Raw genomic sequence first — 225,377 nt, 5'->3', positions numbered from 1 at the left:
TGATTTTTGTTTTGTTTGGTGTTGATTAAAAATTATGGGAATACTTTAAACAGAGGTCAAATAAAATGGCAGCACAACTGCGATGTACGAGCACCTCAGAAGAAAACATCCTGGCGCTCTCCAACCTCAAAAGGACGAGCTATCTTTGTAAGTATTTATTAGTACAATTAGTTTTGGGATAATTGTTGCGTTCTTACCTGCTGTGTTTTGGTCAAGAATTAAATAATATATGCTAGGTAATAATGGTAATGCTAATCGCTAACGGTGTAAACTGTAAACATATACTGTATAACTTTGCTGACGATAAAGCAAACTAACTTTTAATTTACATGAACTGGTTGTTGGAAGTTGTTTATGCACACAGACTTAAAATTAACTACTAGATTTACATTAACAGTTCGCTGTAACCTAGTAGTGTACATGAACATATCGATAAATAGGCTACTAGGGCATTTTTGTTTACTTTGGGCACAAGACAATTAAATAAAATATAATCATAAGTATGTGATTAATAACAAATTCTCTCATTAGTTAAGAGTTTAAAATGCTTTCTCTATTTCATAATAAAATGACAAACTCACTACACTTTCTGAATACAATTAATATTAAACATTATAATTAATCACATTCAGTTCATTTAAAAATATGCAGATTTACTACCTTCTTTGAAATACAGTACAGTTTATATATTGTTAGCATTCATAGATTTCATGTTTAATTTGGTTCCTAATGGTAATTATTGTTTTTTTACGTCAGGAAGAGGCAAAGTGGTGTACAAGATTTTTCATAAAAAGGATGTCACTGTTTGCACGCCCCAAATGGGCGTTACACTTACCGATAGCATACTCAACATGATTGTAAAAGATATGAGACCTCTATATGTCCTTCATGTATTTTTGCACAGTGTTGAGCAGTGCTTTTGTTGAATTTATATGGCATTTTGAATGCTTTTGAATTTACATGGCATTATTCATGCCTGATGCTAAAGTGTTGTTTACATTTTATTTTTGTCACTTTATTTTTGTATACTGTAAAAACTTCAACCACATTGAAGTATTTTTTTGGAAAAAAATTAATAAAAGTTGAAATATTATATTAGAAGTTGTTCTTATCATTTTTTGTAAAGTTATCCAAAGGATTAATTAGTTAATCAAAAAAGAACACTAGATTAATAAAAAAAAAAACAAAAAAAAAAGACAAAAAAAAAATCGTTCGAGTAGTCGACTAATCGAAAAAATAATCGCTAGATTAGTCGACAGAAAAAATAATCGTTAGTTGCAGCTCTAGTCTGCACTGTTCAGCGATATAGCCAAGCTAGTTATATCAAAGGAAACATCTGTAATCTGCCTGGCTGTCACCTCCATCATTGTGCAGCTGTTGCTGATGGGTCTCCTTTTTCTTATGGGTGAGTATTGCAGCATTATTTCTTTTTCAGCCATAAAGGTGTATATATAGCAACAAGCTTCCCAGATATGTTCTGGCTGTTAATGTTTTCAGAAGGAACATCTGATTTATGGACTTTCTTTTTTCTTATCCCCTATCAGCATGCAAAGACCTGATCAAGAGGAACAATGTGTTTCTGTTGCAAAAACTTAATTGGATCAATTTAACAATTGCTATCTTGGTTTTTGTTTTAAAACTTGTTTTCACCATACTGGTCAGTACAGTAAGACTGTCCAAAGAACCTCCAACATAAAAAGGAAGAATGTTTGATGTAATTTGTTCAATTTGTTTGAATTTTTTTAATGAAAATTTTTTTATGTAATTTATGATTTTTTTTAATGTAATTTATTCAATTTGTTTGTAATTTTGAATGAAATTTTTTAATGGAGTTTATGAAATTTGTTTGTAATTTACGAATTTTTTTTATTTAATTTGTTCAATTTGTAATTTTTTAATGAAAATTTTAATTAAAAAATATATTTTTAATGTAATTTGTTCAATTTGTAATTTTTTAATCAATTTAATAAATATTTTTAAAAAATTAATTGTTATGGTTTTTATTATTTCATTTCACAGTTTGACTCCAACTTTTTTATAAAAAAAATTTAATAATAATGATAATAAATTTTGTTGTGTTTTCATATTCAAATCAGATTTGTTTCCTCTCACTTATTTATGAATTTAGTTGCATCAGTCAGCTTTGACCTGGAAATATGCTGAGTAATGTTTGACATACACCAGCCTGTGGTTATCCAAAATAATATCTAATCATTTCTGCTTATTTTACTCAAAAACATGGCATATTTTCATAAGGCTTATTGTTTAGAAATTAAAAATATAATGCTCTGGCCAGCAACAGTCAACAAGCCCCAGACAGCCTTCTCCATCCCTCTGCTTGAGCTTTTTGTTTGTCTGTCACTGGAGTGTCAGGTTTCTGTTGAGGGTTTTTGCAACACCCTGCGCTGGAAAAATAACCTCACACTTGCAGAGGTAAGTCAGTTTACAGAAGTCAGTTTGAAGCCTTGTCTGAGAAGTGAACGTTTCTGTAACTTTCATAGAAGACTAACGAGTCCATATTGTAGGGCTGTGCAATTAATTGTTTCTGATTTCCAATTTAAATTTTGATTTAAACAATTACAAAAACAAGATAATTGAGGTAAAACAATATTGTGCAACAATTTGTGTGAAATTATAAATTGCGTGCTTCGAAGGCACCACTGCTTTGACATGTGTAGCCTATTTCAACACTTACATGACAAAAAGGTTAAATAAATTCATGTTCTCAAAGTCACTGAGTAATCGTGTTAAATAATTGTGATCATGATTTTTATCATGGTTCTTTTTTGATTATACAAAATGATCTGATTTTCAGATATCAATTCAATGCCATCACGTCATGGAAAATGCAATTATGGTAAAAGTATTATACTAAAACTGTAACAGCATAAGTGTATAAACCTGGTGCAGATACAAAACCAGGATTACTGTAACTCTTTGTTTTCTAGGAGGATGGAGATATGATGGATACCTGCGATCACATCTTGACCGCTCAAAGCCTCACAAAGTTAGTCTTAGTTGCAGAATACTTTTGCAGAATAGATTTTACTTGTGGGAAAAAGACCTTTATTCCTCCCATAAATTCAATGTTTTCGTTAAATCTTTAGGACTGCAGTAACTTTAAGGCTGGCAACGTGTTGAGGTCACAACAACAAGCAAAGAAACCTGAGGTTACAGGAGTGTTTGGAGCATCCTGTCGTCATGAAATGCCCCTAATGTTTGTCAACATGAGCCAAGGAGAACGGCAAGTCTATGCCATTGTAGTGACATCTCTTACAATTAACCAGTGTTCCAGAATGATAATTCCCCTGTTTGATTCTAGCTATTCATAAAATGCCTAAAATAGCATGACCCTAACATAAGCCATATTTTATTTCATTTTTTTAGTCAACAAATATAAACCTCATGGAATGTATATTAGAGATTCCAAAATATTACAAAATGTAAACTTTACCACAATTCTATAATATTCACTAATATAAGAAAACATGAAAAATGTTTTGGATCATTCTGAGTGTTCTTATTGAGTATTTAGGTATTGAATGTGATGCTGGAGATTGTATAATTATTTTTAACTTTTGATCAGTATAAAGTGTTTTATCATTCACATTTTTGTGTTGGAATAGATTGGCCTATCCCCTTGTGTCATCGATGTGCTACTTCAAAGATGTGAGGACAAGAACATACACCTGCGAGTAGTCTATGACATTGCCTGTGTTGTTGCCTCACATTTCCAGGTAAGTACCTTTTTTTTCTGTGTAAAACTGAATTATTGTTTTGAGAACAATTTGAGCTGAAATTAGCTAGAAATGCCTAAAAATAATCTTTTAATCTAATATTTTTCTAACCTGGTGTTTGTCTAAACTTGTTTCAGAGATGCAATGTGTAGGACAATCCAGTGGAAACCGCTTATCTCAAATCTGTCTGGGTCAAACTAATCACTATAAGCAGAGGAGTGTTATAACCAATTTAGTTTCCTTTGTTTATTTTTATGCAGATTACCATCTTTTTTTTTATAATAATTACATGAATATAAAGTAATAAAATGAACAGCTTTGCTATTTGTATTAATTTAAGATAAAACAACATAAGCTGACCCTTAAGGTCCTCTCCTGCTCCGGGCCTTGTCTGAATGGTCAGGGTGAAGGCATTACACTCCACTTACATTACATACAGTATACCTACCTGCTGCTGTGAGAGTGCGGGGATTTTAATTATGCACCATTAAAGTCCCATAACACCAGCAGCGCAGGAACAGGAGGGGAAAATAACTCACTAGACCACAGCAGTGTGAGTAAAGGAAAACATCACATGACGCGCAACTGCAGGCATATGCATACACACCAAACATACCCAATATGAACATCATAAGCGGACTTCTTGATTACTATAAACAACTTATTTACACAGCATTTCTATAGGAATGATTCTGCCCCAAGATTTTTGATTGACACTAACCGTGATCACTATAAGCAGTAAGATCATGCTCAATGTCAGTGTACAGTATGCGATATTTTATATCTTTGCTTTAATCATAGATCAAGTACAGTACCAGACGGCTCGATGGGTTTGGGCTCACAGACGGGGAAGGAATGGAAAGGCTGTGGTCTTTCCTCCAGAGTCACAAAGGAGATGACTCCATCTCATCGCCTTGACCTATGCCCTTTTGCATTATGGACGGAGGAAATCAACTGACCTAGGTTTGTCCACTGCTCTATAACCTTTCAAAATTCTGTGCTGGTGGTTCACAGTTTATACATTTCTTATTTTCTGGAGTGAAGCCTATCACACACAAATTGGTAAGCATATGTAGATTAAACTGTCTTTTCAGAGTTGCAGCTTCTGCAAAGACTAGACAAAGCAGAGAAAATATCGATTCTAGCTCAAGAAGATATCTGCTTTGTCATCTGTCATCAGAGGGGCACCAGGTAAACAATACACACAAGAAGAATTTAACAATAGTTGAAGATGGGAGAATTTTATATTCCATTTACAAGTGCATTTTGCCCAAGAGTGTGTAGAATTTACATGCGTTTTGGGTTCTGTTATTTTTGTTGTGTAGTGTTGGTTTCTGAAGGAGACATGGAGAGATGAAAAAGGGAGATGGAGCAAGCCCAACAGAAACCAATAAGTAAGGAACTGAAGTTAATGTCTTGAATACTGTAAGAAGTATTCTGTTGTTTATTTTGTTTCAGAATTGAAGACTTTTTTCTGAACCTTTTAAATTAAATAGGTCATTTAGTTTGGTTCAGAAAAAAACATAAAACAGCTTTCAGCCTCTCAGCTTTAATTTGAGGGTATTTAAATCAAATTGGAGGAAGGGTTTAGAAATTACAGCTCTTGAGAGTAGCCATCCCCCCATTTCTTTTTTCATTTTCTTTTTCCATTTCTTTGTGACAAAAGCTGTTCCATAAACAGGTGTAGGCTATTCCTTCATTATTTCTTTATCAATTAAAGCAGGTAAAAGGTTTGGAGTTGATCCTAAGTGTGGTATTTGCACTTGGAATCTTTTGTTGTGAACCTACATCATGCGTTCAAGGCTTGCAAGTCAAACAGGCCATCGTTAGGCTTCAAAAACAAAACAAATCCATCATAGAGATAGCAGGAACTTTAGGAGTGGCCAGATCAACAGTTTGGTACATTCTGAGAAAAAACAAATGCAATGGTGAGCTCAGCTACATAAAAAGGCCTGGCCGTCCATGGAAGACAACAGTAGTAGATGATCACAAACCATTCATAAGCCTCAAGAATAGAAAGGCCAGATTAGACTTTGTCAAAAAACATCTAAAAAGGCCCGACCAGTTCTGGAAAAGCATTCTTTGTATGGATGAAACTAAGATCAACCTTTACCAGAATGACAGGAAGAGAAAAGTATGAAGAAGGCTTGGAACAGCTCATGATCCAAAGCTTACAACATCATCTGTAAAACATAGTGGATGCAGTGTAATGGCATAGGCCTGCATGGATTCCAGTGGCACTGGGTCACTGGTGTTTATTGATGATGTGACAGAAGCAGCTGGATGAATTTTGAAGTGTATACAGTAGGAATATCCTGTCTGCCCAGATTAAGCCAAATGCAGCAAAGTTTTGGACGGCATTTCACAGTACAGATGGACAATGATCCAAAACACACTGCAAAAGCAACCCAGGAGGATTTTAAGGAAAAGAAATTGAATATTCTGAGTCAATCACCTGATCTCAACTCCTTTGAGCATGCATTTGCTGAAGGAAAAACTAAAGGCAGAAAGTCCCATGAACAAACAAAACTGAAGTCAGCTGGCAAAGCCATTGCACGCCTTTTGAGACTAAGTAGGAAGGATAAAACAAATTCACCTGCAACTGTGAGTGAACAAGAGGAGGCAAAACATTTGATCCTAAAGGGAGTGCAAAAGCAAGACTATCAGAAGGAGATAGATATTTTGAATCTAGGCCATAATAAGTTACACCACCTTGATGCTTTCGTAGACACGGACAATATGGTCAGGGTGGGAGGAAGATTAAGTCATTCATCATGCACTCACTCATTCAAACATCCTTTGATTATTCTCAGAGAACATCACATAACCAAATTAATAATTGCACACAGTCATGAAAGAGTGAAGCACCAAAAAAAGGGATTCACAATCAATGATCTCAGGTCTTGTGGCTAATGGATACCTGGAATAAACAGAGCTGTCACTTTATACATCCACAACTGTGTAACTTGTAGAAGGCTAAGAAAATCTGCTGAAGGTCAAAGGATAAGTAATCTCCCTACAGAACGAGTAAAACCTTCCTCAACCTTTATGTACTGTGGTATAGATTGGAGGGCAGAAAGCAGCACAAATGGTATGGTCTGTTTCTGACCTGTTTTTGTTCAAGAGCTATTCACACTGAGATGTTAGAAGACATGTCTACAGATGCATTCATCAATGCCCTATGATGCTTAATTGCTATTCGAGGCACAGTGGACACATTCGATGTGACCAGCGTACCAATTTCATAGGTGCTAAACATGAACTGAATTCTGCATTACAGGAGCTTGACCCTGAAAGACAGTGTTTTTCTTGCTGACAAGCAATATGACTTTATTTTGAATGCTCCCCATTCAAGTCATGCTGGTGGCGTATGGCAGTGGCAAATCCAAACTGTACGCAGTGTTCTAAGTTCAAGTGTATCACTTTCATCAGGCAGACTTAGTGATGCTTCTTTGCGCACTTTGTTTTATGAGGCTACTGTATGGCAGGGCAGTAGTCAACAGTCGCCCCCTAACTGTGGATAACCTGAACGATCCTAAGAGTTTAGAACCGCTCACACCCAACCAATTACCAGGAAAGCCACAACAGCTTTACCACCTCCAGGAAAATTCCCAAGAGAGGATGTTTATGCGATAAAAAGGTATTGACAGGTACAGTACCTTATGGAGCAATTTTGGAGTAGAGGAGAAAGTTGGAAAAAGGAGTATCTACACACTATTGCTACACGACAGTGCTGGCATGCTCCTAAAAGGAATTTTCAGGTTGGTGATGTAGTTATGGATATTGATGAATCTCTGCCAAGAAATCAGTGGAGAATAGGAAGGGTCGTAAAGATTGTTTCAAGCCCAGATGGACTGGTTAGGAAAGAAAAATTATTACTTGGTGACAGGAAATTGTCCAAGAAAGGAGAACGGATAAATAAGATATTAATCTTAGAAAAGCCAGTTCAAAAGTTGGTTTTGCTATTAGAAGCAGAATGAACTGATTTACATATGGACTTTATATTTCTTCAAACACACAAAGGTTAAAGAAACATAATTTGGTGGGAGTGTAGCATACGTATTTGAATATTTTCTTTATTATAAATTTTGATATAAATGCGGGACTCTTATTTTGAAAAGTGGCAGCATCCATTGCTGTCACGGATCACGGTTGTGAAAAACATCACAGCACTACGGTTCTCAGCTCTAAAGTTTTATATTTTTGTTAACACCCCCCTAAAGGGCATAAGCTCTTACTGTGATCTGTTGGAGTTATCAAGGCTCACTAAAAATTCATTAAGACAATCAGCAAAGTTTTGGTCACGGATGGGGTCCGCTACACTTTATAATTTGTATTTATTTGCATAGATATATAAAAGTGGAATGTTTTGTTTGCTATTTTAATATTTGTATATTCATTTATTTCACTGACACTGAAAGGCAGAAGACTTGATGCCCGATGACGCCTGAGATAGGCACAGGCTCCCCGTGACCCGAGGTAGTTCGGATAAGCGGTAGAAAATGAGTGAATGAGAGTGAAAGGCAGAAGAATCAGAAGAATATTGGTTCAAGCTGTATGTGACTATCAAAAGTACAGACATATATAACATTATACTACACAAGACAGGACAATACAGACTGGTAAGCTCTGGCTGAAACTTAAACGTACAAACTTATCTGGATGTGAGAAACTGTGAATGATACAGTTAATGCGCTGAAAGCTGAGAGAAAGATCAGTGAAATTCTGTGTTTATTACAATCTCATGATGATGAGAATGTTTACATGTGTTTTAAATCACAGACTAAATGCTTTTTGTGTCATTCATTAGGTTTAACACTGCAAACAGACTAATACTGTTACATGTGTGTTACATAACTGTTAAACCTCATACTGTTACATGTGTGGACTGAATAATGTGATTTCTTACAGTACACAGGAGGAAATAAATGGGTGAATCTTCATCACAAACAGAAGGCAGAAGGGGGAACATGGAAGAACCAGAATTATGTAAGTTATACAGTTTCATGTTTAGTTTTCTGTTTCATGTTTAGTTTTCTGCATGTTTAATAATTATAGATATTCTACATGTTTTAATGAAGTACTGTCACTATTATAATCTATATTGTTATAAAAATGATCTCAGTGAATGGCTTAATTGTCTTAACTGCCTTATGTAGCAAGAATAAGGCAAGGCAAGGCAATTTGTATAGCACATTTCATACACAGAGGTCATTCAAAATGCATAGAAATTAGAAAACAATTTATAAGAGAGCAAAAAATAAATAAATAAAAAATTTTTTTTCAAAAAAACTAATTCTGGCTATATTTCTGAGATGGTAGTAAGCTGATTTGCTTATCGCTTTCACATGACTACTGAAATTAAGGTCAGACTGTAAAATTACACCAAGATTTCTGACTTTATTTTGTGTCTTTAGACCCCTAGAGTCAAGGTGTGTGTTAACCTTGAGAGTTTCATCTTTATTTCCGAATACAATGACTTTGGTTTTGTCTTTGTTTAACTGGAGGAAGTTTTGAGGCATCCAACTGTTAATTTCATCAATGCACTTACATAGAGAGTCAATGGGGCTGTAGTATGTATAAGAGTAGTGTTATATATAAGTATATAATAAGAGTTGTGTTATAATACACAAACATCTTAGAAAGACATTTATTTACACTGATCCTGTAACTATGGATGATTTATATTACTTTATTAGTTACACATTTCAATATATAATTCAATAATTAAATATGTAATGAAATGAAAGAAATAAATAATACTTCATTAGAATTATATTATTTATTATTGTTTTATTTATTTCTTTATAGTTTGTATTTATTTGCATAGATATATAAAAGTGAAATGTTTTGTTTGCTATTTTAATATGTGGATATTAATTGATTTCACTGACACTGAAAGGCAGAAAAATGAATCAGAATCAGGTTTATTGGCCAAGTGTGTTGACACACACAAGTAACTTGGTTCCAGCTGTTTGTGACTCTCAAAAGTACAGACATAAATAACATTATATTATACAAGACAGGACAATACAGACTATACAAGAAAATGCAGACAATGTGATACAATATAGACAGTATGAGTATTAAATATGAATACAGAATATATGACTGGTCAATTATGTACATAAAGTGTGAGAAGTGCATGGTAGTGCTAATAACAATATTGTGTAATATTTTGCTTTTGTGCAGTATGCTTGTAGGTATGAAGCGGGGAATATAATTATGGTGAGTTGTTAATCAGGGTGATTTATTAAAATTTAAATGATTAAAAAAACAAAACCTTGAAAATAAGCATCATGAAAAACTCCCTGAAAATGTAACTGAGCTAAATGTCTGTAGAAACTAAAAAGAAAATATACATATAATAACAAATACATAGAAACTGTTAAAGAAAGATGTAAAATAGTTACCAAATTTAGCAACATCTGTGACTGATTATTGTTGTGGAAGTTTTTGAGAAAATAAAAATAGCACACTGTTCAGAACGAGCAAGAGTAAAAAGGTTCACAATGTATTTGTGCTGCTGCACAGCAGGAACCAGCGCTCGTGTATAATGAGAGGAGGAAGGGCCTAGAACGTTTATTACACTGAGGTTATATAGGAATGATTTATAGGCAGAAAACAGAAGAAAGGAAAACATCACGAATCATTGGCTAGATGCACAACGCTCAATCATCTACTGATCAGGATCTTACCTAGGTCTTTCTAAGTTGTTTATGAGCCCGAGTCTCACCATCACATCTCCAGCTCCTACTGACCCTCTAATATTGTAGAAAAATTCTCTCTGGTAATAACAATTTCTAGTCACAAATAACTTCTAGTCACGTGCACAGAAGGTCAGACAGCTTTCATAGTAAAATATTACATCACAATAATGGGTTTTATATAATATTCATCTTGAATGATTATTACAAACTTCATTTAACAAAACCTTGCAACACTAAATAACTTCAAAATGTATAATGTAACACCAAACAATATATAACAGAACATTTTAAATACACATTGATGTCCAAAAGTCTAAGACTTATAAAAGATTAATAATCTAGGAATCTGTAAATGAACATTAACATGAAACTACAAACTGAAAAATGTGTCACTTTGTTGAATAAAAATTTGTCATTGTCATTGTTGGAGCTTGGCAGTGATACTTCATTACATTCCCAGGGAACAAATGGAGTCTGGGGATGGAGGGATGAGTAACAGAATAAAAGGTGGTGTGTGTCAACTGTGAGGATCAACAACTCAACCCCAATCCTGTCACAAAAAAGAATGTCACTTTACAACCAAGTCAAAATAAACAAAGCTCATTTATTCACAAACATGATGTGCAGTAGGGTTTGAAGACTTCAAGAAGGGGATCAGGACAAAACAATAAGCAGAATCCATCTAACTAATTTAGGGAGAATCTAAATAAGCTACAAAAGAAAAGTAAAAAAAAAAACAAAAAAAAACAAAGATTACAACACAATACACTAACTCCATTACTAACATAAACAGGAGAAAACAAGATCCAAAAGAAATGACACCCCTTCCCTACTAACCCCTTTCCAAATTAACAATAGAACTCAACAAATAAAGAATGAAAAACTTTAACAAATATTAACTTACAACCAAAAGAAAAACTTTCTGTTGCAGAGATATCAATTCCTACAACAGAAAGAATAACAAAATATCAAACAAACCTCAATCAAAGTACAATCACTAAACAGTAAATACAAACTTCTGGGAGAGATTTAAAAAGCCTTCTGGGAGAGATTTAAAAGATCAGCTGCTGTGTTCGATCTGTGTGGATGTGCCTCTCAACCTCTGTAAGAGCTGCCTTACACAGTGCTGGGACAAGAATCAACACTGTCACTGTCCATTATGTAACCAGATATTTACCAAGAGACCTACATGTAAACTGAAGATTAACACAACACTGAGAAAGGTTGCAGATTACTTCAAGTAATCTGAAAAGTGGTTCTGACAAACCTGAGGTTCTTTGTGATGCCTGCAGTGGAGAGAAGCTGAAGGCCCTGAAATCCTGTCTGGATTGTTGTGCTAGTTTGTGTAAAACTCATTTAGAGTTTCATAATAATATGCCCAAACTTAAGAAACACAAGCTAATAAACCCTGTGGAGAACCTGGTGGCCAACATATGCCAGAAACATGAGAGAGCTCTGGAGCTGTTCTGTAGAGATGATCAATGAGTTGTTGTTTGATATGTGACATATCAAAACACACACTATCTATCTATATAATAATAAATTATAGTAATATAGTAGAATCCCATAAAGACTGCAGTATTCACATGAAATGTCCAAACCCTCAGTAGCCACTTTTGTCCAAAAGTATTGGCACCCCACCGGGTATTCTGGTGATGGCACTCACAATGAGGGTAATTGCATAACGAGTATTCGGATCATGTCACATGCTCATGTCCGCTCGCCTCCAAAAGTATTGGCAACCTAGCGGTCCAGTAGTTTTCACAAGCTTTCTGTCCACTTGCCTCGAAAAGTCACACATACCATATGTCCAGTCACTTCCAAAAAGCACCGGCCTTTGCCAATACTTGCATCGTCAAAGCCAACATCAAAGTTTGTTGCGACAAACTTTACAAATCAAGTTTTTATTTACAATTCTATTGTTATCGGTGTTCATTGAGTTTGCCGATTTTCACGTGTTTAATCTAAATTTATTTCAGCGCAAACCAAATTGAGTATTACTCTGGAACCCATTTAACTAAATAGGTTTATATCTATATTTAATAACTTTTATTAAACAATTATAATTAATAACCACATAAAATGCAATAATTACTGCAATTTCTATTGTTACTCATCAAATTATATAACATTAGTTTTGTTTACTATGTTACTGTACAACTGTATAACTTATTATTGGGACACCAATCAGATTTAAAACAACAACACTACAAGCCTTTTAAGCAGCACATATAATTATATACTTCAACTGTACCTCATTTCTAAAGTGTTTCTTCTTACAAGGACTGACTATCGGCTTCACTGAGAACAAACAAGATTATTGGATAACTTTAATTTCTTATTCTCCAAGTGGTACACTTCAATTACATCAAAGTTCAACTCTTGCTTCATTTGGAGTTGTGCAAATGTTTTTGAGTTTATTGGGAAGATTGTGTACTGGACAGGTTATATAAATCTTAAATACAGACATGCTGACTGTAGCTTATCTGTTACTCAGACTTCAGATAAAATGTAAAATTAAATTATAAGTATTTACACACAGATTCAAGATAGTATGAAACTAGAAGAAAGTACAATTGTATTGTTAAATCATGAAAAAAAAATACTGGTTGAATGTTTCACTCAAAACAAACAAAAAAAATGTAGATTACAAAGTACTCTGTCCGACATTTATACACAAACTCAAGAGATTTTACTGATACAATCCATACAACATGAAATACGATCCATTAACATGCATGTTTTCCTCTCCGTTTTCCACACCGTACTCCTCTCTCTCATCCGCACCAGCAATATTGTACATGGACACAGACTCCTCCATCCCCATTTCAGGCTCATTTTCCTCTTCTTCCTCAACCATGCCCTGTACACCTGGAAGATTGTGCAGATGAAAGTCAGTGTGAGTGTGAATGTCTCAAAGCAGATTTTACAGGAAAATGCCTTTTGATTGGCAGTGGAATCAATTTAACTTGGTTCTGTTTATTCTCAAATCTAGTTGTTCAGAAGGTGGTGGATATTCTGAACAGGCAGTAAAGGCAAACAACAGGTTTACATTAAAGGTGGGGTGCATGGTTGAAAGCCAATGTTGACATTTGAAATCACCAAAACAAACGCCCCTAACCCAAATGGGTGTCACCCCTGTTTTGATAGCTCTGCCCCACACATACATACACATGCAACCAGGCAACTATTATGGCGGAACCTGTTGGGGCAGCTGGCCGAGGGTATATTTTTATCAATAAATGAACTCAATGAGTAATACTATGGTAATTCAGGTCAAATGTGTTTTTGCAGTACTGTGTGATGTACCATGAAAGGTTTAGCTCCGTTTCACGTGGAAGACCAGTTCTCTCCAGCATTAGAAAGCTAAACCTATATTAACACGGGTCCTGCTTCTTGCACACTGTCTCTCCACACTGGTTCATGGAGCACGACAGGCACTGGCCTGCTCTCGCCAAGGTAAAGCTACACCCACAGCTGTAAACCACACCCTCCACACAGAGCCACACCCACAGCAATGAGCTATTTTCACCACACAAAACCACACCCATAACTCATTCCATTCCCATCCCATAAAACCACACCCACTGCAGTAAACCACACCCACAACACAAAGCCGCACCCAACTTGTGAGGTGCATGTAAGCTCAGTTTGTACACTATATAGTAGTAGTGTGCTGTGGTTTAGCTGTGTGTGTCTGCATGTGTGTGCTCTATAGGTGTTGATGAGTGTGTACCAGTTGGAGATACTAGATGAGGACTCCATTGTGCGCTGGTTCTCTCAGGGAGTTCAGACCAAGAGGAGCAGAACCCTGTGCAAGAACCCCGGGGTGAGACATTGATTGGGAAACGTAGTCCATTTACACTAACTGTAGTTCTTTACTCTATGTAATTTGTCACACTTTTCAGCAACACTATGTTAGTTTATAGTTATAAATCTAATTACAAAATATACATATATTTAATATACAGAATATGGTAATGTGTTCTGTTACTTCAGTAAGTTTAAGTTATTTAAAGAGCACATTTAAATCCAGCTTACACTGACTGTGCTGTACAAAACTCATAATAAAAATACAACACATCCAACTAGGAGTAGAAAAGAACAAAGATGTAAAGGAGATAATTAGTTAAAGAATAAATAACTCCAGGTGAAGAGGTTGGAAAAGGCAGAGAATAAATTTAAGTTTTAGCCCAGATTTAAAGTCTGGATGTCTGGAGGGAGCTGAGGGGACCTAAAGGACCTTGGTGCTGAGTATGATAGAGTTAGGTCTGTAATGTAGGAATGTGTCTGTCTAATTAGTGCTTTAAAAACAAATTCTAGTTTGGATCAGAACATTTTTATAACACAGATGAGTTATCTTATTCAAACAGATGTAAACATGTTGTTGAAGGGAAATAATGAACATGTGGTGTGTGTGTACTGTGTGTGCAGCTGCTGAAGTTCATCTAGTGGTTAGAGGAGGCTGAGGAGTCTTTAGAGGGAGATAACTGAACACCAGTCAGAACACCAGTGACCCAGTGCCACTGGAAGTCATGCAGGCCTATGCCATTACACTGCCTCCACTATGTTTTACAGATGATGTTGTAAGCTTTGGATCATGAAGGCTGTTCCAAGCCTTCTCCATACTTTTCTCTTCCCGTCATTCTGGTAAAGGTTGATCTTAGTTTCATCCGTCCAAAGAATGCTTTTCCAGAACTGGTTGGGGCTTTTTAGATGTTTTTTTTGACAAAGTCTAATCTGGCCTTTCTATTCTTTATGCTTATGAATGGTTTGCAATCATCTACTACTGTTGTCTTCCGTGGACAAAAGCTGAGAGACTTTCAGCCCACTATACCTATACAACTATAGCTTGAATAAGTTTTTGAAAATACCTAAAAAAAAAACTAAAATTGTGCCTGTGTCTAAATATATATGGACCTAACTGTATATGAAAATTGTAATCTAGTTTGAAAGATTATCAGTCAAGAACTAAATGTATTGTTGCAATTTAGAAATTTGGCCAACAACTTATAAGATCAAATAGTATTCATAACAGTAAGTTTTAGTTATGTCATTTTTTGCTTTTATATTAATTTTCTTGTTGTTGTTGTTGTTGATAGTAGTAGAAGAAGCAATATTCTAAAATGTGCAAATGTAGCACTGGGTAAAATAATAATAATAATAATAATAATAGTAACCTGCAACTATTTGTAACCAACCAAGGTTTTTTTTAAAATTACAATTTACTATGATTACCACCACTACAACAACTACTACTACTAATAATAATAACAATAATAAAAGCAGCAGCAACAGTAAAACTACTACTACTTAAAGGAGTAAATTGTAGGAGCAAATAGAAGCAAAATTGCCAATTAAACATTCATCGTAATTCTAGAGCTCTGTACCTGAGGTCATAATTAGCTCATAATAATATCATCACTAGTGATTTTCGCTCTCTTTCTGTTTAAACACAAACACAAAACAAATAATAAAGACTTTTTTCTTTAACTTATTTTGTCCATGCTATTATATTTTAATTTGTAATTACAAGTTAGATAATCATTCAGCCTTCTGCTTCTTTACTCAGCTCCAGCTCCAGTTGGATTCCTGCTTCATTAAATATTCAGATACACTAAGAAGAGATGACAACTACATGTGCTCGTTGAGGACAACAACCTCATTATCAATACAACATAGTCAGACTGTATATTTATAATCACACCTGCCAGTGTCACCCACATGAGGATGATGTCCCCCCTTAAGTCTGGTTCTTCTCAAGGTTTCTCCCTAAGGGTGTTTTTCCTCACCACAGTCACTTCAGGCTTGTTCATTAGGGATAAATACAAACACGTTTAAATAGAAGTCTAATATTAACCTTGAGTTTTTGTTTTATATTAATCTCTATATAACTTTTTGTTTTAAGGTGATGTTCTGTAAAGCTGCTTTGAGAAAACGTCTATTGCTAAAACCGATATACAAATAAATGTGCATTTATGTATTTTCAATTACTCTTCTTATCACTCAACACAATATTCCTAACACAAACACTCTGTACTCTCTGTCTGTTACAGGCCCGGCTCCACGGGGGGGCCAGAGTGAGCCTGGCCCACCCAATCAGTGTCTTGGCCCACCCTGGCCTCGAACCACATAACAGCCAATCACAAAATTGGTGCCATATTCAATTCAGCTCGAGATACGTTATTTTCTAATTTCTGCCCAACCCCCTTTTTTCCCCTCCTAGACAGACAGACTTGGCTCATTCATTCACATTCGTGCTTATAAAGCAATAAACGACAGTCACAGTAACTTTTTTAGAACTGTTAGTGAATTTAATTAACACGCTATATATAGGCTTATAAAATATAACATGTTCAGATTTCTTGTTCCGAAAGGACAAAAGAAAACAACTGTAGCTCTCCAGGACACAGCTACCACCTCCTCATCCATTTGCGGTAATGAGGTCGGAGAAATGGATGAGTCGAGTTCATCTGCATCTTCCGATAGTGTCAAAAGCACAAATATACGCACTCAAAGAAGCAGCAATTCTGTCCCGAATGATTTAAACAGGGCGAATCCTTACCAGCCGGTTCTGAAATCATACCCCCGATCGCGATGCATGCTTTTGTTTTCCGTGTCGAGTGTTCAGTGTTGCTTTCTCTGAAAATGACACGTTCGTTTCGACAGGTTTTCGAAATTGGAAAGCAGCATTAGAACGTGACCGCGGTCTTCAAAAGCATGCGTGCAGCCAAGCTCATTTACAATCCTCGACCTCATAGACAGAGTTTTACCGCCGATCGGTGTCGGGGGAGACCGCAGCATGTTTGCTCGTCCCCCAACAGATAGAAAAGAATCGCTATTACATAAAAAGCATGGCAGGTGTTGTTAAGTTTTTAGCAGTCAACGAGCTTCCACTACGCGGGGATTGTGAAACATGTGACAGTGAGGAAGATTGCGTAGCTGCTGGGCTTTTTGCCAAGTTGTTTAAATACACGTTGGAAAAAGATAAATACCTGGCTGACATTACATCAGATATCCCACAAAATCCAAAGTACACTTCCAAAACCATCCAGAATGAAGTGATTGAAATTTTGGCATCCATGGTTCTGAAAAAAATAAAACAGAAATATGACACTGCTGATTCAGCTGCATTCTGTTTGAAAAGTGATGGCACAAGGGATCGGTGCAACACTGAAAATTTGTGCATTATAATTCGTTTTGTGTACAATGGTGTGCCAGAGGAACATCTCATTGGCTTGTTAGAACTCCAGCAGCTTGATGCAGATTACATCACTACTGAAATATTACAACGTGCTGATAATATAATGAGCCAGTGTTATGATGGAGCATCAGTGATGAGTGGGGTACGAGGTGGTGTTCAGGCTTTATTACAACAAAGGTTGGGCAGGCATATCCCCTACATCCACTGCTATAACCACCAGATTCACCTCACTGTCATACATGTGATTCAAAGTGAACCTTGTGCTAAAAGATTCTTTGACTTATCAGGCTCCCTGCACTCTTTTTTCAGGCATCATTTTGTCTCTCAGAGATACAATTGGCCGTATCTCAGGAGACTGTTGGAAATCCGCTGGACAAGTCATTATGAAGTCACAAAATGTGTGGTGGATAATGAGGAAGTCATTCTTGACATTCTTTTTAAGGTTTCCAATGATGACAATGCATCAGTTGACCTTGCAAAAGAATCATCCGGGCTTCTCTCTCAGCTGAAGCTAAGCCATTTTTTAAAACTTGGCAAATTTCTGATACATCTTCTCGCCATTTTAAAACCAGCTAATGCCATCCTACAGTCTCACAATGTTGATTTGTGCAGGGATGTCTTAGTGCACTAAAAAATCTCAGAGAAAATGACAGTGAATTTCAGCAGTACTGCGCTGACATGTCTACTGTTGAGCCCTCACCAAAACGTCTAAGGACTGTGAATCCTTCCTATGGTGACCTTGTCATTTTTTCACCTTTAGGGCAAGAAGGGCAGTCCGGTTCTGAATGTGCCACTGCAGCTCTAAGCCGACAGATGTTGAACATACTAGATACAGCTGTATCAGAGATAGAACACAGGTTTTCCACAAAGAATTTACAGCTGATGCAAGCCCTCTCAGGTTTAATGCCAAAATTTCTTGACATCCAGTTGCTTGAACCTCTCTGTAGTCTTGCAGGGGTTGCAAAAACTGAACTCCAGAATGAAATTCTTGTTGCCAGACCAATGCTGTCCAAAAAACTTCCATCTAATGCTAAATGTTCTGCTGTTTGCAAACTCTTGCAGGAATACAAAGATGCATTTTCAGGTCTTCATAAATTGTATGTATCTGCTATGAAATTGTATGTATCTGCTCTACTGCTTCATGTGAGAGCTCATTCTCTACTTTGGCAAGAATTTTGACACCATTTCGCCAAACAATGCTTCATGAGAGAAAAAAAAACCTTGTGCTTTTAGCTCATGAAAAAGCAATAACACATGAACTGGACATGGATGAGTTTGTAACAGAATTCTCTAAAATTATTGTGTATTTTTATTTTATTTTTTCAAGACCTGCCATGTTTTCCTCAAATCTACAAGTCACTAAACTGATTCAAGATCTATTGTGTGGTTAAAAAAATCCTAAATATAGGCCTACATAAGATTGTAAATAAATATAAAAAAATAAAATAAAAATACACAATAACAATGGCCAAAAATTTACTATATGATATACTATATTAACATGTGAGAATAGTTCTTAAGAAAAACAGCATTTCAGATAAAATTAACATTTTTAGTTTGTAACAGATTTGTTCTAGTTGATGTAAATAGTTATTTTTAAAAAACTGTCCCTTTTTAAGAAAACATTACAAGAATAAACCCAATTCTTACAGTTCATGCTTCACTCAAGTAAAACGTTTGTTTTAGTTGATGTAAATAGTTATTTTAAAAGAATTGCCCCAATTTCTCAAATCTAAAGTTACTTAATTGATACAAGATCTGTTAAGGGGTCAAAAAATATTACAAATGCAAAAAAAGAGAATGTAAAAATAAACATGTTAACCCTTTTTATATACATAAAGTTACTAAATAGTTCCAAAATATGTAAAAAAAAAAAAATATTAAAAATGAAGAAAACACAAAAATAACAAACCACCCTAACAATTGTCTTAAATATATGGTATTAAAACTATAGACATGAGAGATTAAAGCATTAAAAAGACACACACACACACACACACCCCAATCCGACCGGCCCACCTGGAATATCACTTGGCCCACCTTTCATCTCATATCTGGAGCCGGGCCTGGCTTATGTTTGATGGGCTCTGAAATGAGTTCCACGCCTCTAGACTCAACCAGAGTATAAAACAAACAAACAAATAAAGGAATACAGAGCAACTCTTAATTGTTCTTGTGTATGTATCTAAAAGACAACAGAGCTGTTCACACTTTAAACAGTTAACCCTGAGGCATTGTAAATCCACAGTTAAGGAAATCCTGGGTTATCGTGATTCACGTTTCACGCTGCTCATACTTTACCTGAGGTTAACAGTTAATTCTGGCTCTCTGACATTTCACACTGTACTCCACTAAACCTTGGCTTAACCTTCTTATTTACATATTTGCGATATCGACAACTATGGTTGGATAAATACAGCCTGCAACTGTTACAAATAACTACTCTGTCTTTCACATCAGAAATTTTTACTACTATAAAACTATAAAAGTAAAAAAAAAAATTGTTTCCTGTCACCATTTGACATTATTTCTTTAAACGCTGAAACTATTATTTACGCAACACACGATTTCTGTGACTGTAAAAAACCTGTCATATGAGGCACATGCTGTTCATGTTCTGATTGTGTGTGGTGCTAAGCATCTGAACATGTTACAACCATGTCAGCAAATCCTCCTCCCGCCTGCCAGAGGGAACCCTCTTTACCTTACTTCTGGCTTACTTCCGGGTAACTTCTGTGTAACTTCCGAGTAACTTCCGGGTAACTTCGCCCAAACGAGAATACTTCTGGCTGCCTTGTAACTTCCGTGTAACTTCTGGCTTCCTCCCGTGCAACCTCCAGCTTACATCCGGCTTACTTCCGGGTAACTTCCGTGTAACCTCTGGCTTACTTCCGTTTAACTTCCGTTTAACTTCCGTGTACCTTCTGGCTTACTTACTGATAGTGTTCAGAATAGCAGTAGAGCTGACAATACTTCACAAAGGAAGTCAGTGTGTGCATGGCTTATTTACCCATAACCAGGACGTGCAGGGTGAGCCCCGGAAGTTGTAGTGTTCAAGGGACGGCCGGCCAGAGAGGTTAGGGCGAGACATTAGCCAACGGAGGCTGTTGTGGTCTGAGAAAATAGTCACGTGAAGACCCTCAATGTACGACCGGAAGTGCTCCAACGCCCATATGACCGCCAAACACTCCTTTTCGGAGGTAGAGTACGGTCTTTCAGCTTTGTGCAGAGTGCGACTTGCATAAGCCACCACAACATCTCTGCCCCGGTCATCTCTTTGCATGAGAGCAGCCCCAAGTCCCACATCACACTCATCAGTATGGACAAAGAAAGGGAGCGAAAAGTTGGGAAACACCAGGATTGGTGCAGAGGTCAGCTTAGACTTTAGGAAGTCCTTAGCTGCCTGACATTCACTGGACCAAACAAAGGGAACATCCGTCCTGGTAAGAGCAAAGAGTGGTTCTGTGTGACAAGCATACTCATGGATAAACCGTCTGTAGTAACTTGTAAGGCCCAAAAATTGTCTGACTTGTTTGACACAAGTGGTTGGCATGAATTCAATCACAGCTGTTACTTTTTCCACACACGACCGGATGCGATGCCATGACAATATCGTCTAGGTAGACGGCACAAGACTTAAAAATGAGCCCAGAAAGGACAGAGTTCTTCAGCCTCTGGAACGTGGCTGGAGCGTTGCACAATCCGAACGGCAAGACACGGAACTGTTATAACCCACAGTGAGAGATGAACGCAGTCATAGGCTTAGACTTCTCTGACATTGTCACTTGCCAATAGCCCCTGGCTAAGTCAATTGTAGAGATGAAACTGCCCCTTGCCAAAAAGTTGAGTGATTCATCGATCCTCTGAAGAGGATATGAGTCTTTATCCGTGAGCTCATTAAGTGCCCGATAGTCAACACAAAACCTGGGTTCTCCCGACGGTTTAGGAACAATTACGACCGGGGCGGCCCAAGGACCCAAAGCAGGTTTGATTATTCCTTCCCTCAGCATATCTTTGATTTGAGATTCAATTAGCTCCTTCTTAGCAGGAGAAGTACGGTAAGGGGCAAGGTGAACTGGCTTAGCATTTCCATTATCAATCTCATGTACAACAAGAGACCCAGATGACCATCGAACAACACTCCAAAAGACTCAAGCAGTTCAGTAAGCACGCATTTCTGATCCATGTCAATTGCAGCCTCGTTAACTTTGTCAGACAAGAGGGCAGACTCAATTCCCAAGCATGAGACATTCGAGATTTCCAACAAGTTTATACCCTCTACCACCTCTGAAGGTGGTAAAACATCACCCAGGACTACAGTCCTGGAGGGTACATGAAGAGTCACTGAGGATCTCATCAAGAAGTCCATCCCCAGGACAACTGGAGAGGAAAAATTTTCAAAAACAGCAAATCGTTGATAAAAGTGCTGACCCATGAAACCCAGCGACAGCCAGATTAAACCAAGTGGGCAGCAAGGTGCACCATCTGCAAGCTGAACAGGGGGTGAAGACCAAGATTTCATGCGTGCCAACCCCCCAGGTAAGTTCGAAACCACAGCCGATTGTACTGCGGACAAGGATGCACCGGTGTCAAGAGTGGCATCAAAAGCATGCCCGTAAAGATTTACTTTCCCCCTGAAAGGAGTGTTCCAGTGTGACGTAGAAGCCACATCCTCAACATGACCTAGCACCTGGTCTCTTACAGACATAGTACGTGAGCGAGGCGTATTTACATCAGACGATGCGAGTTCCTCCTCCGTTGTGCTTCGCTGTCCCCTGGGACGCGAACGCCGCGTCCCTCGTGTAGAACAGTTTGGGCAAGTACGAGTAGTAAAACCCGGCAAAGAGCATTTAAAACAATGGACATCTTTAACTGGTGCACTGCTAGGTTGTGTCTTAGGCAAACAACCAATGCTCGGACCAAGAACCGCATGAAGCTCATGAGCCCGCAAAAGAAGGTCCATGGCCGACAGCATGGGCGTGCCATACAGCGCGAGTCTGTATTTCTCCAGCGCATGTTTCCGGATCACAGGGGGGGAGGGGTTTTCAGTTTACGGAACTCACCTAGTATGTGAGCAACAAAGGTAGGTAGGGGCTCCTCAGGCATTTGCTTACGGTCTAAGATACCCCTCAGGATATGTTCTTGACTGTCTGAAAGTAAATAGACAATGTTGAAGAACTCACAGAACTGAGCCCAAGAGGTTACCTGCATGCAAAGTACAGAGAACCACTTCCTTGGCCCCTTAGACAAGAAACGTGGAAGCTCAAGAAGCATTTGTGCATCCGTGAGGTCCAGAGAGGTTCTGTAACTGTTAACTGACTGAAGCCATTCCTCAGGACTCAGGGAGCCATCAGCAGCAAACACAGGTGGTTCAAGTCATGAATGTAACAACAATGAGGAAAGAGCATTTACTGTGCTATTCAGACTGATAGTGTATGGTTTCATAACAGTCAGTGTTTTCTCATAGCAGGCATCTGAAGGCACTAACTTTTGGGCTGTTGGCTGACTGCTTGCCATACCGTGAGGAGTCGAACTGGCCAGTGGAGTGTGATGTGGTCTGACAGGTGTTGTACTCTCATTCCACTCTATGCACGCCAACATGCCTTTCTGCAGGTCAATCGAGTCACGGACACACCGCCGTAGGACCCTCACCTCAGCCTGTAACTGTTGCACTTGAGTCCTCAAGTCGCCAAAATGTTGCTGCGCCCCCACCTGTTGTGAGGGAGAATCATCGACTGCAGACCTGTCATCTAAATCAAACTCAAGGTCAGGGTGAGAAGCCATATTGCACACAAGCAAGTAACCATTAACTGGACTTATTTGGAATGAAAAAATAATAATAATAAAATAAAATACACACTATGTAGACAATAACACAGAAATATTGTAACCAGCAATCCAACGGAAATATACATCCAACAAGGAAACTTAAAGATTCAGTCGATCGGGCGCCAATTTGTAACGTGTTCGGAGTGTTAGATTTGACCCGGAGAAAAACAAGGTGACTTAAAAACACTCGAGGCAAACAGCGAGTTATCCCAAAAAGCCTTTGTATTTTATCCTCTTCAGCAATCATGTCATGTCAAATATGTTGTGAAATTTTGTTTATTCATACTTCTCTGTGTGAGAGAGATTTTTTTTTTTCCAAAATCTGTACCTAGTTTGGTTCCTTTATTTCAGCAGTAACAAAAAGAAAAAAATTTTTATTATTGAGATCCACTTGAATAATTCAGTCTGATCCAACATGCTTCTGGACGGGTAGCAAGATAATGAATTTTGAATAAACAATATTCAACTTTCTCTGTTTGGGCCACATTCACACAGACACACACACACACCAAAAAAAAAAATTGCCATTGCCAAAACTGACCTCTTTCTCTTTGGCTTCCAAATTTAGTAATCAGCTATTTAGGATTGGAAACTACAAAAAAAATTTCCCCATCATTATTATTTGTATGTTTCTTTTCTCATTCCAAGAGCTAGTAAAATTGGTACAGTCACACAACTCAGACAACGAACAAGTCATATGTCCTCCAGAGTGGGGTACGAGCAGGCTGACTAAAATTTCTCAGCTTAAATGTTTGTTGGAATGAGCAAAATTAGTGAACAGCAAAATTAGTGAACTTAGTGACTGATTTTAAACATAGCATAATATCCATCCTGGTTGTTCATGATGTAAGACTATTCTCACTCAGCCAAATAACTCTTAGTGATCGCTAAGCATGTATAAAAGGTGCGGTCTTTTGGCTCGACGCCCTCTTTCCTGAGTGCTATTGTCCATGACTGACTTCTCTGTTTATCACTTGGGAAACAGACTCAGATTCAGATTATTTTATGTCAGCAATCAAAGCTACTTTCATGGCAAAAATTAAATTACAAAAACACAAATATCATATAAAAATAAAACAAGTATAAACAAAAAGTCATATTATACCTTTTTATATATATTTTTTTAAAATTAACATCCGATAAAAAATCCAAAACCTTTTCAGGCATAATCTCATTAAATATGTCCTTAAGTGAAGTGAAATGAAAGAGCATTCTGCTTGTGTTAAGTCCAGGACAATCTGATAAAATATGTTTGACAGATAAGGGAATCTTACAAAACAATAAGCATGGGTCAATTTTTGATTTCCTTATTATGAGTTTCAGAATCTACAAACATTGTCGGTTTTCCTAACTGTCAAAAACTAATGGGTAACTAGCATGGATTAGCTGTGGTCGTTAACCAAGGACTGAAACAAATCAACGTAACCAGAAATATAATTTCATAATATTCAATATCATCAAACACATTTTCACTTGTGAAATGTAATCCCTTGCTGTCTGGTTTTTAGATTTCGTTCATTTGAACATCCAAACGCAGCACAGAAGTCCGGCATCGTCCATGATTTCGAAGTTCAAGACCCCTGTTCCAAGATGGTGGCGGTTTTGGCGCATTTTTAGAACCCCTAGGTGACATCTAGGTGTAGATATCTATGGGAAGTAACAGGGAAGTAATAAAAAATACCCAGAATAAACCCGGAAGTAACCCGGAAGAATGTAGGAAATAAGCCAAAAGTTACACGGAAGTAACACGGAAGTTAAATGGAGTCTGTTCAGCAACATTAAACTCTAAGCCAAATGCCATGCGTTATTAGGATGTTCCAGGAATGTTATTCATACTTCAAATACATTGGATAACATTTGAATCATTTTATGTTAGCTAGAGTCCTTCCCTTTTCACTCTTACCCTCTGGCTAATAGAACGTCAGAGCGTTCACCAACGTGTTTTTAACGTACGGATAACATTCCTGTAATGTTCTAGTAACCTGCGAAGGTTAGGCTGTGATAAATGTTACAAGAATAACATTCCGACAATGTTTTAATAACATATGTCACAAAACGGTCACACACAACATCTATACAGGATGTATGTGTTAGGTGCAAATGTTCAAATATTCAAATCTGTATCTGTATTTGGGGAATTTTTCTGGCAGGGTAGTTTTGTTTGCTTGTTTGTTGTAACTGAACAGGCTGGGTTAATGATGAATAAAGTACATTGCATAATATGGCCTTCAATTTCCTTATGAGTTTCATATCAGTCCGCTCACTTATGCCCGCATTGAAAATAAAAGCCTCCTGCTTATGTTTGATGTGCTCTGAAATCAGTTCCACGCCTCTAGACTCAACCAGAGTATAAAACAAACAAACAAATAAAGGAATACAGAGCAACTCTTAATTGTTCTTGTGTATGTATCTAAAAGACAACAGAGCTGTTCACACTTTAAACAGTTAACCCTGAGGCATTGTAAATCCACAGTTAAGGAAATCCTGGGTTATCGTGATTCACGTTTCACGCTGCTCATACTTTACCTGAGGTTAACAGTTAATTCTGGCTCTCTGACATTTCACACTGTACTCCACTAAACCTTGGCTTAACCTTCTTATTTACATATTTGCGATATCGACAACCATGGTTGGCAACTGTTTCAAATAACGACTTCTCTGTCTTTCACATCAGAAATTTTTACTACTATAAAACTAAAGTAAAAAAAAAACCTGTCACCATTTGACATTATTATTTCTTTATTCTTTAAACACTGAAACTATTATTTACACAACACAGGATTTCTGTGACTGTAAAAAGCCTGTGATATTTGGCACATGCTGTTCATGTTCTGATTGTGTGTGGTGCTAAGCATCTGAACATGTTACAACCACGCCAGCAAATCCTCCTCCCGCCTGCCAGAGGGAACCCTCTTTACCTTACTTCTGGCTTACTTCCGGGTAACTTCTGTGTAACTTCCGAGTAACTTCCGGGTAACTTCGCCCAAAAACAAGAATACTTCTGGCTTCCTTGTAACTTTTCCGTGTAACTTCTGGCTTGCTCCCGTGCAACCTCTGGCTTACTTCCGGGTAACTTCCGTGTAACCTCTGGCTTACTTCCGTTTAACTTCTGTGTAACTTCCGGGTACCTTCTGGCTTACTTCCGTTTAACTTCTGTGTAACTTCCGGGTACCTTCTGGCTTACTTCCATTTAAATTCCGTGTAACTTCTGGCTTACTTACTGGATAGGGTTCAGAATAGCAGTAGAGCTGACAATACTTCACGAAGGAAGTCAGTGTGTGCATGGCTTATTTACCCGTAACCCGGACGTGCAGGGTGAGACCCGGAAGTCATAGTGTTCAAGGTACGGCTTCCTCCAGGTCCGTTGGAGGGGGAATTGCATGTGCATTGTTACAATAGCATACAATCATTTTTCAATACAGTATGATAAGTGTCTGTCTAAAAATTTGTCAAGATTTGGCATCATGATATGCAAAATTCAAATTAAAAGATATTAAACAAATTATTATTATTGTTATTATTATTATTATTTTACTTCAATAATGCTTCAAGTATTGGCCATACCAAGAGCAGGGATGGAAATCAGCATTAAAATTTGGAACTAGTCTGTAAATCTTTGCTTTACTGGACGCACTGATAAACCTCACTGCTCCTCTAAAACAACGTGTGTATATTATGTACTGTATGGCATTAAATATGTGTTCTTATGCATGTGCGTTATCTTAGCTTAGACATGTCATGTGTCACATGTCATCAGAAAACATTTCCTACTTACTAACTGTTAGGTACTAAGGTGTTTAATCAGTGTAGTGGTTGATGAGGATTACATAATTATACAGGAAAAATATGAGATGTTTTGTAAAATTGACATGTACAATCTGATTCGCATTAGCTTATAAACATCTGTAGTCACATAAAAGGTGTGTAACTAACCTGGAAATATTAGAATTATTACAGAGAAATCTGCGACGCATGACAACAGTTGCTCATTCTCCATTAACTCGGATTATGAGCTCATCTTGCTCTGCGCACCGCTAATTGTCCCAGTGTAACACTGCTCGTGGTTACTGCCATCCTGTGTCCAATTGATGAAATACATGTTATTGTATGTTTTTCCCCCTTATCTCTCATCAGTATTCTATTATATAAATCAGAGTAAAATCAAATACCATTGCAATAGAAGGAAAGGAAACAAAAGTAATAATCTCAACAAAACCTATTTTGTGTCACAATGACTTGGGCCTACATGGGTTCATAAGGGACTCAAGAACAATAGGGAGATCCCAGGCTGGGCTTCTGGTGGATTGTGATGGGCAGTGATGGATAGATGATGTCTTGTTCCTTCTGGAATGAACATAACATGAGTGTATGAGCCCCAGTAAGTACTCTTGCTAGCTTAGTTGCTCTTATTGAAGCTAATCATGGGCGGTCACAGCTGAGGAGTATCACATGTTCATATGGCCAACATCGTTACCATTAGATACAAGAGCAAGGTCTTGTCTAAGAGCAGTTATAAACAACATACCTTAATGAAGAGTCAGCTGCCTTCCTACTTCTCCTTTCCACCAATACATGCCAGGGTTCTATACCTGAGGAAACACAGAAGTTTTAAAGAGCCCTTTACTATGGCCAAGGGTGGATCTATACTGCATAGCCTGCTCAAGACTGGTGGCATGTAAGAGCTAGTGATCCAGTTACAGCAGTATAATGAGGCGCCTGGCCATCAGAGGTTACAGGATTGCACACATTGTTCTTAATAATATTCACTGGACTAGGAAGAGGCAGAAGTCTACAACGCTGAATGCGATTGCTTGTAATTGAAAGCAAAGGATCTGTGATTTTAGCCTGTTGGGAAGGTAGATCCACTGACATGAGGAATTGACATATGCATGCGAATGGAGAGGGATTCTAATAAACATTTCGGCCTTCTCCAGGCTAGAATAAGATGGAAGCTACGGTCTTCCTTTTGAATAAGTCTTTATCATGTGTAGAACCTTTTCAAGAGGAAAAAAACTTTTTTGGTCAGACTGGTTTGTACTCCTGGAACATGGCAAAATTGGCTCTAAAAAACATTCGAAGGTGTAGGGTTGGTGCCTTTATGGGAGCAGTTCAGTGAGTCTGTTTAGGTTCTGAACAAATCAGATGTCATTTTTGTAGCCAGTGAAATAATGACAGCAGACTGTGTTGACCAAAAGTCATGATCCATATTGTTCCATGGCTTTAGGGATCTTGAAACCTGTGTTCTTCTCAGCAGGGCTTGTGGAAAGCTTATGGACATTGTCAGAAAGCAGCTTTAGAGAAATGTGTAAATTCAGAATATAAATTTAAAATGTGTAAATTTATCTCTAATGAGCAAGCCAGAGGGAACAGTGGTAATGGAAAACTCTTGTAACAATATTTGAAAGAAACAGCATCATCCCACTTTAAAAAAAACAACAACAACTATATGTCTGTGAAACCATTACTCTCCACCTTTACCTAGCATGTAAATACATTTTAATTGTCAGTAGTTTTTTTAAATTCATCCACAGTGACATCTAGCAGGTTTTCCCAGAATATCTCACACATGCCTTATTGTATGCTGTGATTGACCTGATCTCAGACATGAGAGATTATTTAAAGGAGAACATCTTGGTATTCATATAATCCTACAGATCAATTCATTCATCATTAATCATTTTAATCATTTGTATGTGTAGCAATGTAGTATAGAATCCTTTATTATCACCACATATACACTACAGCATATCCCAACTGAGGAGGTTGGAGTCAGAGTGCACGGGGAAGCTATGATACACTGCCCCTGGTTAAGGGCCTTCCTCAAGGGCCCAACAGTGGCAGCTTGTCAGTGCTGGGGCTTGAGAAAAATCTTTCCCAATCCTCCGATGAACAACCCAGAGCATAACCGCTTGAGCCACCACTTCCCCACAGTAACTGTCGTGTGTTCATATTATACAGTTCTGTTATTACTGTAGCCACATCCAGTTAAATGCAAAAATATTTACCACAAAATATTTACCACTAAATAAAATATTAACCCATTTTTCTCTTCCTCTATCTCTCTCTCTTACACACACATGCATACACACACACACGCGCGCGCACACACACAGAGCAAATATGTTATTTTCTCAGGTTACACCAACATAATACAATCGTTACGCAATTACCCTTTTTCAACCAGAATACATGGATTTTGAACTTTTGCACTCAATTAATAGTGTGGTCTATTTAAATAAAATACTGTGTGTGTACAGACCGTCCATGCAACTGGGTTGTTTTGTAGTGCTGCAAGTGAAAAGGACATTTAGCTGATATCACTCTGCTCTAATCAGCTGTTTGTGCTTGTGTCAGGCTGTAACCAGTGCCCTGTGTTCAGGGTGCATTCTGTTCTCTGCACAAAGCATCACACTGTGATAAGATTGTGTAGTGTTCAGTATTTTAAAGGGAAAGAGCGACGAGTCTCTCAATTCAGTAGCTTTTGAAGGCGACCATGCGGTTCCTATCGTCCTCTCTCCTTTTCTCCATCCTGTTGCAAACAATGGTAAGCAATTTTGCTAAAAGTTATACCAGTAATATTGAAAAGTATTTATGAGGTCAATAATGATCCTTTTCTTCCCAAGTCTGCACAGGTGGAGGAATGGAAAACAGCCACGTCTATTTATGAGTTCACGGCCACAGATATTGATGGCAATAAAGTGTCTCTGGAAAAATACAAGTAGGTGAAATGTTAACATACAAAAAGACAAAGAAAAAGCATACTAGCTCCTTTTCAACATTAATTTCTCTAACTGGCTATATTTAACTATGCTCACCTTTAAGTTCTACATTCTTAATAGTGATTTGTTTGTTTTGATAATTCCTTTACAGGATAGTTTACTTTTGATTAATTCGATAACTGAGTAAACTTTGTCTTGCATTTGATTACGCTAACTTACAGAAACTGGATGAGGTTTTCAGGCAAAAAACTGCATACTTGATTTGTTAATACAAAGACAACCTTCTAATAGTTTTAGATAAGTAATAAAACTTACAAGACAAGATAATTACCAGTTAAACTTTTACATTTACATTTTACTTTATATTTGTATCTTTATCTGGGTAATTTATGACTGGATATATCCATTTTAAAATGAGTCAGATTATGACATTTATAATTTCAGTACTTGCTTAATTACATGAAGTATAATTTAGTCAGTACTTTCTTTACCAATGTCCAGACTTTTAAGTGACTTTTGAGTGACTTTTTAAGTCTGTAGGATTTCATTAAGTTCAGTAAGTACAACAGAGCACAAAATCTTAGGAAAAATAAAATAACCTGTTTGTTGTCTTTTTTTTTCTATAGAGGTCAGGTGGTTATCATCACTAACGTTGCCACTCAATGAGGCAAAGCCCCAGTAAACTACTCTCAGTTTACACAGATGCACGCCAAGTATGCTGAGAGAGGTTTATCTATCCTAGCTTTCCCATGCAACCAGTTTGCCAAGCAGGTATAATGAGTTTATAAATGCTTCAAAAGCTTTTTTTCTTATTTCTGTAGTCTTCAAGCATTATAAGTAAAAAATAGTTAATTAAAAAAAATCAAAATGAGGAATATGTTTAAGTGCCTATTAATGCTATTTATTGCTTAGAAGCTAATGATAATTTTTTTGTCTCTGTATTAATCAGGAACCTGGTACAAATGAACAGATCAAAAAATATGCCAAATCCTTCAATGTGCAATTTGACTTATTCAGCAAGATCAACGTAAACGGACCAGAAGCTCATAGCCTGTGGAAGTGGTTAAAGGAGCAACCAAATGGGGAAGGATTCCTAGGAAAGTAAGTCAGCACTTTTCAGACAGATTTTCCATACCGATACATAGAGAGACAAGGGACAAGGTTTTACTGTAAATTTGTTGTTTCAATGAGGAACCAGCTCTAAGCAGCCTAGATGAGTTGTATGTGATAAATAGGAAATTACTATCATTAGCTCAGTTAGTCCGCTCAACATTGCTCAAATCTGCACATCCTTAGAGCAATGGAAATGGAAAGACATTACAGACCACATCAATACACCACACATTAAATAATGGAACAAGTTTTGTTCTTCACTTCCATACTGACACTGTGTAATGACTGTACTATACTTTAGTGGCTAAAATAGTGGCTAAAATATGTTTTTTTGTGTGTGTTTTCTCAGTGCAATCAAGTGGAATTTCACCAAGGTACTGTATCTGCCTATTTGATTTGCCTAAATTGCAGGACTCTGTGACAGCTATTCTGTGACTCCCAATCTTCCACTTTTAACAATTGAGACTACACTACAAATGATCATGCTAATGAGGCATTTGTAACATGTCTAAAAGTCCATAACAAGTTTTATCTTATGCGGTAGTTAAGAATTATATAGATCTATCAGGTTTATTTCCTGATGGGATGAACTGCAGATCTACTGAACACATACAGCAGTCTCTAAAGCTTATGCAGAATGTATACTATTGTACAGTAACTAAAACACTTGACTTGTATCTGAATGATTTTAGGCATTGTGTTGATTAGATAAATAAGCAGGTCCACATCTATTCCTAGTTCAATATGACTAACTGTTGTCAGTGAAATTCATTTGCAGATTCTTGCCTTAAATGCTCTTTTGGTTTAGAGGATATGTTGACACTAATGTCTAATGTGTGATTTGTGCAGTTCCTTATTGACCGACAAGGCAAGGTTGTGAAGAGATACTCGCCACTAAAAGATCCAATTGTAAGTGGAATATGTTCTGATTTTCATAGACAACATTTGCAAAAATCTTTTGAGACAGAAGCTATCTACCTCCAGGCAAAGACAGAAATCTATTTCATTCCCAGTTCAGCTCTCCCGCTAACACATGATAGACACCATTCAGGGGGGCATATGGATATGGAGCACTGGGATAGGTAGTATTTGCATGATCAGGAACGAGACATAACCGTCTACTAATGTTCCTTATTTTAGGCTAAGATTGAAGGCAGCATTGAGGAAGTTCTTTCTCAGGAACCTACTTGTAGCTCTGTTTTCCGAAGCTCATGCAGTCATTTTTCAATACAGTATGATATTAGTTTTTGCGTCAAAAACACTTAGACAAGAATTGTGATGATATGTAAAATTGCATTATATTATGTCTTATATATCTATTTGACTATCTATTATATATCTATCTTATGTCTCTGTTTTTCAGGATATAGAAGCTGATGTCCTGAAATATTTGTAAACCCTGCATTTAATTTCTTAAGCTAGATATCCTCTTCCATTCCCTTTCCCAATCCTCTCCTGTGGTCAGCTGGCAGTCAGTGGTGTCATCCCATATTTATGATGGTTTGTCCTGAAACCCACCCTGTGGAATGGACAATCCTGATGCATTTGGCGTGCGATTCTTCATGGGAAGATCACCAGCGCACAGACTGTCAAGTGGAAAGGAACCCTGTTCTTTTAATTTAATAATGTCTCAAGATGCTATTATATATTGAATCTCTTACCGGCTCTGAATAAAGTGAATGAAGTCTTAATATCACTTTTCACCAGAATTTTGAATGTTGTTATTCCCCTGTTTCATATAAGCATCACATATGCTACTAAAGCACAGAATTCAGATAAAGGTTTTGGTGACTTGACTTGATTTTACAATTTTAAAAAAAGATTTACAATTAAAAATATAAAAAATGGACTATTGACTTACAGTGGCAACAGTAGTTTGTGTGCTACACTGGAGGTTTAATTGATTAATTCATACTAATTTAATAGAAAATAAAGAAATATCCAATCACTCATGTTAAACAATAATGTATTACTACATGGAAAGTTTCCAAGGCTGTCATATCCATCTCTATGTAGCTAACGTTTAGCAAATTCATACCTTTTTACTTACCTTTAATTCCAATGGGTGATTTTGATGATACTATTGTACGAAAACAATTCTTCCTGAGTCTGGAAGAGCATTACTAGTCAAGAATCTGAGGCTATCATGGGCACAGACTCAACTGAGCTAGACAGCTGAAGACTGAGAAAAGATCAGATGATTCCTCCTGAATCCTCAGATATTTTTTTCTCATGTTCACCTCAGATTTCTGTTCTTGGCTCACAGGAGTGAAACCAAGTGTGAACTTCTGTTGTTGTGTCTCGTCTGAGGTTCAATAAGCAGATATGTTTTTCTGCTTACCACGGATGTAAAGTGCTTATACAAGCTTATTACTGAGATAGAAGTTGAAGACAGTGAAGTCTGGAATGAAGTCTGCAGGTAAAAATGAGCAGGTGAACAGATGTACTGAATATATATATAACAATTGGGCACTCACTCTAAAACTACAAATTCCTGGAACTATATTGACATTTGGAATATTCAACAACTTGGGGAATTTGTCATAGCGGTCTACCAGTCTGCTATTGCGGGCAGTTTACAATCCTAAATCAGGACAACACAGCTGCCCACACTCAAACAGAAGAGAAAATGCCTTCTTTTGGATCTCAATCCACCTGCTGCTCAAACTGCCACAGACTTCTACAAAAGATTGCAGTTCTCGAAACAAAGTTACTTGTGGTGCTGCCGACCCTGCCAGAACATACAGCAGAGCTTCATCGTGGTCCCTCTCAACATAAAGCTGGTGAGTCCTGTGAACCTAATGCTTCTAAACAGGTCATAGTGAGCTCAGAGAAATTTAAAGTAATTGAGGACACAAACCGATGGCATAAACAGGGTGCGAGACCCAAAGGTGCTGCATTAGCATCATCTACCCCAGATATGGGTCCAGCTCGAGTAGCTAATATTGGTATTCCACCATCCCTTGTGCGGCTTGAAAATAGATATGAAGCACTAGTGAGTTTGGGCGAAGAATCCCTAAATGTAAATGGACACAGATCACATCAGCCAGTAGCTAACGGAGCTAACAGACGCTCAATATCATACAGGCAGCGGCGCTCCACTCAGACAGCAGCCAAGCCAAGCACACTGATAGTGGGTGACTCTATTATCAGAAACATTAGAAGCAAGGCTACATACCGTTTTCCTCGGGCAACGGTTTCTGATGTTAACAAGGAACTTTACAACATTCTGATGAAACATGAGTCTCTCAGTCGGATTGTCATACATGTGGGATAGAATGATATTTGGAAAGAGCAGTCTGAGCTCCTCAAGAGGGATTTCAATTAACTTTTTCAAACACTTGCAAGTTCAATCATTCATCAGTGGACCTCTCCCAGCCAGAGGAACAAATATGTTTTCTCGGCTACTAAGTTTAAATTCATGGCTGCAAAAAACCTGCACCATGAGAGGACTGAATTACATTGACAATTTTAATATCTTCTGGAGTCAAAGGCAACTTTTTAACAGAGATGGTATCCACCCAAACAAACTAGGTGCTAGGTTGCTTAAAGACAATATCTTTTTCTTCCTTCATCATTCATCGGCTGAGTGTGCCAGTCCACTCAGGATTTCACACCAACAACTGGATGGACATTCAATTGACAAAGATAAAAATCCGCAGCCACAACAACTACTGTTCACAGACACAGCTCAGGCTGAGCCCTGCCCACAGAACTCACTACAGCTGGATGGTGAATCAACACCCAAGGACGTTTCTGTGGATAACAACCAGGAAAAACAAGATAACACACCCGAGACTCCAGGAACACCAGAATCTGATGTCGTCACACTCTGTCTCCCTCTCTTCAACATCACCACTTCTGTGCTTTTCAGAGAAAATGGAGAAACTGGTAACTGCTGGAACTAAGCTTTCCCACTCTATTGCTGCGAGTCCCCAAATACCAACCAAGAAATGGCGGGCTCCACAACCACCAAAGCCTCCGGGCCCAGCCTGCCCTCCCCCTCCATCTGAGAGGGCACTCCGACCTCTGCCTCAACGTCAGGGATCACACCAGCCCTCATCAAACAGCACTGGTAACTGATATGTGTTGGGTCCCCGCTATGACAGTAACAATCAGAAATGTTTTCAGAACAAGCAGGAGCCCAATGTCCCTTTAGCTTTCCCTATCTCTGTCCTGATATGTGATAGAAAGACGAAGGCCCTCTCCAGCCACACGACAACTCTATCTAATCTACTGCCTTTAAGACGTTATTCTGAGCTGGATACAGGGCCAAAACCAGTTACTGTTAAATTAGCACTTCTGAACATCCGTTCATTAAAGAACAAATAATTTTTAGTTAATGATCTTATCACCACTAACAACCTGGACTTCGTGTTTCTAATTGAAACCTGGTTAGATGACAGCTGCAGCGCTACAGTCCTCAATGAATCAGCCCACCCAACTTTACTTTTATAAGTGTCCGTAGAGCTGTTAGAAGAGGTGGAGGAATAGCTGCTTTATTCAAAGATGCCTTTCAATGCAAGCAAGTGTTACTTGGTGATTACCAGTCTTTTGAATATTTGTGTATTGCTCTAAAAGGTACACCACACATTATGTTTACAATTATTTATAGGCCTCCCAAATACACCCCAACACTTTCGATCTGACCCAGCACGTGCAAGGTCCTACACACAATAGGGGACACACTCTTGATCTGCTCATTAGCAAGGGTCTAAACATTCCATCCACTGTTATCAAGGATGAAGCGCTATCTGACCATTTCTGTGTTTACTTTGATTTATTGATCTGTCCTGCCACTGATGCTAGATCTGTCTATGTCAAAAAAAGGTTCATAAATGAAGACACCAGTGAGGTATTTATGAATGCTATATCAATGTTGCCAAACATATCAGCAGACTCTGTTGATGTTCTCCTTGAAAATTTTAACTTAAAAGTTAAAGATGTTATTGATGGTATAGCTCCAGTAAAGGTCAGGATGATCACTGGCAGACGTAAAGCACCTTGGAGAAACACAACAGCGGTACAGAGCATGAAAAGAACATGCAGAAAAGCTGAACGTATGTGGCGGAAAACAAAACTTGAAGTACATTATAGCATCTATAAGGACAGTCTTCATGCTTTCAATGTAGAACTAGGCACAGCTAGACAGATCTTCTTCTCAAACATTATAAACAACAACATAAACAACACTCGCACTGTTTTTGCTACTGTAGAGAGACTAACAAACCCCCCAAATCAAGTTCCTAGTGAAATGCTCTCTGACAACAAATGCAATGAGTTTGCAACCTTTTTCTCTGAGAAAATCAGTAATATCAGAATGGCAATCAGTACGTCAGACCTCACTACAACAACCTCAAAAATTTTTCAACCATAAAAGATTTTCTCAGAATTTGACATAATTGATATAAAAACCCTGGAAGAAACAGTACAACATCTTAAAGCAACTTGCAGCCTTGACACCCTCCCCACATCCTTTCTCAAAAAGGTACTTAACTGCTTAGAAACTGACCTCTTAAAAATAGTAAATACCTCTCTGCTCACAGGCACTTTTCCAGAGTCCCTAAAAACGGCAGTTGTTAAGCCTCTCCTAAAAAAGAGTAACCTAGACAAAACCATACTTAGCAACTACAGACCAATCTCTAATCTTCCTTTTATAGGCAAGATCATTGAAAAGGTTGTTTTCAATCAGCTGAACAAATTCTTAAACTCAAATGGCTACCTGGACAATTTTCAATATGGTTTCCGCCAGCATCACAGCACAGAGACAGTGCTCATAAAGATAATAAATGATATTCGCTTAAACTCTGATTCGGGTAAAATATCAGTGCTGGTGCTACTAGATCTTAGTGCTGCCTTTGACACGGTAGATCACACCATACTCTTACATAGACTGGAAAACTGGGTAGGGCTTTCTGGGATGGTCCTCAAATGGTTTAAATCATACCTAAAAGGGAGAGGTTACTATGTGAACATAGGTAACCATAAATCTGAGTGGACATCCATGACTCAACAGGGCTCAACAGGTCCCACAGGGCTCAATTCTTGCACCGCTTCTCTTTAATTTGTATATGCTCCCAATTAGTCAAATAATGAAAAAGAACCAAATTGCTTACCACAGCTATGCAGATGACACCCAGATATACTTAGCCCTGTCCCCTAATGACTACAGCCCCATTGACTCTCTATTTAAGTGCATTGATGAAATTAACAGTCGGATGCATCAAAACTTCCTCCAGTTAAACAAAGACAAAACCGAAGTCATTGTATTCGGAAATAAAGATGAAACTCTCAAGGTTAACACACACCTTGACTCTAGGGGTCTAAAGACACAAAATAAAGTCAGAAATCTTGGTGTAATTTTAGAGTCTGACCTTAATTTCAGTAGTCATGTGAAAGCGATAAGCAAATCAGCTTACTACCATCTCAGAAATATAGCCAGAATTAGATGTTTTGTCTCAAGACAGGACTTGTTCATGCTTTCATCACCAGCAGGGTGGATTATTGCAAAGGACTCCTTACTGGGATCCCCATAAAGACCATTAGACAGCTGCAGCTCATACAGAACGCTGCTGCCAGAATTCTGACCAGAACCAAAACATCTGAGCACATCACTCCAGTCCTCAGGTCCTTACACTGGCTTCCAGTTACATTTAGAATAGATTTTAAAGTATTGTTACTGGTTTATAAATCACTTCATGGCTTAGGACCGAAATACATTACAGATATGCTAATTGAATATAAACCAAGCAGACTACTCAGATCATTAGGATCAGGTCAGTTAGAGATACCAAGGGTTCACTCAAAACAAGGTGCGTCAGCATTTATTTATTACGCCACCTATAGCTGGAATCAGCTTCCAGAAGAGATCAGATGTGCTTCAACAGTAGACACTTTTAAATCAAGATTAAAAACACATCTGTTTAACTCTGCATTTACTGAGTGAGCGCTGTGCTGCTTCACACTGACTGCACTTTTTAGCCAAATCACTTTTACTCCTGTTTTATTCTTTTTTACATATTTTAAACTGTTTTTATTAAAATCACATTTATTTTCTTTAATTGTTATTTATTTTTGTTATGATTTTATCGTGTTTCTTATTTTTCATATATATTTCTTTTTCTCTTTTATAAACTGTTTTCTAATTTCTATGTAAAGCACTTTGAATGACCTCTGTGTATGAAATGTGCTATACAAATAAACTTGCCTTGCCTTGCCTTTCCAGGGTCACCCCTGCCCTGTACCCCGAGTCCCTTATTCACTGTAGCACAGAAATACCTATGAAGATGGTTTTCTCAGGATGGCTCCCTCAGTTTTCCCCTCCTGTCCTCTGAATATTTTTATACATGGCCAATTCCATGTCTCTTTACAGTTATTTCTCACTTACAACTTAAAGGTTTTTGTTTGTATCCATGACTTAATTTCACCTTGTCACTTAAAGGTAGGGTCTCCGATGTTTGAGAAATGCTTCAGAAAACTGAGTCGGAACGACAGACTAAACAAAAATCAAAACAAACGTGTAGCCAATGAGCAGAAAGGGGCGGGTCTTGTCAATATGGGCAGAGAGAGTGTTCAGTGCATGTGTGACATTAGCAGAAAGCGGTTTTAACATTAACATGGAGGATAAAAACAACGAAAGTGAAGAAAGGCGCGCATATTCACATATTGGAGTTTCCTGAGTCAATAACGTGTTTAGCTCAGGAGCCTTTCTTCGCTTTCTTTCTTTGTTTTTATCCTCCATGTCAATGTTAAAACCAATTTCTGCTCATTTTTGTTTAGTTTGTCGTCCCGACTCAGTTTTCTGAAGCATTTCTCAAACATCGGAGACCCCACTTTTAATCTACTACATTTTAGCTGTAAACACAGTCTGCTACCACAATCAGATGAATGGAGAAATGGGCCATGAGACCCCCATCATACACTGTCAGAAAGAAGCCACGTGTTTGTGTGTGTGTCAGTGTGTGTGTCTCTCTGTTTGTGTGTGTGTGTGTGTGTGTGTGTGTGTGTGTGTGTGTGTGTGTGTGTGTGTGTGTGTGTGTGTGTGTGTGTGTGTGTGTGTGTGTGTGTGTGTGTGTGTGATATGCGGCCAATAGAGAGCACTGTTCACCAAGCATCAGACGAATATTCGGTGTTTTCTTCACGCTGCTTATTACAGGAATCTGATTCAAAGAAAAAGCCTGAAAGCGCTACATGGCAGTGCAGAAGAAACAAGTAGAGCGCGTGGTCACATCCAGCTCGTTTCACTATGCGCTCGCGCTGCTAACGGTCACAGTCCGGTAAGACTGCAGGACAGCGGCACGAGCTCACGCGCTTTCTGCTATAGGACCAGTGATGGAGGCGGCAGCCGACGGGGCGAGCAGCCTGGCTGAGGCCGAGGATGGCAGCCCGTTATCCGGAGACGAACCGGAGTTTGGGGTCGGTGACAGCCAAGCAATGGATCCAGGTGACCTTGATATATATCAGAAACATTGATGAACACATCATCTCTCAATACAGAATTTAAGTCTAGGAGCAAAATCGTGACAAATTTGTCCCGAAGTGTAACGTTACACCTGACAGCAGCGGTGCTGTAAACCGTTAGTGATGCTAACTCAGCTAGCTCACATGACTTAGCCTGCTAGCTGTGAGAGCACTCATTATCTCTGCAGGTAGAGTTTTATTCTATTTTGCATTTTTGGCTTTTCAGACAAAGTCAGTATTTGATTATTTAATTCATTAAACAATCATCTCTATGTGTCTAAATAATGACAACTGGTTAGCTTGTAGCTAGCTGGTGCTAAATGACAGCACGAAGCCACTGGCTATTTACCAGATGTCCCACTGATCCACATCGGTTCCTTTTTGTAATTAAATTGTTTAGTCCTTTGTTTGGATAATAAAATTGGGACAGTCTTGTTGTGACTGTTATAAGTTATGCACATTTACAAAAGTAATGGATCTGTATATTATTATTATTATTATTATTATTATTATTATTATTATTATTACTACTACTACTACTACTACTACTATTATTGTTGTTGTTGTTGTTGTTGCCATCGTGTTAAAAACGATACAAAAATACTGTACTCTCATTTTAAACCAGAATGGATACAGTTATCTTATTAAATATAGACAAAGTGCTAAATCAGTTTGGGTTAAAAAATAAGAGTGAAGCATGCACACTTCTATCTATCTATATCTATATCTATCTATCTATATATATATATATATATATATATATATATATATATATATATATATATATATATATAATCTGTATAGTCACACAGTTGTTGTGAAGGAAAGGAATTAAATTTGTGCATTACATTTTGGAGTTAGTACAGCTTGTATTTACGTTACATCTCTTAAAATATTCTGTAATTTATTTTAGTTATTAAAGTTCTTTTCAAAAGAAGCCTACACAAGATGTTACAATACTCTTCTATGGAAGAAAAGACCAAGATTTTAAAAATACCTCAGGGATTACAGTACACAAAGCACTTCTGTCAATAACTATTTACTTGAGTTATTGACAGAGCTGAGCCTTGCATGTAGTCTACAACATAGACTCCTATTTATGTTTAACAGAAAGTGAGACTCATTCTGGATGTGTCTGTTAAATAAATGAGTGTGGTTCTCAAATGGGGATGGTGAAGCATAGCCATGGTGTGTTTATATATCATGTAAAATTTTGAGATACTGATGCCTCATTTATTGTCTCGTGACATTATAATTAAGTGCAGAAAACGAGAAAGAAAAACCTGCCTGTTTTGCTGTAAGTGGCTCCTCCACTGACGACTCACAGTCAAGCATCTTATCATCCCCATCTGCTGTCATTTGCAGGCTCTCTTCATTCACCACGTGATCTGCACTGAGAGATTTACTCATGCAGTGAGAGGATTGCAGGCCATGTCTGGCTTTGTCCTAACACCGAGGCCATTTTGGCCATCTCAGAGGATCTTACAGCCAATGTTTTCTATGTGAAGACATCTCGAGAACAGATCATGTTTCTCTCTCATCCTGATGTTTAGAATTCACAGTGCAGAAGTGTTATTTTCATGGCTCATTATGCACTGTTCTATTTCCCCAACAGCCCAACAGACAGTTTCTGATAATCTGATAGCTCCAAAACAAGAGGCGTTGTTAATTATTTCTAGAAGAACATGGTAGAATTACGGTTAGCCGAGAGGGAAGACTTTTTTAAAGTCTGTCTGTCAAATCTGTTCTTCAAAACCATGCTCTCAGAATAAGAAACATATCCACGAGTTAGTTAATTAGTTGGTTAGTTGTCAGGGTTGATCATGTTCTGAAAGTTTGACTACATTCAAAGAGAGAGCTTTGCCTCTTTAGCATCACAGTTTATTTAAACTAGCAAGTGTTGTCGGACAGATGCTCATTTCAGATTATTTTAATTTTGAACATTGTAGTAACATGTAAATGGTTATAATTACACATGCTGAATGATAATCTAGTGAATAGATGTTAAATGAAGAAAATGCTAATTTTGTTAATTTTGTAAAAATTGATGTGCACAGAATCAACAACCTGTGGGAATATCAACCATGTTGGATCGTTGCCGATTTGCCAGCTGTAAATTTTTGCTGTGAATCTTCTGTTGTACCTCATTCCCATAGGTACTTGTTTTTGAACTGGGGAGAACTAGAGACTGGGGATAAAAAAGAGACTAGAGAGGTCACTGGCGTATAGTGAATTTGTTCATGGAACCAGTTTGAGCTTGACATGGGGCAATATCATGTTGGATGTAGCCATTATAAAATGGGAAATTGTAAAAGGATGTACATTATAAAATGATGCACATTATCAGAGCTGGTACTTAGATAATTCAGTTATTCAGACAATTTTTCATTGGGTTTAATGGAACCAATGGAGTCAAGGAAACATTTCCTAACCATACCACCACCACCAAATTGCTGACACTAAATTCCGACCCTCACATTTGCATGTTGAAACAGAACTTGAGATTGTTCAGACCAAACAATGTTGTTCCAGACTTCACATGTCTAGATTTGGGAAAACCTGTGCCCACTATAACCTGATTGAAGTGGAACTCCACAGCGTCATCTTCTGATTTATCTCAACCAGAAATGAACAGGAGCTTTTTGATTATGGATTAAACAACGTACGTTTGAGTTGTAGGTAGCACAATCCATTCAGGTCTAGTCTTTTATGTTTTTAAAGTCAACTTTCTTTTCTAAATATTTAAAAATAAGGAACAAGTGTGTAGAATATGTGAAGTACACTTCGCTGGTTAAGGGTGGAGTGCTAGACTCTCAAAACACAAGCGTCTGTTCACTGAGGACCGCTTTCAACTGAATTATTGGATTATTTCTGTGTAACCCTTTTGCTCTTAGCTTCTTTTCATGAGATTACTGCCACTTTGTAATACTGTACAAGGTCCACGTAATGAAATAGAGTATTTTAGATAAATGTAGATTCTGGAATTAACTTATTATACATTTTTTTGATATTCAGCGATGGGATTAGTACAGTACTTTAAAATGTCTCGTAATGGGCCTTAGTTTAGTTTGAGAAATTCCTTATTTTTAAGAATATTATAGAAAGACTGTGATCACACCAGTTCATAGTCACTTGGGAAGTTATCCTCACTGTTATATATAGAAGGGTGTGAGTCTGTACTTTTCCTCTTGTCAGATTCAGTCAGTCAGGTGTTTATTTTAGCACCTTTATAATGTCTTATACAGCAACGTTGTTGAAAGTCTTTGAGTTTTTTTCTATTCTCTATATCATGACAAGCTGCTTATTTCTGTCTAAGTCTAAAAGGGGAAAAAAGAGTTTGAAGAGTTAAAAAGCATGATACGTAACTAAAAAAGATCATTTTTGATTGCTTGAAAGCTGTGGTACAAAAGGAATAAAACAAAATTGATGTTGAAAACTTGTGGAAAATTATCCATTTGAGGGCTTTGATTATTTTACTTTAGCATCGCAGCTGAGTGATTTATTCTTTCCTAATACACACTCATGATAGTGAATGTCTGAGTGTAAAGCAGTCTTGTTTTGGTTAGACAGTGCAGTCGGATATATGTGTACTGATGACAGATTCTTAAGCCTTAGTCAGTGGCATAAAAGCCAAATAACCAGATTTCAGTGCACAGATTAGTCAGATGATCATTCCAAAATATGACCATCCCATTTCTGGGCAATATTGCCTTGTAATGCCAAGTAGTCCCTTGTTGTGAAGGCTGTTCTACTTGCTTGTACACCCTGAGAAAATGAAGATAGTAATCAAACTACTGGTGACACTGGTGCAGTCAGAATCAATTACCAGGGTCGTGACTTTCCTCTCCAGCTCGGCTCCTATCCAAATGCGTAGTCTAGAAGCAAGGCATTTAAATCCCATTTGAGTCGATTAATTTTGTTGACAGCTTTGTCTGGGGTTGGTCTTTTGTGTCACTGTGATAGACAGTTAGTACAAGCCTTGCTTTTGTGTATACTGTATCTATAACATAAATCAGCTGCTGCAATCTTTTTAGATGGGGTGAAAACTGCATGTTTATAAAGCTGGGTATTTAGATACATAGGTGGTAACAGAGAAATCCATTTTTGCTCCTCCATTTTTTTTTCACTGAAAGAAAAATAGGATGCAAAAGACACTTTTTTTAAATAATAAACTGTATAGTAAACTATGCAGAACAGTGTGCATTTTTGTCTGTAAATCTGTTATCAATAAAAATACATGAGGAATATATATGAATAGAGGTTGAATACCGTCCGCAAAATGTACTGCAGGATTGTGGTCTTTAAATTAATAAATAAATACATGGGCGAATGGCCAGTTGGAACACTAGCTCTATTTCAATCATTTCTTTTTAATTAATTAATCATTAAATAAAGTTTTTTTTTTATTTTTTTATTTTTTTTTAAAATAAAGCATTAGCTGTATTAAACGGTAATAGTATGCATTTTGTATGGAAGAAATGCTTTGATATTATATTTTTGTTTTATTTCCCACTGCTATCTGCAGCTGTTATTCCTGGGATTCTTGTCTAAAGCATTCACATTCACCACGGAGCCTTTAGATAGAGAGGCCTCTTTTGCTGCATCATCCCACACATCCCTCTTTGTTTTGCCCTATGCTTGCTCTCCGCATGTGCTTATGTACTGAATTGCGATGTAGCAAAGGCCCTATTTAGACTGTGGAAGGATGCGCGTGTATGTTGAGTCCATGAACACGTGCAAACTCAGAAAAATGCATGTTGACCTCAATCAGGGAGCCATGGAAACGTGGTGAAAGGGAGTTTGTGAGGCTCGTCTGGGTGGTGACGAGGCTCAGACCCCGAGGGAATCGAGAGGCTTTCATCCTCACTAACAGTTTGTGGTTATTCCAGTTCACAGATGATGTGTGTTTTAATGGTCAGTGATCACAAACAACAGATTAATGAGATGAAGGTGTCATAATATTGCTGGCTTTTGATGACTTTAGAATTTTAGTTGCTTGTTAAACAAATACACATACTCAAAGACACATACCTCCAGAAACTATATTATTTTCTTATAATATTTAGTATTTAATATTATAAAATTTAAAATTTAATTTAATATTTTTTGAATATTAATAATAATAATAATAAGAAGAAGAAGAAGAAGAAGAAGAAGATAATATTTTCTCATATATGTTAAGTGTAGAGATGCTAACATTTTTATTTCTTCTAGAATTGCATGTTGATCTTTTTTGCCCATATAATGATGTGGAACATCCATGAAACTAATTCATCATCGTTATCAATTTAAAAGAGTTCTGTACAGTTGATCCCTGCTAATGTCTTTTTGTCTCTGTCCTGAAGTTAAACAGTTAAATAAACAGTTAAAGTGCTTACACTGGAGATTCCATCATAAACTTCATCGGTTGTCGATGAATCGATGTGTGTTTTTTATCGGTTTATCAGTTGGTGTATATTGTGTGACGTGCGTTAGCTGTTACAGATATATAGGTATATTCTGAAAATCCTGGCTACTGTTAAATTACTTGCTTGTATTATTCAAATGAGTTTACTTACATTTAACTACAGGAGGATGTCAGATGTTATTCTATTTGTGTTATGCATATTCGTAGATCCTCACACAAAATGCAGAGATGTTGCTAGGCCAATAAAAATACTTTTTGGCATTACGTTTGTATTTATTTTATGGATTAAAATGATGAAGAGCGAAGCTTGGCAGAGTCACTTCACTGTTGCAGTGGGATTTTACTGGAACTGTTAACACAATAGGATAGAACAGGAAACCTGTATCAAGGGAGTAGAGATCTCTGTGAATCATCTGTAAAATGAGACACAGCCATAATCACCTTACGGTTTTATATCCGTTTATTGATGACACATTAGATGAGACTTTGTGGTGTGACGTTTAACCTTTCCCCAAAACCTGGCTAATTTTAGTGGCAGATTCTGTTTGGATCAACTTAGAGACAGAAGAAACACAGGAGGTGAGAAACGACAGCATCTCCTTATAACATGGTCATGTGATCTGCGATGAGAAACAGATTCCCTCCATGGTGTGAGAAGAGAAGGAGGAATAAAGCATGAATTAACCCTCTCTCTGTAGCATCTGATTCGTCCTGGCTGACACCTGGCCAGCAGTTAAAGGAAAAGTAAATTAATTAGTGTCTTTTTTCTTTCTTTCTATTGCACAGATGCTGTCAGAAATGCTTTCATCTCAGAGGTACGAATTATCTGGCTTGTCTTTTTGCAGTAAATAATCACCACAGCAGATAACTGTCTTAAAAAGGACACGATGTGGTGCTGATATGTTCAATCTCCCTGTTAGATGGCATCATCTTCAGGCCAGCCAGGCCTCGGGAAAAAGATCGGACACAGAGGGGTGGACGCTTCTGGAGAGACGACATACAAGAAGGTGCTGCTTTTAAAGATTTTTCTGTACCATTCAGACACAAATGTTACTTCGGACGTCATTTGTCTTGCTGCTTTTTTTCTCTGGTCACTTCAGGTTGTGATCATTACCTCTGTCTCTTTTTTCCTCAGACCACATCATCAGCACTGAAAGGAGCCATCCAGCTTGGTATCGGCTACACGGTGGGCAATCTGAGCTCCAAGCCCGAGAGAGACGTCCTCATGCAGGACTTCTACGTAGTGGAGAGCATCTTCTTTCCCAGGTAAGCATTCATTTTCACTCCTAGGGCACAGACATATTTTGTTGTCTTTCTCATATCATATTGTGGACTACAACTGTTCTTGATTACAGAATCAGATTTACTTAGCATTTACTGTATAGTAAGCCGTGAAGCTAGGAACGTACTCCCAAATCCTTCAGAAGCACAGCTACATAAATTACACATGCTGTCTCACATTCCATTTACTGAAAGGCAAGAGAATAAACTGAGACACACATAACCACAGATAAACAGAGACAGAGGCACACTGACCGTCACTAAAAGATGGAGCAGACAAACAGAGAGAGAGAGAGAGACTCGCAGTGACAATTACACAATACACAAGCAGACAAAGAGAGAAAGAAGGAGAGAGATGGAGACTGAGTGAGACATGCAGAAAGATAGACAAATGGAGAAAGACACAGAGAAAGAGACATAGAAAGACCGGCACAAAGAGAAACAGAATTGAGAGACAGAAACCTTAATATGAGATGGAGATCCTTTTTACTTCTGCAGAGCACAGCATTAATTAAAAGGGTACTGAAAGTAATATTAATACTAATTAACATGCAGCCACAAAGAAATGACTTTAGATGAAGATATAAAATGGGCTGGATGAACAGCGTCAGATTTGGTTTTGAAACTAAGTCATTTATTCAAGCTAATCCACAGGGTGTTTTCCATATTGTTGGTTCATTGGTTCAAGCGATGTTTTTTTTTTAGATATTTCTGCTATATACAATAAATACATTTAGATTTATTTGTATTGTAGCGAGGGGAGCAACCTGACGCCGGCCCACCACTATCCCGACTTCCGTTTCAAGACATATGCCCCTGTGGCTTTCCGTTACTTCAGGGAGCTGTTTGGGATTCGCCCCGATGATTATCTGGTAAGAACTGAGAGGTGTGTTAAGTCTGATCGCTCTGCACAACAAGAACACAGTTCTAAAAACAAGATATTAATACTGAGTGACTGACCTATTGGATGCAATATGGCCCTGTTCTGTTTATTTTTGCTCAGCTAGTGGAAATAAATCCCAAAGAAACCACGCTGACTTTATGAAACATCGGCTAGCCCACTCACGTAGATCTGTATATTGTATATTGTCTTCCTGTTAAAGGTCTTTCTTTACAACTTTAGCTGATAAACCTCTGATAAAAGTCAAAAGTCATATATCTCTAATACTTCCGTACTAACAGTTTCGGACTAGGAAGTGGAATTTTGTGTGACAGACACATAAGTGATACGATACACACACGATACCTGATGTCTCGGTGCGGTTATAATAAATGTAAGAACCCTTGGAATGCCACCAATCTATCAAAATAGCGGAGTGTTGTATAAATACTGTATGTGTATATATAAATCTGTGACTTTATTTACAGACAGAAATGCAGTCAGAGCTGCTGCCGTTACAGAAACACGATCAACACCTCGATCAGAACCGAGAACGCAACCACACTGATTTAAACTGATTAATCGTACATTATTTACGTCGTATGTATTCGGTGCCATTTCTAATTAGAGGTTTGGAAAGCTGAACACACTATGTCCATCTGCAACAACAGTCGCATTTGTGCCTACAAAAAGGCAAATATAAATCAGCATCATCAGCTTGGTACTTGTTTAGTGTGAGCTGAGTTTTGCATTTTTGTTGGCTGTGTTCATATGTCATGGTTTTTCTTTTTGTCTGGAAATTATTAATGTGTGTGTGTTGAGTTTGGATGGCTCGCTCTGGGTGACTTGTTTCTCCCACTCAGTGACTCATTTTTGGACCATGTGCCAGACGTCACACTGAGAATTTCTGATTCATTTTCAGATTTTTTTTCCCCTTGTCGTTTATCTTGAAGCGCAAGTTGACACTTAAGTTTGCCCATTTCTTTCCCTTCTGTTCCTGAGCTTATTATATGATGTTATATTTAAGGTTAAAACTAAAGTCCGCCTGTTGTTTATTCAAAACAAAATGTCTTTGCACTTAGGATATGCATTCATGTGTTCATGTGTCTATTTTTTTAGCTATATTTCATACTAGTGGTTTTGGCTTTGTTTGTCCTTTGCAGTACTCTCTATGTAACGAGCCGCTGATCGAGTTGTCGAACCCGGGAGCCAGCGGTTCTGTGTTCTATGTCACCAAGGATGACGAGTTCATCATCAAGACTGTCTTGCACAAGGAGGCGGAGTTCCTACAGAAGCTTCTGCCTGGGTATTACATGGTGAGCTCGCTGATTGGCCTGCGTTTTTGATGTTTCCTTCAGGGTGCTCTTTGATATCGCACTATTTCTGGAGGTGGAGGTTATTGAGGTGCAGTGAAATTGTTAAAGAATTTTAGTCCTTGCTTCAAAATGTCAGTGAAAATAAATGAGCAGATTTTCTTATTTAAAAAAAAAAAAACAACTTTAGTTAGTTGGGCTTCTTAAAATCTCAGTAATGATTTCATTTAGTAAGCAGTGTTCTTAGTAAAGCTGTTGTTACTGATGTTTTGAGTTGTTTCTGCTATTTTCGGGGGGTGGGGGGTTATTTCTTGCTTTGTTCCTCGAGGGCGTATGTGTACCCATTAGCCGAATAATAAAATTAGCAGGCACCATTAACATACAAATGGCATTTTTATTTTAGCTGTTCTCGTGTTTCTGCATTTAAGCGGTTAGCAGGCATTCACATGCCAGGAGCACTGCTTGTGATGGTAGATGGAGAGCTGGGTGAATTGATGGCTGTGGCTCAGCTCAGCCTTCTGTAGGATGCAAGCTGCTGGCTGATGATAAAGTAAAACCAATTCTCGTCTGGTTATAGACCACATGACTCCACATGAATTAGTCATGATTCTGGCAACAAGTAACGGTCACACAGTTTTTGTGCTTTTCAGAGCATAACACACTCGATTCAACATAAACAGCCCAGTGTCAGGATTTGAGTGATATGAAAAGTTATTTTTGAATATTTTTGATAATAGTAATTTTATTAATGGTCCAGAATTAAGCAAATACCAGCGTTTTTGTTTTTTTTGTTTTTTAGGCAGCAAATTTTTCTGCATTCAGTATTATTTGTACTGAATAATAAATTCGAAATTGCTAAGTGAATAAATGTGGTATGTGAGACCGGGCTGCACGTGTCGCCTCGCTCAAAACTTGGAAGTGGCTCATTACACATTGAGTGCATTTATTAACACAGGTTAATTAACAACACCAGTGAATCATGACTATCATGACATGACATAATTAGCAGAAGAACAGAAACACTGACATGAATAATTACTTTATTAATCAGGAGCCTGTCCTAACTTGAAGTGGTTTGTAATTTGTTTAAGGGGTGTTTTGGCAGAAAATGGTAGCACTTTTTCTCATGGTTCTATTCAAACATGTAATCATTATTATAGCAGGAAATTGCAATATAGGTGTTTTAATAAAATTAATTAATGCTCACCTGTGACCCAAAAAGTATTGTCTATGTCAATGGTATACATATGTGTAATGTGTATTTGTAATGTTGCTCGTCCTACAGAACCTTAACCAGAACCCTCGCACACTGCTGCCCAAGTTTTTCGGCTTGTACTGCGTGCAATCCGGAGGAAAGAACATCCGAGTGGTTGTCATGAACAACATCCTGCCCAGGGTGGTACGCATGCACCTTAAATACGACCTAAAGGGCTCTACATACAAGCGCCGGGCCTCGAAAAAGGAGCGAGAGAAGGCAAAGCCAACATTTAAAGACCTCGACTTCATGCAGGACATTCCTGAGGGCCTGATGCTGGATGTTGACACTTACAATGCCCTTGTCAAGACGCTCCAGAGAGATTGCTTGGTGAGGAGGGGGTTAAATTTTTGTGTTGCTCGGAAGGATCTAGTAACTCATATAAGCACACGTTTTCATCCGTGGTGAAAAGAATCACAGCTCTGCATGCACAACATGTGTATCAAAAACCCATTCAATGAAAAAAGAAAAATCATGAAAGAAAAATTATGATCAAATTAATTGAATCTATTTTTTTAATTAATTTATTGAATCGAATTTTCACTGCTTAATGGTTTCCAGTTTGTTTAAAATTGTGTCTTCTCACTATTAACTTCATGACTGAATTTCACTTTTGCGTTGTAGCTAACTGTGTTAATGTAGGCTGCTGCCACCATCAGGTGAAAGGAAAAAATGCAATGTTTTTGAAAGAATTTGAAAGAAAATTTTAAGAAATCGAGGCAAGCCACCGGCCGCATTTGGTCTTAGGAAGGGAGATCACATTATGTTGCAAAAAAAAAAACATTCAGGGCAGCAACCAGAACACCTGAAAACATCATACAGTACAACCATACTTTATGTTTTACAGGAGGTTAAATATTAATCAATATTGTTCATACATTACAACAAAAACAGTGATGTGGAGAACAGAAAATGTGCAGTGTTTTCTGTAGACCGGTTGAGTGTGTGGGTGTAATATGGTGTAATCACTAACCTGTGCAATGCAGAGGCCCTTTCACACTGAAATGTAACACCTCTATTACAGCTCTTAAACCCTTCAAGTGCTTCTCATTGTCTCTCATTGCTCAGTGCTACATTCCTTTTCCTCATGTCCCTTGTGTCTTAGCTCCTACGTCTGAGGATGTGAGGACAGAGAAATGAAGGCCTGATAAATGAGATGGTCTTACCTCATTGAAGTGTCACTTTACAGTGATATAACTTATTGATGTTGTGTTACACAGTCGTATCATTTGTCACCGGCCAAAATAAACTAATCAGTTTACCTGATGTGTGTGTGGGTGTGTGTGTGTTTGTGTGTGTGTGTACTCAAAACCTCTCCCTTTGTTCCTTTGTTTATAGAATTGATGTGAATCAAAATGCTTTTTTGGTTGCTTTTCAGTTTGCAGGCTAAAGATAATAGTCTCAAAGACATTTTGGGTTATTCTGCCTGCCATCTATCTGTTTATATAGTCTAAGACTATATAAACAGACTCTTTCTTAACTTACTCAATGTTTCTCTGTGGTCGTCTGTTTGACTTGTAGGTGCTGGAGAGTTTTAAGATCATGGATTACAGTTTGTTGCTGGGGCTTCATAACCTCGACCAGGCTGAGAGGGAGCAGAACATCGAGGGCTCTCCGAGTAGCAGTGACGGGAAGAGACCACCAGCACAGAAAGCCCTCTACACCACAGCCATGGAGTCCATCCAGGGAGCCTCAGCCTGCGGAAAGGACATCGACACTGACGACACGTGAGCACTTGCACTTAGGACACCAGACATCTCAGCTTTTATGAATTTTAAATTGGAATGCTTTGTTTTTACTTTGGAGTATAAGTAATTATCCAAATAAAACAAATAAACACAGCATAGATGTTTTTACCGACTCTTGGAGGCCAGGCCTCCTTCCTCACAGAAATCTCCTGACACAATTTTCATTCTTAGGACACATCCTCTTAAAAAACGGCCCATTTTTAGCAGAAGTAGAAATATTCTGAACATTTTGACTGAAATAAAGATCAAATTTTCTTAAACTGGCAAATAAAAAAAAAACTTGTAATAATGATCATTAGGGAGTAATTAAAAATGCTGTCATAAATTGTGGAGACAATTACAGTGCAGTCAAACACACCATGGTGCATACTGGAGTGTGTAAGTTTTACAGCAAACATCAACCCCTACAGCTCAACACCACCATCTCCCCATCTCCTTCTCCCTGTGGTTACCATCAAACAATGTATATTATTCATAATGTTTTTATTGGCTAGTAGCAGAAATCAGTCCATTCTAACATGCACAGTAGTAAATAAACATTAAGCCACATGAAACCTAATCTGATGGGAAGAAATCTGCACGCTACATCTAGCCAGCAACAACTCTTTGTAAAAACCAATGTGTCTGTCAAAGTCATATAAACACTGGCTTTTTTCTATAACAGAGTAAACACCACTTATTTTTCCCCACAGGATGGGAGGCATCCCAGCAGTGAACAGTAAAGGAGAGCGTCTGTTGCTGTACATTGGCATCATTGACATCCTGCAGTCCTACAGGTAACACAGTCAGATGTCAGATTTTCTGCTTTTCTCTGGGATTTTCAGGATTTACCGAGACCTGAACTAACAAATAACAGAATTTCACCCATATCTCATCAGTATAATTTACAAGCTGTGTGTTTATACAGCAAAGCTTACCGATCGTTATTTTTGTTTCAGGTTAATAAAGAAATTAGAACACACATGGAAAGCTCTCGTTCATGACGGGGTGGGTATTGAAGTCCTTTATTTCTTGCAATTTATACACTATTAGAGTCAGTAGTCATTTGAATTCTGGGTTACTTACTTACTTACTTAGTTACTTACTGTTTTTACTACAATGTGGCATTAGAGTGATTGTTAAGTTGCGATGTTGCTGGTCTGTACGAAGGTTAATGCTTTAACAGCACACCCTGTCTGAACAATCTGTGGTCTTTACCTTGGCCGTGAAGCCACCGTCCTTCCTGCGTGTATGCGTCAAGCGAGTAGATTAAGGTTCTCAGACATTGTGCAACCAGAAACCCATTTAAATATATGATAAATTTATTTCAACTATTAAGCACATTTATTTAAATGTATTAAATAGATTGACTGGAGACATGGAGCATTTTTCTGTTTGAACATTCCATATACAGAGCAAAATTTGGTCGACATAAGCCTATAAATGATGTAACCAGCCAAATAACAATATAAGTTATACATATAAAACAATATAATAATAATAATATAAAGATAATACAATAATTAATAATACAGTATAATAGCTTTGATAATGGTGGGGTGTGATTTCCACCATTGGAGACAAAAATACAGACCCACTTTAATTAACAACCACTGGTATATATAATAATCAGTACTGGACCTTTAGCTGAGTTCAGTTTTACTGTTTTTATTACAACAAAAGGATGTATAGAAACAGCTCTTTCTGTTAAAGTCTCTCACCCAGTTCTTTTATTTATAGCTGAACGCTTCACAGGCTCAGCTGTGAGACTGTGCCACTTCCTCAGTATGCACTGTTATGCATTTGCCTGCATCTGAACCTGAATGAGTGTCACTTCATTTACACCTTAACAAAGCCATTTATCCAACAGTGGTTGAAACTAGTACGACTCAGATTCAAAAAGAAGGGATAGAAAGAGGTTAGCTTTTAGTTTTTTAAACACATGTTGTGTCCTACATTGTCAATTTCACACATGAAAAAGACTTAGTTGTTCAGGAAGTGTGTGATGGACAAATATTGCATACCCGTATATACATCATACCTCAACATAAATATGCCTATGGGTAATATTTGAAGTGCAAATAGCAAAATTGTTCTATAAGGAAAGGTTTTGAAAAATGCACTTACTTTCAAAATATGTTAAATTATGTCCAGTGACAGGTCACAACAGTAAATAGGCTAATAAATAAAATGAAAAAAAAAAGAATTCTGACAACAATGACAACTTCCAGTGGGCCTTTTCTTTTTTCGAACGTATTTAATTAGATCCATAAATCACAAAGAATGACAATTATATGCCTCAACGTACAAAATATCAACCCATACTTGTAATTGTACTGCAGTTCTGGTTGAAGCAATAAAGATTTATCTAAAATATGATAGTAGAATAACCCAAATTTATGTCAGTAAAATAGTCTAGTTGAAAACAATAATCAAAAATATAAGCATGATGGATACTTTTAATGACAGCCTACCACTTTCCAGGTATAGCCTGTGTCTGAAACATTGAATATGCATCATCATTGAATATACAAGTTCCATTTTGTTTAGATTGTTCAATTATATTTTCATATTAAAGAAATTCCAGTTTTCTAACTCTTAGATATTTGTTTTTTAGGACACAGTGTCTGTGCACCGACCTTCTTTCTATGCAGACAGATTCTTCAGATTTATGAGCAGCACAGTATTTCGGAAGACCTCCTGTAAGTCTGCAAACTTAATTGATTAATTATGAACTGATTGATCACAGTCAGGTCAGCGTTATCGGATGCCATGTTTACTGTGCAGATGGACAGTGACCTGAAGCATTACAACAGCAGTGTATGCAATGGCTAGGTCAGTCACCTGATCTGAAACCAATTGAGCATGCCACCACAAACCACCACAAGAACAATGAGGAACTGAAGACACCTGTAATAAAGTTAATGAAGAACATCCCCCATGAAAGAATCCCAGCATCTGATGATGTCTATAGCGTCCAGCCTTAAGGCAGTCGATGGCTGCTTAGCTTTTACAACTATTAAAAATGACCATTTCAGTTAGAATTTTGTTTTGTCCAACTACGTTTTGGTCCCTTAAAAAGCAGCAAAGCAGAATTCCCAACATGTCAAACTTTGAGGTGGATAGACTACAACAGCAGAAGACCCCATCAGGCTCTACTTCAGATTATTTGAGTTACTATGTCTATTCTGGCAGCACAAACCTGACCACTGACCTATCTTATCAAAAAGGCATTTCTACTCACAAAGCTGTCAATGTGTAGGTATTGAGGTGATCCTCAGCCGACAATGAGTATATATGACAAAGATTTTTTTCTCTGTTAAGGACAAATATTTTTCTTTATTTCTTTCTTTTTTTTTCTAACGTCTTCTGTTCCTCCACCCCGATGACGTTTAGCAGACGTTTGCCAACAAAGTGCCTAAAGTTTACTATAAAATCCTTTTTTCTGTTATCCTTATTCCTCCAATGTAAAACATCAGATACAAATGATGTCACAGATGATCCTGTCATGTCATTGAATGTCATGTTTTTTTTTCTTTCATAACAACACTCCTGTTTTTGTTGTCAGCCTTGAGGTCTTCTCCCTCAAAGCGTGGCCGAGGAAGCCTGGCTATGCCCAAATACTCAGGGCCTGGAGCTGCATGGTCGATCAGCCAGCTTCCCTCTGAGAGAGACAACAACATTTACGACCTTCGAGGGGCTCGCAGCTTCCCCACACTGGAGGACGAAGGTATATGTCCACATTTTCAGCCAGGCAGGGAAATGCTTGCACTTTCTGGTTGACACATGCTGTACACAGCATGACAGCCTGTGTAAATATGTCTGAATGGGGTTTGTGTTTTGTTAAGGGTGCGGTTCAAAGTGACGCAAGTTTTGAATCAACACTATTTTGCTTAAACACAGAGCCAAAGTGTGGGAGCATTTTTCCCTAATGTGCTTATAGACGTGTTAATATTTGAGCATTATAGCTGATTCCTTAATGCTTTTATAAGAATTTTAGTTTGCCTGATTTGTTTTTAATATCATATATTATTCAGTTTAATGATATTATACAGACCTGAAGTGTTGCTAACATTTCCTAATTACTCTGAATAAACAAGATAAATGATAAATTGTATTTTAACTATCTCTCTCTCTCTCCCTCTCTCTCTCTCTCCCTCTCCCTCTCAGGTCGCTCAGATGTTCTTCCCTGCACACCTCCATCATTTGAGGATGCCACCACAGCCTCCATTGCCACCACACTCTCCTCCACCACCTCTCTCTCCATTCCAGAACGCTCCCCATCTGACACCTCTGAGCAACCCCGCTACAGGTAACCAACTCATAACACACACACACACACACACACAAACACACACACACACACACACACACACACACACACACACACACACACACACACACACAGTCTTTGTAGTCTGTTACAATGCTGTTTTTGTTTTCTCTTCCAGGAGACACACCCAGTCTAGCCAAGACGGAACGTAAGTTGTTTTGACTCGGTTTCATTCCTGTAAGAAAAAATGACTCTTTCTATATCAATTTATTTACACAGACAGAGGCATTCTAACCCATGTTACACTCCATTATTTAGTCTCATTAGTTCTTGAATGATGCTTTGCTGAATGTACAGTAACATGCACCCTCTACTGGTGTAACTGTAGGACACAGGAGGAAGATCAGCAGACCATCACAGTAGAGGTGGAGTTGAAAAGACAAGACAGCGAGCCTACGCTCATAGCACCACAACCTTCTCCAGAGACAAGGTACGTATTAGTGTAACACTGGATGTTTTATAGTTGCTTAAGGGCCGGTGGAAAACCTGATTTTTCATGGTGCAAAAGGTCTTTAAAAACATACATGTTTAATTCTCTAAAAAAAATCCAGAGCAGTCCATTTAACTTCCCAAATTTGCTGCCACTATATATATTTGCTCCCACAATCTGAATCTATTTTATTTATATTTCAGTGATTTATAATTCCACATAAAAAAGCTTAAAATTGCTGCCATAAAAAATTCTTTTTCATCAACACAATGCCTTCTATGTTCATTTTTCTCATCTGTCTTTTTGCAACCTGATTGGTTGGGAGCACTTGATGACAGCGCTGTTCAGTGTGATTGAATTTCACCTACATATCTACATATCAAACCTACACTGTTGGTTGTGAACAGTGTGTGACAGTTTTTTTATTCAAGGTATTGAAAGCAAAGTTTTTTTTTCTTTTGTTCCTCTTTCTTCCTCATATCATTCTGACAGTGAGGAGTTGGAGCTCTGTGCAGAAGCTTCCTGTTCCACAGTTCCCGTGAGTCCTAAAATCGTGGTGGACTCGGACTGCACTAGTCAAGCCTCCGGCTGCCCCAGCCACTCCTCTGTAGACGAGGATGATGATGTGCCAATCACTGATATCTACTTTGTAAGTGTCTTTTAGTCATAGTATTCTCTGTGGACAGTTTATATCGAGTGTTTAGAGCTTTCCAGGAATTTCACTTTTTTTTTCTGTTTGAGAATCAGGAACCTGATTACAAGCTGCATTTACTGTCAAACTATGATAAATATAAGAGAACACAGCTATGTGTATTGGATCTGTGACATGAACGGAGGTGATGATGTGATGTGAATCTGTGCAGTCTGCAGAATCGCTGGTGTGAGGAGCAGGTGTTGTTAGTCTGGTGAGAAACCAGTGTGAGCGTGTGGTGTGTTTAACACAATAGTGTTTCCCCTGCAGTGTGCTGAAGCCAGATGAGGAACATTTCTGCATTATAATTGAATACAGGATTAAAAATTTACAGCTAAAAATAATAGTAATGGAGGTCTTTCTCATGCACAATCAGTTATACTGTAATAAACTTAAATAAGCTTTGTAAATTATTTGGGATTTAGCCTGATTCACGTTTAAGCTAAGACTAGAACTATAAAATCATCCAGATTTCTGATGTAATTCTGCTCTTTGTATTGTGTAACAATGCACTGTGATTTCAGGATGGTTCTCCTCTACGTGGTACAGTTTGTTGCTTTTTATAGCCAGCAGCAGAATTATTGCCACTCTTGCTTTGTTTACATTGTGTCAATGAGAACAGGTACCAGTAATCATGTTCAGATATATTAACAAATAAATATTTTTTATGTTCCTAGCACATATTTACTTTGGTTAAAATGTAGAATTTTCTCAGTGGAAAAGTAAAGCTAATTAACCACAATGATATTTGAGGTGAAACTCAGTACAATAAAACACACAGTGTATGTGTGTGTTTTTTCAGAAAGGTATCTAAATCAGGGAGATTCCCATTACTCTACATTAGACTCATTAGCCAAGTGCAAAAACAAAACAAAACAAAACACAAAGCATATCTAGGATACTCATTTACATTTGGGCTCAGGAGAAAATCGTGTAAATACAATTCTTTATTAAAGTTCTATCAAACTGTATGTTCCCCCTCTGGCTTGGAAACCACAAGTTAGTACAGAACTCAATTCATCCAGTTATTTAACTGGTTTGATTGTTAGGACTGTCTATTTATTTTCATTCTCAGTGTCTATAGTGACTTGTTCTGCTGCCTGGTTTAGCCTGCATGCGACATACGGTTATGTTTCCTGCTGACTATCTTCATCACATGTTCCATAGCGTGCTGTAAACTTTGCATGAAAGTGCAATGTTTTGTCTCATTTTCGTGCCTGGGTTCATTCTGCTCAGATAGGTTTATTCTTATTGCACGTGTGTCTTCTCATTGTGTAATGACCTTACTTAATCAGCAGTGACGGATGACGTTACCGACAGTACTTTTGTCATCCGTGTTGCTAAGAAATACAACTTTCAGCCGTCAGCTTGTACGAAATCACATCATCAGTCTACTGCTGTGTGCGTGACTCAAGAAATGGTGTAAGGAATATATCACATAGGAACACGATCTAATAGGGAAATAAGTAGTGATGGAGTAGTGTGGAGCTACCTTCCAATCTCCATCATAAAGCTGATCATTTTCCAATAACAGCAGGGTTTTATATTCTTCTTGTACCACAACAATATTTATCCATTTATTGTTAAGCTTAATGTTGTGGAACATCCATGGAACAATCCGGTTTCATCACTTATATCAGACATAAAGTCTCTTTCTTTTCCCCTCATGCTCTAGTTAATCAGAATAAAAATGCAGCGTGTCTTGCTACAGACGAACCACAAACAACCCCATTCTGATGACTTTCCTGTGGCAATAAAACCCCCCAACATAAATTACAGCTTTTCCTGTGATTATTAAGTGCTGCCACTGGAGAATCCTTTGAATAATGTTTAATACAAATTATTGATTGATATTAATGTCTGCTTTACAAGTCTTAGTGTTAGATGCTATTATAATTTGCAACAACATTTTAAAACAATGCCATTATTATAATCCTTCAACACTTTCTGAACAAACAGATTTGATATTTCAATGTGGTATAAAAGGCTGTTCTGAGTGTTGGAGTTCGGAGCAAGTCATCAGCTGGACCTGACTGTGTTTTATAATTAACATCCAGCTACTTGCTGTGTGTATCAGCTACCCTGAGTCACCTGTTCATTTATTTATTTGTTTCTCTTACTCGGTTCCTCTATTTATTTTTCTCTACTTCTCTCTCTACGTGACTACATGATCAGATAACTATTTTAACAACTGCATCTGTTTTTTCTTTATCTTTTTGACTGTTTTATATTCGTATGATCATTTATTAATTATTTATTATAATTCACACCCATTTCTTACATTATTTCTTTTTTCTCCTCTCTCGCCCTGCCTCATTCATGCACACACACACACACACACGCACTTACACACTTTTCTCCTGTCTGCTTAAAGTTCTCTGATGGTAGCTGTTGTGTCTGCCAGACCATTACATACAACAGGAGGCCACAGTGTAAGTCCAGGTAGTGAACTAGCCTGTTGTGGAACATTGTAACTGTAGTGCTTTTGTAATAGAGACATTAGTAACACACACGCACACACACACACACACACACACACACACACACACACACACACACACACACACACACACACACACACACCTCTTTAAAAGTGTGTAAATCTGTAATGTGAACTTTACTACCACAGTCTTTTCCACTTCCCATTTCATCAGAGCAGCTCTGTTTCCCTCTTTTGCCCTTCTTCCTGTTTTTATTACTAACTGCTGTTACACAGTAGATGCGAAGCTTAGGGTTGTAACAAGCAAAGGTTTGGACATACAAGTGTGTGTGCAACCAACTGAATAAAATTGAAGCATAGGTAAATGCTAAAATTAGCTTTAAAGATTTTTTTTTTTAGGTTTTACGTCGTCAGTATGTGACAGAATTTCACAAGCCATGAACCTAAGCACAGTGGCACTACTGTATTAGAATTAAAATAAATATATTCAAATATATAAGTTTGTTTTTATTATTTATTCATTATGAAAATATTCAAACTATAATTAATTGTGTATATAGTCTTATATATTTTATACGTTTGATCATTTTTGATAGTGTAGAAACCTATAAAAAAATCAATGATCATTTTAGGATATTAAAATGTTTAATATGAATGTTAGAGGAACCTACAATGGATAAATATAAAGTCTATACATCCCTGTTAAAAATGGCAGGGTTTTATGATGTAAAAAACATTAAACTAAAATAAATCATGTCAGGACATGAAATTAGAGTTCAGGGAAAATAGGAATCGTTTAAAAAGTTGCAGTAACTCTCAACAATCTCTTGTATAATCGGCTCATTATGAACGCAGACACATCGTCAATCACGTTCAGTCTCGTGGTTAAAAGTAATTAGCATGCAACTGTCGTCAGTGAAATTATACTAATTAACCTCATAACACTTGTTTGTAAGGATAAAAGAAGGAAATCGCATGCTTGAATATGCAAATTGGGACACAGCTACCTAATATCTAGCCTACGTCTACTAATATTAATTGCCAGTAAACTTTGGTAGAACAAACATTTTGGAAGTCTTCATTTTTATTTCCACATATTTATTTTTTGACATTGCCAACCATTTTTAAACCATTTTTAAACCATAGAATAACTGAGTTTTAAAAGGGAAAATGTGAATTTAGCACAGTGTTCAAACACAAGCATTAATCCAAAAACACAATTTTGATTTTTAATGGTTATTTAATGTAGTTCTTCTTTCTTTCTTTCATCACTGTTTGCCTCAAACTTTCACCTACTGCATTGTCTTCTATTTCTCTCTCACGTCTCGGCTCTCTTGCTTTGTCATGCCGGCTCCTGCGCTCTCTCTACTACCTAAACCAGCCTTTGGAGGAGAGGAGCTGGGTTTATTCTCCTCTGCACTACGCTACAGACTCTAGGTCTCTGCCCACAGGGGATGAGGACAGCGATACAGTAAGTGATTGTTGGTGCCAGAGCTTCCTGCGATGTCTGATCTGGATATTTAGCAGTTTAGGCACTCCTTTTGTGTCATTCCTTATTTTCCAATCCATCATGATTGATTTATTTGTAACTGTTTTGTTTATTTGTGCAGATTTTAATGCATTGGTGTCATCTGCATGGAAAATTCAGGTTAAGGTGTTTGTGTGTTTGTGTTTCCTCTGCATGTTTGTACTCTTAGTTTTTGCTATCATACTTCTCTTCTAATCTATATCGAATGTGTATTTGATCCGTCAACAGCACAAAAGTGCCTTCGGTTGCACAGCATTATGATGTATTTTGTACAGTTTAGCAACAGCCGCTCTTGTGTTTTATCCCCAGCAGTGAGTGCGACTACTCCAGTGATCCCTCAAGCGTGACGTGGCTTCCAACTCAACTCAACTGACCAAACTTCCTACCACATTTTTTTAACTGACTGGTGTGTTCGATCCTCGTCTTCTCATGATCCAAAACCCCACGCAGGCCGCAGTGTGAAGCTTTGTGCTGAACGTACACTAGCATCATTCTCCTGTCGTTTTCTGCCAACCAGTAACAGCTGCATTCATTAAGATAACATTCCTGTAATTCATAAAAAGTTTTTTATTTTGTTTTTTACTTTTCTATATGTGTGATTCTCTGAGTGTGATACTGTGAACATGCTTTCATCTGTATAAAAAATATGTTTGGTGTGTAACATGAGTGTGGAGAAAGCTTGCTCTTGCTTGTATACTTAAAGCATCTATATTCTACAATTAAGGTCTCTCCGTGATATAATGAACTACTGGTAATGTTATATTGTCAGCTATATCAGGAGGTGGCAAATGATCAGTTCAAATTGATGCAATTCTCTTCGTATAGCGCTTTTTAACAATGGACATGGTCCCAAAGCAGCTTTACAGTACATGAATATACTTTAAATTTATCCCTAATGCGAGAGCCAGGTGCAATAGTAACAAGAAAAAACTCCCTGTAACATCATGAGGACAAAAACATGTGAGGAACCAGATTCAAAAGGGAAACTGGACTCGTCTGGGTGACAGTGGATAGTGTGATTTATAAAATGAATTTAAAAAAAAGAGTTTCTCTATAACTCTACTGTATGGACAAAAGCCAGGTACAATTTTACTGAAATGAAAATTTTGAAAATAACATTTATTGACGTTCCATTTTATGCAAGCTGTTATGTAAACATGGATGATTTGTAGACTGGGGTATTAATAATGTCTGATGTGTTTTTTTTTGGGTTTTTTTTTGATGAATTCAACTCCTGTAGATTTTCTTATTCCTCTAAAGAGTCATTCAAAAAACTTGAGTTGAGTTTATAAAGTACTGTTACAGCTTTCTAACGTGGTGATTTAAGTGGGAATGACCAAGCGGAAGTCAACATGGATGTGTTAATTAAACATTAGTTGATATTTATCTACACACAATATATTGAATTACAGCAGATTTTATGAGGGCTGTTTGGGGTTAAAGACAGCATCATTTCACACAGTTTCCTAAAAACTCTTCCTTTCTAATACTTTATTTAAATGTTCCACAAATCAAGCATTTTCTTTGCTGAAGGCCTATCTTTAAAACCAATGGGAATGCTTTCCTCTTAAGACTGTTCTATCACAGCACTTTATTTCATTATATCACGATCGTTTGAGCAGGATGCAAGTTTTCCACCAATGTTGTGATCTACACTGCAGGAAAGGATTAAAAATCTTGTTCAAATGTATAATTATTTGTAAGTATAGAGTAATTTAAGTGTGTATGTGTTTGAAAGTGTAAGTGTGAGGACGTGTGATTTAATAGATATTTGATGGGTGTTAAAATGCTGATCATGGTCACAATGCTGTTGTGTGATATAATGGACCTACAGCAGCAATACAGAGTGTTTGTACTTTTTGGTTGCCTTATTTATTTCTCATTTGTAGTGTTCTGATACCATAGTTAGTGACTCACTAATTATATGTACATGGGAAAAAAAGTATAAATACAAATAATGAAGAAATACTAGACTATATTTTATCCTGTGGATTTGGAGGGGTTTTTTTGTTTTGTTTTGTTTTGTTTTTTTTAAACTTCCCTCAAGCTGCACATAAAAACGAATCAAGTGAATTAAGCAGATTCTCCCCAAGATGAAGAGCATGCAGTCATATTTGCGTTTCAGACGTCGCATTGTACCGCACGTGGGAACTTTCATGAATGTGCAAGAGTATCGACATCGTCTTCTAAAAGTTGTCTGTGTATGTGTGGTTAAAGATGTGTGGCCCTGATCAATTAGAATAAGCAGTGCTGTTGAGAACAAGCATTTTGTCATTGGAAATTGTAAATATATAATGAAAATTAAAAATGAAAAATTAACCATTTTATTCTTTTTTTTATTATTTATACAGGAAGTTTAAAAAGATATTTCAGTGAAAAATCACTTTTCCCTTTAAATTAACTGTAACAACCAAGCCCTGTTTGAGTTTGCACTGGAGTTTTGCACTGGAGCTATGAGGCTGTTGTAGTTTACAAGTAATAACATTTCTGGATTTGTACACCATAAATCTCATCAATTTCTGTTACTGTTTCTTTAACAGCTGTGTAGTACCTAAGTGTGTGTATGAGTGAGAGAGAGAGAAAAAATCTGTTTGCACATGCAAGTGTATTTATTTGACCTCTGGAAATAAATATAATTGACGTATGTTAATCTGTCATTTTATCCGTCGGTATCTCAATGACCTATATGATTTTGGCATGTTACTTTATGTACAGTCTTCATAAAAAGCCAAATCATAGATTAGACCTGTATTTTGTACCAGTTGCTTCTGGTAAGAAAAAGTACATTGTTAATTAACGTGTTAGTGAGTGAGTGAGTAAGTGTGTTTGTATGTGAGTGTGTATGTGAGTGAGTGTGTATGAGTGAGTGAGTGTGTATGTGAGTGTGTATGTGAGTGTGTTTGTGAGTGAGTGTGTATGTGAGTGAGTCAGTGTGTATGAGAGTGAGTGAGTGAGTGTGTATTTTAGTGTGTATGTGAGTGAGTGTGTATGAGAGTTACTGTGTATGTGAGTGAGTGTGTATGTGAGTGATGGATTGTGTATGTGAGTGAGTGATTGAGTGAGTGTGTATGTGAGTCTGCATGTGAATGAGTGTGTGTATGTGAGTGAGTGTGAGTGAGTGTGTATGTGATTGTGTATGTGAGTGAGTGAGTATGTGAGTGTGAGTGAGTGAATGAGTGAGTTAATGTGTATGTGAGTGTGAGTGAGTGAGTTTGTGCATGCTAACATGCTTTTCTGCTCATCACATCTGTAAGGAGTGTTTATATGTGTTACTGTTTCCTGCCTGGCAGCTCAACAAGTAATTTTCCTCCCCACAGAACAGTAGCTCACTCTATGGTTATTTTTTGCACTTGTTGTGAGTAAAAATCCCAGGAGATCATATCCTCAAGGCAGCTCATCAGGTACCAACTTATACCTTCATTGTATTAATAGTGGGACAAAGTAAGGACCATTAAGGATTCGAGATTAAAAATGTTATAATACCGATACATGTATAACAGTGTTTAAAATAATATATATATAAAACGAATACTGAAGAAGAAGAAGAAATTTGCGAATTGATTCGTATGAATCATAGATATCTATGCGTATGAATGAAGTGAAAGATCCGATCAAAAAGAACCGATTCTTTCGCGAGTCACCATCACTATAATCCGCCCTTCCAGTATTATAAAGCCGAGTGAATTTTCTTCCTGTCGGTTGGAGTTAGGAGACCGTTGTAGCTTCGCTAGAATTTCAGCAATAGCGGACACAAACTAACATGGGAACCCGAGATGATGAGTATGATTATTTATTTAAAGGTCAGTTGTAATTCAATTTACGCGTCTAAATATAGTTAATAAGCGGTGCATTGAAAAATTCAACCCACCGTTAATGCGAGTTTATTTAGCTAGATAAGCTAAGGTACTCGGCTAAGTTTGCTACATAGCAGTCTCTGGCTGCGTTACAAATAGTGTCTTGTGCACTGTGTAAGTGCACTTCGTCGCGCTTGAGCTTTGTCCTGTGTATACCCTACGTAGTGCACTAGTTGACCGACGGAGCGCTATTTGGGATTTAACCCATATAAACTACGCTAACCAGACAACGATGGCCTTTTAGTCTGTAAGGCCTTTTATGGTTAGTTGATAGTTTTTTGGAAACTGTTCCATACTTTTTAATAGAATTAATTTATTTGCATTTATATGTGCAAAAATAATTAATTTGCGTGGTATCTATGCTGCCAAGCTATCAAACACCAAGATGGAGGAAAAGCTAACCGTTATGTAGCTTAGTAGTTTAAATAAGTAGCTAAAGTAAGCTTGTTTAAGTGCTTCTTTGCTTGCTTATTGGTTGTTTAAGTTTAAACTAGATTCAGTGTCATTTATACGAAGTTAGCTGTGGGTTTCATCCGCCTTTTAGTCATTAGCCGTTATGCTAATGTAACATCAATTTGGAGTTTCTTAAAACAAGGTCGTGGTTTTATTCAAAAACTGAGTAGTCGTGAACTTGGTTATACTTTTTAACTAGTCGTGGTGGTGGGATTATGTCTCTAGTTTGCTTATCTGTCATTCTGAAGAGGAAAAGATTGGGTGATTTCTGCTGGGTGACGTCACCACTTCAGTACCAGGCTCATAATGTGATGTTATTGCTCAATAATCTTCCTAAAATGGTATCAGGAGGTAAACATTATTTCTTAAATGCAAGTATATCAACAAACAACTCGTTCCCTTAAACGAGTCCCGTGATTGATGTGTTGTCCTGATGATAGGAAGATGCTTGAACAGCAGATTTCAAACTCCTAGTCATTTATTTACTACTACAGTATCACAGTGGCCCTTTGTGCTGGTGAGCAGAGCAACAGGTCATCTAACATTTTTTTACTGTATTTTTTCCTTAAAAAAATAAAAAAAGATCAAATCCAGGTACAGCTAAGTGGAGTTATTTGCTTAAGCTCTATCATAATGTAAAGAAATTTAGTTCACATACTATTTTTATTTATTTATTTATTTGTAGTGTTTAGGATTCACAATTCAGAAATTCCAGTCAGGTTTTAAATTAGATTTTTTTAATGAACACATTTGTACTCTTTCTATCCAGTCATTAAGTCAAGAGTCAAGAAGCTTTTATTGTCATTTCAACCATATATGGCTGACACAGTATGTAGTGAAATCCAGGACGATGGTGCTACGTGGAACAAAACAGAGATACAATAAATGCAGCGAGTAGCAGCACAATGCATAAAATAATGCAGATACAGGTCAGGAGTTTTAGACACAGTCCACATCAAATATCAGAACAGGGATGTATGCGAGCTCTGTAATATTCACCATGGCGTGGATGTCGGTTTGAGTATTTCAGAAGTTGCTAATCACCTGGTATTTTCATGTACAACAGTCTCTAGTGTTTTACTAGTTTAATTATGATGTCAAACAAAAGTGTTTGATTGGAAATGCTTTGTTGATAAGAGAGGACAAAGCAGAATGGCACTGACTCTTGTCCTCTAAAATCAGGAATCTGAAGTTACCGTGTGCACGGACTAAACTAGGCTACTGAAGATTCGAAACATATCACCTAGTCTTTTTCCTGGTCTTGCATGTACTGCTCTTCTGTTACATGATTGGCTGATCTTATCTATTGCTTCCTGAACACTTCTACTTCCCAATCTCAGTGATAGCATGATAATCACATGACCCTGTTTAAAACATTTTCAGCTGTATAATTGAGACACTGGACTTATTTTTGCAATGTTTTATTCATTCTTGCCAGAATCTGTACACGCATAAAAATCTCCAAGTCTGTACAAGTCATAAAAATGTTAAATTATAAGATTGCTTCATAACCAGATTTAAATCCTGTGTGAGGTGCCATGGCCTTGGTTAATATCTGTTTACAGCTTCACTACAAGATTTTCCAGTGATGGACAAACCACAGCTCTCTGGGCTGTTTGATCTGGCCCTTCAATATTGGACAAAATTGTCCTATAGTCTGAACTCATTATTCATTTTTCTTGCAATGCCCTGCGTTTCAGTTAATTCCACTAGATGGCACACTCCAAACACTACCGACCATTGCTCAAGCCGAGTCTATTGTCTTCATCCTGCACGTTTGATTATGCATTGAGCCCTATTTAAACAATGAATTGACGAAAGAAAGGTCAAAGGTGATGTTTAGGTTTTTAATAAGGAGGGTACAGAATATTTTTCACAAAAATCTGATCCAAGGTAGTGTCATATGCCAAGAAATCCTTCAAGAAATACAATATCCAAAGCCACTCCCCCCCCAAGTCTGCTACAATTTCACATGTAATTTATATTATTTAATATATTATGTTTTATAATACATAAACGTTATATTATTATTGTGAGTTCCAGTCTGTTTGTCAAATTCTAAAACCCAGTTTTGCCCTTGAATTCTGAAGTTTATCGCTTCACTACATGTTGTTGATTCAAATTTTACCTAAGTAATGCATTGGTGTTACTAGACTAATATAGCTAATGCATAAAGGAAGCTTAAAGAAACTATCAACCTCTGTTTCGAAATGATCTAATAAACTTGTTGGCTCTGTAGCTGTATGTCCTCTACAGAAATGGTTAGTTAGACAAGACTGACAACAGAAACAGCCACGGTTCTTTACGGTTCTTGTTTTTTTTTTTTCTCACATAATTTGGTATCATTCAGTGCAGTGGTCATAATTTTGAGCCTGTCTGTTTCTGTCTGTTTCTTTACAAATAGTATTTTTTTTTTTTTTTAAAAAAGCCACAAATTGGTCCACATAAAATTCTAGACACATATGACAAGAGAAACTGTGTATTAAATACTGTTAAAGGTTATTGTATGTAACTTATTATCACCATCAGGGATGGTCACTGGAGTACAGAAATGTAGGCTGTAGTACAAATCAGTTTAGTATCTTCATTGTGTTTTGCAGTGGTGCTCATTGGAGACTCTGGTGTGGGGAAAAGTAACCTGCTGTCCCGTTTCACACGCAACGAGTTCAACCTGGAGAGCAAGAGCACCATTGGTGTGGAGTTCGCTACTCGAAGCATCCAAGTGGATGGCAAAACCATAAAAGCTCAGATATGGGATACAGCAGGACAGGAGCGCTACAGAGCAATCACATCAGCGTAAGTGCATGGCACATTTAAATCTATAAGGGATGAAACATAACAAGATGTGCTGTTATAATCAATGACCATGTTGTGTGATACGGTACAAGGTGTAGCTGGATTACTGTTCCCACCCCAAAGTGCACATGCACTTAATTCGTTTAAGAAATATGCTCACATGAACATAGTTAATTAAGGAATTCACATAATTTATTTACATTCATAGTTATAGTTTCTTTTGTAAACCTCAGTATAAGTGTTCTATACCTGCATGTGTCATAAACTTGTATGATTGTGTTCACTATTTTATATTTGTAAAATATTTTTGTTCAGTTTAAACTGAAATGTTAATGAACTCATTTTAACTGATCTTCCTGTTGTATAATTCAGGTATTACCGGGGTGCAGTAGGAGCTCTTCTGGTATATGACATTGCCAAGCACCTGACTTATGAGAATGTAGAGCGCTGGCTGAAGGAGCTGCGTGACCATGCAGACAACAACATCGTTATCATGTTGGTGGGGAACAAAAGTGATCTGAGGCATCTCCGAGCTGTACCCACTGATGAGGCCAGGGCTTTTGCAGGTGAGGTTCATTTCTAACCAGATCTTTAAAGAAGATGGCATAAACATATTATTTATTGGTTTAACAACATGTGTGGTGTTGCTTTCTTTTCAGAAAAGAACAACTTGTCTTTCATTGAAACTTCAGCTTTGGACTCCACAAATGTTGAAGAGGCTTTTAAAAATATACTCACAGGTAGGGATTTGTTGTATGGTGGAAAAAATCAGCTTGCCTTTCAGTTTATTAGCATTATAGCCAAGATCCTATACCACAGAAGCTGTTGGTTCATTCTCTGTTGCATCACTTTCATGGTTTATTAATAGAATGAGTCTCTAGTGTCTGTACTTAGTAACAGTCAAAGGTAAAGCAGGAACAATACACAAAAGTCTTCATGATGTAATTTGATGAGGGAGAAAGAGAAGAGACTGATGAGGGAATGAGTTTTTATATCTGCAGAGACAAACAATATAAATGCAATTAAAATGTTTCTAACAAATGTAGAATGATGGGTTAATCCTACATAATGGGCAAAGAGGAAAGTCCATGTTTATGAAGGAAGCACATGGTCACTGTGCCAGAGCCAAAAGGAGGCCCAGTATAAGTAGAAGTCCTTCAAGGAATGTGTGAGAATATAGACAATATTCTGCTCAGAAATATTCTCCAGGGCAGACTCATAAAAATTCATAAGTGGGATTAAATAATTTGTCTTAAAATGGTTTACTATTTCTGTATGTTTTTTTTTTTGTTTTTGTTTTTTTTCCAGAAATCTACCGTATTGTATCACAAAAGCAGATCGCTGACAGGTCTGCACATGACGAGTCTCCTGGCAACAATGTGGTGGACATTAGTGTCCCCCCTACCACTGATGGGCTGAAAGGCAGCAAATTTCAGTGCTGCCAGAACCTGTGACCCTGCTCTTTCATCACTCCATGTTGCTTCTTCCTCTGTTCCTCTCACATTCATCGCTTCTTTGCTGTGTATTGTGCAACTGCTGCTGCCCTAGCTCCGTCTACTCATGTCCAAAATTCTCCCCGGTCCTGTGAAGTCCTAGATAACATTCCTATTTTGTCTTTTTTGTCCTTTTTGATTGTATACAACTTTTGTGTATTTTCTCCTTTTTTTTTTTTTTTCTTTCTTTTTTCTTTTTTTCTTTTTTTTAAGTCATCACATCTGATTTCATGCTACTTAATGAATTCGTTTTTGGAAGTGATTCTGGTTGGGCACTGATCGTGTGACCCAATCCTAAGGAAAAGGATGGTGAGGGATCAGTGTGTCTCGAGCTTCCAGCCACTCTGTGGAGTTTCCGCTTGGGGATTCCCGACACTAAGAAAGGCATCTGTTCAGCCGATCCCAGGAAGGGATCCCTGCTAGGTTACCTTTTGGCTGAGAGTCAGCATGGGGCAAAAATACATTGTCTGAATCATATAGATACCAAAGGGAGACTGCAATCATTTGAACATTTCCAACTGCACAGTTAATAAATGATTCTGCACTATTTAGAGCAGCACTGGGTGAAAGTCCTGAGCGAGTTCATGTAATGATTCTATATTGTGTTTAGGGCACCAATTCTAGCGATCATGTGAATGCAGATGTTTCCTGTATCTCCTATATAAAGTGACAGTTATCCCAGCCCAGGCTTTGCACTAAGTTATAGGAACTGTTAACCAGGAGGGTGTGTTTCTGGTTTACACTGTTTAAGCTGGTTGCCTGTCTTTTCATCTGGTGTCTGAACGTGCATCACCCTGTTACAGGATTCTTGTTTGAAATTGTGTGGTTAGTTTGAAAATGCCTTATGTTTCCCATGCTGTGATTAAAAAAAAAGCCTTTATTAAAGTGTGGTTCTATGACATTCACATATCCATGAATTCACATCAACTGTTTTGACTTTTATCCAGTTATATTGGGATGGAAAATAAACCAAATTACCATCACACTGTTATTTTTGCATTTATTTTATTCTTGGTTTCACACTAATGGTGTGCTACAGCTTTAAATCTAGCTGAAGTGTAATGTAAAAATTCTCCCACATAACTGTGACTGGTAAAGAATTTAGAACAACTCCTTTGTTTTCATTCAAATCGTTGGAGTTCAACAACAAAAAAACATGCATGAAAAAAATATATTTTATGGAAATGCAAGATACTGAAAGAGATGAAAATATACTTAGTGGCAGTTGTGAGTGAGTTTTGGATTATTTTAATGTTGTACCAAATGTAGTTTGAGTGTAGCATCATTTTTCTATACTGTAGAATTATGGTGCAAATCATTATCCTCAAACGGTACATTTGCATCAAGGATAACAAATTAGAAGCAAACATATAAATCAATATAATCTTAAGAAAAATAATACAAAATCAATAATACAGGATTTATTTGATACATGATTACATTAAGAAAATCCTTGCTCCACAAACCTTGGCTGGAAACACTATGGTACTTATTTATTATACTGTAGTGGTGTTGAATTCTTGAGTCTGTTCTGATTTTCTATAATAGCAGCTTTGATAATAGTGCCAGACTTGATTTATGTCATAGGTTCATATTAATGTCCTTGTGCTAATAAATTATTGTTTCTATATGCAAAATTTACACAGGGACTTGTATGACATGATCCGAAACTACAAATAAAACACTTAGAATTTCAGATTTACTGAATTAAAACATCAGGTCATTGATACGATTGTTTCTATAAGTAGACATTCACTTTTAACCTTTGGGGAAAGGTCTGACAGCATCACAGTGAATTCAATTCATTTCAAATTTATTTGTATAGCGCTTTTACAATTGACGTCTCAAAGCAGCTTTACAAAACATAAACTCAGAACAAAAGGTTATTCTAAAGAATAATATAAAGATTAATAGAATACAAAATTCAAGATTAATATTAGATATATTTAAATGTGTTTGTATTTATCCTCAATGAACAAGTCTGAGGTGACTCAGGTGACTGTGGTGAGGAAAAACTCCCTTACATGGTAAAGGAAGAAACCTTGAGAGGAACCAGGACTCAAAGGGGAACCTCATCCTCATCTGGGTGACACTGGAGGGTGTGATTTTAAATATACAATCTGACAAATGAAGGGGGGCACAGTGGCTTAATGGGTAGCACATTCGCCTCACACCTCCAGGGTCGGGGTTTGATTCCCGCCTTGTGTGTGCGGAGTTTGCATGTTCTCCCCGTGCCTCGGGGGTTTCCTCCGGGTACTCCGGTTTCCTCCCCCGGTCCAAAGACATGCATGGTAGGTTGATTGGCATCTCTGGAAAATTGTCCGGAGTGTGTGAGTGAATGAGAGTGTGTGTGTGCCCTGCGATGGGTTGGCACTCCGTCCAGGGTGTATCCTGCCTCGATGCCCGATGATGCCTGAGATAGGCACAGGCTCCCCGTGACCCGAAGTAGTTTGGATAAGCGGTAGAAAATGAGTGAGTGAGTCTGACAAATGTATTGATGAGTAGGTTGTTGTCCTCAAAGTCAGTAAGATGTGCTGGTATCAAGGACAAGCTGTGTTTTTGTTCTATTAACTCTAAGAAACACACACACACACACACACACACACAAAAGATACCGGTGATGGAACGAGTGTTTATAGATGCTGTAGTCTAAGAGATAACAGGAAATAACTTATCTGATGGAATATTTTATGACATTAAATATAAGCTATAAATCAGAATCAGAATCAGCTTTATTGCCAGGCATGTTTTCACATGCGGGGAATTTGTTTTAGTGACAGAAGCTCCACAGTGTAACAGAATGACATATACAGTATAGACAAAATTGTATGTACACATTTACAGGTGTGAAATGTGCAGGCCTTTGTCACCGGTCCTGTTCATTACTTATATGGACAGGATTTCTAGGCGCAGTATGGGGCCGGAGGGAGTCCGTTTTGGGGACCACAGGATTTCGTCTCTGCTTTTTGCAGATGATGTTGTCCTGCTGGCTTCCTCAAACCAGGACCTTCAGCGTGCACTGGGACGGTTTGCAGCCGAGTGTGAAGCGGCGGGGATGAGAATCAGCACCTCCAAGTCCGAGGCCATAGTTCTCAGTCGGAAAAGGGTGGCTTGCCCCCTTCAGGTTGGTGGAGAGCTCCTGTCTCAAGTGGAGGAGTTTAAGTATCTTGGGGTCTCGTTTACGAGTGAGGGAAGGATGGAGCGGGAGATCGACAGGCGGATTGGTGTATCTTCTGCAGTGATGCGGTCGATATACCGATCTGTTGTGGTGAAGAAAGAGCTGAGCCACAAGGCGAAGCTCTCTATTTACCGGTCGATCTACGTTCCTACCCTCACCTATGGTTATGAGCTTTGGGTCATGACCGAAAGGATGAGATCCCGGATACAGGCGGCCGAAATGAGTTTCTTCCGCAGGGTGGCTGGGCGCTCCCTTAGAGATAGGGTGAGGAGCTCGGTCACTCGGGAGGAGCTCAGAGTAGAGCCGCTGCTCCTCCACATCGAGAGGAGTCAGCTGAGGTGGCTCGGGCATCTGTTTTTCGGATGCCTCCTGGACGCCTCCCTGGGGAGGTGTTCCGGGCATGTCCAACCGGGAGGAGGCCCCGGGGAAGACCTAGGACACGCTGGAGGGACTATGTCTCTCGGCTGGCCTGGGAACGCCTCGGTATTCCCCCAGAAGAGCTGGAGGAAGTGTCTGGGGAGAGGGAAGTCTGGGCATCCCTGCTTAGACTGCTGCCCCCACGACCCGGCCCCGGATAAGTGGTAGAAGAAGAAAATGTGCAGTTGACATATACATATGAAATATACATATATTAATATAGGCAATTTGTATGTACAAGTTTGCAAGTGTGAGAAATGTGCAATTGAAGTATACAATATATACAATTTGTGTGCACATGTGCAATTGTGAAATGTGCAATTGAAGTAAACAGTAAACATTTAGACAATATGTATGTATGTATGTACAGATGTGCAAGTATGAAATGTGCAATTGAAGTATACATAGTACAAATATTAGGTGTTGTGTGAATGGTTACAAGTATGACCGAAAGTTTAAAGTTAAGCAATATGAAATATTGATATTGGAAAATAATACATAAAGAACTTGGGAATGTGACAATAATTCTGCTGTGCAGCAAGCCACTTAATTGTAATATTCCTCCTTATAATATGTCTTTGTTTAAGCCTTTCTGTGTATTATTAGGTATTATTTCACTGTTCATTCTCCAACAAAAAAAATATTAGGTAAAGTGTGCAGCTTTCCTTTGGATCTAATCAGGATAAGTTGTAGTTTATAGTCAACGTTCACGGTCATGCAAACTACATCTCCCGTACTATTGCAATTCACAAATAGAACTACGCATGCGCTGTGAGTGATAAACAACATACAGATGCTTCTTTACGCTGTTTGCGTATGTTGAGCTGTAATCGGAAACGTCGACAGGAGGCCGATGGTTCGTCTGTCAGGCTGGAAAAGAACTCAATCTGGAAGGTTAGCTAGCCAGGCCAAAAACAAAAGAAGTTATCGCTTATTCGTAACTTCACAGCAAATTGTTTTATACTAAGGAATTAAGGACTTGATAGGATAAACCGGCATGAAACTACAAAAGGTGAGAGTGTGTATTTTTTTACTAGCTTTTCTGCTTGTTAGAACTGTAACATTAGCTCAGTTAGCATATTAAGCTATTCCTGTTAGCTGTGCCGGCTAGCGAACTGTTCGATTTTTATAGCTGTAAACACCAAGCAGGACGAATTTTATATCTCTATTTCCGTTACTTGGTCATCTATTTGAAGTTCTAATAGATGTAGACCAAACTGGAGTTATCAGTATTAGCTGTATTATGTTAGGTGATCAGCTAGCTAGCTCCGTTTTTTTCCTTGTTTTGATGTAAGTGTTTTGCTAAGCTAATTAGCCTTGCTTAGCTTATGTGGCTATATAACGATTTATGCCACTGCAATGTTTACCGGTCGAATCCAAACACGTATATGAATATATGACGAGAAACTCTTAATCTGTGTCACTGACACAATTTTTGAATGAGCCAGTATAAAGTTTTTGTATGGACTCTCTAAGTCTGTCACCCAGATAAAGCAAACAGGGTGAACAGGTATGATCCAGGAAGTCCGAGAATAATGGCAGCGCTAAGTGGCTTTTTAGACATTGCAGTTATTCAGTTGTCACTCTTGTTTGTTTTCTCTGTGCAGCTCTAGGACCCAGGACACCTGAGTTAAGGGAGCAGAGGTCGCTCCCTCTGCCCCACCTGTACCCTGTCCTCCTGGACGGAGTAGACATGACCACAGGGGAGTGTTGCCACTTACCAGGCTCGCTGTGCGACTGCACTGGCAATGCTGCCCTGTCCAAAACCGTGGAGGAGTCGGACAACCGGAGGGCACAATACGTCACTCAGGTCACGGCTAAAGACGGACGACTGCTCTCCACCGTCATCAAAGCCCTGGGAACCCAGAGGTGAACTGAGTGGCATTTGTCTGATCTAACGCTGTTTCACATTGAAACTGACACAGTATGAAACATGCACCTTGTCTAAACATAACACAGTTTTATGGTATAGCAGTATGTATCATCCATTTAAATACACCCATGCCAGTGATAAAAACTGAAGATGATTGTAGATAGTGACTGAAGATGATTTCCCTAACATCAACAAATAGATGGTGACTTTTCTACATCCAAATGTACTTGTCATTCTTTATTATAATTATTTTTTAAGATACAGTGAGCATTTGTAATTTTAAGAACAAAAAAATTAACAAGGCTGATGCTGATTGTTTTTTTGTGTGCAGCAAACAAAAATAAGCATTGCTCCAAAATTTTCTTTTCTTGCTGTATTATACATTATATTGGTGTCTATAACACTAGGGGACAGGAAGACAAATGCAGAAACAGTCATTTTGATTTCGAGGGCAGTCTAACAAAAAGCGAACGTAAAAACTATGTTAAACTCTCAGTGATGGTCCGATTTGCCGGATCTGCCACGAGGGGGGTAACAGTGAAGGGCTCCTTTCGCCATGTGACTGCACGGGCACGCTGGGCACGGTACACAAGAGCTGCCTGGAGAAGTGGCTGTCGTCCTCCAACACCAGCTACTGCGAGCTGTGTCACACAGAGTTCACCATCGAGCGCAGGCCAAGGCCTCTCACAGAGGTAACATGTCTTCTGTCTAGCTGCTTATATGTTATGGTTCTTGGTGTTTAGTGTTTTGTCGTGTTTGACTTTGTAGCCATGTTGAGGTTATTGTGTAAAATCCTGTTTAAGCTCAATACTAATTACTAACTCAAAACTATCGCAAACAGGTAAGGGATGCTGAGATTCAATATTTAACATTAAACATGTGATTGAGATGTGATATGTGTGCCTTTTAAGATGTATTGTAAGACTGCAACAATTGGTTAAAAATAAATCCTTCAAGGATGGAACAACACAAGCTTTAACTTTGGCTTATTGAATTTTTCTAAGGTTTAGTGTGAAATCAAATGTAGCACTTGGCCAAAATGTATTTGATCGACTAACAAATAAACTCACCCAAAATTAATCAATTCATTCAAATTCTCTGTAACTGTTTTATCCTGGACACGGTGGCTCCAGGACTAATCCAGTGTTAACCAAAATCTTTTTAAAAAAAACAAAACACATTTCAATGTCTTCACCTACAATCTTCTACATCATAAGTCTACATATAGCTGTACCTACTGTACTTGAGTGTATAACACATGTAGTATGCAAAGTATGTTATTTCATAATCCCAAATGCTGGAAATGTTCATCTACAGTGGCTTAAGGACCCTGGGCCGAGAAATGAGAAGCGCACGCTCTTCTGTGACATGGTGTGCTTCCTGTTCATTACGCCCCTGGCAGCCATATCAGGCTGGTTGTGCCTGCGAGGGGCTCAGGACCACCTACACTTTAACAGTCAGCTGGAGGCAGTGGGTCTCATCGCTCTTACCATCGCTCTCTTTACCATCTACGTCCTCTGGACTCTGGTAACTTCATCTCTCTCTGTCTCTCACACATACACACACAAAATCAGATGCTTTCCTGTGGCACAGCTTAGGTCCGCCGCCACTTTCACACACGTTTTGTCCCCACTGACTGAGAAAGAAAGAAAAACAGAACGGTAAATAAACATTTAGAAAGGTGTCACACACGTGCCTTTTTAATTTGCTCTTGCCTGATGAAGCCTCCCACTAAACCACGCCCCCATCCACCTTAGTCTCGAATCAGGTGTCATTAGAGATTGTCATTATCTCAAAGCAGCTTTACGGCTCATAAAAAACATAATACAAAAAGTTCATTATACAAAGACTACTATAATACAAAAATTCCAGATTTATATTAGACTTATATTTAAATGTGTTTGTATTTATCTCTAATGAACAAGCCTGAGGTGACTGAGGTGACTGGCGAGGAAAAATTCCCTTAGATCAGAATCAGAAAGGTCTTTATTGCAGAGTATGTTTTCACATATGAGGAATTTGTTTTAGTACAGGAGCTCCACAGTGTAAACAGAATGGCAATGATAAGAAATGAACACACATATAATAGACAGTTGTATGTACAACTGGATGGACATGGAAGAACCCATGAGAGGAACCAGACTCAGAAGGAAACCATCCTCATTTGGGTGACAGAAGAGGGTGTGATTTATAAATATACAGTCTGGCAATTGTGTATTGATGAGGAGGTTGTTGTCCTCAAAGACCACCTGTAGTTGGCATATCCTATTAGAAGGTCCCGAATCCTTCATGAAGCTGGAGTTGGTACAGCTCTAAATGCCTCAGGATCCTCACAGGGTTGGCCAAATCTTCATGACACGGAACACAATACGGAATCCATAATAAGTAAAGCTTAACCAGAAATGTGGTGGAGCTTTTTATTTCTGATTTTCTCATCATTTAATTCGTTTCTTAACTGTGGCTCATACACTTGTCTCTCACTGGTGTGCTTCCATCTTTTTTTTTTTTTTAACTGGTTATTTCTTTTTTATTTTGTTATGGGAATATTACTATGCACTTCTTGATTATATCAGTACATGTAAGATAATTATTCTGTAGATATAGACATATGAAGGATTACAGGAAAAATTTCAGACCTGAAGAGAAAGGCATATGTTTCCTGAAAGTAAATGGAACATAAAGTTGCTAGATGACGTGATGTCTTCTATGGACCTCTGGGTGCTAATCTGTCTGTTCACATCACTCCAGAATATCATTGATTATTTTCACCACCAAGTGTTTGATTCCTTACATATCTGCCATCTGTCAGAGAGAAAGGGTTGAAACATAATGTGTGTTGAATGAAGAGTGGTCGCAGGTGAATTTCCAGATGTACAGTGCCTTGCAAACGTATTCATACCCACTGAACTTTTCCACATTTTGACATATTACAACCACAAAGAAAAATGGATTTTATGAAATAGACTGAAAGAAAGTGGCACATAATTGTGAATTTACTCTAATACCCCTAACTAAAATCCAGTGAAACCAACTGCTTTCAGAAGTCACCTAATTAGTAAATAGAGTGCACCTGTGTGTAATTTAATCTTCTCAGCTATGCTGTGAAGCCCTCAGAAGTGTGTTAGGGAACATTAGCAACAAACAGCATCATGAAGACCAAAGAACACACCAGACAGGTCAGGGATAAAGTTGTGGAGAATTTTAAAGCAGGGTTAGGTTATACATTAATATCCCAAGCCTTGAACATCTCACAGAGCACTGTACAATCCATCATCTGGCAATGGAAAGAGTATGGCACAACTGCAAGCCTACCAAGACATGGCCGTCCACCTAAACTGACGGGCCGTGCAAGGAGAGCATTAATCAGAGAAGCAGCCAAGAGGCCCATGGTAACTCTGGAGGAACTGCAGAGATCCACAGCTCAGGGGTAGAATCTGTCCACAGGACAACTATTAGTCGTGCACTCCACAAATCTGGTCTTTATGGAAGAGTGGCAAGAAGAAAGTCATTGTTGAAAGAAATCCCGTTTGCAGTTTGCGATAAGCCATGTGGGTCAAAACGTTATGTGTGGCGGAAACCTAACACTGCACATCACCCCAAAAACACCATCCCCACCATGAAACATGGGGGTGGCAGCTTGGTGATGGATGCTTTTCAGCAGGGACAGGGAAGCTGGTCAGACTTGATGGGAAGATGGATGGAGCCAAATACAGGGCAATCTTGATGAAAACCTGTTAGAGGCGGCAAAAGACTTGAGACTGGGACAGAAGTTTACCCTCCAGCAAGACAATGACCCTAAACACAGCCAGAGCTACAATGGAGGGGTTTAAATTAAAGCATATTCATGTGTTAGAATGGCCCAGTCAAAGTCCAGACCTAAATCCAATTTAGAATCTGTGGCGAAACTTGAAAATCGCTGTTCATAGACGCTCGCCATCCAATCTGACGGTGCTTGAGCTGTTTTGGGCAAATATTTCACTCTCTAGATGTGCAAAGCTGGTAGAGACATACCCCAAAATACTTGCAGCGAAAGGTGGTTCTGCAACACTTTTTTCAAACACTTTTCAGATATTTATTTGTAAAAAAATTTGGACACCATTGATCATTTTCCTTCCACTTTGCAATTATATGCCACTTTGTGTTGGTCGATCACATAAAATCCTAATAAAATACTTTTTTTTTTTTTTTTGTGGTTGTAACGTTTCAAAAGGTGAAAAAGTTCAGTGGGTAGGAATACTTTTGCAAGGCAGTGTATTTGGTGTACAGAAAGCAAACACATGGTAGGTCACACCCAGTTATTGTCTTTTTGTGAGCCGCCCATTGTTGTCGAATTATTTTACACTTCTCGTCTTCTAATTTAGACGTCGATAACGACTTTCGGAAATAGATGATAATGTGTCAGATGATGTGACATTAGTTCATGACCCATTTAAGAGAGATTTTGATGTGTATTTACTTAAATGTAGTAGATTATCATTTTCCTACCATTTTACACTGCAAACCACATTATATTGTGCAATGACTTATCATTTCCTGAAACTAGCCCAATAAAGGTGGGGTCTTCGGTGTTTTCGAGCTTCAGTTGTGAGACTGTTTGTGAATAAAGAGAAGAGAGAAGGAAGCAGGAACTCAACTCTTGGGAGTTCCTGTGCTGAGATTTTATATTGTTTATATAGAATTTTTTAGCAACACTAATAATAGACTGTTTTGTCTACATGTGCTAGAGTGTGAAGACCATTTCACAGGATTTACCGTGTCAAATGCAGAGCTGAAGTCTGGGATGCATGTGTGGGTGTAGGCATTGTGAGGTGTGAGGCTCCAGATGTTCCAGGATGTGAAGGCGTGCCAGACTGACATCAGCAGATCTTTGGCCTCTGTATTGGATCTACATGTGTTTCGGTGCTTGATTCCAGGCAGTTATTCTTGGCCACAGATTTGAAAGCAATGGGCTTGAAGTTTTTTGCAATTGGATTGATGGAGCTAGGAGACTAAGCACAGTCTCTATTAGCTGTTAACGACATTTGTCAAGGCAGTGTCTGGCACATCGTGGAGTGGAGTGATTTGGACAAGGTGTCTTCCTTTTGTTTAGCAGGTTAAAACCAATTAGCACTTTCCCAAAGGTGTATGGTGGAGAGTGATTAGCAGACGAGGGATGAGAGCAGCAGTGTTCTTTTAAATGTGAAAAGGTTTTGCTCAGGGGCCCAGCAGCGGCAGCTTGGTGGACCTGTGATTCAAACTCTAAGCAATCCGATCAGTAGTCCAACAGCGTAACCACTAGGCTACCACATAGATAGTAGATAGAGATTTTGTTATGAAACATATAGGTAGATTTCATCTTGAATCAAATTATCACAGTCGAAATATGTCCGATTTACATTACTAGTTGTAATAAGTTACTACTGGTAGAGCAGTAAATCCAGCAGAATGGAGTTGTGCTTTGTCACACCTCAGTCTGCAATCATGCCAGCTATCTGCAATCATCATCAGCTCCAGTGATGTCTTCTGTTTGTAGCAGCAGGTTGTTCAAATCCAAATACCCCAGAGAATAGTCTCATGTAGATAGGTCATTATTTACAGAAACCTACTTACAACCAATTAGCTTCATAATGCCGTAGGGCAAAACTAAAGATGTGGTATGTGGTAGCTCAGTGTTTAAGGTGTTGGGCTACTGATCGGAAGGTCATGGGTTCGAACCCCAGGTCCACCAAGCTGCCACTGCTGGGCCCCTGGCCAAGGCCCTTAACCCTCAGTTACTCAGTTGTAAGTCACTCTGGATAAGGGTGTCTGCTAAATGACATAAATGTAAATGTAAAGAAGCAGACTTTGGAATCCAAATCATGTTTTGACTGATTATTAGATTTGATTATTACTGCATTCCTTGCTTTGTTATGACTGAAGTATATTTGACTAAATGAATCTTGTTTGCCCCCAGGTGTCATTCCGCTACCACTGTCAGTTGTACTCTGAGTGGAGACGAACCAATCAAAAAGTGCGCCTGCTCATTCCTGATGCCAAGGGTGCCCACTCTACCCAGCATTCCTTGCTCTCCACAAAGCTGCTAAAAAAGACGTCAGACGAGACCATCGTATGAGATCTGCGGTGTTTCTGGGAGGGTGGGGTGGACGCGACACATTGTTGGTATTAAACGTGCTAGAGGTTCTTGATGCGTCATGTCATCAGTTAGAGCCACAGCACATTTTGGATGCATTCTTTTTCTATTTAGTCCTTTTTATCTACATATGTGAGCACTTCATTTGTTTTTCTTCCTTTAACTATATCTCTCTTTTTAGTGTGTATTATTTTTTTTAAGTTTCTGTGAGTTGTTTCTGGTTTTGGAATGAATTTATTTATTTGGCTACATGGTGATCATTAAGGTCCCATACCACACAGTGTACTCTCGTAGGGACTCTATTAGCAGTGGTAGCTGTGTGAGGGGACAAGTCCAGGAAAGCAGGAGTAGCTGCTGAAGCTTAAAACTAAACACTTCTCTATATTTGTGTAGCTTCTTTCAGAATTATTTACGTCTTGACTGGACAGGAAATTGGTCATTGCCAATTTTTGAGTACTTTCGCACAGTATATATTATAGAAGCTCCGATTTTGAAACCGTTGTGGTGATTTAAAGTGTTACAGGATGACAGGGCCTTCTTGTGAGGCCTGCTAACAGAATGGGCTAAAACAGAGAGAGCTAGAAGCTGATCTCTTATACATGCTCCTATAGAGGAGCAAACACTAAAATAGGAGTGTGCAATAAATTCCTTTCATTACCAAGTATGAGGCACAGTGTATGTCCTCTGGTGTGCTTAGTTTTTCCTGCATGTGTAATTTAGAAAAAAAAAAATTCCATCCCTTTTTATTTATTTTTTTAAAGTATCTTAGTGACTGTTTAATCAGAATCAGCTTTATTGCCAGGCATGTTTTCACATGCGAGGAATTTGTTTTAGTGACATGTTAAGTTGCTATCTGGGATTTTGTCTGTGGATCAGCATCGGCTATGCTCAGCACCTAGTAAAGGTGAGCTTCATGCAGGAAGTGGCATACGGTGGTCCTACAATGGTAGCACTTAATCGACATAAGTAGCCTAGATATGTGCTGATCAAATGTAGTTGTGTGTATGCCTCCAGGATTCATGGGAAACATTATTTTTATCTTGAGGTCATTATTGTGACAGCTGTTTCTTAATTTAAAACATTACAGCTACATGTGGCTGTGTGAAAGGGCAGAATGTGTTTGTGAGTACATATGTGTACACTTTTGTATCTGTATTTTTGTTTTTATAGCAGTTTTACATTGTTAAATATGATGTTATTTGGGGACATTTGTCTGATAACAGGGGAACAACTATCCATTTACACCACTTGAGTACAGATTATCGCCCTGCATGTTACGTTACAAGAATGATGTGCAACATGTCATCACTTTAAAGGGAATCTTGTGTCATGATGATAGGCTCTTCTCCTAATGGCTTTATGGACACCCTTGACCAAAGTATGGCCTTTATGCAGATATTGAGGGACCATCTGCTCCTGATACCTGGCTCTGTTTATGTTGGAAACATTACAAACATCTCTGTGATGTCCAAGAAAACATTTGTCATTCGACAGGCTTTGTACATTTGTAGATACATTTCATGTCTGTGTAAGGCACACAGAGCAACAGTTACTGTCAGCCCGTGTGTGTGTGTGTGGGGGTGAGTGAGAGTGGGTGTGTGTGTGTGTGTGTGTGGGGGGGGTGTTTAGAGAGTGTACATCAGTAATTGACAGTCAGGCTGTGTGTGATTCTGACCTTCTGTAGTGCCACAATTGAAACAAAAAAGGTGCTTTCATCTGTACATGGAGTAAAAAAGCAGATAAAGTTAAATCCCTTAGAGAGCTGTGTGCATGGGTCATCTTGTTTTTCAGTGGGTAATAGTCACCAGAGAGATTTCTTGCAAATTGTAGTCACTTCTTTTCAAGTGTCACAATCTCCTTAGGACAATGTTAAGTTTTGGAAAGCGTTGTGCAATAGATGATTACTAAAAGCTTTCAGCATTAATTGTAACTTTTAACACATGTTTTTTGAGAAGAAAACAAATGTAAAATGATCTATCTGCAGCATTTACATACCTGTTGTATGTCACAGGACTGAGTGGCTTTGGGTTTAATTAATTGTTTATGGAAGCATCAGCAGCTAAGTGCAAATTCATTTCTGCTGCTCGTACACTTGTCTCTCACTGGTGTGCTTCCATCTTTTTTCTTTCCCTGCCATTTATTCTTTATTTTAGCAATGTAAGGTTAAAAAAAAAAGAAAAGAAAGAAGAAAAGCTTGAGTGCAATGTCCGCAATATTACAATGCACTTCTTGCCTATAACCTTATCAGTACATGTAAGATAATTATTCTATAGATATAGAAATATGAAGGATTACAGGACAACATTCAGACAGGCTGTGGAAGGCAGTGTTGGGATGTTTTATTTTTCCTTTGTTTATCCATGAGTTTTCTCCACTATGCAACCTGCAGACTTAAGCAGCCAAAAGCCCTGTGCTTTATTCTGGTGTTAATATGGCTGACCCAAATTATTACTTTCATGCTACCAAGAAAAATTCTTGCTTTATTGATTTATTTCCTTTTATTATTTTTTAGTCATATTGCACTTTTACAAATTTATGATCGGAAGCGGCTTAGCTAGCCTTTTCCACTTGACACATTTCAGAGAGGTTTAACTCCCTCACTGATATTAGGGGAACTGGTCCACTTCTTTGTATTAAAAAAAGTGGTAAAGACCAATCTCTTGTTTTCTCTAAGATAAACCTAAGCAAATTTAAACCTTGTACACAATTTGTTTTATTTTTGTCATCACTGTATTTTAATGTATTCATACTGTATGTATCACTTGTGTTGTATGTCTTCTTTTATTCCTTGAGCACCATATTTTAATCACTCTGTCGTTTTTGGGATACTATTATATTTATGTTGTGAAGTGGATAAAGACTGGTGTGTCTGTATTGTCCTCACTAGAATTTGTTGGTGCTTGCAATCAGCCAAGAAAAGTGTGCAAAGCAAATTAAACATGATGCTCTGGATATTGTGTTATCTGGCCTGAGTATTTACACCTTTTCCTGAACCACAATACATATTCTTAGGTCTGAACTAATTATTTTTTTAGTTTAATACATATGGTGACGTTCCATGTAGAAGTCCCTGCATTGTTGTTGTTTTTTTGTTCTCACCCTCACCCAAGAACCAAAGAGAATCTTTCATCTGAATTCTAAGTTATAATTCAGGAAGTACAACTGTTTTGACCTGAGAACCAGCTGTACATTTTTACCATCCAAAGTATCATGTAAATGAGGACATTGATACTTTCATTAGAAAATGTGCAGAAATACAAATATACACAACATGAGGATTATGCTATATTTTCTGTCTGTCAGCTCCTGCATTATTTTAACTACATAGCAATAGATGTACTGTTTACGAGGCTTATTTACTTCGGACAGCAGAGACAGGTCATGATATTTGAAATTTTATTTGTGTGTGTGTGAGAGAGAAACAAGGTATGAAAGGAAATATGGGGGTAATGATGTAACGAAATACAATTGTTTTGTGTTAAAATAGTTTTTTAAACATTTGATAAGACTGTTTTTGTAATCTGTTTTATTATTTTTCAAAACGACCAGAACACTGTGTAACATAAATTAAATATTTGCCATGGCCCTTATTCAATAGAGAGAATAAACCATGTGCATAAAGTTTAATGCTGAGAAAACTAACATGTTTGTAGTATGGTTCTACTTACAAAAAAAATGTAAATAAAAAAAGGGTTATTATGACTTGAACAGAACCCAAAAGACAATTACTACAGAATTGCTGTGAAATCTCTAATGTCTATCCGACAGTGTAGGAGTCAGTTTAAAATTGAATCGATTCATTTTTAACCTGAATAGACATTACAAATGTTTGAATATTTCATGCATCGTAACGACTGTAATAAACGTCTCTCATCGTGTCGGTGATTTCCAAAACCATTTACAAATAAAAATCTACAATAACTGTAGAAGAGAACGTTTAAATATCGAGGAGATCTGAATCAACTCAATCGGTTCCTTTCAGATTCAGATTCGTGTTGGTTTCCCATCATGCTTTGCCGTCTTCAAATATCCATTTCGTCGCTCCGTCGCCATTTCAACTGTCCAGGAACGCAACGTATCGAGCGGTTCGGTGTAACAGCGTTTCTTGACAAACGAAATTATAAGTAATTTTAGCGATTAAACATCTCTTTTCTGTTATTTTTTTGCTTTTGGTGTTAGTTTGCATGTCAGGAAAAGAAGAAACGTCGAATATGTCGTCTGATGGTGCAGCAGAGAAACCAGGCCAAGGGTAACGGTTACTTCAGCTGCTCTTTGTCCGTTTTCTGTCGATGTTCTTTGTGTAATCACGCTAAATAAAAAACACATTTATAGTTAATTAGCTTTTTAACACGTTTATTAATATTATTCTTCATTCTTATCGTTATTCAGATTGACTAACTCGAAGAGAACGTTAGCTAACTGGCTAATTTGCTAACAAAGCCGTTAGCAACGCAGGCCTACTTTGTTTTCCAGATGTTAGCTAACTGCTATTTACATCTTATTCCGATTAAAATAACCAAGTCAGTTCACTTATTTAGTTAAGATGAACTGAAATAAGTAGCCAGTCGTTTAAAACAAGTTTGCATGTTAATACTGTTTCCTTTCTCTATTTGTTTTCTATTTTTTAAACCGCGTAGCTGTTAGCTGCGGAGTCACGTTAGCTAGCAGCAGTGTAACGTTCGCGTTCTGCATGTAACCGATGACGATAGTTAGCTTGTGTTAAATGCGTAGTGAAGCTGTGTTAATAGTTTAACTGTGTCAGAGGAATTATTTCTATTTAGTTTTCTGCTTTTCATTTGCTGCGTATTTTTCTCTCAGGCCTGAAACGGCTGTGGAAGCTATAGCTCACGTTTTCACTTTTTTTCTTTTTCTTTTTTTCTTAATTTTTAATCGTGGATTCCCCTTACCCCTCCCCCAAATGCAAATAGTTTTTTTCTTATTGCTGTTTGAGAAGTAGAGATTTTTGTGTTCGTTAGAATAATTATATCTAATAATATAAATGGTTGTACCTTTGCATTCTGACTTCCATCACTATTAACACATTCTAATTCTAACAGTAGGGATGCAGATTGCACCAAGAATGTGTTCACAAGTACCGCTTATTTGGGTACTGTCTGAATGTGTGTCTACATCTTTGTGGAAGGATTTCACGTTTCATTTTTTCCCCCCTTTGCTACAATGAATGCCTATTATTTAGGAAACTGGGCATAAAGTTTGCAAATGCAACTTGGAAGATCTGATAAAAGTGGAGATCATGTGTTTTGACTTTTGTAGAAATGCAGTGAACGGAAAGCCCAGCCATGAGTCGAGGAAGGAGAGATCATCCAAACGAGTAGGGAGTAGATATGAGCCCTATGCCAACCCCTCCAAAAGATATCGGGTTTTTGTGAGCAACATCCCCTATGATGTCAAATGGCAAGCGCTGAAGGACTTAATGAAAGAAAAAGGTAAGACTTTGATTAGTGATAGTGGGTTTTTCTTGTTTGGAGGATTTGGTCCCACTTGGGATATCAGTGGGTTAGTATGTACACATAGAATAGTGAGTATTGTAGGGTGATTAGCACAGACCTGTTAGGTTGGTGCCGTTCGAAGGCTGCTGTGTAGCAGTTAATATAAAGCATTTGTGGTTGCGGTTGTGCATTGGCTTAAATTCCATTCTGTATATGGATGCAGTAATGTGCTCCTTTAAGACTGGAAATAATTGCACTCTAAGTGATGTACAATGCCTGTAGAGCTTTCTCTGAGCTCATTTGAAGTTTCTCATTTTGTATTCGGGTTCACGGTTTAGACGTGCTCATGTACATTTGTTTCATGTTCTAAAACCTAAACAATTTAGCCTGGCCCTTTGCTGGCCAGGATTTCCTTTTAGTGCCAGTAACAAGAGTATGGGACATACATTTATCATCTCAAGTTGTTGTACCACACTAAGTTTACATATTCGGATTAAAATCCTCAGAGCAAGATTTGAGGCTGATCTAAGGAATAATCGGCCCATAGAGTTAAGATTTTGTAGTTACTTATTTATTTCAAGGAAGCCCCCATGGCTTATGGTGTGCAAGCATGAGGAATATGTCGTGTCATTTGGAAATTGTTGCTTGTAGAATTAAATTGCATTCTCTTTTTTAGGTATGCCAAAGTGAATGTTTTCACAGCAGATCTTCACATTGTACCTTTGCCTGAAAGTGTCAGTTTTGTTGGGGTACAGGTCTACAGAGCAAAGCAGCTTCTTAAGCTCGCCTTTTTCACATTGGAGAAATGGGCAGACCCTTGACTGCATGGTTGATTTTGTTGGCATTTACCATGTTTTGTTAAAAAACGGACCTATTTGTGGCTGCCTTTTAGGTGTTAACAATCCTTGAAGATTAACAGAGTTCAAAGGCCTCTACTGGCATTACTGTGATTTTCCTTTTAGAGGAGCTTAAGCCGCTTTGGTCTCAATTTTGAATTCAACTTTAGGTAATCATAGATGGTGCCATTGTGGTTGGTATGAAGTTATACGATATTTGAAGAAGATAGAGAACTGGCTTGTTTGTCAAGACTAAACATGCTCGGTAAAATTGTGTTGACTGGTTGTACAGGTAGTTTACTAATTGTGATCACACTACCTTTCAAAATGTAGCGGTAGATGTCTAGTGAAAAAAAACACCCAAAAGGCGCAATGCATAAAAAATTCTTAAGGATGGCTCGAGAGGTTGTAAATCTTCCGGTCATTTATGGTGTACAGGTTTCTAGTAAGGACAGCTTAAGAAGTATTTTTAAGGCGGCAGCTTGCTTCTTGTAGACCTGTACCAGAATTGTGGTGCTGGGGAGAGGCTCTGGACTAGAAAGCCGAGCTCACTGTGACTGCCTGGTTGTGTGTCTGCTCTAAACTCCCATTGTTTTCTCGGCTTCTCTCCCTTGGTGTGTGTCTTCTGGAATCTGATTTGTAGTGGGTGAGGTAACGTACGTGGAACACTTAATGGACGCGGAAGGCAAATCAAGGGTAAGTGCAAGAGACGAACCTCCATTTGTCCGCTTGAGTTTTCTTACTACATCTCCTTTCAATGTGGGGCATTCAGACTTGGGTTTGAGAGTTGAAAATGTCACCGTGGGTGAATTTTGGCTGAATGTAGATGCTGACTGTGGTTCAGTGTGGAGCCACAGGGGGTGGTTCTCAGCTCCATGGTAATTCTGGATCGTGTGCTTTCAGTCCCACTGTGGGCAGCATTCAGAAATTTTATTTTTTAGTCTCACTGAGGACTGAAAGTAGTGAGTGGTGTTCAATACATAATGATGGTTAAAAAGGCTTCAGTGACTCTTAACAGTGAAATAAGTTACTCAAGTGGAGTTTAGGGAAGAAACAATTTTTTTCCTGTTTGTCAAAGCTGTTAAATGTTTTTTTTAAAAATTGTTTTAAGCCTCTGTGTTTGTCTGCATTAAGTGGAATGATAGTTTTTCATTAATAAAGCTTTTTGAAAATTGCAAAAGAACACCACAAAGAATGATGTAAAATTATAGTATTGCAGTATTTTTGTTGGGTTTGTTTTTGTACATGAGCAAAAATGTTTGTCGTACTGCAGTTCCATCACTGTTGTCTAATTGTGGCTAATTGTCTGTTTTATGCTCCTGTTGCCCATGCTGGTGCTCCATGATCCACAGGGTTGCGCGTATGTATTATTATTTTTATTTAATTATTCTCTGCATTATTTCTTTAGAAAGTCTGACTATTTTTACTTGACCTGGCAGGGTGGTTGAGTTTAGAACTGAAGAACTAATGAAGAAGGCTGTGGACAAAGTCAACAAACACAACATGAATGGACGTCCTTTGAAAGTGAAAGAGGTAATTTTTTGAGTCGTTTTTATAAACAGCAATTTTAATTTATTAAACTTTGTTTATAATGCCTGTGTGGTGTTGATGTCTAATGGTTGGTGCTGGTTGCAGGATCCAGATGGGGTGATTGCACAGCGTGAAGCCCACAGGGCTCAGGGTGGTGGTGGAGGACCTCCTGGTGGTATGGGTGGAGGAATGGGTGGAGGAATGGGTGGTGGAATGGGTATGGGGCCTGGACCTGGTGCTCCCCCCATGGTCAACATCCCGCCGAGTCTCATGAACAATCCGAACATTCCTAATGAAATCATTCATGGCCTTCAAGCTGGCAAGATAGGAAGCACAGTTTTTGTTGCAAATGTAAGTTGTAAATTTGCCATTAACACAGATACTTGTTTGGTTTATACAGTCAGTTAAAGACGAGCTTACTTCAGACAAATTTTCATTATAAATTGTTTATTTAACATCAGAGCTCATGCTGAACACAAAAAAGGATAAGTTTTTACTTAAAATGAGGCTTTTTTTTTTTTGCGCAGCTTGATTACAAGGTTGGTTGGAAGAAGCTGAAGGAGGTGTTTGGCATGGCCGGGGTGGTCGTCCGTGCAGACATCCTCGAGGACAAAGACGGCAAAAGCAGGGGCATGGGGACTGTCACCTTTGAAATGCCCATTGAAGCTGTTCAAGCCGTCTGTATCCTTTACAAGTAGAAAAGATCTGTAAAGCATGAACTGTACTGTTATTTTGTCACTTTTAATGTGTTCTGAATGTCTCAGTTCTCCTTAACTTGCATTAGCCATGTTCAATGGCCAGCTCCTGTTCAATCGAACCATGCATGTGAAGCTGGTGAGTGATCAGTTACTTTGAAAATTCTTTGAGCTTTTTGATGCATCAAAATATGCAAAAAATTGTTCTGGTGTTCTTGCAGGATGAGAAATCTATGCCCAAGGGTGACTTTGCACCCCCTGAGAGACCTCCTGCACTGCCCCGTGAGTAATGCTTTTAATACTACATCCCATTTCTGAGACCTAAAACATGACTTTATACTTTAGTCTAAAGTTCTCAAATTGCAGTCGATGTGCAGAGCTGCTACCCAAGTTTAGTTTTAGACCCTTAAATGTAGTTCTGGGAAATGTGTGCTATGCAAACAAGTTGAATTCTCTTCACTGGTGATCTGCAGGTGGTCTGAGTGGGATTGGTCTTGGTCTGGGACCTGGTGGACAACCTATTGATGCTACACAGCTGAACCGTGGTGGAGGAATGAACAATATGGGGCCTGGAGGTGATGAAGCCTTACTTACTAGTGTTTTTTTCTTTGCTTGTTTGGCATGTTTCCATACTTTCTCACTTGCATCTCACTCTTCATTCATTTTTCTGTAGGAATGGATGGGATGGGATTTGGTGGCATGGGTAGAATGGGAGGTATGTTCACTCAGGACATCAGCCATACATCATTCCATAAACATGTCCATTCGATTTATTCGAAAAACATTACAGTGCTAAACTTTTCAAAAATAGTTTAACGTCTCAATGTTGTTGTACCTTGAAGATTGTGAGAGCCAGATTTAGGCAAATTTAATACAACTGATGTACAAGGTTACTTGAGTACTAATGCAAAGATGAAGCCTGTAGGTATGTGGAGCTGTAATATTTGCTTCTCCAGTTCTGTAAATGCCAATGACTTCTCTATTCTTAAGGAATGGATAATTTTGGAGGTGGAATAAACAACGTTGATAGATTTGGGCCATCTGGAATGGGGAGGATGAATGGTGAGTAGCAGAAATGTGTGGTGAGATCGGATCAATTTTCTCAAACCTCTCACTAACTGAACTGTCCTTTTGCAGACATGGATCGTGGAATTGGAGCTGCTTTTGACAGAGAATTTGGTGGCCGCAATGAGATGGGAATGTCCCGCAGTAACTTTGGAGACTCTTTTGACAGAGGAATGGGTCTGTAATCAGTGACTTTGTAATTCTATATTGCTGGCTGAAGTACTATGCTGAAGTACAAACTGTATTGAATGCTCTCTATTTCATAGGTAACTCCATGGGAATGGATCGCATGAGTTCTGGCATGGACCGACTTGGTTCTAACATTGATCGCATGGGCAGCCTGGACAGAATGGGGATGGATCGCATAGATCGTGTCTCTGACTTGGACAGGATGGGTTCTGGCTTTGATCGCATGGGCTCGGGTATGGATCGACTGGGGCCCAGTATGGACAGGCTTGGATCTGGCCTGGACCGCATGAGCTCTGGCATGGACCGCCTGGGTCCATCCAGTTTTGACCGCCTGGGTCCATCCAGCCTGGAGCGCATGAGTGCTGGCATGGAATTTTCCTCCCCAATGGGCATGGACAGAATGAATTCTAATCTCGACCGCATGGGGTCCAGCTTTGAGCGCATGGGCTCTGGTGGGTTGGACCGTTTTCCAGCCCCAGGAATGGACCGCATGGGTTCCAGCATGGACCGCATGGGCTCTGCTGGTGTGGGAGGACAGTTTGATCGTGGTGCAGATATGGAGCGTGGTAACTTTGGCAGTTTCGGTTCAGCTGGGCAAGGAGGGCCAGGCGCTGGACCCAATGCCAGAAAGGGCTGTCAGATTTTTGTCAGAAATGTAGGTACTTAAACAGCTAGAAAGTTAAATAAATTCATTAATGAAGAATGTAAGCAGACTTCTTACTCTGAAATGTCTTCCTGTTCTCTGCAGCTGCCGTTTGATTTTACCTGGAAGATGTTGAAGGATGCCTTCAATTCATGTGGTGAGACAAAATATTTCCATCTTTCTAATGAATGTTTTCTGTTCACCTGCTGCTTCAACAATCAGACTGCCTTCACAAAAAACTGATCCATTGTAAAATGTTCCTTTTATGCTGCATTTGTAGATGAATATTTTTTAAATAATAAAGCCCAAGTGATGTCCTGTTTACTTTATAATCACTATGTAGGATATAACCTTTAGTAATCAAATATGAACAACGGTTTGACTATTTTCTTGATCTACATCAGGCATGGTGCAGTATGCTGATATCAAGATGGAGAATGGCAAGTCCAAAGGCTGTGGTGTGGTTCGTTTCGACAGTCCTGAAACAGCAGAGCGTGCTTGCCGCACCATGAATGGCTATCGACTGAACGGCAGAGAGATTGATGTGAGGATCGACAGAAACGCATAATCCCCCTGCAGTCCTGCCTCTCGTTCTCCTCTTCTATACGGAACTTTCCATATTTTTGTTCATTACAGTTCTCCTAGTGCAAAACTGATGCAGTTTTAGTTTTTGCTTGCTTAAGTTTTTAGAAAGCAAATTTTATTTTTCCGCTCACTTTTTATTCTAATGCTGATTCAGAAATGACCTTTTGTTAAAGGTTTGACAATAAATTCCAAACCTTTGAGACGTTGGTGTGTTTTTTTTCCCCTTGTGTAATTAGTTCAGTTGTAATTATTAACAACATTTTTCAGGTCTTGTATAGCTGCCTTTGTAGCAATAGATTTATTTACTGTACCAGTATCAAATGTTAAGGCAGCAAGCAATTGATAAACTAGGGTGTAGGCCAGAAAGTCTAAATGTATGTTATAAGTCTATGTGGCTTAAGGAAGTGCAGCATTTATTACAAAAGAGCTTTTCTCGCTGGAGTAGCAGACCTGCCAACCTTTCCGCATTTTGTGTAGCAGATACGCATTTAGACATTAAAGTACGCTGCTACGAGCTGTCACTTCAAAATACGCATTGTAAAAAACCATTGATGGCTTTGAGTACAACTGTCTGTGCATTTGCGCACCAGGCAATGCGCCTATGGGTGTAACCGCATTGGGCAGCAACCTGGGAAAATAATAATTCGACCAATCATAGCGCCTGTTTAAAACTCTTCGACGCTACAAGAGCCGTCAAAACGAATGTGGTTTTCATCGGTCTCTGTCCGTCTTCAATTCTTCTTACAATTCTTCTTTTTTTTTTTTTTTACAAGTTAGGACTTAACGTTTCAAAGGTAAATGGCCAGAATTGTGAATTGCATCTATTTTAATAAGCCTGCCGAACCACAGGCGTCGTTAGACTCCTTTACTGGGGCATGTGCCCAAGTGTCCGGTGTTGTGCCTCAAGTTTTACGCACAGATCAAGTTTTACTTTATTTGCCAGTATTTACTGTATATAGGAAACGTAAGTCATGCCTGTAAACGCATTGCCGTCGTACTTTAACAGAAAAGACAAACTGGCGCGAGCACGCAGAAATCAATATCCGCGAGCGTCTGTGTATCCCTTTTATAGCACGCAGTCATGCTATAACATGACGAAACTAATGTCATTTTTAAAAATATCAATCGTATTTGACTCGATTGTTACTGTCTCCTGTAGATCACATCTGATGAACATCAGATTTTTGTGAAAAGCAGGGAAATAGAAGCAGAAAGTAGAAATGATGAGGGAGGTATTATTATATGATCAGCCAGTCAAAACCATAGTGAAGTGTAGAGTTGCATTATTGCTGAGAAAATTAACACATGTATGTGTTGTCAGATATGAAGTTACTGTTTAGTTCATTAGATCAAATTTATGGCAATACATAAAGAGTTGTTAAAATAGTACGCAGATATTACACAAACGATCATGCACATAACGTTATAATCTTTATTTTAGTAGCAGCTAAATTATTTCAAGTATTGTTATTGTACAACATATTAATAATGTGCAAAGTGTTTTCAAGCAAATGCGCGTGGAAACCTATTATGAATGAAAAACATGAGAATGATGTGTGTGTTTTGTGTGTGCCTTGCAGTTAGTAATACACATGATGTCAGATGAGGATACTGACAGAGAGGGAGAGGGAAGCAAATCTAAAATGAAGCGAGTATATGCCCCTCAGAAGTTCTTGACCGGTGTTGTGCCTCAAGTGTAAGTTTTACGCACAGATCAAGTTTACTTTATTTGCCAGTATTTATATAGGAAAAATATAGTAAAAATTTGTGATGAGTGAGCCTGTGAACTTAATCAACACTGACCAGCAAATGTGCCTGACCTCGTGCTGCGTCGCTGCAGTAAGTTGCTACTCAAATTTTTTTTCCAAGGTTCGCAGGTCTGGAGAAGGCAGTTGTTCAGATATATATATATATATATATATATATATATATATATATATATATATATATATATATATATATATATATATATATAGTAAATTAATTATGCAAAACCTTAAACTCTGCATGGAGTGAATATTTTTGCTTTGTTTTGTCCCACACTTTAAGGAACAAAATGATGTTTTTTGTATCCGTTTATCCTTTAAAACAAAGAATACATTTCAGACTAACCGAACAAAAATCAGCATTTATTTGTCACAAAAGTTGTACTGGGACAGGGTGGTGTACCTGTAATTCCCATAACCCAACAATGGCCCCTGACTCGCATTAACAAAACTATTAAATCAACCCTAATGTGATATAAAGAGAGTGCATGTGATATTGATTAATCTTAAACTACTGCTTGTCAGGATGCAATTGCAAGTATATTACTAAAAAAAAAGTATATTTTGATCACAGTAAAAATGAACATTTAAAGTGTATTCATAATAAAGCCATGACGTGGTAAGATCCATGCGGTTTAAGAAATTCAGAGGTCCACAAATGTTAACCTTTCATGAAGCAGAGTGAGTGAAGAAATCTGGACACCGACAGCTGGTTATTCTACAGATTAACTGACTATTGAATGCACAAAGTGCAAACCCTCCTCTGCAAGACTGTCACAATATCATTACGCGTTTTCTTACAAATAAACCCTACAAAAATTGTACAGAGTTGCTTGTGTGGGGAAAATCTGAAGAATTCTTGGCACGTTTATGATGTGTGGCTTCTGCGCCACTCTTCAGGACTCACTGTTTTCCCAAGCATGGCTGAATTTACATTGAATTATACAGTGTGAACAATCCACCGTATTTTCAGGAAGGAGTCTCCAGTTCAAAAACCCCAATGCTGAGTGAGCCATGCAGCTGTGTGCTTTCAGAGGCTCGGTTATTATGGCTCCAGCCACAGGATGAGTATGAGCTACAGCAGGAATGTTTGAGTTACAGTCGTGTATTACACTGTGCTTTAAGCTGTTAATATTTACATACTTTTAAATTCAAAAATAGTTTAAAAAAAAAAACAAAAAAAAACAAAAACAAAACAACTCTCAAAACTGTACAAGATTAAAAAAAATCATTTAGTTAAACACATGACAAAACAAATACATTTGTTATTACTATATAGAAAAACGGGATATTTTTTAGTCTGAATGCAGTATTCCCTCTCTCAAACAAAAAGGTACAATTAAACCTTTACAGGTGAAATTCCTATATAACATTACTGATAAGATTTTAACAGTTTAACAGTCAAGGTAGGTAAATAAACTCAGTACTCTGCAGTACTAAAAACCGCCAATAGGTGGAACTGCTGCACTGCTTGACACACTGGTCCTGCTCAGTCTTCTACATTCCTAACTGCTATCTTCCAATGTACGGAGAACTCTGGACAATTGTGACCTCCTTCTAAGAAATGTGCAATGGCGCGGTCACTGAAAACACAGAATCCAAACACACCTGACCTCATAGAATAGAAAAAAAAGCAAGCTTTGCACTCTGCATCAATCTTAAGCTGTTTGCCATCATGTAATTATATTGTATTTATGTTTTTGGGTGGCTTATGTAATATAATTCAGGTGAACATTTGTACATTTGTTTTTCATTCATTCATTCATTTTCTGCTGCTTATCCAAACTTCTCGGGTCATGGGGAGCCTGTGCCTATCTCAGGCATCATTGTTTTTGTTTTTTTTATAAATGTAGTAATAGCATGTTAACCAGCTTGACTTTACAAAAGAAAGGAAAAGCCTCTTCAGTGGCTAGTTTTCCCCCCTGAACTCTCAATATTTGACTCTGTGTCTGTAATGAAAACGATTGCTTCATAAGTTGTCTAGTAGTGATTATCACACTGCTTTACAGACATCTGGATTCCAGAAAATGAAATTTGCTTTGCCGCAGACTTCCACAAACTAAACTAATGATGTTCTGATCTACAGATGCTGATGAGGTGTTTCTATCTGCTCAGTGTGAGAGGGAATACTGCATTACAGCATGGTGTTTAGTAGTGTTTCAACAGCCTCTTCCTTCCCATGCATGTGCAAGGCAGATGAACTTCCACTCCATCTCACTGAGTGAGGCCTGTACGAGTCCTATTGCCCCTCTTTAGGTGAGGAAGGTGCCTGACTGCTTGCTGAAGTCTTCAGGGATCCCAGTGTTTTACTGAACCAGGAGTTTTTGGCAGCTTGGACTTCAGTCATCAGCACTCCCTTCTGATGTTCCAGCTCCTAAACGGGAGAAAATCAACCAATAAAAAAGGAAATGTGAAAATGTTTACAATGACAGTTAAAAGTACTGAACTTCAACAATCAAGGAGAAATTCAGTGCAATTATACAGAGGGTAAAACAAACCTAAAGTTTGTCTCAAGTACAGTTACTCCACTAAATAAACCCTCTGGATAAAAGATTAAAGTAAAAAACTTTACCATTTGATTCGAGTTGCTGATTTTAAATAAGTTACTGTGGGAAAATGAATGCCTCTTTAACCAAGCAATATGGGAAAACAGTCAAGACTAAAGCCTCTTCTAAAGATGATGCACTAGAAAGGCTACAAACAGTTTGCTGAAGACAAGCAGACTAAAGACAAGGATCACTGGAACCATGTCCTGTGGTCTGATGAGACCAAGATCAACTTATTTGGTTCAGATGGTGTTAAGCGTGTGTGGTGGCAACCAGGTGAGGAGTACAAAGACAAGTGTGTGTTGCCTACAGTCAAGCATGGTGGTGAGTGTCATGGTCTGAGGCTGCATGAGTGTCGGCACTGGGGAGCTACAGCTTATTGAGGGAACCATGAATGACAACATGTACTGTGACGTACTGAAGCAGAGCATGATCCCCTCCCTCAGGAGACTTCGGCCGCAGGGCAGTATTCCGACATGATGACGACCTCAAACACACCTCAAAGACGACCACTGCCTTGCTAAAAGAAGCTGAGGGTAAAGGTGATGGACTGGCTAAGCATGTCTCCAGACCTAAACCCTATTTAGCATCTGTGGGGCATCCTCAAATGGAAGGTGGAGGAGTGCAAGGTCTCTAACATCCACCAGCTCCGTGATGTCATTATGGAGGAGTGGAAGAAGACTCCAGTGGCAACCTGTGATGCTCTGGTGAACTCCATGCCCAAGAGGGTTTAGGCAGTGCTGGAGAATAATGGTGGCCACACAAACATATTGACAGTTTGGGCCCAGTGTGGGCATTTTCACTTAGGGGTGTACTTACTTTTGTGGCCAGTGGTTTAGACATTAATAGCTGTGTGTTGAGTTATATTAAGGGGACGGCAAACTTACACAGTTATATAAGCTGCACACTCACTACTTTACATTATAGCACAGTGTCATTTCTTCAGTGTTGTCACGTGAAAAGATTAAATATTTACAAGAATGTGACGGGTGTACTCACTTCTGTGAGATACTGTATGTTTCTGTGTATGTGTGTATGTATGTACAGTATGTGTGTGTGTGTCACCATGTCTGTGTGTATGTGTGTATGTGTATGTGCATGTGTGCGTGTGTGTGTGTGCGTGTGTGTATGTGCACGTGTGTATGTGTGCGTGTGTGTATGTGTGCGTGTGTGTGTTTGTGTGTGTATGTGTGTGTGTACGTGTGTCTATGTGTGCGTGTATGTGTGCGTGTATGTGCGTGTGTGTGCGTGTGTATGTGTGTGCGTGTGTGTATGTGTGCGTGTATGTGTGCGTGTGTGTGCGTGTGTGTATGTGTGCGTGTGTGTGCGTGTGTGTGTGCGTGTATGTGTGCGTGCGTGTGTGCGTGCGTATGTGTGTGTGCGCGTGTATGTGTGTGTTTGTGTGTGTGCGTGTGTGTGTGTGTATGTGTGTGTGTGTTTGTGTGTGTTTGTGTGTCCCCTAAACCCTGACCTGGATCCTGCACTTGGCCTCCACCAGCTGCAGTTTGGTCTGAGCCAGTTCCAGCTCCAGCTCCCGCAGCTGAGCCTTCAGGGAGTCCTTCTCCTCATCCAGCTCTGAGTCACGGTTGTCCCGTGTCACTGCGGGGATGTGCAGGGGTCCATCTTTACTGAATACCTCCCGACATCGCTCACACGCCATTATTTTACTCTGACAGAGTACACACACACACGCACGCACACGAGCGCGCGCACACACACGCACGCACACACACAAACACACACACACAAACACACACACACACAAACACACACACACACGTTACATTTTACATCTGGGTTTTTAATGAACACAAAATTAAGGTTGGTTTCAACTACAAACATGTAATGGATAAGAAATGGATGCTTATAAAATCCTGATTGTGTTAATATAGAAAACATGAAAATAAAGTGGGTCTATTGGAGCAAGTCATGTAGAAATATGAAAAGACACAAGACTGGTTTATCAGGAGATTTAATGTGTAAGATAATGTGCACAGTATAATTGTATTAGTTGTGTTGGTGATTCACAGCACAGGAGCACGTGGCAGAATATCTCCTTAGGATCTCTTATAAACTGCCTCGAAATATTGAGAAATTGTGGATTTTTATAAACGATCTTAACCAAATAAAAGCTATTATATATAAACTCAGTACTGAACAAAATATTTTATAAAGAATGATAGACATGTCTATATACAAAAGCATCCAATGACAAGATAAAAAACTGAAATCTACAGATGGGAAACCTTGGTGAAATTTGGCTGCAACATACATTAGAGAAATAAGTGCTTGTGGCAGTTAAATCAATATCGGTTATTAAAATGCAAATGGACAAGAGAACACGGGCAATACAAAGATGTCACTTTCCTGAATTTAACAGAAATTTCAAATGTACGTTCCAGATGATTATATGGTTTGGAAACCAGATGTTTTACCTTCACAATATCCAGCTCCTCCTTGGTGGAGGCCTGCTGTTTCTCCAGCCTAGTGCTCAGCTGAGAGCAAATCTGGAACAGACAACATTAAACCTGATCAGTTTCAGATCATGTCTTTGGACCGGGGGAGGAAAGACATGCATGGTAGGTTGATTGGCATCTCTGGAAAATTGTCTGTAGTGTGTGTGTGTGTGTGTGTGAGTGAATGAGAGTGTGTGTGTGCCCTGCGATGGGTTGGCACTCCGTCCAGGGTGTATCCTGCCTTGATGCCCGATGACGCCTGAGATAGGCACAGGCTCCCCGTGACCCGAGGTAGTTTGGATAAGCGGTAGAAAATGAATGAATGAATGAGTTTCAGATCACATATCATTCTCTGCCTTAGCCTCAATAGAAATAGCAGAAATATGCCATTTATTCTAGTGATGGTGGAGAAGCAGAGAAATACCAATGTCAAGATCCTGTGTGTGTGTGTGTGTGTGTGACTGAGGTTTACTGAAACAGTGCATGCTACCTGTTTATACTCGGCAATGATGGCTGTGGTCTTCTTAATCTCAGACTCTGCTTTCTCCAACTCTCTTCTGAACACCTCCTTCAGCTAAAGAAAAATATAGCAGTATATTGTGACTCAGTGTTGTGAGAAAACATCAAAAAAATGACACCTGCTTAGACAGATACAAGTATTACTGTAGGACAGAATCATTTAGCGGAGTTTACTAAAGGAAAACTCCAGCATTAATTCTCCCAAATCTGTAAACACTTCATCTGAAGAGCATGTGAGTCCCTGGTTACTTACAGCTTAGTAGAGTTTTAAAGTCACATTCTATTTGTTGAATTAATTAAAGAAATCAAACAGATTACAAAAATAGTGACTTATAAATTGTTACCGACACTTTTAACACAGAACAATAGATATTTCATTATGTTACATTAGCTTCATGTCTTATTTTCATTCATACATGATTACACACACACACACACACACACACACACACACACCATATTACAATGTAATAGCAAAACACAAAGTCCTCAGATATGAATACTTTCTTGTACTGGAAAAAAAGTTACAGCTTTTCCTCTAACACTGGAGACTCCTTCCATAAATGTTTTACACATTCATCACAGAGAAAACTTCCACATATCTGCGATTGAATATTTATATTTGTTTACATAATAGAATGTTTTTAATGCATTGAAGAATTATGTGGAGCGACTATATAAGTCCCTGTGTAAGGTGTTATGACAGAAAGAATAATGTATTAAAACAAGTGCATTATTATACACCTACGATCATCGCTGATGTCATAGAAAATTTAGAAACACCTTGTAATCTGTCAGAATAGAGAATTTAACAGCACTAGTGGATACGAGATGAAGATCAGCTGCAGACAGAAGAACAGAAGCATGAGTAATTCTAATGTAGACCTGAGCTGTCTCTTCCTCTTGTCTCCTCTTCTCCTCCTCAGTCTCCACCAGCCGCTGCTTTGTGCTCAGCAGCTCTTTGTTCAAAACGTCGGCCTTGTCCTCCGCCTAGACACAAACAGAGCTCCATAGAAGTACTGCAGCAAGTGGAATATTCTCTTCTGTTCTGTGATGTGTGCAGTATATAAACTGAAGGAAGAGAAGATACAGACCTGGTCTAAATCATTCCTCAGCGCAATCTTGCTAGTGACCAGCTCATGGGCGAGGTCATCGTTCTCCTGCTCCAAACGCATGCTGGCTTCCTGGAGGCGTCGATTTTCCCTCTGGACGGACGGGGACACACACACACACACACACACACACACACACACACACACACACACACACCTTAGTGTTACTATTAAATGCATTAACAATGCATACAGGAACAGAGCACACAGAAACTACCTGGTTTACAGTTTAGTTTTAAAGCCACAGAAATACATGTAGACAGTTTATAAACTTCCTGAATGAAGGCGAGTAACTGTAGAGATCACAAAACAGAGCCACTATTATTCTGGGATGTTGATCGCTCTTTAATGGATTATTATTATGATGGTGAAATACAGCCAGGGTTGCTTGTTCTCTGTGCTGCTCTAAAACTAATGCCAAATTAAAAAAGACCCCACACTTCAGAAAGTTTGCATTTGTCAGCAGCTTTTCGGCAGCTTCAGCATCGGACAGGCTTAATCATCTACAGAGCTCACAGGATAGATAAAAGATGGTGACAAAAGTAAAGCAGAGCTGGCTGAACTTGGACACAAACACATCAATGATAGAAATGCAAGAAATACATTAAGCAGAAGATAATTAACTATATTTTACTTGTACGCATGACAACGTACAAAAGCCCACAGTCAGCAATTCCAACAAGGAAGTATTTGCCTCCTGGTCTTACATTCTGCTCAGAGCTTCTTGTGTGTAAACACAGTTAATAATAATCTGAGAAAACAAACTACGCCGAGGAAATAATTAGCATAATGCTGTTATTCACATTTCCTATTTTATCCCACTTCACGTCCTGATGCGTTATTAAACATTAAGCATGTTTCTGAATCTGACAAGCAGAGTTAAAAGGGTAGAGCAGGATGAGACGAGCAGCAGCACCAATATATCTGCAGTAGCACATGACAGACCAGGCTGAGCTGTAGCTGAGAAGACTGAAAGCAGCATGCCGTGTTTAATACTGGTCCAGGATCAGAATTTGGCCTTGAGAGTCACCAGTCTATCTACAGTACGGTCATGTTGTTGGGAGGTGAGAATAAAACCGGAGTTAACTTTTCATCGGAGTGAACATGAGACGCCACCGTGTGACTCTTTTCATGGTCAAATTTTTATTGAAGACAAATAACCAAATTTTACAATTTGAAGCTTAAGTAAATCATTTTGTACAATAGCAGGGACATGCCATATTTAATCTAAAACAAAACTCTCTATTACCATCTGCTAGATTTACAATCTTCCATCACAAACTGTGTTAAGCAAATTAAGCATATAATATTCTGCTGCGTGGTGAAAGTTTCTTACAGTACAGGACACCATGCAGTGTACTAGACTACATCAGCACATCTGCATAGCATCAAGTCCTAACGGAAAGGTTAAAATAAACGTGACAATCTACAGAAATGAACATACAATTTGCTAACTCATTATGTTCTACTGTATAACAAATAGCTAGCAGACCAGGTAACTATTAGCACATTAGCATGTCAGCGTCATAGTTTGACACGAGTGAGAGAGTGGGCTTCATTTTCCTTAAAGCAATGCTGAAAATGTACCGTATTTTGTCTATATATATATAATCTGAAACAGACTTAAAGATTTCATGGTGACTTAATGAAGCAGCAGCAGCAAACAGCACTGATTAGCCTTTTAGCTGCTTTGATACAGCACATAGCTGTGCAACAACTTCATCAAACTGTGAAGTTTACTGTGTGACTAAATCACACTTAAGCTAACAAGACTGTAATTATCTTTAGGCAGAATGACTGTAAAAGCAGATAAAAATATTTCCATGTCATGTGAAATAGTTTTATGATTTCCTAATGAACAGAAGTCAAATTGTTCATTGGATTGATTGATTGATTTAGGCTGTTCAGGCATAGTAACAACTGATGAGTTTTTACCACAACACACAGAGAAAATCTTCAAGAAAAGTTAGACTTCCATGACATGCTAATATAATACTAACGACACAACAAGTATAACACTACTGTATGTTTTGTTGGATTTATTTTTAATTAGAGTGCAAAAGGCACAAGTAAAGATAATGATGATGTTGTTGATAAAAGTCTTGACATCAACAGAAAAACACTAGACACTACAGCCAAGATTTGGTATGACAACCCTTTGCTATATCTGGTATGCTTTGTGAAGATTTATACCTGTTTTATAACTGTCTAATAGGTTTTACTGAGTATCCTGGGGAATATCTGGAGACTGTCATACCTGTGCAGCTCAATTCTGCAGGTAAAACCCAACAAACTTTGTTCTTTGTTTTGTTAGAAATGTTTATTCAAAAATGTTGATTTGTAGCTGATCTGCTACACATAATTCCAGCGTTTGCATTATTTACATGGGAAGAAGAAGCTTTGTGTGACACTGTCCACTCCCTCTAAGTGCTCTCACATGATACACACACTGTTGGACATTCTGCTTATCAGGAAGAGGAAGACCGGTCATCTGATTCCCATTTCCACTCATCCCCCTCACACACGCGTGTTCCTTGCGACTTGGTTAGCATTAAAGATCCTAGTGTCATGCAGAGATGCAGAGCTCTTTTCACAGCTAACAAAGAGTAAGCATACAAAGTGCAGAACTGGAGAGAAGTTACAGCAGACATGCAGGAGAAACAAGCTTTGTTAATAGCCAGAGAGAATCAGTGGGTTTTAAGGCTTACCTGCAACTGCTGTAGACTACCAGTGTGACAACATTACACGATCTAGCACTAGAAAACACACACCTCAGCAGATCTCCTGCAGAAACAGCACTGCTCCCTCTCCACCCATTCTCACACAGCATTGGGTAAATGGAGTGAGTGAAGCTCATTGGTTAAATTGTGTGAGTGTTGCGGGAAGTAAACAGGAAATCATGAACGGAAATCACAGAAAGTTCAGCTTGCATCTAAAAGTCTTGCTAACATGAGAAAACCCCCAGTTCAAAGTGAAAGGTTTCCTACAAAAAGAATTTTATTGTATTATTACAGAAGGAAAATAAATAAGAAAACATGCACTCTTATGAACAGAGATACAAGCCACTTTTGGAATACAAAAGGAAGAGAAACAGAAATACTGCATGGATAAAATACTGGATGTCGGTTTGTTTTTGTTTTTTTAAATAGGAATGTAATAAAATATACTGCAGCACAGACCACTACTAAATAGAAAATTAAAAGTGAACATGAGAAAAATCTTAACTCTAACAATAACATCATGCTAACTGGTTTATAATAAAACATTAATTAAAAAATTAACAAATAGCTGCTCTTGGAATTATTTCTGTCCTTTAGCTTATAAATAAAATAAAATGTCAGAACTTCAGTAAACTATATTGTTTCTTTATATAACAAAAAACAACTCGGGGTACTTTTGAGTTCCTTATGGAGTAGAATGGAAACAACAGTCCTCATAAGCACAGTCACCTTCTCTATATCTTAATTACAAAAATAAATTACCAAACATAAGATCACAGCTATGAATAAGAGTCCCTTTCTCCTTGTGCTGTGTTGCATGCCATGCTCGCCGCAGATCTCTACGCAGTCTTGAACTGGGACAGGGCGATGAGATGAAAGTCAAGGCAGGAGATGAGGGTGAGGGTGAAGAAGGATGGATAGAGATAAATATTGTTCAAGTTGCCATTTTGCCTACCTGGTATCTGTCTATAGGGTCCTCCTGCTGAAGCTGGCTCTCTCTGAAAGCTTGGTACTCCTTCTCAAACTTCTTCAGCTTCTTAGTTGGCACCTTGAAGAGAGTGAGGAAAGAGTTACATAGATGCACAATGTGAATACTGACTCTGCTACATGGTGTTATAAATAAAGGAAACTTCCTTTTAGTTTCACTTTATTATGACCAAACACAAGTGAAGGTGACATGGATGACAAACAGAGGAAAGTATAAAGCAAGATTTTGCAGGTAACAGGGACAATATTATAAAAAAGGAAAGAAAAAAAAAGAATCTGTATAACTTGTTACCGTTCCATACAGTTTAATAATAACATCATGGAAAATAATTTAATTCTGTAACGTTCAAGCCTAAGACTGATGACTAAGATGTACAAAGTATGCTAATCATTCAAACTGCATAACTTGCACAAATCGATTTAATGCTGTTTATTACACATGTGCACCGCTTACACTACAAGTCTCACTGAACTCGAATGCATCTTGTCTCCTGAGTCAAGAAATGTGACCATGTTTGAATTGTTTCATTTGTTTTATTTAGATTATGAAGAGTAAAAAAAAAAAAAAAAAGAGCGTTTGATTAAATTCCAATAAATGGCACACTAATGATTTGGTTGCTTGTTCAATTATGTCTTTTATACCTTGGTTGGGATCTGCATGTCTCACAAGGATAGGAATATCTGGTTTTGACCTTAAGGACATACACCTAATGCCCATGACAAACAAACAAAAACTAAAAAGCTTTAAAACAAACTTAAAAAAATAAAATAAAATAAATAAATTATAGATAGATTAGAATGTAACATAGCAATAATGATATTGAATTACGACACTACACCTCCAATGGGCACAGACAATCTTAACCTGCTGGCATTTTTTCCATCAGCATTCACAGGCAATAGCATTACTTGCATTCTTTAGATACTTTTGTGTGACCCGCAACATGACAGACAGGAAAGTGTGAACATTCTGATGAAATAATCCTCAATCCTCAAAGATTAAGCACGCTAACCACATTGTGTCTCAATAACTGACTCACAAAGTCCACTTAATTGAGCTGCGGTGATAAAGTTTTACACCCAGACACTGCTCAGACTCTCCTGTGCTCTCGGTGGCTGAAGGTGTTGCTATAACAGCAGAGTTGCTGCTGCTTTGTGTGCTGGAGCTACTATGGCATTCAGCAGGGAGGAGCTTTTTCTAAAGCCACACCAAGGGAGCTGGAATGTGGACCAACACACACTACCTGCAATACTGCTATTAAAACCAGCAATTCCAGTGTTTATTTAAAAAGTACAACATATTCGTCACCATACATGAAGAGAAAAATAAAATACCTCATGATGCACTTCAGTTTGGTGTCTAATACAAGAGCACTCGGTTAAAGTGGACAAAGATGTACTGTTTGACTTGGTTTGTGCATTCTGGGGCACGCACTTGGTTCATCAGGCATGTATTAACCCTTTATATTTTACGTGATAGACCATTGTTAACATGTTACTATGGAGACTTATAGCATCTATGGACATGGTCTTAATATATAAAATAAAGAATCATTTTGATGAATTCAGTCCTAGATAAATAGAAAATTGCTTCTTTCTAAATTCTGATGAATCGCAACTATTGAGGCTCGACCTGATAGCCTTGGAGAAAAAAAAAAACAAAAATAATAATAATGGAAGATTCCATAACAACCAGATAAATGGAGGTAACGGAAACAAGACTTCTAGAGCTTTTATATACTTAAATGATTAAAAAACCCACCGTCACAACCGCCACACCTTTATATGGTGACTGATAAAAAGATATTTGACTATTTTAGGAGATAGCTGTAGTGTTCCAGTAAAAATGTGTAAAAATGATGCGTAAAAATGTGTAAAAGGTCAGATGGTCTATGAGGCTGCCATCTTGCCAAAAATCATCTCACCATAAAGTGTGTACCAAAGTGTGTACTCTTTTAAACGAGGGCTTTCACTTACAGATCCACAGAGACCGAGTGCAAACACACACTAACAAGTGCTCTTGGGAAGCCACTCACCTGGTCTAGTTTTGCATAGAGACTATGGGAGAACAAACACTGATGTGACGTAATCTCCATGGGGCCCGTGGTAAAAACACAGCTTTTTTCAACAGTGACAAAACCAGACGGTAGTTACAAGTGGAAGCTGATGTGATATGAAAAAAAAAAGTATCCAAAACCTCAGCTAAAGAAAATTCTGTTCATCCCCACTGTTTTAATACAGTGTATCTGTTCTGGGTTTCAGTAGTAAGATACACTCTTTACAGTAGGTCTCTAGGAGTGCTGGCATTTCATGAGAAGGAAGTGGTTAGAAAACAAAAGTAAAAGACCCTGATTGGATAAACTTAATGGACAGAACACTGAGCTCAGGATAAAATGTTTCGTGTTGAAATTTCATGCCATGGTAATACCTACAGAAGTGCCATGCCTTCAGTGGAGGACTCGACACGCTGCTCATAAACACGAGCAGACACTGACAGAAAATTGTGGTGACCTATAAACAAACTCAGAGCTGTTGTCAGCACATAGCATTGGTGCACTTCAGTATATACACAATACAACACACACACACACACACACACACACACACACACACACACACACACACACACACACACACACACACACACACACACACACATCACAGGTACTTGAATCCCTTTGTGGAAAGAACACTCCCCCATGGCACTTTCCATTCAAGAAGCATTTACAGAAAACCACTGTTTTCCAAGACACAGATACACAGAGTCACACCTTCATGTCAGGGTGTTTAAAGAACTTAAAAGCTTTATCAGATCTTTTTAACAAACCATGTGCTTTAGAGGAACATTAAAGATTTGAATGTTCATTTGCAATCGCTTTACACTTACAAGCGTATTCAAGGCATGAGCTAGATCACACTACGTGACACTGTGTTAAAGTATGATAGAAAATGGAGAAAAAAAAACCTACCCAATTCCAATAAATAATATCAATGCTTATCAAACACATTTTTCTTTCTTTTTCTGCTTGATGAAAAGGGATTCATTTTTTCCCCTCTGTATTACTTCCATTGTAACTCTCTAAGCCATCAACTTCATGTTTTTTTTTTTGTTTTTTTTTACAAATATTAAGTAACATACAATCTAGTTTGCAACGGAGACAGCTTAGTAGTCTAACCTAATTAGAAACCACAAATTGGAACAGGAAGCAAGACTTTTTTTTTTCCTCCAAAAATAACACTGTAAAACCATCTTCGCACAATCTCTACTTGCTAGGCTTGTGTACGAGAGCATAAATTCTGAAGCTTTTGAAAGGACGAAATATATTTTACCTACCGCTGGTTTGGGTCTGGACTCTGCCACCAAACTAGCAAAGATGTCCTCGTCACAGATCTGGTTGATAACATGGGCATCATAGGCCACAGTGATAGACACTTCTTCCATCATCTTGCTGGCGTGTGTCTAAACACAACAGTACGTGAGCCAGCAAAAAGATTGCAAGAGTTAGAAACGGCAGAGGATGAACAATCGCTGACAGCTCTGTCAGTGCTGAGTGTCCTTCCCCAAGCAGCAGATCCTGCCCCTGAAGGCGGGAGAGGGGATGAAGCGTGCGTCTCTCTCTCTCTCTCTCTCTCTCTCTCTCACACATACACCTCCCCTCTCAACCTTCCCAGGTAGGCAGTGGTTTCCTGAAGCCGAGTCTGAGGATCATGTGTCACTGTGATATCCTCCAACAAGCAAACACAAACGCTCCCTTTTCTTCTTGCTCTCTATCTGTAAAAATGAGGTGGACTTCCTTGTTCCTTTAGACAGAGCTCGCTTTTATCCCAGAGTCCAGAGCAGGTAAGATTATTCTCAGTCAGAGAGGATCAGAAAGGGGGAACGAGAGGGGAAATGAGAGACGGATAGACAGAGGAAGAGGAGGGGGAAGTGTGGGTTATGTCAGACAGACCACAGTGACTCAGTACTCCTGATGTACAGCTCCACTTTATTACACAGACGTGCAGAAGTGAGCTCTCGAAACTTGTCCCTCTGTTGCTTATTTTCACTTTATCACTCCTAAAATCTCACAGACCAGTTGCCCTCCTACTTGTGAGAAAATCCCACAGGTGACAAGAACAGCTCTTTCCTGAAGTTAGGAACATATCCACAAGCTCCATTCAGGCTGCGTTAAATGCATGCAATCCCCCAGTAAAACAAGTGCCTTGTTGCCACTCTACCTCAGACCTCTGTGGTATGAAAATGCTGTGAAGTTTTCTAACATGAATAAGAATAAGTCAGATGATGTTTTTTTTCCCTGAGCATGAATGTGCCTGTGAATTCTTGTACCGTGTAAGCTGATTAGGCAGCAAGCCGATCCTTTCTTAAATGTGCCCAGTCTCTAAAGAGAAACGATCACCTCTACATGTGGAGATTAACTCCACTCATAGGAGCTCTAATCTCTATATGCAGCCCCCAGAGAGGTTGTATGTGTACAGAAAAGTGCTGATATGAAAGCTTCCTGCACACACAAACAAGTCTTTTGCTTTTCCCTGACTGCCATACACAAAATCTTCTAAGAATCTGTCTTACATTCTCATGTTCTGCCACCACCACCAAATACTTTCAGCTACACAGGAAGCTAAAGCAGCTGAAGCATCTCTGATAAAATATCACAAGCCCACAATACTACAAACCAGCGTATAACCAGAGTACAAAAAACACACTGTCGGATGAGTCGAAATGTCTGAAAATAAGCAAAGTGGCACCTCGCAGTTCCTTGTGATGCGTCTCTCTGTTCTTTAAACCTTTTGTCACTTTGAGTCAGGCACGTTAGGGCCGCACCTTCTGTAAAGCTGTTTAAAGTGATGACAGATTGTCGAGAGACGATGCTCTCTCACAAGAGTACGTATGATACAGCAAACACGCCCATTAATTCCAGTAACAAGGTCGAAAATAGTCACGATCCTGAACTTCTGCCTTGCTTGATGATCCAAAAATATTTTAAAGAGTTGAGATGTTGTGTTTGTAGTGCCGTGTCCTCGAATTCCCTCGAGATAAAAGCACAGAGGCAAGGGCTGTACAGCTTTCCGTCCGATGATTTCCAGCCGCACAGATCAGGAGTGCACCGTCCTGAGCTGATTTGGTTATTGCGCATAGGTGTGGCTTAAAGAAGTCAAAGTCCACACCTAAAGGAATGACAAAACACCGTGCAACACAAGGTGTGGTTGAACATGAGGACAAAAGTGGATTCAACTACAGTGAATGAAAAAAACTTTTCCGCTGTGAAAAAAAAGAAAGATCTCACCCTCATGTGTTGACTCATTTTGAGCAAGCAGATCGATGCACCTGTTTACATCCCTGTGCTCAGGTGCTTTTAGTCCTTTATGCCTGATTTCACCTGGGTCCTAAAGCCTGCCTTGTTATTTCTCAACCAGGAGTCATTACGAGGTTTAGTGTTTCACAAAGTTACGTTTCACGTTAAACAAGACAGATTCTGGCGGTGTTCATTTTACAAGGGCTGCTGGGGTTATTTAATTAATTATCTACATAAAAATAAATACAGCAGGAAATACCAAATGTTTTTTTTTCTTTCTTTTTTGTAATTCAACGGTGCTGTCAAGGTTTAGCCCTGTACAGATAAACATCACTGCAATTAAAACATAGATGTTGCTTTACAGTACCATGCCTTGTGTTGAAACATGTTTTTTCAGAGACTCTTCCAAAGAATCCATCACTATAATAGCAAACATTTTGGTTATGGAAAGTACCACTGCATTTTATTAGGGAAATAAAAAAGGACAAAGCAGTACAGCATAAAGCAATGCTTTCCTGCAGTAGCAATATACTAAACACCTACAGCCCACATTAAGCTTTACTTTGTACTGACAAATGGCACAGAATCATCAATCAAACAATTGAATCATATCAACAAGGGTGGCGCAAATCATAGTTTGCAAAATAATAAAGCTATTAAAAACTAGTTTGACTTATAGTAATTGTGCAATAGTGGCCTTGATGCAATAGATTTTAGCGAATTAAACAAATATTGTGTATTATTCACCACAAAGGGACTAACACTACCTTATAGGAACTATTGCACACAATTGTTTTACCAGCATTCTCAAAGGCAAAATTCAAATAATTAAAGCCTGTCTAATTTTATATTCCGTTTAAATGCACAAACACACACAGAAAAACTAGGCTAAAAAGCTTAAATGCTAATGCAAAAGATTTCTGAATTTACAGGTTACATGATTAACAGGAGTTCTTGTCCTGACTGGTTAAATGTTGGAGACCAAAAGCTTCTCCACTCAACACATATTTCAGTGTTCCAAATCTTTGCTTAGAAAGTCATTTCCATTTCAAATTACAGCACTTCTGTCACAAACAGGGTTATGCAACTTCACAGGAAATCCTGCAGATAGTGACTGTGACAGTGGGGTCTTGAGTAAGTGAAAATAAAGTTACACCGATGTCAAAACCTTGAGAAAACGTGCGGGCATTAAACACAACGAAAGGGAAAGAGGCAATGAGGGCTAAGAAATAGTTAAGGAAATATTATATAAACAATAAGACTAATTTCCTGTGTATCTGCATCAGAAACAGCCTCCAACACTATTTGAGCTCAGCGAGGCAGTTTGGAAGAGTCACTCTTTCCAGTCATAATTTTCTGAACTGCTTTTCCTCTACTAAAACTGGCTGGTAGAGATGTGCGAATGAATGTGGAGGAATACTGATCACAAATAGCAAGTCTCACAAAAAGCATTAAATGTAGAAAGACAGTTTTCAGAAAGTGCATTTCTCAAAGCAAAATGGTGATGGTGTTCATTTTAAATCAAGGAGTAACAACAATAAACAACAACAATAAACTAATCATAAGAAATAACCAGCATTCGGATAAAGCTGTTAATTTAACACCATTCCAGATATCGTATTAGAGCTCCTTAGACAGGCCGAAATGTAATCATTCATCTGGCCTATTTAACGGTGGGGGAAAATATCAATCTATACTGAATGACAGTCTAATGGTTGTAAGATCTAACTCTTGCAAAATTATGTTGCCACAATAAACAATGCTCTCATGTTACACACTCTCATAATGATCATGCGGAATAGCAAGTTAATGATTACAGAACAGAAACACTGTGTTTAGGTGCCTTGTCATTTTCTACATTTACACCTCTTAAGTATTAAGATACTCCATGTATTACAAGATTATACCATTTCAGGTTCTCGTCCAGTTCACTTCCCTGAGCACCTACTGTATAATCCCTAAAAAAAAATGACTTTCGATATGGCAGAGTTTCAGGATTTTAATAATTTCCCCTGACAGCTGTAATATTGTGTGAACTGACCATGAATGTGTTGATGTATGAGATGTATGAAGTGCAATGGCACACGAGCGAGTGGCTGTAAAACAAAAAAAAACCTTTTTAATTCAAAACAGCTGACAATGAACTTCTAGTCCCATGGCTTTCATATGAGGGATTAAAGGGAGCTCGGTGTTCCTGAGTGCACAGCAGTAACAATGTGTGAGAAAGCTTTGGGGAGAAACAGGTCTTACTTTGATGTTGCAGGCTTGCTCCATGAGTCTTCGAGCATTTTCAGCTGCTCTGTAGCGTTTAGGGAGCTGAACCCGGAAAAACTTAAGGGCACCCTCGAAGTCAGCCTGAAGCAGGTCCTCCTTAGAGGTCTGCATTAAGAAAAAGGAAGAGAGAGAGATGATGAATATTTCAGTAAGACAGTTGTTTAAAGACAAAAAGGATGTCAATAAAAGTTAAGGCTGGTATTCTGCACAGCAGCCAGAGCTACTAAAGCAAAGCTAAATTTGTCCTTTACAAGAAAAGGGGGGGGGATCAGGCAACCTTGCTCCACTTACAACATTTCTTGTGAGAGATACATGTTAAAAATATGCTATTATTTTATCCCTTTCTACTATTTAAATGGAAATAGAAACAAATGATCATATTAATACCAAACTGGTGTCGATCACCATTCTTGGCTTTTTTTTTTTTTTAAACAAATATTTATCCAGCTATCTATACAGAATATTAGGCATCTGATTTATTTTAAATCAAGCCTACAATGTAAGTAATGCCAAGGCTTTCATAGTTATTACAGAAGGTCCAAACACTAGCATGCTATCAGTTAGACTGAACGTAGCACAAGATTTAAACATCGACATCATACTTCAGTAAACTTACCTCTAGCCCATGACCATGGTTATTACTCAGTGGGAATGCACTCTAAACCTTTATGTACGAAGGCAAAATATTTTTAATCTTGTAATACACTTTGCTTTTTTGAGCACCATTACTTTCGTTTTCATAGCACTGTGACTCTGACATAGACTGTGCTAATAAGCAACAAAATGCCTGACAGAAGACGAACCTTCGTTTCTTCACATTGTTTTAAAATACTGGGGCTATGTAAAAAATATTGTGGATGGCCAAACAACATAAAAAAAAAAAAAAACTCAGTGCAAAAGTCAAGTGCTAGCATTCCCTCACCGCCAGCAGCCGGGGAACAAAGAGCCGGTGGCCCATGCCTAGCAGGGTCATCGCACGCTCTGTGTAGTCAGACCCCAGAGCTCCTTGTTCCTCCCCTGCTGATGCCCCCTCCTCCAGTGCACGCAATGCTGGGGGCATGGGCAACTCCCTGTCTGGGCTTGAAAGGGTCCGGCTCTCTGGTACACATCCTGAGTCCCCAGCACAGTCCTCCTTGGGAGGCTGTAGGGCTGACATGAGGTCAGCCACGTTGAATACCGAAGGTGGAGTGTTATTTTTCTCAGAAGTTCCTCAGTTTAGGTGTGCAATAACGTTTAGCAAACAACTAACAGTCACATAATTATCCTCAGACTTAGTTTGGTGGTTTACATATTTAAAAAAAAAAAAAAAAAAAATCACAAGTGTACTGGACAGTAAAAGTGATGCATTTCTGCTAGACTTAATCTTATGGCTTCAGTACAATCTACATTATGGCCGAGCTCACCTGACACTTAGTCCTGTTTAACATAATGAGAACACTAAGCTTCAGCTGCTTTCATGCATGCTCAGTAATGGACACCACCTTCACAGTGTTCAAATCAGCAATCTGTTGCTTGGTAACAGACAGAGGGACAGGCTTGGGAATGCGATGAGGCAGATGACAGGCAACACATCACCTCTGCTTCCCTCCTCTTTCTCAGAACTAGACAGCTCTCAACCATCCTCATGCCATCCATAAAATATGAACAGTAGAAGATGAAAGATGAGAGAGAAAAATAACAAAAGAGACAAGTCCACAGCGGGTGTTTTCACTTCCCTAAAGTGCACGGATGTAAACACAAGAGGCTTGGAAAAGCTCAGAGTAGAAGAGTAGCGCTAATGGATGTCGTTTAGAAGCCTAGCAGACAAGGCATGGCTCACTGAAAACCTCATCTTGCTTTCATGGCTCATCAGTGAATCACTCTGGCAGAGGGAGATAAAAACACTGGGTGGCTCAATAATCCCAGGCCACATGCAGAAAGATCCGATCGTCAAACTACATAAGGTAAAGGACCAAACCACTCCATCATATCTCATTTCACAGGTCAGAAATCAAAAGGCTTCATTCAAAGGAAGTTTACAGGATGATGCGGGCCTAGTCCAGAGCATTGGGTGTCCCTGAGGCTGGCTGCTGTGCACCTGAGCTCCTCTGAACCAGTGAGATCGAGGCCTAGCTGCAATGCCTGCCAGAGAAGACGAGTCCAGGAGACGCTGAGGAAGATGGAGAGAGGAGAGAAATGCTGTCGGTGCTAGAAGAGGCAGCAGGCTGGTGGAGATGGAAGAGGAGGAGGAAGAAAAGAGTAGAGGAGGGGCATCGGGAAGACTCCGTAAGCAGGCTGGGTCGATGTGTGCACCGTGGACATGGCTGAGAAATTTGATGGGCTAATGCTAAATGCTAATAGATGCTATTTGCTCAGGTTGGGCACACAGGCAGAAATGGACATGTGGAGGAATAGAGCGAGGGAAGGAGGAAGGGAGGGGTGCCTGTAAGCCTCCGGAGAAAATGGCGTAATAACCAACCAATCAGAATAAAGCAGTGCAACCCCTCTACACCTCCCCACCCTTCTCTCTCTCTCTCTCGCTCTCTCCTTTCTCTCACACACGTCAATGCTCGTAGACTAGATCATTCATGCTCTAAGCGGTGCAAAAAAAACCATCCAGTGGCGAGAGAAACATTAATCACTTGTAATAATGAACAAGAACCCAGGAATTTTCTAATGAGCCTTTTTGTGTAAATCTGTCCATTACAGCAATGCCTGATATTAATCAAACTGTACAGGTGTAATCACTATTCCTTAAGGCATGTTGGAAAAAATATTTCTACTTGCCGGTTACATCTATAAATATTATTATTAACAGCAGCTCTTAATCTTAAAGCACTCTTATTGGACTGCACAGTTAATCGCATTTCAGTCGTGGCTATGAATTATATTGAGAGATTTTCATGATTTTTGCTAACATCAATTAAATGTCATAACCTTTGACTATATAATATATTTATTTGAAATCTTAATCAGACATTTTCTCATCGGTCAGAACAGGTTGGTTCATTTTATATCAGCAGTTCTGATAAAATGCTAACTGAAAGATGAATCACAGGTTCATATTAATGCACTCGTACTAATCTGAAAGTATTAGAACTTACACAGGGACTTGTCAGGTGTGCCATAGAACCTTACAGTATATTATTTAATCTAATTTACAAACCTGTAACACAACAGGACAAACTGAGCTTCCTTTCATTACTTGATAAATTAATTTATATTAGTGATGATTGCATACACATACATACATACATACATACACGCACACACACACACACGCACACACACACACACGCACACACACACACACACGCACACACACACACACACGCACACACATATAGTTCCCATTAATGTTTATTGAATGAAAGAATGATACCGGTCCTCTCTGTTTTGGAATTTCAGTTGGTAAATATAACATCTGCCCACAACATAACCTTATACCAAGGGTATGTAGAATAGTATATTGAATTTAGAGCATATAAGCTAAACTCTAATTCCAGTCCCTAACGTGCTATGATTATGGAAGCCTCTGGTGTATTCATAATGGTGGGCAATGGTTTCACATTGAGAAGCACTGCATTAAATAACTGAAAAATCTGAAGTGTGTATTATACTGACCAAACAGCAGAGGGAAACAGAGACTACTCTTTCAGTTCATGTGAAGTGCACATCAGAATTAAAAGCCCTGACATCAAACTGCAACAAACTAATCCAATGGTCCAGTGTAAAAGATTAAAGAAAAATAAATGTCTAAAAACTCTCTGTAAATTTTCTGATGTATTGTATTGTGATATTTTTATGTTTGTGGTCATGGTCATTCTGAACAATCCACCATGCTTTATTGGAAAACAAAGTTGTGATACACAGTAGTGCACATTTTAGTGTTTTTTACTTTTCTTTTGTTTTTTGCTCTTGGACAAATGATCATCATTCATCACCACACACAACACGGCTCCCTACAGTTTTGTGTAACTGGAGTATACGGTTCCCTTAAACGCAGGATTAATATTAAAGATTGCTATTATTAATATTAGTCAGTGTTGAAATATATACAGACATACTGTACATACAGTGACTATGCGTGTGAGATGATTTCTGCAGGTCAGAATAAACTCAGATGTTAAGATTTTAAGTTTGCAGAAATCTAAACATTTAAATCAAAATTTTATTTACGTTTGACAATTTTGAACATTACAAATTACACCTTAAGATAATTAAATCTTAGAAAAAAAACAGGAAAAAAAAATAAATATGTTTTGTTTATAAACCAGCAGTGTACGTTACGTGGAATCCTACATGAAGCAGATGCATGTTTTCAAGCACAATTTGTTAAAAAAAAAAAAAAAAACCAAATCATCCATCGAATCAAGTCAATCCAAGACGGAGAACAAAGTGGTGGTGGAACGATGTCTTGTTGTGGAGTGAATATAAGCTTGTGGAGCTTAATGTTAATCTTAGATCATTTAATTTGAGTAATTTACATTAGAATACAAATATAGAACAATTTGTTGGTTTTTGGAGTGTACAGTGATATTTAATGTCACAAAGTGGTCAATCCAAATTTGACCACAGCTGCACACAAGAATTATTTCTTTTCTGTCTCTCAGAAGAAAACTCAGGGATACTGTTGCCTCTCTGCCGTAGTATGAATATATGTTGATAAATAATAAATAATAAGAAGAAAAAGAACAGCAAATTGTTAGCGTGAACTAGTTAAGACTCAGTGGTAATGTCGTATAAGTGTTGTTATAGTTAGTACGTGTAAATTGTTTGATTTTATTTGATACGAATGGCAGGCAGCATATGTAAGGGAAAAAATTATTTGGACAACAAAATATCACCACTTTTTTCCTATAGAGCTTTAATGCAGTGCTTTATTTATTTAAAGAATTTATTTCCTTACCTTCAACAGAGCCAGTGCAACATTGAAGATGATGTTCAGGCCCTGTGGAGACATTCACAAAGAGGTGTGAGGAGCACAAAGCATGCTGCAAGAGCACAGACATGAACGCTACTGAACAACATGTCCCCTACTAAGAAGGCAATGAAGAATCTTTCAGCTACGATTGAATTCATTTTTCATTCTTCAGTTATGTTCTTTCAATACTTATTTTGTGGACTTGAAAATAAACATAGCTTAAAAAAAATAAAGGTTACTATGTACAGGTGAATTTGCATGACTAGAAATAGCTCAGTAATCAAATCAGTGAGAAAGTGACTGCTGAGGAAGAAGAGAAGCAAATATTGGATGAAGTCTGAGTGATTGACAGGTGGACGTGTGCAAGCAGAGTAAAGGAGGGACAGAAGATAAACTGTGGGTGGTGTGTGTGTGTGTGTGTGAGCAGGTGCTATCACAGTAGCAAGAAGAGTTTCAATGCTGAACTCAGCTCTGCATGGGAACATCCATCTCAAACACGCTCAGAAAACCCGTTCACATGGCAACACAGTGCTAAAAATATCCCGCCTCATTCTATTAATATCTTGGATGAGCGACAGACAAACCTGACCCTAGGTGGCGCCAGGAGGCTAAATAGGAATGGTGGGGAAACAGCAGCGTGTGTTTGTGTTCTGCAGGGAATGAGGCGGCTCTGTGTACCCCCCCCCCCCCCCACACACACACTATCACATTGCATGACAAAACAGAGACTGACTTCAAAGTTCCAATGCCACATGCCAAAACATGAGGTTAGGCACATGGCTGTTCATCCCTCCTTTCTGAGAGAGGTCTGTTGGGAAGGTGCTACGTAATACTGTAATACACAATATTGCCATGCAAGGTATTGGACTAGTTCCTTATCTCAGACTTCTATTAACATCTTTTTGGCTCAGAAATAAGCTATGCCCTCAAAAGAGACAATAAAATACGTTAGAAATGAGTTTGTAAAAGAAGTTATAGTTCAATACACATTAATCAACTAATAATGATAAAACTGAAAGAGGTACCGATGCCATTTTTTTTTAACACGCAACAAGAACAGCTGCATATATATATAAAATTTTATATAAGATTTATATATAAAAACCTCAGGGGTGTCTATTAATAGAATCAACCAAGGACATGAATCTGAGGCAATCATGGGTGCCGACTCCACCAAAACCGTACAGCTGAAGAACTGGTGAGATTTTTCTGTTCGGTTTGATCGAGTCTGTGCCCATGTTAAGACCTGTGTCTGAAAGGATTTATGTACAGTACTGTGCTATTGCTACTGACTGTTTAGATAGCAGCATGATGAGTGTGCAGGTGTTCCTAATAAAGTGGACATTGAATGTTTATTCCCATATAACTCTATAGAACATTCTAACACAAACACTGCGCTCTACGATTCTGAACCTGTTGCAAGAACAGATACAATTTGTATAGCTTATTAGTCTTAGGAAACTCTTCATCCTATGAGAGAACTGATCAATTCAGACTCTAAGACCAGAAAAAAAGATGTTCAAGATAGAAAGGTGTCTGTGCTACAAAAGAAAACTGGAGCTGAAGAATAAATGATGGAAGACCGATAAAAAACAAACTGTGGGATACATGGGCAGAGAGTCAAAAAAGATACAGACGTGCCCTTAGACGCATCTAACAGATTCTCATCATGCGACCCATTGACTGAAACAGGCAGAGAAAACTTTTACTTACTCCACCTCGGGCTACAACACCACCTAATGAAAAGCAAAGAAAAGACTAAGACTTTCATCTTTTGGAGAACATTAACCAAATTCAAAAAAGTCAGAGAAGAAAGGCGTTAGTGATTCTCAGAGATTTGTGTTTGAGAGAGACTGACAAATACAACAGGTCATTGTCTTACGATCTTTAGTACTGAACTCTGTATTAGATATTAACTTTATACCAAATTTCTCTGATCAAATTGATTTACTTGATGAACTCCCTAATCAGGATCATTTATTTACAACTCTGCCTTAAAAGGTCTGAGCCACACCAACCACCTTAACAAGTCATCACAGTTTGAGGTGAATGTGTGATGATTTATGTCTATGGCTGTATAACTAAAGTGTTTCTGTAAGTTGATGACCGCATGACTTGCTGAAACATGGCTGAAAAAAATACATCTGCGGCTCCATCATCTTCTCTGATAATATGTAGATAATATATTAGAATAGGTGTAACGATAATTGCCGAAGTCACTGTGTGGTTTTTTTTGCACCTCGCACAGCAGCAGGTCGGTGATGTGGAAGACCATGCAGAGGGGGAACTTGGCAGTGAAGAGGGTCAGGAACCACTGGGAGGCATACATATGAGCCTCCAGGTTCAAATCCTGGAAGTGAGTCCACAGATCTGGGAGCTGCTCCTACACACACAGAGAGAAAAAAAAAACGTATAATTAACACACACACACACACACACACACACACACACACACACACACACACACACACACACACACACACACACACACACACTTTTCTCTTCATACTGTATATTTGTATGTAATGCCTTTTACATTTGTTATATTGCTGACAAATCAACAACCACATTAGCCTACAGGATCATGCTATTTGATTTATGAAGCACTTCACAGAAATGGCATTTAACTCATTAACATTTAACTGGGTTTTTCATAAGACAAGTTTGTTATTAGAGGTGTAAACATCAGGCCCTCACACAATAATCTACATTTAATTTGCTAAGGATACAGAAGGAAGGTAAATAATCTCACTTGGCTGATACAATTATTTACACATCAGTTTAAAAACTAGAATTTTCGCACAGCAGCCGTTTCTGTGCCCTTCGAGCTTCAAGTCTGTCAATAATAAGCGATGTTTTAACCCTCAGTTTTTTTCCCTTCACTGTTGGATCAGTACATGTTATGTTTTATTTAGTCGGTGCTAGCTTATGTCTACCAGTTGTGCATCATGCAGTCTGTATATTGTAACCATCACAGTCACGTCTGAATGAACTAAAGACACCGTTTGGGTCAGTTGCACAATATATACGCAAAAATTTATCTCTTAATTAAATCTGAACTTCAGGAATAAGCCTTGACTTAAAATTTTGAACATAACCAGAATGAATAAGTCTGGTAGAAGTAAGTCAAGGCAAGAATTCATTGCATATCGCCACAGATGGGGGTTTTAACTTATCTCTTTAATCAGCCTCTTAAAATGACCTCTTCACACAAGCAGCCCAGACAAATGAGGCAGCAGCAAGGAATCTTTTTTTTCCCCCCTCTCCAGGTGAAGATTTGATCAGAGACAGTGTGTAGGGATGTAACCCAAACACTAAGAATAGAATCTGATTTAAAAAAAAAAAGAAAGAAAGAAAGAAAAAAAGAGCTGCACAAAAAAAGAGATTTTTATAAAGAGCCGACTGCTTTCCCAATGTGAGTGGGAAAACACACAGACGGTGTACACACACACACAGCCCACGTGGCTGTGTGTGTGTGTGTGTGTGTGTGTGTGTGTGTGTGTGTGTGTGTGTGTGTGTGTGTACACCATCTCTGAACCGATCAATGCTAATACTCTAGTCATGGGGGAACTTATCAATACTAACTGTATTAGGCTGAGTACTGAAAAGAGGTCCATTCTGGTGCTAACTACATTTTCAACACAAAATTAAAACTCATTTTGCAGAGATGCTGCACTAACAGCTAACAGGAAGGAAGTGTTCCATAAGCTCTCCCTGTAAGATACCTGCTGTTTTTTTTATTTTATTTCACACAAAATTTTACCAAGTTTAAAAAAAGGCTCATTATTTAAATGTGTACAGTAAGTCATGGTCTATTTAATGGAACAAGATTTTTTTTTTTAATTAAAATTGTTGTTCAATTAAAACTGACATTATTAAGAACGGGGGACATTTTGATTGCATTAACCTGTATCAGGCGCTCCAACTGGTAGAACTTGCAGTGCAGATCCTCAAAGTTGTTCCTGTAGAGATCCCTGAGTTTGTAGTCATACATGATCTTCACCAGCACACAAAATGCCTGCTCCTCTGGCATCTACACACACACACAGGACACAGGCAGGTTTTATTGATGTACTGCTTTCCTTTCTCAAAATCTAAACTAACTATACATCACTCCACATATTATCCATCCTGCTGGCAGGGTCCATCTACATCACAAAAACATCCAAAAGTTGTCAAATTTGAGCATTAAAAAAAGGTTCCTCTCACAATTTTTGCAATATATCTTGCAGCCATCCCATTATTTGGGTTAACTAATGTTTGCATTTTAATTTTTATTTAATTCAGATTATTTGCTTAAAATATGGCACCACATTTCAGCACCAATGGACTACTTTAGTTTGAATAGTCTAATTGTATGTACAAACTGCAGACCTGGTTGTTAGATTCTTACCACATATTAACTGACTTAACCAAAATACAACATGTGAATGTTTTAGAGCCACAAACATGCAACGTCATGCATTTATAGACAATGTCCTAAACCTCATCTGTATATTCACCTGAACCACATTCATTAGTGGCTTTTTATCTCTACACCATGAACATTTCAGAAGTATTTGAGCTCCATTAGTTTGACCCGAGAAAATACATTAATGAAATGTTAAGAGATTTTGCTATCTGCTTCGGACAGGAAAAAGTGTCGGTGTAATTTGGCCAAATTAGCATAAACTTCATCACATGTTAATAAGTACCAGTTAGCTAAAGACACACTGAAAATCAGTTACTGAAACTAGGAAAAATCTGAGAAGGAAGAGATGAGATGAGTGAGATAGCAGGAACAACGCTAGGCAGAAGAAGTAGACAGTGCTGCTGAGAATGTGACCGTAATGGAGACCAACAATCAATGAGTGAATGTCAGTGGGAGACTGAAAGAAAGACAGAGAGAGCAGAAGAGATTGGCATTACATACAGACCTTGTGGTGGATGAGAGGGAGAAAATTGAGAAATTAAGAATAAGTGCTTAAGTGATCCAGAGGCTTTAGCAGAGATTGCCAAGCGACTATATGTGAAAGATTTGTGAAAGCAAAGAGTGGAGGAATCAAGTGAGATGTCTCATACGGTCAGAATGTGGTTAAAGTGAAATGGTTTGCAACAAGTGCTGTAGTACACATTTGTCTGGTGTCGACTTGTAGACCTTGTGTGTGGTTGTATTTGAGGGAGAGAGGTTAAGGTGGGTATTAAATCACAGAGACAGTGTGTGTCCAGGACTGAATAGGCTCCTGCAGGTAGACAGTCTAAGACATTAATATTCCTGTCACCTCACGGGCTTCTTAAGAAACACTTAATACATACACACACTTCCACTTTTAGAGTTTTCTTTACACAGTAAACACAGTAGATTTATACAATCTATACAAACTTACAAAACCATATTTTTATTGCAGACTTTTATTTAAAAGTTTCTAACCCAAAAATAAGCCAGAACAGAGCTGCTTTTTTTTTTTTTTTTTTTTGCAATTTCAATAAAGTGAATAGACGGCTATAAAATATAACATAACTCATCTCAGACAATTCCCTTGCTCTCAATTTTTCGTCACATGTTGGTTTTTAGGCTTTAATTAGGGGTCCAATGCAATTCGTTGCAAACCATTACCAAGCCTAAGGTGCTGGAACCCTACTGTAATTCTTCTTTTTCTCTATTTTTTTTCCTGCCTCACTAAATTTGGTCACTGGGGAGAGCTATCCATGTGCATACAAAAACAAGCATATCTTTTGGGAAATATGACATACAGTTAACAATTTGTGGACACTAAGTTGTAAAGACATTGATCTTGGTCAACAGATAATCAAATCAGTTGAAACTATTTTTTAAGAAGTGCTTGGAACTTAAAAATCGCAATTTGAGACAATATATTTTTTGTTTCTTCATATCATGCCCCATTTTTACCACAATATTTTTATTAATTAATAATTATTTTACCATAACATTTTTTTTTTCAGAATATGCCTTTCACATTAAATTGTAATAGTAGAAGGGATGAATACTTACATGCAACAGCAACACTGCAGCCAGAAAAGACTGGCCTTGGCAATATCCGATCTCCTCGTCATACACGGAGTAAGCCTGCAGACAACAGAAACCCTGTTATTTTACATAAAATCATTTTTAAATAAAGATTTTCCGGTTACAGCTATGACATACGATCCGTTTTATTCCAAGCTATTCATTATGCCAGCCCTCTCCAAATTGGTTTTCTGCTAATTACTAATTACTGTATATGTCTAATAAGTGTTATGTCTAGTAAATACTTTCATTAGGACATGTGAAGAAACCAGACCTTTTCAAACTGTTGCTCATTTTAAGACACTCAGACGAAAGCATTATTCACCCCTCTTATGTACAGATGAGCTCACAGACACCCACGATTGGCCAGTGTCGCTCTGAGTAACACCATCCCTCCCACTCAGAGAGAACAAACTATGTTGCTCTCTGGGACTACGGGCTACGGATAGCTGCAGCATTGGCAGAATTCAAACTAACTGTCTCGCAAAAACAGGGCACGCACTTTTCTACTGCACCACTTCGTTACCGTTCATTACTCTTTTTATCAGGTATTGCTGATTCAACATCGCCAAGCATTTTTCCTTCTTTCTCACTTTTTCAACTCTCACTAAAATGTGTTAATATACAGAATGAAACTTACAGACACACATGTACATCCAAACACGTTCTGAATAGATCAGCGTTCAAGAAAACAAAAATTAAACTGGGAACAGAATTTATGATGCACCAGGCTATACCAGTGCTGTCTAATCTTATCTACAATGGGCCAGTGTGGATGCAGGTTTTCATTCCATCAAACAGGAGTGACAGCTGATAGTCAGCTGGTATTGGCCTTCAGACAAATATCAGTAGTGGCTCCTGATTGTTTTTGTGACAGAGATGACATTTTGGATATTAGAACAAGCACGTAAGACAGAACCATTGTCAAAGCTGGCATTACAGAATACTCGTCGCTTCTGATCGATCACACAAGAATTCAACAGCTCTTTGGGATGTATAAATGAAATGTAAATTTGATCAGGCTTGAAAAGAAAGAGCAATAAGACCTGTAATGTAAATATAGCCTAAAAGGATCACTGACAAAGCCAAAGATGAACAATCAGAATTTGTAGATTAATGCCCTGCTATTTTTGTGCTATAAAAAGGCTTGTATCAGTATTACTGCTCACCTTGCAGATCTTGTAGAGTGAATCTTGACCGTCACCGTCTGAGTCCTTAAAGTAGTCGTGAGCGGGGAAAGTGCGATGAATGTCTCTGGTAATGACACCTTCTTGTGGTGAGTCCTGGAGGTCACATCACACAACCAAATACAAAGAAAGGACATGTGTTAATCCAGTCACCTGGTGGATTCATCCTTGTAACACTACAGCTGAAAATAGCATCGGACAATAGGTTAATTGTTAGGTATGTATGCTGTCTACAATGAGATTTACAGCACTTTCATTCCTGTAAATATAAGCAATTCATTTTAGATGGTGATGAATCTAAAAATTGGATTAATTCTGCAGCAGAATGACAGCCGTACATATAAACATATGGAAGTATAAGATACCAGTGATTACAAATAATAATAAAAATAACTCCACATATGCAAAGTAGAGGTATTTTACAAAACCACTTTTCCTCTGTACAGATGTTTGTTGTACTGCACTTGATAGGCTGAAATGTCTGTTGTTAAAAAAGCAAAATTGGGAGGCAGAAAAGTCCTTGAGAAAGAAAAAAAGATTTAATCCTGAAATGTTTACACAGCTCAGACTGATGGAGAGAGAAACACGGCACAACTTCTCTGTTCACTACGCTGAGTTTCTGATAGTTAAACCACGAAGACGACGGAGCAGACAGTGTTTGCTTTCTGAAGGCCTTTAAACGATTTCTGGAGGTGTTGCAACTAATGAAACATGTCAGCACATCAGCATGCAAAAAGAACAGGGCAACTCACAATAACTAGAGTTTCTACTTAACAGGCTGTGTTTTTATTTTATGACTGCATTTCTTATCAGTCTAAAAAACAACTGGGCATGTTTCTGAAATCATATCAGAATAAAATGAGAAATGAAGAGGATGTAATCTTAGAATGCTGTAACTTTGCCAATCCCAGAAACTTGAGTTGTGTCACATTTACTGGTGCTAACAACAAGACATACATCACTGTAAACTTACTAGTAAATTTCAAATGAACACATGACCACCCAAATAAGCCACCACATTTTTGGCCTGTCTTGCACCACTGACCATGCCACAGTCATCGAGGCACAAGTCACTGACATCACTTGCACAGATCATTGAGATGATTTACTCTGCTGCCACATTAGCTGATTGGATAACTGCATGAATAAGCAGGTGTACAGGTGTTCCTAATAAAGTGGTAAGAGAGTGCACATTATTACACCTATCATGATTTGGTTCACTTTTCTGGAGGCCTTCTGGTGATCTAGCATGCCAGACCTTTGTCAAAGTACACATGTACATGCAAATGCCACAACTGCTTTATTTCTATTCTAAATACATCAGTTAGACTCACATACTCTGAATATGGTACATCTGAGAAATATATACTGGGACAATCTATTACAACAATATTATATCATCTCTTCTAATCCCTAAGATCCAGTTATTCCAAACGGCATACAATTCTAAACAATTACACACAAATTAAACTGAACTGAGATAGATGTCCTGAAGCATATAGTTTCAGGAAGTTTGACAGTGGTCCAAGTGAGCAGCTTCTCGAGAAAAGATCTGTCCCAAAGTGTTTCCAGGCCAGAATGAGCTTCTGGAAGGCACATACTGTAGAGCTGCAGATAAAAGACTTTCAGATCTGACAGATGAGCTTCTCTGCTTCTCTGTCGCTTTTACACACACACACACACACACACACACACACACACACACACACACACACACACACACACACACACACACACAGAGAGAGCGTGACGGACACATTGCTGCCATGAGCCATTTGTTAGTTTGAGAATAATGCACTGGAGGCGAAGCCGTTCAATAGCAAAGAGTGAAATAAATGTAACATCAATCTACAGACTTCTACTGCAAAACGTCAGTAAAGAAATGCAGCCACACTGACACTTCTGAAATAGTATTACAGCACAATTACTCAAAAACGGATGGCAAGTCCTTTGCTAAAATAATCTTCAAAAAAAAAAGCCTGGTCAATTGTCTGCAGGTTTACAATCAATCAGGACTTTTCATCAGCAGTATGTCTTCAGCAATATCTATTCATCAGCAGCATGAGTCTTTGTGGCAAAAGGTTTTGTCACTGTACGTCCTACTCGGTTTGTGTGCATTAGGATAACATGATGTGGTCTTCTGCTATAGTTGCCCTTCTGTCTCTGTAACTGAGGTGCATTTCTGCTCACCACCATTGAAATGAATGCATTTTGAGTTTGAGCACAAAATCTGATGCGTCTCACCAGCAAGGGGTTTCAGCATGCAGAACTGCAGAGCTCACTGCTTGTGTTTTTTTGTCCCGTACAGTGCAAACTCTAGAAAATGTTTAAAGAGTTCAAATCACAGGAGATCAGCAGTTTTTGAAACAGTAAAACCAGCCTTAGTTACTGAGATCACCGATGATTCCGTTATGTTTGTCTTGTATATAAAGGAAAGCTAGAGGTCACTTTGACTACATTAATGAATTGGTGGATTGAATACGCACCTCCCAATCACAATACACACACACTGACATCCACATTGATCCACAGTGCCTCTAACAAATGACCACTTCAAGTTCCCAGGCGTCGTTTAACACCAGACATGGACGGCTGAAATCTCTCTGACAGGTCGAGTTATGAACAGTTTGATTCAATTAACGTTGTGTGTCACTGCAAATCTAAACTGTCATTTATCAACCGACTCCAGAGAGGAAGAGACAGGCAGCGTTTCTTCTCTGACCTGTACCGCTTCATTTCAAGTCCTTGTGCTCCACTAATTAGCTTTATCAAAGAGCAGCCAGCTGAACAGGGAAGTGGAGGGAATAATAGAGAAGCGAGTGATTTATTAGTGAACAAATTCTAATGGAAAAACAAAGGAGAAGTACTGTGTGAGCAACGGTGTATTGTATTGGATTATAATAAGCACAATGCATCACACTTAATAGGATTCTATTAAAGAGTATCTGAACTTTTACTGTTAGCATTATCAGTGTTTAATTCAGAGTATATTTAGTTGTAGATTTTTTTTAGTTTTTCATTTTAATTCAGAGTTTGTATGTTTATTTATTTTATCATTCTAGCTCATGCAATATTGTCTGGCTTATATTTATTTTTGGGTTTCTGGTTCCATTTTTCAGACCCTGAAATTAGATCCACCCACAGCTGTAACAGAGCTGCTCATCTCTGCTGCTTTTCATAAAAGCAACTCACTATAATTTAATACAGCTACATTTTTTAAAAACTGAGCGTTAAGTCAACTGTGGGAAAGGAGAAAGTTTGGTTTCATGTTTTAATCCAAATTCATTTCACTTTGTAAAAAGTCATATAAAATGAAGATATTAATATACGAGCCACTAATATTAAATAATGTGATTAACATAAGGCGTTTAACATAACTAATGTTTCTCCAAGAGGAGTGGCATGTTCTCAGGCCAAATATATGTGCACATCTGTTTAAATAAAAAATAAAAATGGAGAAGGAGAAAGGACAAGATGGTTTGCACTTTATTGGTTTTTAATTTATATTTTATTTTGTATCTTTATGATAATTTTACCATCTTGAGAGCTTTTGGTCAATGCCAGCAGATTTGAAATTTATTTATTTATTTTTTATTTAACATAAGGGATGCAAAGCAAAGCAGGAAATAGAACAAAATCTGCCACCTTCAATTGGATTCCAGTTTGAGTCACAAAGAGCAGGCAGATGGCTGTGGACGTCTCCACTTCACCCATGGGCTTTTGCTTCCACTTGGAAAATTAGAGACGCTTAGAGGTCTATAAAGAGAGTCCCTTGCTACTAAGAAACCGTGTCCGAGTGGTGCAGCATTGACCGTCAGTTCTTTTTCATTCCAGGTTGAAATAGTGATGCAATCAACCTCAAATAACACTGAGCAGAGGTCAGATTAAACGATAACCTCGACACAGTATCCTCTCAGAAAGAATCAATGAACTAGATAAAGGTTCATCACACCAGACAAGATGGCTAGTACAAAAAGACAGGATGATTGAAAAACCTTCAGCATGTTACATTACATTTACATTACATTTACGGCATTTAGCAGACACCCTTATCCAGAGTGACATACAACTGAGCAACTGAGGGTTAAGGGCCTTGCTCAGGGGCCCAGCAGTGGCAGCTTGGTGGACCTGGGGTTCGAAACCCGTGACCTTCTGATCAGTAGCCCAACACCTTAACCACTGAGCTACCACATCCCCCTGTGAAGGGTTTCAAACACGTATTAGTTCTACTTACTCAACCAGCAGTGACTACAAGAATCCCACTTAGTCATGAAATAAAAATAAAATACAAACGAGAAAAAAAGAAACTATACCTACCTTGAATTTTAGAATTGCATTAATAACAGAGCCACACAAGTGTTATACAGGAACTTTAAATAAAATGACAGAATTAAAGAAAGGGGTTCTTTTTGTTTTTCCCATGACTCTAGTTGTATAATAGTTCAAACACTAACTCAGCCCCATCTTAGATAGTGCACACTAGGATGCTTACAGCTTGAAATGTTCATGGCACAATAAACACACTTTACAATATTTAGATTAAAATGTAGTTTTCGTGTTTAATCTTCCATGCAGTTATTTTAACAGATGGGTCTACACAGTGCAATGGCTCTCATACGGTTTCTCTCTTGTCCCACCTTCAGTGGCTTGCTTTTTTCCCCCCATACACAGCTCCCTGGTATTCATGATGGTTTATCCTTTTTAACAACAAATGCGATCTCAAACCTGGAATAGACACTCAATTGTCGATGCTATTAATTTTTTTAACAATCTACCAGGGCACAGCTGTAAAAGATGAGTTCAATCAAATGTTTTTTAAGGTGTTTTACACGTTAACACTTTAAATATATAAAAAAAATAATAAATGCTTAAATTCAAGACCATCATATTCATCTTTCAGCATTTTAAGTATTTGTGTATTCTGGCTATAAACTGTGGTGAAAATCATGGATGTCTCCAAGTTTGTCTCTGGTAGCAACAGGCTAGCCAGCAAACCAGTTATGAGTGCTGGCATATTTTAATCCGCAAAGGATGGAAAAACTGCATTTTGTTTGTACAAAACTTGTGCGTTGTCCGTAGACAGTTGGACTATACACGGAATTTAACAATATCCTTCTCCTTCATATTACAATTTCTGTCCAGCTTTATACACAATACAATGTACAGATTGTGTTTTCAGGGTTCAGAAAAACCACTGCACTGGGAACATTAATCAAAACATACATCTTCACACACAAACACATTTACCCCATTAATTTCCCCATATCACAAATTAATGGCACTATAAATAAACACAGACTCAATCAGCTGGGCTAATATACAGCTGTTGGCCATGTTAAGGGCTGCATTAGCCCCTCATCATCTCACTAGATGTGTGTAGTCAGGCGGAGGAGTCCGTGGTCAGCACTTGGTGCATATGGCCTGTGTGCTGTACAGTAGTACTCGCTGTGTTTGGGGACGTCTGCACAGAACAAGGGGTGGCTCGCTAATTACAGACCAGTTCACAGACATTAGCCGGCAGCAGGGAGGCACATGCAGGCGACTTATTTAGAGTGAGTGTATGGTCTGAAGCCATGAAGAAATCACCGGACTGTACAGGTCTCAAAAATAAATTCAAATTCAAAGTGTTTATTGTCATATGCACAGACAGAAAGCATGTTTCCGTGCACAATGAAATTCTTACTTTGCTGTCCACACTAAATGTCATACAGTAAAGTAAAAAGTAAAAATATGTGAATGAAAAATGAATAAAATAGAATAAAAAAGAGCAATAAAAGAAATAAAGTTCTTAATAAAGGCAAAAATGAACAGGTTTTTCAGGTAGAACTTAGAACTGTATATATACATATATGTATAACTGTACACTGTATATACAGTATATATAGGAATGGCACACAAGAACCCATGCAATACACTACAATATTCAGTATATATATATATATACTAACTGCTTAATCATATTATGGACACATTGGTGTTGTTTTTTATTAGAATGTTATTGTGGGGAAAAAATGCAATTCCAATTGATGAAGGCAGGGAGCAAAGATATAAATGACGTATAAACATAATTTTTTGTACCTCCTGCTTGGCTGAAACAAAAACCTGCATCCATACCAGCACTTATAAGTGTTACTTATAATATGATACTTCTGATCTACAAAGTCAGTGTAAACGGAACATCGGGCTGATTTGATTATTTCTGTAAGCTGAGTTTTTATCTCCAGTGAAGGACTCAAGCTTCAATTCTGCCACAGTATGGGGTTGATCACACAATGCTGTGTGACTGAATGTTCACTGGGCTGTCCATCCTCTCCTCTCCTCCTTCACATTCTCTCTTTTCCTGTGCCTTTGTCTTCTGCAACCTCCTGCATATCTCTTTATTCTGTGTCTTTGTAGCTCGCTCTCTCTCTCTCTCTCCCTCCCTCTCTCTCTCAGAAAAATGAAATGCTACTTTGAGAACTGCCTAATAAAAGCTGTGTAACCGACAAATAGAGTTCATAAATAAACAGAGCAGTACACATTGAGCATGGTGATACAATTCAGAACACACACAACCTCCACCACACCACCACTGAAATAGCAACATTCAACATCAGACCAATGCTCTTACATTTAATCTTTACATGGACATAAAAATTTAAGCCACCTTGCTTCTAATAATTCGTGTTTAAGAAATGCACTGAACACCGCTGTTGACTGACTTCAGGAAGCTAACACCACCAGGTTCAGTCTGTTTGATTCGCTCTTGCATCTGGATAAAGAGAACCCTGGTGTCCTTCATGTCTATTGATTGGTGGCAGGCTCACCTTGGTAAAGTCTCTACAGATAGATTGGACACAGCAGAGCAAAAGCAGGCTGCTTTTTAAATCTCAGGTACACAGTGCAAAGGTGTAGATATTGCCTCGGGTTATTCTGCAATTAAATACAGTTCACTGAGTGAAATCTATTTACATGTATGCAGCATACTTGCTAAATGACAAAGCTTCAAAAGAGTTACTAAAAATACAACATAAAACAAAAGTATATGTGACAAATTATACACAACAGTCTTATAAAGCATTAAGCATTATATAAAACAGTAGGCCACTGGAAGATGTGTGTTACAGTGATTATACTGTATGAGGGGACGCAGAATGGCTTTTACTTTCAATAAACAATTAAATGTATTAACATTTTTAAAGTAACATCGAAAAAATGAAATCTAGCTTATTTCACAAACAGACCTGGTGCATTAATGCAGAAATCAGTTACTGTCAAATGCCCTGCGTATATAGAGCCAATCAGATCGCAGAACCATAACTGCATTCTGTAAGTTCTGATTTGATCTGAACGTTGTTTTCAAGCAGGATGTTTAATAGCCAGGAGGTTCTATAACCTCACAGTTGACTGCTACAATCCACACTTCTAGTTGTGGCCTAATGGTTAGAGAGTCTGACTCATAATCCTAAGATTGTGGGTTTGAGTCTCGGGCCGGCCACGACTGAGGTGCCCTTGAGCAAGGCACCGAATCCCCCCCACCCCACCGCACCCCGGGCACCACAGAATAAATGGCTGCCCACTACTCCGGCTGTGTGTTCACGGTGTGTGCGTGTTCACTGCAGTGTGTGTGCACTTTGGATGGGTTAAATGCAGAGAACAAATTCTGAGTATGGGTCACCGTACTTAGCCGTATGTCACGTCACTTTCACTTTTCGCATTTGCCCCACTGACTAAGTACACCAGCCTGACTACTACACAAAAAATGCTTTGTTCTGTACCCAATATAACTTATTGCCATCTGATCAGATGAAGTGATTTGAACCTCACGTTAAATTTACCAGTGAGGAATTCATCCATGTCTGGAGATCTGTAGAAAGCACATTGCAGACACTAACAATACTTCTCACTCAAAACCCCCACAGTGCTTGCTCTGGTCTCATTAAAGTCAGGCCTGATGCATAGTCTTTTCCCTCAGTGGGTCCCAACCCTTTACAATCAGCCTGACAACACATCAGCACTAGGGATAAAAGCTCACTCCCAAGCCTGCGACAGGAATGGAGTGAACATCTCAGAAAAGCAAGCTGATAGTGAATAACGTTCCTGTGAGCCGTGCTGGGAGACGACGTTGGCTATGAGTGTCTTCCAGAACCATCACTCAGGGACAGATGGATCTAGAATTTTGGATCTTGATTCAGTATTGAGGACACAGTGTGAGGGTATCGATTGTGGTCTCAACGCTCTCAGCAGGGGCTAAGGGGCTAAACCAGGCGGCTTCCGTTTATAGAATGTCTGAAAATTGCACGGCTGACAAAAGGCTCATGATTAGGAGATAACCTACTTGATGATGTTCGACTAGAGGTCTTCTCGGGTCTAAAGAAATGTACCCGAACCAAAGTGCTCCGAATCACTTTTTACCCGAACCTGACGTGCATAATTTATTTTTTTTTTTTTTAGAAAGACCCGACCCGAGACAAACTGGAAAAAATTAGACCCGATTCCAACCCGAAGGCATTTTTTTTTTAAACTCGACTGGACCCACATAAATCTACACTAAAGCCGCTACAGAGTGGATTCAAAATTGATTGACAGGTCTGTTTCAATGAAAATGAGCTTATTGCCAGCCACACGTCGCCAGCCACATGTCGCAAGCGGTCTTGGCAAAAAGAAGAGAGGCTGGAAAAGGACTCGAGTCGATGCACACACACGAGATACAGTAGTTCGGGTCTTCTCGGGCCCGTTCAGTAAAAACACATTCATTTTAAATTACCCGAGACTCGATGCCGCTATTATTATACCCGACCCGTGTCCGAGGCACACGTGAAACCTTTAGACCCGAACCCGCTCGGGTATCGGGTCGGACCTCGGGTTTTCGGATCTAAGTGGACCCGTGAAGACCTCTAGTTTTGACACCATGTAATGATAATACCACAATATTTCTACAGCAGACACAAAATACACTATAACCTATACACCATATTTGTGTAGTTACTGGTCCAACTACGTCTTATTCCTTTCCAATTTCATCTCAATTTAGTCAGTTAGTCCATGGCATCTACCTGTCTGGGAGAGAATTTTTCACAATTGCTTCCTCTAACATACTATTAGAGCAGCCGAACACACTTGGATGAGAGCACAGTAAGCTGCTGTGTAATCTAACACCCACATGGAATCTGACCCAAAAACCATTAACTATGTTCTCTTGGACCACTAGATGAAATGATAAACACAATTATTTTATAATAGATACGCATAGAGATTCTGTTGCTAAGACAAAGCATAGGAGAATGAGGAACATCAGTGGTGATCCTATGGTTTGCCCATAAGGAACTAGAACTGAGCAAAGAACTTATAACTATATCCAATGTCACTGTTTTACCATCATAAACAGATAAATGAGGCAAATTTGTCATCTACTTGGGGGAAAAAGCTGTTACATATTAGTATTTTTAATTCTGCTAATGTATTTATTTTGCAATATGTACTGTAATTTGTTATCATATCATATTGTCTTTGAGTATGAATTGCAGCAATGCGCAACTTAAGTACAGAGAGCAAAAAGGGATGTAATGGAGAAAGAAAGGTAAAGCAAGGAGAAAACACAGTGAGGGGTTGACTGACAGGAAGAATATTACCTCCTCTATTTTTTCCTTAGGTGAATGTAGTCCACAGTTCAAAGGAGGCCATAATTGAAATTGACAAACAGCTGCATTAGCCTGATCATATGGGCCAGCCGTGGCAAACAACAAAATAGAAGGTGAGAAGTGGAGGTGGAGGAAGATGAAGGATTGAGAGCTTTGGTAGCACGGAGATAGATTAATCTTGTTCATGCATAATGCATGAGCGCGCTGTGTGTGATCACACTGACGGCTTGTTATTAGTCGTGTCACTGGGAGAGAACATGCCAAATCAGCAGAACTTCTTCCCTCTCATACATGCACATACAAATATATATAAATAAAAAATATTCTGTCAAATAACCCCATACAAAAGACGACCTATTCTACCAAAAAGAAAAATGGACAGCTTCTTAGACACACACCAGGCTCAGTGTGCTAACGTTACTCCTGTGTGGGTTATTCAGGCTGGCTTTCACTCCACAATGTCACAGGCTGTACTGGATGTATCCCAGTCCTTAAGAATCAGAAACGAAAAGCTGTCTGATGAATAATGATTGTTTCTAATCACTATTGTTTCTCATCCCTGAATTACATTTAATTTATTCATTCATCTTCAATAAGCACTTTAACCTTGTCAGGGTTGCAGTGGATCTTAGAAACACTGGATACAAAGCTGACATGCACTTGGGATGGAGACAGCACTCCAGCACTGGGCAGCGCGCGCGCACACGCACACACACACACACACACACACACACACACACACACACACACACACACACACACACACACACACACACACACACACTCTTTTACACTTAGGGTAATTTAGAGCATACAACCCCCAACCTGAAAGAGACATCTGACCCTGAATTGTCCTAGTAGCAGGAAGCAAACATGCTGCAATTGTGATGTGATAACCATTTTAAATTAATTATCTGTATAATTACATAATCATTTATTATTTATGTTAAATAAACATAAAAACTGGGAAGTCATTAGCAAATCTACCTACATAATGAGTATCATGTATGTGGGAATGATATATGTGATAGGATCATTTTGCAAACAGAAAATTAACCAAAAGTATCTTATTGAGTCTCAGCAAACAAATTAGGTGTCCTTAAAATCCAATAGAACATAGTCTATAGAAGAAGTGTGTAATCTCAATGAATTCATAGAGTTTACAATTGATATATACAGTGGGGCAAAAAAGTACTTAGCCAGTATGGGGTCAGAATTGTTTCATTGTTCTGAATAAATACACTATGATCCGCAAATAAATATAAAGAGTTTCACAAATATTTTTACAAATTTCACAAAAAGAAATGAAATTCACAAATAAATAAAATGGGATTTGCAAATAAAAAAAATATTTATAAATTGTATTTATTTGTGTGCATTTGTGGATTTGAAACATTTCTAACGTCAAGACGTGCACAAGAATCCACAAATAGGTGGACTCCGCCCACCGTCTACTCCAGCCAATCGGACAACGGTCTCGTGGCGCTGACCAATCGTGGCACGGTCTACCTCAAACCAATCACGTTCTGATTTACTCGCACTATCACAGTGTAATATGTACTGCAAAATATGATTAAAAAAAACAAATAAAAAACATTTGTCACAGATTCGAGCCCAATCTGGTAACCCTGTATGGATTGTAGCCAGCACTAAGGGTTAGTTCAATTCTGCTTTCTTTGGAAACGATTTCAGCATCATCAATGGGTCCAGGGGTAGTGTGAAGAGCGAGTAAATCAGAACGTGATTGGCTGGAGTAGACGGTGGGCGGAGTCCACCTATTTGTGGATTCTTGTGCACGTCTTGACGTTAGAAATGTTTCAAATTCACAAATGCACAGAACGCGATTCACAAATGAGCAGGAAGCAATTCGCAAATAAATACAATTTATAAATATTTTTTTTTATTTGCAAATCCCATTTTATTTATTTGTGAATTTCATTTATTTTTGTGAAATTTGTAAAAATATTTGTGAAACTCTTTATATTTATTTGCGGATCATAGTGTATTTATTCAGAATAATGAAACAATTCTGACCCCATAAGCCTCTCCCATAAGTTCTCCCACTTAAAAAGATGAGAGAGGCCTGTAATATTCATCATAGGTACACTTCAACTATGAGAGACAAAATGAGGGGGGGGAATTATGGTGGAAAATAAGTATTTGGTCAATAACAAAAGTTCATCTCAATACTTTGTTATATACCCTTTGTTGGCAATGACAGAGTCTTCACACGGTTTTTACACACTGTTGCTGGTAGTTTGGCCCATTACGCCATGCAGATCTCCTCTAGAGCAGTGATGTTTTGGGGCTGTCGCTGGGCAACATGGATTTTCAACTCCCTCCAAAGATTTTCTATGGGGTTCAGATCTAGAGACTGGCTAGGCCACTCCAGGACCTTGAAATGCTTCTTACGAAGCCACTCCTTCGTTGCCCGGTGGTGTGTTTGGTATCAGTCATGCTGAAAGTCTCAGCCACGTTTCATCTTCAATGCCCTTGCTGATGGAAGGAGGTTTTCACTCAAAATCACACGATACATGGCTCCATATATTCTTTCCTTTACACGGATCAGTTGTCCTGGTCCCTTTGCAGAAAAACAGCCCCAAAGCATGATGTTTCCACCCCCATGCTTCACAGTAGGTATGGTGTTCTTTGGATGCAACTCAGCATTCCTTCTCCTCCAAACACAAGAAGTTGAGTTTTTACCAAAAGGTTCTATTTTGGTTTCATCTGACCATATGACATTCTCCCAATCCTCTTCTGGATCATCCAAATGCTCTCTAGCAAACACCACGGGCCCAGACATGTACTGGCTTAAGCAGCACGTCTGGCACTGCAGGATTTATGTCCCTGGCGGCATAGTGTTTTACCGATGGTAGCCTTTGTTACTTTGGTCCCAGCTCTCTGCAGGTCATTCACTAGGTCCCTCCGTGTGGTTCTGGGATTTTTGCTCACCGTCCTTGTGATCATTTTGACCCCACGGGATGAGATCTTGCGTGGAGCCCGAGATCGAGGGTGATTAATAGTGGTCTTGTATGTCTTCCATTTTCTAATAATTGCTCCCACAGTTGATTTCTTCACACCAAGCTGCTTACCTATTGCAGATTCAGTCTTCCCAGCCTGATGCCCCATTTTTCCACTTTCCCCCATTCTGTCTCTCATAATTAAAGTGTACCTATGATGAAAATTACAGGCCTCTCTCATCTTTTTAAGTGGGAGAATTTGCACGATTGGTGGCTGGCTAAATACTCTTTTTGCCCCACTGTACGATTAGAGATGAATATGTCAATTTTTGGTTGTGCTTCCAGGCTAGCAACAAAAACACTGATTCCCAGGAATGCCATGAACCCTAACCTTCAACTGCTCTACATTACTGTAAGTGACTTTGAACAAACGTGTGTGACAGATCATGTGTAAATGTCAATGTTGACAGACAGAAGGCAGAAAACAATGTGTGAATCGCCCTTCACGCTTACAAGAGATCGACGTGTTAAAATCTGCACACAGCAATGCTCTGTTGGGTTGAGGATGGCAAATCAGTACAAGCATGATCACAGCTAGTTACAGGACACAAGTCCCTACCTCTCAGGAAATCTCATGATTGATTGAGCATGGCTATGAAGAGGCTGCTTAAATGAAAATGTCTGAGATACATATAAAGTAATCTTCGGTCCATATATAAACGTGAACTGAATACTCAACTGTCGACTGCTGTCTGGTCGATTGTTTACTAGAGTATAAACTTCAAATCTGCTTAACTTCAACCTTTCCGTTTCTAGTCCATGATCACTGATTTATCAGAAGTGAAGATGAGGTCACATGGATAATTAAAAAGCAGGAGGACTGTGCTGGCTGCTGGCTGTTTCAGCGCCTCCTGAGAGGTCTCCCGGGTCTACAACAGCTGCTCACCTGGACAGGTTGTTATTTAAATGCGGATAGATTATTAAACCATGAAAATAACTATCATGCAACTAAACGTATTTTGTACAAATCAAATATATGCAATAATTTAACTCAAAATCAATATTTCCTGTAATTTCGGTCATCGTTACTTATTTAAATGACTTGAATGTTAATACTTTTGTCTATAAACATCATTGTTTTTTCCTGGTATAATGTTTTATCCTTACTTTTAACCCTCTACTGCACACATTTTGATTATTCATTATAAACTTATTCCACGTAATTTATTGGTACATTTTGAGATACTTAATTTAAAAAATATATTTATATATATATATATATATATATATATTTTGGACCCTTCCTCTAAAAAATATTTTTATTTATTGTCCAACAAATGGTACAAAATCAGAGAAAATTCTGAATTCACAGATCATAAGAATGTTCAAGTGCAAAAGCACATTTACAAAATCCTTTAAAATGGCAACAAATAATTCAGAAATAAAGTTAAAAGTACTTCAAATGTATTAACTTATTGAATTTGATCCAGGCACAGATTGGTATCGTGTAATATATTGGTCATGTCAGTCATTTACTGCATGTTCCTCACTCTTTGTGAACATTCTTGTTTGTGAAACAAAGGTGTAGATTGCTTTCTACGCATCACGTCGGGTGTTTCCTTACACACGGGAACTCGGTACCGTCCCTACTTTTTTTAACTATTTAAAAATATTTTTAACTATATTATTTGCCAATGTGAATATGTTCTGGTTAGGGATGGGAGTTGTAGGCTGCTTCTTCTCTTCTCTCCATACTGTTGATCTGTAGTTGTGAAGTTCATTTGTAGGCAGGAAATATTGTTGCTGAAATGAACAAATCTTTTGATTGCCTCCCACCAAGAAAGAGGCATCACATCAGCAACACATGCAATTTGGCTACTGTGGCTCCAAAACATGTGAGTAGCTAGAAGACCAAACAACATGAAAGTTAAGTGAAGTGATGTGACATACGGCTAAGTATGGTGACCCATACGCAGAATTCGTTCTCTGGATTTGACCCATCCAAAGTGCACACACGCAGCAGTGAACACACACACCGTGAAAACACACCCGGACACACACAACATATGGTGTAAAGTACCAAAGAACTGTTCGAGTTGCTCAAAGAGAAGAAATTTAATATTTTGGTATGGAGACAGAATTTCGCCAGTTGATGGAGGAATCCGTAACCATGCATGATAACTCGTATCATCATAGATACCAAAGTCAAAACTCAAAGCCTTATTCAAGATATGTGAAGGTTGCTAGATTTTAAAAGTGGGTAAAATTCTGTCAGATTAAATCCCGTACAGAGAATTAAAAAAAAAATAAAAAATAGACTGCATCAAGGACTGCATGTTTGAGCATGACTATTAGATGACAATTACGGTGATGGTACATTGCTTAACACGTGAGCACAATTAGGGACTGAAATGACACATGGGAAATGCAGCTTTTTATAAGGATCACCAAAGGAGCACTTTTGCATTTGTTTTCTCAAATAGTTAGCTCTTTTTTCTTTAAGATATATGACGGCATCCATGACTTATTTAGACTAAAAAAAAACTTACATAATGCATCATCCGAAAATATACATACATACATAAGTATGATGAGTGCTTATATGAATACCCCGGAATGGCATTTAAAACTGATGGCTGACTTTTTATAGAATAACAAACAACTCAGGTCGCTATTATGTTTATCGGTGGCCAGCTCTCACCTTTGAGTGTATGTTCACAATCTCTCCCTCTCTCTCTCTCTCTCTCTCTCTCTCTCACACAATCACACACTCGCTCACTCAAAGGAAATGTTGAATTTATTAGATAGGAGTTATAAGGAGAACCCTAAGGGAAAAGCTGTTCAATTAAATAACATGATGTACAAGAGCAGATGTTCGGTAAGCAGTACTTTAATTGCGTATTATTTTTAAACTTAATAAACTAATAAACTCTCAAGAGCCTGAAGTGCTGCACAGGGTTGCCATAGTTACACAAGTCTGAAAGAGTAAGGCTATGGAAAAGGTAAATGAAGACCGGATAAGATAAGAAGATATGGTCACTGTACCTGTCTAAGTGGCACAATGACATCCTTCTTACTACCAACATGTGTGTCTCAACTTAAGTACATACAACAGACTCGCACTAAAAACATACACAAGAATAAACTGCTTCCGGCTGGGGGGTGGGGGTGGGGGGGGACAAAAACAACAACAACAACAACAAAAACTCGAACAGCAAAGAGCACAATGTAGGTCAAGTGGTAAACAACATGACCCATCTGGCAGCATCCACAGAGATGATTGCAAATAAGTGAGGAGTCAGGAAAGGGGAACATGGGTCCTTACGCTGTTTTTTTGACAGATTACGCTGCTGTGTGAGGCAGCCAAGCTAATCTGTAAACAGCAGAGTGATCCTTCATTGTCCTCAGTGACCCGCTTATCCTTGTAGGGTGTCATTGCTGTGTGAAATGAGCTCCTGGAAAAACGCCAGTTTCTATAATTTGGCTGAATCTGTTGCGCTCTCTCCTCTCAGGACTGATATAGGATGAAGAGGTTGTGTTTGTGATGCTGTTAATAATGCCACGATTAGAGGAACCTCTGTAAGAAAGCTGCATGTCTAACACTGTACATGAAAAGCAGCACACGAATCCCAGCTACATTCATGAGCCGAAGGTCATGAATTATCCTTTACACTGTGTACCAGAAATGATAGTAGTACAGATAGATAGGAGGCTTTATTTGTGCTCAAATACTTATTACAGCACAGTAACATGCTTTTCTGACACATATCTTGTTAGGACGTTTGGCTTAAGTGCTTGGTCAGCCAAGATACAGTGTCCCAGGAGTAGAGAGCTTGGAGGTGAGGGGTCTTGAACCCTGACCTTCGCATCAACAACTCACAGGCTTATAAATTAAGAGTTAACCATGGATTCTAAAGTATTAAGTGTTTACATGGCAAAATATTTAAATTATAGTGTAACCTCTACTGCAAAATCCAAACAGATCAGTGTTACCTTTGTAGCAAACCCCAGGAAATGAGACTATGAATTTTATTTAATTTTTTTAAATATATCGGCAGAAACTAAAGTTGCCAGAATTCCAGTTGATTCAGAATCGTGACTCAGTTGTCTGTTACTTTGTGACTTGTTTGTAAATTATAAAGGCAAAGATGACCTGATCATGGTCCAGCTGCTCTGGTAAATACACATTACCATGCAACACAAATAACTGAAAAATCCTGAGAACTATATAATGTTAACATGGCAGCTATATTCTGGGTCTCACTTTTCCGGGAGAGCTGATATTAGAATATTCTTACTTCTGAATCATGTACGCAATCATGACATTTCTGACGTAAAAAACAAATAGCATCTTTTCTTTTGCAGAAAAAAGTTAAGTTGACAGGAGCTTTCCACTGTGCATCTCCTGCATGTGCATAAGAGAGATGCACAGCATCTTCGTCTCCTGTTGTCTAAGAGCTGAAACCACTGCGCTGGCAGGCCTGTCTTCTCTCATAACACAAAGATATGGATGAGAAGGAACGCACATGAAGTGAAGCCATTTACAAATGCCACACAAAAACACAGTCAAGTATGATCACAGAAAGGCAAAACATGACAGCAGTGAGAGAGAGAGAGAGAGAGAGAGAGAGAGAGAGAGAGAGAGAGAGAGAGAGAGAGAGAGAGAGAGAGAGAGACAGGACGGGGGGACGACGACGACGACTGCAGAGAGACTGAATAAAGGATGAAAGAGACAAAAAGAGAAAGTTAGAGGAAGAAAAAAGAGATATAAAGAAAAACAAGATAGATGGATGGACAACCTGGTTCTTGGATGGATGTTTGGATGGATGAATGGATAGATGGAGAGAAGAGAACAAAGGTGTGTGCGTGTGTGTGTGTGTGTGTGTGTGTGTGTGCGCGTGTGAGCGAGCGAGTGAGAGAGCAACAGAGACACAGAATAAAAGATAAAAGAGACAAAAAGAAAACGTTTAGAGAGATAAAGAGAAACAGACAAACAGATAGATAGATGAATGGATGGAGGAGAAGAGAAGAGAATGTGCATATGGTGTGTGTGAGTGTGAGAGAGAGAGCTTGAGAAGGCAGAAAGTGGCCTGAAGACTCATGCAGTGCGCCTCCTGTCTAGTTATCATCAGGGTCATTAGTGCTGGACCTGCTCTCTCGCTAACATGGTAAAGCTCCAAAAACCAAGCTGAACTTCAAAAGGCCAAGGACAACAAACCCTGAAAAAGTACTATGTGATCTCTGGTCATGTCTGTGGGGAATTCAATAGTAATGAAAGAATTCCACAAGGATGTGTTATTCACTTTCACCTGAAAACCCCATTAAACACACCCCCTCCCCTCCTCTGTGTCTGCTCAAAACCTGTTTGTTCAGCCACTAATTACTTTAGCTGGTTATTCCATCGTACTGCTATTTCAGGCTTGGGGTCACACGATCCCTCCATAGCGTTTTACACAGAAAACAATGGGGAGGGATTCAGATGACTCACAGCTGCTGGAGAATAGCAAAATAGGCTTGTGGACACGTGCGCAAAAACAAACACACAGCTTTATCCTGAGGTAACTGCCTCAGAGCTTAACAATCAGAATTAATTACCAGTGATCACAAGTAGAAAGCTAGGGAGGCAAATCTGCCTTTTTGTTTCCATGACGATGTAAAAAGTCAGCACTCTATTTTCTCAGTCTCGCTCCCTCAACCACATTTCCTTCAGAACGAATTGCCAACAGTGATCATTAATATTCAAATACAGATGCCAAAAATAGAAATACAAAGCCAAGTATTTTGGTTCCAAGACAATTTATAAATCCCGACCTAGGTTTTCATTCAGTAAACACACAAAATCTTCAGGAAGTTTGTAACCTATTAAAAACGGTGCATTCCTGCTGGTCCAAAAGCGGACCAATTTATAGCAGATAACCATCATAATCATAATGCCTTTATGCGATGAGTAGTGAACACTACATAGGGTGCAGGCAATTACCTCATGAGTTATAAAGCCACATGCACACTACTTAGCATCCTATATTCATCTAACTGATGTCACTGTGAATCACTAATGACTAAAGTCCCTTAGCTTGGAGTCAAAGTCAAGTCTCATGTACATAGCTCTCAAGACCAATCCAAAAGAGTCACACTACATACAATACATGTTAAAGTCAAAAGTTTTTGTTTTTTTCCCCATTATTGGGTGGAGGAAAGGTGTGCAAGATGGTGTGCAAAAGAGCTCCTTTCCCTGTTACAGCAGCCCTATTACCACCACATTTATTTGAAGGTGTTGTATTATTATGATAAATTGCACTGTCATTCACACTCAGCAGCTTTTATACAAAACTTCCTATCAAGCTTGAAGGTTTAGGAATTTGGATTTACAATCTTACAAACTGGTCACCTGAACTAGAGAACTAGAACCTTGTAGGACGCTAAGAACTTCCCTAAAAGCATGAGTGATGTTACCTCCGTGTGGGACATTGCACTGTCCACTAAAAGCAATATTCCATCATGTCAGTAAGAACTGCCATCGTGCCAGTATATACTCACTGTTGATAAGCACCTCATTCTACAAAAGGTGGTAGTCCATTGAGATACATCACACATGCAAGTCAAGAACCAAGGTTTCAGTTGTAACCTAAAGTTCTCCTTAATGCATTCCACAAGTTTCAGTCTCTTGTATTAAACTGAATTTACCACAGAGATGTAGCAAGGTCTCTTATTCGTTCATGCCTGGAGAATACTGAATCAGTAAGATTAGTTTTTGGCAATACCACAGGTATATGAATCCAGATGTCACTGAAGTACTCATGAATGCAGGGACTCAGGGGTCGCTCAGTGGAACCACCAGTGCAGGAAATATCATCTTACTGTAACATTACAGGCACAAGCCCTTGCTCCAAACATAATGCCCAGCTTGACAGCACACTTAAATTTCAATGTCATTAATCTATGTCCATGATGTGATCTGTATTCACGAGGTGTAAATGGCAACAGACTGCTGGCCAAGCTGATGGCCTGCATGGAACAGGGTAGATCAGGTCACGGTTGTATCATCACAAGCCACACTGGAACTGGCAGATAAAGTTCAGTGAAATACCAGACTGTGGAGGCAAAAGCTGCACTCTAATGGTTTAAAGTCAGAGAAGGCCTTAGAGAAGAAGAGTCCCACATTAGGATGGGTATCGGCGATCTGCAGGAGATAAACTATAGTAAAGTATAATACAAAAAAGAAATGTGGCTAAAAGGTTTGCTGATTTTTGCAGGTGTCAGACTTGTAGTCCTGCTACTGGTGGATCATGAGTACACAACAGTGCCCTATAACGCAAGATGCCACTCACCAAAAAAAGTGAGTTTTTTGTTCTTAAAATCGGGTTTGGTTTCTTAGGCTTCAGGTCCAATGTTGAGAAGCTGTAGTTTACACAAAAGTCCTGTAGATCTGATCCATTAGCATCAGTCCATTGGATTACAGTGGGCTAGCTTCTTGTATTAAGTGATAAGCTAGGCTTTCCTTAAAACAAATCACAAACCACACTGCTGTCCATCGGCATCCCATCTAAAATGCATGCACAAGTTACAAAGGCGGTAATTAGCAATGACCAGTAATCCTGAAGACACTTGGGGAATTAACACTGAATAACGGGAGCAGCTCTGGCTTTGATTAACATGCAAGCCTCAACTTGCTTTTCTCTGAAAGGGACAGGTGTTCTTCCTGCTCTGCCTTTTCAAGAAGCAGAACGACTTCTGGAGCTGTACGACGGCACAGATTAATATTAAATGGAATTCATAATACAGCGTGAAGAGGATTTTCATAAATATTCACCAGCTTGGACTGTAAGCTTTTCTTGGTCGCATACATACATATGGATGAAAAACTGGCAGGGAGAACAAATGCTTAGTATCTTTCCTACTGGAGCGTGAGAGACATGAAACAAAATGTAGAAGTTAGCTGGCTTTGACAAATATTTCCATATTTCCACATTAATTTACAGTTACAAAAATTACTTTGCAATCTGTACAATCATCTTCCATCTGATTCATCTTCACAAGATCTTTTTAAAAGAATAGTCATTTTGCTCCAGAATAAAATAGACAAAGTTCCTGACACAAATGTACAACATTTAAAGTAAATGCAAACAGTCATCCGTATTTAATTTCTCTCTCCGTAACCAAGAAAGCTTTTGCTTAATTTCTCTGGGTTATAAATATACAAATGTCCACATGTACTTGTAAGGAAGCAAATCAAGACAGCATTAAACCACAAGTTTGTTTGTTTGTTTGTTTGTTTTTTAAAAATCACAGAGCACCAGAAAGAATAAAAAAAGAAAAAGGTTTGAACAATCTGTTTTCTCACATCTAAATCATTTTGCAAGAAAGGAAGCACGATAGACATAAGGAGTGAAACACAATGCCAACGTCTGTATCTGTTTTTTTTTTTTTTTTTTTTTTTTTAAAGTTCATAAATTGCTTGTATCTCTATCCAGATTTAAACCATTGTCTGTGGACTAAAACAGACATTTTTAAATGCAATTGTTTCAATAAAACATGAGTCATGTGAGATGTGTGTAGGATGATTTTTTGCCCACCTGCATCACAATATAAACCCTAACCAATGATTTACTAAGGACGAGTACGTACATTAAAGATGTACATTTGTACTAATGATTGTGCAAGCTTCATATTTGACCACTTGAGTCCAGAAGAAAGTAAAAATGAGTTAAAAAATCCTCTCTTAAAAAAAATCACCTCTTTAAAAAAATCAATACATACAATGTAATAATAATAATAATTAATAACAACAACAACAACAATAATAATAATAAACATATTTGACTAACATGCATTATTGGTTCATTCTATAGTCTCGAATACTGCCTGAAGGAGAATCTAAGATCCGTCAAGTGCTGACTTTTTTTTTTTTTTTTTTCCAGACCCGCGTGATGCAGAACAATGTGTCTGAAATAAATATGGTCTTAAAATAAATCTATACATCTGCCCCACATATTTAAGCTCATGCCGATTTGAATAAAAGGGGTAAATAATTCTGAATTTGACTGCGCAAAGAAGTATAGTACACTCTGACTTTCACCCCATGAAACTGCATTAATATTGTTAATAACTAATCAGGTGCCATATGGAATCTATGCCCCATTAAACCGGCACATACAGTGGAAAGTTACATAAACACAACAATGTGGCCTTCTAAGGAAAAGCAATAAATGTCTGAGCAATGACATGGACAGAGTGGGGTCTAAAAATACTTCGAAGGCCCCAGTAGAAGTGTAACATGGCAAGGCATCCTCAGCTCAACTCGTCCACACCCATTTCTGACATCAGACTTTCTTTTCTGTTTTGAATCGAGGTACGGAGTGCTGCAGCAGTGACAGCTTCCCACAGAGAGTAGCCGTGCTGAGCTCCTGACAAAGCGAATGTCAAAGCCAGTAAACCAGACTGAAGCGATGTCGCCTTTTTAACCAAAGGATTGTCACGGTCTTGTCAGCCAGAGTCGAGTCAAGGCAAGAGGCAATATACCAACTCTGGAGCAAAGAACAGCAACAAACTACTAGCAACCTTTAGGCAGAAAAGAGTTTGATGTCGTAAAAAAGAAAACAAAACCAATATTCATATAAAACATGGGTGTATTGGGTTATAATAAAAATTGGAATGTGCCATATCTACATTGTTATTATTATCATTATTATTATAATACAGCAGTGGGATTGCTCTTTGCATATAGCTTGGTTCCTGTTCACTTCTCTTTTCATGTAATAGTGAAATTGCATGTATTTCTCCTGTGAATATTTATACTCATCAAGCTTCTAATTTACTCTGAGGACAAACAACTATTGTCTAAGAGTTCCTCTGTAAATTTAACACCTAGATTTTTATGTTTTCCTCTGATGCAAAGAGCACATCTTTAATGACAGATCTGGTGCCTGTGCCTGCGATGAGACATACTTTAACACATCAAGGACAGCAGGCCTTCAGGAGCTCGATCTAGACCACTTTACTCCACTACGCCTGCTAAGTGGCTCTACACACAGATAGCAGGACACTTCAAGATGATTACCAGTCACGAAGCTGTTACAGAGTGACTGCTGAAACACAATTCCTTCGGGAACAATTTCTGGAGAACGCAGTTTTAAAGTCATTTCACAAGTGTAAGCTCAGTAAGGTCAAACGTTCCCTGAAGCAGTGCACGGCCTCAAACATACAGTGAGTGGCCACTGAGAACGCTCATGCTTTATTCATGTGGGTCCTGAGGTCCAAAAGACTCCCAGGATCATGGAAACATTTGATGTGCTCATTAGACTTCAAAAAAAAGGTCATTTAATTTCCTCTCCCCTCCAAACTCTAACGGCACAGCTCTAATTTCCTTTTTGATGGGAAGCCTTAACCTTTGCAGGAGCTAGTAAGGACAGCAGAGCAGAAAAGCTGATCTGGGATCAGACGATCAAAGTCATGCACCGTACGTGCCAAATCTGACCAGCGTCAGCACAAAAGCGTGATGCACAACTAAAAAAAAAAAAGAAAGAAAGAAAGAAAAAGAAGCATGAGGTGGTTCAAACAATAAGCACAATCTGTATTGTGGGGTTTAAAAGCTTGGAAAAAAAATCCTTACCACAGGGTCTCAGGCTTAATTAAGATTTTCACAATGCCAAGTTATTATCTCATGGCAAGTATAATTATGATAATGTTATTCAACTATTATTCACATTCATTTAGTGGACAGAGAAATAAAGAGGAAGATCACAGAGGTCAGAAAGTCTTCACAGTGCAGAATTTTAAAGAAATAACGTCCAGTCACAGTAGGGAAAGTATTATCTGTTCACTTTTATTGTACTGGCAGCAACAGAAAACCATAGTTTCTCACAAAACTTCCAAAATAAAAAAATATAGACTGTATAATTAAAAAAATTAAATATATTAAAAAAAAAAAAAAAAATCAGAAAAAAGTTCAATGAACACCAGCAAAGCCTACACTAGGGAAAGTGTCATCGCTAGATAATCTTACAATTTTAGAAGGTAACACACACTGGCTGTACAGCAATACTAATACTGCTACACATATAAACTCCAATATACCAGCTATCAAATCCATGTGGATGTTGCAAGATAAATAAATAAATAAACAAACAAAAACAGATAGATAAATCATTTATTGTTTAAAATATTGAATTTTTAAAAAGCACACCAATGTAGTGATGTCCTCGATTGTCTCTTTTTGTGTAGACATCATCTAGGCTAGTCGTTCTCGGTGATAAAAAAGTGGTTGATGACCGAATAACTTGAGAGATTCGCCTACATATTAAGGACGAGTGAAAACTGACGAGAATTCAGCAACAGTTTTTCCATGTAATTGTCAAGATCACTTTAATAAATACAAACCCACCAGCATGTTTCAGAGATTGTTCCTTCTTTCTGAATTAGAATAAACCTTTTAAATGCCATCAACGTGTTGTTTTCCTTAAATCGAGAAAGGACGTCTTAAAATCTCAACAAATTCTTGAACAGAGAATCGTTCTCTGACTTCACTTTACACGCATGTTGTGTACTAAAAAAAATATAAATAAATCGTGAAAACGGATGCTGGTGAAAATGGTGAATTAATATTTTAAAAATTAAATTGTTAATTCTTTTTTTTTTTGCAGACTACAACAATGAAGCAAAACACCTGAAAGCAATTAAATGAACAAATAAACAGAAGAAATTATTTGAATTGCGTTGTGTGATTAAACTATATTTGTTGATGGGTCATATTTCTGATTTCTTTTACTCGCTCAGTATAATTTAAAGTAAATCTATTACCGTATAAAAGTCGTCCAAGGACAGGCGAGGTTATGCTTGCTAAAACAAACATGTATAAAAAAATAAAAAAAAAAATAAAAAAAAAGTCCTACTGTAGAAAAGTAATTTATTTCAAACAAAATGACTTCATATATCTGAGGAACAGACACTGAAAACTGAACAATCACAGGTGCAAACAAAATGACTTGCTTGCATACGAGGAAATGTGCACTCCAACTGAACCTTATGCTGATTAAACAGAAAAGATGTTGAGTTTGCTGTGTTGTGTGGTTTTTAGAGGGTCACAGAGCCACTGCAGGTGAACAAGTTTAATTACATACTGCCAAGGTGTAATACCACTGGGAACTAAGGTACATTTCACGACTGCTAACGGCATTGAGAATGCGTATGTAAAAATTCAGCTTCTCTTTAAAAAAAAAAAATAATAAAGATTAAATGACATCTGGAATGCACATCAGTGACTTGGATTGAATCCTTTAACCTTTCGTTTGACCTTGCAGGGAAAAATAATAATAAAATTAAATAAAATTAAAAAAAAAAAAAGGAAACAATTCCAAGCCTTATATTAGTCTTTGCTGTCAAGGTATTTGCACCCATCTCAATTGGAGGTATGCTGTGCTATAATAAGAACACTAACAAAGGTCCATATGCCAAGCTTTGCTGTGATTGTGTCGACATGCTTCAAATGATTTGTGTCCTCTTTAATATTTACTGAAATGCTCATGTGGACATTGTCTTTAAGCAATGTCCTCTTGATATAGCAGCCATTTTGGTAGCAGATGTAGCTGAATGTAAAAAATATATTCATCAAAAAATCTAAAAATCTAGAACCTATATCAGTATAGCATCCACAAAGAGACGTCAGTAACAATAGTTTCATACCAGTTCACCTTTTTTTTTTTTTTTTTGGAAATGGTAGCGTGTGTGGTGCATTACAATCTGGCTTTGCATATTTTGTTTAAAAAAAAACAAAAAAACAAATCCAACCAGGTTATGTTTGTACCCACCAACCATTTGGTGATATATGCACTACCAAGGCAGATGCCACTTTTATTTACAGGACAGGAGGTTTAACTGTGTGTGGTTCAGATAAGATCTGGTGTAACCCAACAAGGTGAACCTTTCAGTAATGATAAACTAATGTTCAAGTTAGTATATTAATTGCACGAATCCAAAAACTTCCAAGTCGAAATAATAATTAGCAGCTCAAGATAACTTCTTCAGATTGAACACGAGTTGGCTCTTTTCCTAGGCTTTGGCTCTCTGAAATCCTTGTCATCTTGGGCACAAGGGCTGAAAGAGCAGGAGGAACAGAGCGTCTGCGAGAGCCTACGCATGCCGAGCCGGAACACGCTGTTGGACAGACTGTAGATGACGCAGTTGCAGAAGCTATTGCTGATCGCTAACCAGGTGGTGATGAAAGACACCGCAGGGCTGTCCAAGATGTGGGAGCTCTCCAGGAGAAAATAAATGATGTAGGGAAGCCAAAGCATGTAGAAGACACTTGTGATGCGAAAGAGCACCATGGCGTAGCGTCTGTCAGGGCCATGACCTGTATGGTGCCCCCCCTCACTAGCCTCCATCTCATTGCTGGGAAAACGAGCCCTTCTCTCACTGATCTCCCGATTATGTTGCTGACAAATGCGGAAGATGTGAAAGTAGGTGAAGCAGACCACAAGGGCCGCTGGAGCGTACAGCAGGCACACGACAAAGCCAGTAAACAGGGCAGAAGTCGGCCAGAAATGAGCACACCACTCAAAGATGTCCCCATGGTATCCAGGCTTCCCCCAACCGAAGAATGATGGCAGGAACACAATGCAAGAGTAGATCCATATCAGGATGATGCAGCAGCGCAAACGGCATGGTGTCACCAGCTGGTTGTATGAGAGGGGCTTAGTAATGGCCAGGTAGCGATCCACACTTATGCAGGCCAGGCAAGCCATGGAAACACTCTTCAACACCGAGATGACATAGCTAAACACCTGGCATGTGAGTGGCTCTTGGACACCGGCTGGGTAGTGCAGTAAAGAGAAAGTGGGCACCAGGCAACTCAGTCCCACCAGAAGGTCTGCATAGGCCATAGTCTGGATAAAGTAGCTGGTGGTGTAGTGGTGCAGCAAAGGGGCACAATGAAACACAAAAATAACCGTCAAATTCCCAGCAATAATGAGCACGGTCAGCAGCACAATGAGAATTGTCTCTAAGATGCAAGTTGCCATGCCCTCATTTTGTCCCCAGCTCAGAGGACATGAGTGGTTCGGGGACATACTCACGGTATTTCCAAAGCTACCATTTCCACTTGGGACAGGCTCAATCAATCCTGACTGGTTCATTGTCTTGGTGCAGTCAATTCATGTAGTTCCAATTTCCTTGGTTCTTCACACGATGTAGACAAACTGCACCCAAAAGTCAGTTTACCCGTTGTCTGTAATGTCCTTCAGCAAACACAACTCTATCTAATTTTCTTTTTCACCTTTGATTCGCACATAGCTGGGTTTCATAGAAATAAGCACAGGCAAAAATTAAGATATCTGGCAAAAGAGTATAAAAGTCCAGGTTTCTTTCCCATTTAGTCATCCGTGAAAAAGTTTCAAACAAACAAAAGACTACTGGCAATGACGATGGTAGGCATTAGAAAAGAGCATCGTGACAGTGCTGATTACTGGAACCATTTACCACAGAGGACAGAGCTTTCCTGACAAGCTGCAACATCAATGACTACTGATTTTCTTGATGGTCCACATAAGACCAAAGTGTCTCAGGTCAAGAGCATCACAATTAGAGATCAGCTTCCCATGCACTTTTATCAGCAAGGAATATTAGACTAGATATTTTGTCCACAGCTTGAGCAAAATGGAAATGGTCAAAATTTCAGAACAGAACTGCTATGGAGACTGTCTTTACTCTGTTTTCTCCCGATTCGTTTATTTTCTGCAGGATCGGACATTTTGAATGTGACAAATGAATAACATTAGGTCATCGTTTCAACAGAAGGTCATCATTTCAAAAAATACCTCTCATAAGGTATAATCGTCTCTTCAGGTATCCTGAAAAATTGATACGTTTTGATAACTAGCCATTACATATGCATCCATACAGTATTTCACCAAACAAACAGGTTCGCTTGCAGGTGCCCGAAATCTCTGCATATCCTTTTATACTGTTTTCAATGTGCAAACCTCATTACAAACGTATGCCTCAATTCAGTCACTTGTCAGTTTTTCTGAAGTCCAAATCCGACAGTTTTCCTACTGATTTACATCCTTTTTTCCTGTCAGCAGAACTTCATTAAGCAACACATGATGACACTGGAAGAAGAAAAAGAACAATCTGTCGGAGATACAGGTAAAGAGTCTGCATGGTCCTGCTGTCATAGTCTTCAGTGAGCGGTTCCAGCTATCTAACACAGTCCTTTCCTTGTATGTGCCCAAAGATTCAATTCAGCAATTACGGAAAAGATTAAGCAGAAAAATTCAAAATGATCAGAACGGAGTAAACAGGAAAACAAAGATTAACAAGAAAACCGTTAACAAAAACAAAAGCACAAAGAAGCAGCGGCGCAGAGGTGATAAGCAGCCCTGGACTGCTGGCGCAGTGGGAAAGAGATGCTGCGAGTGGCTTTTACTTCCCTCTCCCCTTTCAGTGTCTCTCTCTCTCTCTCTCTCTCTCTCTCTCTCTCTCTCTCTCTCTCTCTCCCGGTCTCCCTCGCTCACTCATTCGCTCACGCTTGTGCTCTATCTTTTTCACACACTCCCTCCCTTGCTGCCAGGCTCTCTCTCATGTTCACATGCACACATACTTTCCCCGCCTTCCCTCCGAGCTGCACCTGAGGTCCTGCTTCTCTTTCAACTCCTCAAATATGCCTATCTGCCTCTCCCCCTTTCCCCAATCTTCCTTGACAGACCAAGATCGTTCCCATTAAAAAACTATTCAAAAAGGTGTTTATCTCTCTCTCTCTCTCTCTCTCTCTCATTTCTCCAACAGCTCCTTGCCCCAATTTATTTCTGTCTTCATGTTATTTTTCTCTCTCTCTCACTCTCTTTTCTTCAAATCACTTAAACATGACAGGTCTGGCTATCCCTGCCCCTTGGTTACAGTTGCCAGGCATTTTAGCTGGCTGGGACCCTCCCACAGAGAAGCCAACACAGTGCAACAAACAGGAACAAATTAGAGATTAAAGGTGTGCGTGTGTACGTGTGTGTGCGTGGTTTGGGGGTGTTGCAGCCAAGAGAAATTGGATGTCCGCCACTGTCCAGCAACATTAAATTGAAAATTTAAATAATAGATTTCTAATATAATATTGACTTTCACAGGAAAATTAGAAATTAAAAAATGAGCATGACGCGGTCTAGCCTCAGAGCATCAGACACTCAAATGATCTGTACCTTGTAACATAAGCTAATTCCAAACGGAGGGCTATGTAAATAATTCATCAAAAAGGGGGAAAATGGGAAGTCTTCGGTAAAGGAAAAAATAAAGAGAAAATACCGCCAGGTCAAAAAAATCCCAACCTTCTTGATACTTTATCTTTTGTGTTTTCAGACTAATGCCACTCAGGGTGTTGACAGCAGACAGCCAGCATTCATTATAATAGCTGCCTAAATCCAGGTCAGGGTGCCACCGACACTATCTGTGGTTTCCTGACAAAGCATACAAGCCTTTTTTTTTTTTTTTACTAGTCCTATGCTGATATTACTGAGCATTACTGCTGAGATTTCGTATAATGCAGTCACAAAAGTAGCCATACAAAATCTGTACTAGGAAAGCAATAAAAAAGAGACCACCGTTACTCACTAAATGTTGTATGCATTAAGGCACATGTAAGAATAGTACTCTGTTTTAAAAAAAAAAAAAAGGTGGGGGTTTGACGCTACAGAAGCTATGAATGCAGCTGGTCTAATGAGACTGGGGGAGCTTTGTGAGGAGCTGATCCTCTGATCCCACATGCACTTCATATGCAGCTCAGCAGAACACACAGAGCTAGTGAAGGGCAGTGACACCAAATGTGAACAAAGTAAACCCATATATGCACTTCTGAATTAGGTTCATTTATGCTCTTTTATTACTGTTACAAGTACATAAACCAGCAAGTAAAGCAGATATTAAATCTTAATATTATAATCTAAAAAATAAAGGTCTACAATTATCACTAACTGGTAAAGACTCTAAAGTTATTTTAAAAAAAAAGAAAAAGAAAATAAAAAGTGGAGTATTTTTTAAGCATTGTCTTAAAGAAGCAATAAAAATTTTATTTATCAAAAATTAAAAAAATTAAATAAAAAATGTGCCCATTGTTAATGAGGAAATAGTTAAACATATTTATTAATAAAGGACTTTAAAAGTTTTACCGATACACACTAAACAAGTCTTTGACTCACTTTGCATTCATTCCCAGTTTAGGGAAGATGAGCTTCATCCAGCCAGACAGGCAAGTGATTTATACTTCCTAAAAATGAAATTAACTTAATGATGTTTACAAATTGTCAGCATCTCGTGTGGGCCCATCGGTCCCATCATTGACCCGCAAAGCATAATGTGGCTAATGATAAATTTCAATAACACATTAGGTTGTGTCGCAAGGTCAATGTAATATAATGATATACTGTATTAAGGAGGCATGATGCCACACGTGTTGAGAGAATATATTCCTAAAATAAAGGACACTACTTCTATTCTCAATCAAAAATAAAGGCCTTTGTTGCAAGCATCAAGACAGAGAAAAAGAGACAGACAGAGAGAGAGAGAGAGAGAGAGAGAGAGAGAGATACCCTTTCCACCATACAAAAGAAATTGTCTTGTATATCCAGATTGTGCACAAAAATGACAAATGCAAAAAAAACTACCAAAATAATCTGCCATCAAGGATTTCATTACATGCTCCATAAAGATAATAATCCACATAAGCAGACTGGTTAGGACTACATAATTAATCCCAAAGCAGATGGGGATATAGTAGGTGGTGGCTCACAGTCTTAGCAAAATGAAAAGAAAAAAAAAGAATAAACTCCTGGGTGCAGTCCAGTGATTTGTCTCTGCAACAGTGAGTTTAAAAGGAGAGGTAAAGGTTGAGAAAATGTCAGCTTCGTGCCTCTTTATGGAATGCACAAACAACAAGGCCTGCTCTTGTGCACATCATCAAAAACTCATTCTTTGTGTCTTTGCTCTTAAGTATCATTACTCATATCTCAATTCAAAATCATGAAAAAGCAGGCTGATTTATAACATAACAGATACATTAATATTCCTGCAATGACCAATGGGACAATAAATGAGGATTCAATCAGTATTGTAATCAATAGAGAGCTGAGACAGGGCTATTAATAAATTCAGTGTCATCTAGCACAGAAACTCATCAGCCTCTCTCTCTCTGATTTATTTATTGCCTCACAATGGTTATATCAATACCATTAATTTCAGGCAGCACAGGAGAACACTACAAACTGAATTAATAAAGGAGTGAATTATACTCACACTGTTACAGAACCTGTGTTACATAAAGTGGTGTATATTTAGCAGCTCATCTGGATGGCAGCTATTTTTGCTGATGTGAAAGGCGATAAGAACCGTGGTTCTGGGTTGAGGAACTGAAAGAGTGGAATTTATACTCCCTGGCAAGAGCTGACAGCCAGGTTATAAATACATATGAAAATATTCTTTCATTATTGCCCTTTCTTTCGGTCACCCTCTCAATAAGTTACAATGCTGTATTTCCCTGGTGCATCAGTGATTATTATTGATTTACATGTAAAGAACATACACCATGATCAAGGTGTTCTTCATGGGGTGAAACAAGCCTTTTATGAATACCAAAGAACGCACAATATGCCCGTTTACAGCAATGTGCTTGACTGATCCGAGCTCTGTGGAAAGCAGTGATGGGGCAAAGGGGAAATGCTGGAGGGAATGTGCAGCAAAGTCAAAAGTAAATTGATTCACTCGGGTCAAGACCAAGAGCACAAAAAGGGCAGGCAGGAATATCCTGAACTCCAACCGAGCTCTGCAAAGTCCATCACACCATCATCATAAAAAAATCACTGTGCGTGTTTACACAGCTTACATTCTTATGTGCTTTTGCATTTAAAAAACTTACAAGCTTATTTTTTTTTTAGTTTTTCACTAAACTAGCATATTTGCTAAAGGGCATAAGAATGACCTCAGTTCAATAACTTGTGTTAGAACAGAAATAATATGATCGGTGTGCGCCTGCCTGGGATAATCCATCGTATGTGGCCATGGCTAAAACACAATGAAAAAAGAATGGGATTTTGACCAAAATCCAGTTTTACCATGAATAAAAACACAGATTTTAACAAAATACAACTCAGTTTAACAAACATCACTGTAAAGGTGTCTAAAAACTTACTAGTGCAGTGTGAAAGCCATAGAGAAACACAAATAAGCCCAGTTTGCTAGAAAGATGATATTTAATACCAGCTGAAAAATGTCTGCAATGCTCCTTCCCCATCATACAGGCCACTGTACAACAAAGTAAAGTACCAAAACCTTTAGCCAGTACCACTGGGCCTGGATATACTGTAAGAAGAAAAAAATTCATCCAACCTTGTAACAAATGTGGAAGAATTGAATTGGATTTTTTTTTACTGAAATTTTTGATTGACTTGATTGTGTGTTTAGCTAGAACTGATTTTGATTATAATTATACTTGCAGAGTAATGGGATATTTGGTTGAATACTTTTTGCAGCTAGTCGACATGTTTTAGCAAAGTATTTCTTTGTGGGTTTTCGGTTTTTAAAAAAAATAATTATTTGATTTTAAAGATAACAAAATTATCAGATTGGCATCAGCGGATACTTCGGTGTCTCTAGGCTACTTTTTATCCATTTTCACATCATATGGAGGAGCAGCTTAAGAAAGAGTTTAATGGCTTCATAACATGCTTAACATGTTCAAATAACTGTTGGCAAACAAGATGAGAAAATGATCAGTTCGTTTTTTTTAATCATGTCATGACTTTGGAAATTTTAATATCCTTTATCAGTTCCACTTTGTATCAGTAAGTTAAACTGGTTAACTGGTTCAACTGGTCATGTTACACTTTCTCTAAAGTTGACAGGTAAATAGTTCTGCTGAAATCCGTTACGCAAGTGTAATTAAGCTAGTAGGAATCAGTGGCTAATAATCAGAGCTCCACTCTAGATACTACTAATGCTGACCTCAGCTATGTGTCTGCATTTTGTTACTCAGTTTGAAGAAACAGGATTTTTCATTTTGAAGCAACATTTTTACTCCATTTAGTCACAATGATGCTGATGAGAAGGACATGACTACTTGTTACGTCCCGTATTGTTTTCTCTCTTTCCTCCTCTGCCTTGCAGGTCCCGTGATTGGACGATTCGGCCGCCAGTTATCATTTCACACGCTACTCCAAGAGCCAATCCGGTGTTTCTGTCCAGGTATAAAGACCCGGATGCGACAAGGGCGCGAGAGAGGGGCGTTGACCTTACCTGGTTGTTTACTCACCTGCGTTTGCTTGTCTGTTCTTGTTTTGCCTTTGCTTATTTCTAATTCCGTGTTAGTTATTGTGTGTTAAGGTTTTCGCTTTGTGAACACTACCATGCAGTTATCGATGTCTATGCTGTGACTCGACTCTCGGTTTAACGGTGCCTATTCCGGTCCTTCTCTGATACATAGTGATTGGGACCAGGTTAGTTTGTCACGTGACTTACATTTCATCGTGCAGAGTGAAACTGTTTAGACACACTAGGTTACGAGCAGATGCCAATCATTGTACTTATGTTATTATGCAGCGTAGTTAGCGGCGTTCTACGCTGAAGATGTTTCTTTTCTGTTTTCTTTTGTGTAGCTAAGTATTTGTACCTGAGATTTAGTTGATGTGTTTGTTTTATCGAGTTCTTTTCTTTAGCACTTTGTTATCGTTATCTTTTGTGTTTGTATATAGTTTGTAAATACACACTTTTGAATTTAATTTTGGTTCACTGACTATGGAATTATTGGATGTTTATTTTTCCGACTTATTTTTACTAAAAAGCAAACCAGACTCAGCTTCGGTCTCTGCCTGTTTACTTGAACACACACACCACAATTTACCAATAGAACAAAGGTTTTTCTTTGAACCGCATTTTCATAATTAGATTTTTACGTGTTACATCCTCATATCCTCTAGACCAATAACCAGACGTAACACTACATAACAGTTTTTCCACTTATTTAGTAATATTTGTTTAGCAAAACAACATGGGATGTGCTTTAGATGGAGTTAACAATAGTTCTTTAGTGTGGGAAAATTCCACCCAGTCACCATGTTCGGCATGAGAACCAGTGCACCTCCAAGAACAACATGAAAGAATTAGCTTTTTAAACAAGAACAAATACAACATAGCCTGCAGAAAAGGCTACATTAAGGATATACCCTCTCGCATAAACAGCTGTAATGGGAGAACTTGAATCTGATGTGGCTTTAGAAGGCAATAAAGTGACTATTCCACTGTATTCTGTTCAAAATACCCTGGGAAAACTATATAGTGCAGATATTAAAGCATTTGTATGCAAAAATCAGTCCTAATAAAATACATATTGCACTAAACAGATACAATCAATAAAGAAATGAGAAAATATGCATCTTGCTGTTGATCTTATTCAGAAAGCAAACTGTACTAGTTTCTGTTAAAAACACACGTCTTGCCCATCGATTCGAAGAGAACAGAGTTGATGGCCCTCACGCAGAGGTGACGACAAGGTAGAGAGGAAGGTAGAGAGGAAAATACAGAATAGCACAAAACCCTCTTTCAATAAAGAGGTAGGCTCCATGCTAACAGCTAAACTAACACATAGTGGTTGTATTGATCTTTAACTGCAATCTGAAGAAATGATTGATTTACAGTTGTCAAAATTAAGAACATTTGAACTAAAAAGAGGTCATTACTCTTTTATTACTAATTAAGCTGCAGAACCAACAACAGAAAACTGATAAATGGGTTTTAAAATGAAGTTGTTTATATTTATAAGGTAGGTGAAAAAAACATGAGGCTGGTCATGTGGTGTTTAATGACATAAAAAAAGCGAAATATTCTGCCTTCAACCTTCTATATTTGGCCCACAATATTGACAGTAAGCTTTTAAACTGAAAGGTCAAAGTTCATGTTGACCAAGTCTCTACACACTGAAAATACCCGTTTTTTTTTTGTACTCTGTCTTTCCCCTTCAGTTAATTGGCTTTACTGCCTGACAAATATTATTGCGTTTGGTTGGACCAATGGTTTAAATAAAGCAAACAGAAAAGCTACTGTATGGTCATAGCAAGAGGTAAAACATCTTCGGTGATTCAGAAAAAAACAAAGATGTCACCACCTCTGCTACACATAATACCAAAGGACGATGATTAGAAATTACAGTCAGAGAGAGAGAGAGTGTGTGTGAGCGAGTGAGAGTGTGTGTGTGTGAGAATGTGAGTGTGTGAGCGAGAGAGTGTGTGAGTGAGTGAGAGTGTGTGTGTGAGAATGTGAGTGTGTGAGCGAGAGAGTGTGTATGTGAGAATGTGTGTACATGAGAGAGAGAGAGTGTGTGTGTGTGTGTGTGTGAGAAACGACACACACTTTCTCTCTATCCTACCTTGGTGATGAGGATGCGGTAACATTCCAGCAGGGCCTGTTCATCCTGGCAGCCACACAGGAGCTGCCAGACTTCAGCTCTCAGGGCCTCTGGGACACCGGCTCTCACCAATGCAGACAGCCCTTTAGGACGTGACGACAGGTTCCCATGCCTGATGGGCACAACACACACACACACAAACAGAGACACACTCCATGTCAGTGCTGCAAGCCACTAAAAACAGATTTTTGTTTTTTTTTAAAGAATAAGTTTCTCATTAAGAGATTTTCTAATGAAATCATCTCATCCCAAATCGTTTTCCACATTCATGCATTTACATCCGCACAAACGTGGTTTGTAGAAGAGAGTACATCATTTTAAATCATTAAAATATACTAAGTGTAATAGATGACTTTGTATGCCCTTTCAAAATCCCCCCAAAAATAGCATTTTGTTTAATAAAGTACGTTGAAAATCGATGCTGAGGAGGTGTGATGTGTGCCAATTTGTCAACATTTTCATTTATGAAAGAACACCTTTATTCATTTCTGTGAAAGACCTGCTTGTTATCATCTCTCTCTTCTCTTTGGCTCTCACTTAAAGATAGACAAGAAAATGCAATTACTAACACTACTATTATCGGTTTGTTTAATGTCTTTTGCCTCACCATCTTTGCAGGATGCTACCCCAGGACTCCAGAATTTTCTCAGGGCAGTCTTTAGACACATCTCCAGTGCCACTGGAGATCTCACTGTCACTGTCTGTAAGACAAGAACGAAGGCAAAGAGCATGAGAATGAGCATTGTGAGGACTTCATTTCTTGGGTCGCATCAAAGTTCATTTAATCATTTAAGGCATTTATATCACATCTGTCCTGAAATACACCAGTGTACATTTTATTTCTTCCCCTTGAGGCTAGAGAGGTAATGTGTCTGAGTGTGTGTTCTGTGTGGTCCGTGTGTGTGTGTGTGTGTGTGTGTGTGTGTGTGTGGGAGAGCTCTGTTGGAAGGCAGGAGTGATGAGCTGAGATTCACAGCTCAGGGCTGAAAAAAGCACTCAGCTTTATACATGCGGTCATCAGGTTCAAAGCTTCCAAGTATGTAAGCATGCGAGAGGAAAGAGAAACGGCACATCTTTGACTCGGCTCTCAAAGCACCACGTACAGATGAAATGGGATGATACTCAATGACGATAGCAAATTTGTGAAATCTATCAAGTTTAGTTCTAGCCATCGTATAGTTGAGTTCCTTATACATTCCTCTATCTACCCATGAGCTGAGCTTTCACACTACCCATCTGGACCAAACACTGAGTCAGTGATATAGCAGCTTGTGGTGATAAATGCAATGTCTGAATGCAGTGTATGAACGTTCACAAGGGTCATTATGAGCCCTGCAGCACCCTGGGAGACCTGACATCCTATTTGTCACATACTGGATGACAACTCGCTCGTGTTAAACCCAGACATTTCACAGACGTGTCATTAAGCAAAGCTATGATTTATCTTCACAAAATGGTTACAAGGGTGGAATTAGTTATTATTTTATTAAAAATAAAGCTTAAAGGTGTGCTCAAACATTGCTTGTGGGGAATACTGCTGTAAAAATTGCCAAAAAAAAAAACACACACCACACAACAAAAAGAAAAAAATAATCTGAAACATTTAAAAATCAACAAACGATTTACAGATAAATTAAGATGTTTAAGGTTTCTGAAAGATTTAAAGATGTTCACTCAGAAATAAAAAAAAAAATCATTGAGCACTAAAAACGAATGTCCTACTGAAACAGTAACATTAATCCCAATGCAAGTCTGAGGTAAACAGCTCAGACATTTGCTTTGTAGTAATCTCACAGCTTGTCCAAGAGGATGGCTGGATTTATGGAATGAAATAAATCACAGTAGTTTCAACGGTAACAAAAATGTCCATAGTGGAGAAACTTCCAGTATAAAAAAAAAAGGAAAAGCAGAGTCCAGTGCTGCATCACATGGATGGAAGAACAAATGCATAGGTTCTTCAACCATGAACTGACCTCCAAAAAATGTTCTTGATAAAAGGTCAGGTTCAGATCTCAAGTACAGGCTTTAGAAATGCTTTTAAAGTTCCTAAGCCTTAAAAACATAAGGTTGTGTGTTGCACAGGAGAGAATAACAGGGCAGAGGCAAAAAGAAGAACAGGAAGCAGAGGAAAGGAAAAAGAAGACAAAAGGAGAGATGGAGATGGAGATAGAGGTCTTGAGTGCTTGCTATGTCCTAAGGTGATAGAATGGCTCAATAGTGTGTGGGTGAATGAATTTTCTCTTCCAGCTCCCTTACACAAAAAAGAGAAAGAAAGAAAAAGAAATGTGCACTCAGTAGTTTCATCAAGCAACACTAGATGTCTAATAGAGTTATAAACTTGCATCGTATGACTGCAATTCTCATCAATATAAATCTTTAAAAAAGAGAAAAAAAAACATGGTTTTAAAGGATCAAACTTTGCTGTGAACAATACTGGGCAAAAAAAAATGACTCATCTGTTTAAAGGCCTTGGTAACATGATCTGTTACAGGGCTGCTGAGGGGAAAAAATGCAATGCTTTAGCAATGGAAACCAAACCTTTCACACAATGCCCTTGACACAGGATGTTCAGGATAACATCAATCTGCTTCATCGTCATATTTGATAGACCCCTATGACCCAAAACCCATATTTGTGCTTTCTAAATCAGGGAATTTTATCTTTCTTTGTGACTCCACTGACACACGTACAAGTTTCTGGTCTTTGACCTTAATGTTTATGTAAACAAGAGTGTTTGCTTGGCTGATCCAAACCTGGGAGTTAAGGTCAAAAACTGCTAATCATCAATGGTGAGTGAAAGTTAGTTTTTAATTAAGAGGGAACAGAAAAACAAACAGATCACATTACGCAATAATACCCCTCTAAGGTAGCCAGAGTCACACAAGCTTTATTTAGTAAACAGTCATCATTTGGGCAGGATCCAAGATGCAGACTGACCATCAGCATCATATAGCAAGAGCAACACCAGTCTAGCACTTGGGAAGGAAAGAAAGAGTTGCAAAGCTGTGAAAAACCCAATGCTTAACACCGCAATATACACTGTTAAAGCAGAGACTATTTGAACCCAAAGTGCTCTCAAAGCCCTATAAACTATAATTTAATAAAACTAGCCAAAATGTAGAGCATAAATTAACGTTTAAAAGCAGATTAAAATTCATTGCCAGATTAGCAAAGCAAGGCAACTGGCACCAGTAAACACTTATTGTTTCACAAGAGAATATCATTCAAATGTCTCTATAGATATATAATGAACAATTTTACATATACATTCAACAAACCTGGACTGCTGTAAAGTAAAATAACACTCCAGGTGATTTAGTTTTGACGAGCCAGTGACCACGACAGCCTCAAGTGCCTGTTCTTGGCTAACAGGAGTAGAACCTGATGTGGTCTTCTGCTCCTGACATCTCATCAACATTCCCGACCACACAACTGTCTCTCACTGAATGTTTTTTGTTTTTCACACCTTTCTGTAGAAATTTGAGAGATTTGCAGTTTAATAAATACTCAAACCAGCCTATCTGGTTCCTGGAAGTGAACATTAACAGAAGCTCTTGACCTGTAATCTGCATGATGTTTTTCCCCCATTTTTTTTTTTTTTTGTTTTATTGGAAGAGCATTGCTGGGCTGTTTTTAGGTAAGGCTGTCTGATCTTGCCATATTTTTAACCTCAATTCTCTGGGGTCACAAGTCGCACAACTGCCAAGGGTGTCATCCCACTGTCTGGAGATCACGAGTTCAAAACCGGACACGGCCACAGCCATCCATTAAAAGCCTGCTCTCCACGATGGAGCGACGGTTTTTCTTTCTTACCCATCAGTCAAAGTGACACTAGCCAATCATAGATGCTGGTCAGTTCATGTGTAGTACTTTTTGTCCGTAAACGTCATGATGGGATACTGTGAACTTTTTCTCTTTTAATCTAGTGACTATATCTTGCTTCAAAAGCCTATGTTGCAGTGCGTTTAAAATTTTTCATGTTGCCAAGCTAAAGTGATCACACACAAGTGGAGAGAGCTGATCGAACAGCATCTTTCAAGATCCTAACCCATATACAAAGATTTCCCAGCATTGTGTTCTTTGCCTTCATGTCCAACCTATTGGTTATTTTCTAAAATTAGAAAACATTATTTACTACCATCTTATTTCACACATTATAATAATAAAGATATATAGTTAATATGAACAGTGGCTTTCTTGTTATCTGAAAATTCGTGCATCATGCTCACCATATGGCGTAAAAATAGATACAAATTTCCAAAATATCACAGATTTGCTCCCTCTGGTCTTTTTCTCACTTGATCTTACTCATCAGATTATGATGGCTAAAACAGGAGATGCTGCCAGTTAAAAAAAAATAAATTAAATAAATAAAAATAATAAACAGTTTCTCTCACGCTCCCTTACCTTCTTGCACACTCTCAAAAGGCAATCTAAATAAGCCCAGAGACATGGTCATTTTTCTCGTAAATTGAAAACCATAAAGCTTTGCAGGATCAGGGAAAGAGAGAGGGTACGTTCTTCAATCAACTTGCACATGAGCATTCTATTATCAAAATGTGTAATGTGTGTGCATGTGTGTGTTTGTGTGTGAAAGAGAGAGAGAGAGAATTTATGTAGCTCTAGACCAGGGGTGTGAAACTCAAATTCACAGTGGGACAAAATATAAGACTGAGAAAGTCACGGGCTAAACTGAATATTTATTGAAAAATTAACTGCAACTGATGTAATGATCAACCTTTTTCATATGGAAACAAACAAACAAACTTTAGTTTTGCTTAAACACAGGATTTGAGCTTTATATTACAAAAACATAAGAAATTAAATTTGAAATTAAAGTCACATCAGTGGTGTTCGTTTCTTATTTAAATAAATAAAATAAAGATTTTGCCATCTCTGCTGCCACAATAACGCTTTACAGCAGCTTCACTTTTTGATTTTACTTTCATGAACATAGTCTGCCGGGAAACCAGACTTTTTTTTCATCTCCTCCGCCTTCTGGAGCTTCTGCTTTACGTCCAGGTCCTTATACTTCTCATAAATGTTTAGTTTCATAGTGTCTTCTTATGTTATATACTCTCGTTACAGACACGTTAGCTCCGTTAGCACACAAGACAAACAGGTCTGTCCTTTATATTCGTGAACAGATAATCTGCCTCCCATCTGTCGTGAAAGCTCCTATTGTCCATCTTTCGTTTGGCCATTTTTGTGGAGGGTGGAATTAACTTACCCGATTTGACTGTAACATGGTTGTTAACGACTGTTAACAGAGAATGAGGGGTGCTTGCTGTTCGTGACTACGCGTCAATACAGAGTCAATGCATTCTGGGATTTGTGGTATTAGCGGAGCATGCGGCTAGCCAGCTGTAATGCACATATGGTATGATCTCGAGGGCCAAATATAATTCGCGGGCCAGAGTTTGACACCTCTGCTCTAGACTGTACTATGAGGGTGTGTGTCCCCGTGTGTGTGTCTGAGACAAGAACTTGGCAATAAATGAGATTTTACACTTCTGACAGTCTGGTCTGTAATACTAACTCTTAAATCACTTTCAGCACACTTCTGACAGTTTGTTAGCTAATTTATTTCTTTATGTTACATACCTTCCTCTGGCTCCTCTTCCTCAGTAGGAGACTGCAAGCGACCTCGTGATGCTCCCACTCGCTCCGATTCCCTCTGAAGACTTACTACTGCATATATGGCATCTTGGGTGCCCCTCTCCAAGACCTACACACAAACACTCTGTAAACATCTCCGTTCAATAATACACATAGGAAATGTATTCATTCATTCATTCATTCATTGACATTCCTCCTGACAACAGAGAGTAATGTCTGGCTTTGGGCTGAGACACAAAATACAAGTGAGTGTGTAAATAAAGCAAGCAAGAGTCAGATATACAAACACGGTCAGACATCCATCCATTTTCTGTACTGCATGATCTACACAAGGTCGTGTCGAACCCGATGCCTATCCCAGGCGACTGAGGGCACAAGGCAGGGTACACCCTGGAGCAGTACCGTTCTATCTACCGCACTATAGACAACTCAGAGATAAGCAAATCATGTGTGTTTGGTGTATTTACTCCATTCCATCAAGTCTGTTAGAGGCTGTTACATCAGGGGAGTTAATCGTTCAGTTAAATCTATAAAGCTTTCATAACATTTCTATAATCCTGCACATAACATTTCTATAATCCTGTCTGAATAAATAATAACCTGCTGACAAAGAAGAAATTGTATACTACTATACCAATTAAGTCATGTTAAATGTGTCTCCTAATGTATTCTCACTGAACGGAAAAAAAAGTAGAGAAGGACTCAACACAACACGCAATACAGAATGTTCTTGAACAAGTAGCTGAGAATAGCAACCATAAAGGGCAAGAAATATCAAAACATTACATCCAGCAATTTTTACGCAGAAATACTGAGAATTATATGTAGTTTTGGCACAGTGTTAACAAAAATGACACAAAAAAAAAAACAATATCAATTTAAGTTCTGATGTACATACAATCTTTAAAACCTTGTTCAACTATAACGTAAATCAAAACTCTGTATATTGTGCTATTAAATATACCATTATTAGTCAAAATATAAAAAAGCTTGGGAGAGGAATGGCACTAAATAATTTGAGCATTTATAATTCATTCCAACACTTTACAAGCTCCAAACTGACAACATGCTCTGAGTTTTCAAAGTTAGCCTCACCTCTACTGCTGCCGCAGGGGAAACAGGCGGAAATATAATTACGCGTACGGAAGGAAATTAAAAGGAGCAGCCAGTGAGAAGAAGGTCTCTCACTGAGTGGCCACTCCTGGGGAGCTTATATGGTAATGGGGTTCACAGAAAGCCTGGTGTAATCAGAGCGGTGGATTACGTGCATGCTATTCATTCAGTAGAGGTCATGTCTAAACCCATCCGTCTTCACCTCTCTGAAATAAGCTAACATCACCACAGACAGACTTATCATTTGCACTGAAATAGAAACCACTCGGTTGTAAATGTTAAGAAAACGTCTGCTTCATGTAGAAAACAACATTTACACCAAATAATAACTTCATACACATTTCTTCACACGCAATCAAATAAAACAGCAAATAAATGGTAATGATAAAATAAGAGGAGGGCAGGGCTGGGTTTTCCTGCAAACACCATAATCTTATCTTTTAATTAGCTTTTAACTACGGCCCGTGCATTCTTCCACTCGGCAATAAAATAACTATGGAGGCAATCAGCAGGACACGCAGGCAGCAAACCCTAATTACTTCAGCATGATAATGAGAGTCAGGCCGCTCTTTAAGTTCCTTAATACAAAGCCTTCATTTGATGCTTCACGGCTTTTCAGGAGTCGAGGTAGTGGCTCCTGATCGCTCCTAACAACGATTCCTTTCCCATATAAGATTCGTCTCCTACGATGAACACGGGAGGATGTACGTGCATAATCAAAATGATGTAGTATTTGTAGGTTTGCATAATTAATTTTTGTAACCGTTATCTAATAATGTGTTTCATCGATTATTTAAAAAAAAAACCTGATATTGGTAGCTTAATTAATCGGCTGCTATTAGACGCTGGTATACATTGAATCTGGAGCAATAAAAAAGCACCTATGATGCGTAGCATATCATCGATTAAAGCGGCTTAATTCATTTTTTCTAAATTGTTTACATAAAATGTGAAACAATAGTGATTTTAATGATTATCCAAATAATAGTACTTAAGTGCTTACAGGGATCAGGAGTTCAGTGCTACAGACATCCCTGTCTGATAGTCAAGAGAACCAAATTAGCCATGCTCTTTGGGTGGGAATGATGGCATAATCTTGGTCACAATTGCAGCACTAGCCAATCAATGGGGCTGAATGTTCATGTAAACGGAACAGGGCAAATAGCTCTTTCCTCTGAGGGTCTTATGCTCATGCGTTACATAAGACATGTTGTTGCTCATGCGTTACAGCATGAGCAACAATTCAAAAAGAAAGTTCAGTCCTCACGTGTCTCGGAGGAGGAACGTGTTTGTTCTACCCTCCCAGACTGGTAGGTGACATGTGATGAGGGAAAGGCTAGCTAGTGAGTAGGAAGTGCTAAGATTAAGTTGAACAAAAGTCTTACTTGATTTTATATAGAGTCATTTCAGAAAACTCTAAACAGGAAAAGGCATATTAAAGAAAAACTGTAGTGGTGTACCGGTTTGAGCTGCAGGTAGAAGGTCTCAGAGAAAGCTTTTCGGCTGAAGTACCAGAACCTCTCATTGGATGGGTAAACACGGGCCAAGGCCTCCATCAAGAATCGAACAGGCTCCACCACCTCGGTCACCACCAGGTCCACAGCCACGGTCATATACACCTGCTTATCTGGTAAAAATAGGATAAATATCAAGATGGCAGCAATTGTATATACACAAGTTTGTATGTTCACTTATTGACAGACAGAGAATGTCTCCAAGGTCATCCCTTTGTTCAATGATTACTGACATTAGGAATTCTTTAGCTGTTAAGCCAACTGAAGACAAGCTTTTCATTTACAGTACACACTTTAAACCAAATATACATTACTTAAAGTCTGCGATGCCAAAATGAAAGCCTTTAACAATAACTTCTCCCTTTTTACTTTGGAGATTAAGCAGAATATAAAGTCATAGAATATTGATTGTGATAGAGAGACATAAATATGAATTCAAGATATTCTGTATATTTCAGAACTATAGAGTTCGTATATACCTATAATTATGTACATACGTGAAATGATGTGCGATTTCAGCATGATTTTCATGGTCGCTACACATTATTAGATATGTATGAATTTATTAATGCACCAGTATTTGTTTACTAGGACCTTGTACAACAGTTTAAAAACCAAAATCTGCAGTGTGTATATACCATCACAACCTTGGCAAATACAATGCAGCTGAGCTGTAGGACACAGAGACCCGTAGTTAAAAAGATCTACGTGTTTAGACACATGGTTAAAGGATTTCTGTTTGCTTTCAGGCCAACTATAATAATTAAAATACTAGAGGAAATGGGTGAAATACTATAAAACAGCCACTTACACGTGATGGATTTTATTATTGTAATTAATGTGGATAAACAATTCGTTTATGAGAGAAGAGCTAAAAAATTACTATCCAATTAGGATCGAGTGAACCATTAAACCCTGGCAGAGAAGAGCTTTTCCATGTAGAAGCCAAACCATGCGCTATATTGCTTGGTGGTATGCTGTACTCTCTCTCATGGTAACTCTCTCTCTCACACACACTCCCTCTTTTTTCTGTATACTGTACTGTATATTGCAGGTGTGAAAAAAAGCAGTGAATTAAGAATGCTTTCAAAAATAGTTTTTCAATGACCAATCAAGTTTAATGTAAATGAACAGAAGAGAAATCCAAATCAAATCGATATTTCTTTGTCGTTTTGCGCATTAGAGGAACGGCTTCTTCCAATTCATCCAGAAGACCACTTCTGGCCAGACTTCTATGGACAGTAGATGGTATGCCTGGTTTCTGCCAGTTCTTTGCTGATGACACTGCTGGACTTCTTCTGTTGTCAAAGGGAATTAAACTCGAAGTGTTTCACTTGGCTGAGCGATGCGTCTACGGTCCTCAACATTGCTGTTTCTTTGTGCTTCTTCAAAATGGATTAAACAGCACATCACGAGTCCCCGGTCTGCTCTGAAATCTTTGCCTGGGAGAGACCTCGCTGATGCAGTATAACTACCTTGTGGCTTGTTGAGTAGACACACCAAATATTGATTTGATTTCAATTTTCCTCCTGTTCGCTCTCTTTGTAAATTGTAAATCTCTTTCGCTCTCTCATTTTGTAATTTGATTAAAAAATAAATAAATAAACAAATATAAACAAGTGGAATGCATATTTTTGAACGCATTCTTACTTTACAGCACATCTGCCTAAAACCTTTGCACTTCTATGTATAACAAACATAAATTATACAGTGTCAAGGCAAAAAAACAGTACAATAAATGCATCATATAATCATTTTATATATACAAATAAAGTATAAATATTTACATACATAATGGAATGTATCTCTAGATCATTACCCATGGTGTATTAACAGTCTCTCACCTTTTGGTGTGTCCTCATTAAGGGCTTGAAACACAGGGGTGTTAGGATTCCATATGCCAGTAATCACACTAGCCTTTCCATCTGCACTCTTCCCCATCACCTCCTACATACAATAACAACCAAAAAGTTAACCAGTAAAAAGTTGACAGTAGGGAACAATGCTTTGCCCAAATGTACGCAAAGCACACACTGATGTTGATGTACATGATTTTTGTTTATGAAAATCTAAGATGAAAAAAAAGAAAAGAAATAGCGAATTTAATGTGACATTTTATGATCCAGTATCTATTTCTACATTCAGAATATTGTTCTAAATGGCAAACAGTAGGTCAAATTAGTACTTAAATATTAATCTGACTACATTTTCTGCCAAAAAAAAAAGTGTGTTAACATGACAAGCTGCTTTTTATTTTAGTGTTCAAGAAAAAGAAAGAGAGATAAATATTGAGGAAAAATATTACCGTCGCTCGAACAGTAATAGGAACTAACTTGCTTCACAACTTTAAACATAACTAGGTACAGATACAATTTGTCAAGTAAATTCTTTTCCTGTAACATCATGTCCTGTCTTGTTATATTCCTTATTTATGAATGCTTATCATCAAGTATTTAATTATATACATTAGTTATTTTAAAAGCCTGCAGACAAAAACGTTTATCATCGTTGACCTAATTACAATCTTTGCACTGTATGTACATTGCATTATTTTTCCTACGTCTGTTTTATTGTAATATCAGTTGAGTAACTCCCCACTTGCCAATTTTCTTGAAATTCACAAAAAAGGCTCATCAACAGCCACTAAATAAAAATGCCAAGCAGAAATTCAGACACAGTTTTGCAAAATCTAAATTTTATTCCCCGCATCGATCCCCACGAACACAACCACAGCTGATTAAGCTACACGTCTGTTTGTCTTAGCTCTCGATGCACATGCCTCCTATACTGAACTTGCTTGAGGCAATATGTTAATCTATGTTTCTAATGAATAATAAAATGTCTGTGTCTTTAAATAGCAGGTGAGGAATAGCTATTTAAAAGTGTTGCAGTATGAGAAAATATAAGGAAATCAGGATGCAAAACTGGTCCTGAGACGCAGATCAAGTGAAAGTTCCTCATGAGGTAAACAACAGACCGTCATAAAATTAAAGGACCACAAAGGAGAAGAACCACGCTAATAACCGCATATAGGGTTTATAGAACAGCAACGGAGACACTTTGAAGCCACTTAAAGAGCGAGGAGGAAGGAATCCAGTGAGTTTTCTTACCATGTCTAATAAGTGCATGTCGTTGTTCCGAACCTTCTGCCCAGGACTCAGCAACATGCCGAAACATCTGACATGATCAAAGAGAGAGTGAAACCTCCATCAATTTACATTCACACTAAAATCTGTTTTATAATAAAACACTAACAAGTGAACATAAATAAGAAAAGTCCTTCAGCAAAGCTTTGAGAACTACTTCAGTGCACCATGGCATTAATTCTACAAGTCTGTGGAACTGTACCAAAGTGATGGGGAACTTATTTCAAAAAAAGATTTCTTCAGTGAGAGTTTTGTTGTTGCTTATCGAGGACACGGTCTATCGTGTCGCTCCCGAAACGTCCAGAAGCTTGAGATCTTTCTTGAAATCTGGTGACTTTCAAGTTCATCACATATGATTTGCATTATCACAAATTATCAGATCATTCAGTGAGCCTTCATGTCTCTAAAGAGACAAGTGGAGTCTAAAGCAATTCCAGTAAAATAAATAAATGCCTCCACAGTATAACAGAGCCAATGTTCTGTTCTCTCCTTTCATTTGTCCCCACTCTGTGGAGTGAATTTGTACTGTACTTTTTCCCAGGCGAAAAGAGAGAGGAGTCTGTTGCTGTGACTTGAGTGCCACCAGGTGCCTGATGGAGGAATCACACTTTATGTGTGCAAAATCTGCCTTTTATTCATTTATTCTAAAAAAAAAAAAAAAGAGGAAGACAAAGATAGAGTAAGAGAAAATGAACATGGGAGAGAGAGAAAGAGAAGTACAAAAGTGGGGGGAAAAAAGACAAAAAAGTGAAAACTAGAAAGGAAGAAAGAAAGAAAGAAAGAAAGAAAGAAAGAGTAGGTGAGTTGGTTGAGAGAGAGAGAGAGAGAGAGAGAGAGAGAGAGAGAGAGAGAGAGAGAGAGAGAGAGAGAAAAGGGTAAAAGAGCAGAAAAGATGTCAGAGAGAGCAAATAAAAGAGAAACAGAAAAGGAAAGCATGTGGAAAGGAGAGAGAAAAAAGTGAGAGTAAAGAAAAGAGAGGAGAGAGAGTAAGGTAATGTAGAATGCATTTCACTTTCAATCTCTCCTCTTACATGCTGCTAAAACAAAGTGAGTTTTCCCTCTAGCTATACTACATTTCACTGTAGCTATATGAACAGTGTGTGTGTGTGTGTCTCACCGCTCTATTCCCAGTTCTTTGTTGGAAATCTGCTGAACTGTAACCACCACCTTCTTCTGCACACCCTGCCGTAGTTTGAAGTAGAACTTGTCTCTGTCTTTAGGAACAGGACTGCAGAAATGAGAGAAACCCAACAATATTATTTACCATGTAAAGTCGATGGTATTCGCTCGGTCACATTGAGGAAACACGGTGCCCAACAAAATGGATAAAAACTAGACAGCAGATTGTATAAAGTGTCTGTATTGCTAAGATTTTTTTTTTCTTTCTGACAAATTTTCTCACAAATCACAGTTTATTTTGATCTGTCCGTAACTAAGGCTTTTAATCTCTGTTACGTTTTCTTCTCTTTTTTCCTGCCAAAAATCTGTTCACTAACTAGTCCCAAGATTTTAAAAGATATCAAAATGGAACAAAGGTTAGATTGTTTGATCTGGACAGGCATGACATGCTTGCATACAGCTTTCTGTTTGGTTGTTAGTTTCCCCACATAGCAGCCAAATGAAGTTAAATACCGGTTAAATACCGTGGCTCAATCTGAACCAAGTAGAAATGGCTGTAACTCGTGATTATTTGCTAGACTTTGGCAGGGTCCTTTATGACCAGGCTCAGTATATTCTGAGTCTTGGGTGTTGTTATTAATAGGGAACCACATGGAACCATAAGGGGAAACTTCTTACTCTTCATTTTAACAATATTTTGGAGCAGTATTGGAAATAATGATTTACTGACTTAAAAACATGGCTGCCATGAACCGGTCAGCTTTTAGCAGGGATATACAATGAGGAAGCTAAATAGTGTGTTCCTCAAAAACAAACAAACAAGGGGAAAAGAAAAAGAAAAAAAAACAGCTGAAAATGTTATTCAAGTTGGCCACTGGGTGGCGCCATTCAAATCATATCTCATGGGTTTTAAAACCAGTGTTCATGATCCAACACGTACCTAATATTAAAATAATTACCATCACATTTAAAAAAGTAGGACATAAAACAGTAATTCTGGTTAACAAAGAATAAAGATTGAAGGAGATGCTTCTCAATAAAGAGAGAACCAACTATATAGCGGTTTTGACCTAAAGTTGCCTTTGCCGTCGTCCTCTCGCACCTCCAGGGACACGGTGAAGGTGAAGATGTCACTGTCAGGGGATTGAGGTAACGCCAACTCACGAATCTCTGTGGCAGCTCTAGAAGCACGCTTAAAAGCTGTGGAGAAGCTGTAGAGAATCCGGCTCACCTGGACAAAATAACAAAGACAGAAGATTATTTTATTTGATCTCAGCATTTTTTATGAGCCAAAACAATGAAATGTTCCAACTAGTGCATTGTTACAGGAAAATAATCAACGAGAAGGTGGAGTTACGCAGCCCAACACATTACTATACAGAAACAGATTATTTTCCTATAAAAGCATGTCCTGAAATGTTTTCTTAATCTTACACTATTTGTCAAAGATGACAATTTATTATTTATTGTTAATAATTAATAAAGGTTTTAACAATTTATTTATTATTATCTATTTATTTATGAACAATGTTTTGTCAACAATGTGTTAAACATCTGTAGAACAAGTTAGGTGCTGTTATCATTTATGTTTTGGCTAAAAACAGTTCTTTCTCTGTTTGAGCTTAAGACAAAAAGAGACCGGCCGAAAGTCCCCTTTCGTTATGATGCTCCTGTGACAAGTTAGCAACTTTGGACACAAGTGACATTCTAACCATGTTAAATAAACACCTTTTCATGAACCCATTTTTTATGAACAGGGGCAAATGTACCTAGCTTTGGTTTGAGACCTGTTCTACAGATATTGCAAGAGGGGCAACTCACAGCTTCTTTGATATGGCAGGAGAAGACATGAATCTGAAAGTCCTCAGAGCTGCGGTAGCTCTCAGTGAAGCAAAAGCAGTCATTCTCTAAGGTGCCATCATTCCCTCTGGCACAGAACAGCACTTTATAGATAGGGAAGGAGGCGATTTCAGTCCCAGTGGCCTCGTCAATGATCCTGAAGCAAAGCACACAAAACAAATAGTCAACTGTTTTACAAAATGACACAAAAATGACACTTAAATGCAACAATCCCCTACAGTTTATTTTCAGGATGTGTGAGTACGTATTCGGTTTCAGTTAGAAGTGCAAATATTAGAACCAGGCAGGAACCTGTGAAAGGAACAATTAATGGTTTCTACACAGTATTTTCACATCTCTTACTTTGATGGTGAAACAGCGGTTCTCATAACAGCTCATTATTAACCCCCTCCCACACACCCTGCTAGTTTCATCATGCTTTATCTTACAATTGGATCAAGCACACAAGCATCTAACTTGTCTATTTTCTAGCCACTTTTCAGGAAAGAAGTAACAATGAAATATATGTTAAACATTTTCTGTTTAGAACAAAAGCCGAATATCCGAATAAGGTGCTTGACCTAAATTTCAGCCCGTGACACCTTTATCTTGAGATATAAAAAACGCTCACACTTCTAAAGAACAGGAACAGGATAAAGGTTCGTTAAAGACAACTTTTTATCTGATCTTACATATCGTGTATTAGTATACTAATGTTGTCATATTAGCATATGATTATGCTGTCAGTATATCGGTACACGAGCTAAATATAATATATTTTATAATAATTAATAATCAAATTTAAAGATTAGCAATGTAAGTTTTTATGAGTCTGACCTTACAGTCAGTGCATCAATATGAGTCTCATCTTACAGTCAGGATATCTGTATACGAGTCTGGTCTTATGTAGCAAAGTAGTTTAGCACATGAATGCAGACAATATATAACTATATAGGTGTGATTTTACACTATGTCATGTCAGCAGTACAGTATATTCCTAAATATCAGTATGTGTCTGAACTTACCCCTCCTGTATGTTAGTTTATGAGCCTGATGTGTGTGTTATATGAGATGTATATCAGTGTAATGTCTTACCTCACACAGCCATCGGGATTGTTGGGTACGTGCAAGGTGATTGGAATTGGACTGGGGCTCTCGGCCCTCAGGGTGAACATTGCTTTCTGGGCTTCGGCCTCATTGCGTGGTGCCTTCACCCATGTACAGCCCAGGTAAGAGAGCTTACTGAACTGCACACTCTCCTCTTCTTGCACCAGACTACCAAATGCAGCGTCTGGAAACATGCAACAGGATAAATATCACTGGATTATTTACAGATTTGCAAAAAATAGATGACTCACTCTCGTTTGTTAATGGGAGGTTTGCCACCTATGCCAGATGTCCCAGTTTATGGTTTTGTTTATTATTTTGGCCTGGGTCACACCTGAAGCTATTAATATCAGTAGTGTTTGTTTTTCCTTTCGTTTTTATGTCCAATATATTGCCTTTTATCTTTTTCTTTCATGTGCTGTCTTACAATAGAACTTATCACCACTACAATCTCATTCATGGACTAAACAATCACCAGTTTAAATGACATTAAATCTCTATTCAGAAGGAATATTTACAAGCTAGTGAGCCCTGCACATCTTACAGATATACGTGTTTGTTTTCCCCATGGCACAAAATGTGAAATGATTATTATAAATACATGTGAAATAAAAACAAAACTACTAAGTGATCAGGAAGGAAGCTCAAGAAAAGGACACAGTAGATGGGGGTTAAAAGCCACAGTTTCAGTCAGTCACCACTTTTATTAGCAACAACAGGAACCAGTAACAATAGGAAGAGAGTTAGCAAGAATAAACTGATATTTCCTGTGCAATGAAAACTCTGTGCACAGGACACCCAAACATTTCATTAATTTATCTTCCCTCGTCTGAACAGTCAGCCACAATTTATGAAGCCTACCTGACTGCACAAACATCCTCACATCATATTCTTTGAAAAACAAGTGCATATAATTTGGGGTCTAACTGAGAGCAAGGCTAAGGTTTTGTGAACCTGCCTGTGTCTTGTGTGTACTCTCCAGTCTCCACTGGGGTCACTGTTCTCTTCTCCTGTGTCCTCAGTTCATCCTCCAGAACCTCCTCCATCGCCTTCTCCAGTTGTTCGCTTCCGTTCCAAGACATCTATGTGCACAAAACAGACCAAAGTAAACTTCTGGCCTCCTTCAGTGTTTCATTATGGTCTGCATGTGGGATGTGGTAGCTCAGTGGTTAAGGTGGTGTTTGACTACTGATCGGAAGGTCATTGGTTCGAATCCCAGGGTCCACTAAGTTGCCACTGCAGGGCCCCTGAGCAAGGCCCTTAACCCTCAATTGCTCAGGTGTATAAACTGAAATAAAAAATGTAAGTCACTCTGGATAAGAGCGTCTGCTAAATGCTGTAAATGTAAATTATGGAACAGTGTTTCATTATGGAAAAGAGTAGGTACAGCTACCATTATATATATCCGTAGTATATATATATATATATATATATATATATATATATATATATATATATATATATATATATATATATATATTTTAGGACCAAAAAAACCCCACTGTAACAGTTAAGTAGTTTGCACATTTAGCCTTTTCACAGTATATGGTCATGTTTATAGACAGTGAAAAAGCATGATGGCAACAGAAAAAGTGGTCAATCACCTTAAGCCTGGGACGTCCCTCAGAGCTGGATGGCGATCCCTCTGCCCCGTTCTGCACCAGGACAAACTCCTCGCTAGTTACCGTGGACACGGATTCAGTGGAGCCGCTCACTTTACGCAGGGACGAGCGGTCATCCATGTTAGCCAGGGACGCTCCTCCCTCGGCCCCACCTCGGATACTGCCCTGGAAAAATTGTTCATGGTAATTACTCAAGCATTAAGGCTATACTAACATAAATAGGTGTCACCCATGACCACACAACAGAGCAGCACAGGTGCGATTCCTGCACTATTCAAAAGCTCTTTCAGTGAATTGTCCATGCATGATTTTTTTTTAAAGACAAACATGTATGTCATCAAAAACCTATACACAGAAAAAATCTTTCACTTCAGATCTTTACAAAGAGCTCATTACACCTGGATGAATATCAGCCATCTCACCAGATGTTAAAACCTATAAAAGGTCTATCGTGATTATACATCAATATGAATAAAACAGAACATGTCTAATAAAGTTTATTAAAGATTCTCTACACATACGCTTGTTCATGAATTACTGTACTTTCCATTGTTTATTCTTAATTCATATTTTTGTTATTTCATACAAAACCTGCAATCATACTGTATGTGTTCACAATAAACCCTAAATGTGCACAATATTACGTCGGCAACAATGACCTGATCTTCAAGCAAAATACAAAGATTTAGAATTGCTTCTTTTTTTTTTCTTTCCCTCCCAATGAATCACAACACCGAGCTCATGTTGATGCTGAAAACCAATAATATCAGGTCACATTTCACTCCCACATCATCCCTGCCTGCGTTTGCACACAAAGCCTCTCGTCGTTCTAATTGAATTTATTCTGATTGTAGTTTTTAAATTAAATAATAACAGGAGACCTATAAATGACATTCTGTTGAAAATATCCATCTGCATGTAATTCTATTCAGAGTAAATGGAATGGTGTTTAGTGGCAACAGCACCACAAAGACTTCTGTCAGCATCCTAGCACCGTTTAATCTACTCTGCTGAAAGAAACACACTAAACGATTTTCCATCCAGATCATCCTCAAAATATAGATCAAGGCAAGAATCATTTAGTTCTATAGGATTTTTAAACTTTTAATGACCAAAGTGCTGTACATAGGTAGCTAAATCAAAGATACCTACATTTTAGAAGTTAATAAAACGCAAACCAACTGAAGTCGGGACGGGATTAGTATTACCTGAGGTAATTTTTCCGGAACTTTTTACAGAAGGTAAATGTCGCCATAATCTTTACTGACTTTAGCTCTATTCATACGGGATTAGTTCTACGTGGGGACGTGGAGGGACAAGACAGCTCAGTAAAACTAGCAGAAGTGGGAGGGGTAACTCGCTTTACGCACCACAGTAACCTCCTTGTCGTCATGTGCGTATGACGTTGCTTCCTGTTTCAAACTTTTAAACAGGACATGACGGAATTTTACCGTACATATTTACAGCGGGTCTATTCGGACGGGATTAGTATCACCTGAGGTAATTTTTCTGGACCTTTTTACAGAAGGTAAAAGTCGTCGTAATCTTTACTGACATTAGCACTATTCGGACGGGATTAGTTCTACGTGGGGACGTGGAGTAATGCAATTTTACCTCAGGACGTCTGTAATATCAATTGGCCAATTCGCACGGGACAAGACATCTCAGTAAAACTAGCAGAAGTGGGAGGGGTAACTCGCTTTACGCACCACAGTAACCTCCTTGTCGTCATGTGTGTATGACATTGCTTCCTGTTATCACGTGCGCAAACAGACAACTTGGCGCCTCCATGCATGAAAAACACATTTACAGCGGGTCTTTTCGGATGGGATTTGTATTACCTGAGGTAATTTTTCCGGACCCTTTTACAGAAGGTAAAAGTCACCGTAATCTTTACTGACATTGTCCGTAATGATTACCGAGATGGCACATTCGGACGGGACTAAAATCACAGAGAAGCTCTGGTAATAATTACTTTACGCCCACGTCCCCACGTAGAACTAATCCCGTCCGAAAAGGGCTTAACATTGTTTCATTTAACAAATAATTCAAATCATTCTCAACCTCAGTTGAATCGCAGATGTACAAAGAAATGAGTTTTAATCCATTTGATCCATCAATTGTCAAATAAATATAATATGTTGCATCCATTATGATTGTTGATTGTGTTTATTTAAAAAAAATACTTTCCTATTTAGAAAACAATGCATGTCATATCTATCTTGTTTCTGAATACTGGTCTCCCTAAAAGGTCTCCTGCTAGGATACATGCAAACAGCAAGACACTCTAAATCAATACGATCAATAATGCTGGAATTGGTTTATTTAATGTGTTACTCCATGTATTTTGTACAAACAGTTAATAGCTCCAACTTGTTTATCCTGATGCTGTTCCTGTTGTTCTGTGTAACTGCTGTAATTACCCAGACTGCCCTGATAATTAGTTTCAGTGTGCTTGTCTAGGAATAACATGCTTAACATCTATATATAAAGCGTCACAAAGTTTGAGACACCAAGAGGTTGTTTGTAAGACAGTGTAGAACGAGAGTGAATTAAAAAAAACGGCTGATATACTGTAACGACACTAGAGGCTGCGAAGTTCAATTTACCACTGCATGCTTTCTGCTGATTCTCATCTCACCGTTTCCTGTGAAAACCCAACCGGTGTCGTTTTATGTAATGTCACATCATTACACACGAAGTGTTATCCTGCAAATCAGACATCTTTTTGACTGCTGAAAACTACTCATATGCTTTTATTCTTTAGTCACAATCCTGACCCTGAAGCAGTGCCACCACGACACTGTATAGTCACCAGCACCAGGCTCAGTAAACTGGTGGTTTGTGTGACCACAGCCAGCTGTGTGTGAAAGACTCTACACAGACGCAGCTCCTGAGACACAGTCATGTGCTCTGATCACATTCAGTCAATTACAGCCTTTATAAATGTTCCAGAGCCGAAAGTGAATCCAAACACAGCAGTGCTTTGTGCCAAATGGGCCATTTCTTCATAATCACAGATTAATGGCCTGAAGGGTTTTGTTAAATCTACCACATACTGGTATCATGCTCCTTGTGGTAAATATGCTGTTTCATAATTCCAGGTTTTGTTTTTTTTTTCTCTCATCAGTGCAAACTAACCTACATTTTATTAGCACAATAAAATTAGAACAAACAAAGAGATAAAGAAATCAATCAACTGTGTTTCTTCAAGAATTAGCTCAACATTTAACATGTAATAATTCGTTAAAACCGTCTATAAAAAAAAAACACATAAAATGGGGTCTGATGTGGTGCAGAGTTACTGTAACCACCTTGAAATTGATCGCTGTCTTTTAATATCATGTAACAAAATGTTTTAATATCTTGTACTACAGCAATTACATTCTTTTACTCATTAAAGAGAAACACAGCATACATTTTAGAGTTTATAGTTACACTTAATGTTGTGAAAGGAGTGAGTAGCTGTTATAACCCATGTTTTTGCTATTGTATCATGAAAACAGAGATGTGGTAGCCCAGGGAGATTTTGCCACCAGCTTTCTCCAGACAGAACTGAGGTCAACTGTGCACGGGCAGGCAATACATTCATTGAAGTTCTGTCACACCCAGTCACCAAAGTTAAAGAGTAAAATGCTTCATGGACACCATGCCACATGCACTTTTCTCTAAGCACATGGTGCAATTTTCCAGAACCACGTAGACTTACTTAAACTGAATAAGTAGCCACACACTGACCACAATGTGTTCCTCAAACCAGTCTGCTTTGTACAGATGATGTATTCACTCTGTATTTACAACACTCCCTAAATGAAAACAAGTACTAGCATAGTACATATCAACCTTACTTTATTTCAACACAAGAATCCTTCGCTTCTCTATTTTTTTTTTTCTTCAGGGTATTGAGAAATGTGAGCCTTTTGCACTCTAAATTTGCCTCAAGATTCATCGCTCTAAATTTGTCCGATTTGTGACCCAAAAGGCAAAACAGTGGACCGTAAATTACTTGAATCCACCAAGTGCCAGTGAGATGATTCGGAGTGGAAGAACGCGTCTACATAAACACAGTACTTTTCCACCATATTCTCAACTGATTCTCACCAAAAAAATAAAACTTCACTCGATGGCAGCAAACTACATCATCTGTACCATAGGACTTCCAGTTCTCTGATTTGATCATGCTTGCTTTCTGGTGATCAACAAAATAATCCAAGCAATTATGTTGATTTACTGATGACATGTTCTAGTTGTCGGCAGTAAAGCAGATTTACGTTAATTATTTCCAAAGCATGTGAAATCTAAAACTTGAGCATATTTCACCGATCGACCGGCTCAACTTGTCAGCAATAATCAGGTCTAAATTTGTACAATTAGTTTATGATTATGATTAAGTCACAATGTATGAGATTGATCCAAATGAGAGACAATGACTTAAGATCTCCAGGTCAGATTATATGACAGCGTTCCTTTGCTTTATTCTATGAGAGACAATGACTTGAGATCTTCAGGTCAGATTACATGACCGAGATTAAAAACAAGAGTTTTTTTCTAGTTGCACCACCAATCAGCAAAAGATCCCAGGTTTTGCAGAAACCAGGTCACAAACACATTCTTTCACATTTGCCACGACTGCATTTATAGCTGTATTTTGAGCTTGGGGTCAATCCTCTGGCATCTTTAACTAACTGGTGGCTTTTACACAAGAGTCCAAGCAGCACTCACACTCTCTGTTTCTTGAGAGAAAAAAAATTGTTGCTTGTACATATTTGTGTATGTGAGACTATATTTGAATACGTGTGTCCATTTATCCAAACTAGGTCGACTAGGAACAACCAGGAACTCAGCCAAATGTGAATCTTAGTCAAATGTGATGTTAAAACTCTAACAACTTTGCAGGACAACACAATTTCAGCTAATGTTTTTAACGTACCCTGTGAAAGACTTGCTTTACTAAGGGTAAAGTAAAACAGGAAACGCGCCTTAACCGTCTATAAATATATACATCTGGTTAAACCTAAAACTTGCTAACAATGTTATGTTGTTACATGTGACAGCAACATTGTCTCACTGCTGTGGTTTAACGCACACAGTTATCTCCGAAATTACACTTTGACACAAAATATCTTAGCAACCAACCATCTATGCTAAGCTAGCTAAATAATTAGCAATAACAGAAATCGCACGAGACATGCTCAGGTATCTAAGCGCTCGTGCGTTGAGTAGCAACATGGCTAGTTAGTTTAGTGTCATAACTGGTTAGCAGTGTATAAACTGTTAGCCTGTGTTTGTTTGTTTGTTTGTTTCCTGGCTACAGCTGGACGTTAACATAAACCATGGCGGTTAGACGTAAAAAGTGTGGGCCGTGACAGCAGCATAACGTCTAACTGATGTCAAAACCTACACCGAAAGAATAACTTACTTGTTCGGAGTTTTGCGTTGAAGTGTCTGTCAGCAGTCCGGTTTATATCCAGCATCAGAAAAACGCCTTGTTTTCCTACCCATATTAGGGAATATCCCACCTCCTGGGCTGTGATTGGTTAATACTCATTAACGTTGTGTTGATTGGAAGTTAGAGCTGACACCCAATCACAATGTCAAACGCTGCATAAAATTATCAAATCCTAGATCAGGAAGCGGGATTAGTCGGAATACAGGTGGGCTGAAGTCGTGGTTTATGCTACGTCACTGGAGTGAGGCTCACTTATGAGTCAGAAAAATGCCCTCTGTAAAGTCAGAACCAAAATCACACAGGATGCTGCATATATCAACGAAAGACTTGTTTTTTTTTTGTTATAAAATAACAGTATCTTGTTTACTACACAGGTGAAAAAAGCTCCCATGGGGCTCACAGTAAATCCCACAGATTCCCTCAGAGGCACAAACTGAGGACACTAAATCAAGCAAGAAATAAGGGTTTTTTTTTTAGTGTGTATTACAGTGCAAAATTTGTTAGAATCTGATTTGTTCACGAGTCTCATGCCTAGTTATTCTTACATTTCTTACACCTTCCCATGGTGGCAAACACACACATTGACACTGGAGCTGTGAGGAAGCAATGCCACCATCTTACTGCATGTTTCTGTATTCTTAAAATTAATGAGACAAAATTAAACACTAATTAATGTACGCTAGTTAATCATGAATAATAAAATCACAAAATATTTTACTGCTGTCCCTGATTATTGGTTCAACATTAGCTCGATTTCATGAACTGTTTCATTATCTTTATTCATTATGTTGTGGTCATTTAGTCTACTTTTACTTTTGCATAGAGTTTTATCAGACAAGCTCTTTATGCCTTTTGGCAAACTCCTGTCAAGCCAAGATTTAACTAAGAATGCTGCAGAGATGGTACAGTATCAGTTTCTTTCCACAAGCCATCAGACTCCTTAATAACTAAACTGAACTGTAGCCCAACACACACACACACACACACACACACACACACACACACACACACACACACACACACACACACACACACACACACACACACACACACACACACACACCATCAGACTCCTTAATAACTGAATTGAACTGTGCTGAACACAACACACACATGCACATCAACTGTATGGACTGCAAAGACCTACACCATATACACACTCTTCCAATGTATATCCATCAAACATGCTGTTTTGCATGCTGTTTTGCATACTGTTTTTTGCTCTTTACACATGCTGTTTTACATTTCAGTGACCACATTTCACCTGACCAGTTCTCAGGTAACTGCTGCTATAACACTGTGTTCATTCCAGTATTTCTACACACACAATATTGTTGAACACACAGTATTTACACTGGTCGGCACTGTTTCTGTTTAATTTCTTTTGTGTATTGTCTTTTGTGTAATGTCTTAGATTTTTTGTTTGAACTGTTTTTTTTGTCATTTGTCCTGCACTGTCTTGTTGTCTTTTGTCTTGCACTGTTTACACCAGGTTGCACAGATGCACCTTATCTGGCCAGGACTATTTACTAAGTCTTTGTTTTATGTACAGTAGCACACTGGAGAAAAGTTGTCCCATTTCACTGTGTACTGCAACAGCTATATATACTTTTGGGTCTTGAAATGACTTCTTGACTTGACTTGACTTGACTTGACTTGACTTGACTTGACTTTATTGTCCTTCTCTCAGGTTCTCCATCACCAAACCAGTGATCTCTGGTACCTTCTGATTCACCTCCCCTGATCTGTGCCTCAACATAATTACATAATTACAAAAACTTTCTTTTTTTCTGACCTACCTTAAATAGACCTTTCTATTTCATATCCAATCATCTGAATTGACCAGTTGTTTAATTCAATACATTTAGAATAAAAAACCCTGTCAAATAAAGTTTGCATTATGGAGTATAAAAAAATACAAAGTAAACCTAAAATACAACATTATTAAATTGTGAAGGTGTTTGCGCACTTTATTTCTGAATGCACTGTATCTCAGAATACAACAGCATCACAAGTATATGTCTGGTAGTTATTTCTGGTCATATTCTACTGCAGCTGTTTTTTTTTCCTTCCAAAACATAATGATCATAATTTACTTTAAAGAAGTTAAATATGGGGTTATGTGTACAAAAATATATTCAGAATGATGAAGCAACAAATTGGCTTCAGTGAATATCACCAACTGAAACAATTTCTCTCATATTTTTTTCTATATATACACACACAAAATTCACACAGCAGACATCAGCCATTAATCAGGAGAGCTTTGTGGTGTAAGAATCCTAGATCATCCTCTCTCAATGCATTATTCTAGACAGAGCATTGGTGTAGCTTGTTTTGAAAAATGCTGATGACAAGGATGATGCTGTTTTATCATTTAGAAATTCACATTTACATTTAAATGTATGGCGTTTGGCAAACACCTTTATCCAGAGCAACGTACAAAATTATAAAAGTGAAGTCTCTATCAATGAATAAATCAACACTGGTTCACTAGGACACAGACTAATGATAACCTCAGCCTAAAACATTGTTAGAAGGAATTATAGCACTTTTTTTTTGTAAATGCATGAAACAAACAGGGGAAAAAAGTTTCAGGAACAGGTAGGTTCTTATCCGTCTCATCCACTTTGGTGCCAGAAGAAAAAAGAGTCTTGATGAATACCTACCTCTTACCCTGAGAGACAGTGGGACCAGTCAAGCAGTGCTAGTAGATCTGAGGGAGCGAGGTGCAGTGTGAGGAGCGCATAGAGCTTTAGAAATCACACTTTCACTGATCAGTCACTACTTTTCAACGTTTTAGTTATTAGTTATCTACATTGTCAGCCTGTTAGACGACAAAAAGAAAGTAAACCCAAGTATGTGAATCTATAAGCTGATTAAAGCTCCATTATAATGACACTCTTGCAGGTATTGCATGTTTATGTCCATTGCTGCAATGTTTCTTTACTGTAATCGAATTTGAATTTCACATTTTCTGTTCATATAAGGAGAATTTGATCATAAAAAACGTTTTCATTTGTATCATAGGCAAAACCCTGAGAATTAAACATCACTAGGGCACTTGAAATGATTTGGTTCATGTGAGACTTGAGGTATTATATTTAACTAACTGTGTTTTCAAAAAGTAATGGGAATGTATGCAAAGTAGTGTTGAGCCAGTCACAAACGAATCGACTCTTTGAGGCGTCTCTGTTAAGTACGGATTCACATGTATGAACAATTGGATCTTTTTTGTTGATGTAGGAAATACAGTTTGATGAAATATCACTATTTACTCTCTTTACACATAGAGAGTTCATCTGGAAAAGCAGACAAAAAGGACAATTGAGCTATAAAAATGCAACACATATCAGTGAAATGTACTAAAATTTTAATTATCTTTTTTTTTTGCCTTGCTGTTTTACACTTTCTAAATGTTCCCATCTAATCTAAAAAGACTACATGAAAATAATTTTTTTAAGTACTTGTATTGAAATGTATTAAAACATATTAATAAATTAATATGACATATTTATCCATTATAACAAAAGTTCCATTCATAACGTGTTATAATATGTAAACATGCTGTTAAAAACGTCACTAACAGGATTTGGAAATTAGAGAATTACATACTGTACAGATGAGTGCAAAAGTTTGCCTCCTACATGGCTTTTGGGGGGAAAAGGGAAGATTACCTATTTGTGTACAAAAAAAATTATTTCGTGAACGTATAAATAAAATGTGTGTATTCTCGAACAAATCCAAACAATAAGACAAAACCAACAAAAAAAGAAAACACTATGATTTGAAGTATGAAATGTGGGTGGAGTAGAATTGCAAACTTTTTTTTATATATATATAATTTGCATTTAACTGTAGGTAAACTAACTGAGTTCTGCAATTTTGACTGTATGAAATCTTCAGTCTTGTTTGCAAACAAATACTTACAAACTTTCAAATATATTAATTATAATTAGATCATGCATATGAGATGGAAATCTTTCATGGCTGTGGATTAAAGTGAAAATAAATGCCGTTTCAATGTCAAATAGCAGTGCTCAGTATGAAGGACTAAGGGTATTCGCAGTCTTTTCCACAACAATTTCACAATTATTCTACTCACAATATTTCTCTCCACCATTAGTTAGAAGAGGTTAAAACAATTAAGTCAGTAGAAAACAATAAAGATTTTTAGCACTTTTTTTCAGAAATGTCATGTTTTGAACCATAATACTGTAGAATTATTTGTATTTGGAAATATGGTCAGTGAAATGATGATATGATTTATTGATATCACAATAAACTCTGCAACAATACACAATTCTGCAATATCAAGGGCATCATTTGTACTGTAAAGTCTTAGAAAATAAGGTTCCTCAAGGGTTTCACTCAGAATCCGTCCTGAATGGAAAACCTTTTGTTACAAGGTGCTACACAAAAATATCAACACAATCTTCAAATTGAAACTTTTTATAAGCGTGCACGTCCACTATACCACTGAGTGAAACACATCTATTAATCATAAAAACTACTGTATATGATTACCCATTATTTTCCCTTGTTGTTAATTAATTTATTTTTGTTGATGTAATGGCAACAACATAATCTTTATTCTGCTGTTAATATGTACCAATTAGCAGCATGGTAAGGAAATTGTGAACTGTGATTAGATATTTTTGCAATAAAATGTCCCCTGAAAATACCCTAAAACAGTGTAACCAACAGATGACATTACGCTATTAGTCCATACGGTACTGCCGAAAAATCCTAGGCAAGTTCCCTGATGAGGATAAGAGCAAAACTATACGAATAAGAGCCACTGTTTTCCAACTTGTTCTCAAAATGCAGATTATTAATTGAAACAGCCTTGCTAACATTTTCTTTCTGGGTGATCTCATGTAACTCATTGCAAAATTCATTACAGTACAACACAATCATCCCATGCCCTCAGACTTATCATGCCATTCCCTAAAAGAATGAGTCCTTGCCCTCAGACTTATCATGCCATCTAAAAGTTGGAAAAAGATCGCCATGTTTGATTTAAGCATAGATATTGCATAGAGAAAGCTAGAAATAGTCTTTTGCTCTTATAATATTAATACTCCTTGATAAGTTGTCCTTTTATTCACCACCTTTATTTATATTTACAACTGATGTTAATACTAAAAAACATGATTTTCTAAAGCTGACACAATTCCAACAGCAGCAGATGAAATGTCATGTTGAATAGCCCTCATTCAGTAGAGACAGGAAGCCCAGATTCTAAAGATCCCCAAACTCTGGTCAAATTACTGCTTTGCTGCATTTCTGAAGCCCAAAGATTGTTTACCATAAACTCTATAAGAAAAACTGTCCAAAGCTTCAGCAGCAATAAATACTCAATTGTTAAAGTCAATTGCATTGACTGTATAGTCCAACAGGCAGCATCATGTACTGAACACTTCTTGTTGTTCTAGTGTTCTTTGTGCTGAAGTGAGTAAACAGCAAAAATTCAGCCTGTTTAAAAAAACAGATACTAATCATTTAGACATTTTCTTTCTTCTTGACTGAGAGAATGTTTCCTACTTCAAAATGAAAAAGTAATCAAATCCAATGCCAGTACTCATTCAGATACATTTTCCTTGTATCCCAGAATCCCATGTGCCACAGCAGTCATCTGGAACAGCTCACTTCATGTCATTAACCACTGCTCAAACATCAGTGCTGATGGCGTGTGTGTTGCAGTAGAAGTCGGGGAAAGTGTGAGAGCTCAGCGAAGTGCCGTGTGTGGAGGGCAGCGTGTAGGCAATACGCTCAGCCCCGTTGCGCATCTCATCCCTGTTGCGGAGGTAGAAGGAGTTGCTGTAAAAGGAGGAGCAGGTGGGGCAGGAGCTGTGGGCCACTTCAGGAGACACAGACAGGGGAGAGATGCTGGACCCATCCATGACTGGAGGTCTGCAGACATCACAGGAGAACTGGGCCTCAGAGTAAGAAGGGGAGTCTAGGTCAGATCCATTCTGCTTACAGCAGTAATACTGAGAGAGAGAGAGAGAGAGAGAGAGAGAGAGAGAGAGAGAGAGAGAGAGAGAGAGAGAGAGAGAGAGAGAGAGAGAAGAGGGCAACTGGAATTATATGGAGTCAGAGAAAGAAGTTCAAACTTTTTGAAACTATTTAAATAATAGGCACATTTATTTATTAATAATGTGTTGGCTATTTTCTGGAGCAAATCAGCATTTTTAATTCTGAACACATTTACATTTTTTCCCTCAGTTTCAAAGTGGCTGCTTTACTCCCAAATGCAGCTCTCTAGTCTTCATGTTGGTTTATCCTTTTAAACAACACATCCAGTCTTTAAAGGTGAAAACCAGGGCTTAAACCAAGAGTAGATCTTCAGTCAATAATCTAGGCTTCCTTAGTTATTTGTTATCTACAATATACTTGTAGATCCAGTACAAAACTTATATTATTGTAATGCGTCTGTCTGTGTTTTCTCCTTGTTTCTGTCTGCCGTCTCTCCCTGGTATTAATTGTTTTGCTCCGCCCACTCATTGCTCACCATGGACACTAATCACATTCCATCTCTTCCCCAGGTGTCTTGTCTTTGTCTCTAATCGTCTCTGCTTTGTTATTGGCTCCTGTCCACTATATCTACTCTGTCTGTTCACTTCCCGGTTGTTGGTCGTTCTGTCACGGTGTGACACGGTGAGACAAAGGCGAGTGAGGATCCAAATGCAGTTTTAAGGTTTTAATAAACAAAACACAAACAAACAGTAGGCAGGCAAAACAGATCGGGACACTGAACAGGAACAGAGAACGGCACAGACCAGATACAAACACAAACAACGACCAACCACATGGATCCAGCAGAAATCCTGTTTTGTCTACGTCAGGAGGACGCCCCAGTTGAGGAATACACGGAGGTATTCTTGGACCTGTGCAACGAGGTCAACTTTGGGGAGAAGGCTCTCAAGGACATTTTTAAGTACGGACTAAAGGACATCCTGCGGTATCTGATGCCGTCTACTCGAGAGATAAAAACATTCTCAGAGTTCGTCAACTTGGCGTTGCTCCTGGACGGGTCCACGCTGAGCGTGAGCAGTGTAGAGACGGAAGCCGGCCGTAAGTATTTTTTTTTTGGGGGGGGGGGCAGCAAGCAAGCATCGGGGTCCGTGGGCCACAGAGTAGAATCAGCCACGGACGCCCGAATGTTCCAGTGCCTCCGCCCAGACCAGTCCCGTGCACACCCGTGATTGAGCCAGTTCCCATGGCTACCGTACCAGCGAGCTCGGCTGAGGTCCGTGCTGACCGGCTGGTCTCCAACCTGGCGGATACCCCGATGAGGTCGGCTCGGGCGGCCGGCATCCCTAAGCCGCCAGCTGGACCAGCCGGGTCGACGGAACCGACCGGGTCGACGGAACCTGCCGAACCGACCGGGTCGACGGAACCTGCCGAACCGACCGGGTCGGCGGAACCGACCGGGTCGACGGAACCTGCCGAACCGACCGGGTCGACGGAACCTGCCGAACCGACCGGGTCGAAGGAACCGGCCGAGCCGACGGAACCAGCCGAATCGGCCGGGTCGACCGAAATGACTGTCGGAGAACGCGGTCGACATCATGACACCCAAACTACCTGAACTCTCTGCCTGGCCTGAACCTATGCATGTTTCTGTTTTCCTGTGTTTTGCTTCGCTGGACTTGCCAGCCCTTCTACCTCCTGTCCCTGTTCACAGGCCCAGAGCACCACCCTGGCTGCCAACTCCGTTCTGGTCTCTGGCTCCGCCTCCAGCACCACCCTGGTCTCCGGTCCTGCTCTGGTCTCTGGCTCCGCCTCCAGCACCACCCTGGTCTCCGGTCCTGCTCTGGTCTCTGGCTCCGCCTCCAGCACCACCCTGGTCTCCGGTCCTGCTCTGGTCTCTGGCTCCGTCTCCAGCACCACCCTGGTCCCCGGTCCTGCTCTGGTCTCTGGCTCCGCCTCCAGCACCACCCTGGTCGCCGGTCCTGCTCTGGTCTCTGGCTCCTCCTCCAGCACCACCCTGGTCGCCGGTCCTGCTCTGGTCTCTGGCTCCTCCTCCGGCACCGCCCTGGTCTCCGGTCCTGCTCTGGTCTCTGGCTCCGCCTCCAGCACCACCCTGGTCCCCGGTCCTGCTCTGGTCTCTGGCTCCGCCTCCAGCACCACCCTGGTCGCCGGTCCTGCTCTGGTCTCTGGCTCCTCCTCCGGCACCGCCCTGGTCTCCGGTCCTGCTCTGGTCTCTGGCTCTGCCTCCAGCTCCGCCCCGGCCTCCTGCTCGGCTGGCGCCGCCCCGGCCTCCTGCTCGGCTGGCGCCGCCCCGGCCTCCTGCTCGGCTGGCGCCGCCCCGGCCTCCTGCTCGGCTGGCGCCACCACTACACGAACCCGACCCGCCCTCCCACCCTGGTTGCGCCTTCGCTCCACCCGCCTGAACTGGGTTTTGTGGACTTGGGAGCGTCTGGAAGCCGCTCGTAGGGGGGGGGGGGGCTCTGTAATGCGTCTGTCTGTGTTTTCCCCTTGTTTCTGTCTGCCGTCTCTCCCTGGTATTAATTGTTTTGCTCGCCCACTCATTGCTCACCATGGACACTAATCACATTCCATCTCTTCCCCAGGTGTCTTGTCTTTGTCTCTAATCGTCTCTGCTTTGTTATTGGCTCCTGTCCACTATATCTACTCTGTCTGTTCACTTCCCGGTTGTTGGTCGTTGCGTGTTTGTTTGTGCTTGTATTTGGTCTGTGTCGTTCTCTGTTCCTGTTCAGTGTCCCGATCTGTTTTGCCTGCCTACTGTTTGTTTGTGTTTTGTTTATTAAATCCTTAAAACTGCACTTGGATCCTCAATCGCCTCTGTCTCACCGTGTCACACCGTGACAATTATATTATAAACAACATTTTTTTAGTTAATCTTTATAAAGAACTTGATCATTTGGATTTAGGTGTGCTGGATTATAAACTACTGACATTCCATAAATAGACAAAAATAGACATTATTTATATTATTCTTTGAGTATTTTGTTACTTGGGGTCTCAGTGAATTTGTGAATAAATGCAGTATAATGCTCACTTGGAGTCGGCAGTAGCAGAGGACTACAATGATACACAGTAGTATCACCGTTGCGAGTATTCCTCCAGTTATGACAACAGTTCCCGCTGTCATTCGACCAGATCTCCATCAAACCCTGAGAACAAGCAGAAGCACAGAATAAGCAAATTCCTCTTGACTAATATTTTTAGAAAGCAAGGAACATCACTGAACAGTTTCACAATGCAACATTGAAATTTAAACTATTCTTATTTGAGACTGCAGAAGATAAACCAAAATAATGATGAGAAATCCAGTGATAAGAAATCCAGAGATCTTATTGAACATGTGATTGGCAACTGTTTGTTGTGTCCTAACATAAAAGAGCCAAGCTTGAACCTGATTATGTAGGTCAGGCTGTTTACATTTGCATATTAAGACTCTGCATTCCCTGATGAAGATAAAGGTTTAGGTGTTGTTATGGTTCTTTAAATAGATTAAAAAAGGCCTTCTAAACAAGCATAGTGATTAAGCAGGGTTTTAATTGCCAAGCTTTCATGATAACTGGACATTGATCTTAGTTTCCTCTTATTGTTTATTTGGTAATGGTTGGTGTGGGATTTGGTTTTAGTTACTACAGGTCTTGGTCTTGGTACTTATTGGTCTTGGTTTTATTGTTCAAGGTCTTGTTTAGTATAATGTTTCATTTGGTATTAGTCTTAAATATAGTAGATTATGTTTTATAATTGATCTGAGGTGGTACATATATCAGAGGTATGCAGTATCGGTGTAGGTTCTGGTGGTTTCTTTGTCTGTTGGTCTTGACAGAGTCTTGATCATGGTTTCAGCTAGTATAGGTCTTGGTGTCAGTTGGTTTAGGTTGTATGGGTCTGTATGGGTTGGTATAGGTCTTGGTCTTGGTCTTGGTCTTGGAAAGTATCTTTCTTGCTCTTGGAATGTCTTGGTCATGTTTTGGTTCCAGTTAGTACATTTCTAGGTCTTGTATGGAGTAGAAAAGCTGAGAGTAAAATAAGTCACTAGATGGCACTTTACAACCATGTGTATATATAAATGCTTATTTTACACTTTAATAAATCATGGTTTGTGTAGCCTTTCATTAGGTAAAAAGCTATAACGAATTCATTAACAGAAATGAATGCTCTCCGTTACAGAGGGTTGTAACTAAGGTAAATATTAAAAACTTATTATTTAAATATTAAAACTTTTCCCAGATACATCAAAGTTTATCCATGTGCAACTCAATGCAAAAGACAATGAATATCCGACTAACCCTTCTGTAGGATAAAAAACTAAAATCTGTTAGGGTGCCTGCTCCATGCTGCCTGGATCCAACACGTAATCATCCAATTTGCTGCTTCCTGTTTGTGCTCCCTGGTCGGTCTCTATAGCAACAAAATCAAATCTGAGCAGATCATATTAACCCAGTCCATAGTGGCATATATGTCAATGCTGCTGTAGCTGCAATTAGACAGGCGGTCATACACACATATAATTTGATTCATGCACCTAATCAATATGTTTTTCAGCAGTCAGGATTTAGCTGGACAGATGGACAACTGGATCAATAGACAGAAATGGTTTAGGAAAGAAGTAGAGAGAAAGACAGCGTGCTGATGCTTGTGTCCTCTGACTTCTCCTCTGTCTGACGTGTGGTGAGTGTGCTGACAGAGGAAGTGTTTGGTCAAGCAGCTTGGCTGAATTGAGTTTGACCAGGAGTGCAGATTTGATTAAAAAGCTGGCATGATGAAGTGCAATCATGCAGCTGGACGAAAATAATGAAGGTTCACAGCAGGAAGAGAGAGAAAAAGAGAGTGGAAGACAGAAATACTGGAGGCCAGGCACACCTGCTCATTTCTCTCCCCACATTGATCCTATACTCATGCTGTGGGAGAAATAATTGCATCTCATTCATCAGCATGTAGAAAAGAAGAGAGATATTTTCCTGATCTCTGCCTCATCCTACACACCAGCTGTCTCACCAAAACAGCTTCAAACTATTCCACTGTACATTACTTTTTCATCTTAAATAAAATGTAGTCAATCAGCCATGTTTAGGGTCTGAAATCCTAAACCCATTCAACTCAAATGACAATTAGTAAAATAATTTGAACATAACAAAAAAAAATGAAACAGGACTATAGTGAAAACACACCGATTAAAATGGAAAACTGCGGTACATCAAAATAAATCACTTCAAATAATTCTGCTTCTAAATTTGGGTCACATCTCCTACCAGTCTCTGATGCTGAATGGTACCGAATGACATCCTGAGATACAGATCGATTTTGACTTGATTTGACACTGTGGTTTCCACATAAATAGGTCTAAACAGGATAAAACAACATGAAGCCTAGATACTCCCTCGGAATTAAAGATGGAGAATATGTTCAGTAGTATGAGAGAACATCTCATCATGGTTTGATTAATAACCTAGGCTTAGAGTGTACGATAAACTGTTAAACTTATCAAAATTAGCCTCAAAACTAAAGAAACAAACTTTGGATAAAAATTCTTGTCTATTTTCTGAACATGTCTTGGATGTTTGATTAAATTTTTTGTAAGGGTAAAATTGTGTTAGTGTAAATATTCAATGAGCCAATACTACACATTATACACTGTTCCATCTGAGATGAAGCAGTAATCTAAAATGTCTACACCACCTGAAAATGTGAAACTGAAATCTGGAACAAGGGAGTTGATATATAACCTGAACGGTTTTTAAAATTCTGCTCACACAGCATAGCAAGTGGATGGCTGTTCAAGCCTCTCACCACTGCTGAGCCCAGATTAGAGCAACAGAGAAAATGCAGGATTCTGGCACAGCCTTCATTCTCCTTTATTGCCTAAAGTATGGTAGTGCTGTAGTGCTGATAAGACTTCCTGCAGCTGTGATGCCTAACGCAGGCATCTGCGTCAACGGAGACAATTAACTCCTTTTCAGCTAAGAGTGCTGAGCCAGCTGGTCTACTTCATTCGAAAATTTAAGAATTTATATAGTCACTCAAGACACATTGGGAATTTAAAACAACTAAAAACTTTCCAAAATGACAAGTTCTATTTACACATCAATGGAAAAACAATTTTATAATTTTATAATTAAATAGAAAGTAGATAGTCCTCAACAGAATGCAGTACTTTTTCAGGAGAATGTTTTTTTTTTTTGCAAAGTGACTAAATCACATTTTGAGTTTATCTTCAGCAAATGCTGACTCACACATGAAAGTGACCCATGACTCACTTCATGACTGTTCCCCGAAACCATATTACTTATAAACTAATCAACAATTAAAGTTACATTACATTGCAATGTGAAAACTTAATTTTTGTTTATTGTCTCTTTGCTATCTGAAAATGTAATCCTGAATGACACAATAATGACACAATTATTTTTTATTTCTTACAGATTTAATTTTATTATTATTATTTATTACTAATATTTATTATTATTATTATTATTATTATTATTATTATTATTATTATTATTATTATTATTATTATTATTATTATGGCTTCTTAACTATCCAACAGTCAGACTGCGCTTGAAGAATTACCAGCCAATCCTAGCATTGACAGACAATTAATCCTAGTCCAAGAGATTTGGCAGAATAGTCAGCAAGTAGAAATGTAGCTGTGCAAGTCATCACTTTACACTTCACCAGTAAGGTTCAGACTAATTTGCTATTAGTGAATAGATATGAAGCTCTTGAAGATCAGATAATCATATGAAAAGATTCAGGTATGGACCAAATGTTCTGATGAAAAAAGGGAATAAATCATTCTTTGAAAAACGTTTTTTTTTTTTTAATTGAAATGGATCCATGGTTGTTAAGTAAAACATCATGACTTCAGTCACTCACTGAGTCTGACCAGCTCAAAATATACCGAAATACACAACATCTAAAGCAACACCATTGAATTTTTTTAAAGTTAATTATTGGAAAATAAGTCACATTTCAGTATAATATTAGTCAATCTCAACCAGTGTAGGAAATGCTGTGGCACTTGTTAAAGATACACATCAGGATGTACGTTAAGCATCGGGTGATAGAACAGATAGCTAGTATACCTACAGTAGCTAGGTCTTGAGAAAAAAACCCTTAAAAATAGTAGCCACAATCTGTGTGTATAAGTAACTTGTACACAGGCTTGTAAATGCATATATAAACTAGAACTTGATGATGTGCTTGAAAGAAAATCAAGAGAATTAAAACAAATGGTTCTGATCAGTAAATTTAATCATATAATATAGGTGTAAGCCAACAGAAAGGTTTTTCCTCTGTTATAGCTTTTACTTTTATCGTACCTGGTGATTATGTACATCATTTCAGTTGCCAGAAGTAGGATGTTTCTTCAGCTGTGCCAAATCCTGCCTCCTCTTCCTCATCTGTTCTGTCGCTTCTGGGCAAACAGCCATCTAATCGCTCACATTCTGTCTATCCTCATTATGTCATCCTTCTCTCTCCCAATCCCCTGGCTGTCCTTTTGTTTTTTCTTATCTACCACAGCTTCCTCTCTTGTACAAGAGTCCATTTCCTTCTGTCTAGCCCTAATGAGTACCTTTCTCTGGCTAAGGAGCTCTTTAAGCATGCTTGCTCTCCATGTTTGGAACATTTTAAAGATAAATAATAATAGCTTCCATAATTACAGGCTGTACTCACAAGCAGTAGCAAACAATAATCCAACATGTGAGAACAACAATGAGGGCTATTTAAAGATAATTAGAAAACACTACAGAATAATCGGATGCACCCTGCCACCCAGAACTAACCATCATGTGGATTTATTTCTATTCTTAGTGGTGCTGGACATTTATTTTTCCACCAGGAACATTTGCAGATGTTCGGTGTACATTTTCTGCTATACAGTCTGTGTTCGACTGTATTTGTTAATAAGCATAATCCTTCTAAACCCATGTAAAACAGGATTTCTTTCCATATCTGTTCTAACCTTCAAATCTGTTCCTGCATATTTTATGTATTTGCCAAGAAAATCAAAAGAGTGAGCTATTCTTATTCTGGGGGAACAACAGACTTATACACACTGATGAGCAGTACTTAAGGAACCTCTTCGAACAGGAACAGGCATGAAATATTAATCTCCAGTGCAAGACAGAAAATGACTTCTAGCTCTCATTAATGCAGTCATTCTCAACATTTGTTTAGAATGTGACCCAATTTTAAGGTTGCAGCGGTTGACAAAAATCTGCTTCTCAATCCCAAAATCGAGATCCTACAGTATGTATGAGTTCTTGTTTAAAGAAAAACTACATTTTCCATTACCCCAAATATAGCCTATTGCTTGCTCCATAGTTTTGCACTATAGCTATAGAGTCTGATTACTTAAGCTAGCAAATATTGGAATCACTCTCCTTAAATCAATAGCATAAATATCTTCCTCAAATTACATCTAGATTGATAATGCAGTTTACAACACAGTGGCACGTATTGTTGTCTATTAAAATAAAAAATAAGTAAATCGAGTAAATAACTCTCTGGGAGTTTTGAAGGTGTTTGAAATACCTTTTTGACTTATAACAACAGCTCTCTCCAGCTGGCAGGTCAGCAGTGGTGGTCAAGTCACTGTCCATCTTGCCTTGGCTTTAGTTTCCAACAAGATGTTATGAACAGGATGTTCATATCCCAAATCCTGTGCCTCGGGACTTCTTTAAGGTTCCTGACAGACTGATCAGGAAACCCTGTGCAGCCCACCTCCACCCTAAACAGCCAGGCTTGCAGGCTTTTTCTCTGCACCCCTCAACCCAGTCTTTATATTTAGAGAATTTCCTTTCTGCTGCTTCCTGACAGCCATCATTCCTTGAACAGTGAGCTTCACATGACAGAATCTGTTTTTTTGGTCATATGGATATCAACTTAGTATTAAAACCTGTTTCCGAGGTCCACCCTGAGTTGTCATTACAGGGCTGACTGCTGGAGACTTTGTGAAGTCCTCTAGAATTGGGGTCTTTCTCCTTTAATGGCACAGGCTTTGGTTTGTCTAAGCTTTTCAATTTGTGTTTCCTTCACCCCCTTTATTATGTGGTAGCTATTACGACAGTGGTGATCCCTGAACATGCCTTGTTTTACAGTTTGAGAAAATGTGTTCCCAGTGCAAGTTCCCTGTTTAAGTCGACTAAGGCTCGGAGGTCGACTTACTGTAGCAGGAAAAGTCTTCTGAACTTCCAACAGATCTTGTAATCTTGCCTGTTGATGGGCACCTTAAAGCACAAGTACTACAGCTCTTGCCTATCCTCCTTCTTCCTCCACGTTCCTCACGTCAACCTGTATCCTAGCTCTCCACATCACTGTCTTCACTCATTGGAGGAAGTGGATCATCTCTAGTACAAGTCTTCCTATTTGGGTTTCTGATCAATTTCAGTGGCCCTTAAATGTGCTGCAGTAGATCACCATCTGTTCATCAGTCAGATCAGTTGTTAGCTACTTAAACAGCTTTCAAGCTTACAGTATGTTACACAAACAAAACAACAAACATTAGACACCAAAATTTTAAGTGCTCTCTGGTTTTGTTTCTCTGCTTTTTATTTATTTTTTTTCACTTTCTCACCACTCACTATTTTATTTGACCCTTTGGCTTGATTTTATTTGACATTTTGAGCTTATTTAAAAGGAACCAAAGTTGACTTTTGAATAGTACAACAAATGAATACTTCAGCACTAAAACTAAAGGCTATCCTCCGTCACAAGCATGTTGCAAGGTTTATTTCTACATGCCTGAATTTCAGCTGGCATTCCCCTGAGCAAACATTAATCACAATATATGATTCTGTGCCAAGAAAAATGGTACATTAAATGTATGTGTGTAGCTTTCCCAAAAATCCTCATGCTTGAATAAAGCACTGTTATGAATACAGATAAAAAGAGCTGAACTGCAACTGCTGGTGATATTCCTGGCTAAAATACAATGTACAGAATGGTAATAAGATGCTTAAACCAATTAACATCATTTATATAGCTTTGGGGGCCTTGAAAAAAAATAATGGTCATCAAATCAAGTGATTCATGATGATGTGACCTGATTGAGAAACATGAAAATAGTAATACCAGGATAGAATCCCCTGGAAAGTGATCAATTGTTTCTTTGCAGTTTTAATCTAGAAAAGCAAATATATTCTGGGACATCATCCCTTCTGGACAACTGTAGTTGGGCTTATTAATAAAACAACAAAAGCTGATTAATACAGAAATCCTTAGATAACTATTTAGGCAGTTAAGCCAGTATTAGTGGAGGGAATAAACATATCCATCTTTTATGAATACTCTCGAAAGCTGCCAAAAAGAACATTACTATTAAATGGCTCCAGAAAGTACAGGCAATTTCAGGCATAGATGCAGACAGTAAAGGAGATTTATGTGATGGAAAAGATAACACTCTTTTAAAACCTTCAAAGGAATACGTTTATGGAGAAATTCACACCATTCATGCAAGAACTAAGGGAGGACTGAGAATAACTGCCTGAGGACTGAGAAATATTCAAGCTGGTTAATATTAGATATTTCTTTTTTTTCTCAAGAGCCCATCCAGAGTTGTTGCTCCAGTACCTTTCCTTTATTTGTTGGTTTGTTTCTTTTTTTGTTGAATAAGATAAGACTTTCACTTGTGAACATATAAGTTAGGCAAAAAGTAATGTATTTTAAAAACACTGGGGAAAAATAGGTTTAAAATAATATTAATAACTACTTGTGATCTATCCTGATGCCACACTGAATCTGTGTGGATTCTCATCACATGGACAGCTCACGGCTGTTGAGGATGGCCCCATGTGGACTATCTGGAGATATATGGCACTGCTGTGTATAGTACCACTTGGAGAATTATATTTATATATTGCTGAAAAGCTCCTGGTTACACAATTTCTCTTGACTATATACAGCTGTAGAAAGGAAAAAAATTAATCTGGTGTCATCCAGATGAAGATGAGTTCTCTTTTGAATCTGGTTCTTCTCAAGGATTCCTCATGTCATTTCTTGTCCCTGTTCCCTCTGGTTTTTGTAAGGGATAAATATAAATTTAAACTTCTTATTTTTGTTGAGATTTGTATATTTCAATGTTAAAAATGCTAAATAAATAAATAGAAATTTAGAATGCAGTGTAGTTTATTTATTGTCATATGGTTGTATATTGTGTTAATAAAATAGGATTAAATGACTGACTGTTTTTTTTTTTTTTTACCTCAGGGAGCTTAATGTGTGTATGAATTACTATAAAAAATGCATTCTGCTTTCCTGTAAATACATTTGTAAAAATATACAATAACCCAAGAAGGATACCATTAAGATGTAATCACATAAGGTTTTATGATGCACTGTAGCTACCATATCTACACTACAGAACATTAAGGCACAGTATAGTTATATTCTGCAACTAAAACCACTCATTAATAATTTTGCTGAAAGTGCTCTCAATCTCGTCTCTCACTCAGTGGCGTAAAGTGCACGAGCGCACAGATCACAAAAAGTCACAGCTCCTCCTCCTCCATCTCATAGGATCCATCTGTGTATATCTTGAGGGGCAATAATACTCCAGCACAGCATGGATCACAGGATTTATAGCTGTTCTGCATGAGCTTCCCAGCCCAAGGACAAAGCTGCATCCAGTCTCGCATATCTGACAACCTCAGAGCACTCCCGGCTTCCTTATTCAGCACTTCCTGTGTCATTCTGTTTATTGACAGTGGTTATGGAGGGCTGCAGATTGAATAGCTGCATTCAATGATGTGCGGAGATGTTATGCTTGCTTGATCTTCACTATGCAGTGGTTTTTCATGATTTACTGGATTTGAGCTCTAATTATATTACCGTACTCATAAAAAGCCATAAAAAGCTCAATGCGGAAAGGCGACTTCAGTGTAACAGTCATGTTTGTTTAAAAATGCAGCCTGATGGACTTACTGTGTGTTGGCACCATAACACATATTACATAATTCACGTATACACATCCTGCTTTGCAACTGGTGAGTGGGCCAGAAAGCATCATGAGGCATCACCCCGTTGGTTCTTTACATTGATCTCGCAGAGTTTATTGTTTTCCCTGCTCAAACACATACACATATACACACTGACCCAGGAAAGAGCCTGGTTAGCTGAATCAATGAATCGTATTTATTACAGAAGGGTAAACAACAGCACGCAGGACTGTTCCAACATCAGGGATGGGAATCAGTGGATTATTCATTGCTAATGGTTCCTTTAGGACCATGTTGAATGGTTCCTTTAGGACCATGTTGACTTTGCATAATTATCACTGACACCACTTGTAGAAACATCTTCACATAATTAATGAAGGAATGAATTCATTTTCAGATCTAATTCCATTTCAGTCGGTTCTGCTCCACTGTAATTGTGGATAGAATGGCGGAAAGTCTTGTAATATTTAAAACCATTTTCACAGCACACGATGCATTACAAAATTTAAGTCTTGCATAATGAAAAAATGACAAGCATTTTTAGATTCAACATTTATGAAACTATTAAATATTTGATGAAATAAAAGTAAATGATAGATGCACTTGTTACAATGAGTGACAATAGAATCATCAGTTATTCAGAGCCTTTCCCTGAAATACTGGAAGTGAGGAGAAAATACTGTGCCGTGCACACACACACACACACACATGCACAGTCATTCAACCTAGGGGCAATTTATTGTTGCCAATCAATGTATGTTTTTGGACAGTGGGTGGAAACCAAAGAACCTGGAAGAAACCCATACAGTCTCAGGGAGAACATGCAAAACTCCATACAAACTTTAATCTGAATTTAGCATATATATATATATATATATATATATATATATATATATATATATATATATATATATATATATATATATATATATATATATATACACCAATATAAAATGCGATAGACAATATATTTGTTTCATATTTGGGAAGAACTATACTGCATATAGTATATACCTCTTATAAGAGGAGGTTTTTGGATGTAATTAAATGACAGCACACACGTAGTTCTGCTATTCTGAGGAAGACACTGCTTCTGGAGTAGCAAGCACATGAGCTTTCAAGCATTAAAATCCTGGTTTTCAATAATTCAACTAGCATTCCTGCAACAATATTCTTCCATCATTGAGAGATCTCAGCCAGGTATTCGGACACAGAGTGATCAGCCATCTTTCTCACAAAGCTCTCTGTCGTCCATGTTCACCCGAAAGAACAAGAACAGTGGACCATAAAGATCAGGTCCAGTGAATCGAAGTGAATAAAAATAGACTTAATTTAAAGTCAGGTTCAGCTGGAGGTTAATATCTAATAATAGTGAGGGATTGAAAAATGGTCGTAAGAAAGCCAGGAGCCTGTTTTTTACATTTGAGCCCTGCATTAGTTAGCTATATGATTTACAAGAATGCGGTGATTTGTGAAAACTCGTATATATGAAACTCTCTAAAACATATCTCCCTCATCAACATGATCACAAGATGGAATAAAATCACTTTATAAATATGTGTGTGTGTGTGTGTGTGTGTGTGTGTGTGTGTGTGTGTGTGTGTGTGTGTGTGTGTGTGTGTGTGTATGTATATGTATTTGACACAAATATCAGTCCACAAATATCAGTCAGTCATGGTATATTGTGTGTACTCAAAACCACAGACTAGCCTTCATCAACCTCAAATCTAAACAGAATCTGTTTGCACTACATAAAAAATACAGAGGAAAAAAACACATTTGAAAGCAACAAGGAAAGGATAGATACTTGTTCAGCACAGACCAAAAAGCAAGCATAGCAGAAAAATGAGACTGCTTGAGATATTACTTCACTGTCATTCACTGTCATCACCTGAACAGGTGAAAATAACTCAAATCAATGCTATAATCAATGACGTACCTTCCTTAGTCCGTACTGTGTTAGTCGGTACATTATGCCTAACCTGATTAGACATTATTACTTCATTAGCCACTTGTACTTATCCATTGCTTATTAAAATCACTATGATCATCCAAGCCAGTTAATAAATGTACATTTATAATATTTAGTATCATAAAAACCGTCAGAAGTGAATATTAAATGAGGAAAACATACAGCTTTTCACTTTTATATACAATGTTTATCATTTCAATGCCTATACTCATATAAATCATGAGAGTAAAGCGCATTTAAATTCACTTGGATTAAAAAAACAGCAATATGTGTATAGCAAACGCAGAGTTTGCTGCTAGAATCATTGTTGTATTATTTTTACTTATTTTTTTTAATACAGGTATAAATTGTAGGATTGAAGACATACCTGTGTCTAAAGTCTTTGTTTCACCATGGAGGCGATATGGATCCAGGACCAGGGACAGCAACCGGGCTGACACACAACTCACACACACTCACACACACGTCCACGATACACGATACACTACTGGATCTAAACGCATGGAAACATGAACTTCACACGTTTATCATTCTTCATCTGTTGATGTGTCGGTTTGTTGATGATGTGTCTCCTCTGTGCGGCTGTGTGACCGCTCGGGTATCGCAGGGGTTTAATACGGGACGTGTGTCCGCTGGATACAGTATGAACCCATCGGAGCTGCTACACGTTCACACCGGCTCTTAAAGTCACCACAACTTCTTTTTAAAGATGACTTGCTTTCTGTATTAAATAATAAATCGCCTGGGGTTGCAGTTCCACAGATAAAATGACGCCAGAAGACAAATAAAGCACAAACCTAAAGGGGTTTACTCTCTGCAAGAAATGCAGATTTTTTTTTAGATGCAAAGTGAAACGCCCCCAAAACCAAACGCCCCGCCCCTTTTCTCATGTAAATCCTTTCTGATGGACTTTAAAACTCTTCATTTACATTCAGTAAGTGGTCAGTGCTGCAGTAGATCTGGAGCCTGTCCTGGGAACACTGGAAGGGTGCATTAACATCAGACAAGACACCAGTGTAATCAGTGTGCACTTAGAATAAAATCAAATGATGCGAATTTATTGCTTGTTTCATAAATTTCCAGCATTTGAGATCTTATAATAAAACCTTTGACATGTTAATGAAAGGTATCATGTTCCAGTGGTCAGGAAAGCACCAAGCACTGTATCCCAGATACCTATTTATACATCTCATATGAAACAATGTCACCAAGATGAATGACTTGAGCATCAATCTCCTGGTACATTCGCACATTTCCGCCAATACCAAACCAAAGGGGACTATGCTAGCTCGTAAACTCTTGAATGTAGCCTCGTTCCTCACTGATACTTACTCCACATTAAGTACGCTGAAGACTTTAGACAGTGTTCTCCAACACAGTCACAAAAGATTAACAGAGAGAATGTCTTTTAATGTTCATCCCTGCAGCATAGTACCAGAGACATGAACTTACATTAATGCAAGATCATTATGGCCAAACACTGTACTACAATACTTTATGTTGGGTTTTGCTTTAATTTCTCACTGGCCTGTGGAAACATTATGTTATTGGATATTTATAAAGTGGATTGTGCATGGGACAATCACACACAGGGTTTCATACATGTTCAAATTTTGTGAACTCCTTAACAGAAGAGAAAATACACAGACAGTATGTTGACTCAAACCTAAAAGGCCAGGCCTGCTGTGTGCATCATGAAAACAGGTCCATTAAAATCCCATTAAAAGCAATAATTGGCTAAATGAGTACGATTCAGTACAGGAGGCACTGGTTAAGTTGGCTAAAGACTAAAATTGCTGACCAGAGCCCTCAGCTGGGCTGTTGGTCTGTTTCTAATAGAGTTATGGATGTAGCTGGATTATTGACATGCTGCTTGGGCAATTTAATCTCCCTATGGTGCTCAGAGAAGCAGAGTTCCTTTTACAGTGAACATTATGTAAAAGTGAATATTACAAAAACAGAAGAACATACAGTAGATGAACATTTTTTTATCCTGATACCAGAGCTCATAAAAAATATAGATAATTAACACAACCCACACTCTGAGCATGGAAGGATGAGCAATTTGTAGCTGGATTTTGATTCACTCAGTCCACATTATTCGTTAATGCATTCCAAATAAGGAATCTGCTGAATATTTTTGAGTGCAGGCAGGACGCAACATGGAAATAAAAAAAAACCCTGATATTTGTACTTCCTCTTTTAGTCTCTATCTGATTCTCCAGAGAAGGAAATGACAACAATGCACAACAATGTACATGCAACTTAAAACAGAGAAACTTTAATTAAAACATCAATTCAGAATTTTCAATAATTTTAGGTCACAAACAACATTCCACGTCTGTCATTATTATTTCAAAATTTGTTGCCAATAACAAAAAAGTGAACCTACATTCAACATAAAACAAACACTGACATTTTTCAGAAATACATCAGCAAAACACATCAGTAGATGCAGCCGGTTTGTTTAAACTTCTTTCTTTGCTGGGTCCGGCTGCCATGCGGGCTGAGGGTCCTAGGATGAGAGGGGATGTGTGGCCAAGAAAGAGAGCTTCCTGAGCCCGACTGTCTCCAGAGCTGAACAGAAAACATCAGAGAGCTCGATGGTTAGGTATGGAACAATTCAGCACACATATGAGGACAAAAAAATAGATAAATTAAAATAAAAAAGATTTTATTATTTAAAACTAACACAGCAAGCACACAAACTAAGGCGATACATAAAAGGTCTTAACCATCCGATCTGGACATCAGAAATGTTCATGCTGGGAATTTCAGGGAGATGCATTACACAATTAAAACTCAGATGATGTTCTAAAAATACATAAAAATCTTGTGGAACACTTCGTACAGCAATTTGACCATATCAAAAGCATAAAATTAAATATACTGCAAAGAATCTTAAACATTACAGAACCATACTAACAAATTAGAATGTTAAATATTAACTTTTTTTAATGCATTACACTTCTATTTTTAATTATTAGACTCGGTTATCTGGAGTCTCCCTGTGAATGAGCTGTTTCTATATAAACTCTATAAAATGTAAATAAATTAAACAAAAACAAAAATTCAACAGCCAAGTGGTATAGCTATGAAATTAATCACAAACGCCTTTATTACTAGTGCTACTTCTGTATTGCTGTAGTGTATTTGGGGTTTTAAACACTTTTCATTTACTGCTCACTTTATTAGACACACCAACTAAGTTAACTTGTCACCTTGTACAGCTCAAATTTGTATGGTTTGTGTTTTAATTGTCTACAAACTTACGCTTGAAGCAGGATGATCGAAGGATGTCTCTCTAGCAAACTAAAAAGAATTTGCTAGGAGACAACACAAGTGCAAACCGAACTCTACATGACACATTGGATTAGTGTGTGGAGTGTAACTAACTGTGCTGTACCTGTGTGGTCTCTGCAGCTGGGGATCAGGCCTGAAGTTTGATCTTGGAGTGTGTGTGCAGGGACGATGCAGGCTTCTGTGTGTGATTACTGTCAAAAACAGCCTTTGTTTCTAGGTCCGGTTTAATGAATGGAACAGGTGACAGCAATGCAGTCTGCATGACAAAATGGTAACATTTGCAACATGATTAAGAAATGGTTCAGCACAGTTCCATTACCCGAGTGGCTACATTAAACTCTGAGTGGTAACATAATTGGTTATGAGATATTTGGCTCATATACTTGGAATAGACAAGAGAAGCACGTTCCTTTTCAACGATTCATCAGACAAGCTTAATGCCCTTTTTAATTAACGATTAACTGGGACTGCGTCCTGAGGGACAGGGCGTTACTTACAATGCGTGACTGTGAGTTGAGAAGTAGACGCTAATTCAAACCCAGCCAAAACAAACCTCTCTGAAGAATCAGACAGCATTAAACACTTAGAGGACGTAAACCCTGTGTCTGAAGAGGAGATGACGGAGGACATAGCAAGACAAATGACGAATCCATGTAAGGATTGCATTTAACGTTAAGTATTTGATTGTATTTGAGTCTGTAATTTATAAAAAGTAAACAACACCCAATTCACCCGAACCAGGCAGGTTCGCCATAATTCTAAACCGTGTTGAAAAAATAAAGTAATTGCATTTACTTTGTCCTAAACATGTTTTTTTAATGTCCTTTCGAATAGATTTTCTTTCTCAAGTGACGCTGCCTCTGCAAAGATCTTCAAACAGGAATTCATTATACTGTATATGACCACCACACAGGGTACAACATGTAATATGCACACCCTACTTGGTGTACTAGACTCTTAATAAAACACGATTTGTGATTAAGCCACAGTGCAAGTGATTCAAATTCAAGTGCCTTTTGGAATGTAGCTAATATCATATCACATTTGGGTATATACTTTGTTTTGTATTTGATTTGCATTTTTTTTTAATAGGTAAAAGATTATCATGTGAAAATACACTGAGATAGATTTTTTCTTCTAGATTCATTTATGTAGACCAGAAGTTCGAAGAATCATATTCCCAAATTGAAGTGATTTGAACACAGTCTGCACTCACCATCAGAGAAATGTGCTATAGATGAAGGTTACACTTACTTTTGCACTCTCCCCTTTGCCATTCTGAAGACGGTTTGACTCCTCATCTACACTGGCCATGTTTGTCCATCCCTCATCCCAGTTAAGAAAACATTCTGGATCATTTTTCAGCAGTGACTCGAATGGGATAGAATTTTCACTCTGGATTAAGAAAAATGTAACATGAGCTTGTAAATACAGCACGTGTGTAAGATCAGTGGGATTTTGTTGTTCCTAACCTGATCCACATCAATGAATTCCAGTTCAGGAAGATCCAGAAAAGCCATTTCTTGCTGTTGGTTCTCTTGAGCACCTGTCAAATGCTGGCAGATAAACATGCTCATATGAGGTGTAGATTAGTACTAAATAACAAACATGGCCTACTGATTGCATACCAGGAAAATAAACATCAGAAAATGCGTTAAATACATTTGAGAACAGATCAATACAAGTGATACTTTTGAGGCGCAGTGGGATCTTTGACTGACAGGTGATGTATGGGTCCTAAAAACAGATTGGACTGCCATCCAATACTGCGTCCCTCTAATTCCCCACTTTACTGTCTCAGCAGAAAGAGGCTGGCTGCATGCCTCTGGACCTGAGGGCATGAGTAATTTACAAAGAGCCAGGAACCAACTGGCCCGGTGCCCAGTGCTCCTTCCAGAGGACATTCAATATATTAAGTAATGGTCACTACAATAAACTAGCAAATTTACCTGACTGAGTACTGTGGAGACATCTGGCTGAAGATGTGTAAGGTTTTGTCCATTTCTGACACTAGAAGATGTCACTGCTGTGAAATGTTCCTTTACTTCCTCCAGTTGGCTGTCACCGATGTAAAGAGTCACAGGGTTAAACTGCTCTAACACCTAAACACCATAGAGAACAATATAGAGATTAACAGCAATAAAAATATTTATCATCATCATATTTACCATCATCTTTGATTGGAAGCACATTTTATGTAAAACATTCCAACTGCTTTACAGAAAAAGGTTTAAATATGTATTTGGTTCACACAGAAGGTACTGGAAATGAATCTCTGAGACAGAGAATCCCTGACTCCAGACAGCCAGAAAAATTTGAAGTCATTTCCACATACTGAATTGCTTTGCTTTGTAAAAACGTTGGCTAATAAATGGCAGTAAATGCCAAGATTAGATTGTAGTCTGTTGCCTGTTATTTAAGGAAGCCAAGTTAGGAGTTCTGTAGTATAATTTCATTATCTGTTTAATTCCATTTTATTTATATTTATAAAATGACAAGTTCAAGAGTTCTATAGCAGTATTATTCAACTGAAACACTTAATTTAAAAAAAGGGCATTTATTTGGAACTATTTCTTAAGTAAGGATAAGTTTCTTAATAAGTTCTTAAGTTTATATCTCTCATTGATCGGTGAAGAAAAGACTGATTTATCAATAAATAAGATGGTTATCTTATTGTTATCTGCAGTCCTTATTGCAAAATAGAAAAATAATAATACATAGGAGGACTTAAATAAGTATGGTTTCAGACTGGATTTTAAAAGATAGAGCTCAGTTAACTGCTAATATACTAAAAACATGAGTTTGCCAGATTTCTGACCGGTGTATTATCGGTGGCACAGGCTACGGCATGACCCTCAGCCTGAAGTGCGCTATGGATGTAGATGTCTTCCTCAGTGTTAGTGTCACACAAGAAAAGCAGCAGGAAGTCGTGTCGGTAGCTGTGAACGACAGCCACCAGGGTGCGTTTATGGCACATCGTCTGGAACAAGCTGGTGGCTTCTTTAGACCAAAAAGTCTACGATGAACCAAAACAAAGCATAAAAACGGATGTGATGACACTGTGGTATGGCACTATCTTGCAAACTGTAGGAGTGCTAACCATGAAAGTTATGAGTAACCTTCAATATAGAGTCTGAACTCTATTCAAATATACATTTTGTATTTAATTCAGTTTGGTAGTTTCGCCATGGAACTAGGTATGGAATAATGCTGACGGGGAGTCTGCAGGACTAGTTAGGAAGCAAGATAATACATCTCTTCCCACAACAATTATATATTTCTACTTCAAGTCAAGTCAAGTAACTTGTGTCATTTCAACCATAAATAGCTGACGCAGTACACAGTGAAATGAGACAACGTTTCTCCAGGACCAGGGTGCTATATATAATAAAAACAGAGCTACAGTTTTTCAGAGCTAAATTATTCCTAGCCACAAAGTGAATCTGTGCAACCTGGTGCAAACAGTGCAAGACATGCATGAAAAACATGCCTCAAACTGACATTATTCGAACCAAACATTCTTGGGGTACGGATAATTGAGGCTAATTCAACATGGCCTAGCTTCTCTACCTGAAAACAACTGAAAATAAAAATGTATATCTGGTTCTGTGGTGTTATAATACTACCTTAACTGGCCTCACTCCAACAAGTACAGATGGAACAGCTTGTGCTGGAAGCTCAGCATAACATGACCTACAGTAAAATGAATTCGAGCAAATTATGCCTGGCATCATGTTTGAAACACAAAACTTTCTTGTTTGTAAAACATGTAATCCTGTATTGTAAAAAAAAAAATTGTTAAAAAAGTAGGTTACTGCCTTCAGGAATACTGACTTCAGGAATTTCAGCTTGTTTCTGTTGACAACACTGAGGTCTCCAAAGTCTGCGTAGTACACTTCTACCTCTGTGGCACTGAGGAGACGGTGGATCACCACCCGGTAGAACCACATGTCACTTGGGGCCACACAGCACACCTGTCCAGGTCGCACATACGCATCTGGGAGCTGGTAGCGTTCAGCCACCTCTGGGCAGAAATAACAGCTCCTATATACGAACGCATTCTGTCAGAAAACTAAAAGCTGCTTCCCAAAATCACTTATCAGTAATTAGTCATATTTATTCAACCCTACTGTACTAAAGGTGGTAGCATAATCATTTTGAGAACTGAATGAGATAATTTGTTATGGTCAAAAGGCGAAAACATTACAAGCATTAAAGCCTATTTATTATTATTTAATTAATTAATTTAATTAATACCCTTGTCCTAAAGCCTTGCTATCAATTCAAAATAAAAAATAACCTCATTTCAATCATCATGTTCTCAAGGATGCGGTGGTCTTCAACAGATCGGATATAAAAGTGGCTGGGTGACTCGATCCTCTCCACCACGACAGGCACCAGATCCCTGTATCTCCTGCAAGTGGGAGGCTTCAGCTTCTGGCACCGCAGTGCATCTAGAGGAACAACAGAGCCCCGAGTGCTCAGAACAGTTACTGGGAAAATGTTCCCTGTCTGACAACAAAAACAAAAGACATTCACAAAGAAAAACATTACTAACAAAACTATAAAGCAAGCTTTCATACAGCCGAGCGTTTCATATTGATTGTGAATTGTTATTTATAGTATTGGCCTTTACAATATCGATATAAAAAAATTGCCTCACTATGCAAATGAGCCCTTTAACAGATGCCTAAACATTTTAAATTTATTTGTATATTTGTATAATGTATCATTTTATTGTTTGTACAGTATGTAGCAATAAGATCACCACGGTACTTGAACCAAACACTAAAATGCACCTGATGGATGATCCTGTTGGTGATTTTGAACTCAGAGTTGGAGTCTAAAGACTCCGTGGACTCTCCTCTATCATCCTGACACTCCCAGGCCGTCTCACTGCAGCTGAAGTAGTGTCCCTCTGTTGAAGGGTTCATAGACACAGCTGGAAAATATACATCAGTCACATGTAGCACAGAGTCATTAGTACTGGGTGGTAAATTATCTTCTTGGGTTTTACTAGTTTATTCAGTATTAGTGACGCAGACAAAACAAAACGTACAAAACTAAATACCTTGTCACTCTCAGATCCTAGTGAAACTTTATAAAAACCTACAGATAATACACTGTTTTAACAAATATGAAAGTTTTTATATACAAGTAATATGCAAATTATTCTACGAGACCATCTAGTGACTTCTAGCAACTTTTTTGAGCATATTTTAGCAACTTTCCTCAGCAAAGTTCTGACAGCACTGTGTGCATCTATTCCCTGGTTAAATATTAGGGAATTTAAAATGAGGTATTTTACAAACAAATGCTACAAAACAGCACCTTCGAAAAGGTTGCGTGACTATGTACATTCTCTGATCATTTTAATAGGAACTCCTTATTCTACTCCTGCTTATTCATGCAGTAATACAGCCAAGAGCTTCAGGTCATTTTTCACATCAAACATCAGAAGGGCATGACATAGCTGGTGATGCCAGATAAGCTTGTCGGAGTATTTCAGAAACCTCCTTGGATTTTCATAAGCAACAGTCTATAGCAGCGGTGTCCAATCTTATCCTGAAAGGGCCGGTGTGGGTGCAGGTTTTCATTCCGACCAAGCAGAAGCCACACCAGAGTCTACAACTGATTAAACAGGTGGAATCAGGTGTGGCTTCGGCTTGGTCGGAATGAAAACCTGCACCCACACCAGCCCTTTGTGGATAAGATTGGACACGCTGGTCTTAAGAGTTTACGCAGAATGGTTACCTAAAAAAAAACAAACACTCAGTGAGCAGCAGATCTACCGGAGTAAACAGCTTATTGATAAGAGGTGTCAGAGTAGAATTGCCAGAATGGAAGTCAATAGTATAGGAATAGGGAGTCTATAGTAATTTAAATAACCAATCTGTGACACGAAAGGCATCTCAAAATCAGGTTCCATTCAAGTCAGCCAAGAATCTGAGTCTACGGTGGACACAGGAAGTCACCTGTGCTCTTTTACCAATGTTGAATTGTCCAAATACATAGAGAAGCTTTTGCATAAACTGTATCTACATGATTTTGTGCGCTGTGCTGCTGCCACATCATTGACTGATTGGGTAATCACTTGCATGACCAGGAAATAAGTGTTCCTAATGAATGTGTTACTGATTCTTAATGTACAAAGCAATATTATTATATACATAATTAATACTGATATATCATGCCTGAAATTCTGCTCAATATTGTAATCTGCTTTGAGATACAGCCTGGTTTAGACTGTGTCAAATAAATAGCCCACTCAGCCCACTCAGAAGGAGTATGAAGGAGGTAGAGTACCTGGTTGGACATGTGGTTTGAGTACCATGATGTGTATGCCCTCTGCTCCATCCACAGTGCTTGGCTGCACACAGAACTTGTCGCTGAGCGTTTCAAACATCTCAGTGACACTCAGGAAGCCACACTGAGCCACAGGCAAGTCCTCGCCATACGTTTTCTTAAAGTCGGGAAAAACAGTAAACATCTTGGTATATGACAAAAAGAAAATCATATTTATACCTGGTATTAAGAGTAGCAAGAGGTAAACTGATAAACTACAAGTATGTCACAGAGATGTGATGATTTCAGTGAAACCACAAAGTGATACGGAAAAACTGTTGAAAAAATATATATCACAATACCTGCAATATATTAAAAAGTACATTATTTTATGATATTAATGATTCTATTGCCCAGCACTACATCTCATTTTATACTCTAGTATGAATTACCTTGTACTCTGTAGGAAGTTTGTGAATGGCTATGCCTTGAGTGTGCTTAGCAACAACCTGAAAAGGTGTGCATAAAAAAATGTTATGCAATAATTATTCTTTTTATAGAGTTCACTTAATTTCACAGACTAACCTTTCGAAGCTTGTCCTTTAGTTCCTGACTGACCGTGCCTGCTTCTGAATTTTCAAGAATTCTCTTCCTTAACTCTCTCTCAAGCTGCCACATAAAACCAAGTTAATTTATTAAATATTTGGGAGCGCAGCGTTAAATCTTTGAGGTCAATGTGAATGCATTTAAAATAACGTACATCAACTATATCAAAGAAAAGACGTATTTGATAAACGTGACTAAATATGGAAAACCATCACTACTGTTTTTAAATACAGTGGCCCTTATTCATCAAATAAGTAAAGTCAAGACAACTGGAAATGATGTATAAACATTCTATCAAACAACTGTAAAAATCATACACATTGTTTATGTAAAATATACTGAGCCAGTATAAGGTATTCAATTAGAGCACATGAATCAAAGGAAAATCAGAAGGTATGAAGAAATGTCAATGAAAGCCAGAAGTCAAAGGCCAGAAACAATGTGTTTCAAACTGCAATGCTAAAACAGGAGATTGTGTACTTTAACCAATGTAACCAAGAGTCTAATAAAATAAAGGTGGCCCTGCTCTATAAAGAGAAAGAAATGAAGAATGAAATTAACCTTTGCAACAGACTTTTCAAAGGACTTTTCTTTCATTTCAATTGTGGCATGTTCAATTTCCTGTACTCTGCTGGCTGAAGTCTGTTTGGATTTCTGCTGGCCTTCAGGCTGAACTTGGCTGAACAGTGCTGTTTCTTGCAGGACTTTTACAGAAACAAATAATTATTAACAATGCTGTTGCACCTATTTCAGTTATATTATTTTACATGTTACAATGACCCATGCAACACACAAACACACACACAGTTTTTACCATATAATACAATGATATAACACAAAACTGCTAACCAGACTCAGAGCTCACCTGAGCTAGTGGACACTCTGGATATTCCTGCAGACTGTTTAGGGAGTGCAGCTGTACTACTGAGCTTCCGTTTCACTTGTGTGATTTCAGTCTTTAGTATCAGCTGTGACCCCATGCGGGTCTGCTTTACTGTGATCATGTCCGAGGTAGCAGCCAGCATCTCGGCGATGGAGTAAAAACCATAGTGCATGACATTGAGAGGCTTTCCAAAGTGGATTGCATAGCACCTCTCCAGGTCAGAGAGCCTTACGGGCCCGTGTGCAAGTAACTGCCTGAGCTGTGATCGCAGCGGAGCATGGACTGCAGGGGGAGCGTGGCCTCGACGAGCTAAGAAAAATGAGTGCTTGTGATGGGAATGTGATGAAAACAGACCCGTGTAGCCACTTTTCGGCTTGGGCTTATGCTTGTGGTTCCGCTGCTTGGAGACAAGCTCTTCAATGCCTCTTGTGGTCTCATTCCCAATTGCTAGAAGCAAGAAAAACACAAGCAAGGACGATTTCTTTTTACTTTTTGATCTGACTCAATCACAAAAGAAGTAACAGTGACAAGCAAATTTGGGACAGCAGAAAAAATGCAATATAGAATCATCAAAATATTGGAGTTTGTTTCATGTTGTTTGGTGTAGAGCCATAATAACGAACTACTATCAGACGTTTCAGTATATGCTGGGAGGCTCAGAACAGAGACAGATATTACCTTTTAACACTATAGTACCATCGAGGTTAAAGTCAAAGTGCACGGCATCAGGCATTTCCTTAACCATGTCCAGCACCGAGTGAAAACCAAGGGCCCTAAGAGGAATAGGGTGGCCCAGCATGTTCTGGTAGTCCTTCCTGAGCTGTTCTGGAGAAAGGCCATGCTTGGAGGAAATTAGGAGTGAGCGTACATCCTTCTTCACTCTTAAAAGAAGCTTCTCAGTATCCATAATCACACCTGATATTAAAGACAGAGAGGATGTTAGACAGTCAGGGCGTTATGAGTATTAATTCTCAAGGTCCATTTCTTATTTAAACTTCAAGACGTTTTCCTTTTTTCTTTTTTTGTTTTTAAACTTCATCTCATCTTTGTTATAATGACATTTAAACGAAAAAGACAGGCTGGCACCTGCCCTGTCATCCTTCGAATGTTAGCTACTGGAACTAACCGAGTAAATTAAGTGATTCATTAGCGTCCAATTATACTGTTAGATGTTCTAAAACTATACAATACATACATACATACTGTACAATTACCTGGGAAGCAAAACAATTCAAGTTTGTTTTACACGCAAGTCGAAAGTCGAAATTTAGCAGCTAGCTAACATCGAAATTTAGCAGCTAGCTAACGTCGAAACTTTCTCTATAAGCCTGTTAGTTAACTTAAATAAATTTAAATTTTGAAGAACTTTTACCCCTTAAACTCGTTTCCCGAAGGTCCTCACAATCTGATACTCAAGCATTCAAAAAATCCGTGTGTTTTTTTAATGATATGTTTTCCAATACTAGCGGTGTAAACTTTGATTCGCCCACCTACAGAAAAGTCCGACCAGGATTGAGTCACTGCACTGGGGACAATAACCCGCATGGCAATAAGCATCATTATACCTAAGATTTTAATTGTCACCTAAAAAGCTCATTAATAAATGAATCGGGTGGACGGCTTTGTAATTGCATTTCTCATTGAAAACTAGGGGCAGATGTTTACTTAGACACTAATAACAGTAAAGTGCTCCATCAGCAGCTCCCTCACAAACACATTTTCTGTTGACTTTAGACATTCCTACACAGAACTTTTAACTACTGTATTATGAATTATACAGCATCAACCAAAACAATGTAAATACTTGGCTAGATGTAAATTGTTTGGACCAAAATTGGAGTGGACGTCATTATATTTTTGCTTTACAGCTTTATATTGAGGGAAATTCCATCTGTGCATCAGGAGGTGGGAGTGAGCATGAGGTTTTATTAAGTTTTAAATGCTTGTTTTTTCCTTGTTTCCTTTTCTCTTTAGTTTTGATTGTATTGTGTCCTCTCCCCCTTACCGTCTGTACTCAGTCATACTCCTGTCACTGCCTCAGCCACATGCCACTGCACTGTAAAAGGATTGCAGGCTGTTAGCTGATCCCAGCAGCTCAAAAAGCAATCTTCCACTCCTAACTTCTCCAAACACGGGGCAGATACTGCTGATTAAACAGTGAGATGGAGAGAAGAACAGAAATGATATCTCCACCACCTCCTCCAAAACCTGGCAGGATCAAGCGAGAGACAGCACCGATGACCAGAGAAAGAAAGCATAAAGTGGTTAAGACACCGAAACTCCAGCAGCCACAGAAAGGGAAAGAGAGGATGAAGGGCAAAGAAGCAGGGGAAGAGCACAGTAATGAAGAAAAAAAGGAAATGTCATCCACCGTGATCAACGTAGACAGTGTGAGACAGAGGACGAATAGAGAAAGTGAGGAGTTGCTGGGCCTTTTGGAGAGTGAATGGCATGAAGAGGGTGAGTTAACAATTGCTGTGCACATACAGAATAAACTCATGCGAAACAAGGCAGAACACACAATTATTGACTCAACATTCAACTTTAACTTTCAACACAGCCTTGAAGCCACAGAGCCTTGGAGTTTGTGAGCTGCTTCTCACTATTGCAGCTCTCGCTGCAGTAATATTTTTCTTTCCCATATCAATTTGGTTCTGTGTAATGGTAAGTTTTTATTATTAATAAAATAAGTATTTTATATTAATGAAGTAATTAGTTGGAATTGTTAATGTGAGTACAACGTTACCAGATCGTGCGAGAGCATGAGCGTGCTGTGGTGTTCAGACTTGGACACCTGCTACAAAGAAAACCCAGAGGACCAGGTACATCTGTGCACACAGAGCAATAAGCAGAAAAAGAATAAAAAAAATTCTGTTCTTTAGGGAGTCTCAGTGCTCCTTACGTTTTTTCTACCTTTTACTTACCTGGGAAAGTGAATATAATGTAACATTAAAACAGTGTGGAAATTTGCTTACCTTTTATTCCATTAGATATTTAGTGTTAGCAATTATTATTATTATTATTATTATTATTATTATTATTATTATTATTATTATTATTATTATTCATTCATTTTCTACCGCTTATCTGAACTTCTCTGGTCACGGGGAGCCTGTGCCTATCTCAGGCGTCATCGGGCATCAAGGGAGGATACACCCTGGACGTATTGCCATCCCATCACAGGGCACACACACACTCTCATTCACTCACGCAATCACACACTATGGACAATTTATTATTATAATTATTATTATTATTATAATTATTATTATTATTATTATTATTGTGTTACAGGGCTGCTCTTTTACCTCCCATTTTTGGATGTTTGTCATAAAGTGGACATTCGGTTAAAGATGCTGAAGGTCCCATCTCACTCGGTAACCTTTCTGACTTTTGCATTGCTGTGCACTCTTCCTGTAACCAGAGGATTTTTCTTGTTTGTCTCACTGTAATGCATTGTTTTCGACAGTGGTAATTATCTAAAAACATACAGTGGATCTCAGGCTATAAAAAAATGTACACAATTTTTAAAATACCTTTTTCTTTTTTTTTTAAACACTGAGGGTTGCAGAGACGGTTCTGTTTCTGGTCATTTCTCCTATATCTGCACAAGACCTCTGTGGTTTGTTAGGGTATTTCTTGGACACAACATATACAATATATGTCTGTCTTGCAGGTGGTAACAAAAGACCTGGTGTGTACAGAGGCAAGTGCAGTGTGCTACTATCGCATTGAGAACGTGTCTGTGTGTTACTCATCGCTAGCAGGAGTCCCGGCTGTGCTGCAGGCTCTGGTTCAGGTGTCAGTCAGGGAGGTTCTGGCCCATCATACCTTCTCCAGCATACTGCAGAACAGGAGTGAAGTTGCTCACCATATCCAGGTATACATTACTAATCTCTTATCAGGGAAACCTGCTCCCTGAAGTGTAAATCCACAAATGTTTTAGTTACAGAAAGCTGTAGGTCCAAGAATACCATACAATATATATACGGTATATGTACACAGTTGAAACCAGATATTTACATACACTTCCGAAAAAAAACACAAAAACTTTTATTTCTTTACTGTCATACATTAAATCAGAGTAAACTTTTTCTGTTTTAAATCAGTAAATATTAACATATTTTTTGCATTTGTTAAATGTCAGAATCGAGCGAGGGAGAATTTTAATGTATTTTTATTATCACTTTCATCAAAGTCAGAAGTATTCATACACTTCCTTAGTATTTTGTGGAATTGCCCCGTAACTGTTTCACTTGGGCCAAATGTTTTGGGTATCCTTCCACAAGCTTTCTACAATAGTTTGCTGGAATTTTGGCCCACTCCTCTTGACAGAACTGGTGTAACTGGGTCAGGCTTGTAGGCCTTCTTGCTCGCACTTGCCTTTTCAGTGCCGCCCACAAATTGTCTATGGGATTGAGATCAGGGCTTTGTAATGGCCATTCCAATACCTTGACTTTGTTGTCCTTAAGCCACTTTGTAACTAATTGGAGGTATGCTTGGAAGACCCATTTACACCCAAACTTTAACTGGCTGATGTCTTCCCGGCTGATGTCTTCAGATGTTGCTTTAATATATCCACATAATTTTCTTTTCTCATGATGCCATCTATTTTGCAAAGTGCACCAGTCCCTTCTGCAGCAAAGCAGCCCCACAACATTATACTACCACCCCCATACTTCACAGTTGGGATGGTGTTCTGAGGCTTCAAAGCTTTGCCCTTTTTCCTCCAAATATACCGTTTATCATTATCATTACAGTTGTTCAATTTTTGTTTCGTCAGACCACAGGACATGTCTCCAGAAATTACGATTCCCCCCATGTGCAGTTGCAAACTGTAGTCTGGCTTTTTTATGGTGGTTTTGAAGTAATGGCTTTCTCCTCCCAGAGTAACCTTTCAGCTCATGGCGGTACAGTATTCGTTTTACTGTGGATAATGACACTGTTTTACCAGTTTCAGCCAGTATCTTCACAAGATCTTTTGCTGTTGTCCTAGGGTTGATTCGCACATTTCGCACCAAAACACGTTCCTCTCTGGGACTCAGAATCCGTCTTCTTCCTGAGCGGTATGATGGTTGTACATTCCCATGTTTTTTATACTTGCATATTATTGTCTGAAAGGATGAACGTGGTACCTTCAGGCATCTGGAAATTGCACCTAAGGATGAGCCACACTTGTGGAGGTCAACAATTCTTTTTCTGATGTCTTGGTGGATTTCTCTTGATTTTCCCATGATGTCAAAGAAAGAGGCTCTGTGCTTGAGGTGTGCCTTTATATGCATCGATAGGGGTGCCACCAATTAACTGAAATGGAATCAATTAACCTATCAGAAGCTTCTTAAGCTCAGAATGGAATCGTCTGGAGGTTTTTTTTGTTTAAAGGCATGATAAACTTAGTGTACTGTACAGTATGTATACCTCTGATGTTGATGAAAGTGATAATAAAAGTACATAAAAATTCTCCCTCGCTTGATTCTGACATTTAACAAATGCAAAAAATATGTTAATATTTATTGATTTAAAACACACACACACACACACACACACACACACACACACACACACACACACACACACACACACACAGAGTGTATATATATATATATATATATATATATATATATATATATATATATATATACTATGTTTTGATTAGTACTGCATGTCACATTTATTATAAGAATTGCCTTATGATATTTTACATTAAATCCCTCAAGGTTGCACTGGATTCCATCGCCTGCAGGTGGGGAATTAAAGTGGAGAAAGCTGACATGTAAGTTGTCAGATAAATATCAAGCATCAGAAACGTATAACCATAAAAATCATAAAAAGGCCCATGGATACATGTGCAGTGTTGTTGAGTTGATCACAGGGTGAGAAGTATGTTCCCCTTGTTTTGATTGCAGAGAGGACCTCTGTCTCCCACCTGAGCTTCAGAAAAACTTTGCTCTTGAGGCAGAAGCAAAGAGACAAGCCCAAATTAAAGTAAGAAAATTCAGTTTATCTATATTTGATTTAGATCCCAATGAACCTAACTTTAGAATGTAAGAATAGCAGTGTGATTCAGTTCTGACCCTGTGATTTAGTTATTAGTGCTCATGAGATATAAAATGGAATTGTGTGTAGCTGCAGATCTTTACCTTGTCCATTTTCATGATCTGCAAAAAAAGGCTTCATTCATTAGTGTTCCAAATTTTACATTCATTAAAAATGATTAAAAACAAAACAAAACTGTGAAATGTCTGTGTTTCCCCAGTGGGATGTGTTAGTGAAACAATGCATACGCTGTGTGTGTGTGTGTGTGTGTGTGTGTGTGTGTGTATGTTTGTATGGTGTTATAACAGGTGATTGCAGCAGAGGGTGAGAAGGCAGCATGTGAGGCATTAAAAGCCTCTATTGACTCGCTGTCAGACTCTCCTCTGGTCATCCAGCTGCGCCTTCTCCAGCTCCTCCACACACTGCGCTCTGACCAGCCTGCTGTGCTGCTCAGCCTCCCGTCTAACCTCCTCAACCAGCCACTTCAACTGGCAGAAACAAGCAGCTCCTCAAATCAAATCCAGCCAACAGAGGATATCTCGGAGGAAACGGCTAAAGACTCCCCAATGATGTAGTGAAAGCTCCATTTATCAGAGATTTATCATTAGTATAAAAATGTTCCACTACAAAATGTTCTATAGTTCCTCTGTAAACAGTGTTTACTGAAAGATCCAACTGATGGACACAGGGTTCTTACAGGGTTTTAACTCTCAGTGCAAAAACCATGAGAGAAAGCGTCCAAATATACTCCAAATATAATGTTAAATAAAAAATAAAATATAAAAAAAAAATAAAAGTAGAATCAGAAAAATAGAATCAGAAAGGTGTGAGCTTGTGGCATGGATGTTTGGTTTGAGTATATCAAGAATTGTTACAGTATCATCTTGTTTGCACAGGGTCTGCATGATTGGCTAACTAGTTGAATGCATAAATAATCGGTTGTACAGGTGTCATTATCTATATAGGAAAAAAAAATATAAAGACATTTAAATAATGATCCAAATAAATCCACAGGAAAACAATTAAAATTCTTTAGTCTACATTCTGCCCAATCTAATGTGGGTTATAGTAGCGCACAGTTATGTTAACTTCAGAGTGGATCATTGCAATATATGAATCTTTATTTATCTGCAATAGTGGATACAACCATGTACAATTAGGCAGTGATTTGGCAGTTTACAAACATACAGTCAGAAGTTAAAATTCCACTCAAAGTTCTACTGTAAATTAAAATTCGGACATCATTCTGGTAGAAAACAATAGCTTTATTATGTACCCAAATACCTCATGTACATTGTGCATTAATTCTTCTGAAATATATATCAGTTTGATAGTGCCCTTTAAAAACATTTTAATGATTATAGAAATTATTCCTGAAACATTTTTCCCAAGAAACTGAAGAGTAACTGACAGTGAAAAATATTAAATGTGTTTTTTATACAAACATTTCTTCCAAAGTGTACCAGAAGGTTTATTGCTTTCTGTTGTGTTAGTGTTTCTTGCTGCTTTTAGTTTGTTTGGGGCTTGGTATGGGCTGCTGACTCACTTCTTTCAGTTCAAGAATGGCCTCCTTGTTAGCAACTGGTGAAACAGAATTACTTGCTGAAATACAAATGCAAAAAATAGTGATAAATGATTTTTCATATCTCTAATTATTAATCATGCAAAAACAAAATACATGGGGTGGTGTAGTGTTGTAATGATATGTTCCTTTCAATGATACTTATGTGAATATTTAACCTAGTTTACAGCTGCATTTACATTTTATGTTGTAATTGAAGTCCAACTGCTGTATAACACATAATATGCAAATAAGTTGGTGCTGGCGGTACAGTGGGATGGATGTCATTGATCATGTGTGTTGGGTTGGGTTTTGGTTCATTTAGCCCTATTCTATTTTGATGGAGCAACAAGCATTTTTGGAGGGTTTTTGTGTGTTCAGCTTACCTTTGGTTTCTAGACTGGCTCTTTGTGGTAGTTGTCTCTCTAAATCATGGATCCTCTCCAAAGCTATCTGGAGGGCTTCCTCTGCCTTTAGAGCCCTCTCTTCAGCACTGATAGCACGAGCCTCCACAGCTCTACACACACACACACACACACACACACACACACACACACACACACACACACACACACACACACACACACACACACACACACACTATTTTAAACCTGAGCTGTGGTTATACTGAATCAGCTGTGATATGGTTTTAACAATAAACATTATAACAAAGCAGATTTATGCATTAGAACAAATTCTGGTATACATTTTAAATGTATTAATTTATAAAAAATGAGCATTCTAGAGGAAATGTTGGAAAGGAAAAACTCGCTGTGATGACATGAAGAAGAAGGCCAATCAAATGAAGTAACTGAAACTGGCTGTTGTATCATTCATATTACACTTACAGTAGCTCCTGCTGAAGAAGCTCCAAAGTACACAGTGCACTAAAAGCCTGCTGTGCTTTCTCAGAGCATGGTCGTACAACAGGATGACTGGTCTACAAAACAATATACATATTTATAATTACTTAATCAGTTGGTTTTACCTAAAGTGTCTGTTTCACATGGGGATTTAAACAAACACTGACCCCAGTGATGTCCAATGGTTCTTCTCCCAATGTCTGTTCAATAATTTGGCCATCATGGCCTATAAGCTTCATGACTAAGCTTCTTTTTTCATTCTCAACGACATCCTCTTCCCTTTCCTCCACCTATAGTTACAATAAGTTAATTTCAATCAGCAAAAGCAGTCTGTGTAACAAAACAAGTGAGAAGATGTTTCATGTGCAACTCATCAGCAGTGTGTATGGTGTATTAATGTTAAAGGTCATTAATGTCTTGTAAAAGTCATTGACCTGCTGATTCATTTTTTGGGAAATGAAAGGTCTTTCTCCTGCTGTTACAGCTGCCCTCTCATCTTCATTGACTTCTGCTGGCCTCACTTGAGTAGCATATACATCAACCTAAAACACAAAGGACTTTTTTTTTTCTAATTACGTCTCACATAATTGTCCCCAAATTGTCCCCAAAATTTAAACTAATTTAGATCTAGCACAGTATTTGTTCTACTATCTGTTTTAGAATTGCAAAGCACAATATCTGCTATAAAACATATTACACATAACTGAAGGTTCAAGAATATTATGACAATATCCTCTTAGCATATCCCGGAGTGAAATCAGGAACATTTCATAATGAAGGGATAAAGCTACTCACTGGAGAGTGTACCCTCTCCACAGATAAGGAGAGGTCAGTGATGAACTTGGGAACAGCTTCGTCAGGCAGTGGCAGCTCCAAATGGCGTCCCATCAACTCACACAGCAGGATCTGACAGATGTCCACCCACTCGGCACACTCCCTCTGACACAACAAACACACTCGCATGAAAGAATATACTTTCTGATTGATTGCCAAGATATGAAGTATCAGCTCATGGTCATAAGTCCAGTAAGAATTATAAGAAGGTTATAATCATACAATTGTACAAAGTATGGCTACCAAATCCTAACCAGTAGAACCATAATATTTTCTAATATTTTTTTGACAGGCAAATTTTACCTAAGCAGAGATGAGAGATCTTTTACCTGAAGTTTGCTGAGTTGGTAAATTTCATTTTCTGCATCATCCTGAGTCATATTCTTTTGCATCATCTCCTCTACGATAGCCTGGCAAGAACTGGAGAATGATAATCAAATCAATAATAAGGACTACTAACAAAAATGCTAACAAACATCTCCTCACAGGAAATTACTTCTTGTTAAATATAACATATTTGAACACGGGCATTAATATATTCCTGTGATTTTGCATTGTAGCTGGAAGAGCTTCTGAACAGCTGAATATTTTTTCCTGCTTTATGCCTATGAGAGATTGTCATTCATGCTATAGAGATTGTGAGAACACTGTCTTTACCTTGTAATATATTTGGAGAAATAGTTGAGTTTCTGTGCAAGATTCCTGGCATCTTCCTTTAGCTTCTGAAAATACACATCCTTAAAGACATTTAATTCTGGGCTTGGTGGAGAATGGGGCTCTTGGCCATCACACTGGTCTGGCACCATAAGTAGCAGAAGATCCACCATCCAGCGAGTTTGCAGAGCATGCAAAGAGTTGACCTGTTTATCACAAATAAGCTCATACAGTATGACTGCTCTATGGACTCAGAGCATACATAAACACACATAAAAGAGCTCATACTATACTGTACCTCCTCACAAAGTGTCAGGTTTGTGTAGTCATAAAAGTTGTTTTGAGATGAGACAAACTCCCTCAGCATGTTCAGTACATCATTGATTTCAATCCTGCCATAAAGACAGATCGCTCAGAGGTTAATCAGATCGCTCAGAGGTTAAACTGTTCAAAGATGTTAAAACTTACTTGGAATGAGGCTTCTGCTTTATCTTCTCACTCTCTGCCTGGGTGTTGTTCACGTTTACCAGGGCCTCTTCACACATATTTATACAGCTTCCTAGGGCCTTCTCTAGCTTCAACCATTCAGAGTGATGTACCAGGTCTAACTGTCCAATAAGACTCTTCAGTCTATTAGCCCAGGAACCAATTACTCCAGCCAGAGTAATCAACTGTTGATGAATTCCTGCAGTAGTAAAAATAGTGAGTCCTAAGTAAGACATATAATTCTCACAAGTCAAATTGTTACATTGCTATATACATCAGTAGCCCATAGGCATAACTGCAAAAATAGTATAATCTACAAATAATATTTAATCAAATTAAGCTGCCCAACACTTTTTTTTTCTTGTAAACAAATTGGTCTTATTTGCAGCCAGTATTTTTCTTGGTTATTAACAGCAGATGAGGAACCAGTGTGTAATATGATGGACAAAATGATATTGTGTTAATAACCAAATATAAGCAAGATGATTTAAACATTTTATTAGTTAATAGCTAGTTAATAGATTATAGCCTTACTAGCAACAATACCAACACTACACTATGTTTTTATATTTCTTAGATAATTGCCACCAATGATTTTATCACATTAACTGTGAAATGCAACTTTCAACACTGACAATATTGCATATTAAAATTTGCAAGAATCTCACATCAACCCGGTTAGGTCATGTGTATTCCTGGTTCATTCTGGCACAAAACAAGTGAAATTTTGAATCTTTGAATTTTGTAACCTGGTGGTAGAGAAAAAAAAGAATTTCAGGCACGGAAAAATTTCTTACCGCTCTCTCCATCGATTCGAATACCCAGCTGTGTGTACAGCTCAGTGATAGCGTGGCTCAGTTCTCTCATGGCTGCCTGACCATTAGGAGCCTCTTTATCTAATGCTGGATGTCTCCTGAACAGCTGCATACACACCTCCACCCACGAATCCTGCAGCTGCTCTAGTGTCTGAATTGTCTCTTGACCAGAGAGAAGGTCTGCTCCTCCATACCGCTCACACAGCATGCTCAACACCTATTGACATATACAACATGCTACAATATGAAAAACTCATTCTCTGGCCTTAAAGGGTTAAGAATAAATAAACAGAAGTTAGGAATTTCTAACCATCGACCACTGCTTCAAGTCATTACACAACACCTCCACCGACGTTTTTTCAAATTTTACATCAGGGCTCCTACAAAATAGTTATAAATCAACATGAAATGAATTAGATCAAGTGAAATCTAAATGAATAAAAAGCAAAGTAAATCTTCACCTCACGTTATTCTCACAAAACTTGTGCCACCTGACAAGGCCAATCTGGATGGACCTGATACTCTCATACTGTTTTTTTTCAGTCTCTCTGAGGTTCTCCATGAAACTGGTCAGCTGCTCTTTCCACTGGTCTGTTAGCTGCATGATGCGATTCAGGTTCTCAGAGTCCTGCGTTTGTTATAACATGTTAGTCTTTCATACCTAGTGAGGAAAAGGTTATGCTTTATTATAATCACAACTCCTGCAAAATTGCTGTGTTGGTACCTTTGCTGTCAGGACATTAGTGAAATGCTCTGCTGTTTTGCTCCATGCTTGCTCACTGACATGAAGTCTGTTGATCAGCTGCAGGTTGTTTAATTTAATAACCTGGAAAACGTTCAGATTTACATTTAGCCGACTAAAAATACAGACACGGTGCTCATACACAAATAATCCAGACAGAAAATGTCCTCAAACTTCATTATAACTTGAAATGAAATTATTTATGGCAAATCTTCGATTAATTTATTCTATAAATCTGTTGCACAACCTTGTTAACTTCAACTTTTTAACCTTTTTTTTCTGACCAAATCTGGCTACAAGGTCCACAGTCTCTTAGAAGCCAAACTGGTTTGAAAGTTAACTTGATGTTTAGAATGCATTGTTATTATCAGACCTTGAGAGCAATGCTGTATGTGGCCTTGCTCCATAAGTCCTTCTCTTCAGTCAGTACAGCCACTTGCCCCTCCAGCCTCTGCCTCTGCAGTTCATACAGACTGTGATACTCCCCAACAAGGCTGTAAAGGAAACCTGCACGTCATCTAAAATCCATATATTATACTCTATCAGTCTTATCAAAGTTCTAGTGTCAATTTAAGATCAGTTAGTGAGATCTCTAAATAATACTACAAGAGCCTGAATTACATATTAATAGAGCTTCATATTATATTAATATGGTTACATGGTGCCTGAGCCTTCGCTCTACTGACATACATGTTTACTCACTCAGAGTCAAGCTGTGATTGCTTCAGTGCTTTAGCCAAATCCTCCTGGGCCTTTTCAGCCTGCTTGAATACATGCTCATCATGATCACACAGCTGATTTAGCTCTCTGGATTATCGTAGTAAGACAGCATCATATCAACAGCAAAGCATATCAGGTAAAATATGAATGTTTATAAAT

The 225,377-nt window shown here is 38.4% G+C and overlaps 9 protein-coding genes, 3 long non-coding RNA genes and 1 pseudogene across 32 annotated transcripts in view; 7 read left to right on the top strand and 6 right to left on the bottom strand.

The window, feature by feature from the left end:
• The first annotated feature begins 3,606 nt into the window (after positions 1–3,606).
• Positions 3,607–16,213, top strand: LOC113657779. Of its 3 annotated transcripts, none has more exons than XR_007139974.1 (9): positions 3,607–3,737; positions 4,539–4,700; positions 4,832–4,928; positions 5,063–5,131; positions 8,159–8,359; positions 8,649–8,726; positions 13,742–13,906; positions 14,166–14,276; positions 14,882–16,213. It is a non-coding gene; the product is annotated as an uncharacterized LOC113657779 (long non-coding RNA). The 3 variants fall into 3 exon arrangements; XR_007139975.1 differs by having other exon boundaries at positions 3,609–3,737; positions 3,875–4,700; XR_007139976.1 differs by lacking the exon at positions 8,159–8,359.
• On the bottom strand, positions 12,765–26,767 carry LOC125140745. Its single transcript, XR_007139977.1, has 2 exons — positions 26,399–26,767; positions 12,765–13,318 (listed from the first exon to the last, which is right to left on the bottom strand). It is a non-coding gene; the product is annotated as an uncharacterized LOC125140745 (long non-coding RNA).
• A 2,986-nt stretch (positions 26,768–29,753) lies between these two features.
• On the top strand, positions 29,754–33,008 carry LOC113657778 (annotated as a pseudogene).
• A 6,378-nt stretch (positions 33,009–39,386) lies between these two features.
• On the top strand, positions 39,387–63,377 carry pip5k1ca (phosphatidylinositol-4-phosphate 5-kinase, type I, gamma a). Of its 4 annotated transcripts, none has more exons than XM_047810194.1 (18): positions 39,387–39,755; positions 45,966–45,994; positions 46,100–46,186; positions 46,315–46,445; positions 47,215–47,332; positions 48,504–48,656; positions 49,939–50,238; positions 51,430–51,635; positions 52,349–52,432; positions 52,595–52,643; positions 54,253–54,337; positions 55,204–55,365; positions 55,806–55,947; positions 56,087–56,116; positions 56,297–56,398; positions 56,891–57,047; positions 60,911–61,000; positions 61,370–63,377. In XM_047810194.1, the coding sequence occupies exons 1-18, from the start codon at positions 39,644–39,646 to the stop codon at positions 61,370–61,372; spliced, it is 2,040 nt and encodes a 679-aa protein (XP_047666150.1). In that variant the 5' UTR covers positions 39,387–39,643; the 3' UTR covers positions 61,373–63,377. The 4 variants fall into 4 exon arrangements, with proteins under 4 accessions (XP_047666150.1, XP_027025806.2, XP_047666152.1 ...); XM_027170005.2 differs by having other exon boundaries at positions 61,367–63,377; XM_047810196.1 differs by lacking the exon at positions 60,911–61,000 and having other exon boundaries at positions 39,388–39,755.
• Positions 63,378–64,699: 1,322 nt separating this feature from the next.
• On the top strand, positions 64,700–70,636 carry rab11ba (RAB11B, member RAS oncogene family, a). 2 transcript variants are annotated; one of them, XM_027170031.2, is made up of 5 exons: positions 64,700–64,857; positions 67,965–68,160; positions 68,533–68,726; positions 68,820–68,900; positions 69,469–70,636. In XM_027170031.2, exons 1-5 carry the CDS (start codon positions 64,818–64,820, stop codon positions 69,612–69,614), a joined length of 657 nt encoding a protein of 218 aa, XP_027025832.1. In that variant the 5' UTR covers positions 64,700–64,817; the 3' UTR covers positions 69,615–70,636. The 2 variants fall into 2 exon arrangements, with proteins under 2 accessions (XP_027025832.1, XP_027025833.1); XM_027170032.2 differs by having other exon boundaries at positions 64,719–64,837.
• Positions 70,637–74,071: 3,435 nt separating this feature from the next.
• marchf2 (membrane-associated ring finger (C3HC4) 2) lies at positions 74,072–84,182 on the top strand. Its single transcript, XM_027169658.2, has 5 exons — positions 74,072–74,260; positions 74,856–75,117; positions 75,618–75,813; positions 76,439–76,648; positions 81,054–84,182. The coding sequence occupies exons 2-5, from the start codon at positions 74,942–74,944 to the stop codon at positions 81,210–81,212; spliced, it is 741 nt and encodes a 246-aa protein (XP_027025459.1). The 5' UTR covers positions 74,072–74,260; positions 74,856–74,941; the 3' UTR covers positions 81,213–84,182.
• Positions 84,183–85,253: 1,071 nt separating this feature from the next.
• hnrnpm (heterogeneous nuclear ribonucleoprotein M) lies at positions 85,254–92,423 on the top strand. Of its 3 annotated transcripts, XM_027169654.2 has the most exons (16): positions 85,254–85,479; positions 86,505–86,677; positions 88,160–88,212; positions 88,869–88,876; positions 88,956–89,049; positions 89,152–89,397; positions 89,574–89,727; positions 89,831–89,880; positions 89,963–90,023; positions 90,215–90,316; positions 90,415–90,456; positions 90,732–90,803; positions 90,879–90,983; positions 91,073–91,650; positions 91,744–91,795; positions 92,043–92,423. In XM_027169654.2, the coding sequence occupies exons 1-16, from the start codon at positions 85,415–85,417 to the stop codon at positions 92,204–92,206; spliced, it is 2,019 nt and encodes a 672-aa protein (XP_027025455.1). In that variant the 5' UTR covers positions 85,254–85,414; the 3' UTR covers positions 92,207–92,423. The 3 variants fall into 3 exon arrangements, with proteins under 3 accessions (XP_027025455.1, XP_027025456.1, XP_027025458.1); XM_027169655.2 differs by lacking the exon at positions 90,415–90,456; XM_027169657.2 differs by lacking the exon at positions 88,160–88,212 and having other exon boundaries at positions 85,266–85,479.
• A 1,908-nt stretch (positions 92,424–94,331) lies between these two features.
• rabgap1l (RAB GTPase activating protein 1-like) lies at positions 94,332–181,654 on the bottom strand. 5 transcript variants are annotated; one of them, XM_027169915.2, is made up of 26 exons: positions 181,499–181,654; positions 176,062–176,244; positions 175,416–175,539; positions 174,446–174,641; positions 173,333–173,507; positions 172,582–172,742; positions 171,510–171,620; positions 170,357–170,423; positions 169,091–169,193; positions 167,193–167,359; positions 164,605–164,728; positions 159,608–159,701; positions 158,962–159,112; positions 123,977–124,090; positions 122,793–122,867; positions 120,708–120,833; positions 119,040–119,183; positions 116,786–116,827; positions 111,874–112,002; positions 104,298–104,390; positions 100,605–100,715; positions 100,396–100,500; positions 99,482–99,565; positions 98,971–99,042; positions 98,007–98,204; positions 94,332–96,363 (listed from the first exon to the last, which is right to left on the bottom strand). In XM_027169915.2, the coding sequence occupies exons 2-26, from the start codon at positions 176,197–176,199 to the stop codon at positions 96,229–96,231; spliced, it is 3,039 nt and encodes a 1,012-aa protein (XP_027025716.1). In that variant the 5' UTR covers positions 176,200–176,244; positions 181,499–181,654; the 3' UTR covers positions 94,332–96,228. The 5 variants fall into 5 exon arrangements, with proteins under 5 accessions (XP_027025716.1, XP_027025718.1, XP_027025719.1 ...); XM_027169916.2 differs by lacking the exons at positions 94,332–96,363; positions 98,007–98,204; positions 98,971–99,042; ... (1 more) ...; positions 100,396–100,500; positions 100,605–100,715 and adding an exon at positions 103,595–104,196; XM_027169917.2 differs by lacking the exons at positions 116,786–116,827; positions 119,040–119,183; positions 120,708–120,833; ... (13 more) ...; positions 176,062–176,244; positions 181,499–181,654 and adding an exon at positions 112,820–114,619.
• gpr52 (G protein-coupled receptor 52) lies at positions 145,016–152,061 on the bottom strand. The gene has a single exon (XM_027169921.2). The coding sequence runs from the start codon at positions 150,701–150,703 to the stop codon at positions 149,591–149,593; it is 1,113 nt and encodes a 370-aa protein (XP_027025722.1). The 5' UTR covers positions 150,704–152,061; the 3' UTR covers positions 145,016–149,590.
• An 8,987-nt stretch (positions 181,655–190,641) lies between the features above and the next one.
• LOC113657865 lies at positions 190,642–202,210 on the bottom strand. Its single transcript, XR_003444253.2, has 3 exons — positions 201,798–202,210; positions 191,809–191,920; positions 190,642–190,674 (listed from the first exon to the last, which is right to left on the bottom strand). It is a non-coding gene; the product is annotated as an uncharacterized LOC113657865 (long non-coding RNA).
• Positions 202,211–203,685: 1,475 nt separating this feature from the next.
• tdrd5 (tudor domain containing 5) lies at positions 203,686–214,163 on the bottom strand. Of its 2 annotated transcripts, XM_047810431.1 has the most exons (17): positions 213,998–214,154; positions 213,186–213,422; positions 212,490–212,954; positions 212,186–212,328; positions 211,604–211,687; positions 211,471–211,527; positions 211,040–211,196; positions 209,533–209,675; positions 209,034–209,245; positions 208,568–208,777; positions 208,360–208,426; positions 207,552–207,749; positions 206,683–206,835; positions 206,206–206,289; positions 205,988–206,128; positions 204,837–204,989; positions 203,686–204,007 (listed from the first exon to the last, which is right to left on the bottom strand). In XM_047810431.1, the coding sequence occupies exons 1-16, from the start codon at positions 214,065–214,067 to the stop codon at positions 204,861–204,863; spliced, it is 2,550 nt and encodes an 849-aa protein (XP_047666387.1). In that variant the 5' UTR covers positions 214,068–214,154; the 3' UTR covers positions 203,686–204,007; positions 204,837–204,860. The 2 variants fall into 2 exon arrangements, with proteins under 2 accessions (XP_047666387.1, XP_047666388.1); XM_047810432.1 differs by lacking the exon at positions 207,552–207,749 and having other exon boundaries at positions 213,998–214,163.
• Positions 214,164–214,257: 94 nt separating this feature from the next.
• On the top strand, positions 214,258–219,992 carry nphs2 (NPHS2 stomatin family member, podocin). Its single transcript, XM_027169876.2, has 9 exons — positions 214,258–214,412; positions 214,526–214,967; positions 215,068–215,171; positions 215,257–215,329; positions 215,802–215,884; positions 216,184–216,387; positions 218,225–218,280; positions 218,414–218,492; positions 218,852–219,992. The coding sequence occupies exons 2-9, from the start codon at positions 214,670–214,672 to the stop codon at positions 219,116–219,118; spliced, it is 1,164 nt and encodes a 387-aa protein (XP_027025677.1). The 5' UTR covers positions 214,258–214,412; positions 214,526–214,669; the 3' UTR covers positions 219,119–219,992.
• Positions 219,788–225,377, bottom strand: part of axdnd1 (axonemal dynein light chain domain containing 1) — a 9,471-nt gene continuing 3,881 nt past the window's right edge. For 3 of the 8 annotated variants that reach the window (XM_027169874.2, XM_047810427.1, XM_047810430.1), the window contains 16 exons: positions 225,201–225,305; positions 224,872–224,992; positions 224,481–224,582; positions 224,218–224,384; positions 224,067–224,136; positions 223,739–223,973; positions 222,924–223,140; positions 222,754–222,847; positions 222,459–222,661; positions 222,131–222,221; positions 221,763–221,906; positions 221,402–221,509; positions 221,135–221,257; positions 220,953–221,044; positions 220,491–220,621; positions 219,788–220,145 (listed from right to left, as the gene is read on the bottom strand). In XM_027169874.2, coding sequence (XP_027025675.2) covers positions 220,033–220,145; positions 220,491–220,621; positions 220,953–221,044; positions 221,135–221,257; positions 221,402–221,509; positions 221,763–221,906; positions 222,131–222,221; positions 222,459–222,661; positions 222,754–222,847; positions 222,924–223,140; positions 223,739–223,973; positions 224,067–224,136; positions 224,218–224,384; positions 224,481–224,582; positions 224,872–224,992; positions 225,201–225,305 — 2,116 coding nt within the window. In that variant the 3' untranslated portion in view covers positions 219,788–220,032. Of the gene's footprint in view, positions 220,146–220,441; positions 220,622–220,952; positions 221,045–221,134; positions 221,258–221,401; positions 221,510–221,762; positions 221,907–222,130; positions 222,222–222,458; positions 222,662–222,753; positions 222,848–222,923; positions 223,141–223,738; positions 223,974–224,066; positions 224,137–224,217; positions 224,385–224,480; positions 224,583–224,871; positions 224,993–225,200; positions 225,306–225,377 lie in introns of those variants that run through there. The other 5 variants (XM_047810428.1, XR_007140005.1, XR_007140004.1 and 2 more) reach the window with 5 other exon arrangements.

The sequence above is a fragment of the Tachysurus fulvidraco genome, chromosome 2 (assembly GCF_022655615.1).
Source record: "Tachysurus fulvidraco isolate hzauxx_2018 chromosome 2, HZAU_PFXX_2.0, whole genome shotgun sequence".
NCBI classification, from domain to species: domain Eukaryota; kingdom Metazoa; phylum Chordata; class Actinopteri; order Siluriformes; family Bagridae; genus Tachysurus; species Tachysurus fulvidraco.
The sequence above is the reverse complement of the archived record's forward strand: the minus strand, read 5'-3'. Positions and strand labels throughout refer to the sequence as shown.

Coding starts and splice junctions, on each gene's coding strand:
- pip5k1ca (XM_027170005.2), top strand. CDS start 39,644: ATGGAGGCGGCAGCCGACGGGGCGAGCAGCCTGGCTGAGGCCGAGGAT. Junction 55,948..56,086: donor TCTGAGCAACCCCGCTACAG/GTAACCAACTCA, acceptor TTTCTCTTCCAG/GAGACACACCCAGTCTAGCC. Junction 56,399..56,890: donor CAACCTTCTCCAGAGACAAG/GTACGTATTAGT, acceptor TCATTCTGACAG/TGAGGAGTTGGAGCTCTGTG.
- rab11ba (XM_027170031.2), top strand. CDS start 64,818: ATGGGAACCCGAGATGATGAGTATGATTATTTATTTAAAG. Junction 64,858..67,964: donor GTATGATTATTTATTTAAAG/GTCAGTTGTAAT, acceptor TGTGTTTTGCAG/TGGTGCTCATTGGAGACTCT. Junction 68,161..68,532: donor TACAGAGCAATCACATCAGC/GTAAGTGCATGG, acceptor TGTATAATTCAG/GTATTACCGGGGTGCAGTAG.
- marchf2 (XM_027169658.2), top strand. CDS start 74,942: ATGACCACAGGGGAGTGTTGCCACTTACCAGGCTCGCTGTGCGACTGC. Junction 75,814..76,438: donor GGCCAAGGCCTCTCACAGAG/GTAACATGTCTT, acceptor GTTCATCTACAG/TGGCTTAAGGACCCTGGGCC. Junction 76,649..81,053: donor TCTACGTCCTCTGGACTCTG/GTAACTTCATCT, acceptor GTTTGCCCCCAG/GTGTCATTCCGCTACCACTG.
- hnrnpm (XM_027169654.2), top strand. CDS start 85,415: ATGTCAGGAAAAGAAGAAACGTCGAATATGTCGTCTGATGGTGCAGCA. Junction 90,457..90,731: donor TGGCATGGGTAGAATGGGAG/GTATGTTCACTC, acceptor TCTATTCTTAAG/GAATGGATAATTTTGGAGGT. Junction 90,804..90,878: donor TGGAATGGGGAGGATGAATG/GTGAGTAGCAGA, acceptor GTCCTTTTGCAG/ACATGGATCGTGGAATTGGA.
- gpr52 (XM_027169921.2), bottom strand. CDS start 150,703: ATGAACCAGTCAGGATTGATTGAGCCTGTCCCAAGTGGAAATGGTAGC.
- rabgap1l (XM_027169915.2), bottom strand. CDS start 176,199: ATGGATGACCGCTCGTCCCTGCGTAAAGTGAGCGGCTCCACTGAATCC. Junction 175,540..176,061: donor AGGGACGTCCCAGGCTTAAG/GTGATTGACCAC, acceptor TTGTGCACATAG/ATGTCTTGGAACGGAAGCGA. Junction 119,184..120,707: donor AGTTGGAGCGCCTGATACAG/GTTAATGCAATC, acceptor CTGTGTGTGTAG/GAGCAGCTCCCAGATCTGTG.
- tdrd5 (XM_047810431.1), bottom strand. CDS start 214,067: ATGATGCTTATTGCCATGCGGGTTATTGTCCCCAGTGCAGTGACTCAA. Junction 212,955..213,185: donor TGGTACTATAGTGTTAAAAG/GTAATATCTGTC, acceptor TCTTGCTTCTAG/CAATTGGGAATGAGACCACA. Junction 212,329..212,489: donor CAGAGTGTCCACTAGCTCAG/GTGAGCTCTGAG, acceptor TTTCTGTAAAAG/TCCTGCAAGAAACAGCACTG.
- nphs2 (XM_027169876.2), top strand. CDS start 214,670: ATGGAGAGAAGAACAGAAATGATATCTCCACCACCTCCTCCAAAACCT. Junction 215,330..215,801: donor AAGAAAACCCAGAGGACCAG/GTACATCTGTGC, acceptor ATTGTGTTACAG/GGCTGCTCTTTTACCTCCCA. Junction 215,885..216,183: donor TGAAGGTCCCATCTCACTCG/GTAACCTTTCTG, acceptor TCTGTCTTGCAG/GTGGTAACAAAAGACCTGGT.